The 288358-nt window shown below is 43.6% G+C and overlaps 6 protein-coding genes and 2 long non-coding RNA genes across 14 annotated transcripts; 4 read left to right on the top strand and 4 right to left on the bottom strand.

Annotated features, from left to right (window-relative positions):
• Positions 1-49338: 49338 nt before the first annotated feature.
• LOC117011218 (glutamate receptor ionotropic, NMDA 3A-like) lies at positions 49339-67822 on the top strand. 2 transcript variants are annotated; one of them, XM_033086547.2, is made up of 4 exons: positions 49339-49554; positions 52073-52188; positions 54262-54413; positions 64467-64749. In XM_033086547.2, the coding sequence occupies exons 1-4, from the start codon at positions 49376-49378 to the stop codon at positions 64521-64523; spliced, it is 504 nt and encodes a 167-aa protein (XP_032942438.1). In that variant the 5' UTR covers positions 49339-49375; the 3' UTR covers positions 64524-64749. The 2 variants fall into 2 exon arrangements, with proteins under 2 accessions (XP_032942438.1, XP_032942439.1); XM_033086548.2 differs by lacking the exon at positions 64467-64749 and adding an exon at positions 66408-67822 and having other exon boundaries at positions 49353-49554.
• Positions 61038-62238, bottom strand: LOC117011219. The gene is made up of 2 exons (XR_004420905.1): positions 61662-62238; positions 61038-61525 (listed from the first exon to the last, which is right to left on the bottom strand). It is a non-coding gene; the product is annotated as an uncharacterized LOC117011219 (long non-coding RNA).
• Positions 67823-69617: 1795 nt separating the features above from the next.
• Positions 69618-86374, bottom strand: RNF20 (ring finger protein 20). Of its 3 annotated transcripts, none has more exons than XM_033086545.2 (20): positions 86275-86374; positions 84676-84846; positions 84384-84551; positions 84117-84264; positions 83769-83951; positions 82394-82512; positions 81436-81582; positions 81175-81252; positions 80740-80859; positions 79353-79532; positions 79028-79163; positions 78240-78361; positions 77520-77923; positions 76819-76936; positions 75342-75491; positions 74197-74409; positions 72193-72318; positions 71159-71299; positions 70735-70836; positions 69618-70527 (listed from the first exon to the last, which is right to left on the bottom strand). In XM_033086545.2, exons 2-20 carry the CDS (start codon positions 84802-84804, stop codon positions 70351-70353), a joined length of 2961 nt encoding a protein of 986 aa, XP_032942436.1. In that variant the 5' UTR covers positions 84805-84846; positions 86275-86374; the 3' UTR covers positions 69618-70350. The 3 variants fall into 3 exon arrangements, with proteins under 3 accessions (XP_032942436.1, XP_032942435.1, XP_032942437.1); XM_033086544.2 differs by lacking the exon at positions 86275-86374 and adding an exon at positions 86169-86234; XM_033086546.2 differs by lacking the exon at positions 86275-86374 and adding an exon at positions 85855-86025.
• A 10076-nt stretch (positions 86375-96450) lies between these two features.
• On the top strand, positions 96451-107883 carry LOC117011245 (post-GPI attachment to proteins factor 4-like). 2 transcript variants are annotated; one of them, XM_033086603.1, is made up of 2 exons: positions 96451-96565; positions 105762-107883. In XM_033086603.1, exon 2 carries the CDS (start codon positions 105899-105901, stop codon positions 107084-107086), a length of 1188 nt encoding a protein of 395 aa, XP_032942494.1. In that variant the 5' UTR covers positions 96451-96565; positions 105762-105898; the 3' UTR covers positions 107087-107883. The 2 variants fall into 2 exon arrangements, with proteins under 2 accessions (XP_032942494.1, XP_032942495.1); XM_033086604.1 differs by lacking the exon at positions 96451-96565 and adding an exon at positions 103065-103431.
• Positions 107884-113940: 6057 nt separating this feature from the next.
• LOC117011247 lies at positions 113941-128608 on the bottom strand. Its single transcript, XR_004420911.1, has 3 exons — positions 128086-128608; positions 114749-114939; positions 113941-114020 (listed from the first exon to the last, which is right to left on the bottom strand). It is a non-coding gene; the product is annotated as an uncharacterized LOC117011247 (long non-coding RNA).
• On the top strand, positions 122155-126609 carry ALDOB (aldolase, fructose-bisphosphate B). The gene is made up of 8 exons (XM_033086605.1): positions 122155-122336; positions 122618-122829; positions 123359-123413; positions 123568-123728; positions 123951-124034; positions 125342-125516; positions 125656-125855; positions 126104-126609. The coding sequence occupies exons 1-8, from the start codon at positions 122225-122227 to the stop codon at positions 126197-126199; spliced, it is 1095 nt and encodes a 364-aa protein (XP_032942496.1). The 5' UTR covers positions 122155-122224; the 3' UTR covers positions 126200-126609.
• Positions 128609-128724: 116 nt separating the features above from the next.
• Positions 128725-129706, top strand: MRPL50 (mitochondrial ribosomal protein L50). 2 transcript variants are annotated; one of them, XM_033086564.2, is made up of 2 exons: positions 128725-128823; positions 129201-129706. In XM_033086564.2, the coding sequence occupies exons 1-2, from the start codon at positions 128735-128737 to the stop codon at positions 129592-129594; spliced, it is 483 nt and encodes a 160-aa protein (XP_032942455.1). In that variant the 5' UTR covers positions 128725-128734; the 3' UTR covers positions 129595-129706. The 2 variants fall into 2 exon arrangements, with proteins under 2 accessions (XP_032942455.1, XP_032942454.2); XM_033086563.2 differs by having other exon boundaries at positions 129198-129706.
• Positions 129707-133030: 3324 nt separating this feature from the next.
• Positions 133031-257726, bottom strand: PLPPR1 (phospholipid phosphatase related 1). Of its 2 annotated transcripts, XM_033086562.1 has the most exons (9): positions 257452-257726; positions 197859-197916; positions 194741-194848; positions 161870-162058; positions 150548-150680; positions 141752-142002; positions 136365-136541; positions 134386-134517; positions 133031-133119 (listed from the first exon to the last, which is right to left on the bottom strand). In XM_033086562.1, the coding sequence occupies exons 3-9, from the start codon at positions 194801-194803 to the stop codon at positions 133087-133089; spliced, it is 978 nt and encodes a 325-aa protein (XP_032942453.1). In that variant the 5' UTR covers positions 194804-194848; positions 197859-197916; positions 257452-257726; the 3' UTR covers positions 133031-133086. The 2 variants fall into 2 exon arrangements, with proteins under 2 accessions (XP_032942453.1, XP_032942452.1); XM_033086561.1 differs by lacking the exon at positions 197859-197916.
• Positions 257727-288358: the final 30632 nt, after the last annotated feature.

The raw sequence follows: 288358 nt of genomic DNA, 5'->3' as shown, positions 1-288358 counted from the left end.
GGGCCGTGCCGCCATTGCCGCGGCCCGGGGAGCCGACGGGGCGGGGGACGCCACCATTGCCGCAGCTCCAGGAGCCGACGGGAGCCCTGCGCAGCCATTGCCGCGGCCCGGGGAGGGGGGGGGAAGTGCGCGCCGCCATTGCCGCGTCTCGGGGAGGAGGCGGGGTGCTTTGTCCGCGCCCGCCGCCGGCGCCACGGGCGCGGGAAAGCTCCGTCCCCGCCCACCGCCGCTGCTGTAGGAGCGGGGGAAGCTCCGTCCCTGCCTGCCACCGCGGGGCAGCGCCGACCCGGGGTGACCGAGCCCAGGGGCAGCGGCGGCCGGCCCCGAGCGGCAGCACCGGGCTGGGCCACCTGGCCCCGTCAGCGGCCCCTAGCGGGCCGAGCCTGCACAGCCTTAGCTCAGCCAGTAAACCCCGCCCTGCCGCGGTTCTGTTACTAATTGCACGCAGGTCCTCGCTGTGAACGACAGAGCGGCTTATATTCGTGTGCGGCTTATCTATGGACAAAAACCGAAATATTTGCCAACACCCAGAGATGCGGCTTATACTCAGTGCGGCTTGTATTCGTGAATTTACTGTAACCTTTTGTTTTTATACTAGAACAGCTCATCCTTAAAATTGCATCCCAGTAAAGCATCCCATGAAAGCAGCTGTGGAAAAGCTGCAAGACATGGGAGAGACTTTCACACTCTGAACAGATTTTTCCTTTCCCAGGTGGCTGATTTGCTTTGACATTGAAGCCACAAGAGAACTGTTTCTTGTAGAGAAGTCTCCACAACATGGCAAGAGAGACTCCTCTCCCTAAAAGACTGAAGAAAGATTATTTTAGAGATGGTAAATGGACTGAAAGTTGCAGATTTTGTCTCTTTATGTTGTCAGTGGGAAAGAAAAGATGGTGTGGGGGGAGGAGAATTGTTCTGAAAGTTTATTCTGATTTTCTTATAATTTTTTTTTTAATTTTGTGAATAAAGTTTTTTCTTTAAAATTTTGAGCCTGTTTTTCCCTCTTCCTCCTAATCTTTATCTCACTGCAGGAAATGTGTAAATAATTTCTAGTGGGTGCACTAGCTTTTGGCCAGCACTAAACCCACTACATAATTGGTGTGTTGGCCAGGAAACTCAGATTAGCAAACCAAAACTGCTATAGCAGTGCTGCCACAGAGCACAGCAGGAGGGATTCCAGGGATTTGTCAGCATGGAGAGGCAGAGTATGAGCTCCTGCTGGTATTTCCACTCCAAGGGTAGCTCTTTCAGGCTAGCAATGACAAATCCTGCAGCTCTGGATCTAGCTGTTGTTGGCAGTGCTGTGACAGCTTCTGCCACCAAGCTAAAGTATCTGCAGGGGCAGGATGGTGTAGAGATGCCTCTCAGAGAACTGAGAGACCACCTTCAAACAGCATCTGGCACAGTTAATGAAGGGGTAGTAAATCATTTTGAAGGGGACAGATTATAAAAACCTCTCTCTGTGAAAATGAGGCAATAGGAGTGAAGAAGGAACAGGAAAGAGGAAACAGGAGAGAAGAAGGGAAAATATTTTGAAAAAAAAAAAGAGGAAAGGGAAAGGGAAAGGGAAAGGGAAAGGGAAAGGGAAAGGGAAAGGGAAAGGGAAAGGGAAAGGGAAAGGGAAAGGGAAAGGGAAAGGGAAAGAGGGAGAGCATAAAGTCCTTGGAAATTCTGATTTTATCTAAAGGATATTTTCTGACAACATATATTTATTTGCTACAATAAATAATACTTTCCCACATGCTTTAGCTTTCTAGCTCTTGATATTAACTAAATCCAGTGAGTTTTAAAGAGATAGGAAAAAAATAGTGAGAAGTTTTCCTTCAAGACCAAATATCTGCCAAAGACTGAGTGATGTGTTTAATGGTTTATGAACATTCACAGGAATGATCAAAGCACTAAAACAATTAAACAGAGCTTTTAGAATCCGGCATAAGTTGCACTTTTAAGGAGACTGAATTGACATTCACATTGTACTGTGTGTCTTTATATTTTTTCTGTCTGAAAATAGAGGCTTAATAACAGTATTTCATGCACACACAATAAGATAAGAAATGACAGTCCATGACTTTTTGTCCTGGTAAGTATTTGCTGCAGCAGCCACCTTTCTTGTAAGTAAAGATGTGTTCAAAGGCCTTTTTTCCCCCTTTTCTGTTGAAAATTGTTTCATATCAAAAAAAGGATTAGTCCAATAAGCAGTCTTTTTCTTCTTGTCAAGGAATGAGCTCAAATCTCCAGGGCAAATATAAAAGGATACAAGATTCTAGAAGTAAGTTACAGTGTTAATGAACCTGAGTTGAATTCAGTTTTGACTTCTGAAGAATTTAAAAGCTAGCTGAGAATAGCACAGCCTCACCTTTCCTTAGTGATATGTGGAAGGCCAGAACAATAAAAGAGAATCTGACTTACCCTGCTACTGTTTGCTGAAATCAACACGTACTGAGAAATTATTGTTTTTATTAAAAGAACAGTTTGAAATCCAGGCAAAAATTACTTCTTAAACTGACATTTTCCTTTGCTCTCAAACCAAAGATTTTGATGTAATGGTAGAATAGAAACAAATATGTTTCCCTGTTGTCTATCAGGACAGGTGTAAAATCCTACCACATCCAGATAGTAGGGCATTGATTTACTTCCAATTAAATGACTTGCAGGAGCAAGTAAAGTAAATTCTGTGCTGGAACTGTGAAGTTCTGGCACTCTAAATCAGTGTGATGCCTGAAGGGTTTTATACCAGGTTTGCACGTAAGTTGGTGCTAAAGAAATACCTAAGATCCAGCATGGACCTAAGGTTTGCACAGCAGTTTTTAGGCTGACAGCTACAGACACAAGTCTCCAGGTGACTACAGCAATCACCAGTGATGTAGTGTGGGCCTGGGTTTGCTGTGTTCTCTTTGTCATTATGAGTTTGTAATTGAGGCCTTAAAGACCCTCTAGATCCAACCCCTCTGCCATGGGCAGGCACACCTTCCAATAGACCAGGTGGCTCAGACCCCGTCCAAGCTTTGGCAAATACCCAAGGACACCTTTTCCTCTGTTTTGCAAGGTCAGATTTCCATGCTCATATTCACAGATGGCTCCAGTCTCATGCAGAGCATTGTTGGGTTGGTCACTCTTCCACAGCCCAGCAGAGGCCCTATTTTGGATGGCTCTCACTGCTCCCAAGGACCCACGGACTGGCCACTGCCTCTCCTCCTTCTGCTTTCCCTTCAGGATCAGTGATTTCCTGCTGCTTCCTCCACATCTGAGATAACTGGAAGAGATAAGGGACTGAGAATGTGGCTTCCGACAGAGAGTTGATAACACTCAGCTGAGTATTTTATTCTCCTGCCACTAAGCTCTCAGGCTGCTTACACAAATTCCTCCGCTTGGAAAGAGGCTGGTGTGAGCTGCATTGTTGCTGGTTGGAACATTCCCAAGAGCTGGACAAAAGAAGCATTTTGTGGAAGGCCACCAGCTGCCCTTTGTCAGCAGCACAAGGTGTGAAGATCCCCTTTGAAGGCCATCCCTGCACAGGGACAGCCTGTCCTTCTCCAGTACCCAGAACATCTTCCAGGCTTTCAGGCTGGCCTCGCTCTCACTCTGGAGAAGCAGGTTGCTGTTAGAACTCACATATCCACAGTTTCTGGCTGGAGATACAAGATTACTCATGAGTAGGACTGTCTTGGTTTGAAAAAAAGGTGTCTGCTGGGGAATGCAGGACCCTCCCTTAGATTGGGGAACGTAAACCCCCTCCCTCCCTCCAAATTAATATAATTTTGAAATTCAGGGACTGTCAGGCAAAGATATGAGGATTGCAATAACAGTTCTTTACTAGTATGTATAACAAGGCAAACAAAGAACAATAACTAGGGCATTAACAACAAACAGAGCCAGGGACCCAGTACTGCAGGCCTCTCACTGTAGGCACTTTCCCCTTTGGTGCAGTGACCACCACAGCTGGCAGCAATGAGTGAAAAACCTGGGGGTGGTGGACGAGATGTGTCAGGAGTTCTGTGGCAGTAGCTGCAGAATGTCCCGGGCAGGCGGGAGGGTGCGGGTACCGCGTCGAGAAACCCAGAGCAATAGAGAACAAACAGCAGTGTCGGGCCAGCAGGGCTTGGCTCTGAGCAGGGCAGGGAGAGGCAAAGTTCAGGATTCCTGGACACACGAGCAGATGGTGATAGGTCCTTCAGATGCTGGTGAATTCTCCCCACAGTAAGTGACAGCCTGGCCTTTCTTCTCCAATGCCAAAGAGACAGAGCAAAAATGATCCACAACTGCCCCAGCCCCTTTACCTGCTTCTAATCTCAAGGTGTCTGTATCCCTCTGAGAGAAACTCCCAAAAACCAGAGGAATTCCCCTTCCCCATGTCCCAAGCACCCAGCCATCAGTGCCTCTGAGCAACTCCATGGGAAAAAATTCCACAGGTAACAAAGAAAGAAAAGGAAGAAAACCCAACTCCCAACAAGGAAAGTATTCCAGGGGAAGACTGGCAAACCCAGAGTTTACTGATGCTTGGGAAGCTTTGTAAAACCTGTGGTGGGGCAATACCCCAAGTCCCCTTCAGTTTCTCCAGAGCCCCGCAGTCCTCTCACCTCCCTCAGTCCCTTCTGACCCATCCCGTCCCCATAGACCTGCCACCCCCCTCCACCTGTGCCACTTCCCTGTCACCCTAGTGCCACCATGGCCCTCTGCTGCCCCACACCCTCAGCCCCAGCAGCACCTCAAGGTCACTGTCCCTTCAGTGTCACCACTCCTCAGCCCCCTGAGCCCCCTCAGTGTCACCGTCCCTCAGCAGCTCCTCAGGGGACAGTGCCTGGGGCCAGCGGCAGCTCCCACCGCTCCATGGACACCCAGGGCTGGAATTGCTGCTTCGCCTGGCCCGGCTGCCAGCTCAGACCAGCACAGTACGAGGGGACAGAGGGGGCACAGGCAAAAACAAGAGATGAAAAAGGCATCCCAGGGGGTAAAGAGGTAACAAAAGGCTTGCACCTATACAGATACCAATCAATGTACAGTAATTTCTCAAATACAAGCCGCTCTGAGTATAAGCAGCATCTCTGGGTATTGGCAAATACTTCATTCTTTGTCCATAAATAAGCCGCACCTGAATATAAGCCGCTCTGTCGTTCGCAGCGAGGACCCACGTGCAACAAAGTTGCCAATTAGTAACAGAACCGCGGCAGGGCGGGGTTTACTGGCTCGGCTCAGGCTGTGCAGGCTCGGCCCACTCGGGGCTGCCGACAGGGTCAGGTGGCCCAGCTCAGTGGGGTCGCTCGGAGGGGCCGCTTGGGGCCAGCCGCCGCTTCTGGGCTCACTTGCCCTGGCCCAGCGCTGCCCCGTGGTGGCAGGTAGGGACGGAGCCCCCCTCTCCTCCCCGAACCGTGGCAATGGCGGCACAGAGCCCCCCCGTCTCTCTCCCGAGCTGCAGCAGAGGAGGGAAGGGGAGAGCTCTCCCTCCTCTCTCCCCGCCCCCCTGTGCTGCCTGCAGGGAGCCAGGCCCCACCTGTGGCGCAACAGAGTAACAATTTGTAACAATCGCGAAATGCCGGCTTTTACTGGCAGCTGCTCGGCTCGGCACCCTGGCTGGCACTTCTGAGGTTGTAAATGTCAGAAAATTATTCACATATTAGCCGCTCCTGAGTATAAGCTGCATTTTCAGTTTGGGAGCAAAATCTTAGTCAAAATGGTGTGGCTTGTATTCGTGTAAACTCCCAGCTATAAATACAATCATACCTGTTTATAAACAAAATTATATATATTGAAATGTAACTATATACATGTATAAATGCATCTAGGCACATCTATAACTTCACATACAAAAATATAACATATACATCTACAACTATACATAAAACAGATGTGTAAATACAACTCTATAGACATATAAATACATCTATATAAATCTATAAACATAACTATATAGATATATAAATATGACTATACATATCTACAAATATGGTTATTGGCAGAGGGATTTCACCTGCCCAATAGTCACAAGCCCTCCCTCTGTCTCTTCCTGCCACACAGGGAAGCCCTCCTGGAGAGGTCGATCAAATGGGATCTGGGAGGCAAAGGGAACGCTGAATCTGTGTTGTGAGTGTTTCCTTTGGGCACCAATTTCCTTCTTTCGGGGACTGTTCAAGATGGTGTGAAAGGCAAACTCTCATTTGGAATTTGAAGCCTACTCTTTAGAGAACAGAGATCCTTCTAAATGTTCAAAACTGTGTAAAGCATTGAAGTATCCCAATAAACTCACAGCACTCACGGTGCAAATGGCACCCACGAGAGCTTGGAACACAGACAATCCCAGCTCCCAGAAAGAAGCCCGACCTTGTTCTTTCTCTGTGCTGACAGAGAGATCTCAGTCCTCACTAAATGGCTGAAGCTGAAGGGTGCTGTGAGCTGAGTTATGAAATCAATTTGGGACACTCAGCTTGGTGAAACAGCTTGCACAAGGTCAGGTTTATTCTGCTGATGAATACAGTCATAATTCCCAGGGTGTTTCCATGTATGGAGATAAACAGGTGAAAAGGAGCACAAGTCTTTTCCTCCTGCATTTATAGGAACAGATATTGGCTTTGGGGATGTTTGTTAAAACACTGCACTCCAATCAAATTGCACACATTCAGAGGTATGAGGCACACTCAGCTCTTCCAGGCACCAGCTGAGGACTGTGTGCTTCTGTAAAGCCAACACGCAAAATTACCCCTGTTAAGGTCAGAGCAATGACATTGTTTTAGAATTAGGCAAAATTATTGGACAAAATTCTTTTGATGACAGAACATATTTTTTTTCTTTTCAGACAGCACAGTAAATTATAGAAATTGCAATCAAATGTGTCTGTTTTAGGTAAATGTCCTAGTTCGGAGGACAGGTGTCTGCTAAGAAAGGCAGGAGCCTCTCCTTGAAATGGTGAATGTAAACCCCCTCCCTACAAATTATTATAACTTTGAAATCGAAAGGCTCTCAGGCAAAGATATGGGAATTAGGAATAACAGTTCTTTACTAGGGAAATTAAAATAGAAATACAGTACTACAAAGAAACAGACCCCAAGCCCTGACAAAGTCAGAGAACAACCTGACACCCCATCAGGCAGGGTGTTGGCAGCAGTTCGACTAAATGGTGGCTGTAGTCTTTTTGTAGTGACAGATGTGGTTAAGTTGAAGTGGTGGTCCTGTAGATGGCGCAGTTTCCTTCCAGAGGTCCAGTGGTGATGTGGAGAAAATCCAGCTTCCCTCTGGAGTCCAGTGGAGAAAGGGGTTAGCTTGGTGTCCCCCACACCTCTGTTTTATCTTGGTAAGAAATGTTGGGTCCCTCCCCCTGGCTGGAGCAACTTCCAATGGGATGAAGTAATTTTATCAGTCAGACAGTGGGACTCAATGGGCCATTAACAGAAGATACCTCCCTGGAGGAAGGCTGAGTTGTGAAAAGATAAAGAACAATGCCCCGCCTGGCTTCAATGGATGGCCCATCAGCAGAACATCTCCTGCGGAGATAAGGATCACTGCCCCCACCCTCAACAGATGGTGATAGAATAGATATCTTTTATCACACCCTGTATTGTAGCCCAAGACAGTAAACTACAGTAATTTCACGAACACAAGCCACAGCAATTTGACAAAAATTTTGGTGGAAATCCGGAAGTGCGGTTAATACTCGGGGGTGGCTAATATGTGAATAATTTTCTGACATTTACAACCCCTGACGTGCCAGCCAGGGCGCTGAGCCAAGCACCTGCCAGTAAAAGCCGGCATTCCGCGATTGTTACAAAGTGTTACTCTGTCGCCCTGGCTCCCTGCAGGCAGCACGGGGGGCGGGGAGAGAGGCACGAGAGCTCTCTTCCCTCCTCTGCCGCAACCCAGGGGAGAGACAGGGGGACCCCGCGCTGCCATTGTCGCGGCCCGGGGAGGAGGGGGGGAGCCCGCACCGCCATTGCCCATTGCCACGGCCCGGGGAGGCGGGGGGGAGCCCACACCGCCATTGCCGCGGCTCAGGGAGGAGGGGGGGGGCTCTGTCCCCGCCCTCTGCCACCATGGCGGGAGCAGGGGGTACTCTGTGCCCGGTCGGCGCCACGCCGCGAGCGGGGCGCTCTCTCCGTGCCCGGCTGGCGCCGCGCCACGAGCGGGGCGCTCTCTCCATGCCCGGCCGGCGCCGCACCGTGAGCGGGGTGCTCTCTCCGTGCCTGGCCGGCGCCGCGGTGGGAGCGGGGCCGGGGCGAGCGAACTCAGAGGCGGCAGCCAGCCCCGAGTGGCAGCGCCGGGTTGGGCTACCTGGCCCCGTCGGCAGCCCCTAGTGGGCCGAGCCTGCACAGCCTTAGTTGAGCCAGTAAACCCCCCGCCATGCCGCGGTTCTGTTAGTATTTGGCAATTTTGTTGCATGCGGGTCCTCGCTGCGAACGACAGAGTGGCTTACGTTTGGGTGCGGCTTATTTATGGACAAAGAACGAAATATTTGCCAATACCCAGAGATGCGGCTTATACTCAGTGCGGCTTGTATTCGTGAATTTACTGTAGAATGCAAGGCTGATTGTTTCATTCTGAGATTTAGATCTTAATTATATTTGTGCTGTACAAGCAATAGGATGTACCATTAGAAGGAGAAAGAGGGGAAAATGCTTTGAGAAAGGCAGAACATGAGTCATCTTACTATGAAAAGCAGGACTCTGTGGTTGTTGGGCTCTCACATAGGCCCAACCTTCTCCCACATGGCCAATCTGATTCTAATTCTGAACCCAGTGGAGAGGAATAACCATCCTCATTTAAGTAGTGGAAAAGGGAACATGCTTGCTTGGGTAAAATGGTGTTTTTGTAGTGAATATTTGCCTGACCATGAAAGAATAAGGAAAAAGACAAAAATTTTCACCATTTGAAAGAGGTCAGAAAAAAAGTAAGGACAGTGTAGTTGTTCTCTGCCTCTGGTCTGAAATGAACACAACAATTTTCAAAGTTCAAACCTGAAATCACTGTCATTCTGGATAGTTTAATTCCTTTAAATCTGTTTTATTTATTAACATCAATACCTTGAACTAACAGCAGTTATTCCAAACCCCTGTTTAGACTGAGTGTGCTACTTTTTGTTTTCTGACTTGTAGCATCTGTACCAGAGAGCTGGTCTAGGGTGTTCATTCAGTTATTTTCTCTGTAAAAGTAAGAGTTCTCTGTGGTGAGCTAGAAAGTTCGCTCAGAAGACGTCGTTATGCACGAGGAGTTAGACCCCGCCCTCTCCATGGCATTAGCCAATCACAGCTGTATCGAAGTTACTTAAGCCCGTGTTTGCCGAGAAATAAACGCATTTCACCGTCGACTGCATCAGTGTAGCGAGTGATTTGTCCGGCGACTGGGATTGTAAAAGTGTATGTGTGTGTGTTCGCCGTGGCCCGCTCTAACCAGGTCGCCACTTGCCTTCGTTTCCCCCCAACGAAGGCAACATAGTGGTGCCGAAACCCGGGATCGCCCCCAGGTGTTCGGGTGAGGGAATAGCCCCCGATACATGCGGCTGAGGGCGGTCCGGGTGACGGGACTCGCGCTGGAGGAGGTGGGCGGTCGAGGCAGCTGGATCTGACCCCGACGGTGAGGACACTCACGTACCGCCAAGAAATGGATGCGCTTGGCAAGGTAGTTCCCCAATTGCATAGGCAATGTGGCATCCAATGCAAATTAAGGAATTTTGGTTACGTAATCATGCAGTTGTTAAAATCGAGGGCAATAGACCGTACCACAGACACCCTGCATTCAGGGCGCTGGAGGGAGTGTACTAACGCCTGCGCTAACAACGTGATTGTCTCCAGCTCTGGTAAACGTTTGGAGAGCTGGGGAGGAGTTGTGAGGACTCTGGAGGGAGCGTGGTTAAAACGGGAAACTTGGAGAGTGGCCCGGGACTGTTTAAAAATCACACCGGAAGTGGAGGTGGCCGCCACTCAGTCTGCGTCTGGTGATTGTGCGGGGTCGAAAACTGACAACCGCTCACGGCCCCAGTCCCTTATCTCAACCCCCCATCCAGCTACTAATCGGTCGCCAGACTGCAAGAAAATATGCAAGCCTCAGGGCATCTTTAAAGAGGCGAGCCCTGAAGAAGTTTTAAAAAAAAAACAACAAAAAAAAAAAAAAAAAAACAACAACAAAAAAACCGCTGCTCTACGCGTCACAAGATGGCGCCGAGCCTGAGGGCAAGGGGCGGGGTCAAGAGTTTTCTCGCGCCTCACACACGGGCAGTGATGAACATGAGGGGCCATGGCGGGGCCGCGGGTGGAGGCTGCGGAAGCGCTGCTGCGGGAGCTGCTGAGGGAAGAGGCGCCGTCCCGCATTGCCGCCCTCGCCGAGGAGCTGTTCCAGGCGGCGGAGGGCATCTCTGAAGAGGATGGGAAGGTGGCGGAGGGAGAGTCCCCGCTCCCAGCCCGTCGGGAGGAACGGGGGATGCCTCACACCCCACAGCCCTGGCCCAGGTTGGTGCCGCAGCTCCGTAAACACAAACTGCTGCTGCTTCCCACCCTTCGCGGTGAAACCAAACCTGTAGCACTACTGAAACGTAAAGAAAAGAATTAATTTCTTCATCGTTCGCCCCAATAGCGTGGAAGTTCAAAATAAAGTGGGCAATGTTATTTTTAAAAGTAAAAAAAAAAAAAAAAAAAAAAAAAAAAAAAAAAACCAAAAAAAAAAAAAAAAAAAAAAAAAAAACCAAAAAAACCCAAAAAACACAGGGAAAAGAAGTGGGGAGAAAGACAGGAGATTTGCCCCAAGGCATCTGGGCATCGAACCAGCCAGTCACAGAAGAAGAACATCTAGCTCCCATCCACACAGCAGTCCCTCCATCAGCTTCTTCTCGCACCAGGACTGCAGGCGCTCCTCCTGGAGGGGCACCGGGTCCCCATCCAGCAATCCAGGCAGGAGCGTGCCCACACATGCGAGAATTCCTCTGCCAGCGCCCTGGTGCACGGACTCAGCTGCAGGTAACAGGCAAGAGAAGAGGAAGAAATTCAGCCGAACTGGGTGTTACTGTGGAGGATGCACTGCTAAGACAGTGCCAGAGACTAGAAAGAATGTAAGTGATGACACCACAGCAAGTGAACTGGAGCTAACCTCTGAAGCAGTGACTGCTCTGGAGACAGCAGAAGCTTCCTGCACTAAAGAAACGATGGAAACTAGTTGTAATGGGCAGTAAAAAAATGATGATGTCATCAAGTGGTGCCCATTAAAATCCATAAAGCCCGTGCTGTCTAACAAAACTGATGAAACTAACGAGATCTCTGAGTTTCTTTTGACAGGTTCGCTGCCGTGATCCATCTCATCAGCCTCGCATTCCATCTTCGTGCTTCGGTGTTCTGTCGTTGCCAAACCAGCTTCATCGGCGAAGCAAAGAACTCGAAGACAAGTTCCAATGTCACGGCCAAAAGCTCCGGCAATGAAATCAGTTCAATTCCCCTGTTTACCCAACAGCCCTGTTTACCACCCATGTGTTCACCCTAGTGGGACTAGTTGCAGTTGTTGTACCCATGTTAATGTTCGGTTCCCTTTTCATTGTTAGCCTGGATAAGTTATAACCAAGTTGCGATTGCATTTAGACGTTTAAAATAATTCGCGTGTTGTTACTAATACGTTTCACGAGTTGTTACTAACATCAGTTTAGCACAGCTGCGAAGGTTTAATCGGTCATGGAGAGGGGGGAAATGTGGTGAGCTAGAAAGTTCGCTCAGAAGACGTCGTTATGCACGAGGAGTTAAACCCCGCCCTCTCCATGGCGTTAGCCAATCACAGCTGTATCGAAGTTACTTAAGCCCGGGTTTGCCGAGAAATAAACGCATTTCACTGTCGACTGCATCAGTGTAGCGAGTGATTTGTCCGGCGACTGGGATTGTAAAAGTGTATGTGTGTGTGTTCGCCGTGGCCCGCTCTAACCAGGTCGCCACTTGCCTTCGTTTCCCCCCAACGAAGGCAACAGCTCTCTGTCTCTTTGGAAAGGTTTAGATTTGTGCTCTTGCATGCACAGTGTTATAAATCTGTTTACAAGGAAACAACATTTTCCTTAGGACTGAAAGCACCACTAACTGCTTTAGAAATACTATTACTCATTTGATACTTCTTCAGGGCATGTATAGAACATCTCCATCATTACTAAAGATACCAAAATGATGGGTGGCCCTGAAAACTGGGCTGCTGGAAGGCACTGAGGGGATGGGGCAGTGGCTCCAGGGCACATGTGGTTTCAGGGCCCTTTGTGAATTGCTGTCCCATACTGATGGGATGTCACATGGCAGTGTGTCACAGGGCCTTTTGTGGTCCATCATTAAAATGGTGCTGGCAGCAACATCCACAGTGCCTGAAGGATGTGACAGGAGAGGGACATGATGAAACAGCACGGGACACAGTGAGGATCCCTCGTGTACCCATCCTCCTCCTTGCTGACCGTGTGTTTTCCATAGATGCCTCCTGCCCCTACGTCCAGAGGTCTCAAAGCCAGAGAGCAGGACGGCAGAGGGACCTTCCAGTGCTCCTGGGCAGGCCTGGATGAAGGAGAAGGAAGGCTCTGGGGCTGCCCCAAAATGGCCTCCTGTAAAGACAGAGAGGTTCAAGCCAGTGCGGGCAGGTGAGTGGTAGAGCTGGGTTGCAGGGCCAGTGATTGCAGCCAGCCTGGCCCCATCCCATTCCCTGTGGACACGCCCAGGGAAAGGGGGGAAGAGGGGATGGGACTGGTGCCCTGTGGCAATTGTGCACATTCACTGAGCCTTGCTGTGCTGGCCCTGCCTGGGGAGTACAGCTCCTGGGAGGCTCAGCCATGTTCTCCAGCCTTTCCCACAGCCCCTCAGCTCTGACTGTGCCTGGTCTTTGCCAGACCCAGCTGAGGACCTGACAGAAGACCCGGAGTACACCTGAAACTGTTTCAGCCATAGAACTCAGGTACCCACAGCCATCCCTGCCTGGGCTAGACATGTTCTTGTTGCACAGCTGAGCATCACCACTGTGGTGCTTGGTGGACAACTCTCTCTTTTTGGTCCTCCCCTCTGCAGATTTGCTGGAAATTTGTCAAGAACAATGAATGGGAAGAGATCACCATTGCAGCCATTGAGGGCAGGGTACTCTGTGACTCCTTTAATGCTGAGGCTTGTGCTGCTGTGCTGGATTTGCTTGCACAGACAAAACCCTCCAATCTGAGGCGTGTAAGTAGCTGTGGCCAGGGCTTGAGCCTCTGGGGATTGTGTGTTCCCAAAAGGTCAGATGGACACTCAAAAGCTCCTCAGACCAGCACAGTGTGGTGGGGAGCAAAGCAGCTCTCTGCAGAAGCTATGCATGTGGCTCACTCTGGCAACGATCCAGCTCTTTGTCCATGCCTCCTCCAGGTGCCAACCATTGTGAAGTTCATCCACCAATGGCTTGTGTTCAACAAAGATGTGTCTTCTGAGCACAGACTGGACAAGTCCCTTCTAGAGCAGACCCATGCACACCCCAGTGATGTGGTTGTGACCCTCCTGTGCTCTGCCCCATCATGTGAAAGGTATGGGGCCCATCTGCCTTCAGAGTCCATCACTCTGAGACCCCATCCCACATAAGCTCTCAGACTGATGGAGAGTTCCAGGACCCCCCAACTGCTTAATTTCCCAGCAGTGGTATATCATTCCCAGAGCCTGCTGCCATGCTCCCTCCCTGACTCTCAAGACTCTGTCTCCTGGGTCCTGCCCACCAGCAGGGACAGGATCACTGGGTGCTGCCAGTGAGAGGCTGTGGGCAGAGGCTGGGCTGGGGCCCAGCCTGTGGCTGCCCAGGCCACGGTATTGTGGCTGAGACCTCACTGACAGAGAGCTGTGGGCCTGCAGAGCTGCTCTGACCATGTGGAAAGTGCTCGTCTCCTCGAGCAGGACTGCAAAGATGGTGCTGTCGGAGTTGCCCTGCATTCTGGAGGACTGGCCGGAGCATAGCACATGCACCTGTGATGGGGTTAGAAAGCACGTCTTTGCCCTGGCTGTGAGTTTCTCCCCAGGTCTTTTCTTGCACCCCGGGTCACTGTTCAGTCAGCTGTCCATCCTCCCTCACCTCTGCATCTCCCTGCCTCAGGGCATTGGAAACCTGGGCTAGAGGCAGGTTTCAGGGGCAGCCAGGCTGGTGCCTCCATGGTCTCTGAGTGTTTCATTTTTCACAGGCAACCAGGACACTGTGGGAGATCATCCATCTGCCCTTGTCCCCAGAGGCATCAGTAGTGGCCCCCTCCCTCTTCATGGTTCTGCTCGTCCAAGTTTTCTGCAGCACAGAGGAGATGCCAGGAGACATCAATAGACTCTGGAGGAGATGGCAGAAGAGAGAGCACTTTCCCACCAACCCCAAAAGGTTTTCCATCCCAGTCTTTTTGTTTTTCCCAGGCCCCTGGACCTTGGACCAGGGCTCTCTGCATAACCTGAGGTTTGCTCTGCACACAGGTTTGTAGTGCAGACAGTGAAAGCACTTCTCTGCCGTCAGTGGCTTGAGGATGTGGTGTTGGCAGTCGAACGTAAGAGAGGCTGGGACACACTCCTCAGCAATGACACCCACCCACCACTATGCAGTGGGTCTGTTGGCCAGGTAAGAGCCTCCTTCTCCTCACTGCCCCATCATTTCTCCCCTGCAGATGAGGCAGCCCACACCATCACCAAGGGATGACTCAGCAGATAAAAAGGCTGGGAGAAGCAGATGCACAGGAGCAGCCACCTCCCAAAGTGTCAACGTTGCTTCTTTGGGCCCCTGGGGCAATGGCACAGAGCAGGGGGAGCTGTGCACTCAGCCCCAGTGAGGGCCGCCTACTGGGGCAGCGCAGGTTGCATTGAGTGCCAGTGACAGAGCCTAGGGGACATGACTCCCTGGAGACTTTTTACAGTGTCTTACCCAAAAGCAGCCTGCTGATGATGTTGGGCACTGCCTTTCTCTTGGTGAGCAGTGGCATACAAAGACCAGGCCTGTGTGAGTAAGTGTTGGGAGAAGCTTGCTCACCTTGCTCAGGGTTGATATTTCCTTCTTCTTTATGCCAGAGAGATGCACCAAATCTCCAGATCCTTCTGTGAAAGAATCGCAGGCTACCTGGTCATGCTGCTCAGCAGGGAGGAGTCATGCTGGCAGGTCCCTGCCATGGCATTCCTTGTCGAGGTGATCCTGAGCTCTGCCTTGCTGAGCTGCTTCCTGACACTATCTCCTGTAGCTGCAGCTGTGGGGGGAGCCGTGTCAGTGGAGCTGGGGCAGAGCAGAGGCTCTGCCGTATGCCCTTGACCCTTTGCTGCTGGGGTGACACTTACCGCTACCTCTGGTCTCTGAGGGCTGTGCCAGCTGCTTCCAACAATTCTGACTCCCCATTCAGCTGCCCAAGTCCTTTGGGGCAGAATTCTAGCTTCTGGGCCCTAAGGCTGCAGCGTGGGGTTGCACCACCAGAGCAGTTCTGTTGGAGCAGCCTTCCATATTTTGCAATACAGCCTTGTGTTCCACACAGGCCAGAAAGTTGCAGAGCCTTCCTGAAAGCCTCATGGAACTACTGAAGGATGCGGATGGGGAGCTGGTTGGGCTGACCCTCTCTGTGCTCAGCAAGGTGCTCCTGGACAACAACGTGGCAATTGCCATCCCCATTGCTCTGCAGCTGGCTGAGGTGTTCCAGCCACTCTTTGACAGTGTAAGACTGTACCCTCTATCGTGGTGCTGTGTGCTGCCAGGAAACTGTGCCCTGTGGATTTTCAGGCCTCTGCCCAGGTGGGCCTGGAATAGCCAGTGCTGAGGTCTTGCTCACTTCCTTTCCACAAGGACACCAGCCATGTGCAACTTCTCTCCATCTGCCTTTTTCAAGAAATGATAGTCTACTTAGAGAAAGAAGGGGAAAAGCCCCTGAAAGTGTGTGTGCACCAGAGTCTGCTCCCACTCTTCTACCACCTGTATGATGAGAACTGGCATGTGGCAGAGGTGAGGATTCCAAGCTGCCTCCTGCCCTGGCGACTCACAGACTCCAGCTCTCCAGCCTCCTCCTGGCTTTAGCACAGATCCTGTGCCCTGGGCTGTGTTACCATCTCCTGGTCTCTGCTGCTCTTCAGGCATCTCTGAAAACCCTGCTTCAAGCGACCAATTTTCTGAAGAAGAGGAAGTTCAAGAGACTTCTGGAGAGGGAGCAGCCATGGAGATGTAGCGAGTGCCTGGTAGGGATGGTTCCAAACCCCAAAACACAAGCCCGCTACCCCCAGTACCCAAAGCCTGTGGGGCAGGTAGCTATGCTCCTGCCCACTCCTGCACCCATTGCCACCAGCCTGCACCCCACATGCTACTTCTTCCTGTCACAAATAGGCTCACAAATTCTTATCCAGACTCCTTTCCCCACAATCCAGGGTGCCAATGGAGCCCTGGTCCAGCTCTTCTTTGGCAGCAGAGTGGCACCAAGTCTCACTATGGAGTACCCAGCCCTCTGCTCCCTTCAGACTCTGGCACCTGCCAGCTACTGGAGTGTCTGAGTAGGAGAGCCCAGTCCCAGGCACAGGGACCGGCTGGCCAAGGCAGAGAGTCTGTACCAACCCTTCCCTTCCTGCTCTTGCACTGTCTCCAGCTGGCAGAGGACAGAAACACAACAGACGAGTACTGGCGCCAGTCCCTGGCACACCTGCAGAGCTCTCACGAGTCCATGTGAGAGATGGCCATCAAGTTCATTGGTGAGCCACAGCCCCTCCTATCCCACTGCAGCTTTGCCCCAACCCTGGCTGCTGCACTGGCAACAGGTTTTAGCCCAGTGACTTGAGAGACCTGGCTTCCCTGTTCAGGGCCACAGTCCCTTGGGGCCGCTCCACCCTCTCTCACCCTGGGATTTCACAGGATGGTCCTGGGCTCAGACGTGCCAGCGGAGGAGGGCATAGGGCTGGGTTGGCAACATTGGTGTGGGGGAGTTGAGTCACTGGGGCCTTGACAGATTGTGTTCCCAGGGCTCATTGGGCAGCACATGAGAGGACGACAGCAGGAAGAGTTCTAGATTAACTGTGAGGGAACTCTGCAGATCTGCAGATCTGCAGTCTGACCTTTTCATTGTTCTTCTGTGTTCCAGCCCTGCTAGGCACGGCAAATGACATCAGCCCCTCTGTCTCAACTCTGGCAGTTCAAACACTGCAGAGCATGAGAACTGCACAAAGGAGTTGACTGTCTGGCCCATTGCAACTGCTACAAGACCAGCTACGCAGAGTATATAGGAGATAACCTTCCCTCTGGGTCCTTGGCTGGCCGTGCTTTGCAAATTGTGAGCAGACCTGATCCCAGGAGCTCTGACTGCTGGGACCTAAGCCTGTAGGAAGGCCAAGTGGGTCCTGGCTTCTCCTAACCCACAGGAGAGCTGTCTTTCATCCCAGTATGGAAATATAAGAACTGTAGTACCATATCACACAGCAGGCCAGGAGCTTTTTATTTTGGCTGCAAGTGTCCACAGGGCATTGGGGAAGAAGAGAAAAAGAGTGCCTTTGCAGCAAGCCCAGCTACTCAGACAGCATGGTAGGAAAAGCGGCTGGAAGCCTCTTGGCACTTTCACAGTTCTGCTGAAGCTTCTGGCAGAGCTGCTGGGCAGATCCCAGAGCTGTGGAAAGCTCCTGGGAAATTTGTCCTTGGATACATCTACAAAGGTGCTCCCAACCATGAACTGCCATCTGTGTTCTGTCCATGTGTTACTATCTGGATTGTTGAGTGTCTGAAGTGCCTCTTGAGGCTGCTATTGGAGCTCCTTCACCAAGGAATGGATTGTGATACAACATCCCTTTGTGCTTATATTTGGGCACTGGCAGAATCTGGACCATTCTGGCTCAAATTTGGACTCTTTCCAGGGAGGACTGTTAACGGGAGCAGCTCATGGTCCTCATCTCTTCCCTCCTGATGTGACAGGCAGACATTGCCATGGGGGCAGAGTGGAGCTGCCCCATCTTCCAGGACACATGGAAGGATCTGAATTCTGCTCTGCCATGTCACCACCAGTTCTGCCTGGGCTGCATCTTGAAGTGGGCAAAGACAAATCTAGCATGCCCACTCTGCAGAGGAATGATAGAAGCTGTCAGGTTTTCTGAGAAGGATGAACAGGACTACATACAATTTGCCATTCCAACAATTGCCAGAGTCCAGCAGGGAGAAATCCTGGCCACCTTGCCAAAAATAGTCCTCATTACCCTGTGATGTCTGCTCCGTCTTCTCCGCCGGGAACGCTGTTACCAGCTGAGCAGGGGGATGCAGGACCAGAGCCTGTGTATGGCCTCCTGCACGAGGTGTGGGCAGAACTTTTCAAAGACCAATGTTATCTACTGGACCAAAGGTGGATTTGGCTGCATCAGAAGCTGGAGGGAATATACCAGGATCAGAGATGGCTGGTTAAAGAATTCACAGAGTAGCATCCTGCCCTCTGTGCCTATGGTCAAGTTGCAAAAATCTTGGTGGTAGCACTGCAGCTTCTCCTCAACATATACACTGAACCTCCGGTCCATGGCTTCCTCAATGTTATTGTGGGTCAGTGCAGCTAGGAGGCCCAGAGGCTGTTCTGCTCTGGTCCTGTCAGGGATGAGAACAACAGTTCTGTGGCCAGTGCCATCTCCAGCTCCAGCAGCTGCAGCTGCATCTCCTCACAAGAGGAGACTCCTTCCAGAAGCCCTGTTGGCTCCAATGTGGAAGACCAACACAGTGCACTGGAGATCACCCTCCATCGCAGCCGTTCCCCTCCCCACCCCCATGCCTATCCCTGCAGAGTAGGGCAGGCCCCAGGCCCACAGCAGGAGGTGGTGACAGTGGCAGGTCCTTTTGCCCAGGGCAGAAGTCACAGAATCTCTGTGACCCTCCTGGCTGGGGCAGGGGCTGCTTACCAAGGAGGCCCTGGTGTCCCACAAAGAGAAGGGACCCTGGACCCCAAATTCTGCCCAGTCCTGCAAAAGGCCACCCCACCATAAGTGTTAGTGAGGTTCCTGCAGCCATTCAGTCAAATAAGAGGAAACAAATGTCTTTTTCCCTGACACAGACTCTGTGCTCAGCTTTCTCTGCCTTCTCCTGGTGCCTTTCCCTGACCCCACAGCCCAGCACTGACCAGGAGCCCCAGGGCTGCAGGAAGTGCTATGTGAGCCGTGAAGATAGAAGAGTTCTTGAAAAAAACGCTGGGGCAATGCTTTCAGATAAGTCATAAATGAAAAATTGATCAACCTCCCAGCCAATTGTACGTCAAAAGTTTCCATTCTTTAAAATAAGAGACTACAATAAATCAGTAAAAAAAAAGATATGGAAAGAAATTAAATATCTCGCTGTTGGTTTTCCTCAGGCTCCATGGTCTATTTTTTGCTAAACTTACTTCATTTGGGCAGAATATTAACTGCACTGACTTATTGGAGGCTGACCACAAAATCTCATCTGTGGTGAGCAGTGACTAAAATCAGCTCAGCAGAAGTATCTTCAGCTGTCCAAGTGTAGCAGAAATACATATTCTCTGCTTCATGACTATGTGACAACAGCTGCTGGTGTGGATTTGTCAGCACTGCTTAATGGATTACTCCTGGGAAGGAATTGTGTGCACAGGCACAGTATGATTGCTTCTATCTTCTCTAATTACTCCAAGCAGATGATGGCCAGATCTTTCAGGCAAAAAGCACCATACAAGAATAATTTACAATATTCTCCAAACTACCCCGTGGTTTTCATTTTCTTTTATTTTCCCTTTTCTGAGAGAAGGCAGTGCTGAACCTGCTGTTTGTAAGGAGAGGCGAGCTGGTGGGTGACAGGAGGATTGGAGGCTGCCTTGGGCTCACTGATCACAAAATGCTTATGTGTGATTCCCAGAGAAGGAACAAGAGGTGCTGGGGAAGTGTTTACCTGGAACAAATTGTGAATTATTTAAGCTTTAGCAGACAGTGATTAGTCCTGCATTCTCTCACACCAGTGAATAATGTGTGCAAGTGGTTATCTTAGCATTGAGAATAAAGAGAGTGGGCCTGCTAAGAAAACAGTTGCAATGCATTCAGGGAGAAGAAAGAGGTTTTAGTAGGCTCTTGATCATGAAAGGAAAATTTGAGAAATGGGATTCACCAGATTGGGTTCACCAAATGAGCACCAGAGACCCTCAAGAAAACCCTATTCTCAATGTCCATAATTTTGAGGAAGTGATTTAAATATGTCAAATACTTTGTGGGAATGTTTATCCTGTGAGTTTCAGCAAAGTCATGAATATATCTTAATTCCATGGATACAAACACGTGAGTGTGCACGCATCAGGGAATTGATTCCCCATGCAGCCAGCACTGAAATAAAGTAATGCCTCTTTTCTCACACTGAGCTGGCAGTGGAGATCAGGCCCTGCTTGGTACCTTTCATTTTGGTCATTTCTATTAAGAATAAAGAAAGGTCAAAATGAAATATGTTCAGCTGTTTCCATCTGGTTTCCCTTTTTTAGGGACTAAAGCTCTGTGTCACAGGTGGCCTGGGTGTTTGCAGAGCAGTGCAAACCCCTCTGTTTTCCCACAAGTGGCCATAACCTGTTCCAGGTGTGCCCAGCTCTGGCAGCAGAAAGATCCCGCAGCGCAGTGGGTGCCGTGCCCTGCCCAGTCGGGGATCTCTGGCACAGAGCAGCAGCAGCGCCAGCACCTTTCAACCCGCTCCTGTCTTGGCTTCCCCTGGGACACAGCACCGTCAGTCACGTTCCAAGCTTGGAGCAGCTCCTGCTGGCAGGCAAATCCTGCTCCCAAAGAGGAATAAAGGCAGCGGTAGAGATGTACATACAGACCAGCCCTGCGAACATACAATAAATTTGCAAATATATGGAGACATTTTTTAGGAATTATTCCAACTGTTAGGCAAACAGTGCCTTCTCTCCTAGTGCTGTGCAATGCTTAAGGTCATTTTTCTGGTTTGGTTTCCTTTGCTTTGGTCCCATCTGAGTGCTCAGTTGAGGTACAGGCTGTAGGTGCTTGGGGCACTCTTGGTGTTACTCTTGGATTTCTTCAACAACAGGGTTTGGCCCACCAGGGGAGTTTGTGCTGCTTTGTGATAGAGGAAAACTTCCCAGGCTAGTTTGTGTTTGATGTAGGGAAGGTTGGGTTCCTTTGCATAAATTCACAGATCAACGCAGAACATTTGCTTTGTGATGTCATGGCATGGTTGCCACGTTTTTGTGACACAAGACTTGTTTTTTCTTGTGTTGAAGCACAGTCTCCAGACACAAATAGCAGTGCAACAATGATTGAAGAACTCACTGCTGCAGTTTTATCTGCTTATGGTACCTATTATGCTGGGTATTACCTGACTAACCTGGCACGTAAGTAGAGATTTTTCCTGGGTGTAACCTAACCGGGCTTTTGTATGTTTTCCTGCTCTTTCGTAGTGACTGGGTTGATTTTGAAACAGAAAGAGCATAAGGATATCACTGGTTTAGTAAAGCTCCTGTCAAAATATTCTGCTAAAAACAGGGTGTCTGTAGCCAGGGGGCTGTGGGCAGCATTTGCAAGGGAACCTGCAGGGATTGCATTCCCTCCACAGGAGAGTCTGTGGCATCAGAGTCTGACATTTTCTCAGTTTGCTGGATCGAGCAGGACAACTTTGAAAATACAAATTGGGAGACCTTCTCAGAAGGCCTTCTAAAGACTGTGGTTCTCCCCGGAATTGAGGGAAAGCTTCTTTTATTCTAAATTGTGTCATGAAAGGATTTGAGTGTCTAACTTGACCCTTTACTGAGTGATTTTCTTTGCAATGAAGTGCAAACTCCAAAGTAGTGAGTGTCTGGTCCTGAACTCTGGAGCTGCTCCTGAGCTGTTTCACAATAGAGCTGCAACAGCTCAGGAGGATTTTGGGAAGCTTTTCTGGGCAACAGTTTTCAGCAACTTAATGGGAATTAGTCCATACAACTTATTTGGAAAAAGAAGTACATGAAAGAAAATGGAGCAAAAGCTACTTTATCTGTTGGACAGGAGCATTGAGTGTTAAAGAATAATTTGCATTTTCTTCATCAAATTTGTATTAACTTACTGGCAAAATAGGCCATGGTGTAGGCACAACAAAGAATATCATCCTGTTCCCTTTCTGGCTGTGTGAAAGATCTGTGTCTCCTGGAGGGATGTTGTGAAATGGAAAATGCTCTCTGTTTGGGTTGACTTGTTCTGTGGGATTCACCAGCCCAGGCAGTTGTCTCAAAGAATCTTGTTCATTTTCCTTTGCCCACTGCAGGTCACCTGAGCCAGGTGTACAGACATGCCAATCCTGAGGTGAGTGAGAAAGGAACATTTGATGTTCCTGGTGTCTAAGAATAGTGGAGCAAGCTGTGAGCTTGACCTGTGACAGTAGAGGGCCAGAACAGCCCTCTAGACTGAAAGAAAATCCATTTCCATTTCCATATCCACAGCAGCAATAGCAAAAGTATCTCTGGCTATTTCCTAATTTTATATTTCAGAGTTTTTAAGGAACTAAAACCCCAGTTTTGAAGAGAGAATGTTGCTTCCTGATAGTAGCCAGGGTGGAACATCTAATTCAGAGCAATTTGCAGTTCTGTTGAATTAGCCCACTTTAATTTAGCCGGAGTGACTTAGAATCCCATTGCTATCAAACTTTATGATTAGTGCTTAGTAGAGCTGGTTGTAGAAACAGAGCTGAATATAAATAAGGTTAAAAATGATAGGTAATGGCTCATCCCTCATGATTCTTTCTGTTCACAGAGCCCAGAACCAGCTCTCAATGCTCCTGGAGAACAGGCCAAAATGGAGCAAAATGACTGCAAGCTTCCAGCTGTGCTCACACCAGAGTCTGAATATTCCAAGGCAGTAAGTGCCAGTTCTGGCTGGTGCTGCCTTTAGTGCAAGACAGAGCTGCAAGTTTCTGAGCAGGCAGCACTTGCTGCTGGTGGCTGAGAATGCTGAGTGCTGGAATTCTGCCAGGAGCTAGCAACTCCCCCCAGCCAGTGACAGCTGGAAAATGTGCTTTGATCTGTCATGTTGAGGCACCAAAAGGCTGGTGCCTCTGCGTGAGCATCTGGCTACTTAGCTCTATCTCTTGCCTTCTGCAGTGCTATGGTCAAAGGCACATGTGGTAGTGCTGGAGATCACAATGTTTTGTTTGCTTGTTTTCCCATTTTTGGAGACCTGTGTTTGGCCTTGTGGAACTGTTCTGCAGTTCTCCTGAGTAATTATTCACTTCTACAGAGTCTTTTGGCCCACTGTCTTTTGGCTTTGTATAAGCTGCAAAGAGATGATTGTATTGTCCATGAAACTGTGAGGGCCATTCTTGTCTGCTGTAGCAAAAGAAACAAAGTGCATATTTCTAAACTCTTTTTCTGAGGCAAAAACCAGAATAGGCAAGTCTGTGTTGATGTATTTTGTGGTGAAGTCTGCAGCTTTGGAAACTCAATTGGAGCCTAGACTGGGGGAAAGGCTGTAAGTCCTTGACTGCACCCTTGTGTTGCTAAGATCAGGAAGGACATCTTGAAAATCTGCATGCTCTATCTTAAGTCAAATGTGAAACTTAGCACCTGGGGAGCTGCCTGGGACAAAAGGAGCCAGGGGTGTCACGGAACAGCAGTTGGACATGAGGCAGCGTGTGGCCAGGTGGCCAAGAAGGCCGAGGGCATGCTGGCCTGTGTCAGCAAGAGTGGGGCAGCAGGGGCAGGGCAGTGCCCTGTGGCCTGTGCTGGGCAGCGGTGCGACCACAGCTGGAGTGCTGTGTGCAGTTGAGTGCCCCTGTGAAGCAGAAAGGCATTGAGGGGCTGCAGCATGTGCGGAGAAGGGCAAGGGAGTTGGGGAGGGGGGATAGCACAAGCTGAATGAGGGGGTGCTGAGGGGGCTTTAGCCTGGGGAAAGGGGAGACCATGATGGAGCTTACAGGCACACTTCCAGAAATGCCCAGATGACAGTGCTCCCAACAAGGGCTGTTTGCATGCCAGGCATCCCGTCACTGCACTGAGATGCCTTAGACGCTGGAGTAGGTTCCACTTTCAACTTTTTGTTTATTTGTTTGTTCATTTGTTTGTTTCCTAGAAGGAGAAGCCCTTTGTAATTTCTCTTTTTCCAGTGAGCAAAGGTGCCTTTATTAAACCTTTCCTGCCCTTTACCAGCACTGGAAGAGATTCTGTTAGAATTTTAGTTTGCAAGGTGGTAGTTTTGGAAGATGCAACATTTTGTAGGAGAACACATAGTTTGGGGCAGGGATGTTGGTGCTGTTCTGGTGCCAGCACTGGCCTTGCACATTCAGGTTAACAGCGCCTGTGCCTTTTGGCAGTCCAGTACTGTTGTGTTTGAGAATTGAGCAGGAAATCAACACCCATGCATTTCCTCAGAGATCAGAGGAGCTGGGAGGGGCTGGGCTTCATTTCTGCTTACAGCCACTTTAGCACCATCATTGTGGTTGAGTCCAATAGAAGAACTTGCCCAAGCACAGATGGGCAAAGAGTGCAGTTGCCAGTGCAGTGCTCTATAAGCGCTCCATAAAGCATTCCATAAGGACGTACATGCTCCAGATTCCCCAAGAGTGTGGTTTATTGAAGTAACAGGAGAGTAAGTTCAGGATTGCCACTGATCAAGGCACTGGCTTCTGAGTGTTCATGTGTGTAGTAATAGAAGGTATAGTAAGAGAGAGATTATAAAAGTGAGATTTGTCTGTCTGTCTATCTATGTCTATCTATCTGAATCTTCCCAGCTCTGCTCCAAAACAGTTGGAGATGCAAAAGCTTCCCTCAGGAGAGCAGGACAGACACATTCCATTGACTGACTCCGAGCACACAGAGATGTTTCCCCCTCCAAAGATGGTTGCTTTTCTCCTCAGCTCTTTCCCTTACAACCTCTTCTGTCCTGAAGCCTCCTTTTATCCCATACATTTCTGCATGTCCTAAAAGGGTGGAACTATCCCATGCTCTAGGTGGTGTTTGGTGACTCTGGTCATACATGCATTACATGACACATGATTTTCTTCATTGGCATCCCTAGGGGTGTGTAAGATCATTTGTTGATGGGACCTTAGGAGGGTCTCTGTTACCGCTGGGCTGAATTCTCAGCTGACAAAAGAGGAAAAATAAACACCTTAGTCCTCCATAAACTAAAGTGGCTGTAGAGGCTCTCTGACCTCCATCAGAGGATCTGTGCATGCATCCTTATCTCCTGAATGAGAAGGATATCTAACTAGAGTGTAGATGTCAGAAAGGCAGGAATCATGATGCAGGCCTGAAGAGAACATGAACTCCAGAAGTGTCTCTCACATGGAGTGAGCCCACATCAGAAGCCACCTGCAGAGCCAGGATGGAGCTGTGGGACAGGGCTGAGTGTCAGTCACAATGGATACACAAACAGGACACAGCAAAAGTGGACGGAGGCCCTCAGCAGAGCCTTGAGTAATGCCACCCCTTCCCTGTCAGCTGCCTGAGAGGCTGTTGCAGCTTCCGTCCCAGATGGACCCTGATTGTACTGCCAGTGTCACTTTGTACCTCCCCATGGGCAGAGAATGAGGCAGGAGAGCAGCAGCACAGAGCTTTAGGAACATGTGAGCCCATCAGTGTGAGACTCGGCCCACAAATGCTGTATGGGAAGTTGAACCCCATCTTCTCTCACTTTCTGTGCAGGCCCTTGTAGAGAAACAGCATGAGCAGATTACTTTATCAGAGATGCCATCCCAGACTCAGGGAGAGCTGTTCCGAGGCCAGCAGCAGGAAGAGCAGCTGAGGCAACAGGTGGAAGAGCTACAGGAGAATGGCCAGGTAAGCCTGGCTCACCAGGTGACAGAGTGAAGGGCAGGAACAAGAGCATAAAACAGAGCTCTTGGGACTGAGGAGGCCAGGAGTACCACAGGCACTGCAAGCACAGAGCCTTGTAATCTGCAGAGATGGATGGGATGGGATGGGATGGGATGGGATGGGATGGGATGGGATGGGATGGGATGGGATGGGATGGGATGGGATGGGATGGGATGGGATGGGATGGGATGGGATGGGATGGTTACAGTGGAAGCAGAGGTGGGTAGGGAAGCAGAATTAATTTGATTTGGAGGCTGAAAGAGGAAAAAGCTGAGCCTGGTCGCAGCTCTCTGTGATTTGCTCTGCATTTGTGTGTACAGAACATCAAGGCAGAGCCACAAGCAGAACTGCCTGAAGCTCAGAGTGACATCAACACAGTGAAGAAGAAGAATGAGGAAGACATGAAAAAAATTGAAGATCACTGGAATATGGGCAATCTACAAGACCAGGTGAGTGAAAGAGTGGCAGCCCTGCCATTCATGAAACTTCCTCTACATCATTCTTTACAGAACCTCAATGAGAAGTTGCAGGAAGAGTGGCAGGAATCTCAGGCTAGGCTCAAGGAAAGGAAGAAGAGGCTGGAGGAAAACATTAAAATCATCGAAGAGAAAATGAATCCTCTGATTCAGGCTGTACAAAAGCAAGTGAGTAAAACCGTGATAACCACTGGAGTCACCAAACTGGTCAGTTCTGCCCTACTTGTCTTTCCTCTACCGAGCAGCAGGGGGTGGGGTGATGCCTCGAGTGCCGTCCTGCTTTGGTCTTTGGGACAGCTGCTCTGGGCTTCTGAATCTCAGCTGCTGCCCAATATAGTGGAAATAATACTTTGGCCTCTTGGCCAGCAGTAATCAAAATGGATTCCTGATGGCCTGTCCATCCTCTCTTTGTTTCTTGAAGTGTTTTTGTAGCTGAACATGGTGACTCAGGTAAGTTTTGAATACAAGCTATTTCCCTTGTGAATGTGGTCCTCTCCTGTTTTTTCCCTTTCATCAAGGTTCGATGACTATTAGCTGAAAGGTAGAAGCTGTAGTCTCTGATAGCTTTGTTCTTTTTGACTTGAGGTGGAAGTGTTGACATCTCACCTGGCAGCCTGCAAAGATTCACGGCAAATTTCTCAAGACAAAAAGCACCATGGTCAGTGTCAGAGACGGGACCCATCCCAGCCAGAGATGATGCAGGTTGGGCACGTCCCAAAAATGGTGCAGGAAAAGAGAATTCAATGGGAGGAGGTAGAACATTAGAACAAGGAGCTGCAAATGTGTCTGCAAGCCTAGGAGGGGGAAAGGAATTCTTGGAAGGAAGTGGAGCGGTCATTGTGGCAGTCATCCTTCAGAAAATCCATGAAAATGATACCCAAAACTGGCTATGAACTTGATTAAAACCAGCCTTTGGTTTTGATCATTTGGTTTCAGAAGAGGACAGCCAAAAAATCCAGTCTAAGAGCTCTGCATGTGGCTGACAGCAGCTTCCTAAGGGCTTGCATTTGAAATGGGATCTCGGGGCAATCTCTGCCAGCCACCTTTATGACAAAAAAAACATTTCTTGTCTCAGGTATTCACTGGCTCTTCTACTGAACCTGCTGAAGCAGCAGCAGCAGCAGTGCAATCCAAAGGGACCTTTGCTCCCCCACCTGAGAATTGGAACCCAAGAACCGATAGATTCATCTCCAGCCCTGACACAGCTGCTGCTCAAGAACAGGAGATCCAGGACGACCCTCTGGAGCTACACAGTACGTCTGGTGTATTTCTTGTCTCTGGGACAGATGTGTTGTGTTCACATGTCAGCATAGCCATACCAACCGTTCCTCCCCCATTTGGTGTCACAAGGACATTTGGGACTCCCCACAGGAAGTACTGTGCTCTGAGGCACTGAGAGAGGGTTCTGGGTGTTCCTGCTGTCTCTGAGGGCAGCTTGGACCGTCAGGAATTTGCCTGAGCTCCCCTCTCTGCTGAAGGCAGAAGCAGGGATTGTTCCTGGATCAGCAAAAGGTTATGACTGCTTGAGTCCTACCCATTGGCACAACCCTTACTCAGATCTGCCTCAAGGAAAACGCATCAAGCCCCTTGTGATTGTGCAGCACAACCTGTTTAATCTGCTCCTTGGCCATAACAGCTGCCAGTGCTGTGCTCTCACATAAAACCTGGCAGGTTTATGAAGACATCCCAGTGATTCTGTGTCCTCTTCCTGTCATCTGCTGTTGGTGATGTTGAGACCTGTTGGTGTCTTTTGGGAAAAGGAGGGCATTGATCTGCACCTTGGTGTGTCTGATTTCCAAGCCAATCCTGCTGTGTCCTAAATGGGGGCAACAGATTGTAAGGGGCTCAGGCCGGCTGTGGCTTCTTCCCACTGCTTGTCAGTGCTCCTGCTTGGGCTTTGCCAGCCTTGTTGTGGTAGCTGCCCTGTCCCTGGTGGCTGGTGTGACTGCAGAGGCCGGAGCCTTCCTTAGCTGGCAGAGTCCCGCTGCTGCCCGGCCGCTGCAGCGCGGAGCAGCAGCCCCTCGTCTGGGCTGGCTTCTGCATCGCAGGGCCTGGACTCACCAGAGGGTCAGCATATCCTCTGGGCAGCTGTCCATGTCAGGCTGGCACCTGAGGGGCACTGCTGTCCTTGCTGTCCTTGCCTGCTGTGCCCAGCTGGGAAGATAGGGATATGTAAGAGGAAGAGTCCAATGGGAGCGACTGATCTGCTCTGTCAGCGTGAACAGAAGCAGTGTGGTTCTTCACATGGGGCATGGGAAAGGGCATCTTAGAGTTCAGCCTGCTCATAAAGGGTGAGGGACATGATACTGAAAGCCCCATTGGGATTACTTATAGCATGAGCTGCTCTGGTTTACAAACCGAATGGCATTCTTCTGGCAAATTACTGAAAGGTAGGAATATATGGCAATATACTTCCTGTTCTGAAATTGGCATCTCTTCATATCAATTGATTTTAGATTTCCAGGTAGATTTGATCTTAGAAATATGAAAACTTTAGTTGAAACTCACAGCATTTTTTCCCTAGAAAACAAATGCTCAGTTAGTTCCAGCTGTGCTGCATGGTTGGAGATGACAAACTTACTTGCCTTGGTAGTCTGTGTTGACTCTGAATGTATCTCCCTCTGCTTAGTTTTCTGTGACAACATCTCTTCAAAGAACTGTAGAAAGCCAGTCTCTGTGCCCGCCACCTGTGCTGCAGTGTTGGCTGTCTTCTTGTAGCTGTTCCTGTTCTTGTTGTTGTTGGGGCTGTTCCTGTGCTTGTTGTTGTTGCCCTGTGGACCACAAAGGGCTCAGAGTGCCAGAGAGTGGGACTGCCTTTTTTATCTCCTGGAATTTGGGACCTCTACTTTAAAGTGAGTATCTTTCATTTTGTTTTTCTTAGGGAGAATGACGAACATGGAAAATCCCGTGATGGAATACTTTGACGTGGAAATTATAGGCAACGCGTGAGTCCATCCATAGTTACTTCTAGAAAACCATGGGCCAGGTGTTTTGCTGGTAGAATACCTATCTCAAGTGTGCAGTCAGACAAATAGCAAACACGTTCAGACTTTGGGGTTAGATTGTCAGTGCTGATCAGAATTTTGGTCAGAATTGTGGTCAGAAGGAATTGTCAAATTCATCTCCATGCTGCCAAGGTCTTGCCTGCAGCAAGGAACAGGACCTGGCAAATCTCCTGTCTCACAAGTGTGGGATAGCTCTGTGTAAATTTCCTTTGTGGTTTTGTATGTCTCAAAATCATACAGCCATACTAATGAAAGGAGAAGAATCTTGCTTGCCTGAAAGTGCCGCCTACCCCCTATGACAGCTGTGAGATAACAGTTCTCAGAAGCATTTCTTTCTAAGACTTTGCTGAAGGATATATTCTGCAGTCAGGATAAAAACTGCACATTTTAGAAACTGAAAGCCAAGGTGAAAGGATAAGCTCTCTTTTAGAGCTGAGGCAGTAGACTCCAACACTTCAGGAACAGGTCCAGTGCTCTTGCACTTGCGAGGAAAATGCATCAGCTGCCTTCTGGCAGACCCCTCCTGCATCCTGCAGGTTTTAGGCACTTACAGCACAGATCACCTGTCTGGGCTGGCTTTCACTCCAAGATCTAAATGGCTTCTCCTTTCTTTGCTTTGTTTTGTTTCTAGGACTTTAGAAGAGGTCTGTAGTGCAATCGCCACTGCCACAGGAAGAGAGGTGAATTCAACAGCCCCTGCACAATCTGCTGCTCTCCAGGGCTTTCCCCTCTGGTGTAAGCTATGGCTGGAGCTTTGGGTAGAGATGAGCAGCAAAGGCACAAGAAGCACAGACTGGGGCCAAGCCTGCAAATTGCATTTGGGACAGTCTTTGTCCTTCTCAGCTGCCAGAAGGAAGGCAAGGAGGGAGGTGGTTCCTTTCAGAGAAGGACACAATCACTCACTCTTAAATGCTAAATCAAAGGTGGTGCCTTAGTACACCTCACTGCTCTTTGGGGCTACAGCTTCACAGTCCTAAATTCTTGTTTCCGGCTGCCAGCAAATACATCCGAATATTCTGTTAGTTCCTTAGCCCCCTGTAGTGCTGCACTTGGGAACTGTACATAGGGAGAGGTCTGAAAGGCATCCTTCAAATCCCTAAACCATGCTTATAGCCCAGGATGTATCCATAGAGTACCAAGTCATGGATTACTTCTTTTGAATCCCTGACGGAGCATCAGACAATGTGGTCTGTTCCTGATCTTGTTGTTTCTTGAGGTATTTCTGCAGCTGAACATGGTCACGCAGATAGGTTTTGAACACAAGCTACAAGCTGTCTGTGTCCCTTGTGAATGTGGTCCTCTCCTGTTCTTTCCCTTTCCTCACAGTCAATGACTCTTAGATGACAGGGACAACCTGTAGTCTCTGATAGCTTTATTCTTTTTTACTTGAGGTGAAAGTCTTGGTATCTCACCTGCTAGCCCGGGAACACTTCCAGCAAATGATTGGCAACGTGGACCCCCATGGTCGGCGTGAGGAAAGGGAGCTGTCCCAAGTGGAGCTGCTGCAGGTTGGGCACATCCCAAAGATGGTGCAGGAAAAGAGAATTCAATGGGAGGAGGTAGAACATTAGAACAAGGAGCTGCAAATGTGTCTGCAAGCCTAGGAGGGGGAAAGGAATTCTTGGAAGGAAGTGGAGCGGTCATTGTGGCAGTCATCCTTCAGAAAATCTATGAAAATGATACCCAAAACTGGCTATGAACTTGATTAAAACCAGCCTTTGGTTTTGATCATTTGGTATCAGAAGAGGACAGCCAAAAAATCCAGTCTAAGAGCTCTGCATGTGGCTGACAGCAGCTTCCTAAGGGCTTGCATTTGAAATGGGATCTCGGGGCAATCTCTGCCAGCCACCTTTCTGACAAAAAAACATTTCTTGTCTCAGGTATTCACTGGCTCTTCTACTGAACCTGCTGAAGCAGCAGCAGCAGCAGTGCAATCCAAAGGGACCTTTGCTCCCCCACCTGAGAATTGGAACCCAAGAACCGATAGATTCATCTCCAGCCCTGACACAGCTGCTGCTCAAGAACAGGAGATCCAGGACAACCCTCTGGAGCTACACAGTACGTCTGGTGTATTTCTTGTCTGAGGGACAGTGTGTTGTGTTCACGTGTCAGCATAGCCATGCCAACCATTCCTCCCCCATTTGGTGTCACAAGGACATTTGGGACTCCCCACAGGAAGTACTGTGCTCTGAGGCACTGAGAGAGGGTTCTGGGTGTTCCTGCTGTCTCTGAGGGCAGCTTGGACCGTCAGGAATTTGCCTGAGCTCCCCTCTCTGCTGAAGGCAGAAGCAGGGATTGTTCCTGGATCAGCAAAAGGTTATGACTGCTTGAGTCCTACCCATTGGCACAACCCTTACTCAGATCTGTCTCAAGGAAAACACATCAAGCCCCTTGTGATTGTGCAGCACAACCTGTTTAATCTGCTCCTTGGCCATAACAGCTGCCAGTGCTTGCTCTCACATAAGACCTGGCAGGTTTGTGAAGACATCCCAGTGATTCTGTGTCCTCTTCCTGTCATGTGCTGTTGGTGATGTTGAGACTTGTTGGTGTCTTTTGGGAAAAGGAGGGCATTGATCTGCACCTTGGTGTGTCTGATTTCCAAGCCAATCCTGCTGTGTCCTAAATGGGGGCAACAGATTGTAAGGGGCTCAGGCCGGCTGTGGCTTCTTCCCACTGCTTGTCAGTGCTCCTGCTTGGGCTTTGCCAGCCTTGTTGTGGTAGCTGCCCTGTCCCTGGTGGCTGGTGTGACTGCAGAGGCCAGAGCCTTCCTTAGCTGGCAGAGTCCCGCTGCTGCCCGGCCGCTGCAGTGCGGAGCAGCAGCCCCTCGTCTGGGCCGGCTTCTGCATCGCAGGGCCTGGACTCACCAGAGGGTCAGCATCTCCTCTGGGCAGCTGTCCATGTCAGGCTGGCACCTGAGGGGCACTGCTGTCCTTGCTGTCCTTGCCTGCTGTGCCCAGCTGGGAAGATGGGGACGTGTGAGAGGGCAAGTCCAACGGGAGCGACTGATCCGCGCTGTCAGTGTGAACAGAAGCAGTGTGGTTCTTCACATGCGGCATGGGCAAGGACATCTTTGAGCTCAGCCTGCTCATAATGGGTGAGGGAAATGATACTGAAAGCCCCATTGGGATTACTTATAGCATGAGCTGCCCTGGTTTACAAACTGAATGGCATTCTTCTGGCAATCTGCTGAAAGGCAGAGAAAATGGGAACATTTGGCAATATTCTTCCTGTTCTGAAATCAGCATCTGGTCATAGTAATTGATTCTAGGTTTCAAGGTGGATTTGATCTTAGGAAATATGAAAACTTTAGTTGAAACCCACAGTATTTATTCCCTAGAAAACAAATGCTCAGTTAGTTCCAGCTGTGCTGCACGGCTGGAGATGACAAACTTACTTGCCTTGGTTCATATTCTCCGGTGGTCACTGTCGACTCTGCATTTATCTCCCTCTGCTTAGTTTTCTGTGACAACATCTCTTCAAAGAACTGTAGAAAGCCAGTCTCTGTGCCCACCACCTGTGCTGCAGTGTTGGCTGTCTTCTTGTAGTTGTTCCTGTGCTTGTTGTTGTTGCCCTGTGGACCGCAAAGGGCTCAGAGTGCCAGAGAGTGGGACTGCCTTTTTTATCTCCTGGAAGGTGGGACCTCTGCTTTAAAGTGAGCATCTTGCATTTTATTTTTCTTAGGGAGAACGATGAACATGGAAAATCCCATGATGGAATACTTTGACATGGAAACTATTGGCAACAGGTGAGTCCATCTACAGTTACTTCTACAGAACCATGGGCCAGGTGTTTTGCTGGTAGAATACCTATCTCAAGTGTGCAGTCAGACAAATAGCAAACACGTTCAGACTTTGGGGTTAGACTGTCAGTGCTGATCAGAATTTTGGTCAGAAGTGTGGTCGGAAGGCATTGTCAAAGTCATTCCTATTGCAATAGATACGGACAAAGACACCTGTTTCTTTATCCACCCTAGCCAATCTTTATTCTTCACAGCTCATTTTTATATGGTTATCAGAAGGCATCATATTTCATTCTAATTGGTTGGCATCTTTTTGCTTACTCAGTTCATTTGTTGCTAATTGCTAGTCTATGTTTCCATCAAAAACTTTCTTCTCTAGATAGGTTTACATTCTTTTCTCTTGGGATGTAGATGTTTCACACTGGTAGAATGTTGCTTCTCAAAGATGAAATTGTTTTCCCACTAGAATAGATTGATTCTCACTGTTTAACTCCTTTCTCAGGGAATCTTACCAGGCTAGGTGTTAGCTCTATGCATCCAAACCAGCTTGACCTTGAGCATTATTTCACAAGGTCTTTCTTTTGTAAGGTTTTACCCACGTCACAATTCCTCTTTTTTTGTTATTTATGGAAAGCGTTAATGTGTCTTGACATTAAAACAATTTGTGCCTGTTAGATCATTATCTTATTAAGATTATTATAGGTCATCTGTTAGATACAGGATAAGATACATGGAATACAGATCACAATCAATAAAACTTATCAAATACATTCATATCACTAACAAAGAGACACACAGCACAGGAGAACAAAAAGATAATGTCCAAGATCTCCTAGGAGTGCAAATAAATGGCTCCTGCTCCATATAGCTGGAGCTCAGGGGCCATGGTGTTTAGGCAGGAAGTCAATTAGCTGGAAATTTTGACTTTGACATTACTGAATGTCTTTCTGGAAGCATGGAAGAAGGAATAAGTGAAGAAGGTTAGTAGGAATACCAGACTATCATTGTGGGCATAAAGCCTCTGTCGGCAGGCTGCCTCTGTAAGTCTCCAGACACAGCCATATCCTGGCAGTCCTACTCCTGCTCTTGCTGTGGCCGCAAGGGCTGGATCATGATTAGGTCATTTCTACTCCCACGGGTCTCATCTTCTCAGAGGCAATCTCTGTTTGTCCAGACAAGCAATAAAGCACAGGCATACCTTCTCCCTAGGCTAATAAATCAGCTAGGCCTTACCATTTTATACTCAGCTGGGGATCTTTACTCAGAAATTGGTTCTGCACACGCAAATCTTCATAGGTCATGTAGCTTCACATTGCTCTGTCAGGGATCAAATTTGATTACCTGCTTTCAAAATTTCTAGTGTAAATATTGCATTATTTAAATGTTCTTGAGGAGCCATATTCTCCCTTCTTTGTTTTTTAAACAATATGCATTTCTCTCATTAGGAACATTAAGGCTACACAAAAGCAAAACAATACATATGGTAAAACAACTCACACTAAGCAGAAATAAGTCAGGTAATACACACAATTAGTAGCACATGAGAGACAGAGTGGTGATTCAGAAGAACACATTGTGAATTCCCTAAATACTGTACCATCAGCCAGCATCTGCAGCAGCTGGCAAGCCTTGTTTCACAGCAAAGACCTGGAGAACCATTCCCTGACAAGGTTTCCAAGTCGACTTCAAAGCGGGGGTCCAGCTGTTATAAGTTGAAATTGGCAAGTCAAAGTGACTTGAGTATTGTTTTTGTGCAGAAAACACATGGGTTTGTCGGCATACTTCCCAACCAGGTAGGGCCAGGGCTTGGGCAGAGACCAGGTCGTAACTGGAAAGGTCTCCCTAACATGTCCTAAAACCAAACCTTTCAGTAATAGCAGTCAGGAAAGTTTCTTAACATGACAGATATCTTGCAGATAGCTACACAAAGATATGGTAAAGTTTGTAAACCAGTTGGCTTTCTCTTTCCTTAGCTCATCAATGGTACCATAGACAAATTGCAACTAACTAAAGTAATGCATATGTGTGACCTTAAATAATACCTCACAGATAGTGCCTGTTATAAAAAAATCAGTGAATTTATGTTATGAGATTAATACATCAGCAGTAACTGTCTTAGGAATTTGAAATAATATTTTTCTAGACATTCATGCATATATGACATTAGAACAAATTAAAAGCAAAAAAGAAGGCACTAAACAGTTTACAACTTATAACAGAGATAATCTAGAATTATTACTCATTCTCCTGTGTTACCTATAGAAGATAAAACAACAGATATTGTAATAAATTATTATGTTAATTAACTAGTGCAAAGCATTGACATCTCTAGAATCTTTGATGAAATCAAGGGTCAGCTGTATCTGCATATATTTTAGACAAATTATTAGTTTGTATCTTTAAACAAGATGTTTTCCAGTGTTTCATCACAGTTGTTTCAGTCAGTTCAGTCTTTACAGCAAAGGAACTGTATCTTGTAATTTATATGAGCAGATTTTAAGAGAAGTCAACTTCATGCAAACTTCACATTAGTTATTTCTATGATAAAACAGTTGTATCCTATAATTTAAACAAGCATATTTTAACAAAACTTAAAATTAATCTCAATGAAATTCAATGTCACTTAAATATAACAAAAGTATACCTAAGATAACTTAGATTACTGAAACTGAATAGAAATTGATCTTAATATCATTTAACAGAACTTAAAATAACTTAGACTAAACAACACTTAAACTTGTATTTAAATTTAGTAACACTTAAACTTAGCAGAAATTGTGACAGAATTAATCCCAATAAAAAATCATTTAATAGAACATAACAGAATTTCAATTTAACAGAACATAAACTTAACTTTACTCAAATTTAACAATACTGAAACTTAACCTTGCTTAATCTTACCAACATTTAATTTCTATTAAATTAAAACATAACAGAACTGAAAATTACTATCACCTAAATTTAACAGAAGTTTAATAGAAGTTAACATCACTTAAATGTAACAAAACTAAAGTTAGGGTTGAGAGTGTTCCTTTAAAAGCCCCAGGATTTAACTCACTTTGTCTCTGTTATTACAAATGAATAATATAGCAGGAACATGGATTTACTGGAAAGATTTTAAAGATGTGACAAATATGTTGTAATTTTATGTAATTTAGTTTTGAGAAATTAGATCATGATAATTAGATCATGCAAATATTATTGGAAATCCTTATTCATAGTAAGAATTTTCCTGGTGTAAATATAAGTTTGCCAGGACTTTTTAAAGTGCAGCTTTACTGGAAAAAAAATAAAATAAAAATGCAATAATGTAGATTTTGGCAAACTGTCCTTCAACTTTGCAAATTTTCGCAGATGTCTGTACAATAGATTTGGGCTTGGCCTAATAAAGGTAGTAGGATATAAATAAAACAGTGAGAACTCAGTTATATAATAGTGTCATGAGTTCTGCACAGCTAACTCAGCTAGGTTAGTGGGTGTGTAAATTTGACATAAATAGTTACAAAGTCAGGGTTTCCAATTATTTTAAAAGAGTGAGTTACCGTTCTCTGTAGCTGCTGTCTATTAATGTACTTAAACTGTTTTGATATCAAGTCCAATTTTAATTTAAACATAGCAAGAAAAACAACTACACTTGAATCACTAAATAGGTGTAGATAAGCAAGAAGCTGTCACATGTACCTTTACTGCAAAAAGATTCACAATTAAATTACGTTATTAAAATTGGAGGTAAAAAGCAATCAAATGGGCAAAATCATGGTTAACATAACAGTGGAGTTTTCCTGAGCTAATTATTTCTAAGCCTCAAATATTTTCTGCAGATAATGTTAAGGGGGAAGTCACAGTTTGTTTTAAAGTGAGCAAAGAAATGCTTTAATTAATAAGTGGTTAAATCTACCATGGGCTTCACTCAGCTAATTGATATCAGTAATGGTTGTAAATCATTCAATGTTTTGACAATAGGTTTTAAAGGTAATTGCTGCAGGATGACATTTTATTCCATTAATATTCACCCTAAACATCTCTAAAGAAGGATTTTTTTAATTTTCCATGGGGTCACATTACTTTACAAATATGAATTTTCCGGTCCACAAACTAAAACATTACCTACATAGTGATAAATGGTGTTCTAAGGGTACCAGTTTGCAAATTTATTTTTAAGCATACAAGTTCTTCATGGTAACAGTTAATATCATCAAAATTTAGCAAAGAACCAGTGTTAATTTACTGCAATCTGACCTTTAAATTAAAATTCTTAGAAAGGCGTATACATTCCACACGGTAAGCTCTGTCAATCATGCAATACATCAGCATTTCTGTTAAAGAAGTTAGATCTAGTTATGCTACTGATATGTAAGAAGACATTGCATTCACAGCTTTGAGTCTCTCCAGTAAACAATCCTACTAAAAATCACAGTTCACTGAGAGTACAAGGATAATTTTAGCAAACACATTTCAATGTGTCTTCTAGGCATTCCAATAACGGTGCCCCATAGCTTCAGCATTTTATAGTTTCAGCTTCAGCCATCTACTCAGGGCTGATCAGAGGCTCTCTGGCAGGCGCTGGGACACGGCACGTGGGGGGACACGCCACGAGGGGAAGTCACCCCATGAGGAACTGTGGCGTGGGGCATGGGAGGAGGCAGGAGAGCTCTGACAAGCAAGAGGGGCCTCCAAGCCCAAAGGACCAATACACTTCCCTGAGTTTTTTTCCACCGCTAACCTGACTTTATTAGCTATGTTAGCATTTTGCTTTCTGTTGGATTGTGGGCAGCCCTCTTCCTCATTGTAACCTTATCTCTTGTTGCCTGTAGGCAAAGAAGACAGGAACAGCTCTACAGAAACAGGAGGAATTAAGCAGAGGATCTCTATGAGCATCTGCGGCTTCTCTATCACCTTTCAACTGAATTAATAAATCCATTAATAAATTAATAAAACCAAACACAACATAGTAAGCAATTTTGTGGCTATTTCATCTCCCCTTCTAGCTGCCTCTGATAAGACTTGCCCAATTTCCTCTCACATTTCCACAAAACAGGTGGTTTGTGCATCTACTCATGCCATTTTTTTTACACCACAGCAACAAAGTTCGCAATATCTTTTTATCACATTTTATCCCTTGTTTGCCTAACATCATATTTACTACAGCCTTTTCTTTTGTAGATATCTGTTTTCCCATTTTTTCCCCAGTAGCTCACCTTTTCAAAATTGAAGTTCAGACTTCTTTCTTCAGCTCTGCACGCCATGTAATTCTGCAGCTCTGCTCGCTATAGGTTTTCTTGGCAGCTCTCCTCGCTGCCCCTTTTTTGGCAGCTCTGCTTGCTGCCTCTTCTCTGGCACCTCTCAGGTTGCCTCCATCTCTGCTATTCTCCTCATGGCCAGCTATCCATATCACCTTGGATCACATCCAACCATGCCTTATCAGGATCACAAGAGGTGGCAATAGATATGGACAGGGACATCTGTCTCTTTATCTACCATAGCCAATCTTTATTCTTCACAGCTCATTTTTATATGGTTATCAGAAGGCATCATGTTCCATTCTAATTGGTTAGCAACTTTTTGCATTTGTTACTAATGGCTAGTCTATGTGTCCCTCAAAAATTTTCTTCTCTGGATACATTTACATTCTTGTCTCTTGGGAAGTAGATGCTTCACACGAATAGAACGTTTCTCCTCAAAGGGGCAGATTGTTTTCCCACAAGAACAGATTGATTCTGTTTCAACTCCTTTCTCAGGGGAACTTATCAGGCTAGCTGGTAGCTGTACCCAGCTGAAGTAGCAAGGCTTGAAACATGATTTTATAAGGCCTTTCTTTTGTCAGGTTTTACTCATACGTCATGCATCTCCATGATGCCAAGGTCTTGCCTGCAGCAAGAATAAGAACCCCAAAGTTGTGAACTATTTAGAGAAGTGAGTGGTTGCTGTTTTATTCCATCAATGTTTGTTTACTGCAAGCATGTAGAGTTAAAAACCTACTTTGGTCACTGGCAGAAAATAGAGCAGTTAATTATTGGTTAATTATTATTTCTTTATTTATGTCCAATGGAAGAGTGCATTTTGTCTACATTACCCTGGCAAACACAGTTTGAAAATTGTTCAAAAATCTCTATCAGTCCTATTTCACTAATTCAATACCCTGTAAGTTCATTGTCTCCACTTTGTTTTGGGGCTTGATTTTTTTCAGTTTTTCTCAGCACATTTTAAGTGCTGATAAATTATACTAGAGAGGATTTCCCTTGGATTGTGGCCCCTTTTCCATTGCTGTGCATGCCAGGAAGACTAGGTGTTTATTTCCAGAAATACCATCTGTGACAGGCTTTTTATCTGGGCTGTTACTAAACTGCACTTTTCTCTTGCTGGCCATCTAACACATCTCCTTTTTCACAGATGTGTCAATCTCTGAGACTGCACAGACTGCAGACACTGCACAGCCTAGAGGGAATGTCTATTCCTTTTATTCTGTCCTTGTCACAAAGGGACCCGGAAACAAGAATCAACCCTTGTCTTTTCCAAACAGCAACATAGGCATGCACGTTCATATCCATGCCCTTGTTTGCTTGTATCCTACCTTGTGGATAAGCAATTCTGGCTGGTGATGGAGTACATGGACGGAGGCACTCTGAGCGATGTCATCAGCAAGACGTACCTGTCTGAAGGAGAGATGGCAGCTGTCAGTCAGGAGGTCAGGGATCCCACCTGTGCTTCCAAGGGCTTGGGCAGGGTTGTGTAAGAACCAGGAACTCAGAACTGGAGTGATTCAATCTGCCGAGCTTTGTTTCTGTGTTACTAGAATGCTATGGGCAAGCAAGAGCCTTTCAAGTGAATTCGCATGGCAGTGTGCCTGCATTCACTGTACTCTGTTCTTATACTCTGATCTCCTGCTGTTAAATTCTCTCTCTGTCTCTTGTATGTGCATTTGCTGTTCTCCACCCTGCCTCTCAAAATGTTTACCTCAAGCCTGTCTGCACTGCATTCCTTGCCTGTAAAAGCAAAGGTGCTTGTGGCAAGATTTGGAACGAATAGCAAAGAAAAGAGAGACTCATTTCTCACAGGTCTCACAAAGGACAGCAGTGCACCAAAAATTATGTTTGCTTCTGAAATGGGACTGATGTGATACTTCCAAGTCTGTGCTGAGGCCAGCAATAAAACCTTTCTATGCAGCCTCCCACCCCAAAGTAATTCACTTCACACCAAAGGGAGGGACATTTTCTTTCTTGGCAAGCCCTTGTTTGTCCTCTGCATGGAGAGCACATCCACTGCAGCAGCAGTCATTCTGGCTGGTTTGCAGGGGACAGTCTACAATAGCAGTTGCTGTAGCTCTTTCCGAAACTGACATGCCTTTCCTTAGAACATTCCTGCTTTGCTGGTGTTGGAGTAGCAAACTCTTCCTCTCAGTGGTACTGTGTTCTGCCATTACTCCTCATTCCCCTGAAAAGGGAATCATTTAGAGCTGTTTCCTTTCTTGTGTGATGAATTTGCATCATTAATTTTGCCCTTCTGTTTCTGTTTTCTCTCTCAGTGCCAGCAAGGACTGGATTTTCTTCACGCGTATATCGTGATCCACCAAAATATGAAGAGCTGCAATATCCTTCTCAGAACCGATGTCTCTGTCAAGCTGGATCAGAATATTCTTAGTCAGGGGTAGCATTCCGATCATGTGGGGTGTGGGGCTGCTTTGAGTGACTGCCAGCTCCTCAAAAATGGTGTCAGTGGCAGTGCAGGAGCCCCTGCTGTGAACTGTGGGTACAGTAGCAACATGCACAGAGGTATCACAAAAGAACAAGCATCCATGAATGGTGTTGGTTTGTGTGTGTCCCTTTCAAAGGGAGGAAGTCACAATCTAAAGCTTCAAAAAAATAAAGATCACTACTGGAGGTAGTGTAAAAAATAATTCCATATTTCCTTGGCTAAAGCCCTGAGGAAATAGAGCAGGGATGGATTTCCAGCAGATGACACACTGCGCTCTTAAAAGGAGAGTGGGGAATTCTTTTGCTTGGTTTCTTAATTTGAATTCCATGAGCTGTGTTCCATGGTGTGTTGTTTTCTCCACAGCTGATTTTGTCCTCTTTGCTCAGCTCACCCCTGAGCAGAGTAGATGGAGCTCAGTGGCCAACACTTCTGGCTGGATGGCACCTGAAGTCAGGGCAGGGCAACCATATGGCCCCAAAGTGGACATATGGTCTTTTGGAATCATGGGCATCGAAATGGTGGAATAAAAAGTTCCCTGCCAGAGCCAAACTCCTGTCTGGGTAAGGAGCAAATACTTACTGATCCCACTGTCTTTCTCACCTGTCCCATGTTCTGTGTGCCACTGGACAAAATCCCAGTGCCATCTGCTGGCACCATTTCCACCAAGGTCCCTTCCTAACAATGTCCCTGCATTTCAGCACATCAGCATCTGCTGTAATTTTGGTTGCATAAGAAGGGAAGTGGTCGGTAACCAGTTCAGCAACCTGCCATTTTTGCCTGCAGCCATGCCTGACATTTCTCATTTGCTTTTTGAACACCTTTGGAGGTATATCTCTAAAGGAAATTATTTTTTCAATGGTGAGTTCAGCAGTGTGATAAATATCCTCTGGTATGGATATTAGACCATTCCAGTTTCAATTTTATAGATAAAGAAAAAAATAAATTAAATAGATAAAGAGGAAAGGAAGATGAAAAAGTAAATGAAGACAAAAACAGAAAAAAGAAAAGAGAGAAAAGAGAAAAAGAGAAAGAAAGAGAAAGCGATAGCGATAGCGAAAGTGAAAGAGAAAGAGAAAGAGAAAGAGAAAGAGAAGGAGAAAGAGAGAAGAAAAAGAAGACAAAAAAGAAAAAGAAGATGAAAAAGAACACAAAAAAGACAAAAAAGAAGATGAAAAAGAAAAAGAAAAAGAAAAAGAAAAAGAAAAAGAAAAAGAAAAAGAAAAAGAAAAAGAAAAAGAAAAAGAAAAAGAAAAAGAAAAAGAAACAAAAAGAGGAAAAGACCACCAAAGCAACTCCCAGCAGTTCTGTTCACTTTTTCCTTTAATCACCACAGCACATCAATTTTCCTGCATTCTAGAGCATATTTTCCAAACCCTCTGTATCTTCCAGATTTTCAGGATTTCCAATTGTCAGTTCATTGTTCTGTCATGTCTCTGGGTGGTCTGGACAAGTTTAGGATGTGTTTTCTCCGACTGCAGTTGGAATTGCACACCCAACCCTTGGCTGTTTCTTGGTCCTTTATCACGTTGATGAGCTGCAGTCAGGTGCTTGTGGCTGGGATCCAGCTGAGCCATCCTTGGCTTGCCCAGTTCTAATGACAGTAGGGACATCAACTCCCCACCATGTCCAGTGGCTGAGCTCAGCTGCAGAGAGACAGGATCAAACCCCTTTTGTGACCTCTGGTGGTGTGGGAGAAGTGAAGGAAATTTTCCTCTAGCTTGAAGAGGAATGTAACAAAGTCTCTAGCCACCACCTCTTTCAGATATTTCACCAGTACCAAGCTGTTACCATTGCAGCTGGCATTTTCATGGAGAGTCCTGGGCCTGTTCACATTGTTCCCATTGTTATTTTTGTCTATTTTAGATGGATTCTGTATCCACCTTTTTTTCAGGAAGGGAACAAAAAAATTGATTTTTTTTTAGTGGAAGCTGTGCTAAAGGGACTAACAAGCACTGCAGATTCCTTTCACATAATAATCCTTGGAAATTGTATAAATAGAGCAAATTCCCCTTCCAAACAGAACTCCCTTCAAGCTGGTGTGAATCCGCAGAACAATAAAACGTGCTTTTGGTGATGTAGTTCCCACTAATCAAGTCAGTCCATGAAACCAGCTGCTAAGGCAAAATCCCCTGGATGTTGGAAAAGCTGTGGTTGCTTTGGGGTTTGGTTGTTTTCTTGGTGCAGGAAAGTCATCTCTGCCTCTCTGCCAGGGCAGAAACAGCCAGTGCAGGATGGAAGTTAAACAATGGGATCTGGGAGAGCAGTTACAGATGTGAAAGAAGCAGGTAGAGCTTTGTGTTTCTTTTTTCTCCAGCCTCAACACCTGGCAGCCACAGGAGGGGAACCAAAGCTGTGGCAGCCCAAGCTGTTCGTGCCTTTGCTGAGCTGCTGCCTGCAGACGGACGAGGCGTGGCGCTGGTCTGCCAAGCAGCTCCTGCAGGTAAAATGCAAAGGGGCTGCAGGTGAAACAGTGTCTGAGGGATGGGTTCCTCCTGCACTGAAGTCCAAGGCATCAGATGAGCCCCCCTTCTCCTCACTTTCAATCTTGGTGCTGTTCAAATGAAAAGTGAGGAATCTTAGACTGGGCTGAGCTGGCAGGGAGCTGTAAAGGTCACCTGGTCCAAATAGCCTGCAATGAACAGGGACATCTTTAAGGAGATCAGGTATGGTGGTGGTGTCTCAGGAGTTCGAGACAACCACCGGGTATGTTGAGAGTCTCTGTGTCCCAGCCCGAGCACCGGAAAAAGAGTCAGGAGGTGTCTTCTGGGGTTTCCAGAAATTGTTTATTTTATCTAATCTAAAAGTTCTTTCCCTGACTGTCTGAGGTTCCTCTCAGCAGGTCAGTCCCAGGCACACTGCCTGCCTTCAGGGCAGTATTAACTTTTTATACTAAAAACTATTTAAATATTATTTACAATTATCTTCCAATACCTATCACTTACATTGTACAGTCTGGTTCTACTCTAAACCAATCTAAAAATGCCAACATCACCTAAAAGATGGATGCTAGGAAGAAGAAGAAAGACAAAACATGCCCAGATTCCTCCATGTTGACCCTAGGTCCCTATTCTAAAAAATCTTAAAATTCTACTTTTTCATCTTTTGATAAACTAACTTATACTCTACTTAATTTTTCTGGCTTGTAACTCTTCATGCAAAGGTGGTAATTTTTTCCTAGGAACTAAAATCAAAGGCACAGGGGTCTTGGGCTCTGTGCCAAGGTTTCTGAGCCCCCTGCCAGCGTCTCAAGCCATCCAGGGTATCCAAAGGTTTGTCCTGGGTTCCCACAATCAGGTTGCTCAGAGCCCTGTCCCACCTGATCTGGGATTGTTCCAGGGATGGGGCACCTACCAGCTCCTGGGGCAACTTGTGCCAATGTTGCACCATGCTCCCAGTAAGCAAGTTCTTTGTTACACCTAATTTGTCTCAATCCCCATTATATATTATAATTCTTACCCTATGTCCTACTGCAAGTGGCCCAGTTAAAAAAGGTGGCAGAGAGGGAACTGCAGGACCCAGAGCCACTTGGCTGTCCCTGCTGGGAAGGAAGGAAGGTGCCATCCAGGACAGGAGGGGCAGGGCATGGAAAGGTAGACACTGCTCTGTCTCCCTGTGAAAGTTAGCATAGCGCCTGTCTTTCAAAGAGAGGGACCTCTTTGTGAGTCTTTTCCTGAAAGGAAGAAATCCCAAGGACAGAAAGCACCATTTCCAGAGCCCTGACACAGTAACAATCCCAGCAACACAAAGACACCCAAATAAACAGATGAGTGGCATTCTGGGCCGGGTTTGCCTGTGATGGCAAGGTCCTGCACATGAAGGTTGAGGTGCAGATGTCCACCCTCTTTCTGCATCTTTATAGGGGCCAGAGGAAGCCTTATTAAGTCTATGAAGCACTGAGCTTGGAAAGTAATGGTTCATTGTTTTTTGTTGATTATTTTTTTCCCCTTTGGGAAGCATCCTTTGTAATATTTGCTGACCCTGCATCCAGCCTGGTGCCACTGATTGTTTCAGTGAAGAAGGCAGAGGAGACAAGAATGTGATAATCACATCAGGACCACTTACTCCACAACACCTTAAAGCAGGATTGTCGACTAGGATTGTGAATTAATAGTTTCTGAAACCACAACTCGCCTCAAAAATTCCCTTTTTCTCACTCTGTGAAAAAGCTCGAGATTTCCTTTTGAATTGTCAATTGTTTCTTAAAGGTGGAAAGTGACATTCATGGATTCTTTGCTATGGTTTGAAAGTGGGGAAAGCTCTTCTTCATTCATCCTCTCCAGACCACCCTGCCTTTGGAATATAGCCTATTGGGCAGGTTTTGCCCAGCTGTGGTACTTCTGTTTGAGGCAGAAAGGGCACTGGAATTTACAGGCAAAACCAAAGGAGGGGGGTTCAGCCAAAACACCCTGTGCAGGTGCAGAACTTCAGTCACAACTCAAGAGCATGTGGGTCCTGCTACTTGGATTTGTATCCCTAAGTGGAATTTATTTGGCTGGAGGAGAGCTTGGCTCTACTGAGAAAGCAGAAAGATCAGTGAGGCTGCTCTGAAAGGTCTCCAGGATGTGGTGCAGAGCTGTCAGCGACTGTGAGGTGAGAGTGAGCCCTGCCCTGCCCAGGGTGCAGCCCCAGCAGAGCCCTGGCAGAGCCCAGAGCAGCCTGAGCCTGGGCAGAGGCAGGCTGGAAGGAGCCCTTGGAGCTGCAAGAGGCAGCAGCCCGGCCCTGGGTGCCTCCTCCTGGCCCCGGGCGAATCCTCTGCTCTCCGAGCCAAGCTGGCAGCTGGCTGGTCCCGAGGGGAAGCGCAGCCGTGCTGGACACGGCACACACTGCTGGCATTGGCCCTCTGCAGTGTGCCCAGCAGGAGAGAAAGGCAAAGAGCAGCCCAGGGCTGGTGGTCTGGCTGAGGATTGCTGCTCTTGTGCCGGCTGCCCTGGCACTCCTGGCAAAGGGCAGCAGTGTGTGCAGCACTCTGGGCACAGGGGCAGGGAGCCGCGCTGCTCCGCAGGCTCCAGCCCAGGGCAGCGTCCTTCAGGCACGGCAGCTCTGCCGGGGAACCGAGGCCAGCGGGAGGCACTGACAGCTTGTCAGGGCACATCTGCAGGGACAGTGCCTCCCACAGCTCTGGCAGGAGGCGCCTGCAATGCTGCAGCTCTGCACTGAGCCAGAGCAAAGGTGGGAAATGCAGAGTGCTTTGCAGAAATAGTCCGGGGCACCAGGCCAGGCTGCTTTGTGCTCTCTGGAGCGCAGCAAGCACTGTGCAATGAGCTCTGAGCTGCGGGGAGAGAGATGTTAGAAATGAACCAACTCTTGGATACAATTAAATGGCGAGACACTCATCAGAACAAAAGAGAACTGTTTCTTAGTACAGATTCAGCAGAGCCTGGGGCGTGTATCCCTCCCAGGAAAGCAGAACACACACACACATCCACCCCAACAAAATGCTTCTTTTTATTGCCCGTCCCGGCTGGGGGTGATCCCTGTCCCCTTTCCCATTGGCTGCATACTGGGGAACTTGCATTATCTCCTGACCTCCTACTTTTCTGTCTGTCCTCTCCCCTCTTATCCCACTTTCGTTTTGGTCTGGTGTTCAACCCGGCCCCACTCTCAGCTCACAGTAACACCCAACAAATTAACTACAACAAGTCCAAACCATAAATAACAACACATAGAGCCAACAACTTTCATTCTTTTTTCTAATTACCTTTCAGCTGCAGCAAAATATTACCTCAGATCTCAAAGAGGGAATCAGGGACGAGCCTGAGGCTTGTGCTTGACTAGTGTACTGATTTGGAAGGGAGTAGAAGGGTTTCAGTAGGCAATTTGTGTTTTCATTAATAATTTCTGAAGGAAAGACACAAATTTGTTTTAGTCTGCAAAAGCATTTTCGAGGTGCGTTAACAAAATGCAAGTGTGCAATTTCCAAAGAAGGAAGGTGTTGAGAAACTATTTAACTGTAACAAACCATGAATTCCTTTAGCTTTAACAGACAGTGTTGAGCCCTGTATTCCTTCAGTACAGTGATGAATGTGAGCAGGTGCTCTTAGCCTTGAGAATAAAGAGCATGGTCCTCCTAAGAAGGTAGCTGGAATGCATTCAAGGGCAAGGAAGGCTTTGAGGAGGCTCTTGACAATCAGAGGAGTATTTGAGGAATGGGATGTTCCCCAAATGACCACCAGACACCCTCAGGAGACCCCTACTCTCTGGTCAATAACTTCTGAGAAGTGATTGAAATATGTCAAATAATTTGGGGGAATGTTGAGCCTGTGAGTTTCAACAAAGTAATGTGTGTCTTAGTTCCATGGTTACAAAGAAGTAGGTGAGATTTCTGACTGTTAGAAAAGTGATTCCCCATGCACCCAGGGCAGAAATACAGTAATGCTTCCTTTCTCTCCTGAGCTGGCAGTGTGGATCAGGCTCTGCTGGGTAATTTTCATTGTACTCATGTCTATTGAAAGGTGAAAATTAAACCTTTTCCAGCCATGCCCCTCTGCTTTCCCTTTTTTTAGGGGCCAACGCCCTGTGCCTCAGCTGTCTGTTCATGTCCATTTAAACAGAGGCTGAAAGCAGGGGGCTCTGCCCCCCCGCGCTGCTCCGGGGCAGGGCCAGCAGGGGCTGCAGAGCCACCGGGAGGGACAACCTCAGCCCTGGCCGCCATCTTGTGTGTGGCCGCCTCAGCCCCGGCCGCCATCTTGTGTGTGGCCGCCTCAGCCCTTGCCGCCATCTTCTGCCTCCACCCAGTCCAGTTCTGAAGGGAATGGGTTGCTGTTTTGCCGGCAGGCAGGGTGGGCACCTAAACATCAGCACCAGCTTATGGAGTAAGTGTCACTTACTGAAGTTCAAAGCAGCAAAGAAATACAAAGAAATACAAAAGGATAAGGTAAGCAATGCACTGGATTATTACCGCAGAAGATTGCCTGTAGGGATTAAGAAAAATGTATCACCAGTTACCCTAATGCTTGATCATCATCCTGACACACACATGACCTGGGCAGCCCCTGCCACAGCAAAGGACTGGAGATGCACTCCCAGTAACTGGGAATTCCTATGCAGTTTGCCAAGCCACAGGCGAGACTGCCAACTTTGCTGTGAGAGGGCCCAGATTTTATACTGTTGAATAAAGAACTCACCCTGACTTCTAGTGTGGGAACATCTGGTTTCACCCTCCTCTTGGGCAGGGCTCAGGGAGGGACCAAGGGAGCTTACTTTGACCATAAAACTTGCCTTGGTGCACGGAAGTCCTCAGAGTCAGAGCCGCCCTTGGGCGTGCTCAGCGCAGGAGCATCCTGCTGTTTCTCACTGGGCAGCTGCGCAATGACAAGAACTTTGTTTTCTCTTGTGTTCCAAACTTGCACAGCAGTGCAATAATGATGAAGCAAATTGCTGGTGCAGTTTGCAGTGTTTATGGCATTGGTTATTCCAGGTATTACCTGACTCACCTGGCATGTAATTTGAGATTTTCCTTGGATATAACCTAACCGGGCTTTTGTATGTGTTCCTGCTCACTCTTAGTGACTGGGTTCATTGTGGCACAGAAAGAGAATTAGGATGCCACTGGTTTGGTAAAGCTCCTGTCAACACGTTCTGCTAAAAACGGGGTGTCTGTAGGCAGGGGTCTGTGGGCAGCATTTGCAAGGGAACCCGCAGGGATTGCATTCCCTCCACAGGAGAGTCTGTGGTAACATAGTCTGACATTTCCTCAGTCTGCTGGGTCAGGCAGGACAACTTTGAAAATGCAAACTGGGAGATCTTCTCAGAAGGCCTTCTAAAATTTCTGCAGTTCTTCCAAGAATACAGAGGAAGCTTCTTTTTTCCTAAACTTAGTCATGAAAAGATTTTGACTGTCTAACTTGACCCTTTACTAAATGCACACATATTGATTCTCTTGACAACAAAGTGCAAACATCAAGGCCGTGAATGTCTGCTCCTGAACCCCAGAGCTGTTGCTGTGCTGTTTCACTGCCAATAGAACTTCCACAGCTCAGAGGGATTTTTGGGAAACTCTCTGGGCAACTCTTTGAAGCAGGTTAATAAAAAGTAGTGCATGCAACTAACTAAAAATAATTGTACCTGAAGGAGAGGAGAAAAAAAATTGCTTTATGTGTAGGGCAGAAAAGAAGCATTAAGTGTTAAAGAACTATTTGCATTATATTGATGAAATGTGTATTAATTTTCTGGCAAAAGAGACCAAAGCATAGTAACAGCCAAGAATGTCATCCTGTTCACTTGCTGGCAGTGTGAAAGAGCTGTGTCTCCTGGACGCCTGTTGTGAAACAGAAATTGCTCTCTGTTTGGGTTGATTTGTTCTGTGGGATTCATCAGCCCAGGCAAATGTCTCAAAGAATCTCCTTCATTTTCTTTGCCCACTACAGGTCACCTGAGACATGCATTCGGAACGGCAGATCAGAGGTGAGTGAGAAAGGAACATTTGAGGTTCCTGATGTTTAAGAAATGAGGAGAAAGCAGTGAGCCTTTCCTGTGGCAGTAGAGCGTGGAGGGTCAGGTGCGTGGGCTGAAAGAAAATCCATTTCCATGACTGAACCAACAATAGTGAGGGCATCACTGGCAATTTCCGAATTTTCCATTTCAGACTTTTAAAGAATGCAAGGATCAGTTTTCAGGGAGAGCACTACAACCTGACAGAGGCCAGGGTGGAGTAGAAAATACAAAGCAATATGCAGTTCTGTTGAATCAGGCCATTTTAGTTGAGGCGCAGTGCCTTAGAATCCCATTGCTATGACAGTTGATGATTCTGCCTTAGTAGAGCAGCTTGTAGAGCTGGATAGCAATAGGACTGTAAATGATAGGTAATGGTGAGTCCCTCTTGCTTCTCTCTGTCCACGGAGACCTGAACCAACAGCAGACAATGCACAGATTCCCTCAGCTCCTAAAGACAAGGCCAGTGAGGAGCAAAATGCCCGTAATCATCCAGCGATGGTCAGAGCATGGACCCAGTACCGTGCACAATCAAGGACGCTGGTAAGTGCCAGTTGTGGCTGGTGCTGTCTTTCCTGCAGGACAGAGCTGCAAGTTTCTGAGTAGGCAGCACTTGCTGTTGGTGGCTGAGAATGGTGAGTACTGGAGTGTGGCAGGAGCTAGCAATTGCCCTCAGCTGGGAAGAGGTGGAGAATGGGCTTTGATCTGACATGTTTGGGCTCCATCTTTTGGGAAAGGGGCCAGCCTGGAGCATAAAGGCTGCCCAGCCCCAGAGGAGGGAGCATGTCAAAGGCACTGAGCTCAGCTGTGTTGGGTTACAATATAGGATGTGATCCAAGTATCTATTCTATCACCATCTGTTGTGACCAGGTGGGGCAGTGATCCTTATGTCCGTGGGAGATACTCTGCTAATGGGCCATCCATTGAAACCAGTAGGGCATTGTTCTTTATCTTTGCACCCCCATCCTTCCTCCAGGGAGTTACCTTCTGCCAATGGCCCATTGAGTCCCACTGTGTGACTGATAAAATTACTTTATCCCATTGAGAGTTGCTCCAGCCAGAGGGGAGAGACAAGCCTTTCTTACCTGGATAGAAACTGAAATTCTAGGACACCAAGTAGCCCTTTCTCTACTCAACTCTAGAAAAAAATGAGACTTATCCCCATCACTACTCTGGAAGGAAACTGGACCTTCTACAAGACCACTGCTTCAACTAAACCACATCTGTCACTGCAAGAAGACTGCAGCTGCTATTTAACCAAACTGCTACCAACACCCTGCCTGATGGGGTGTCAGGTTATACTCTGACTTTGTCAGTGTTTGGAGTTTGTTTCTTTGTAGTACTGTATTTATATTTTAATTTCCCTAGTAAAGAACTGTAATTCCTAATTCCCTTATCTTTTCCTGAGAGCCACTTGATTTCAAAATTATAATAATTTGTAGGGAGGGGGTTTACATTCTCCATTTCAAAGAGAAGCTCCTGCCTTTCTTAGCAGACACCTGTCCTGCAAACTAAGACACAAAGTCAGAGTACAGTCTGACACCCCATCAAGGTGACACCCGTCAGCCAGGGTGTTGGTAGCAGTCCCATTAAATGGTGGCTACAGTCCTCCTGCATTGACAGATGTGGTTTAGTTGAAGCAGTGGTCTCGTAGAAGGGTGCAGCCCCCCTTCAAAGGTCCAGCGATGATATGGAAAAAGAGTCTGGTTTTATTCTGGAGTCCAGGGAAAAGAGGGGGTGATATGATGTTCCAGAATTTCAGTTTTTATCTAGGTAGGAAAGGCTGGGCTCTCCCCCCTGGCTGGAGCAACTCTCAAGGCATAAAGTAATTTTATCAGTCACACAGCAGGACTCAATGGGCCATTAGCAGAAGATAACTCCCTGGAGGAATGATGGGGGTGCAAAGATAAAGAACAATGCCCTACTGGTTTCAATGGATGGCCCATTAGCAGAGTATCTCCCACAGAGATAAGGATCACTGCCCCACCTGGTCACAACAGATGATGATAGAATAGATACTTGGATCACATCGTGTATTGTAACCCGAGGCAGCAGGGCTGGTGCAATTGTTACTAATTGGTTACTTTGTTGTATGCGGATGCTCGCTGCATAAAAAAAGTGCGCCTTATACTCCAGTGCACCTTATATATGGACAAAGTTCGGAAATTTGCCGACATCCGGAAGTGTGCCTTATACTCCAGTGCACCTTATACTTGTGAAATTACTGTAATCTTAGAACTTGCCAGGCAGATGTCCTGAGAACTTTCCTCCCAGATCCTTTTCCTGTTGTTTCCTGTTTATATCTTTTTCCCCACACCCAGCCTGTTGATAATTAAGACACATGGCAGTTCTTTGGGTCAAACTGGAGTCAATGGATTGAAATCAATGAAGTAATCACATCAAGAGAACACCCAGACTTTTAAGGGGACAGGAATGGAAGGTGCAGTCCTAGGGTCAAATGAGAACAGGCACTGCATTTGCTCTTTTGCATCATTATTTTATCCAAACCTGCTGTTCAGAAATTATTATTTTGGTAAAATTCAGTCACTGTGTTCATGAAGACAACACAAGGAAAATATAAATTGGGTGAAGGAAATAATTTACCTCACATTCAAGGAGAAAGGAGGAGCAGTACCTTTGAATAACTTACCCTTCTGTGTTTTTGCTCTAATATCCCCCAAGTTTAACATCACAAAGAAACCAAGACAGCAACAGTATTTTAGCAAGTTTTGATCTTCTATGCTAAAAAGCCTTGTGCTCACTTTCAATTGAACCAAAGTCTAGCATTTTGTAGTGATTTTTGTCTTTCTGAACAATAGCATTTTGTGGGAACAAAATAAGTCCTAAACACACTGACATCTTTTAGTACACAAAGTTTGCATTTCATGCACAACTCCTCCTTCAAAATAGAAATCAGTTTTCATTTTAAGTACAGATGTGCAAATAGCTGCCCCCGGTCCCTATTTTCGTACACTGATCTACCAGAAAATGGCATAGGTAAATGTTCAATGTCATTTAGACTGTGAAATGATTGTGTTTCTGACTCTGGTGTTGAATACAGGCATGATCCAGAGAAACTTGATGCCTTCATCATGGATAAAGCACTCTTAGATTATGAAGTGTCAATAGATGCCGACTGCAAGCTCCTAACTGTGGGAAAACCTTTTGCCATTGAAGGTAATAACCAGTTTTCCAGCACACTACTGTGTTCTTCATGTGCTGAATTTGCTTTGTTGTGCTGTGATATTCTTAGCAAAAATACAGAGGTGGAAGTGAGGACCCCTTGGGAATTACTGACAAAATCCTCTGTGAATGAGCAGAACAAAAGCCCCAGCCTTTTTTGTGGCTTTTTTGAGACTCGTATCACTTTTCCCACCTGTTTCAAGGCCAGGTTTGGTGGAGCTTTGAGCAACTTGGTGTAGTGGAAGATCCCCCATGACAGGCATTGGAACAAAATGATCTTTAATGTCCCTTCCAACCCAAATGAGGCTGTGATTCTATGACCTGTTGCCATGCTCTGTACAGAAATTATTCCAAGTGCTCAGACAGTGCGTCTCCAGACAAGTAGGAGGCAGAGCCCATTTCCCTGCTCACCATGAAATGAAGAGCCCCTGAAATGAGGCTTCTCTTCTGATAGCTTGCTATGTTGACATGTGCTCAAAACCCAGTTCAGATGTGTTCAAAATGTGGTTCTGCAGTTTCACTCTCATCTGAAGCTGACAAAGACTGTTCCCATTTTGAAGGTCAGCTCAAGATTCCCACTGAATCTGTAGTTAATTGTGAAAGGAGCCTGCCCTGGTGCTTGGCCTCATGCAGCCTCAAGAATTTAGCAAGTGTTGCTCAGAAGGGAGCCTGGAAGCAAGGCTGGTGTGAAGCTGCTTCCAGCATGGATGAGCACATGGGTAGCACACTTTAATAGTTGGTCAGTTGGAAAGGACTGGTGCTTTCACTTTCCTCCCCTGCAAGGGCGATCACTCCAGTTGCTCTCATCACATGGTAGAACAGCCTCCTTCAGAAACCTGATAAATCCCTTTCAGAAAGGTCAGCTCTGCTGAAATAAAACCAGAAGCTTCGGCAACTTCAAGTAGATTAGATTTCAATATAGAAAAAGAAACAAAAAAATAAGCCCTGAGCTATATGATTTCGGATGACTTGACTTCATATCACCCAATTACAATAAATGTATGCTGAAAATGTGGTATTTATGAGTCCTAACTGTGCCAACTCTGAAACAAATCCTTTGATGTGAGCAAATTTATTCGGGTGGAATTACAGGCACAATGTAAAAAACTCAGCAGCAAGGGAGACTGTTGCATTGTAGGAACAATTATCACCTCAACACTCATCAAAAGTGAGCCCCTGTCCTGGCAAATTCAGCACTTGTCCGTGAGAGTTTTTCTCTTTCTTCCTGTGTTGTTGTGGGGTTTTGAGGAGACAGCCTGAAATTCTGAATTCTGAACTGAAAAACAAAAACCCACAGTGGACTAGAAATGAATCTCTGCAGGCAACTGGCATGCAACTGCATGTCTTTGAGGGATCAAGTGGATTTGTTTAGAATTTCTAAAGTCAAACCCCAGATTCTGCAAATAGAAATACCACATTCAGAGTTACTGAATTAATTTTCACTTACACTAAGTCCTTTACCAGCACTTTAACATGGTGAAAGACAACACAGTGCATTTATTAGTATCTGAAAGTCCCCGTCAGTGCCAGAGCAGAAGTACATGAACTGAAAGCATAGCCCCTGAGCTTTAAATTGCTGTGTGATAACAAAGAAGATTACTCCTGTCTATATTTACATGCATACAGATTCTCATCAGAAAATGCTCAGGAAGAAAATGTCACATCTGACACCACAGTCACATCCACTGCTCTAACAATGCAGGGGATCAGAAGAATAGTTTATGTGACATTGAGATCCTTTTGCATTGCTGAAAGAATCCATGGCAAGGGCATGAAAAGAGAAAATACTTACTCATCCATTGCCTCTATTTTAAGTTCCTGAACCTCCTGTTTTACATATTTCTTGTGTGGCCATAATAATTTTGAATTTGCTTATTCTGTTTATATTGGGTGACTTTATTCTGCGCCAAGAAAAGGTCTTGTCTCAGCATTCTCAGACCACACTAAGCCAGGTTTGAGCTGGTTGGCTGAAGCAGGGTGCCAGCTTGCTCTTTATGCTGAAATGAACACACTTCAGCAAAAACCAAACAAGAAAGGGAGAGATGATTGTACTGTTTTCGCTTCTAGGATATGGCATTGGTCTTCCCCCCAGCTCTCCACTCACTTCAAACATCTCTGACCTTATCAGCCGGTACAAATCCCATGGCTTCATGGATGTTCTGCACAACAAGTGGTACAAGGTGGTTCCCTGTGGGAAATGCAGCTTCGCCATCACGGAGGTAAGCAATGAACTCGGTCACGAAAGTGAGGCTTTGTGCAAGCTGACAATTATTTCCCCTCATTCCTAATGGCATGCCCACATGGCAGAGATGGGTGAAGGAGAAGGCTTTGAAGGCAAGAGCTGCTGACCCAGGCAGCCCTCAGATCAGAGCAGGAGGAGCACTTCAGTGGGACTGTACTGCTGGGTGAGGCACCAGGGAGCTCCTCTGGAGACAAGCAGGGCATGAAAAGGGCAGTAAAAATCCTGATCTGGCACAATGCATAGCAAACCTCTCTGATTCCACTCAACTGTGTGTGTGTGTCACCATCCACAGAGAGGGGGGGATCTTAGGACAACCCAAATTTTTAATACACCCTGACCACTTCCCTACATGGGTGGCAGCTACCTGTACCAAAAATAGCATTTCAGACTAGAAATGGTCTGCTAAGATACCACACCATGAAGAGAGGGGGAACAGGTCTCACTTCCATGTAGATCTATGAGGAATGGAAGTAAATCTTCATGAATGTACATCCAAGTGCCAAATCAGAGGAGTTACTCCAGCTCATGGCAGCTGAAGAGGAAGAACATTATTTATGAGAAAAAGATGACTCTTACCAGAACAGCAGTTTTATCTCAAGTTCCAGACTGTCAATTGAAAAAATAACATAAAGTATTGAGGAGTCAAAACCACCATCAATGTCTGAAGCTCAATAGCATACTCTTTTAGCTCAAGGTCTTCCAGGAGGGATAGGTTATGTATCCTCATAAGTACAAAAGAGTTACAACTCTGCTGTCTCCTCCTCAGAGTGTTCTGCCAAATGCCAAACACACACACGGTGTTCCCTGAGGAAGTGGGAGCATTCTCCTATCAAAGAGAAGTTCAGTTTCCTGGGCTCTGACTCTACTTTTCAATGGTTACCTGCAAACCTCTGGTTGCTGACTAAATCACTACAAAGTTAGCATTTTTTAGAGATATGACAAAGCAAATCTTTATTTGGCATTTTTAATGCATAATTTGTTGAGGCATTTCTGCATGTCTTACTACATTTTTTACTTTTTCATTACGATTGTGCCAATAGAAAATAAATTATATTTTAACATCAGACATTCGTAGAAGAAAATTCAATTTATTTTTGTCCAACTTGCTCATTTTTTCTTTTTTTTTAAATGTGATTAATTCAACACAAGAAAGCAAACTTAAACAGAAATGTGTATTCACTGCTCCTTCTGATTTAGTTTATCTGAAGATGGTATTGTAATCTAAAAAGGGAATAGTCTTTTTTAAACAGCACTTCCTTCAATGACTTCTTGTTGCTCTACATTTTAACTAGTCTTGAATTAAATCTTGGGAAAATTACAACCTGGCAATTGTATAAATTACCTTAACATTGCTTAAAACTCAAAATTCTTACAGCAGAGAAAACTTACCTTCCTAATAATTCCCTAGGGATGTGACAAAAGGAGCTTCCTCTGATCATGTCTTACCCCACGGCATTATCTGGCTCTCTGTCCTTAGTCATAGCATAAATTCCAGTTAAAAGTACAATTTTGATTAGTACTGGTTTTCTGCCAGAACATAGGGTTGCTTCTCTAGGTCTGTACAGTGAGGTGCTTAGATCCCCTGGGAGGGGCATGAGATGATCCACTGGGCTGCAGGAGTAAAGTATTATAGCCTGAGTAATACCAACCTATAAAAATTGTGCATAGATGTACATATATGGAGGTCCTTGCTCAGAATGTTACCAGTAAGGATGCATGATTAACACAAGATTACTCAAGGCTAGCAACAAAGGGAGAGGAGGTGGGACAAAAATCTGCTCCAGTTCAAAAAGAAAATTCAGATTTTGCCCTGTGAATAGTCCCATGGAATTAGGTTGTTTTTTGAGGTTTTTTTTCACTATTGATTAGGTTTTAACCACAGGATTTTAAGGGAGGCCTTAACCACGGGGTCACAGCTGGAGCACATGTTGTCCTTTAACATAGTTAAGTCTTCTGAGTATAACCTCCATGTGAAGTCCAGAAAGAAGGGCAGGTGTAGCTGCTCCCAGGCTGGTTGTCTGACCATAGTCCTTATTTGATCTTCAGTTTTACTAATTCAACATGCACACTGAGTTTTTTGTTCAGAAATTAAAGTCCAACAAGTTGGTTCAAGTGTCTGAACCGAAGATTCAGTTCATGAAGTCCAGCAAGGCCGAGTGCAAGTTCTGCACCTGCGTTGGGGCAATGTCAACCACAGATACAAGCAGGGCACAAACACAGAACGGATTGAGAGCAGCCCTGGGGAGAAGGACTTGGGGCTTTAGTGGATTAAAAGCTCAGGATGACCTGGCAATGTGCTCTGGTAGCCCAGAAAGCCAAAGATATCCTAGGCTGCATCAGTAAAAGTGTGGGTAGCAGGTGGAGGGAGGTGATTGTGCACCTCTGCTTGTTCTGGTGAGACCCCACCTGCAGAGGCACATCCAGCTCCGGGATCCTCAGCATAAGAAGGGTGTGGCACTGTTGGAGGGAATCCAAGGAGACCACAAAGGTGATCAGAGGGCCTCTGTGCTCTGGAGCCAGGCTGGGAGAGCTGGGGGTTTTCACCTGGAGAAGAGAAGGCTCCAGGGAGCCCCTTCCAGTGCCTAAGTCCAAGAGGGCTAGAGAGGACAAAGGATGGAGTGACAAGATAAGGAGGAATGGCTTTAGGCTGAAACAGGTAATTTTAGCTAATACAAGGAAGAATGTAAACATTTAGGTGGTGAGGCCCTGACAGAAGTTGCCCAGACAAGCAGTGGCTGCCCCACCCTGGAGTGTCCAAGGCCCGGAGGGACAGGGCTTGGAGGAACCTGGTCTGGTGGTTGGCATCCCTGCCCATGGCAGGGGGTTGAAATTAGATGGTCTATAAGGTCTCTTCAAAACCACGCTATTCTAGGATTCTGTGAATCTAAAAAGTCACTCAAAGGTCCTTATGCCATCAGAAAGTGAGCAGAAGCAGAATACCACTTGCAAGTCTATGCCATTTGTGGGGTAAGCTCTGCTAAGTCCAGATCTTTATTTTCCTGAGTTGCCTCACTTTTAATGCATCTACTACATGCATCCCCTCTTCTTCATCCCTTGCTTTTGGCCAAGAACTTGCAGATTTTAGAATATGCAATTGCTTAGTTGGGAGAAATTTACTAAACTTAACAGCCAAACAGCAAACACTTTCCAAAGCACAATTTCCCCACTGTTACAGCAGGAAGCAGGGAAATTAGTCTTGCACTTACCTTTATGGTGGTTTGCATCTTTTACTGCTGTACAGCCAAGACATCTCTGTAACTTTAACTCCCCGCACTCAGTCACAGTAGTATTCCACAGATTCATTGGAGTGTGGATGATGTTCAACATAGAAGCAGATGATTAATTCTTGGAACAAGTCTCAGCTTCCTAGTGAGTAGTCATTCACAATAGATTGTGCACCAAAATGAGACCCAACAATTGCCTTTTGATAGCAAGAGTAAGGCTTTGTATTCTTCTATGTCTTTTGATAAATTTGGTCTGTGACACGCTGCACCTGTTGACCAAAAGTAATGACCTCAAAATGGGAATATATGTAGGTGAAATACTGATCAATATAGCCTTTAAATTGGTGGGTTATCCACCAACCATTTTTGTCATTACCTCTTTAACTTTTTCTGATTCTTATCCACCTGCCTCTCCTGCCCACTGAAGTTAATTTTTCTACAGATTTGAGATCCATCTTCTTTCTCACCATTTTTTACTAATCTTCCACTGGGAAATTATATTTCCTGTGGCAGAACTCACTGCTAGCTCTTCCCATCTCTCTCTGGCAGTGGATGAGCACTTTGCTCATTCTAAATTGCATTTCAAAACAAAGTTGTCCTGGAAAGAAATTATTCAGCATGGGGCTGGAAGGTTTGCAGTGACTCTTCAAGCTGCAAAACCAATAAAGATAGTTTCTTTTCTGAAAGTGCGAAGGTCAGAAGTGCTTGTATGACCCTCTCCAGCAAAGTCACTTACCCAAAGCATCTTATCCTGGCCATCACCCGCTGCATCATTTATGGGGGATGTAGCTAACTCAGGCTTGGAAAGAACACTGCAATGAATTGCACTTTACCCTTTCCCCTGCAGGTAGTTGTGGCTGGCAGTAGCTGTTCTTGGTGAGAGCTAGCATCTAGCAATATTACTTGAGCCTTCTTGGTTTAAAATTGTCATATTCTAGTTTCAAAGGAATGCCTTTGAGGCAAAATTGCTGAGTTCCCTACTTAGGGTGAAACATGGTGCAGGAGGGATAAAGGATTGAGAGAGTTAAGTTTGCACGTCACATTTGGACATAATCAATGTAATTTGTTTGTATTTTGCATACAGTACACTCAGCCCTTCCTCTACCCTACTGTGATTCTCACTGATGCCATTTCAGAAGGAGCCAGCCTCTTGGGACTTACAGTTCCACCCCATTAGCTCCACCCAAGCTCAGAAGAGACTACAGAGGGAAGGTTTTTACAATGAGGGTGGAAAATCATTGGAAGATGTTCCCCAGAGGGGTGGTGGATGCCCATCCCTGGAAGTGTTCAGTCATCTTTGGAAGCATTCAAGACTCTGAGCAAGCTGTTCTAATTGAATATGGTCCTGCTCATTGTGGGGCAGTTGGACCAGGTGGCCTTGAAAGATCCCTTTCAACTCAAACTTGTCTATGATTCTGTGATTTTTGGGAACCAAAAGCTTTGCAATTTTTCTGCTGCTGGCAAAAAAGCAGCTTTGGAACTCAGACAGAAGGGCAGCAGGCAGGGGTATCCCTGAAAGGCAGAGTGTCTGCAGTCAGTGGGTTTGGCTGCTCCGACCATGCAGCAACAATCAAGGCTATGTTTATCAAGACAGTACAACAGAGAAGAGCCCTTCCTGGTCCATGCTTTGGGAGAAGCTAATTGAGTGTACTCTTTCATAGCTTTTTAGCTACATTTAAAAAAAATGTTACTGTTGAAACTGTATCTTCTATTTCACTTGATAGGTCTATACTTCTCCCTTTTATATTCACAATGGTCACAGGACAGCTGGAGCTCTAGAACTTAGACTGATTTCCATGTTGACTGGCTGTTGAGTCAGATAACAATCAACATGTGGAATATAAAATGATGTATTGCCACATACCATTATCCCAGCTATTAATATCAACTTGTTGATGCGTCACACATATGATATCTAACCTGACATTTAAAATAACAGTATATGAAAGCACACAGACCCTGGCAGCCCTAACTGACCCTATCACTGCAGTCCCACTACTTTCCACAGTGGTTAATTTAGAATTATGGAATAAATTATGCTGGCAAAGACCTCTACGATCAATGAATCCAGCCATTAACACAGCCCTGCCAAGTCCACCACTGAACTGTGTCCCTAAGTGCCTCATCTGTAGGTCTTTTAAATCCCTTCAGGGATGGTGACTAATCCTCTTTTCATCTCCCGTCAGGGGTCCATGGATGGCTTTTCTCTCAAGTCTCTGAAGGAATTTGCTCAAACTCACTCTGTCTGTTGCCTGAATTGATCATCTTTGCCCTCAGCATCACTCAAGAGGCACAGACAGTACGTTGTTCATCTTGCCATGAATTCACTCAGTTGTCATCCAGAAAATTGTATTTCTGCTCTGTCTTCTTCCCAGTGCCCTTAAAGGTCAACCAATAGTTTCCTTTTTTGTTACACCCATCACCTGACAACTCAACAGTGACTGTTCCAACCTCAAAGCTCTGGTTTATGTTTGTCCCTGGTGCACTGCAGGTGTCAAAAGAAGGCCATGCAGACACTTCCAAAAAGGAAAAAAAACTGCCATGTGCTCATAAATAGCAGCTGCCCATCAGTCACCTTTTACAGCACCTTGTTGCCAGAGTGTGAAAAACAAACACAAAGAACAGGGGGAAAAAGGTTCTGCTGTGCCAAGACAATTTTCTCAGTCTGCATATATGCTGTGTGGGGAGGAGAGGTGGCCCCTGCCCACAGGAGGAACTAGGAATGTTACCAAAAAGGGTCTCACAAAGTGACAGATGTTGCATTGAAAAAAGGGTCATCTCAGTGTGGGAAGAGACAGTGGGTTCTGGACTTGCACTGTAGAAAAAAAAATACTTTGCACAACAGTCCTGCAGAAAGGAGTGAATGACTATTCGCTCTGTCAAGAGAGTCAGGAGAAGATGTCTCCTGCAAATGAGTAAAAGATTTAGAGTCATCCATCGAAACTGAAAACAAACAAAAGAAAAAGGTGGCTGTCTGGAGAGGCACTGACAGGAAAATTGATAAGTAGAGAAGAAAACATTTATTACAAAACAGTTTTTTTCCAGCTCTGTGCAAAAGTCCTCATGACAAGGGAAAGGAACTTGTCTTGCCAATGTGAGACAATATTTACAGTATCTTGAAATTTGTCACTTGAAACCCTAAAGCCATGGTCACCAGTCTTATCTAAGGATAATCCCCCTGAAGAAATTAAATATGTATTCTTTTTAATAATAAAAATAATTCCACTTCTTTGACAGCACAGAAAGCCATAAGAATGAAAATCAACTGTAAAAAATAAGTCTCTGCAGCTACAAGAAATGCTACAATATGGAGAGGACGACACGTTTTAATACCACTTAGCTGACTAAATAAAAGCATCAGCATCGGTAGGATTTTGCAAGCCTACTGAGATGCGTAAATGAGTTTATAATTCTACCCTTCATATCCATTTATCCCTACTAATTCCTTCTCAGCACAGGTGCCGCAAAACTTAGCTTCCAAACATCAGCAAACCTTTTTAAAATCCTCATAGGGAAAAATTCAATCAAGAAAACACAGCTTATTATTATAGTTAACACACTCATGGTACCCATATTTAGTATTTGAGTTCAGCAGTGTGTAGCACCAATATCTGTGCTGTGAATCTGCAGATTATCCACAAGAATCTTTACAAGTTTCTGATTAGTCAAAGTTTGACCACAAGAGTATTTGATGACTCAGTGCAGGCAGGGAGAGTGAAGCATTTACAGTCTCATGTAGCAGGGAGTGAAACAGGAGTTCTTCCCAGGAACACAAATGCTGAAATCACTAAGTGCTGGTTTTGTCTCTGCTACCTTCTCCAAAGTGAACCAAATGTCAGATTGTCTTCTCCGCATCCCTTTGCTTCTGTTCAGGGATGAAAAAAAAAAAAAGGCATATAACAACAGTGGACACAACAGGACGTATTTTGATAGCAATTACATATATGGGTTGATAAATTGGAAAAGTCTCTCCAAGGATATATATTAAAAAAAGCACATACCTTCTCTTGGATTTGTTGGCATCCAGAAAATGCCAACTTGGCCAGTCGGAAACAACTTGGAGGCTGTTGCAACTGTTGTGCATTAGCAGTAATTATCACAGGATTGACTACACTGCTTATTGCTCCAGAACTTTTACATGGACATAACTGACTTAATTCTCCTAAAATGCAGGGAGCTACCTCCTGGATTTATGATTACAAACTTGGACCAAGTACTGTATTTTTATCCTGGCTTAATACAGAATACATTGCATGGTGGGCTTTTATTCCTTAAAAAAAAAAAAAAAAGGAAATTAAAATAAGATATTGCAGTAGAGAAATCCATGTTTGCTTTCTGTTGCCAGCAAGCACACCCCCAGCCCACACACCCACTCCCCTGGCCCCTACCTCTTGAGCAGAGAGGAAAGCAGTGATGCAGGTAAACCAGATTTTTCTGCTCTTTCCACATATATTCTATGTATGCACCTAAAAATACATAAAGGAGTAAAAAAATAAGTATTACGGCTTGCTTCTCTAATCAGCATGAAGTAATGAAAATGAGAGGTGCCTCTGTTAGATAGCTTCCTTTACTATTTAACATGTGTGTCTCTAAAGTAATTATGGACAGCTGACAGCCATTTTTCAATGGTTTGTGAATGTGTTGATACTGCTGTGCATAATCACTCCATACACTCCACACTGTGTTAATTATTGATCCCCTACCTTTTTTCTCCCTTGATTTAATCTCAAAAATTTCCTTCTACTGTGCAGCCTTTATCAGGCAGCTCTTCCAATGCATTACCTTCCTTATTGCTAGATGAAATATTATTGATGGTTTGTTTTGGCACTTCCTTTCCTATGAAAACACGTCTTGTTTGGGACAATTTCAAAAGCCATCCATTACAGGTGAAAAACTCATCCGGGATGACAGTGCTGGAATTTCTTTCACCTACTTCCAGGGAAGGTAGAAGACAATTCTGCAGAGCTGACAGGACAGGGAGCCAGACCCTCATCAGCATAAATTAGAGAGGCTTTGCTGAAGATGAGGGAGTTATTTTTCATGTAAGAAGCTGGCCAGGTGTGCTCTCTGTAGCAGTGCTGGAGTGGCATCAGACACTGACCCCAGGCTGGAGGAGACATCCTATGACCACTGGGGATACAGCGATACCGGGATCAGTCCAGCCCAGGAGGTCCATGACAAAAACAGAGGGACGGGAATGACGGAGTTACCTGAAAAATAAAGAACTTTAATGGATAAAACAGCAAATGTAGAAACCACATGACCTGAGAGTCATTATCCAAAGACCCAGGGGTATGGTAAACATGACAATACGTAGGGGTATATGAGGGCAAAGGTCCAATCACGAACCAGGAGCATGGCCTTGTATGTGACCGGTTCTGAACCAGCTGAGAGCAAGAATCAGAAACATGAAACCTATTATGAGTACATAACCTGACCTATTATGGAATAACCCTTTGACATGTCACATCCCTGGTCTCAGGTTAATGCTTCCTGCATCTGCAGGTGAAGCCACTCCCCTGTCCACCCCCATCAGACCCATGTCCCAGCATTCAGGAACTCCCACTGCAATAGGGCTTTTTATTGTTTAAAATTGCTATAGTTTTGTGATACTACATTAAACCTAGGTCCCATGGCAAGCACCACCGACAGGCTGTTACTCTCTGACATCCAGCAGCTGGAGCCCGGGAGCATCAGTAGATAAGTGTATTCATCAGATGATTGAGAAAACACATTCCCTTTTAATTATTGTTCAGTTTGTTCTTATGTTTACTTTTAGCTCTGTGTCACTAACTAAGTTGTTGCATGCTTGCCTGTGAGCACTCTTTCTGGGAAGGGAGTGATTTGCATTAGAGCTTCCTGGAGAACTGGCAAATGCAGCTTTAACCACGTTCAGCTATTTGGGATAGCAGGTTTTTTGCTTCTTACAGATACTTACAGAAGTTCCAAATTCAAAGATGGGCCATACTGAGGTCTTAGCTCTGAGACCTTTGAGTAAAAGACATGGGACCTCATTATGATTTTATGCTACCTGGGCTGAAAGTTGGGCTTCACTGCCAGTTAAAAGAAACAGGTCACACAGACCTACAGTCAAACACTCTGGTGCTTGAGCAGTGCAAAGCATTACCACCTGTAAAATACATGTCACCCTCCTGTGCCCCTAACTGGAAGGACAAACTATGGGACAGCAGCTATTATTCTTGTCAATAAGAAGTTGTGATGTGAAGAAGCAAGTTTTTCCTTGAGGTTGAACTGATGCAGTCTCTGTATAAATAAATTTTTGTGCCAAAACTCTGACACACTTCTACCTCAGAGCCACTTTGCTGTGGCTTTTTTATGCTTTCCACGCTGTAGTAAGTTTCTTTAGAAATTGTTTTTATACCTCCAATATACCCTTCAACACCCTTGAAGTGTTTATTCACTGGTACAAAAATTCTAGCCCCAAAAGTTCTGCTCAGTATGCTTCAGGACAAAGAGGTTGATTTTGGCAGAGTATCCCCAAAACAAGAGTTCATTGCCAGTGCCAGGAAGGAAAAGTTCTCACTCTGCTTATTGTTGAAGCTCTCTTCTTGTAAAAAACCTGTGATATGTTATCTCATACCAAAGAACAGAAATCAACTATGCAAAACAGAAATCAAATATGCAAACCAGGAGAAATACAGCTGACAGTATGCAGCAGGACTTCCAAGCCCTCAGCTTCGGTGGACTCATCAGTTACCAACTCTCTGGCTTAATATGACCTTAGAATAACACTTGACAAATATTCTGTGATGTATCTTTTGACTAATTCTAGTTTCTTTTTCCAGCTTATAGAAATAGTCATAATAAAGCACCATCCCCACCCCCACCCATGGAGCAAATGAACACAAGGAACACAACAGGTCAAGGGTAGCAGCATCACAGGTGACACAAACCCCTTCCCAAAGTCTGCTCTTTCTTTTTTGTATTACTTTTTTCTTTTTTCTTTCTTTTTTTTTTTAATATATTTACCTGGGGAAAAACATTGTTCAATAGAAAGACACAATGGAATTTTGTATTCCTGGAAATATCCATAAGGCCCCTAGGCAAGGGCTTAGCAAAAGATCCCTGCAAGTACAGTAATTTCACAACTATAAGGCGCACTGGCTTATAAGGCACACTTCCAGGTGTTGGAAAATTTCTGAACTTTGTCCATATATAATGTGCACTGGACTACAAGGTGCACTTTTTTTTTGCAGCGAGGATGCGCATGCAACAAAGTAACAAATTAGTAACAGAATCGCATGATCGCGGGGTTTACTGGCTGGTGCTCAATTTGCAAACATTTTTCACAGATTGGCGTAGCTTTTAAACACAACCCGAGGCGCCCTCCCTGTGCCGCGGGCCCCGGCACTCTCGCCCGGTGCTGGCTGGCGCAGCTCAGCTCACAGCTCGGCCACCGCAGCCACCCCCGCCTTTCCCCTTCATGCTCCGGCTGCCGATGCTGCCTTTCCCCTTCGCCCCTGGGCCACTGCTTCTGCCTTTCCCTCTTGTGCCTGGGCCGCTGCCGCTGCCTTTCCCCCTTGTACCCAGACCCCCGTGGCCACCGCCTTTCCCCCTCACGCCCCAGCCACCGCCTCTCCCCCTCACACCTGGGCCGGTGCTGCCCTGCTGCTGCTGGGCGGGCTCAGCTCAGCTCAGGGCTGCTGCGGGTTCGCGCTTGCGGGTTGGCAAATTTCTGAAATTTGTCCATGTATAAGGCACACTGGACTATAAGGCACACTTCCAGATTCAGACCAAAATTTTAGTCAAAAGGGTGCGCCTTATACTGGTGAAATTACTGTAATCTTCCAGCTTGGGAGAGTGGAGATGTACTGCTGTCCAAAACCTTCTGCCCACCCAGCAGCCAGCCCATGGTGTGTGCATGCACACCCACCCAGTGTCCTTGATCTTCTCAGCATCTCAGGGCTGCTGTTTGCACAGAATTAGGATGAATTTAACTCAACAGACCCATGAGTGGGGTGTCCAGTCTGTCATGGACACCCATGTGGCAAGGCACAACACAGAGCTCTCAAATCACTTACATTATCACACGTGCTTTCATTCCTGCTGGAGACTGAGGAACTCTGAAAAGCACCAAAGACACAGAAAAGAGGTGCAAAGAATTGGAATTGTCCTACTGGCTGGTATCCTCATGGAGGAAAATCTGTTGAGTTTTTTAAGGTTGTTACTTTCCAAAAACTGGGAAATCTGCTCAGCATCAGTAGTCCAATTGAGAATGGTTTTCTTGACTTGGTGAAACTGGAGTGCTAACTGTGGACTCTGGCATTTGTTAAAAGCAACTTCCCAGACTTGAGAGTCTTCCCATCTTTTATTTTGAAATATGAGAAAATAGTTAATCTGCACAAAAATAAGCAACTCTACATACACATCCCTGCTGGGATTCCCTGAGCTCTCTGGAGGAGCATGATCCAGGCAGGGAGTGCCCTCCTGCCTGAAACATCCCCTCCTGCCTCTCCTCCACCACATCTCTTTGAGAACGATCCTGATCGCCACCTTCTTGAGCAAAATTTCCACTTTCCAAGTACCTTTAGAGCAGGCAAGTGAGAAAAGTATCCACCCCAGAAGCCAACTACTTTCAGCAGGCACAACTCTGAAATATCAACCTCCTTCCTTCACCTGCCCACTGGCAGCTCACACCAAGAGGCCTTTGGTCCACTCACAGGGGAGGTTTGCACACACACAAGAGCAGGCTCTGATGTGATATTTACTCTCCTATCTCTGTTCAGGGCCCACGTGGGAAACAGCCAGCATGCAGTGTGGAACACAGCTAACCTGGGCAACTGCCACCAAAAAAACCACATCTGCACCGATGAGGGGCAGAACGAGGTGACAATCCATCACCACCAGGACATCCCCCTGCCACAGGGGAGGAGAGAGACTCTGCCTTCCTTAACCACCAACGGGAAAGCAGAGTCCCTCAACACTGCAAGGACCTCAGTGCTGCAAGAGCTGACAGAACTGGAGAAGCAGATTGAAATCATCAAACAGGAGCTGCAACTTGCCATGGACAGGAAATCAGAGCTGGAAGAGGGTGCAAGGACAAATAGAACCGCAGAGTCCTAGGCCAGCATACCTGGGCCCTTCCCCTTTTCTTCCTCTCTCCCCTTCCTCTGTAAAATTTGTAACACACTTTTGTAATGCCAGAAAGGGGTGCAAAAATAAAGCAGGCAATAAGCTCTTCAGGAGAGCAAAACTGCAGCAGCGCAGAGCTACTGCCACTCTCCTGAGTCCTCCTCCTTACACAAGTTTCTTTTCTTATTCTCCTGGAAAACACCAGCCATTCCCAAGGGACTGGAGAGAAAAGGAGCATCTCAATGAGAGTTCCTCATTTCTCCACTTGACAGTACAGTGAGGTTCCACTTTTTTTGCCTTTTCTGTGCATCAATTGAAAAAAAAAAAGATAACAAAAAAAGATTTAAACTGTTCATTGGCAGTATGTCCCTTTGTTGGTACATTTTTGTTGTGTTCTGTATGGGTCTAGTCTCTGTCCATGTGAAGGCTCCTCACGGATGCCTCTTTATGGCACGTGCTGTTCTGTGTTGGCAGTCCCTTCCCTCCTGGCACAGGCTCATGAGACAAATTCCTGGTGGCAAACCCATCACACACCATTCCCTCAGCACAAATGGAGGTGCGGTTGCTCTGTGGTGAAGGAACTCACCCAGCTTAAAATAACTTGGCAAAAACCAAACCACCACTTCTGCCTGCCTGTGAGTCTAGGCCGGGCTTCCACTCCCTCCCAGAGAGAAGCCATGCAAACACTGCACCAGCAGGTGAAGGGATGGATCCACAGTGGCACAGGGCAAGGATGAGAAGGGAGAGGGGGCACTACTGTAAATCAGTATTTACCTCAAAAACTGAAATATTCGCCAGTGTGAAACTACTCCCTTAATATTCTCTGTCTTAAGATGACAATAAAGTCCTTAATCACAGATGAGATGAATAAAGGGACTCTGGACCATGATTTATTTAGATACCAAGGTCCCATCAAAACCAAAAGGAATCACAAAAACTGCTCTGTGGATAAAGAATGAGAAGTGTGGTTTCAGAGGCAATGTACTGAATGGAGCTCTCTCCCTCCTGGGTGATGAGGGGAAGGAAGGGTAAGCTGTTCAGCATATGAATAAACACTGCATCAACCCAACTGACTGTGTTTTTTAAATAGGGCTTCTACCAATTTTTAAAAACCACTTCCCAACACATCTCATATTACAAAGAAAAATAAAGTTTGTAACAGCGTCTCTTAACTCTAGTCTCCCAGATAAGTCACCAAAATAATTTTTACCCTCCCTGTATCTCCAGCCACCTGCAGGAATGTTGCCTGAGCTGTTCTTGTCAGGTGTAGTTCAAAGTCTGCAGGCAGTCTGAGGAAGACATTCTACCTATTTGCACCTCTAACCTTTGAAAAACCCTTGCACATGAAAAGCTCTGTATCTGCACTAAAAGCTGATCACAGTGAGACCCAGACTAATTAGCCTTACCAAGAGCTCATTTTCTGTTCCCTACTCAGGGCTTGTTCTCAGCCACTGCTCCCACCTGATCCCCTCAGATTGCTGTGGCTTTCTGTGGGAAGGGGAGTACCACAGGCACACCAGTGCCTGCAGACTGTGGCAGGAGGATCTACTGCGATAGAAGGTGGAGGGGAGACTGGAGACAAGGCTTTTTCTTTCTTGTCTAAGACATTGAGTTTAGAGAACCCTTTCATAAAGAATATGTCTCCCCTTAACTTTTTTTACTGCAATACTTACTAGTCCTTATTCTGTTTCTCAATGGTTTAATTAAAAGCAGAGACAAACTCAGTTATTTCCAAAATGAGCTTGAAATAAGCTATTACTGTGAAACATAACCAAGACTTTTTTCTTGCTAAGGGAGGAGTTTCCATAATGCAGATTGAAGTATCCATTTCCTGCCGTGAGCAGAGGGAAGCCAACCTGGGCAGCATGCTGACAGAGCTCAATTTCAGCAGCAAAGTGATACAAGAGTGACTGGGGAAGGACAGAGGGGCTTTGCAGCTCTGCTGGGGCTGTTCAGACTGCTGTTCACAGCTGTAAAGGGACTCTTGCTGCTGTAGCAAAGCTGTTTCAAGATGCAGTTTGTTGACGAGCCAGGTCCTGGTTGTGATGGACCCCAAAATCCACCAGCAGCATTACCAGACCATTCTTTAGCCAACTTACTGCCAGAACCTGTAATCCCGGGAGCAACTTCGAGTGAAAGCAGGGCAGTTCTACTCTCATTCCTTCCCGTTCCATGGCAGAAACTCAGTATTCCAGGTTTCCCTTGGAAAGGCAGGATGCCTTCCAGGTGTTCTTTCTCACTTTTCAGGATTCCTCATCATTTACAAGGGTTTTTTCATAAATTCTGAATGTTTTCACCAAGATAATCATGAATAGTGTAAGGGCCTGTGATGAACTCCTTTCCTTGTATCTGGTTATTCCCTGCAGTGAGGGGAAGGTGGAAGGCAGATTCCATGCTACAGGGAAGGGACACCCAGGAGACAAACCTCTGACAGCTGCACCTTCCATGCAAATTAAGTTCACAGGGAAAACACTACACCCTAGGAAGAAATGTTTCCAACAACTTCCCATTTTGATTTTAGGAGCAGACTTCAAAAGCAGTCTCCAAGCACACAGAGCACTGAGACCCTACACCACACCACATCCCTGCCAAAATTCCCAGCAGCCATGACAAAATGACTGCAGAAATAATGCAGCATTCTGGTCTTCCTGTTGTGGCAGGAATAAGCAACTGGGGATAGAGCCCAAAAGGGACAAAAGTTGTTCTAGTTGAGCATATTTTGAAAGCACAGGAAGGAAGAAATTAAGTGTCTTTATTGTGGAAATTTAAAGCTTGTGAAAAATATTTCCAGCAACTGAACAAAGGATGAGAGGACAGACAGTATAAGAGGCAAGAGAACCTTGAAAAAAAAGAATCAAGAAAAATAAACCAAACAAGAGCTTTAATAAGAATTTGTGCATAACAACATTAACCTTCGTGGTAAAGTTGCAGCAAGGGATCTGCTGAAAGTCCTTTTCTGAGAAGGACAGTGACAGCAATGCCTCAGCCTAGGGGAAGGTGAGCACATCAACCAGGGCTCATCAGTGGAATGCTATTTTCTAAGGGTCTCCAAGACCTCTCCTTTCTCCTCTTCTGGATATTTAGATGTATTTGTTTGGGGTGGGGAGGATGGCTCCTAGTGCACCAGCCCTCAGGGGTTCTTGCCCTGACTCAGGAAGATACACAAGGAGTTGCTCCACTGAGTCTACAGAGTCAGTCCCTTGGCCTCTATTTAGCCTGCTAATTGGGGAACTATTCCCTCCCAGGAGTAATGCCATCCCTTGATGGGATTTAATTAGCATCCAAAGCAGAGCCCTCCAACAAAGCTTTCACTAATCTCTGCTGCAGCTCAGCTTCCATCCCAAGGCTGAACTTCAGTTGCCTGTTCCCACCTTGGCAGTGTGAAAGAGAGGGATGGGAAACTTCCTCTCAGGCACAAAGAGCACAAAAAAACAGAGGGCAAGACCAAAGGGACAGGGCCAGGAAAGGAAGCAAGATCCAGAGTGCGTTACTCTCAAGACACTGAACGCAGCTCCCAGAGGACGCTGCACTCAGGCGGCAGAAGTTGCCAGGGAGGGAGGGAGGCTGGCTCAGCACAGCAGAGGCTCTGGGAGTGCCTCAGCCGATGTAGATCCTGTGGAAGTCGTTGGCCCCGAAGGCCGCGTTGCACTTGGGGCACTTGCGCTGCCGGGTGTCGTAGCGCGTCTTCACGCACTCGAAGCAGAAGACATGGAAGCACTTGGTGAGCACCGCGTCCTTCTTGCGCATGTTGCAGCAGGGGCACGTCAGGCGGGCCTGCAACACACACACACACACACAGAGCTGTGAGGGGTCCTGCAGCTCAGCTGCTGTGCTCAGAGATGTCTCAAGATGAAGGTCCTTCCATTCCTCAGGATAGTGTGGTTTCTTCAGTGGCAGTGTACACACAAGAGATGTCACATACTAAAAGTGTGGCTACACACCTTCTTGCTAAAGTAAAAAGGGAAGTTGACAGATACTCACCTTGTAATCCTTGATTTCCTCCATCAGGATCTCATCACAGTTGGGAACCATGTCAGGCTTCTTTGTGGTCTCCAGCTTCCTGCGCAACCTAGAAATATCTTCCTGCATAAAAACAGGAGACCAAGTGAAGGAGCAGTACATTCTCTGTCAGCTTCTTCAGGGACCAAAGACAACATGCACCTGGCTAAGTCATGCCACCCAGTTTCATCCCCTATAATCGAAGAGATAACATGATCACCTGATGCCACAAGTACTGTCAGTTATCAGTGGAAAATCTGAAAGAGCCAAGACCTGATGAAACCAAAATCAAAGTGAAACTGGACACCAAGAGCAGTTTAACTGAAATCTTCTGCAAGCTCAGTGTACAAGGAGAAGCACACTAAAGCATACAGATCTTGAAGGATTCTGCATAGGATATATATACCTCAGCCCTTTTGAAGTTGAACATCTCTTTCTCTCTAGTTACTCTGTTCTCCACAATCTCCTCTTGAAAATCATGTAATTTCTTCTGAGCCAGCTCTAGCTGGGCCTTCAGATCATCTGCAAGCTGGGCTGCATCCATGGCCTGAGAAAGAAAACCAGTATATAAAGACCAAACAAAGAATAACAGCTCTGGTGATTTCTAGTCTCTTTTTATTACCTTATTATCAACAAGTTCTAATCATTTAGCTTCAAGATTCCTTTAGGCAGAGCCAAACCTTGGCACACTACAAAGCACATCACTTGGAAAAAAACTAAGGAACATCCACTTTTCTTCATAACATATTTTTAGCCTTACAGCTTCCACATTTTCTCTATTGAATTGTTTAGAGGCAGTTCTATAGCCAAGCTAGACAGAACTGCAAGATACCTATTTCTTAAAATCTTCTCTCTTCACCAGTTCTCTTGTAACTTCATAACCAAATGCCCTTAATACCACGAATTGTTGTATTAAGCACAGGTGACAGTGCTGAATTCTCCCCAGCTCATCTTCAGTGATATCCCTGCTTTCCTTTCTACCTGTTTTAATGTAATTTCTGCATTCCTACTAAAACTTAAAAACAAAGGCAGCATTAGATACAAGATTTAGTTTTATTTTACTGGTAACACACGTATTTTACTGATCTCAGGCATTTGTTAGAAGTGCTCACATTCCCCAGCTGTACTTTACTTTTGCTTATCATCCCAACTTTCCTGCAAAAGCTTTGACCTCAGTTAACTTCATCTTGCTGCTGTCTCTTTCTTCACCCTAAGTTTCACAGAAATATGTATGGCCTGCTTCTCCCCATCAAAAGAAAACATCACTCTCTAGTACTTTAATCATAACTCTTTCCAGTACTCCTCACCCTTCTGATATACTCATCCAAAACCAGGGAATACCAGGTTCTGTAATGCCAGTGAGAGCTCAGAGCTTTCTATGCCTCCCACAAGGCAGCAGCTCCACCTCGCAACCCAAAAGGAAATGAAGGCATCACCCACCTTGCGTTTGTTCATTTCCAGGGCCTGTGTTCGCAGACCCAACTCCTTCTCTCCTGTTCCAATACTGCTCTGCAGTAGGTGTTCCTTCTCCTCCAGCTTACGTACAACCTGCAGCTGGGCATCCACCTTGGAAAGGGAGACAGGAGGTGCAGAAGGAATGAATGTATGGTCTGTGGGTCTTCAGAGCTGTCATTCAAGCTGCAGAGTAAAACTATCCTGTTTTCCCATCACCAGGAAGCACACCTCCAGTTTGCCTTTTTCTCCCTGAACAGCTGTGCTTGTATCCAGAGAGCCATACTCAGATCTCTCTGGGCAACACTGTAAAATTTAAGTCAAATATTTGCAATAAAGATGTCCTAATTCTTGGACAGTGGCTTAAAGACTTCCTGCAAGGGAGTGAACAGTTCCATAGTGGTTCCAAGGATGACAGGATACAAAGTCATAGAATGGCCTGGATTGAAAGGAATCTTAAAAATCATCAACTCCTAGCCTCCCTGGGATAACTTTCACTAGGGTACATTTGTCAAAGCCCCATCAAAGCCTGGCCTTGAACACTTCCAGGGATGGGGCATCCACAACTTTTTTCAGCAACCTCTAAGAGTGCCCCACCACCTCCTAACATCTAATCTAAACTTGCCCTCTTTCACTTTAAAACCACTGCCTCTTGTCCTGTCACTATATGCTCATATAAGAAGTTCCTCCTTCTTCTAAGCCCCCTTCAGGTACTGGAAGGCTGCAATGACGTCTCCCCAGAGTCTTCTCTTCTCCGTGTTAAACAACGCCAGCTCTCTCAGCCTGTTCTTGTAGGAGAGATGCTCATTTTTTCTCATCATCTTTATAGGCTCCTCTGTACTCCCTCCAACAGGTCCATGTGTCTTTTGTGTGCTGAGGAACCCAGAGCTGGACGCAGCACTGCAGCTGGGGTCTCAGGAGGGCAGAGTAGAGGAGAACCCCCTCCCTTGCCTGCTGCCCCCACTGCTTTGGATGCAGCCCAGGATGCAGTTGGCTTTCTGGACTCCCAGCATGCACTGCTGGGTCGCATCCAGCCTCTAATCTGCCAGAATCCACAAGTCTTTCCCTGTTCCAGTGTTCTCAGTGACCCCTTCTCCCAGTCTGTGCCCACATCTGAGGCAGTTCAGACTGAACCATGGTTTCTAACTCCTACTGCTTGTTACCAAGGTATACAGGTATAGGTAGAATATACAGGTAGAAGCACCATTCCAACAAGACAAGGACTTCCCGCTTTTCCTCATTAGTCTGCTCTCCATAGCAGTGAACCCATAGGACATTTTAATGATCATACAGCAGTCTCAGTTTCTTGCAAAGACAGGCCCCTTTGAAGCCTGATGCATTCCTACACTGGTGAGAGAAACATTCTGTTCTGGACTGATTTTGGTGAGGATAGTTAATTCTCATCAGAGCAGCTCACATGCTGCTATGTTTTGCATTTTGGAACAAAACACTGTCAATAATACAGCACTGTTTCAGCTGTTGATGAGCAGTGCTCACACAGTGCCAAGACCTTCTGTGTCTCATGCTGCCCACCAGCACATAGGCTTAGGGTGCCCAAGAAGGTAGGATGTCACACTGCCAGGACAGTTGATCCAGCTGGTCCAAGGGGTGTTCCATGCCCTACAGTGCTGTGCTCAGCAATAACAGCTGGTGGAAAGGAGGAAGTGGGAGGATTTTCAGAGCTGCAGCATTTATTAAATAACAATAAGGCATGATGAAGCCCTGCCTTCCTGGAGATGACCAAACTCCTGCCTGCCCCAAGAAGTAATGAATTAATAAATTTATTGTTTTGCTTGTATGGACATCTGTGCTTTAACTGTTAGACTGCCTTTATTTCATTTCATCTGTTTTCTCACTTTGTCCATTCTGATTCTTTCCCCTTCCCCAGTGGGGCAGCGAGCAAACAGTTGTGCGCAGCTGCCTAAAACAGATAACCCACAACACCTCCACCTTCCCCACCAGCTCTTGTCCTCTCTCCTTTTACCATACTACCTGTGTTTTCAGTGTCAAAACTTGGTCTGCCAGCTCCTCCTTTTCCTCTTTCAGCAGCTTATGGATCTGGTTGGACTTGATACGTTCTGACATCAGCTTGAAGTTGGCATCATCCTTCTCCCGCAGCTGCTGCATCAGGCGGATGTTCTGCTCTTGCATGTCTTCAAAGGCTTGGCCTGTGACATCCATTTCTGAAAGCAGGGCCTCTTCCTCCTGCAAAAGAATCACAAGCTCTGGCCAAAATGTCCCCTGGACCTTCCACAGTGAGTCTGAACATTTTATTCAGAGACACCAAACCTAATGAAGATGGAAGAAGATTCTTGGCATCAGGGAACAGTATCATCCCAACAGAAAAACGTATTCCCTACAAATCTACACCACAGCAGATACTCTGAATTTGAAGGTGAAGAGAAAAGATGGGTCGCCTATCTCTTGTCTGGCAGTATCAGCTTTGACACAGCCATTGCCAGAGCTGGGGCACAAACCAACTCCCAATTCCCAAGAGCTGAACAGCTGCCAGATACACCAAGCCAAAAATTCTACATGTGGACAGTTTTCCAGCTTCCAACTAACAGGTGGCCAAACTCCTTAAACTCACTTTGGCGACTTCAGCATTGACAAGGTAGAGCAGCTCTATTCTACAATAACAAGAATCCAAATTCTAAAAACGTACATGTCAATTCAATGGCTTGCCTCCACCTTGCTGAGGTGGTCCTGCTCTCTCTCACTGGATTGAGACTTTTTTTGACAGAAGGTATGTACCAATTCCATGCAAACATATTCACTAGATGAACTGAGGAGTTAACTCTTAAAAAGAAATTGTAATCTCTTCCCCTAATGGCTGAATAAAGCCATTTCTCCTCTGTGTGCTTCAACAAGGCCACATATTTAATTGTTTATTTAATGTTTAATTGTTATTAAACATTTCCCACTATGGACTGCCTGTGGTACCCTGAAGCTGGGGATGGAGGAGGTTATTTTGTTGGTGGTTCTTTTGCTTGTGTTCTTTCCTTTTGGTGAACAAGGATCAAACTCCTGTCTCTGGCCCATACAGAGATAAATTCCTTCTCCCTCATAGGACATAACCTGAAAGCAGCTCCTTCACAGTTCTCTAGCCAAAAGAGAAATCATCAGAAACTTCTCACCTGCTTAGCCATGGCAAGTTTCTTCTGTAAATATTCAATCTGTTCCTCAACTGCTCTGATCTTGCGTAGGGCATCCTCATCAGCCATCTTTTTACTCTCCTTCTTTTCCTTGTCTTCCAATTCTTTCACCCTCTGCCTCAGTTCTTCAAGCTACAAGAACCAACCAGAAAAGACACTTAACAGAAGGATGTGCCTTGAGCATTGTTAAGAGCCTGTTTTCTCAAAAATTCTCTGAAACATTTGAGATTGCCCTCAAAGTTATGACAAAAAACTCCCATGTCACTTTGAGAGAGTATTACAGGCACATGTACCATTGAGACGGGCTGTAAGCCCAAGATCTTGACTTCCACACCTTTGAAAATTTCACAGTTATCTTTTATCAGAATAGGAACATCAGTCTCTTGCAATTGTACATGTATGGGTATGTGGACAGAGAGCATCTGCTGCTTTAAGGGTATCTGGTCAAGTACCTTTTTCCATACAAGGACGACATAACAGGAAAAGGAAGAGATAAGATAAAACATACAAAGACACAAACTTGGCGGATAAGTTATAAGAGAGGCAGTGATGAGAATGAAACACTAATTGATGAGAGCTCATGAGAGTATGAAAATGTTTATTTTCATTATTTTCATTAAGGTTATCTGTGTGGGAGAAGGAGAAAACCCAAATCAAAATATACACAGACACAAACCTAACATAGCAAGTACAGAGACAAAGACAGGAAGCAAAGGAAGCAAACCTCTCCAGTCACAACAGCTGATAGGCTTCCTAGAAACACTTCCAGGAAGATCAGCTTGGCCTTTGTAACTGATGACACTGTAAACTGGGAATGGCTCTGGAACTGTGAGAGCTCCTGAGCTGTGGGAAGCAAGAGCTGTTCAAATCCAGAAGCAATGTGCAGGCAAATGGACATCAAGGATGAACAAATTGGAGTTTGTTCAGAGAAGGGCATATAAGGAGCCAGGCCCATAGAAAATATGGGCAGTCGGTACATATTTGTGCTGTCTGGCTCAGTCTTGCACAGATCATCACATCCTGTCCTGTCTTATCCTATCTTCTTGTAACTTTTTATTACACATTTTCTTACGTATCCGTGTGTAATCTAACTCTTTACCCCATGTGTTTGTGCTGCACAGAGTAAATACTGCCTATAGGTGAGACCTGCTTGTGAAGAAGAGGTGCTTGGAACCACAGGGGTCCCAAAGCGACAGACATGCTGTTACTTTAAGGGATCTGCAAAAGGGTCTGTGCTTATGAACCTAGAGATTGCTCTATGTGTGTGCCTGCAATAGCAACTAGTCCCTGTTTCTCCCTAGACCATTCCAATCTCTAAGTGACAAAGATGAGAAGACTAATAATCCTGAGAAGACTAATAATCCTCAGTTCTGAGGAGAGAAACAACAGAGTTCTCTGCAGAGTATCTGAAAAGAAGTTTAAGTAACACAGTAAAAAGAAATAAGGAAATTAGAAATACCTCAGCTTTTGCCTTCTTCTCAGCTGCCATCAGCTGCACTTTGTCTCTCTGCTCTTTGGGGGCAGACCGGTACATATCTAGCAACAGTTTCATCTCCTTCTGGCTCTCCTGGGCCTTCCTGGACAAAGGAAGACAGAGAAGGGTGAGAACGCAGCAGCAAAGCCTACTATTACACAGTCAGCACAAGAATGTGGCAATATTCTCTCAATCTCCCAGACGGATATGGAGTAATTGGTGCCTCATCTTATCCTGGTAACATAAAACAGCACCTGAGTACAGGCTGGAAAAGAAACATGTTCAGGCACATGGGTTGAAAAGCAAAAAGTGAGGTGGACAGGAAATATGCATCCTAATAATAAGCTACAAACTATCCAACACTGCTTTGGGAACCATCCTGGAGTGGGAACACTGCTGTGTCCTCTATTAATAACCTGCTGCTGTGAACTTTTATGCTATTGTTAAGATAGCAACAAATCAACATTACCTGACCCACACCATGAAGTATCTGGTTTAGTAATTCATGCTTTAGGTTATTGTAGGAAAAACACTCCTACACTGGCCATATCACAATCAGATACAGAGGCTGTCAAGAAACTCTCTTGGCTCAAAACTTCAATGATGCTGATCCCATGAAAGCAAGAACATGTGAACACCCCAGGCTTGGGCACTGTTCCCACAGGAAAGTGAGAAACAACTCTTACTTGAGCTCAGCCTTCAGCTGCTTGATCACTTCAGCCTCCTTCTTTCTTCCATCTTCATGCTTCCCTTTCTCCTTTTCTTTGGACTCTCTCTCCTTCTCAGATTCCTTCTGCTTCTGCTTTTCCCGCTCTCGCTCCTTTTCCTTCTCTTTCTCTTTTTCTCGTTCTCTTTCTTTCTCCTTCTCCTTTTCCTTCTCTCGTTCCCTCTCCCTTTCCCGTCTCTCCCGCTCCCGTTCCTCTTCATCTCGCCTAGCCTTCATTTCATTAACATCTTCAGAAGCAGCCTTGGGAACAGACACTTGGGCAGAAGGATCCTCAGGCTCCTGCTTGATCTCTGCAGGTTCCTCCTTTGTGTCTTCAGTGCTGGACTGGGACTGGAGGAGAGCACTGCCACTGCGAGAACGTATCTGGTGTGGGACAGCAAGAGAGACGAGCAAGAAAACAAATGCTTAAGTTCTTAACCAGAAGTCCTCCTTACCTCCTTCTCCCATGTCTTCCCAGATCCATGCTCCCATGCCCCCATGTCCCCTTTTCATAGAGCACTACACAGCCACAAAGAAAAAGCATTCATTTGGTCAAAGTAAGCAGTAGAGTGCAGAGCTGCACTGAAAATTTCCCTGCATCCTGCACACCACATCAGAAAGGTTGATATTGCTGGCAAGGATGTCATTTCCACTTCTCCTACGCCTTTCCCCTCTTTTCTGACATTGCCTGCTGTATTACCTTGCTCAGGTCAGACTGGGCCTCTCTCAGTTTGCGCTTGTATCTCAACACCTCTCCCTTCAGCTGGTGGTTGTGATTTTGGAGGCTGCTGATGAGGTGACGCATTTCCCGATTAATTGGGCCTGCAAAAACAGAAATACCTGTGACAAACCACACTTCTGTCAACCTTCTTGAGGACTTTCATGGAAATAGAGAACAAGCTGAGTGATAATGACAAAGAACAAAACAAGACTTATCATTCTACCACACAACAGAGCAACACAAAACACTTGCAAAAAAATTGTCGTGCCAGTTTTATATGCAGCCATAAGTCCTTGCAAATTCACAGTCCTAAGTTCCCACTTAATGTTATTTCTATACCAATGATCCTAAGGGAAACGTATCATGTTACAAAAGAAATCTGATTTAAATGCTACTTCAGAAGTAAATTATTTCCTCTGATGAAATGTAAGAATTACTGCTTTGCTATCTACATTATCCATACACATAAGGAGGAAATGAATCCTTTCCCCACAAGTAATGTTCAATAATACAAAACACCCTGCACAAAACAAATTGTTAGCAAAATGTATCTATTATGTAGCATTTAGAAAGAAGTCAGGAAACATGGAACTGGCCTCCCAATAAAACAGGTGAAGAGCTTTGTTTTTTGAGGTGAAGAGACCTGCCAGAACAAGTATTTAACAGTAAGAGAGAATCAACCCAGGTGTTCTAGTGCACTGTAGCCCCTAATTGGTATTGGTGGGTAGGTGGTGGTTGTTTTTAGGCACAGCAGAACACCACCATACCTGCTTGCTCATTGGCAGCAAGTGTTTGTTCAAACTCTATCCTCAACATCTCATATTCTTTGCGGACTTGTGCCAGGGTGTCCTCCAGCTGAATCACCTCAGTGCGTAGCTTCTTGTGAAGGCTGACCTCATCCCTCTGAGGAACAAAAAGGAAACAGAACTTGGTGCTTTGAACCTGGAGTATCTCTCACTTAATCAAGAAGAGGTACCACAACAGCCTGAATTATTGCCAGAAATGTAAATTTTCTGAGCAGAGGCACACAGAACCAGCTGTGATGGTCAGTGGCACAACAGGGTTCCTAGGCTGAGGGAGCAGAGGTGTTACCTCGATCAGCTCCACCTGGCGCTGGTGCGTGGCACGGGTGCCATGGAGCAGTGTGCGGGCCTCATCAAGATGTGCCTTCAGCTGGAGACTCTCGTTGTACAAAACAGAAAACTGGGACTGCATGCAGCGATATTCTGGGGTCTCCTTCACAGCCTCTTCCACTGCTCGTCGCAGCTCAACCTAGTTAGGACACAAGAAAATGCCACAAAAATTATCCCCTTGCTTTTGGTTTCTGCCTCTCAAGACAGGAGAACAGTGAATCAAGCTGACACAAGCAAAGACAAAAATAGAACTTCAGTAGCATTGCTGTGAAGTAGGTCCAAGTGATATGCTTCAGTACCAGTTTTAAAAAGTCTTTGTGTTCTCTGCATGAACAAGGCTGCTCTTCTTGCACAACCACATGACAGAAGTTTTTAACTCCTGGGTCCTGAAATAGTTTATCTGAAAGATATAAGCTTGGAAAACATAATAAATCATAATCACCCAGATCAATAAAGACAGACACATAGAAAAGTATGAGAAAACAGAAAATACACATGCAAGTAGGCATTATGTTAGCCTTCGACCAGTAAAACATAATGACTGACAGAAAGAGAAATGAAAAAAAGCCCAGAGGTACAGAACTGAATTCCCAGAAAAAAGTTAGCAAATGACTGCGACTAGCAGCAGTGAAACAGACATGTCTATACATGCATTCAGCTTAAAGGGAATTAGGTAGAAAAAAAATGTTGTAAGCCAAAGACCATTTCTCTCTAAACAAACTCCTCTGGATAAACAGAGGTGCCTCAAGACAGTTCCCAGCATCAGATCTCTGGATTTAGGTTCTCAAGACTGACATTTCTTATAACTGGCATTGACCACTAAGATGACAACTGCATTATTCTCTGCACTGTATGCTCATCTACCTCAGAGTCACAGCTTCTTGTGTTACCACCTTTAAAACATCACAAACTCATAGGTTGTTTCCCATCTATCCATTCCCACACTGGGAAAGATTAAATTCATTGACTCTTCCAAGAGCCTCTCTCTTCACACAAGTTCCCTGATTGTTTCTGTTCTCTGGCTCCATTTGCACAGGGCAAGAGGAAGGTGGAAGAGGGATCACTGCTTGTAAAGAGGTGAAAAGTTTTTACCAGACACGAACGAAAGGGACACGGGCAGGAAACCATTACAATTTCCAGCGGTGGCCACACGGTGTCACCAACGCACTTAACTGCAAGTGGAGCCACAGGCTAGCTGAATTGTCCCTGCAGCAAAGCGTAACACAGCTCCAGAGCAGGCTCAGAACAGACACTGCTAATGAGGTTTTGTGCAGACACAGCGCTGCAAAGCTGAGGGAAGCCATCATACAGAACACTTCATCCTCACATAGCTACAGATGTCTCACCTTGAGCTTCTCATTCTGTGTTGTTACTTCCTCAAGATCCTGATGTAGTTCCTCCAATTCATTAAGGCGATTCCCAGCAAGTTCTTTATTCTCTTCCAGCTCTGCATTCATCTCCTCAAACTGTTGGGATAAACTGCTTGTAAATCCTACTGTTAACGTGTCTCCTGAGAGTGCTAATGAACTATCTGTTCATGCAGTAACAGCAAGTACAGACTGAGCAGTCAGGTAACTTCACTGAGACAGTCTAATTCCACCAGGTGTTTTTTAAGTAGGAAACTTGCATACAGACAAAATGGCTTTTCCAGAGTCACCCAGATTTATTGCACAGGAACTAAAAATTACGTAAAGTAACTATCTAAATTCTGTTCAAATTGTGGCCCTTGCTCTCCTTGACTTTATTCTTCTCCTTGCTCACAGCCAAGCTCCTGACCTTACCTTGCGGGCATTAATGGTAATTGTTCCTCCATAGAGGCTGCTACCAGCTCCATACACCTTGTAGCCTTTGGAATTTACCTGCAAAAAAATGCAAGAGACTTCCTCAAGACCCAGTGAAACACTGGCAAGATTGATGCAGCAGATCCAAGACCCACTGCAGTTCTCAGCTCTCGCAGTCCCAGAGAGTCCCAGAGGATGTCCCACCCCCATCCAACACTATCCTCACTCCCCAGGTGTCCTGGCCAGCAGGGCAGCACTTACTCGCTCCAGGACGTCGGCCAGGTGCCGGTTTAGCCTCTGCTCCCTCTTGCGGATCTTGTCAATGTCCCACTGAAGGTCATCAATCATGGTCTCCAGGACAGACACCCGAGATTCTGCTGTCTCCACCCTCTCTTGCAGCCTGGAGAACTGCAACCAAAGGAGTGCTTCAGCCAGCATGTTACATTCCTGAGGCTGCTCAGGAGTCATTTTTCTCTAACTCATCACGTGCTTTTCATCTTTTGCTGTGATGACAGACTACTCCATGAACTGTCCTGAATTTTACACGGGCCAAATCCCAAGACAGCAACAAATATAAGACAAAACTGAAAACGGAGAAAGAGTGGGAAGTTGGTAATATCTGGCAGAATAGAGGCAGCCACCTCAGCTTATTCAAAGGCTTTTTTGATTTTAATCTTTCCAATCCCTGTGTCCATCTGCTCTAGAGACCACTTAAGTGCTCAGAGGTCTAACAATGAGCAAGACCAGCATTAACACAATATTTAAATGAACTGAAATCTCTCAAACAAATGCTGTTAATAATGTGAATCCTTTAACAACTGGGATCATCTTGTAACTGATATCATTCCACTGTCAAATGACTTTACAGAAACTAAGGCATTCAGAATGACAGGGATGTCATCTCCACCATCCCAGGTCTACACAGCCACCTCAGCATCACCTGCCCCCAGTTTTTCTGCTCTTCCCTTTTCTTTAGAAGTTAAATCCATTCAACTCACTGACTTGCTTATATCCTTTTCTTTAGTGATATAACAAGCAAATCAATCTGACTAATATAGAAAATCTATGTACAGCTCTCCACAACAACCCTTTTTGTAACTTTCAAACCATGTTGCTCATGTGCCTCTCCAAGGAAATAAGTTGCTTTCCAAACTATGGTAACCACAAATTATGTTAAGCTTGACCCCAAAGCAGATTTCTTTCTCCCTCCTTTTTATACCTCCTGAGACATGACTCTGTGCTTCTCCTGAAGAACATCAGCCAGTTCCTGCAGCCGTCCATTCTCATGTGACAGGTAGGAATTCAGTTCCACTACTGTTTCTTCCATCAGTGAAATATCTGGAAAGTGCACAAAGAAAAGGAAATTAAGGGAAATCAAAGAACACTGGTTTTAATTCCTGAACAGCAAAGAGAAAAAAGAAAACAAAAGGAAACCTGAAATTAACTTCCATTTACTGTACCACTTCAGTTTACTGTACAGGTGCTTGCTGAGGGCCTGGTCTTCATCCACATAGAGCTTTGAGTTGCACTTGATAAGCAAAAGGCTCTGCAGTTTAACAGCGCTGCACATTTCTGACCCAAGAGCCATACCCTCACACCAGGGATGTGTCAGCTGTGCCAGTACCAGCAACCCAGAACATGCCCTTGGAACCCAGGGACACCTGAATGCCACCAAAATTCAAGCATAAACCTCATGCAACAGGTGGCCTGGGATGACACACCAGGCCAACACACCATGACACCCTGTGACAACCACAGCACCTGGGTGACAGGTGAAACTATAGTGTCTGAGGGCAGGCTCAGATGGCACCAATGTCAAAGCTACTACAGTTTATGACTGCTAGCCAAGGACAGCAACACTTCCCTACACCATTGCCAGACTTGGTCAGAGCACACAGAAGGTACACCAAGTATAAGCTGATATTCCACCCAAGGTTTCATTCAAAAGATTAAAAATTCTAACCTTAAGCTAATTAAGTTTTTTGAGCAGTCATCTGAGTGTGAAGTGAATCTGCTACATTATTTTTAGATGCTGGTCATTAGGCTTTCTCGGTCGAACTCTGCTACATTCAAAATGCACAGCTACACTAAGCATATCTTGCCATTAGATGGGTATAATTTTGCTCTCAGAACTCAGTGGAAACTGAGCACGTGGTTATTCCTACACCTTCTACTAAACTGCAACACCAGTTTGCAATGCTGATTTCACTTCTGTACTTGTAAGTGTGAAGTCTTTCATGCGGTGGCTGAGGACAGGAGGCTGATAAGGTTCAACTGTGCTCTCTGATGCGGTGGCTGAGGACAGGAGGCTGATAAGGTTCAACTGTGCTCTCTGACTTCTCAGACACATGAACACAGTACTGGCAGAAAACAAGCTGCTTCTTAGCCCCACATGCTGGGCAGAGCTTTCAGCATTCAAATAGAGAGATAGCACATGGTCCTTTAGTTGGGGTTTGTTTTAAACAAAGCCAAACAAATTCATTTTACAAAATAAATGCACATGAGAAGGACTACACCTTAATATCCACAATGCAGGATCAGGTCTAAGGTGGGGGCAGATAAGCATTCTTGAATACCTGCCCCCTTGGTCATACCTCCACTATTCAGCTTGTGAGACAACATGTCCACCTTCTCCTGCAGCTTGTCATACATTGTCACAATCTGGGCAACAGCCCGGCGAGAGGACTCTACACGTTCCTGCAGCTGAGACTCTATCTCCTCACTGGTACTGCTGGCTAGAGTGGCCAGGAAGGAGAATGCTGGCTCCAGTCCTTCCCCTGGGAACATAAAGAAGTGAAAAAAAGTGAACGTGTTCTACAAGACAGCATATCACTGATCCTTACAATCACAAAAAACAGTCTCTGTCAGCTTTTAGAAATGGACATCAGCATTGTCCACAGCTGAAATCCATCTTTCCCACTGTCCCCAGACAGGTGCCTCACCTCGTTCCCTCTCATCTTTGCGTTCCTGATTACTGTCAGAGTCTGGTTCAGGTTCTGGCACCACCAGTGCTTTTCTTTCAGACAAAAGGTCTCCAAGTCCTTGGTCCAGGTCAAAGCGTTTAAGGAAGATACGGATATTTTCATCAAACTGAATGATGGGACAGGCAAGGCAAGACAAGATAAAGAATAGATGTGAACAAGAGGAGTGCAGTTGTACAGGAAAGACAAGAAAACAGTATATATGAAGTAACAAAAGCTGTTACCAACCTGATTCCAGTATCGGTTGATGATCAGCAGAGAAGCATCATCGGTGGCCTGCCGACGCTCCAGCTTCTCAATGTGCTCCCGCAGTTCATCTTCAATAGCCTGGCGCTGGTCCAGCATCTCTGCCAGCTTCCGGTTCTTGGTCTGCAGGGTCCGGATATCCAGCTCCTCCTGGGCACAGCACATGGGACACAGGCCAGGTCACAGAAGGGCTCATACTGACCCCAGGGACATTTTTGCCTCCAAATGAAAAAAAGCCCGAAAGGTGGAGACAGGGTATGCAAGGAAAACATACCGTTGAAGAAACACCACCAAGTTTAATGGTCTCCACAGTGGTGCCCGAATCTTCAACCCCTGCCTTCTTCTCCGGAGGTGCAGAAGGCCCAGGCTCTCCAGCTGTCCGTTTATTGCCAATTCCAGACATGGTGGCCAATGTGTACAGACTCCCACCTTCTCCAAGTTCTTCCTGAACATTAAATAACATTATTTAAAAAAACACCAAATACACATCCATGTGCCAAATTTGATTTGAGGTTCTTAACAAGATGCCCAAAACAGAGCACGTCATGGAACTCAAAAGGCTTTGAAAAATATTTGTTGGAAGAAATGGATTTTATTCCTTGACAGAGAACAGCTGATCTGCTCTGCTAACGAACAAAGTAAGTTTCACTTACTCACTCTGTATTTGCTTAAAAAAAGGATGGATTTCTGATGACAAGCCCCATAGACTGAAACTCGAACTAGATCTTCTCTTCTGACTTACTACCATTTTACAACTAAATCCAAAACTTTTATTAGATCTGCAACCACCAGATGTTCCTGTTACAGTACAGAAAATACACTACATACATATAAACCTGTATTTATGTACAGACACAGAACAACAAAAATTAAAGCCCTGGGCAGATTTAAAAGCTGCTATTTTAGTTTATACTGCCCAGCAGGAACTCTAGTCAAACAGTGTTTCATCCACAAGCCTAATGGGGATTTTTTCATGGCTTCAGGTCAGGTTCAGCAAGAATATTAAGCCTGTAAAAAAAAGGGGGAAACTGCCAACCCTCTGCTCTGCCTGGCCCTAGCATGGCATGGCTGGGGTGCTGTGTTCAGTTCTGAACTCCTCAGCACAAACACAAGGTTCTGCTGGAGAGGGTCCAGTGACAGCCACTACGATGACGAGGGCCCTGAAGCATCTCTCTTACAAGCAGAGACTGTGACATCTGGGCTGCTTAGTCTGGAGAAGACTTAGGATCTCACTAATACAAACAAATATCTCCATGGTGAGTGCCAAGAGGGTGGTCTAGACTGTCTTCAGTGCTACCCAGCAACAGGATAAGGAGCAGTAGCCATCAACTAAAATACAAGGAGTTCACTTCAACATGAGGAAGAACTACTTTCTATTGAGGATGGCAGAGCACTGGAACAGCGGCCTACGGATGTGGTCGACTCTCCCCCTCTGGAAACATCCCAAACCTACCTGGACGTGTTCCTAGGTCACCTGCTCCAGCTGACTCTGCTTTGGCAGGAGGGTTGCACTGGGGGATCTCAATCCGAAGGATTCTGTGATTCAGTTTCACACACACACACACCAGCCGCTCCCACACCTCCTCCGCTCTCCCACATCCCGCGGGGTCCTGCCCCTGCCCCCAGCATCTTCCACAGCGCCAGCCGGACACGCCGCGGGCCCGTTCCTCCCTAGGCGACTGTGCGCTGCCTCCAGCCCCCAGCAACCCCCCAGCCCCCTTCCTCCGCACGGCCACCTCCCGGCTCTCCCCGACCGGCCCTACAGACCTGCCGCAGCAGCCCCAGCGCCACCGCAGCCTCCGCCGCGTCCCGGCCCGCCCCGCTGGCAATGGCCGCCGCCGCCCGCCCCTTCCGGCCGCCATTTCGCCCTCACCCGTCATGGAGGCGCCGCTTTGCCCTCGCCCGACATGGCGGCGCTGCCGCGGCACCAGACGCTGGGGCCGCACTCGCACCAGAGATGGCGGCGTGGGCGGAGCCGCCCCCGCCCACACGCGGCCGCGGCGGAGCGGCCGCCTTCCTGCCCGCCCCTGGGGCCGTGTCCCGGCGAGGCGTGGGGGAAGGGCGGCGAAGCTGCTGAATGCGGGCAAAACGTTCTGGGCAGCCGTGGTGTGGCGGGAGGGCTGGGCCGTGATTGTCCGCCTGGATTTGCTGCTGGATGAGCCATACCCTCGCTCTCCTCCGGTAGCGAGAATGTTCTGCTTTCCTCAGTGTTGTTTGTAGACTAACTGTGTGAATGGTTGTGCGGAGACAATACAGCAGATGAGGGAAAAAAAATACAAGAAAAAAAATCTGAGCGGTAAGGAGAGAAAGAGGGGTATTAATAGTACTTGTATTAATACCTGAGGTACTTTTATGGAAAAGAGAGCCAAGCAATCCAATGCCATTGCACAGCAAGTGCAGAGAAACTCTTGCAGCAATTTGCAATTAGAATCTGCCAGGAGTGTGACAAGTAGGGCTGTGTTTTTTCCTGAACTTCGCGGGTTCAGCCAGTGCTTCACTTGCAATTGCTACAGAAGAGAGTTGAGCACGGTACAAAATCACAGTTGGTTAACAATTTGAGTAACTGAAGCAGTGTTTTTTGGAAAGGATGTGCACTTGTTTTTAGCATAAGCAGAGGGGAGACTGATATGAAGCAAACTATCAAAGACCTAGAGATGAACTGAATAAAAATAAGGAACAGACTAGAAAGGAGACAATTTTGAGTTTGCAAGTGTTGGTGCCCTCGGGCTGTGGCTGCAAAAAGACATTTATGTGGACTTAAATGGACTGAATCGCCTTCTGTAAACAAGAAATGCACAGCCTTAAGACCAGTATTGTGCTAAGCATCACCCGTTATCTGTTCCAAACCTCTATTCCAAATCAAAAGGACCTACAAAACCTCAATATTGTCTCTCTGTCAAGCTTTAAGAGTTGTAGCATCCATCAATTGGCTCTGAAATCTGAACACATGGATGTGAGATACCTCCTCTTTGGTAAGGTAGGAGGTGGAGACACAGCACTGTGAACTATTCACATATTACCCAAATGTGTCTGCAGATTCACAGGTAAATTTAGGGCTTTGGCACATCCAGTGAAGTACCTAAAGTGATCTTTGATTCAGCAGAACTGGATGCTGCTTCGAAGAGGAAAGACCTTTTGGGAGATGGTGTGAGAGATGATCTCTGTCACACCTGTTGGTGAACCTGAGATTGTGGTGAGCAGATGCTCTGCCCTGAAGGGCAGAGGGAAATCCTGTCTTTTGCGAGAACATTTGTGTGCCTGGAGTCTGCTAAGTAAATAGCAGAGCACAGATTCATCCCAAAGGTGGGAACAGAAGAGCTGTGGACAATCAGGTCCAAGTACTGCCAGTAACAGATAAAGAAAGGGATTGCATGTTGCACACTCGAGGAAAGAGGTTGGACAAATGGACACAAAAAGCAGCCAGCCTAAGATAATAAGATGGAAAAGTGACATCTCCAGGCAGTGACTGGGCAAAGCAAAAGATAGTACCCAAAACACTCACAGCAGACTAACTGCCCTAAAGGAGAAAACCAGATTCCAAATTCAATGGAGCAAAGCCCTGTCCATTAATATTGCTGTGGTAAAGGTGCATTTTTGTGTCAGCACACAAATCAGCCTTTCATTTCCTAGGTTCTTAACTGCAACCACAGGAATTACTTTGTGATAACACAGTGCCAGGGCACCACAGGAGAGAAGGCATGAAACACAGCCCTCAGTGTGTCCCGTGACAGCTGGCACATCTGTTCAGTGTCTACTCGATCAGATCATAGAGGTGAAGTAAAGCAAGGAAAACTCTCAGAGAGAAAAAAAAAAAGGGGAAAAATAGAAATTCATGTTAGTGGAACATACTTCCAAATAAAATACCAGATCTGTTGTTGCATGTGTGTACAGATCTTTGACTGAGCAAATGTAGCTCTCTTCCTAAAAACAATTACAATAGATAAATAAATATGATGAGGGGCTTGTACTGAGCTTCCCGACCCCCATAATTTCCTCATACACTGGCTTCAGGCAGGGTGATTCTATCTTGCTCTGCTGTTTTGATCAATGGTGCTTTGAAGTAAAAATAGAAACACCAGTGTCTTAAATAGCTGATTTGTGTAAGAGGCACTTTCATGTTACCAAAGTGTAATAAGCAGTAAGATTAATTTTACAAGCTGACCTTTGAAGCACAAAGCTTCAGTCCTTACTCAGAATTTTGTCCTTTAGGTTTGTTCTGGTGTCCCCTCCTTGTGGCATGACTTTATCCTTACCTCATTGTAGCTAAGGATGTGCTGTAAAAATAGGATAATTTTGAGTTTTTCTCTCAAATATTGTGTATTAGCCTACGTAGTTGCTGCAGGCATGAAATGGAATGAAAGGTGATACTGCAGAGTACACATTAATTAGAGACAAGTGTGAAACTGTATTTGATAAGATCAAGTACTTTACCTAAAGATATTCACCCAGTGCAGTGTACATCAGATCACACAAAAAATGTATCACTCCACAGCATCCTTGATCTAGCCAACAATTGTTTATGTTATTTAGGATATTCGTCTTGACCGACAAGCTGATTAAAGAAAATGAACACACATAAAGCTGTAGCCAATGTACTTGAACTGAGTCCTTGCTTTTCCATTGAAAGAAACTGCACTACTTTTTTACTACTACTACTATTATTATTATTATTATTATTTTATAGTTATTATTATCTAAGTAGCATACTTAGGATACTTATGACACATATCTGGGAAGAGAGACACTGATCATATTTTGTTCAGGTGTAGGAAAGAAATTCCATTGTCACCTGACTAGAACGGACTTAGATTGAAACGTAGAAATGTTTCAGTTGCTGCACAAAAATTCTCATTTTCTTTTGTTTTGTCATGTTCCTTCCCTAGTTGTTTTCCTACTGTAGGGAAACACTTGATGAGTGATGAGTGTACTTTAGTAAATGGAGAATATATGTGTGAATTGAAGGTGTTCTCTCTCTCCACTGACACCAAGAACATCCTGGCAGGCAGTCTAAAAAACACAGAATGAAAGATTCCAGTCAGTGAGAAACCCAGGCTGGCAAGTCTCAGCAGGGATTATTAGCGATTGCCTTGCTGTCTCACTGCCCAGCTGCCATAGTGATCAGGAGAAATGAAAAGCCCAGGAAATGGACTTTACTGTTTTTACAGTTTTTTTGTTTTCTTCCCTTTTCTTCCCTTTCCTTTTCTTTCCTTTCTTTCGCTCTCTTTTATATTTGTTTGTTTTTAATTTGCTTGAGTTGGTTATGTTTTTGATTTTTTGTTTTCCTGGCCACAGATCACCTTTATTTGCTGTCTCTGCATAGAGGATTCCTGTGTGCAAATGGTCCTAATAACAGTGCTATGAAGATTTACCTGAAAAGGAGCTTATGACCACTATCCATACTTACTTAATTGTAGTAGATGCATTTGAATTTTAAAGACAGGCTCTTCAGAATCCTGGCAAGCTTTTTACTGGTGCATTTAGAGACCAGAGAAAGAAAACAAGCTGTGTTCAAAAATATTAATTGTCAACAGTGAAAATTACAGAATTCAAAAAATCAATTCTAATCAACTTTTGCACCTTTATGCTAGCCAATGTAGCTCTTGTCATTATAGCAGGTTTTCCTTCTAGATCATGGACTAGTCACAGACTTTTATATCTTGCTCAAGTCTAACCTTACTTTCAAACAAAAAAATTACCCAAATGAATTAAAAATATGAACTAGGAGTGAAGTACTTGAGTCTCCATGTTACATTCATTGTTAACCATCCAAGTTAACAAAACACCATTCAGCTACATGGAATTAAAACTTCTTAAATTTCAAATAGTGCTGCCCCTTAGAAATATGAAGTAGTTTTAAAATAATCATAATTTGATACAGTTTTCCTGAGAGTCTTTGTGTAGTTAAAATCTTGTACGTGTGGAACTCAGACTTTCCAGCTAGACAGGCCATTTCTGTCATACCAGCATCTGACCTTTAGTTCCAGAAGTGCTCACTGAGTACTGAGAGATAGCAGAGTAGTTACTAACACTCTGTGCTTCTCACACAGATGCAGAATTTGTTAGTGAAAAGTGCCCAGTGACCATGCAAAATAACTTTACTCCATTTTGCAAGAGAAAGTAAATGTTTTCCAGCAGTCCCTGGGGGATAATTCCTCCTGATTCTCATTCTGGAAATCTTCTGGTTTGCCTTTTCACCTCATTCTCTTTTTTTAGCATCAGCATATTTTTTTTTTTTTTTTAGCAGAAAGCACACTGTTCCAGGCCATTTTTCTATGTTGCAAGACAGAGCAATGTATTTTAACAGATACTTTGAAGAGTCACTAGACTTTATGCCTAAATTAAAATGTTTGTCCCTTTCTTAGAAATACTCTGTGGTCTGCCAGTGTCAGAACGTTGGAGCAAGACAGGAAGGAGGTTGGATCACCAGAGCATATGCCACAAAACTGGCCAAGGTACATCCATTTCTCTGAGTGTCACCAGGCTTGCAGTATTTCTGCAGTTCCATCATAATTGAACTCATTTCTGTGTTGGCTCACTCTGGTGCTCTTTTAGCTATGAATAGCCTTTTCTAATGGTTTGATTGGAGAAGCTGAAAAAGCATAGAAAAAGGGTATCTGTTGTGGGGAGGGATGCCAATACTCTTTAAAGTGAACTGGACTACAGTGAGTGTATTTCTGTCATCTTCAGATGTGTGCAGCTTGGGTAGAAGAGATTACAGGAACAATATTTAATAATGCATCTGCAAGATGAATTAGTTATTGGTAAGAGCTCGGAAACTCTGGCTCTGGTTGTATATGGGAAATTCTCTAGAGGGAAGGCTTGGGAAATATATGAAGAGTGATTAGTCCTGAAAAGAACCAAAACCAAATGCACAGACCAGGAAGAAAATGAGCTTAAAATATTCCAGCCTTTTTAGAGAATACTAATGTACCCTGGACAGCCAAGCCAGCATGAATCCATCCCTGCTGGAGCTGTTTCCTCTGACTATTGCTGTCTAAAGTTAAACACAACTGCCCTGACATATAAGCTCATTATGCCTCCAGTAAACAGCAAAGGACTTTAAATACTTTTTGTCCTTGATGATCAATACTGAATCAGAAAGAAAAAAAAAAAAAGAAAGCCACTGACACTCTATGTAATTTGCTTATCCTCAATAGTGTATTTCTATTCAAACTAGATATCAGAAATGTCTGCTGCTTCTTACAAAAGCAGAATATAAGCAAGAAATATTAACTGACGTTCCCCCTCCCCCATAAATAATTATCAGAGGAAGAAAATTATTTTAAAAGTTACCTTTTAAAGTGAACAGCAGATACCTACAAGGAGAATGTATCCATTGTGCAGGAATAACCAGGCAATTGTTATCATCTGGTATCTATATGTGAAGGAATAGTGCTGTCACAACAGAACTTCTCAGAGTGTTTGTGAAAGAGGTACAGCCTTTGCAGGTTACGTACATATTGGTACAACATGTTATGCTAAACACATTATTCATTCCTCCTGCTGGCACACTTCTCAAATTTCATTGCAACTGAAGGAAGTAAACCCCAAACATGTTTGCTGCTGTGTACTTCAGGCAGTGCCTTGCAGAGCAGAGCTGAGTGTGTCCATCCTGCTGAGCAGAACCTTAGAACGCCCCGAACAGGAAGTTCTTTGTTTGATTTGTTGGCTGAATAATCAACACAAGGAGCTTAAAATCAACTGGGGTGTGCATACTCTCATGCCCTTGCCTTCTGATAAAAAACATGAGGCAGTAGGACAAAAGCCAAGGAATCTGGAGGGGACAAGGAAAACGAGCCAAGAATATGGATAATTTGACAGTAATGCATAGGGCACAAATAATACAGCTTGGAAGACACCAGGCTTCTCAGTTCAGGTCCCCCAAGACCATTAATTTCTGCCCTGCCTGCACATTGTGCAAGTATCTAAACAGGCTTGTCCTGCCTCTGATACTCATGCTTATGAAAAGCAGAGCTGTATCTAATCTCAGGCAAAGCCAAAGAAAATATTATTCCCATTCCCTTGCACAAATGCTCGGTGCAATCAGAGCTGTTATAGTGGATGGCAGAGGGGAAAGGTGTTTTGGCAATGGAAGATACTGGGATCTGAATGGTTGGGCTGAACTTTTGCTACTTGGATAAATTCTCATCTCAAGATGTTTTTCTGATCATAGTTTTTAAGTCCTGTCCTGTTGTTGTACAGGCTGAACAATTTCATAAGTGCAGTAATTTCACGACCATAAGGTGCGCCAGACTATAAGGCGCACCCCTGGGGAGTCGACAAAATTCACAACTTTGTAGATCAGATAAGGCGCACCGGACTACAAGGCACACTTTTTTTTTGCAGTGAGGCTCCGCCCCCAGCTCCCCCTGCATGGTTGCTGGCCGAGGCCCTGCCTCAACCCGGCAGCCATTGGCCCCCAGGCCCGACTGTACCCGGCAGGGGCGGTGCTGCGAGTCACCGGGCCCACCTTCACCCAGCAGCCATGGGCCCCCAGGACTGCCTGGGCCCGGGAGTGGGCGTGCCGCAGGCCCAGAGGCCCACATTCACCCGGCAGCCATGGGCCCCCAGGCCCACCTCCACCCGGCAGGGGCGGAGCTGCGGGCCCCCAGGACCGCCTTCACCCGGCAGCCATGGGCCCCCAGGACCATCTGGACCCGGGACGGGCGGTGCTGCGGGCCTCCAGGTCCACCTCCACCCAGCAGGGGCAGAGCCGCAGGCCCCTGGGCCCGCCTCCAGCCGGCTGCTGTGGCACTTCTGGCTCTCCCCATGGCTCACAGCTCATACTTCCAGTTTGGTAAATTTTGCAACTTTGTCAATCAGATAAGGACGATAAGGCGCACTTCCGGGTTCGAGGGAAAATTTTAGTCAAAAGGGTGCGCCTTATAGTCGTGAAATTACTGTACAGTAATTTCATGATTACAAGCTGCACTGAGTATAAGCCGCATCTCTGGGTGTTGGCAACATTTCGTTCTTTGTCCAGACATAAACTGCACCTGATTATAAGCTGCTCTGTCGTTCGCAGTGAGGACCCGTGTGCAACAAAGTTGCCAAATAGTAACAGAATCGCGGGATGGCGGGGTTTACTGGCTCAGCTTGGGCCGTGTGGGCTTGGCCTGCTCGGGGCTGCCGTTGGGGCCAGGTGGCCCAGCTCGGTGCTGCCGCTCAGTGGGGCTGCTCGGGGCCGGCCACCGCTGCTGCTGGGCTCGCTCGCCCTGGCCGGCGCTGCCCCGCAGTGGCGGGGGGGCACGGAGCCTGCCAGCACCCACGGCAGCAGGAGGGGAAGGAGCCTGCCTACTTCTGCAGCAGCGGCAGCAGGCAGGGCTGGGAGCCCTCCGCCTCCCCCCCAAGCCGAGGGGATGGCAACACGGAGCCCCCCGCCTCTGCCCTGGGCTGCACTGCCTGAAGGAGGGAGCCCCTCGCCTCTCCACCTCCCCCATGCTGCAGGCACAGAGCCTGCTCCACCCGCCGTGCAATTTGTAACAATCGCGCAATCCCGGGTTTTACTGGCAGGCGCTCAGCTCGGCGCCTCGGCTGCACTTCTCGGGTTGGAAATTTCAGAAAATTTTTCACATATTAGCTGCTCCTGAGTGTAAGCCACATTTCCGGAGTGGGATCAAAATTTTAGTCAAAATGGTGTGGCTTATAATTGTGAAATTACTGTAACTATTTCTTCTGGGCATTTCAGGTTGCAGTTCAGTTACTGCAGGAGCAGTCGAGTCCCCAAATGCTCATCTCTGCTTTCTAAAGCCCTCCCAGCTGTGCTGACAATGCTATTTGTTTTTGTGGGGAAGTGAAGGGATAAAGTGACCCAACTAAGACATAACCCATCAGGAGAAAAAGTTTTTTGTATTTTTTTTAGCTGCATCAGTGTCCTTTATGGTTGTGCAAAGCAGGAGACAGCACAAGATGGTAAGAATGGATGAGTAGTCAAGAATGACTCCAGTGTCATTCTATGCCACTGCCCCAAAATTCTTTGAGACTCTTCTCCCTTAGTCTTTTGGGTCAAACAGAAGCTGATTCAAAGAAATAATTATTTAAGGATGAAAGTCAAGTGTTCCCCGAAAAACATGCAAGTGAGCAAAGAGGGAGCTGGGAAGACTGCATAGAAATCACACAAAATTATAATAACCTAAATATTTATTTCCAAAGAAAAGGCCTTCTGGTCCATTTTTTTATTATTATTATTACTCCTTGTAATAAATTCTGCTGGCTAAAACACTATCCAAAATGTAATCCTGGGTGCAGCATGGTAAGTGTTTCTGCTGATGCTGCTCAATAATTACTCTCCCACACACACATTGACACAGCATAGAAAAAAACACTTTTTGTTTTTAAAAATTCTGCAACTCTTATCCCAGAAAGAATATAATAACAGTCCTCCTAGCAATGTATAATACTTTCCTCACCTCCAGTACTCTCTTTTTTCTCAGCTCTGTTCCAGGATCTGCTGTGTTTCCAGTGCATCAACTTTTGAAGCCATGAGAGCATTTTAGTGGAAGGTAGAGTATAAATAACTGTCATTAAAAACAGAAAAAAAGGCAGAGGTGATCAGCAAATAGGGATTTGGGAAAGCAAATAACTGGAGAAACTATGATTTCTGTAGTATTTTGAGAGGGTAAAATGCATCTCAGTAAACTGGTGGACCTTCCAGTATGCCTAACGTGTTTCTAGGAAGTCACTACAGGAACCCAACTGTGGTGCTTGATTGTGTTGTTTATTTTGGGGATTACTGTTCCTCTGACTTTCCCCCCTTCTTCCATGTTGTCTTTGCAATAAAAAGCCCTAGATGTGGGACAGCTTTTGCCGGGAGGAAGAATAAAGATCACAGGCATGCAAAGCTGATTCCTTTGTTCATCCTGCTTATAAGAGAGAATAATAGAAATTGCTATGTTAAAATTAAAAACATACATCAGGCTAGAATGTTCTGATTACAGGACTGGGCACTAGCAAAAGTCTAGCTGTGCTCAAAAGAACATGTTGTTTTATTGAAAGGTCTTAAGAGGTTTTTTTCTTTGTATGTTTTTTTCTTTATCCTCAATTTTTCTGATACATAAAAGAGACTTGAGTCTGAAAATAGTACATATATATACATGTTTGTATACATGCACTTGCATTTTCTAGAGTTGCAGGCACAAACCCAAGTCGTTCCTACAATAACAGACAGTAAACTTGCCCTGATGCATCTTTCAGGTAAGCAGTTAATTAGGTATTATGGTCACAGGGCTGAAGGGTGTGTGTGTGTATAAGACCAGGGAAGTGGGAAACAGAGGAAAGCGCTGGGGGGCGGGAGGGAGCGGGAATGAACCGGTCAGAGGCACTCTTGGGGCAGTTTGATAAAACGTTTAAATCTTGAACAACCTGATACAAATCTTTGTGTAGCAGATCAGCCTCCTCACATCTGCCAATACACTTGTGAAGACTTCACTGCAGACTCAGAGAGCGAAAGCTTTTACCTGTCACGGGTGACATGCTGGTGACTCTTGACAATTTCTTCTCGAGTTTGCGGGGCCCCGGTGATCCTCCCCTTCCAGGAGTGAAGCGAGGGGTCCGGAGCATCCAGCAGGTCCCAGTGGGGAAGGGCAGAGCCCCAGAGTCGCGAGAGCTAGCGGGGACACCCGGCAGAAGTGACACCCAGTAGAACTGACACCCAATAGAGGTGACACCCGGTAGAAGTGACACCTGGCAGAAGTGACACCCGGCAGAAATGACAGCCACTAGAGGTGACAGCAGGCAGAAGTGACACCCTGGCTGGGGAGGGCTGGGGGAGCTGCGCTGCCCCTGCGGTTGTTCCGCCGCTCCTGATGGAGCGTTCGGGCACCCCAGAGCAGGAATGAGGAGCTCCGGCTGCGCAGCCTCCTCCGCTCCAGGGATCCTCCTGGGGCTCGGGATTTACTCCTGAACCTGCTTCCAGCGACCGGTCCGCTCCTTGGGGTGCGGTGATCCCCTCCGGCATCTCCCCGTCCCCTCCTTCCTTGAGCATCCCTGGCAGAGTCACATGTTTGGTCTTTGATGCCTTTAATCCCACCCTCAGCGCCCGAGAGGGAGGAGAGAAATTCACGGAAGAGAAGTGAGGCACACGCCGAGAGCAGGATCCCGGCGGGAGCGGAGCTGCGGGAGGGAGGGAGACGGGAGCGGCCGTGCAGGGCTGCCCAGCAGATCGGGTAACTGCCGCTCGGGTCGGGGAAATCGCCCGCTGGGATCGGGCTGTCCCGGGGGATGCTTCTCCTTCCCCTGCGGGGTATAAAGGAGAAGTGCACTGAGGCTGGGGGAACAGGGAAAGGGGGGCCACGAAGTTATGGTTGATGAGCAGGCACAACTCCTCATCAGGGCTGGGCTTGGCTGCTGTGGCTGTGGCGCCCGAGCCAGCAGGGAAGTGGAAACCCTCCAGGGATCGAGGAGATGTTTCTGTACTTGCTCTGGGGATGTGCCTGTACATGGTGACGAGCAGGAGGACTAATGGCCAGACCTGGCCGGGCCTCAAGAAACGGCCCTTCCCTTAGGGAAGGTGAGTGGAAATTTTAAGGAACGGGGAAAAGCCAGCCAGCTTCTGCCCTGTGCTTGGTGCCACCCAGAGGAGCCCTCGCCCGAGGCAGAAGCGTGCCCAGAATCTCTCTGGTCTGAAATCTGGGCAAGGAGCTGAGGACTGGGGACACTGAAATGCCCTGTGTATCTGCTGTCCTGCAAGGAGGGCAGAGTGGAGGTGGGATGAGCTTTTCTTATCTAACGCCCTCTCCTCTTTGACCATCACAACTGAGGTAACTGCTATTAATCCCGGTGCTTTACGGGTCACCTTGTGCTACCTGGCAACTCTCCCAAAGGGAATGAGAAGCACTAAGAAACCCAATGGCCGAAGTCACTGACATTTAGAATTAAAGGCTGCTGAGGAAATCTGTAGTTGTTCTGTGATGCAGCAAAAAATGAAACTATGCCGATGTACACTACAGGTTCCCGGGCTGGCTTCTCTCCTGCAGTGACTGAGAAAATAATTTATGTACAACCAATAGGGTACATCAGGTTCAGCATGCATTTGCAAGCACAGAAGCCAGGAGAAGCACCCTCCTGCACATGTGAAATCTGCTGCTTTCTTGTCTGTCCAACAAGGGACAGAATTATAATCACATCACAGATTATTTTTCAGCTCCTGCATTTACCTCATTTTCTCCCCTTGGGGCTCAAAGCAGATCACCAGGATCCCCCAGAGCCAGGGCATTCCATTCACCACGCCTTCCTATGCAGAATAAACACACTGGTTCATACACTGTGGGGGGAGGGGAGGAAAAGGGTGTATATTCCTCAGGCACAAGTGGTGAATACAGAGAAATCAGTAGTTTAACAATAGTAGAAAGTCTCTTCAAAGAGGAGTGCTTTTTATCAATATGACTAAACATTTTTCTCTCAAACAGAGGTTTGAATCACAATACTCTGGTTGTTGCCTTGTACAATTTTACATTTTGATTGCTGCATAGACCTGTCCCAACAGCTTTGTCATCAAAGGCCTTTGTTCACAAATATTCTATTTCCTTATTCCTGTACTTTGTTCTTCACAGTTATAAACAGCAGTAAAGCTACAACATCTGCAGTGTTAGCAGCCATCACTGCACCTGTTTCCTTTTCTTTTCCTCTCCCCACCATTCATACAACCAGAACTCTAGGGCACAGGTGAATTTTTAAGAGAATTCATCATTGTGAGGATAACAAAGAGGTTTTATTCATGATTAGATGATGATCAAATTATATTTAATGATAAATATATCGCAAGTGGTGATTAAGGAATAATTGAATTATAATTTAACAGTGATTGAACAATGATTTAACAATAATTAATAATTAAGCTGTAATGAAATGGTAATTGAACCATGTTTTAGTTTCTGATTTCAACAATGATTTCAACCATGATAAGACTCTGCTACTTACCATATTTCTACACCTAAAGCTATAACTGGATACATAAATATCATGAACATACAACATACATTTAGGCTTAATGCAAAATGTGTTACTTCACATAGACATCAGGTTCTGGGTAAGGGGGTCTCAGCCTCCAGGAGTGTCCTTGAGCAAAGTCTCAGCTCATGGGGAGATCTCTGCCAGCCCACACAGGAGAGCTCTGTTTGCAGGAGCCACAGGAATGTACAGCCTGCAGTGACTCTTGGTGTAGCTGCAGGGGTGCAGCTATAGCAGCTCCAGTTTTGTCTAATCCCAGCTCAGGCTAGTACCTTTAGCTCCTGTAAAACATGGCCTAGACACCTGAATTCCTGGGAAGACAGGCCTGGCACTATCATAGAATAGAGCAGCTTGGAAGGGAGCACAGTGAGTCATCTGGTCCCATCTCCTTGCTCCAGCAGGGTTGTTCCAGGGCCCATTGCATAGGATTGTGTCCAGGTTCTGGAATATCTCCAGTGAGAAAGACTCCACAGCTTCTCTGCGCAGTCTGTTCAGTGCTCAGTCACTGCACAGGGAAGAAGTTCTCCCTCATGTTCAGATGGAGTTTTCCAGACATCAGTTCCTGCCTGTTCCTCTTGTCCCACTGCTGGGCCCCATATGGGTCCAGACCCCGACCTCTCCCTACAGACACTGACAGACATGGATCAGGTCCCCTCTCAGCCATCTCTTTTTGAGGCTGAGCAGCCCCAGCTCCCTCAGCCTTTCCTCATAGGAGAGATGGTTGAATCCCTTCATCTTCTGGAGCACAGGTAGCTTCTTCTCCAAGCTCTCCAAAGGGTAGGTGGTTTGAAATCTGGCAAACCAGCAAATGGTCACAGGACTGGTGCCACAGGCAGGGGTCCAGCTTGGACCATAGTACAGTTTGGAGAAACCTGTTGGAACTGCTGGGGTCCTTCTGACACAGAGAGGGAATTTCAATGACAGGCTCGTCAAATTGGTGAGGGCCTTAATTTAAAGTTGCTGCAGGAGGGGAACTTCAATCCCTTCAGTTTAAAGCCAGGGTTAACAAGAGATGCCCAGAACATGAGGAGAGATCACAGATCAGCAGGAGAGCACCTGAATGGCAGCACAAAGGAATTCCAGCCAGTCCAGCCATTACTTTGGCTTCATCAGAGTCCAGCTTACCTGCTTCTGTGCAGAGGCATGGGGAATGAACACACGGAGCCGGAGTCATGGGCATACCTGCAGGGCTGCCAGTTCCTTGGCATCATGGCAATGTGCTGGTGTGACTCCAGGGACTGGAGTGGTGGAATGGCAAGGGCAGGTGGGGGAGATGAGGAGGGGTCATCCTCTGCGTCAGTGACCAGCTGGAGTGAGTGAAGCTCTGTGCAGGGATGGATGAGGAGCTGTCCAAGAGAAGACAAATTAGGATTAAGGGAGGACAGGACATGTGACTTTATTGTGGAGGTTTGCTCCAGGCCATCCCACCAGGACGACTGAGCGAATGAGATGCTCTGTGGACAGATATGAGCAACCTTGTGATCACAAGCGCTGGTTCTCTTGGGGCACCTCTACCACCTGTCACACCTACCAAAATCACAGACAGCTCCTCCAAAGTCATTGCCTTTGTCTGTGTTTAGCTATTACCTTGCAGAACTCTTCTCAGGCTGCTCTCCACTCCCACTTGATATACCTGACTGCTTGGTAGCAACAGAGGGAGCATTGCTTTCCCATGGAATTGCCCTACAGGGAGGCAGCCAGGTGAGATGGACTCTGTTCAGGTTTATGTGACAGAGGAAAATTAATAAACAAGACAGTAGTTGGGGAAATAACTGTAATTAACATATATTGAGTTCACAGCTTCTTTCACTTGTAGCATAGTCTTATCCTCTAATTTCAAATAAAATGAGGAAAGTGTCATTCACCTGCCACAGCTATGTCCTTCCTTTCTTAGTTAAATAGCTTTCAAACTGTGCATCATGGATTTCTAAGGATTTATGAACAACCAGTAAAAGTTAACTACAGTCCAATGAGAATAGCAAATCAGCCTATGATGAAATTTACATTCAAGTTTTAATTCTGCAGCGTCTAGTATTACCTAACTGGACGTAATTACACTCTGCATATTTGTGCATTTTTACTGTTCCAATAGTGATTAAATTCCATCTCCGTGGACAGAAGAGGTCTGTACAGTCACTGACAGGCCCTGAGGAATGGCAGATCAAAGCAGACAGCAGTGTCTTCAATTTCTATCTCATGCATCACATAACTTTTGCAAAGGGATAAGTACTCTGCCCATCTCCAGCCACTTCTCTTACACTTCATGCTGTCATTAATCTGTTAACTGTGACAGTGTTACACCTTTAGTACACCTTTAGTACACAGACTATAAGAAAAAAAAGTTCTAAGAGAGCTGAGAGATTAAGTGCAGCAGCCCTGATCTTTGCCTGGCTTATCTGATGATAACAGGATAGATGAGACTCATCATCTACAACCAGCACAGGAACAACTGCTTTCAGCAGTGCTCGAGGAAGTGAGAGGTATGTTTGGCACCTGCCAGTAAAATACAATCAAAGAACAACTAGTGGTCCCTGACCATTAAGGTTCCTGTGAATGTTTTTAGCAGCACAGCTCTTGCTGGGATGGTTTGTATTTTCTAGGGAGCCCAACTCCCAGTTTGGCATGGAAGTGCAGTGATCAGATCTGTGGATGCTTGGCTTCTACTGGATGCAACTGTTGTCAAGGGGGGACAGACACACTGCAGAAATATTATCTGGCACCTGACCTACTAAAAGCTGTCAGAAAACAAGAGGAATTGCAGATGAGAAAAGCTGGCCATCTGGCCCAGTAATAGGGATCAGCTCATGGCAGGGACCTCAGGTTCCAGAATTTGAAGATATCTGTATATTCCCTGTCAGCATACCTATATGTTATAAGAGATCTCTATGGCACCTTGAGAAGCCCCCATTGGCTTCCTCAGATTTGAGCAAGATAATTGTCACAGCACCACAAAGGCCTTGTCTCTGTCACAGAGGGTTCATCAGCCAAGGAGCTGGTCCCGAGCCGGCAGCTCATCTGCATGATGTCAGGCTGAGGCATAGAAAAGCATTTCACACAAAGGTTTCAGTTGGGTGCTGCTGTAGGATCAACGCACATGTGTAAGGTAGCACTTGTGTGAGCATCATTACTCGCACTACTGCTATGGCACACCTGGGACTGTGACAGCCCATGACATTTCCATGACATTTTCTATGACCCTGCCTTTGTTTCCCTCTTTCATCCCCTTGTAGACAGATGACTCTATGGCTCTGACCACATGACTTCATCCAGCTTTTTTTATGTTAGGAAAGAAATGGCTTTTCCCACTGATGCTGAGACGAAGTGTAGATAGGCCAAAAACAGTCATTTAATATTGTAATTGGACAGTTGTGTCCTTATCTCACGATGCAGGAAGTAGAAGGCAGATGGTCTCTCTTACATCAGCTATCCAGGAACCTAAAAATTTGCAGCTTTGAAACATACAGGAAACTTTGTCCAGGAACACCTCTCTGTGGAGAGGAATTTGGAGTAGACAGAAAAACAGCTTTCTCTCTTAAAGCAAAAGAACAGCAGATAGTGTTCTGCGCTCCAAAGAGTACATTACTTATTTTTCTTCTCTCCTCAGTGTGCAAATAGATAAGTTTTCCTGAACAGTGTAATTCAACCTAGTAATTAGAGGACTAATGATGATATGATATAGATTTGGAATTAGGTATTTCTGGAAGGAATCTTCACCATGAGAATCTAAGAAAAGAAACAAACCAAACCTACAGCTCTTTAACACCACAGCTTCTAGCTGTGTGTAAGCAGTGGCTCAGTTCTACACAGAACATGTGTAAATCTGCCCCCCACTGCAAGTACTTATAGGGTTGCAAAGTAGTTATTATTCAGGTTTAATAAAGTGGTTTTTTTTAAGGCACTATAAAATCCAAATCTGTTTCTCACTTTTCTCCTCAGACTTTTTTTTCTGTCTGAAATGCCACTTGAATGTAAAACAAACAAGATGTTTTTCTCCTTAGAAAGGGAAAAAAATGAAAATGACAGTACAAAGAGTTCCTGAAAACAGGATCTCCTCTGCAGTCATAACCATCCTAATGGCTAGAAAACAGTCTGAGCAGAAACTCTGGATTCAAATCCTACAGATAAGAGCAAGCTTCACTTCTGCAGAAGTAAGAATTTTTTAATCTATATTTTGAATTCTCAGGTACCCAGTGTTACAGACAAAAGTTGTGAAGGAGGTCAGTCTTTTCCCTCTTTTCTGGATTCTCCAGTTTGTTTTTCACATTAATTGCAGTATTTGACCTGCTTTAATACACTTGTGACCATTTTTAACCTCTGTGATTATTTCACTGCCCAGTGAAAACAGCCTTTTCCTCAGCAGACAGAGTGACAAAAAGTGTGGCTGTCACTGTGAGTGTGAACAGCTCAGGCAGCAGAAGATGGGAAGAGTAGCAGTAGGTCTGTGTGTGATCGCTGTTTTCTTAAGGCTCCCTGAGTTGCTGTCTTGAGTTGAGCCTGGCTGGAGCATCTCCTAATGGGATGAAGTAATTTTATCAGTCATATAGTGGGACTCAATGGGCCATTAGCAGAAAATGACTCCCTGGAGGAAGAATGGGTTGTGAAAAAATAAAGAACAATGCCCCGCCTGGCTTCAATGGATGGCTCATTAGCAGAACATCTCCCACGGAGATAAGGATCACTGCCCCCAACCTCAACAGATGGTGATAGAATTTATCACATCCTGTATTGTAACCCAAGACAGTTGCAGAGCTAGAATAATAATCTTGAATTCTGTTACTGGTGAAGTGAAGCCAGGGTTAAGTCATAATGTTTAGAATTACAACACAGTGACCTGCATGGGTGGCTTCCAGTCCTGCATGCTTTTCCAGGAGAAGCTGGAGTCAGGAGGTACCTCCAGAGAGGGTGGTGCTCACCTGCCCCACCTCACCGACCCTGCCCTGAGCCAAGAGCTGAGACACCAGCAGGTGGAGTCCCCACACCACTTTCCCAGCACTGCTGGGCTTCGGACTCAGTGTGAGTCCACCTGCAGCGACCTGGGACATGGTCCTTGAACAACATGGACTGCAGAAGAGCAAGATGTTAGGTGAGAACTTGTTTGATTCATCTCATGAGGCTGCAGCCTCCCCAGCTCTGCTGGCCACTAAAGAGGACAGGACAACCATTTTTCTGTCTTCAGTAGAAAATGGTGTGTGGGACGGAGCTTCCTAGGGTGAACATTATCATCACAGAATCATAGGATGGTTTGGATTGGAAGGGACCTTAAAGAATAGCTAGTTCCAGCCTCTCTGCCAGATGGCCCTCACTAGACCAGGTTGCTCCATGAATTATTAATGAAGAAAATAATTATTACTAGTGCTTCAATATATATCCCAAGATCTCATTGCCAGTTCATAGTTTTTGTGCCTCAGAGTTTTGGCATAGCTGGAAGATGGAAAGTAAACTTTATTCCCCTGAGAACTAAACTACCTTCTAGTTTTCCTTCATCTCCCTTTCCCACTGTGGTCCTCATTCAAGTTTGGAGGCTGGCTCAGACACAGTGCCTACAATGATGCTTGTATCAGGACAAGGCTCAACAGTGTGAACTGGAATATGTTCTGCATGTTTGTGTTCATTTAATGCTTGTGACAGATTAGCTGGAAGGCCTAGGATTTTGGATGAATAAATGCATTTAAATGCCAGATCTTTGCATCTGATACATTTCAGGTCTTCACGTCCTGAATCGTCAGGACTTGGATCTAGCAGCTGAAGTGCAGCCATCACCTTTAGGGCCTTTAAAAAGTTCACTGATGCAATTCAATGCAGCATTTGTGCAACAGGCTTGTGTAACCAGACAGGAAAAGAAAGCTATATGGGAAGAAACTGCAGATTCTCATGCATCAGCATGTAAATCTGCTTTCAATTTAATTACTCTAAATCTTTTCTTGAGCCCTAAGAGAGCACAACACTGATGCCACAGTCTATCTAAGGAAGTTTGAGATCTCACTGCATGAACTGCCTATTCTCTAAGAAATATCTGGAATAACTCTTGTATATTTTACATTAATCTTGTTAAAAGGTCTTTCATAGATGGTTGTCACATTCCATATGGCAAGAGGAAAGTGTTGTCCTAATGGTAAAAACAGCATATCTGTCACCTCAGTAAAGAAGGCAGTTCTGAAGTATCACCTGAGCCAGACTGCTTCATGTCCTCCAAGTATTTTCTTAAACAAGATACATTTTTCTGAGACAGAGGAGAAAAGCCATGATTTTTTCCATTCACCCAAATTTGCTTAGGCTGCTTCAGATGACAGTGCAGAAAAGGACAAAGAATAACATTTTGGTCTGGAACCACCATTTGATGATCAGAACTTGCTGAAGGCAGAGGTTAAAAATTGGAAAAGCTCTGCACTGAACACCCAGTGCACCTTCAGTCACCTCAATGAGGAGAACATGAATAACTCAGGGAGAGGGAATAGGAAATTAAAGGGAGAATGAATTAAAAGTGAAACTACTGACATGAGAGAATTCATCTGAACAGACTAACTGCCCTGATTTTGGGTAAGCTTTTGTCAGCCAGGCTGTGAGGTGTTAATGGCAGCCAGAGAAGCAGATATGGCAAAATCTAACTTCTATGAAGGTGGGTATTTGCTTAAAGTGAATGTGTATACAGAAAATACTCCATATTTATGTGAATACTTCAGTTTAAAATTAAAGGCATATACTTCTAAATTGCATACTTCTAAATAAGAAGTAGGAGCCAATGGCTCAATTACAACATGTTCATGTTGCTGTGCCCGTGTATTTCACAAGGTCTAGAGAGGAGGAGACATTTGAGAGAATCAGACACAGACATTACCCTTAGCATACATAGGCCCTCAGTGAAGTAAATTAGTGTCTGTTATATGGCTTCACACTCTGGGGAGGAAACTGGAAAAAACCACATTTGGAAGTGTGTGAGCAGCAGGAGGGAACCATGTGTGCCTCCAAAGAGGTAAAAGTTTGTCTCTCCAATATGTGCTAGACAAAGATACGAGAGATCTGGCTTTGCTTCATGGCTGTGATCTAAACATTATTATGTCACTGTCACCAGACAGGGATACCTGAGTTCTGTGCCTTTAACAGAAAGGGATTTCCACACATCCTGCATCCACCTTGCCTGTTGTTACATGTTTGAAGCACAGTAACAAACCACAAAGTCCTTCTGAGCTTGGTTAGATCAGAGGTCCTGTGTGCTAAAAAGGCCTTAGGGGTCCTTTGTTGGAAACTTAAGTTCGTCTCATCTGTCTTCAACCTCCAGGACTATTCTGTGATGCCTCCATCACAAGGGATTCCACATGGGCACTGTATTTTGGCTTAGTCAGAGACTAGTCCCCTGCTTTCTAAATTCTCTGCCACTTCCTATTTCAGTAACCATCGTTTTTTCTTCCTTTCTAGGCTTGGACGACCTGTGCAGGTTTGGCAGCAATGGCCCCAGTGGTGTCCTGCAGTCCAGGGAGAAGGATGAATTAGGAGTGAAGGATTGAGGGCATGAGCAGTACAGAGTGCAGGAGTGCCCTCCTTCTGCAGCAGTTATGTTACACCGAGCCTGGCAGTTCTGTGGGAAGTGGTGCCGTTGGTCCAGCCCTTTCATCCATCTCCTCACCCTGACTGTGGTGACTTTTGGTGTGCTGGCACCTTTGGTCTGCCACCGGCTCCTGCACTCTTACTTCTACCTGCGGCGCTGGCACCTAAACCCCATGAGCCAAGAGTTCCTGGAGCAGAACCAGCAGGAGGGCCAGGATGCCCTCCATTACTTTGAGAAGATGCAGATGCCAAACACCTCCGATGCCTCTGGCAGTGACTCCTTCCAGCCCTTGCTGCTGATCACCATTATCACTGTGCAGAGGCGGAATGATTTCCACTACGTTTTGCAAGTGGCCTCCCACTTCCACCGCCTCCTCCAGAAGTGTGGGACGCATTGCCAGAGGCACCGCATGCTCCTCTGTAACGTGGAGTCAGACCCCAGCAGCCATCAGGACGTCAGGCTGCTGAGCAGCCTCTTTCCTGTGGTCAGTCGTGACAGAACTGCAGAGAATCCTGACCCCAGCCTGAACCAGTTCGAGAAGGAGAAACAGGACTATGTCTTCTGCCTCGAGCAGTCACTGCTGGTGTACAGCCCAGAGTTCATCCTCCTCGTGGAAGATGATGCCGTGCCAGAGGAGGAGATATTTTCTGTCTTGCAGCACCTGATCTCAGCACGGTTCTCCAAGCCCTACCTCAGAGACGCTCTCTACTTCAAGATGTACCATCCCGAGAGGCTCCAGCACTACTTCAACCCCGAGCCCATGAGGATCCTGGAGTGGCTGGGCCTGGGCATGTTCCTGGGGCCGGTGCTGGCTGGCACGTACTGCCGGGCCGTGGGGCGGGCGGGCCCCAGCTGGTCCCTTGTGGCATTCTTCGCCCTGTACAGCATGGCCCTGGCAGAGCTGGTGGGGCGGCACTACGGGCTGGAGCTGCGCCGCCTGCACCCTGCACTCTACAATGTTGTGCCGGCCAGCGAGTGCTGCACCCCTGCCATGCTGTTCCCCGCCGCCTCTGCCCGCCGGGCCTCGGGATACCTGCGAGGGCTGCGCTGCCGCCAGGGCTTTGCCAAGGACACCGCTCTCTACTCGCTGCTGCGCGCCAAGGGCGAGAACGCCTTCGTGCTGGAGCCCAACCTCGTGCGGCACGTGGGCATGTACTCCAGCCTCCGACTGAAGAGCAACCCGAAACTGCTGTGAGCAGCAGTTGTGCCTTGCCGTACTAAAACACCCAGGGCAGAGCGACAGTGTGCAAACTCAGGTTCTGTGCTCCTTGCACTGGGCATCCTGTGTTTCCACAAGGACAAAGAAGAACTCTCTCTAAAAGTTTTCTTAAAAAATCAGCTTATGCACATAGATACCCTATTTAATATGAACTTGCAACTAATCACCATGGACCACCAGGGAGGGGAGTGGAGGATTCCAGCTCACTCTCCTTAGCAATTCCCAAAGAAAAGCTCTCACATCAACATGCACAGCTTTCCTGCCTACTCTCCTGAACACTGGTTACAAAAATCCTTGCCTTAGGGCAGCAGAAATGCTGGACAAAGTGAATGTTTCAAATTCAAGCTGATGAGGAGGGGAAGGCCTTATTTCCTTCTCCTTACTATCTTCTGATATCTGACCTGTCTCTGTTCCAAAGCTGTGTGTTTGAGCAGACCCTTCAAAAGCAGAAGTGGTTTGCAGGAACTTCCTCATGAATTCTGCCTAGGTACTTCAAATTTATGAAGTCTCTTTAGTGTCTCCCTATCTGCACCTCCACCATTCTCTCTTCTTTTGCTTCAACCAGAGACTTAAAAACAAAACCTCTGCTGCTTCACTGAAGGTCACCTCTGAGAGTAGGGATAGGAAAACGGAATCACAGCCACTGGTGTTGTACAGATGGGTCACCAATTCACATTTTCATTGATACATGAGACATTGTACACAATGATTGCTGTTTTGGTTGGAATCATCACTCATTGTACTGGATCCATTAAAAGAGGTTTTATCAGTCACTGAGTGAACTTAGACATTCAACATGAATTTACCTTGACTTTCCCTCAGCACAGAGGCAAAGATTAGATCAGGAGCTGTTGTTATGCAGGATCCTTGTTCATTCTGGTCCTGTAATTCACAGCTCAGCTGGACTGGTTCATTCACTGCTCCTGGCAGAAAGCAAAATACCTGTGGGAAGCAAAGACAGTTGTTCACAAAAACAAGCAACAATAGCACAGCACATCAAGGGGCTGCTCTGCCAGTGACAATGTGTCCTGGTTGTTAGGCAGCTGGGATAGGTACTTTGCACCAGGGCTGTGGGTACAGTTATATATAAAACCTTGCACATAACAAGAGACCTCATACTGAATGAAAGCAGGCAAAAATTGGGTATATCTGATGAAAAGCCCACTTTAGGTTTACTGCGCTTTGAATCAAATTCACTTAGAGGTAACATTTGGTTGAACTGTTTTTAAAACCATATTCCTTGCTTTGGAATGAACCAAGTAAATATTTTTTGTTGAGTTTAATCAGTGGGAGTTGTTTGGGTTTTTCTTTTTGGTAATGGAAGGGGTCTGCTTTGAATTTTATTCTCCCAGCTCTCTCCCAGGTGACTTATGCCTTAAGCTCTTAACAAGTCTGATTATAGGTGAGAAATAGCTAAAACTCCTGAGAGATGAAACCAAAGAAAACGGCAACCCTCCCTCTGTCAGCGCAGTAGTAGCAGTTACACAGCACAAACACACAGTGCAGGTTAGCTGAGAAACAGCATCACAGCAGTTCTTTGCTCTCCAGTAATCAGATGGATAATTTAAGAACATCCTTGGAAATTAGAGTAAGTAAAAGCTGGTTGTGAGTTCCATGCCATTCCAAAGGCAAGGCAATTCCTCCTGGCAGAGGACACCAGGAAAATGGCACAGGCAAAACCACATTTTGTTCCCAGCTGCTGAAAGCCCTGGAGATGCCAGGGTAGTAACACAGTGGCAGGTGGGCAGATCTCTCCTCTGGCTTCACTGCAGTGGGGTTTGGGTGTCAGGATTTGAGTGTCACTGTATATTTATTCCACCAAGTGCCTGTACATACAACTGGTTTCTGTTTCTTCAGCTGTGAATATTTCAGTGCAGTGGGCTTGCTCTTCTCTCTTTTATATCTTTGTACTGTACAAATCCAGGACAGTTCCCTGTTCTTTTCATGATGTTCTATTCATATTCATTCTTGCAAAGAAAATCTCTCAGCCATGTACAATAAATGGGACAGGGAATGGAAAAAGGAAGAGGGGAAAAGAAAGAAACCTTAGAAAAGAAACAAACTAAGTATAGCCAGTTAATAAATGTTTTGATGTGGGAAATGATTATCCATTTGTCTTAAAGTTATTCTCCTGTTTGTCCAGTAGTACTTTATTTGTCATACCAAAAGTCCAGGGGAGGTCAGTAATTTCACTGAGCCTCATAGCTGGAAATTAAGAACATGAATTTGAGGCACCTTTTCTGAACTACAAGACAATTTTCATGGCATGAGAGATCAGAGAATTTGACTGTGAGACCAAACAATGTGCTGAGGGCTCAGAACTTGAACTTGCCAATGTGAGAGTTGCAGATAAACCAGATGAGAACAAACTCCTTTGTGCAAGAAGCAGGTTAATAAATTCTTTATGTCCTTCTGCAACAATTTTCTAAAGTGCACATCTCACCTTCTCAACTGAGCCTCCAGGGAGCTGTTCTGAGTTATTCAGGTACTTGCACAGTGCCCACCCTGCCAATGGGGCATCCCAGGAAAGGGCTCCTGCTTCTGCCTTCCAATCTTCCAGAAGCAGATTGAATCTTGTTTTTCTTTTCTGTGCTGCCTGTTTCACTAGAAATTAGAAGACAGAGAAGTGCAAATCACCTTCAGAACAGAGAATGGGAGGCTATGTGAATGCTTAATTCCTGTTGGATTTTGTTCTCCTGTTCAGGCTAAAAATGCAGTTTCAAACACCCAAAAGCTTTATTCCTCTCTTTTCTCTGAGGGGAGTGGAGCTGAGTTGCCCCATCTCAGACTGAAGAAGTTCAAAGCACAGTATTAGCTCCCTGAAATGTGGCCTTAAGACCTTAGTTACTTTGACTTTAAAACAAACTTAACGATTATTTTTGAAACAAACAGTACGGATTTGCTCGGCTGTTGGTGTGTTCCAAATAGTTTGGAGACTTTCTTCAATGCAGCAGCTGCTGCTTGCACAAGAGGAGTCTTTCTCTATGGGCCGTCAGCAGGATCCAAGGCTTTATTGTCTAGGACAGTTCAGGGGGAGTTATTGACTTAAACAAAAACTACATTTGTTTCCAAAGCAAGTCCAACATAAGCAGGATGCCAGCAGAACATAGGGGATAAACTGACAGGTCTCTACTAAATTAGAAGCCCAAGAGGATTTTCTAACTCCAGCAGGCATCAAAGTCTTAGAGAGAAGGCACTCCATTTGAATAGAGAAGAGAAAACCCTTCTTTCCCGTGGTGAGGAGCTGTGAATCATCAGACTGGGTATTTCAGCAGCAATTTGTCTGGATACAGGCTGAATTGTTTTGGTGGTTTTTTGGTTGTGTTTTTTTTTTTTGTTGTTTGTTTTGTTTTTTGGTTTGTTGTTTGTTTTTGTTTGTGTTTTTAATAAAGTTATTTACAAGCAAACTTGATACAAAATAAACAACCTTTCTATAAAAACTCTGCTAATATTCTCTTCTTTCTGTGTCTGTTTTCCTGATTGGCAGATCCACCTTTCCTTACCATATCTGACAAAGAAAGATACTCTCATGTTCATGCATTGACACAGTTGTTATAATTTTGATTGAATCCCCACTCAAAGCAATCTTATTAGACTAGGTTTCTTAGGCCCTTTTCCAATCAAAATCAGCATTTTAACAGGGACCTGAGGTAAAATCAATCTCTGAATAGTGGAATTTAACTTTGGTTTACTTTTGTATAAAGAAGGTACATTTTCACAAAATAAAGAAGGTAATTTTCTGTGTGAGAGAGTTGTAGTCACAAAGGCACTGGCAGTTTCTCTCCCGAAGCCAGAGTTTCATTTTGTGTATTTTAGCACCAGCTTTACAGACATCGTATCCAAATTCAGCAGATGGCAGGGCCCAACATGTGGTTCTGAATAATATTCAGTAAAATACACACCTGCCAAAAATGCATATAGAATTAGATACTCCGTGGTCTGCACTTCTTCCCTGCAGGTCTCTATTCTGGAGTAACTTCATTTCCACTGATTACCTGTCCTGACAGCTCTGGGAGAATCCACCCCATTAGCCAGTTTATCCATGTACTCTATAGGCAGCAACATCAGTGTCCCTTCTCGTGACTTTTGTTCTTCATGGCAAGCTAGGAATGCCACTTTCCCAGCTGTAGAGCAGTAGTGATTTTTAAATGTTGATGAAGAGATAGATTTTATTGTTCTGTTTGTAAGCCTCTGGGCAGCGCACCTACTTTCTCTGAGAATTTCTGCCTTGGTGTCCAGTGTTCCTGGACAGAAACCACATATACAACTGGTCCTGTCAGCAAGCCGGTCCAGTCCAGACATCTGTTGTGGTTTGTATTTTGCAAAGTTAATGCAAAGATTAAGATGCAGCACTTAATTATGCTTTTTAGGGGGACCATGTACTACTGAGATAAACAGATAATAAAGAGTTAAATGTTTCCCTTTTATAGAAGCCAGGGATTTGCCTTCTTGCTTTGTTTAAAGACAAAATGTCAACAGAAAGGCACAGAGACCAGTGTCATTACAGCATTTACCTTCATGTCCTGTTACAGCTGTTTCTCACAGCCTGGAAAACTTGCCACAGGCAGCTCGATTTAAAGTTGTATCCTTGTTTGCTATACCCACTATTGAAATTAGTGCAAAGATCTGTGTTTTGATAACAGCAGTGTTGCGTGCTTGCCTGTTTTTCATTCCAAGTCATGATGTTTGTCGCAGCCCAGCTTTAAGTTTCACAGAATGCAGAGCAAAGCAAACCCTTGTGCAATCTCCTTGGTGGTCTGAGTCTGTTCTGACCAACACCTGCCAGTCCCCAGAATGTACTTGTCTGCAGACTCTGCTGTGGAGCCAAAAATACAGGGGCGTTTCTTCCAGTGGGGTTAAACAGCCAAGATCTTCACACTGGGGCTGAGGGCTGTAGGTGACTGGGGAAAACAAACCACTTAATAAACAATACTTCTGATTAGATAGGGATGAACAAGCTGGACTTTGAGATGGTTGAGCAAGACTGCAGAGTACAGAAAACAGGAAACATCCAGCACGGTGTGGTGAGGTGGGTGAGAGGCAGACTCCACTCTGCTTGAGCCTGCTCAGATTAGACTTCAACCCCATCACGCAGCAGCCTCATGGAGCAACAGAGCCAGGTGTTTTTCATGTGGATGCATATTATTCTTGGAAATCCTTCCAACTCTCACTGTTTTTTTCCATTCCATTTCAATCCATTTACAGGTCTGTCCACATCCAAAAATAGTATTTAATTTACTTTAGTGCAGAGAGAAGCTGTACATTTTTAATTTTTCTTGTCAAGACCACATAATATCTGAAGTTGTTTCATCCATTTCTTTTTCACATTCTTTCTGAAGTGTACTACAATTTATTTCTCTTCCCACTCACTTATTTTTTTAAAATGCTAGTTCATTTGAATAGTTAAAGGCAAAAAATTATCAGAATTATACTGCTAGAAACAGACAATAAAAATCACAATCTGGAAAATCATAAGCAATTAAAATATTTTATCTGTTGTCTTTAAAACAGGCTTTCTGTTGATTTTAATATACTTTATCTGGCAAGACTTCACCTAAAACTGTCAGATCCTTTGACAGTGAGGCTGGGCATAACAAGGACACCAATCAAATTAACTCACAAACTCACAAATTAAGACCCAAATAATAACCCATGTCACATGTGAATACAGTTTTCAATGGTCCTTAACATATTTAAATGCATACTTCTGTCAACTTTCGTATGGGAATTTTAGATGAAAAAGTTGACACCAGAAAAATCTCCAAGTCATTCAAATAGAAAATTCACTTTTGTTCTGACACATTTCTTGCGTTTTAACCTAAGCAATCTCTTTTATAGATACATTTTCTGTTTCTATGCTATGAAAGGCACAACAATGAACATTTAAGCTCTGTAACTAGTCATGCATCTTGTTTGCAGTGATGTTTCAAACACAGGTATAAAGTTTTTTATATTGCAAGACAATTTATATCAGCTCTCTCATGAACACATTAAAAAAGCCATTATCTGTGCAGAAAACCCCTGGTCATTTTATTTAGTTAGATATGTATTTAAGTAGTCAATTCTCAGACATCCAAAACTCAAAAACAGCTAGTAATTCTTTCTCTAATAAACAATTATACTCTTCACTAAAAAAGTTTATCAGCAACCACTGCAATAGTCTGTAATAACCATTTTTAAGAATATAAAAAACTGAGAGTAGTTGTTCTTTAGTGCAACTGACCTCCCTTCTTGTTCACCCTATCTTTATCCTTGTCTGGGATCTTTGTCCTATGTCTTCCTTCCCATGCCAGAGGCAGAGGGGGATGAGGAACCCCAGGGATGCAGAGGAAGAATGGTTCTGTCTCTGAAACTGAACTTCCACTGGGAGTTCTGCCTTCATTTCCACTGGAAAGGTGTGAATTCAAACACTACCTCGATGACACAGAATTACAGGTTGGATAATACACCAAATTTGCCATGGAATACTTAGTCCAGGCAGTGATGTGGTACTTTTTATGGGCCAGATTAGTTGTTTGGTAAATGCAAGAACACTGCATACCACTCACGATGCAAGCTTTTTCCTCTTACTATTATTTAAGAAATGATACTACCATAATGTCATTTTAAGAGACATAAGTACAGCCAAAGCATGATTATGTGTGATGGAAGTATGTACTCTTTTCCAGAGTAATTTTAGTATCACTGTAATTTCTGCAAAGTATGGTCAGTGTGAGGGGTCTGTGTAACACCCTACAATGACATCATCTACTATGACTGCTCATTCCATATCCTTTCCGGAAAAGGCTCTCGTTCCTGAATCAAGTGAAAAAAATTAACCATCATGTCCATTCACCTTTTTATCTCCTCAATATTTCTGCCAGGACCTGTAATCCTATCCTTGGAGTCCTGCATCGAAGGGTTAGAAGGCCTGGAAAGGCAAACACCAGCAATTACCCATCTGGAAATACTTTTATATACTTCTGAAGAGTTAAGAAATGCAAGGTGGGTTGCAGGGGATTATTTAAAGTCATATCTAAATGTCTGACACTGCTTCTTTTCAAGAAGCCTCCCACAGATTTTCACTAATAGGCTGTTGGACCATATCACAGATGAGACTGGGAATAAAACACTTCCAAGAACTTCCCTCCTGTGTCAGCTTCTAGCCAAACCAGGAACAACAAACTCTGACTGTGAAGAAGACCACCATTGTGACACCTTCTTGGTCTGAAGAGGATCTTAGATAAGGTATTTAATTAAAAGATATTGTAATCTCTATTATATGCCTTTTTTGTGGTGGAGAAACTTTAATACACCGTGGGGTTTGTCTCTCTGCTAGGATGGGAGAAATGGAATGTAAAGCAAACACTGTAAAGCAGGGAAGGCCTTATGTCCATGTTGTGTGCCACAGCTGCCTTCAGCAAAATAAGAATAGATCAGGAAGGGCAACAAGGAAGAAAACAGAGGTGTGCAAGCACAAGGCCTTCAAATGGACTGCACTGTCAGCGCCTTCAGAGGTTTCTCTGCTCACTGTCTGGCTGGCAGGTTCCTAATGTTTCCTACAAGCAGTGACCTTGGCATGCAGCTGCACAAGAGAGGCTCATGGAGGAAGTGCCCGAAGGAAGACACTGTTGTGGAGAGAGAAATCAGGTGTCTCACCTGTCCACGTAAAGGCCAAAGGGGTCACTGCAGGAGCCAAACAAATGGAGAAACGACGTCACTCTTCTGGCAAACACTGGGTCTCTGTGGTAAAAATGTGCCAATGTCCAAGGTTGCAGAGGGTGTTGTTCCTGAGGGTATGATGTTTGTCCAACAGTCCTTGTGCTATACTTCCCTCCAGGAATACTGGCCTGCAGAATGGGGAGAAAGAAAATGAAGTAAATAATCAAATCTGTAGGCCTAGACTTGGTGTGTGGTTGTAGTGTGGATTCACATAAACTGCAATGCTGATACACCATTTATAGGATCAGTATTTTTCACAGAAAAATTCTGCTAAGCACCAGAGAAGTTTGCATGTCACTGCAATATGAGTGGGCATCTCAATGGGATTTGGGGGGAAAATCTGGCTTGCAGCTGTACATCTCAGTGTAGGCATATGTGGTCTATCAGCCATTAATTTCACAGGTACATCAGAACACCAGAACTGATCAGAACATCGGACATCAGAACTTGCTCTTTCATTAAACCTGATACTGTAGCATCACATTTTATCATTCCATACACCAAGTGGAAAAGGAAAATATGTTTCCATGCTAGACTTTCCAGTGAGGAAAAGCAGAGTTACACTTAGGAAGCCACTGGAGTGATATTAACTCATGCCAGTTAAGGATCTGTTGCATTGTTTCTGCATTTTGTTTTCTGCTCTTTCTTCCTGCAGTTTCCTAAGTATAAGCTTTCAGAAGATCTAACCCTAAATGATGAAGTTGTGCCCAAGGTACCTGTAAGCAATTTCCATGGTTTCTCTTGTAGTTCTTTTTGGTTTGTTTTAGAAAGAGGAGGAATAATTTGAAATAACTGGAAAACATCTCAGTTTTACTGCATGAATGCCTTATATACACAGGGGAGGGGAAAGGGGAGGAACAGCAGGAGCATGACCAGGTCCCATTGGAGGTGTTTGGTGGTGGTCTGATAGCCAGTGACCGACCTTGAGCAGTGACACCTCCCTGGACAGCCTGTGGGGGAGGAGGGACAATGAAGGAGTGGAGGGGGGGGGAAAAGCCCCACCAAGGATTTTATAAAAGTTAGTGATTAGAAGGACTCGGTCTCTTTGCCTGCAAACGCCTCACCAGAAGCTTGTAGCAGCAGAGACACTGCCCACAAACAAGTAAGTATAATAATTTAATTTCTAAACTGTAAAGCTGGTACATATCAGAAGCTGAGACCTGGTATGCTTATCTACAGTGGGCCTGGAAAGTTGTTTTAGGTTTTAATTTTTTTTCGCTTCAGGAAGAGCTTGTGAGAAATAAAAACTCAGCCATTCTGCAGGAGTCTTCTAAAGTTACCCATTTACTGCTAACACTGGCTTTATAACTTAGTTTAGTCACAGAACTCCTGGAGAGAGTGAGTGAGTGAGTGAGTGAGTGAATCCTCTGCCTAAAGGGACAGTAACATATGTACAGTAACATACCTGTATTGCTTTTTGTCGCTTTGTTTCGTGTTTGTTTTTGCTTCTGGTGTACATAAATTTCTGTTTTGCAAGGAGAAGAGAGACTGACTGGAGAAGGCAACTGGTCCTGACAAACATCAGTGCTGCCAGAAATGCAATTATGTGTGTTTGTTGTGCAGCATCTTCTGAAGCACTAGTGTAGATTATTTGGCAAGGGGGTATAAGGTCTGCAGTGCAGGAAAACAAAACCTGTTCTTGCATCTGTAGGCCGTAACCTTTCAAGCTGTGAATAGCCAGCTTCAGGAAATTGCTTGACCAACTCAAATACTCACTGAGTTTGTGATCCTCCATCACTTACTTAATTATCCCATGTGCTTACCCAAAACTATTTAGCCCATCTGAGACTCTCACCACCCTTTCCCCCAGCCTCCCCTGCTGGCAATACAAGACTTGAATTCTCATGCAAGTCTATCAGCAGTTTTTTACCTTGTCTGAGAAAAGTCCAGCCCTGAAAGAGAAGTAGCTTTTCCCTAATAAATGTTGCTTCCAAGCAACCATCTTCTTGCCTCCTCAGCCAAATCTAGCCATTCTGAGTGGTCTGTACTGACTGCAGAGGACAGGTCTCTAAGCATAACCTCCTTTCATAGTTGCTAGGTAAATGAAATAGGGATACATTTGCTCAGGGCTTGAATACAGCTCTGAGGCTAACATGGGAATCAGCACAGGGAACTTCAGATCTGCAGTTTCACCTGGGACAGGATGTTGAATCAAGGTCTCTAGACAAGAACATAAGGATGGTAAAAAACCTCAGAGAGCAAAAAACAACCAAGCAACAGTCATATATGCCCCAAAGCACCTATGGAGATGGTGGCATTAGCATGTCAATCAAAAACATCCACTGCTTTTTCTAGTTGACAGAAGTATGAGTATCTCTTTTTGTCCCATACCCTTGAGACTTTTTAGAATCTAGAAATGAAATATTTTGCTAACTCAAACCCTTCATCTCAGTGCAAAGATGATGGGAAAACATTCTGTTCCTTCCTGAGAGTACTTTCATATCTACAAGAGGCACCACTTCCACCCTGACTCCTTAAAACTGGTACTCACAGAGAGACATGGGGTAATTCAGGCTGAAAGGAACACAGGAGGTCTGCAGTCCAATCACCCCTTGCCCAAAGCAGGGTTAGACAAGAGGTCAGACCAAGGTGCTCAGGGTTTATTCAGGTAGGTCTTGCAACCTCCAAGGATGGAGACACTACAGCCTTTTTTGTCAATATCTTACATTGCTTGGCTGTCCTAACAGTGAAAAAAACATTCTTCACATCCAGTCCCAATCTCCTTAGTTTCAGCTTGTGCCTGTTGTCTCTCACTGTCCCATCACAGCAGCTTTGAAAAGCCCAACTCTGCCTCTTTGATCACACTCTGTAGGTACTGAGGACTGCTGAAAGGTGCCCCTGAAGCCATCACTGCTTGAGGCTGAATGAGACCCAGCTCTGCAGACTTCTGATAGAGCAAGTGCTGCAGCCACTGACCTTCCTGGTGGCATCTGTTGAACTAGCTCACTACAGTCTGTCAGTGTTTTTCCTGTACTGCAGGGGCCCAACACTGGATGCAGTACCCAGATGTTAACTGCAGAGTGCTGAGCAAAGGGGGATAACCCATCTCTTCCCCTGGCTTTCCAGGCTGGACCCTGTTCACACAGGATGCTTGGGCCCTTGCTGCTGGCCCCTGTTCAGCTTGCTGGCTGACAAAGCCTTAGGACTTCCCTGAAGAGCTGTTCCCTCATCCCACTAGTCCTGGGGGAATGGCTGTCAGAGTTCTGCATCCCAGGCAATGTCTGGGCATCTGTCTTGGCCAGACTGCATGGTGATCCTATTGGCCTCTTCCCCTCCATGTCCAGGCTCCTCTGGATGGCTGCCCATCAATCAGGCATATCAAGTAGTCCTGCCAGCTGTCTGTCTTCTGCCACCTAGATAAGAATGTGCTCTGTCAGTAGGATGAGTCCAGGCTTGCCCAGCCGTTCATACCCATCTGTTTTCCCCATGCCCAAGGAACCAGACATATTTAGAAGCAGCTTTTTAATGGAGCTCCATAGAGAAGTGAGGTCAATAACCACAGATATCCACTATAAGGTGCCTAAGTCATTATGTCTGCCTCCTCTAAGCATACAAGTGTGAAAGAGAAATAAATTCCGCCAGGCCAACACTGTGCCTATAAGCAATAGGATAAATTTTGGAATACTTTTCATTGTCCCTACCGCCATATTTATCTGTTTATGTATTCAGCTGCTGCTTCTTCAAACCCTGTTCTTTGGAAGCAAATCTCTTGTGTGCAAAGTTCGTACTGCTGACTGTCAGAGTGTTGAACGGCTGTATTTACTAATAATAGAATAGGAAAAAGCCACATGTGTGGCATACAAGCTGTACTTCAAAACTTCGGTCTTGCGCTTTTTAAAGTAATTTTACGAAAGAAGGCAGTGAAGAGACCCAAGAGAAAAACTTAAGAGATTCTGAACCAGTCTTTTCTCATCTGCAAACTGGGACTCAGGTGAGGTTTTAATAAGATTAGAAGGTGCTAGTCACATTAGGTTCTTGGATAGAAAAGACACCAATGATGTAATGAAGTTTCTCAGATGATCAGAAGTGAATTGTAACATTGTTCCTTCTGCTATTCATCTTGATTCTCTCTAGTTCTCTTTGGTTCTCACTATTAATATTGTCAGGATCAAGTGACTGTGCTGCCATCACCTATTTCCCCTCAGCCCTTCTTTCATTATGGTAGTTTAGAAAAACCCAAGATTTCAGCATGACAGTATTTACTTTTACAACGCTGCTGTGCCCTGTTCCCACATCTCCACCTCCTGCCGGCCACAGGGTGGGGGTTGAACAAAGAAGTTTGTTTGCTTAAGGAGCTGTTGAAGCCTGATAAGCCAGGTGGCTACAAAGCTGGCGGGTTTGTGCAGTTTTACTCCTTTGAGTTTTTTCAAATTCTACTTTAAAAAAAAATTATGCAAGCAGATACTACAAAGAGAATGCATTGTACTCATACAATGTAAAATCAATGGGAAATCGTTTGAGCTTATGGGACTTAGCCCACAGCCTAAAATGGGCAAATAAAAATAAAGCTTCTTGAAACACCTTAGTGATGTTTCAACTCCCAGTTACGGTTACTGAGATCACAATTCATTAGAATTTTTTTTCCCTGGAAAAGTTGTCAATTTAAACAGATAAATCACATTAAGACAAATAGGCTTTGTTCTTGGAAGACTGAAGTGAGCTGTGCATCTCTGGCAGCCTGGGCACAACTGCTTTTTCTCAGAACCTGTGAAGTGACATATCCAGCTCTTTAAGAGAGGGCATTAACGCTTCTATGGATGTGCTGGTGTCTGTATGAAATGTTATTGAAGTGTAAGACTCCTCCCCTCCTCTTCTGCCCGCTCCCCTGCTCAGAGCAGGACCTTGCAGCACCCTTTCTGAATGCAGACATGAAGATTCTCAGAAATTATTCTTACTAAAAATCACAGAAAAATAAAATCCTAAATGAAGTTTACTAGAACATTCTGCACTTTTGAGCTATTGTAAGGTTTACAATCATTCTTTTGCCCCCATTTATTCACTATTTCGGCTAGAAACACTGTGCCTTTTATTCATCCCTGCAGCTCAGCAGAGTAGCTGGGAACCACTCACCAGGCCTTACAGATCAATTTGAGGAAACTTTGGCCAAATCTCCACCTGCTCCTTCAATGAGATACTTGCTTAGAAAATAGAATTTGTTGTCTTCCAATTAATCACTCTGAAACTATACTTTGTTGTTTCAGTCTCTCAGAGTACTCACTTGGAACAGCATTATTCACTGAAAACTCATACTTCCATGTTTTGAAAATTTGCTTTCCAGGCTGGTTTTGAGGGATAAGTGTCTCCTTGTTATCTTTAGGCCAACACAGGGAACAAGTAAGATAGAGCAGACATTAGTCTCACAGTTTATTGAATTGCTGGAAAGGAAGTGTACCCATCATTAGGTGGATACACCTCCTGATGCTGTAACACAGCTCCAAACTGCAACTCTAAAATCCTACCCCTGATTTAGCAATTCAATAGCTCTGACCATGAACAAGATCATACTCTTGACAGAGCACAATTTTCCAGTCTTCTCTACAGAGACTCTGAACTATGGAGTGATTCCTTATCATTTTGCATAACAACTTACTTAATAGTAGTGTGGCTTTAACTGAGGTGCTCATCACCAAACTATTATTTACAGTAATCATAGTAACAAGCCGGTTTCCTCTTTTTAAGACACATCCAACACAGAAAGCAGGTTAGAGATACGAAGAATTGTAGGTGAACTTAAGTAGCTATGCAGCATAAACCACAGATTTTCAAATTCTTCCGAGTGAGCTGTAAAGGCCAAGAGCTGGGAGTGATGGAGCTGTGATCATCACAGTAGAATGATGATTCCCAGAGTTCTGGCCACAGGCTGGCATACTGAGGGAGTGGTTTAGCTAAGCCTATTTCACCAGGACCACAGCAAGGAGGCATTCCAGCCCTTGGAAAAGCAGGGAACTCTCCCTAATTTGATTAAGTCTTCATCCTGCACTACTTCATCTTCCCTCTAAACCCAAAATGACTCTGTGGTAGCTCCATGTGAAAAATTCCAGGCTCAGCTCAAAAAGAGGTAAAGTAGACATCAGGACACTGCATCTGATTAGCCTGTACTGGCAGACAATGCCATTTGAATCTTGCAGGATAACAGTGCCAGTACCAAAGTACCTTCAGCTATAAATCAGGGACATGAATTTACAGCTGTTACCATACTCTGATGGCGTTGTTGCCAGAAAATCTTGGCACCATTTCACATGCTATATAGAATTCTGTACCCTGCCATGAGTAGCAGACAGACTGTTTATTGTTTCTCCCCATTATGCCTTTCAGAAGGAAGGATAAGAAAAGGATTCCCTGGCAACACAGCATCTGTGTGTAGAGAAATAAGAAGTTAGACTTGACTGCCTACATGCTTATATAGGGAGAAATATTTTCTTGCCATCTCTGATGAAATGGGAAATGGCATGTTCTCACCCCTCTCTCAGGCAGTTTGCGACTAGAAAATACAAACAGCGTCCAGAGGCCTGCCCTTTTGGAGGAAAACATAATATTTGAGATCTTTTATGTTATTTTTAATCAATTACATTCTGCATTTACCACCCACTGATAAAAACACAGGTGTTGCCTTAGCTATCACATATGATAAACTGAAGGAAGAGAATTTTTCTGTTTCAGATTTACAGGTCTGTACACTCAGAAAAGTAACTTTGACTATTCAAATGACCAGAGAAACTGTAATTTAAGGCCATATAACCAAAATTTTAATAATACCAGGAATTTTGTCGTATCAAGACAAAATGCAGATTTCAGGCACTCAGTAGTTGCAGCAGGTAACCCTCTACCACAGCTAAAAAGATAGAAATGAGGGATAATTCTCCTAAGGCCCCATGTCTTCTGTAGAGGAAGCCATGCACTGCAGTTCTGAAGGCAGCCACAGGGAGAAGAATTAGAAACTCAGGCAAAAAGTTGGGGATGGAAAGTCAACCAGACACAGCAGCAAATACTGCCAAAAAGAGGCAGGAAATAGAAGAGGAGCAGTGTTAGGAAATGTGTAAAGGCAAGCAATAGAATAACTGGCATTCTGCTGCCAGGAACCAAGAAGTCTGAAGAATCAGCAATTTGCTTACCTGTTACTTGGTGCATGTTTTTATAACAGACTGACCTTCCTTTATTTTCTGAGCGAATCCAGGAAAAATGTAGAGTCTTTCCCACTTAGGTTCTAGAAGGATGTGGCAGGATGTATACCCTGCGTGTCTTTGTAGTGTTTCCAGACACACCAAGCCTAGAAGAACTCAAATGAATTTCTGGTCATATTGCCTACGGGAACATGGACCAGACAAGCACCAAGAGCCCTGCAGAGGAAACACCCATTTGCTGTCTCCCCCAGAATTACTTGTAACAGTAATTCTCTTCCACAGCTAAGTCAACATGACCCACCAGTTCCCAGCGCTGTCTCCAGAGCAGAAGAAAGCTCTTGCAGACATAGCTCAGCGGATTGTGGCTTCAGGAAAGGGGATCCTAGCTGCAGATGAATCAGTAGGTAAGTTCTGGACATCAATCAGTTAACAGTATGCAAGATGTTTTTCCCTTTTAGTTTTGCTTCATATTTGAATTCAGTGGAGTAGATCAAAACCACTTAGAAACTATTGTCTGAGCAGAAACAATTCAGCCAGGCAGGGCTGCAGCTACAACAAAAACTTACAAACTACGGGTTGAGAAAGGGGACCTCTGAACTGAAGCCCCAGTTCATTACTACTTATTTGGACCAGAAGGCCAGCCAAGACTAGAACCTCTTTGTCTGGTCTTTGTCCACCTCACTAGGTACCATGGGGAACAGGCTGCAGCGGATCAATGTAGAGAACACAGAGGAGAACCGCCGAGCTTTTAGAGAGATACTCTTCTCTTCGGACACTTCCATCAACCAGAGCATTGGGGGAGTGATCCTTTTCCATGAGACCCTCTATCAGAAAGACAGCCATGGAAAGCCATTCCCAGCACTCATCAAGGAAAAAGGCATTGTGGTGGGAATTAAGGTGAGTATCTGTATGTGCCAGACTGGCACCATAATCCAAACCACATTCCAGAGAAAATCATACTTGGGGCTGCATTCTCTCCTGAAAAACACTGCCCCCACCCCTTCCCCTTCCCCTCCCCCCCAAATTTTTGGTCTTCAGTTTTAAAATTCTCTGCATTGCTTTTGAGCAACTAACTAGAGACACATTTGCACTAGATGATAGAACTTTTCATACACCAATTCCCATCTACTCACCATCACTGCAAATAAGTCTCTCCAAGCAGAAACCTAAATCTAATTCTTTCCACATCTGACAGAGTTCTTGAGCCATTCCCTGCAGGCATCTATATACACACTGCCCCTTCTCTTACCCAGTTCACTCATTTTTTTTCCCCTTTGCTTCAACATTTTCTTCCTTTGCACCCTGAGCATGTTAAGGTGCACACATTACTAACAGTTAGCCTTCAAAGGCAAACTAGACATAGGTAAGAAGGTAAGAATTAGACCAATTCCCACCTTTCTGTAACCATTCCTGTTTTCTTCCACAGCTGGATAAAGGCACAGCACCTCTAGCAGGAACAAATGGAGAAACCACCATCCAAGGTAGGAGAGATCTAAGGAGCCTAAGCTATAGCCCATGCAGCAAAACTAATAGGGGTGACTCACCTGAGACGCAGCCTTGGCTGGAGTCACAGTACTTTCCAGAGTTCTGTGCTGAAGAGCAAGCTCTCAGTGAAGCATTGTTCTCCCTCTGCAGGGCTAGATGGGCTGGCTGAACGCTGTGCTCAGTACAAGAAAGATGGTGCTGACTTCGGCAAGTGGCGTGCAGTGCTGAAAATCACCAGCACAACACCCTCTCAACTTGCTATCCAGGAGAATGCCAACGCACTGGCACGCTATGCCAGCATCTGCCAGCAGGTACCTCTCCTCCAGCAACCTTTCCTGAGATGCTGCTGCCCTTTCTCCTTGTTCCCTGTGATAACATACTGGGTAGCTTGAAAGCAGAATCTCTGCAAGGGTTTTAGGAAAGAAAAAGGAGGAAAGGCACACAGCACAAAGGAATACCACCAAAATTAGGGCAAACAAGAACAACAGTTTTACTTTCATAGCCTTAAAGAATCCTCTTCTTTCTTTTCCTAGAATGGCTTGGTGCCCATCGTGGAGCCAGAAATCCTGCCTGATGGAGACCATGACCTCCAGCGCTGTCAGTATGTCACAGAGAAGGTAAGAAGAGATTCCTCCCTCTGTGCTCCCCCTCAAAATCAGCAGCTAAACTTTATGCAGTTTGTGCTCACAGATCCCAAAAAGATTTGACCAAAACTGTCCTTCATAAATCACAAAAATGAGCTCCTCGTAGGCACATGACAAACTACAGTAATTTCACGATTATAAGCCGCACCACTTTGACTAAAATTTTGATCCGAACCCAAAGTGCGGCTTATAATCAGGTGCGGCTTATAGTTTGGAGGACAGGTGTCTGCTGAGAAAGGCAGGAGGTTCTCTTTGAAATGGAGAATGTAAACCCCCTCCCTCCAAATTATTATCATTTTGAAATCAAGGGGCTTTCAGGGAAAAATATGGGAATTAGGAATAACAGTTCTTTACTAGGGAAATTAATATAGAAATGCAGTACTACAAAGAAACAAACTCCAAACCCTGACAAAGTCAGAGTACAACCTGACACCCCGTCAGGCAGGGTGTTGGTAGCAGTCCCATTAAATGGTGGCTGCATCCTCCTGCAGTGACAGATGTGGCTCAGTTGAAGCAGTGCTCCTGTAGAAGGTGCAGTTTCCCTCTAAAGGTCCAGTGGTGATGTGGAGAAATCTGGTTTTCCTCTGGAGTCCAGTGGAGAAAGGGGCTCCCTTAGTGTCCCAAAACCTCTGTTTTTATCTTGGTAAGAAATGTTGGGCTCTTCCCCCTGGCTGGAACAACTTCCAATGGGATGAAGTAATTTTATCAGTCACACAGTGGGACTCAATGGCCATAAGCAGAAGATACCTCCCTGGAGGAAGGATGGGGTGTGAAAAGATAAAGAACAATACCCCACCTGGTTTCAATGGATGGCTCATTAGCAGAGTATCTCCCATGGAGATAAGGATCACTGCCCCCACCCTCAACACATGGTGATAGAATAGATACCTTTTATCACACTCTGTATTGTAATGTGCGGTTTATAATCAGGTGCGGCTTATAATCGTGAAATTACTGTAATAAGAAATCCAAAAGTATTTTCCATGCTTTAGGATTTTTGCTTCAATGATAATATAAGCATTCTCAATAAAGAAAGACGTATCAGGACCAAACCAAATTACCTCAATCTCATCAGGGACAAATCCCTTAAATATGAAGAATTGCATCCTGGTCATCTCAAAAGCAGTGGGGTCTCCACAACTGCAATCCTGGAGATAAATTTCATGAGAAAGCAAAATTCAATTTGATCGTGCTACAGTACCAAAGAACAAGCTGTCTTTCCACAGCAGGCTGAGATGAAGATCTGAGCAGAGCTGTGCATTAAATCCTCCTGTTTTCAGGTTCTGGCTGCTGTCTACAAGGCTTTGAATGATCACCACGTGTACCTGGAGGGAACACTGCTGAAACCCAACATGGTGACAGCTGGGCATTCCTGCACCAAGAAGTACACCCCTCAGGATGTAGCCGTAGCAACAGTCACTACTCTCCTCCGCACCGTCCCTGCTGCTGTTCCTGGTGATTCCTGATTCATTCCTATCTCTTTATTCCTACTCTCTCTCCTACCTCTGACATGCCTGCTCCTCTGGCAAGTGAAGGTCAGGTGTCGAGGTGGCTGGAACACTCTATTTCTAAGCCTCAAAACCTCTTTCTTTAGGAATCTGCTTCCTGTCTGGAGGTCAGAGTGAAGAGGAGGCTTCTCTCAACCTGAATGCCATGAATCAGTCCCCTCTGCCTAAGCCTTGGAAACTGACCTTCTCCTACGGGAGAGCCCTGCAAGCGTCCGCTCTGGCTGCATGGTTGGGCAAAAATGAGAACAAGAAAGCTGCTCAAGAGGCCTTCCGCAAGCGGGCACAGGTATGAGGCTTCCCCCAGCACAGAGAAGAGGTGCTCTCCATGAAGGGACATGTTGTCACCTTCCCAAGGCTGCTCTTGATCCCACCCCTCCTGGCACTTCATGTTTACCAGGGGAGTTACTCTCTTGTTTGGTTACTCCTCTGGTTGCTCTTTACCTCTTTACACATCTGCCTTTCTTACTCCACGTTGATTGTTTCCCCCCTCACCCCCTTCTTTTTTTTTTACTTTTTTTTCCCCTTCTTTTTCAGATTAACAGTTTGGCTTGCAGGGGACAGTATGTCCTGTCTGGGAAGACTGATGCAGCTGCCACACAGTCACTGTTCACTGCCAGCTACACCTACTGAAATCACAGGAGCCTTCCTTCCTCCTGTGTCTTCTCATACAGTAGAAGATGTTCAGAAATGAAAGAAAAACATAGAAATCTAATTTCCCTTACCCTACACCAAACTGGAGATAGAATGGCTTAGCTTCCTCTCCACCCTTCACTCCCACAATTTACCAAGGGGATATTCTTTTTTTCATTTGCACATTCCAAGAAAGGGAATTATTTCTTAACAACAAACAACAACTGCCAATGAATCATGAACCCACCATCCCTTAGTCTGAAACCCAGCCCCTGGAATGGCAGGCAGATTCAGTAGTTCCCTAGCAATTCAAATAGCTACCCCTGCCCATTACCACATTTTGCAGCCAAAATCCTGAATTATAAAACCTGAATGTGTATTCAATCATGTCAATAAAACAGTAATTGAAAACAAATCTCTACTTCACAATTCTTCATGTTTTGTGTAAACTTTACAGTATCTTTCACATATCTGTGGTTTTTAGTAGTCCTTGCAAAGATTGAGTCACAAAATGTTACAGCTGCTGAGCTCAGGAAACTCTGAGGATATCAAAGGGAGATAACCCAATAGTGATATAGCTGGAGAGGTTAATCCTGCTAACAGAAGTCACTGAAACACTTTGGATATGTACACAGCAAATTCGGGAATCAGGCCACAGAAATACCACAACCTTCAGAAGCATCTCTTGTCTCAGGAGAACCATCATTGGCAAGATGAGGCTGCCACACACTGTGTTAGGGCTGCACGCGTTAAGTCGGGCTGTGCAAAGACTGTCCTTATAAATCACCTTTACAGTGGTGTTTTCCACAATAATTAACACAAAGCATGCATGAAGGCATCTTGGTCTACCTGTTGTGTAGCTTGAATAATGAGGCTGACGTTGCAGACCAATGATTTGACATTTGGCAAAGTTGCTGTGTCCCTGTTGAAGGCATAAGCTTTGTTAGCTAAAGTCAGATGATTGTCATGAAAAAAAAGCACAAATGGCAAAAACAGCAAGCCTAACATTATGTAAGAATATTTGCCTGGCTACTAGCTACACCAACCAACTCATGAGGCCTTGGATAACCCCCTAAATAGCCAGGGCCAGGCATTTTTTCCAGGTCACCTCTCTCTGTTGGCTGCTCCTCCCGGCCACTGGTACTTACTGCTCCTGCCAACAAATACATGGAAAACAGGCAAAATCGCCTCCTCATGGCCTTTGTGCTAGTAACCAGTGTGTCACACAGGCAATAAACAAACAGCTAAAATCCTTCATGTGGATCCAGTCACTGCATAATTAAAGCTTGCATTTAGTCTCTCCTGACAATGAATGAAGAGCAAGTGATTTGCCAAAAAACACTCCAGAGGCGGATGCTAGGTTCAGGAATAATACTTCTTTCCTGCTTCAGCTGTGGTCCTCTAGGCCACCACACACCTGAGTTCAGTGAAACCTCTGCTCTGGATGAGCAGCATCCTACTGATACTCTGATCAAAGATCAATCTCAGAATAATTTGCATTAGAAAGGACCTTAAAAATCGGTTTTTTCAACCCATCCAGTTCCAACCTCCCTGGCATGGGCAGAGACAGCTTCCACTAGACCAGATTGCTCTGAGCCCTGTCCAAATCTGGCCTTGAACATTTCCAGGAATGGTGCATTCCCAGCTTCCCTGGGCAGCCTGTGTTAAGGTCTCACTGCCCTCACAGTAAATAATTTACTCCAAATATTTACTCTTCCCTTTTTCAGTTTAAAATTGTCCCCTCTTGTGCTGTCACTACCTGTGTTGAAAGTCCCACTCCCTCGTATAAATAAGCCACCATCAGCACCTCGATTTTTACCAGATTTCCCCTCTTATTCAGTTATTTTAGGAAATAAAGGCATTAATATTCATTGACTACAAGTTACCTAGTTTTAACAATAATTAGTAGTCTGTCTGCTGTTGGTTAATGATCCTCTTGCTTCTCATGCTAATTAGTCTGCATGCTCAGTCCTTCTCTTTAGTCAGTGGTTTCTTGAATTGTTGCCCGTGAGTCGATGGCCTTGATCTGCCCCTGCTGGAATTATCTTTTACCCAGCCAGAGCTGATTCAGCACAGTTGATGCGTTGGCTTTGTTAGTTTGTTCCTTTTCATGAGGGTTCTGCCAAATGGCCTTGTGCCCATCAATTCTGCATTCTTTGTGTCCACCATCAGTGGTACACTCGTCTTCCCAAGACTTGCTAACCTCCCCTAAGTCTAAGGTCACTGAAGCCTTTCAAGACCTTAACCTTTAGAAGGCAATTCAGCCAACAAGTAATTTGCCTTTCCAATCACTTAGAACTTGTTGGCTACTTTCTGTTACACGGACAAAATCTCCATCTTGTCGAGAAGGCTTGAAAGCCCCCGAAGACCAAACATCGAAGAACGTCTTTTCCTAAGGAAATTTTCACGCATTCCGTTTCCCAGTGAGGGGCTGGCTTGAGGGGACGGACTACATTTCCCATGAGGCTCTGCGGGGCGCCGCAGGAAATGCGTCACCAGCGGTGGCCGCGGGAAGGCGCCCGGCGCGCCCTCAGCATGGCGGCGGCGCGGGCATTGCGGGTGGCGGCGCGGCGGAGGCCGGTGCTCGGCCTCGCGGGGCTCAGGGCGTTTTGGGGCGGCCCTAGGTACCCACAGGGCACAGGGTGGGGAGTGGCTTCTGGCCTTCTCCGCATGCTGGGCCCTCACCAGGCCATAGTCCTCTCAGGTCATTTAGTGCGACACCCCCTGAACAAGTCCCTCAGGATTTGTCTTGTTAAAATGCCGTTTTTACTCAGATCAGTGAAATAAGGTGGGTGGGTGATTGATCTGCACAGGTAACCTGTGTGGAGCGGCACTTGGAGGAAGTCTGCACTTCTGGATAATAGACTTGACGAATCCATGGAATGTGTGAAGTGTCTGGATTGAGTTACAATCCGTGGTTAAAAATACCACGGATACAAAAATGCTCTGACTGTCTTGAGTAGTCCAGACGCTGAAAATGTTTCTGCTTTATTGCCAGCAGGGAGGACAGAGCAGTGGAAGCAGACCAAGCAGCTCCTGAGAAGGAGGAGAGGAGCGAGCCCAGCCTGATCTGCCCCCCGCCACGCAGCCGGAGTTACTTCCCTCCCGAGGACCTGCAGAGCTGCCTCGAGTCCCACGTCAGGGAGGTCTTTGGGCCCTCTCTTCCTGAGGACTGGCAGCAGACTCCCCTGCAGGAGAACAGGCTGAAACATCGCCTGCTGGCCCGGCTGGCAGCTGAGCTGGGACACGCTGTTCCCAACTCCCAGCTGCACCAGATGCGCTGTGCCGGGGATGTGCTGGGTTTCTATCGCACCCCTGTGAAGGATGGGAGCAAGATCGATGAACTTGCAGCTGCAGAGCTGCCCCCAAACCTGAAAATCATCTGGCAGCAGTGAGTGCCCCCACGGAGCATTGCTGTGGTACCTGGCTTGTGCTGCAGGCAGCAGCAGAGCCCTCTCGTTGGGGTGAAACCTGTGAATTTCACTAATAAAGGTTCACTGAAATCTCTTCACTTAGTAATGGTGAAATCTCCAACAGCCCTATAAAATCAGCTGCTATCGAGGCATCTTGTTCAATTCCCCAATGTCTGCTAAGGGCCATGTTTTTTAAATTCTTATTTTAAGGGTGTTTAGTTTTTCTTCCCATCTAACTGATGATGCAGGTCTGCTTTTAATCAGAGGAGGCAAGCAGTGAAGTCAGGAAGACAAGAAAATAAACAGTCTGAGAAATGCATAGTACTTTACAAGTGTTTTCTATGGAACAAGCTGTTTCCAGTAAGGTTGAGTCTGTGTGATTTTTTTCTGGGAATAATCCAGAAATGTCCTGGTTATACCACTCTATGCCCTGAACCCCTGCTCTCGTGGTTTCTTTCAGTGTGCAGGTTTGTGAAGTATACTCAGGCACTGCTGCTTTTGTGTGTTACAGTGCTCGGTTTCTTAACTGAGCAGACTTCTCAAGTGCTGCTTTCTTTCAAATGTTCTGAAGAAATTTAAGAAATACTTTCTTTTCTCCTTTTGACTCTTGGAGAATTACAGAATAATGTAAATGTACACCTGCATGTTCCACTGTGGGGTGAACTGGGATGAGTAAACTGGGGCTGTTTCACTGATCGCCATGGAAGGTTGAATGTTCACAAATCCCTCCCCTGTAGTGTGTGGGAGAGCACACTGTGACAAATGGCTAACCATCATCTTGTTGGCTTCAAAAGCTATTTGGGAGCAATGAATTGGCAGTTACTTTTAATGAAATTACGTCCTTCCATCGAAACCAGATACCTGCACCTCCTCATTTCCTCTGACTCTCACCATCTACGAAATCACTTTGAGTTGTAGTTGCACTTTGTGCTCGTTCCTCTTTCTGTATCTCTCCCAGGATGTAACTTGACAGCTCATGTAATGTGATCAGAACAGAGTGAAAAACTTCGGAGAGACAAGAAAGGAGCTTGACAGCAGCTTGTCTCATGTTTTGCTGTGTCTGAGTTGAGTCAAACTGCCATTTCCCTGATTTCAGACCTAACAGTCCCTTAGAGGTGCAGACCTCATGCTTCCATCAGCACAGGAAGCTGCAGGGAGTACAAAGGAAGAGGATCACATATGGGTGTTTGAGAGGCAAAACATTTAAGTGCTTGTAACAAGCTGAAAAAGCAGAAATAAGAAATGATAGCAAAGTCTTGCACACAGCACCTGTGCTGTGGAAGGGCAAAATTTCTAGGTGCTTAATCACTTTATCCCTGGGCTTTTAAGCTTGTCACTTCAGTTGAATTATAAATAAATAAAAGCCTTGCCTATGCATCTTTCTTTGGTTTAGGCCAAAGCAGCAGTGAAGATCAGAAGAAAGTGTAAAAAAACCAGCTTGGGAGGGTATTTCTTAACAAAATGATTCAGAACAGATTTTTCCCTTTGGAATTTTGATTACAGCTGTAGTGAGGGACCCAGAACACAGCTCCTCATGGCCACAAAAAGCATGGCCCAAGTTTGATCCTTATATTCCTTAGCCAGAAGCAGACATCAGTAGAGTCAGAAGAAGGAAGAAACACTTCAAGACCAGACACAGACATTCCAGATTTTCTTTGTGTCATAGGCAAATGAAAGACTGACTCAGGCATTTGTTTTCTTGATAATTTTTTTTTTTCTGTTTTGGAAAAAATATACAAAAAAAAAAGCCAAGAAGAACCAACATGGAAATGTGAGGTAAACATTCCAGTAAAGTACAGAGGCTCCATTCTTTAAAGGACACACACAGCAGTTATCACCATGCTAGAAGAATGAGATGCAGGAAAATCATAGAAACAGTGAAAAATCATTTAATGAAGCCTTTGCCCCAGTTCTAACCATTGTAAATGGGCTTTTTTTTGGTTGTTCTTCCCATCCCCAACCCATACTTAATTGTCTTTATAATGCTTAGACAAAGTTGTTAAATTGTAAAATAGCAGTTTTGATATAAATTCTGTATGGCAGAATTTACAAAAAATGCAGACTGCTATTAAAGACTCAGCTTGCTTTCTTTTCTTTCTTTCTTTCCTTCTTTCTTTCTTTCTTTCTTTCTCTCTTTCTTTCTCTCTCGTTTTTCTTTCTTTCTTTCTTTCTTTCTTTCTTTCTTTCTTTCTTTCTTTCTTTCTTTCTTTCTTTCTTTCTTTCTTTCTTTCTTTCTTTCTTTCTTTCTTTCTTTCTTTCTTTCTTTCTTTCTTTCTTTCTTTCTTTCTTTCTTTCTTTCTTTCTTTCTTTCTTTCTTTCTTTCTTTCTTTCTTTCTTTCTTTCTTTCTTTCTTTCTTTCTTTCTTTCTTTCTTTCTTTCTTTCTTCTGCCTTTCTTTTTTCTGTCTTTCTTTCTTTTTTTTCCTTGACTTCTCAAAGCCCCTCAGGAAAAAAATACATTTTGGGTGGCAAAATTGGCTTTTTGGCTATGCCAATCTGAATGGCAAGGAATGCCGCCCTGGTAAAGGAGTGGTGTCACTTTTCCTTTGCACCAGTGTCACTAGTTACCCCACAAATCTATGATGAAGTGATGAAAACTTAAAGCACAGCCTCAGCCCCGCAGTGGTGGCTGTATATCCCCATAGTCAATTCCTGAAGCCAGGTTTCACTGGGAGCTTTAGCTGGGCCTCGGGGAGGAATGAGGATCTAGGGAGATGTTATAGTCAGCTCACATGCTATCAGCTACTACTGTAAATTTTGACATCTGGTCTGTCTATACTGCAGACCAAGGATGTTGTTTTAGTTATTCTTCAATAACTGGCATAATCACTCACACCAGAACAATCAGGTTTGATTCAGTGAGGTGCTTAAGGATATGCTTCTAGTCTGGAAACTGGGTGGTAAATGAAATCCATTAACTCTTAGGGAACACTTAAGCAGCTCACTGAATCAAGGATAGATTTTTGTTTCTCGTCAATAGAATCATTCAGGTTAGATTCCTGATCACTGTTATTTTAATATGAATTAAATATATGCAATTACTTCAAATCCATGCTGAATTTACTCAGATGAGAATCTGACTCAGCACTTCTTATGGTAAGAAAAGGTAAAAGTGAATTTTTTTCTGCCAAGATATATAAATTCAAAACTGAGAAGAAAAAAAATTGTGTACAAATATCACATAACAACATCAACAATTCCATAGATGTAGTTTCTCAGTGCACACTTTAAACAAGAAAAGGTTTTTTTTTGTTCTTTTTCTGTTTTGCTTTTAAAGTCTGGCATAATAATATTAAAGCTGACAAAAAATCAGGGCAAGCTACATCACTTCCTCATACAAAAAAAGTACAAAACATTAGCCTCTAACTAGACATAACATAATACTGGTCATCACAGTTAGACATTTAGTAACTGTGTGTCTTGGAGTATTTTACTGGAGGGTAGTAAAAAATAGCTTCAGCTGCTGATCTCCCATCTCAGGTTACTTCAGTCATAGAGGCAGAGTGATTCTGCAAAGAGGAAAAGACAAACACATGAATGTTTGTATACAACAGTCTGGCACTCACATACCCTACTAGTGTGCAAAAGCAATGGGAAAAACACTCGCTCATAAAACCTACATTGTAGATGTATGGTCAATAATTATAATTTAATAAAATTATCTTGTTGATTTCTGGTGGACATCAACAGTTAAAGTCCAGTCCCTACCTGCACTTCACAGTCCGGTAGCTATAAACATCTGACTGGACAAAATTTTTCTCACAGCTCATGGATGTTTTCACCTGCTCAGCCCTTCTGTCTACACAACACAAAGTGGATATATAAAGTGGCACTTAGTTTCTGGATGTAAAGCCATCGAGAGAACATCTAATGCACACAGTTCTGTACATTTAGTGGAAAGTCTTCCAGTAACTCTTTGCCTAATCAAAATTGACTCTTCAATTAAGCAAACTATTTCAGGACATTAGAGACAGTATTCTCCCCGTTATTTTTTTAAATTCCTCTTTTTAGTGTATTTCACAAAGGGTTTAACAAAAGTTGCTACTGATCTTGCCACACGTCGTATGTGACAGGCCATCAATAAAGGAAGTACAATTTAAAGACCAAATAAATTGCACCAATGCAATTCAGATAACTCATAAACTAAAGTTTCTCCCTGTTCCCAGAATTTCTTGGCAGGTTGCATTTACTTGTCTGTTTTGAAAGGACTGGGTATGATGCAGTTATACCAACACAAACCATTTAAAGTTAGTATTTTTAACAGAAACACTATCAATATTGATGTTCCCACTAGCTATTTTTTGCAGGCTTGAAAGAATGCTAGTATGATGACTTAGCGACAGAAAAGAGTGTATTATTTCTTCTTATTATAGAAGATAGTGAACAGTAACAAGGATAAAAAACCTAATCTCTGTATTATTTGTGAGGACAGACTAGTTTATCCTCAGAAAAGAGTAAATCCTTCATAAACCCCAAAAACTTTCTGGAATGTAATTAGGCAGAATTATTTTTACTTTTCTCTCAGTCTTCTATTCTAAGCAAAAGTTTGTGAGGTGTGTGAAATCCTACTTCTTTAGCTGTGGATATGTATGGGGGCAGATGATCTACAGCATTTGGTAGTTTCAGGGATAAATGCCTTGAAACAAACTCTGCTGTGATGCAGATTCACTCTGTTCAATGGACTTGAAATGAGGCATGTGTAGTCAGGTACAAAACTACTTTTTACTCTGATGCAACAGAAAATATGCTTGGTGATGGTCTGAGATTTACAGTACCTGTGCACTCAGTGTCTCCAGAGGACTCTCCACCCTGGGAAAAGCCATTAGTGGCATTCCTCGGGGGTCTTCAGGCTTCGGTTTGGAAGGAGCTGCATGACTGCCCTTAAAGTTATGGACAACACATATCCCCTGTGTAATGCAGAAAGAAAACCAGAGTGAGATCCTCAGGAAAAACCTGGAGGGAGAATTACCGGGGGGGGCACAACTGGAAGAATTTAACCTGGGCTTGGGTTCAAGGCATCATCTGTCTCAGCCATGGGCTGCAGTGTGTTTACTGACACAGCTGGGCATGATGGACTGCCTTGGTGATGAACCATTCTGAGCCTTTTTACATTCTACACTGGACACAGCAGAGACCCCCATATACGCCTTATCATCCCAGAACAACAGGCTACCCAAGTTATGCCCTTTACTGGCCAAATACTCCCTTCAAACTCTGACTTTGTCACTTCCAAACAGTTAACACAGCTCTGTGGATGGCTGAATCTCCCTCACATCTGGATGAGACTATTTAGCACCACTCCTGCATGCTCCCAGCACCACCACTGTAGTGTTTATCCCACAAATCCCTCCCTTATGCATGACAGCACCCACATGGTCATGGTGATGTCAGTAAGAGCAACCAGGCATGGCCGTGGGTAGCTTGAGGACGTGTGAAAAAAAAAGATACGCAGGAGCTGATAAATTTGCTGGTGGAGTGATTCCTGCAGCCAGCAAGGAGCTGGCTGCTCTCCTTCACTGTCACAGACCTGAGCAAAAACCAGGTAGCAGCCTGGGTGGGTGCTGTGCCAGCAGGATTGGTGCCAGGGATCTGACAGTACCCCTCTGGGGAGACCCCTTCCACCACTCTGAAATTCAGCTTGTGACACTTGCAGGGTGCCAGAAGGTCTGCAGGGTCAAAATACAGCTGGGGACAGGCTGTCACTGCCACCAACAGGTACTGGGAGCACAGACACTGTCCAGAACTGATAGATGGGACAACTGCCTCTTAAATAGCATGGGTGAGATTTAAATTGCCCTTCCCAGCAGGAACCAGACAAACTGTTCACATTAAAGTCAAGGAGATTCAGGTCAGAGGCTGTAGACATATTTTTATCTGAAATGAGCACAGGAATAAATGATGCTTGAAGGTCTGTTGTTGTGGCTTTTCCAAGTACAGAATAGAAAAAAAATCAGTGACAGGACAATTGAGATTTAAGGGATCTCTGAAACTTAATCCCTCCTGATTACAGGGATAAAGTGTCTGTTGGTATGCAGAGGATAGTTTTGAAGCATATTTTGATTAAATGGAACCAGGCACATTTCTTGGTAATAGTAAGAATGACCTGGACTTGCTGCATGAGTAAATCCTTAGCAAGAGACCTCCCACCAAACGAAACATTTAAACCACACAGCCCACCGGACAGCCAGTTACACTCAAGAGTCTGGAGAGTCTTCTCCTAGATTTTGTAGGAAGGCCTTTGATACATTTTAGTATGTTTGGTTATCCTTTGAGGGGGGGAACAATTTAAGCTTGACTCTAAAAGCAAAGGGAGGTAGTTTTATCTCCAAGGGAATTTATCCTGACTTTCCCTTCTATTACACTTCTTTTATGGTCCAAAACAAAATGGAGAACCAGGATCACAGTGCAGAGCCCCAGAAAACACCTTCTACCTCACATTTTTCCCAGATAAAAGGCACACAGAAGGGTTTTGCAATACAGACAGGGAGTCTCAAGTACACCCTCCCTTTGATATTGAAATCTACACCACCTTTTGAAGCATTTTCTGGAACAGATCAAGTAACAACATGTAGAGTAATTAAAATAATTGGAATATATGAAATGCACAAATGCTACCAAATTAGACTTACCAACTAGTATGAATCTGATTACATATTAGGAATTTCTTTGATAATACTTTTAATTAGATGGGGCTAGAATTATCTTTTTTTAACTGGTATTTTTAAAAGGAACATGGAAGGACTGGTGGACTTACCAGAAACAAGGCTACAGCACTCCCCAGGATGAAGCCTGCAATCACATCTGAGCAGTGGTTTCGATACTCAGACACTCGATTTAGCCCAGTGAGAAAGGCAGCACAGAGGGTTCCCAGACACAGCACGGGCTTGGCTAGCCTGCTACTCTTTGTTTTAATTGTGCTTGTGATGTACATCTGTAAGAAAGGGCAAACCAAAAATAAAAGGGGTTGCACCAAAAATGCATCTTTCCCACCTGGACAAATCCTAAATCAGCAAGGATGTGACAATCCCCATGATTCATTAAAAAAAACCAAAAACAACCATTGGGAAATGGAGGAAGAGGTTTCAGGTAATTCAGAGGACACTTTTAGGAGTACAAACCCAGTACTGTTAAATGATGTGAAATATCCTCTTGCATTTACACACTGGACCTTTCCTGAGCAGTTAAGCACAGGCTCAGCTTTACTGATTTTGTGCAAGTCTCAGCTTGTATGGTGGCAAACACGCACTCTGAATGCACATGACTGTTTGCAGAGAGACTCAGGAATTCATGCTTATACTCCTGCAGGAACTGCAATGTGCAGAAGATGGAGTGCTTAGAATCTATATGAACTAACTGCTCCAGTTTCCTAGGTAGTGTTAAGTTTAAGGAACAGAGAACACTGAGAGAAACCATTCCAGCAATTTCCCCTACAAGATGAAAGGAAACACACAGTATGAGAGGTTTCTTTCAAACAAACTTGATTTTGAGAATGTAATTCCAGAGCATGAAGTTTCACTGTCCTCCAAATATTTTTTTAATGAACCCCACATGTTTCTGGCAGTTTGTTGGGAATTTTTTTAATACCTTCTGACAGACAGTAAAAATGTATGGGTCATTGGTGCCAGAGCCACAAAATAACAAAATGAAGCAAACTAAACCTGATTGCAAAGAAATTCATTAAAATGCTTTTCAGCCAATAAGTATGTAATCCTGCATGATTTCCAAAGCTTTGATAATTTGAGATGTTCCTGCTGGCTTTGTTCTTCACACCTGAACCCGACTGCACCAGATGCCTTATAACAGTGAGCACTAGGTGGCAACCTTGCCCCAGGCTTGGCTGGCAGGTTAAGCTGCACCTATCAAAACTCACATTACGGTTCTTTGGAAACAATAGGGGGGAAAAAATAAAATCATTGACACTGCGTGAATAATTACCACCCACCCTTTCGTCCTATGACTCCTTCTACTCAATTCAATCGAGCAATAGGGAGCCAGATTGCTTTCCTGTTCCCCACCAAAGCACTACTGCTGTTTGCAGCGTCCACAGGAACACCCATCACCTCTTTAAAGTAAGAATGAAGTCCTGATGTGACAGCTGTGGACCCCAGCTGCAGGAAACAACCAACACGTGCTTGTTTCCTTACAGGTATGCGATGAAGCGGGATCTTTGGGTTACCCACGTGGGAGGGTTCTCTTTGTCACAGATGGGAAGTATCTGCAATTGGAGTTTCACACATCTTGGCAAGAAAATGTAAATTTGTAGTAAAAAGAATATTTTTAGCAAGGAAGGTAATCAACGATGTGAACAGATTGCTGAGGGAAATCTGTTAATCCCTTATGAGGAGGGTTTTAAACAAGACAAACTGTTTTCCCAGAAGATGGGCTCCAGTTTATCCCTAAGTCACACACTATGTTCAGAACACTGGAAGAGCTTCTCCTTTGTGATCAGACTTCCCAGTCATTGCAACCTGATCTTTATCGCCCCGGCCCAAAAGCCGAGATATTTTTTAAGAATTCCCACAGTATCTACCCACGTTTAGAGAATGGTTTCAGAGATTTGTGCAAGAGACCAAAATCTCAAAGCCACTTACATTTGGTTTCACTGGATGGCCCATTAGCAGAGTATCTCCCACGGAGATAAGGATCACTGCCCCACCTGGTCACAACAGATGGTGATAGAATAGATACTTGGATCACATCCTGTATTTAACCCAAGACAGCATGGCTGGTGTGATTGTTACTAATTTATTACTTTATTGTGCGCGGATCCTCGCTGCAAAAAAAAGTGTGCTTTATAGTCCAGTACACTTTATATATGGACAAAGTTCGGAGATTTGCCGACTCCCGGAGGTGCACCTTATAATCCGGTGTGCCTTATACTTGTGAAATTACTGTAATCAGGATTGCAGCAGTATTTGCTGTAGTGTCCTCTGCTATTCAGAATTTCCAAATCTTGGAGGATTCATGTCCAGGTGCAGAGAGACCCAGAGAGGCTGACTTCACTCATGGGGTGGATTGTGGTGGTGCATCTCTCCCCCTCCCCTAACTGCACTATGAGCTGAGAAGTGCTCATTAAGCCTCGGCCTTAACAAGCTGCACCTGAACTAAGGCCCTGTTGAGCATATGAGAAACACTGTCTGTTCCCAGGAACTAACAGGTGTCTAACAAGCACCTGTTTTTCAATGAACAGCCTTGGAAACTTATTTTTCTTCCCTGAATAACAACCAAGTGGTTGTTATAATGTTTTTCTTAAATGAACCTTTAAACAAAGTTACTGACTGATATCGTCGCTACAATGGAAAATTACCAAAACTTAAACCCACTCTCTTGGGGTCCTCTAAACAAGGGTCCAAAGTGAGATCTTTTTGAGTTCATGACTCCCAGAAGATAAGGGGGTAATGTGGATGTCTCAAACACCAATAACCAGATGGCTGTGGAGGAAACCAAGGACTGTTGGAAATAACAGACAAGAATTGCTGGTAATAACCAAGGATAATTGTTATTAACATGGCCATGAGAAATAATCATGTTTTGGCTGGAGAGGGGGGGCAGAGATAGGGCATTTTTCTGTGACAAACAACTACTGCACAGCACAGGAAATGGGCATGGACTATAGGGTGGGATTAAAACTACCCAAGACCCTTGAAGCCCTCCACCCATTTCCAGAAAGACTGGAAGAATGGATTCCACATGATAATTAATTTACAAAGAAAGTGAGAAACCCATCTTTGGGGTGAGGAAACCTGCCCATGAAAAGGTATCCTCCAAAGCCCAGGCAGCGTCCCTAAGACCCTGGACATCTCATGGGCTGGGCTAAAGCAGGTGGATTGATGCTGAAACCAGGAGTGACATCCCATCAGCTGGATTCATGCTGGAACCAAGAATCGTGTTCTCTTTTTCTAACCATTTTTCTAACCATTTATTTTTCCTTGGAAAAGGAATTGAAATTCATGTGAGTGCACAGCAGCTTGCACTAGGTAGAGTGACTGGCATCTCTTTCTCTGATCATTCTGGGAGACGGATATATTTCTTTAGATGACATTCTTACGTTTTATAAGTATGGAAGCCAGGGCTGCCAGGCCTTTTCTCTTTTCCCCACTTAAGGTATACAAGATTCATTTCAACCGGCAGAGATCACAGAAGTGATGCTTTGGGATCGCCTCAGTTTCTTTAGAAGGTGATAAAGAAAAATCTAGTTGATTAAATATAAACCTGAGATTATAAAAAACCAAAAATAAACACCAAAACACCACAAAGCCAAACCAGTCACAGCAGGAGTGTTTTTAGTAGCAGATTAATGAAGAAGTGAGTACAGAGACATCTGCACAGAATACTTGAGGTTCAGTGAAGGGAAGAGATTCCCAGATCTCATAAGACATTTATAAAATGAGAACCACGTCTGTGTTGGTTCCATTCTCCAGCCTCCTCATGTTGTACCTGTTCTACTTTCCTTGCTCCAGAGCTCAATTCTTTGGCTTTATGCAAAACACAGCTATTACTAAGCAAATAACCTGTGTTTTATGTTCAGTATACCACATTATAATGCATACTAGAATCAGCATGAGACTTCTCAAAAAATTGTGCACAGCACAATTATTAAGCAAAGCAGGATATGAGCAATCCATTTCTTGCGTAATGCTCATGTTATTCCCAGCTGACAGACAAAGAAAAGAGGAGTGACAACTTTTTTAGTCCTAGAAGGTGACTTCAGGCAGAGAACTGCACTGAAATTGGACTGTGGGCTGAAATGCTTTAAGGGCAAACTTTCATGACCTTGTGGCTCAGAAGGAGTTCCATGTCCTGGCTCCATCTGACATCTTTGTGAAAAGTGCAGGCCCATAGCAGATACTCCTGAAAAGCCAGAGCTCAGAAACACTAAACTATTTGAGGCTTAGGCTCAGGAAGGAAAAACAGCGTTACCCTTCAGCTGTAGAAGTCAGCCTGTTGTAGAAAATTTGCCTTCCTAGGAAACAAGGGAGACTGGGCAAGGAAAGTCCATGAAAGGATGTAATTGGCTTAGGACAGAACCAGGACTAAGCCTGACCCTGGAATTTCCACCCTAGAGTTTATCATGGTGCAAACAACTGCTACAGTCATGTTGAGATTATGGTGAGCTCTACTTCACACATGGTTGCACATTGTTCAGAAGTAATGTGCACAAAATGTTCCAGGCTTTCCAAACAGTTCCCAACAAATACGAATCAAAGGAGTTACAGTTTATTTCTCCATCATTATTCACACAACATCTAGTTCAAACAGATGGACATTGAAACAGCAGTGGGTGGACTCTTCATTTTAAAAGTAATATTATGGCGTTTCATTCATCTGCTATCAAGAGCACAGGGCAAAATACTCAGTAAATACCCTATCTTTAATAACTTTAAGGCTTTTCTTGCATACTGATAACCAACAGACTCTGACACTACTCTGAATCAGCTATAGGGAAAGACCTAGGTTAATGCACTTTGAGATCAGAAGTAGGTTAAGTCCCTGGATCTTTGTGGCAAAATCATCAAGGTTTTCTGCTTTGTTAGTAAGATTCTTGGATCAATTTTCAAGAATCACAGAAACTAGCCAGAGAACACAAAGGAGCCGCTGATGTGTTTCATCAATGACTTCATAATTTCCCTCTTGATTGCCCGGCAGCATCACCTTGTCAGTATGTCAGCTGGGGTACATTTCTCTGTGATAACAACAAAATTGTCACCGAGTTTTATTAGAACCCTCCTTGCAATGTGAGTTCAGGTCCTAAACAAGGGAAGCAAAATTCATCCTAAGTTCAGACACCCAGTGAAAGGGCACAGTTTGAATTTTAAGTTTTCAACAACACATGTAGTGATCCAGAAGTTGTTTAAGGATCATCTTCATTTTAATGCTCATGAGACAGGGTCAGGGAGAAAAGCAGACTGAATGAGAAAATCAGCAGCAAAGACAAGTTTAGGACCTCATGCCTCCTATGAGCATTTGCTCATACCAGTACTGGTAAAATGGAGAAAGAAGGGGATCTTCCCCTACTGATAAAGAAAAAGGCTCCCCCCAAAACAACACTCTTTGTCTCCAAAAATCCATTGTAAGAAAAATGCCCCATCTAGATGCACATGAGAAACCTCATGCAAGTGAGCAGTCATCACTGGCACCCACCGTGGCATATAAAGCTGAGTAGATGCTCAAAGCAGCATGTTTGGATGGAAAAGATCTCCTGGCCTTCTCAATCACCTCCACATCTCCCGTGCAGATGTTGCCATTGTTTATGAACTGGTGGTGGGCCCGACAGTCGTTTCCAGTGTAGTTGGGTTTGCACACAGTCAGGAAGTAGGGAGCCAAGTTCCCAGTCACAACCTGGCCAGCATTTACAAAGATGTCAGTGGCAAAAAGTCCAAATGCAAACACTCCTGTGAGGAAAGGTTAAAAATAGTGATTATTCAAACAGGCTTAGAGAACAGCACTATACCTGAGAGGGAAAGACTCAATGAGAGTAGTATCATGTACTTAAAACCAATTTGTGACCAAGAAAATGGGATCTCTGAACCTGAAAGAGTAGTGTAGTGCTAAGACACAATACTTCTCTTATCAACATAACCACCTAGGATTAAGTGCCTTTTGGATTTTGACTATTTTCCACCTTGATGTTGAAGATTTAAAATCCTGACCTAGCAATATTCAGCATGTACTTTTGGAAGCAATCCAATGCTTTGCTCCGGAACAGAGCTGCAATTCAGCTCATGTCATCAGGATCACATCCTGTAATTCACTTGAATGCAGGAACTTTTCCAGGGTTGTGAAGCATCTCTTGATCAATACTGCAGTTGTCACATCCTTCACTGACTCCCCTTGAGTGTTATCAATACCTGCTACAGCTGCTATGAACATAGGAGGATCTTTCAGATGCATGTAATGCCTACATACCAAAGGTACAGAACAGCACGCTTGCAAAATTACCAAACCCAAATGTTCTAAAAGATTAAATCAACTCTCCTCTTCCCCTTCTCACCACTAAGGTTGATTAAAGCATCAGAAAAATGTGGAACAAATAAATACTGACTTCTGATGTAGGAATATTGAGGGTCATGCTTTCTCCCTTCAGTAGCTCTGTAAGCAAAAGTCAGTAAATTATAAATTATCTGATATTGTTATGTATTTAAATAAGACCAAGAGCTGGAAGCTCCAGGGAAATCATCTTAGGAAACCTGTGATAAAATCTTAAGAGCTGGAACCTCCATGAACGTAACATCTTCACTGCTTATCTATACTGAGTTAAAAAAAGATTAAAAGGCTGCTCTAGTCTGAGACACAAAAAATATGAGGAACTCAATGCAGCATGTACTGAGAGTAACATAAAATAAAACTATAACTAAAATGGACTTGTTGTACAAGTGTTGAGTGGGGCTTGCCTGTGCCAGTTGGTCAGAGATATGTTTGGTGTCACTGTGGCACAAATCCTTTGCTGGGGTACTGATGGGAAGAGCCCTTCCCTTGGGAAACACCCTGGAGGGGCTGCAGGACTGCAGAGCTGTTCATCCTAACCATCCTTCCCCAAGGTCAGCAAGGGGCATCAAGAAGTAAGATGATTCTGGAGGTTGAATGTATTACTGTTCTTCGTGTATGTTTATTTTTATTTATTCTTAATGAACTGGTATGTGATCATGGATTAAAAAAGCCAGTGGTGGCCAAAGAAGGAGGCTGCCTTCCTCTGGTTTTAGGCTGCAGGACTGGCCCCTTTCTTTACAATGGTGTGAGAGTTTTCCTCCCTTTATCTTGCTAAGTGTGTTTAAAAGGAGAAATTTTCCCCCTAGAAAATTTCAAATCCATGGTTTTCCACAGCCATTAAGAACTTCTCACCTGTATTAGTTAGTGCACAAGCAAGTTCAAAGGAAAAAGGCAAAAGGGCATCTTTTTCTGATGAAACAGCTAAAGTTATGACAGAGATGAATCTAGTTTTATATACAGCACTCTGTCAAAATTTTATTTTTTTTGGCACAGCTTGCTTGAAATAGCAACTTTCTGATGTGCTGTGCAAATTACAGGGAGCACAGCAAGGATTATCACCTAGCTTTTACAATAATTAGGGGAAATGTAAGTGTCAGGCAGTCTGGCTCATGCTCTTTATCATGTAAGTACAAGCCAAGAACCAAGACATTTCAGGAAAAGCTCACGAGCTACACAAAAGTATTTTGATCTCTAGGAAGTACATATATACAAAAGTACTTCTCTCCATTAAGGAAAGAAGTTTTAACACCTGCATTTTCTTAGTATGTAGTAGCACAGGAAGTGCTGGCTCAAACACAGCTGCCGAGGCCTGCAGTAATCTGGAGAAGAGCAGAGCAAGCCATGGCTGAAGCCTTGATCACATTCTGACTGTGGTGCATTTTGACTGCTACAGTTTCTCTCTCACAGCTCTGCCAAGCTGCGCTCTGTGAAAATCAAGCTATGTGCAGCAATGAGTCTGGCTGGCAGCGGTGTGACCCTCGCAGGGTGATTGAATCCCAGGTCTCTGGAGACATGGAGCAAGGGCTGGCTGTAATTGATTTAGAGGCTCTAACGCCAGTGTGCCTGGGCAGTGCTGGACTGCCTGATGGTTTTTGTACCTCAGGAATCCATCTGTTCCATGGATTTGTTCAGTGACCTACAGCAGCTAAACTAACTGACCAGAGCACAAAAATGCAGTGATGTGATTGCCAGCTTTTTAGAGACAGACAAATTTCTCTGAAAGGCTTCATGGGAAGGGCAACTAGCCCCAGCTCTTCAGGGTCATACAGCTCACATCCGTGATACAATGTCAGAGAGACAGAATGGGAGATATGCCTCTTCCAGACTTTGATACTCAGGTGTAATGGGAGGTGGTGTCATCCTGCTCAGCAGCAAGTGTTTTATTTCAGTGTGCTCACTGTGGCCCAGAAAACATGGGAATTAACTGTAGTGCAGAACTTGGCATATGCTGAGAAAAGATGGGAACAGTGAAAGGCACATGGGAAGCAGACCTACAGCTGCTCACTAGCAGAAAGGATGAAGGTTAATTGCAATTACCTAAAGCAAATCATTCCCCTCAGCCACTCATGTCACATAGTCTGGCTGCAAAAAGAAGCCTTTAAAGAAGAAGTAAAAGCTATGTCTGGAAAGGCCTCCTGACATCTTCTCACTGTACTGACTAGTCTCAGCTGTGTTTGTGTCTCAGGAGCAGCCAGAAAGAGGCGCCTAGAAGACAAAACAATAAGAAGAATATAACTGGGAGAGACAGATACTAGCCTAGATCAGATATAAGAGGGCAGGCTGTACTCCCTGCTACTCTCAAGAGATGAGATTTTAACATATCTTTACCTCCAGTGAGAAAGACAAAATAAATGTTCAAGCCAAAAAAAGAACAAACAAGAAAAGTCCTGTTGAAAAATGCTGAGGGCAGACAAAGTGAAGCTTGACTTTAAAGCATCATCTCACCTGAACTAACACTTGCCTTGGCAGAATAGTCTAAGTATTTAGCAGTTTCAGTTTTGAATGCTTAATTTTTAATTTCTCCATTTACACATCCCTCTAAATGACTGTCAAAAAGTCCTCCATGAACCCCTGACTTCTGGGCTCTCACCCACATCCTATTCTCATGTTCCATCTCCTATCAAGCTCCTTGTGTGGCTGCTCATCAGTGTTGCCACCTCCAGCTCTGCTGCTTTTTCTAACAGAGGTATCTGCCTGAAGAAGAATGCAGCTCTTCTCACTCACTGTAGTCTCAGTACAACCCTCTGTAATTAATGATCAAGCTCTGTTCTTCCACCCTGAATCTATGTAACATCAGTCACTGCAGCCACTTGTTGACTCCATGGAAACGCTCACTAGAGGCATTTAAAATGCCACTGATTTGAAAAAAAACTCGACATTGTGAAAAGACAAGTGAGAAGCCAGTTTGTGGAAAGAGGAATCAGGAAGTAGAAGGCTTTATTAAGGAAAAATGATGAAACCCTTAAGTAAAGTGACAGAAGAAACATGCATTGTTTCATGGGTTCATGAGACATCAGTAGCTGGCTCTTCAGTAATGTATCAACATGTTTTCTGCAAAGGATATTTATTTAGGTACCCTCTTTATCCCAGTCAATTCTCTGCATTTGTCACTCTCCATCTAACTTGCTTGGAAAATGTTCATATTTCATGTGCACGCTCATACTCACCTAACCCCTTTCCCACCCTTCTTTTTTTTTAAGAAGATTTTCATGGGAGAGTGTCCTTGGAAGGACTCAGGACTCTATGGCAATGATGATCCTTAGCCTATGTGAATGTTTTGCTGTAAGAATCCTGTGCATCCAATAAAGCCATACATTTTTAGCCCTGTGACTCAGACTCTGCTAAACCACCCTTCATCATTACATCTTAGAAAAAGACGTTAAAAGAGACCTGTATCATCAATCCATTTTACAACAGGAGAGATGGAGTTGAAGGGGAATTTATTGTCCTGTTGCCATGGCATCAGGAACAGGTTCAACATTAAGCTTCTGAGCACTCATAACCTCATCCTAAGATTGGCTTTGATCTTCCACTGAAGACCTCACAAAGCTCACTACTCCAGGGATCCACTACCTCCTGAATCTGCCTGCTTCTCCTGTGGGTGTCCTGCCTGGATACTGATATCCCCAGACATAAGAAGGAAGACACATGGTCTGACCATGCCAGAAGAAATTCAGTTCCCAGTGCAAAAGTACGCTGGAGGCTCAAGAATCCTTCTGGTAGATGCACAGGGTATCTTCCTTCCTCACTGCTTTCCCAACTACCAGTTTTCATGGAAGCAGCTGAGAGCCTGGCATCAAAGAGAACAGTAAGGACTGATTTGTCCCCAGCACAGTGTCCAATTCCTCACTGTGGAGGTCATTCAGAGATAACATCTGCAGTAGTTCAAGCTGCTGCAGCAGTTTAGATTCCAGGCAATACCCCAAATACAGCCTGAGCCCTATGGAAAGGCAGCCAGTTAATAACAGAAAATGCACTGTTTCACAGTGAACTTCAGATGCAAGGCAGACAGAAGGACAAGGTCAGGTAAGCCGTCTCGTGCAGCTGCTTAGGGAATTGACATCAGAGCTCTGGGGTATATCTATCCTAGTACAATAAACTCAATGTGTGCATAAATCTTGTAAACCTTTATTTGATGAACTAAAGTCTTAATTTGCTGAAATAAAGCCCTAATTTAATTATTTAGCTGCCCACTGTGAAGTGTCACCATGCTTTAGATTAAGTTGTCAGCAGAAGCTGATCTGCACCATTTGTTAACAGCAAATTATGCGCATCCAAAGTCAAAGCCACTGGTGACAAGCTGATGAAGCATGCTGAATTTCTAGATATCTGAACTAGAAAGGGGCTACTTGCATCTTATCAGGGCTTTGCAGGTAGACAACTTAATCACATGGATTAGAAACCTAATATAATGAAATGCAACACAATACATACCATAGTCACCCTGTCAGACTGGGTCAGGGAGGTCTGAATCCCTGATCTTGGGGGTATGATAGCAGCTGTACATAAAAAGACTAAAACCTTGGCCGAAATCATTCACCAAAATATTCTATAACCTCTGTTTGTAATACAAAGGATTAGGTAGAACACAGAAAAAATCCAAGGTGGAATGATGTTAACAAAGAACTGAATATGAAATTACAAGACAGAATGAATAAAAAAACAGAAAGCTGTGTATGCTCAAGTTGAGAGATAGAGAGAAAAGGCAGAGGCCCACAGAACAGCCACCCTTACCAATTAGCTTCTCAAAGATTCAGTACATAAACAGCAAGTTTTAGCACCAGAAATTGATGACAGAACTGCTGGGAAAGGTAGGGAGAGGAGAGAGGATGTGCTTAAAGTAAAGCAGTGCGGCAGCAACATATTAGAAAAAACTCTTCTGAAGAAATTGCACACCGCTAGTTTGACCTCAAAATCTTTTTTAAAAAGGTCTCTAAAAGCAACTGTAAAAAATACAAAGGAAAATGGAACAAATTGAAGCATACATCAAAGTCTGATGTTTCCAAGCTAAGCCAGCTTTTTTTCACTGATAAAGAAAGTGGTTTTCTAAATATAGGGAACATAGCAGGTTTTACCAATCTAGGCTGTGATAAAGGACTTGATATATACTGCAGCAAGGTGAGAGGCAGTCTTTTGCCACAAAAACAAACGTCAATCAGCATGAAGGATGCTGTCTGGGCCAGGAAGCAAGAAGAAATTGTGGTTCTGCTTCATGTAGACAAAGAATCAGGGAGAGATTTAATACAAAGCTCAACATTCAGAGTCATGACTAAACTCAGGGGAGAGGCTCTTAGAAACAGATGTGTGTTGAGACCTTGAGGAAAACAAGGAGGGAATCAACAGAGAGCACAGTAAACAAGATAGGAAAAAACAGAAAAGAAACATGGGGCTTTGTAAGCATTCCAGAAATGCTGTAGGCTTTTTGTTTTGCTCTACTTTCATAGTGCAAAAAAGTCCTTAATTCTGTATACATGAAGGAAAAGTAAGTGTAGAAAAGGTGAAATCTAGCAACCAAACCCAGAAGATCCAGTGGAGATCGTATTACAAGGGTCCTCGTCCTTCAAAGGACCAAAAGACAGCTTGAAGTTTCCCTTTTTGCATCTCTTTGCAAAATACAAATGAACGTCCAGTGAAGTATCTACGGTTCTCTTTTTTTTGTGGAAAGCACATTTAGACTACAATTCTTAAAATACTGTCTCTTCCCAGCAATTTCCATTACAGAGTTGGGAAGGCAGAAAAAGCCTCTTTACCCTCCTAAAATTTGGGACCAGCAACTCTCAAAAGTTCTCCATGATGTGCCCTGCAGATCAGACAGCAGTGTTCATTTTTCTTGACACATGAGAACCTAGACACATTGATTTTTCTCATCCTTTTGAATAGTATAAACAGCAGGGCCTTATAAGGCAATTTTCCAAGGAGTTAAGTAAATGCTTTTTGCAGGTACTCATTATGACTTGCTCAAACATCTGGGTACCAAAACTAAATTGGTAGCAAACCTTTTTGCAACAAGCCAAACTGCCTGCTAGGGAAGATAACTTACTTGCAAGAGAACTTAGCTAATCAGGTCTGTAACTTCTGGCTCTAAAGTTTATCAAGAGAAGGCACACACAGAGAAATCCATGTACAAGCAACCTGGCTGTCTTTGCAGAGCAAGCACTTTGGAAGCTTCATTTTGGAGTAGCCAGCTGTATGGAGCTAACTTTTCTGGATCATCCAGGCACAACTACTCCGTCCATGCCATGTTTTCAAAACACAGGTGAAATGCAAAATGAAAAACATGTAGTTATCTTCAGTTCCTTTCATTCATTATTTCATCCAACAAATTCTACTTCTCTCATTGCACTGCAGAGACAGGGAAAAGGTTTCAAAAGAAAACAAGCACATAGTGTAGTTTTTGACAAGGCAAAAACTTCAAGCTTTTTCTAATAATATTAACTTCATTCTTCTCAGGAAAATAAGCATGGGTGCTAAGCCAAGATTCATTTCCCTAGCATGGTTTATGTCCTACTACTCTCTGAGAGTCCACTGTAGAGAAACAACAGCATGAATGTTTAAGAATAAAGCTAACTGTAAGAAAACATACTGAGGAAGTACTTAACCTCCATGATCCACTCCAAGAGTATTTGATTGGGATTCTGCAGCATGCCAAATGTGCTGAACCAGTAAAAAGCCCCGAGTGGCCCAGCGGACACTGGTACTCTGCTTCTGTCTTAATGGTAGTTTGCTGTCCATCAATATATCCTGGCGGTTTTGTGAGTACAAGAGTGTTTTACTTTCAACTGCATTTCTGTGTCTTTTTGTTCCCACCAGCAGCACACAGATCAAGTAACAAAGCACATGGGGTTTGCTTCCACCTCCAAGGTGGCAAAAGGCACATTTCAGTCCCTACCTTCCATGCATAAAGCAGGAGGCACAGAGAGAGCTGAAGGAGAAGGAAAACCACAGTTTTCCTCCTTTGCAGCATACATTTGCTGATTATGAATATGCTAGCACAGGGTAAGACCTTCAACTCTATGCTCTGAGGAAGAACCCCTGCCTGCAGCCAGGGATGTGCTCCATGGAAGCAACACAACACTTGCCACCACCACAGCAGACATCATTCCATGTAAAGCTCTGAAATTCAGCAGTGACAGGGAAGAAGTGCCCCAGAGACTTTCAGCTTTTCTCCCCCATTGCTAGTTCTAGGTCAGACTGTGAACTGGGGCTCTGCTCTCTGTCAGAGGCAGTGTGTCAGGGTGTTCCACTTCTGAGAATGCACAAGGAGGGCAGTGCTGTGATGCTCTGTGGGCAAAGGTCCTCTTGGGCATTAGGGAGCCATCTGAGGAGCCATTGGCCCATGCCATCAGCCACACATCCCATCCCATGCATGAGCTTGGGACTCATCAACAGTGTGAAGAAGGTAAAGTGGTTTGCAAGCGCCACATAAAGCAACTTCCAAATGGTTTAATGACAGAACTCAATTTCTCAATGAAAACTCTAAGAAAAAGCAAATACAATGAAAACAGTATTATTTTGAAGTGAGCTCTGGGCTTTTTTACGCTGTGCTCAGCTGTACATTATGTGGCAGAGCTATGGATGTAAAATTTAGAGCTGAAAACAAAAATGCCAGACAGATGAGCTGATGAGGATAAATTTGTAACTAAAATGGGTAGCTCACATAAACTAGCAATGATGGATTTATTAATATAAGGATTTGTTTGGTAAAACCTTTCTTTAGGGGGTCTCAAAAAAGCATTAAGCTCAGCAGAATATGATCTAAACCAGCTCCAGCCAGCATGATATGGCAAATTTTGAAAGTTACCTTGGAAATCCTGAGGGGACTATCCCTCTAAGGTAGAAGATGCCTGCAAAGATTTCACAGCTTAATTAATTTTGTGATGTACTTTGTCAGGGTGTTTTGTCCTGGTTTGGTACAAGCAGGTCCAAGCTTGCAGTGCACAGCATGCTTACCTATAAAACGTATTATTCTTCGAAGCAGTGGGTTCAGATAACAGCACTCTCCAGTCAAAATAGTTTTCTCTTGAATAATGAGGGTTTCTCGGGTTGACTTTATGAAATACATGGATATCTCGCCAATAAAAATCTGCCAAGGAAAGGGAAAGAAACAGAACGTTAAAAATTACATAAGCAAACACTGAAACATGGGTGACTACTTCCAGCCCACAGACAGTGCTACACAGCTGTGTGTTTTGGGGAAACTGCACTTGTATTGTGGGGCTCAGCATTACTGACACACATCCAGCTCCCACCCTGGAGAGGGATCATTCCTGCACTCAGTGATGCAGAGACCCAGAGAAGCTGACTTCACTCATGGGGTGGATTGTGGTGATGCAGCGCTCCCCGCTTCCCGCTCCCCCCTCCCCTGGCTGCACTCTGAGCTGAGAAATGCTCATTAAGCCTCGGCCTTGATGAGCTGCACCTGGACTAAGCCACTATCGAGCATATCAGAAACACTGTCTGTTCCCAGGAACTCTGTTGCCTAACGAGCACCTGTGTTATCACAAACAGCCTTGAAAACTTATTTTTCTTCCCTGAATAACAACCCAAGTGAAATAATATTTTTTTTGTTGAACTTTCCAAAAAAGCTATGAACTTCAATTGTGCCCAGGGTGGAAGATTACCATAAGTAAAGCCCACTCTATTGTGACCTTCTAAACAATGATTCAAAGTGATCTCTCAATTCCCAGAAGATAAAAGTGTAATGTATATGTCTCGAACACCAATAGCTGGATGGCCATGAGGCCAGCCAAGGACTATTGGCAATAACACACCAGAAGTGTAGGTAATAACCAAGGACTGTTGTTATTGAAACACTGTGAGAAAGAACAATATTTAACTAAATATTCTATTACCAAAAATGAAGTCTCTGCAGAACTACTGATCATGATGTTAGCTGTGCTTATGTATTACATATCTGCATATGATCCAAACATTCTTGCTTTCTACAAATGTAATAGTTGCTTCTGATAGGAGTACGATCATTATTTCTTAAGCACTTAGAACTCATTTAGTTCTGTTGCACTGAGGCCTATCTACCCTCGCTAAAGCTGGACAGAATTTAATCACAGGCTTTAGAGGCAATGACAGTCCACACACAGCAGGAACTTCTGAAAATATCACCCATCATATTCTGTCAGCAGGCTTTAGAAAGGGAAACTGGGACCCTTTTACAAAGCAGAGTTTGTAATTAAAGTCTTTAATATAAAAAAAAAACCCCACCGGGGTGGAAGAATGGGCTTTTAAAGGGGAGCACTCAAAATTATTAATTTAATACATTATTACAGGACATACACAAGAGAAATCTATAGTATTAGGGAACTAGAGAAATACATAAGAGAAGTGTTTGTGTACACACACACAGGGTGACACAGACACCCAGAGCTAGTATAAATGTCAAGGAAGTCACTCTGCTGGAATGGTGTGTTGTTTCAAGGGCAACAATTTATCCTTACTAAGCCGGATGAGTGTCCTTATTGATTATTGACATTCAAGCCAAGTATGCTCAACCTCTTTATAATTCTACCCACTGATGGCAAGAGATGTGGAGCTGTAAAATGCATGTCGATAATGGCATCTGGAGGGGAGCTGATGCATGGGAGCTGCACTGAAATATAGCCTTTATCCCGTTTCACTCCATCTGCTCTTAACAGAATTGGCAAGCAGTTCAATAAGCTCAGCTCACTAACGACGGGGCTGGGAATTAAGAAAAAGACCATCTGCACTAAAGCAGTTTGAAAGTGACACTCTGTTTCAAACCGCTTATTATTTGAATTATTATGATGTTCAGAAGTTTGAATTACTGCTTTGGCTCTCTATCTGCCCATGGCTGTACATACACACTGAGAGACAATTCACACCCTGAGGGAATTCTATTCTATGAACACAAGGGCTACTTGACTTTAAAATATCTTAAACTTTTCAAATTCAAGAGACTTAGGTACAAAACATATTAATAGTCCTCCCGTAATAATACATCCATCTTTAAAATTCCTTTACATCAGAAGCTAACAGAATGTTTTCCTGCTTCAATTCCCACCTTTGTTTCTATAAACCTAGCTGTCTGGCATACTCCTAGCAAAGCCCATGTGCATAGATTAGTTCCACTTAGATTCGGGAGTAAATTTTGCCAGGCTGTAAATCTCTTCAATTCCATTCCACTGATTTAAGCAGAATTATCCCAGATTTCCTACAGCGTAACAGTTCAAAATTTGTTTTTTTTAAAACGAATACTGCCTTTGGTTTAATGCAGAGTTAAAGTATATGGCAATAAAGCTGTGTTCATGTGGAGACACAAAGTGATTCAACATAACTGGACCACTCTTATCATGTCATCTCTGGCACTGAATTTAGATGCTGAATTTTTTTTTTTTTTTTGGTACGCTCAATATGAGCTCTCCAGAAAGTCAGCTTTGCTGTTTCCTAAAAATTCAATGGTCAGTTGGACACCTGATTCTGAAAACTAATCTGTCTGTATGCAGTTGAAGGTGGTCTGAATAGCTCTCAAAGAACCACTTTTTTCCCCCAGGCATTTCTGAAATCAAGTAACTCCACTGATTCTTATGATTCAAACCCTGATGATGCTGCATGAACAGGGTCCACATCCAGCCAAGTTCTCCAGCTGGCCTTCCAGCATCAATCACCGGCGCTACTACCTCAGCTCCTGCCAAAGCAGAATCAGCACTCTAGGAATGGGTACAAATCAGTTCTGTAGCTGATATCTAAATATAGACTCTGTGTCTAAATATGAGTAGGAAAAAAGCCCAGGAAGTAAACCACTTTTATTTCTGTTTGGGAAAACAATGCAAGATTAATGAACTTTGTATCATACTGGCTTAATTAGACATGAAATGTCAGGAGAATTGGACTGCATTGAAAGCACAAGTGATGCGCAGCCTGGCACACTGTAGGTAATAGAGAAGCAAAGGTAGTGCCCTGGATGTGTTTTTGTCCTCAGCTTCCTGAATGCAAGAGCAGTTCATCCACACTTTGAGGACACATTTTGTGAGAACTCTTGCTCACATTCCATTTTCTATTACTAGCAGGTAAAAATACAAAGATGACTCAAAGCCCCAGCATGAATTAGAAGTACCCACCCAGCAGTCATATTTCCTCTGCTGATTTCAACCTCTCCAGTGAGAAAACTTCTTCAATTTTCCCTGCCTTCCATTACTGGCAGTGTCACCAAATACTTGCCCCTCAATGTTCAGCTCTCAAAGCCTTCTGCTGCACATGCTTTACTTATTTTCTGGCTCATCCTGACCCAGCAGATGATAAAATTATCTGTCCATTTTCCTCTTCTTTTATCCATGATAGTCCTTGAGCTGACATTTTCAGACAGTGAAATGTCTCATCTTCCCCTTTCAATTTCTCAGCACAGCATTAGCAGCTGATACTCCCTCCACTCCTGTACAGATTACTGACAGTTTGTAAATTTAATTATCAATTTAATCAACAAAATAATGGAACTATTGCTTTTAAAGAGACATGGAATCTTTTTTTTTCCTAAAGAACTTTCCACTAAGCTCACAAAAAGGATCGTTTACACGGCTTTGTTAAAAAAAAAATAAAAAAAAGAAAAAAAAAGATGTAAACATCAAGAAGACCTGTTTCTGTGAGGATGAACTAAAATAAACTATCCAAGAATATGTCTGTGGTACAACCAAGACAAGGTTGCAAAACAGTGGCATCCTGGAGCAGCCCTCCTGTGGTAATTTTGCAGTGGGGCAAGGGTGGGGAGCCAACTTGAAGAGCTGCATTAAATTACAAGAGTAATTACTGATGATGCTGACAGCCACAGATGGGCCCAGCTTTTGTTCCTTTTATTAGTTTTTCTTATTCAGGACATTGGCCTTGCACCTTAATTCAAATGCTATAGCAAAGATGAGGAGTGCATCCCTTCTTCATCCCCTGCCATGCTTTTGCTTACTTCTCCAGTAGGCAAAATATTTCTCCTTGGTCATATTTCTCCAGACTCCTGTGCATTTAGACTGCCACAATCTCATTCCTCCTGTGCCTCAGTCACGCTGCCCCAGTCTCACCTCTGTTTTCTTCCCTCTGAAAACCCATTACAAATTCTCTGAAACTCCAGCTGCTCACTTCACCTCTCCAGTGGGATCTGCCCTGACAGCTTCCCACTGCTGCTGGCAGAGGTTGCACCTCATTTTGGAAAATATCCTAAAATACAATTTTTTTAAAATTTCATAACTTTAGTCAGTTTTTACAGAATCACAGAATGACCTAGGTTGGAAAAGACCTTTGATATCAAGTCCAACCTATGTTCACCTTTGCCGCGATGGAAGGGAATCAGAATTTCTTTCCAGGGCATTGTTCCACCAGGTGTTCCACATCTGAACAGACTGGGATCAACACAGAAGATACACAAAAGGTAACAGCCATCAGTGGCCATCAAGGGCCACTAATGAACCATCAACTCCAAACAACGCCCTGGTCTGGGAAAGGAGAGAGAAGAATGAGGCCCTAATTAGAATGAGAAGTGAAGGTATCTGTAAGCAGTGGGAAACCAAATACTAAGAACTAAGTAACTTGGAACCAATGAACATTAAACCAATTAGTATCTATGGGTTTTGACTGCATAAAATCTGTGAAAAATCTGGTAAAACATGTGTGTCATGGAATTATTTTTTTTGCATACCCGAGCTATGTGAGGTTGAAATTATTTCCGTTGCACATTCTGGCCAGAAATAAAGTAATGTCTTGATTCTCTAACACTAAAAATGTTGTTGGAGGGGTTTTGTTTTTCCTGCAGTTTTGGTGACACTCTCAGCCCTCGTGTCTTCCCTACACACACACACACACTCACTCACTCACTCACTCCCTCCCTCCCTCACTCCCTCCAAACGTGAAAACACTATTTTTGTAGTTTTTTCACACTTCCAGTGAACACCGAGGTTGTGTGGAAGTTCTCACTGTTTTAATTTTGTCTGCAATTCCACACGGATAAAGAAGGAGCACCAGCCAAGGTGCATGGGAGAGAAGCAGCTTGTATCACCATGCCCACATTTTGGGACTGCCTCATGTCTGTCTCTCTGTGAAAGTTAACTTCCTTTTGCTGCTTTTCCTGAAAAAGTAAAAGTGATGTAATTTCCCATCACAGTAAGACAATGGAGTTCCTATACTAGGGAGTGCAGACATGACCTGTCTGTCTTTCCTAGATACTAAATTAATGTTTCTAATTTCTGCAAGCTTTTAAATCCTTCAGCTTGTTTATTCTAACAGCACCCTTGTGACACAGTCAGTCCTTTTTAACACCACTTTCTACTATGAAACCCCCACTCTGGAACATGCCATAACAAACAAAAATCTCTGCAGCAAACAAAACTTAACGTAGACCTTGGGACATCATTGCTCTCAGTTCTGGGCAGGTTTCAGGAAGCCGTATGACATTTCCCAAATCCTGCCTGCATTTTCAATGTCACAAACAGAAAGAACCAAATTAATCAAGTGTCCAGCACTCGAACACCAGCCAAAGGGAGGAGTGGCTATGAAGAAGGCACTGTCTACGAGACAATCTGCATGCAGAGTACTGGAAAACAGAGAACAACGACAGATAACATTGTGGGGCTCTCAATCGCAATCAGCCAGCTTCAGCATGACTCCACACACTCTCCTTGGGAGAAGCAGCATTCTTCACCAAAAGGTGACCTTTGCAAAATATTCCAGAGGGTGTTTCGTCAGCACTGGCTTGAGCTGGGCCAAAAGCTGTTCTGACCTTTTGCACTGAGGTGCCTCTGAGGTTTTTATCAGAATAGCTGCAGTCAGGAAAGGGATGTTCTTCAAGTTCTCCATGGGAGCTCATGTCTTCAAGCCTCTGCTTCAGTGTTTGTTTACCTTCATTGTTAAGGTTTCTCTAATTTTTAATCCATTTCATTTTTTGAAGCTGGTGTCCCTTGCAAGACTGCCTCTCATGATCTGAACAGTCTGTTTCCCTCTTCTCCACAGGCCTCACTAAGAAAATGGCTTATACTGACTTTCACTTTCTTCTGTGAGTTCCTGCATTCCTTAGACTTCCCTCACATTTAGCCTTAGTCCCTGAGGAATACTATCTGTCCTTCTATCTGCTACCCTCAGGACCCAGTACTGATACTGTGAAGCTGAGACACTCCATTGTCAAACCCAGGTGGCAAATACTTAGCAACATTTATGTTGAGAAAAGGCACCTCAGAAGGCAAGGGGTGCCTGAGGTCTGCCTCAACACCCTCCCCAAGACACAGGATTTCTGCTGTGATCTGCAGACAGGGCCCTGAGGTTTTATCAGGGTTTTCCCTGATAAGATCACTATCACTGATATCCCTGATGACAGGGACCAGCTGAGAGTTCCCTCAGACACTCTCCTGTCTTTGCCATCACATCCTGGACAAGTGTTCTCAGCTCCCAGGAATCAACACTGTATTGTGCAGAATTAGACAAGGTAATGAAACAGCGTTTTCAGCTGAATGTTGCAGGCTTCCTTTTAATTTTCCAAGGATACAAACGCAATGGTTCAATCTGCATTCAATTAGTCACCTCATTGTGTTTTGGAGGGGGTGGTTGCTGTTGTTGAATGAAAACAATAGCAAAGAACAGTTGTAAGTACTATTCCAGAACAAGAAAATTGCTTTGTTGTTTTGTTTATTTTTTCTTTATTTCAAGTGAAAAGGGTTGAAATCCACAATTTATATTCTAGCCTGCTCAAAACCCAAAACTGTCTTAAGTGTTGTACTCCAAAACCTAATACACTGTGGTAAAACTGTCTAAAATAATTGAAGATAACACACAAACCCCCAAATTTTGTTAGAATTTATTTTGTTAAAATACTGAAGAGAACACATTTTCCACAGGCCTGCACTGTTCTTCGCAGACTGGTATGTGGCTGGGACCACCACAATGTCCTGGAGACACTGTCAACAGAAGTGCCTGAAAGTGTTGTACCAGACCAAGACAGAGCATTTTTATTCTCCCAGAATGGTGCACAAATTGCAGAATACAAACACTTACACAAGGCAAAGCTTTGCCGCACTCCTTTGTACCCCTGCTCCTCATTCACCACCTCAGGAGCTGAGCCCTGGCAAGACTCCACAAGGGGAAGGCAGGTCACCACAGGCTGCTGTGCCAGCACAGGAGTGAAGCATGGTGGGCAGCAGGCAGGGGCACAGCAGGCTGTGCCTCCTGGCAGCACCATCACCAGCAGAGCCTGGTGATTCCTGCCTCAAGAAGCTGGAAAGGAGCTGCTACATCAGAGATCTGAGATGCGACAGACAGTCTTGGTTTTCCTGGCATCTGCTGCTGAGCAGCCACAGATTGACTTACTTCACAGAAATCAATCAGTGTAGTAACATGGCTGTGCAAAGTCAAAGCCAAGGAATCAAGACCGAACAGGAGAACCATCTAGAAGAATGATGATTCTGAAGTTTGAGAGGTAAGTGCAGCTTGTAGAGAGAAGTTGGAACATTTTCCTCCTGCTTAAGATCAACACTGTAGTTCAGCTTCTAATTAATAATCAGACTGGTTCAGTTTGACTGATTCTAATATTATCTGAAAATACTCCTTTGCACAAATGTATAGCACTGGACAGTTAACAGATTACATGCAGGAATCTGTTCCAACCTGGAAACATAAGGAAAGAAACTGAAGTTTGTGTGAAAACGGTAGTGGCACTTTCGATTCATTTTAAGGCAATGAAGAAGTGTGAGAACAGTGCCCTTGAAGCTTCCTGCCACTGTTCAGTATTCATTTCAGTGAGCTGGCTCTATTCCTAAGCCTCTCTGCTTCTCTTGGGTGGGTAGATAAATCACATAGGACGGAGCAGAGCAGGCAGCAGTGCTGAACTCTGGAAGGATTGTTTAGTACCAGCTGGGGAATTGGCTGCTTTGCAGTAACCTTGTAACAGGGAAATCTAGCCTTCAGGGACACTGATGAATACGGTGGAGTCATCCTGGAATATATTTAGGGAAATGTTTCAAAAACAACAAATAAAACTGCATTAAATCAGGCCAGTCACATTTATTTTGCCACTGAAACTGCAGGGAAATGCAGATACAGTGGTACTAACCCACAGCAGCACTTCTGCAAAGTGCTCTCAGAAATAAAACACATGCATTCGTTTCCCCCATGCCCAATCCTGTAGCCAAATGACAGACACAAAGATATTCCATTAGGTTCCCAAAGATGTTCCCTCTTGGCTTGCAAGCACTGTAACACCTCAAAGCTGTGCTGAAATCACAAAGCTGTGCTGAAATGCTTTGAGCTCTCCCCAGACCTATGCACACAGGACTGCACTTAATGCTGCTTGTGTCTCACATGAAGGAGCTTGTAGAGATCCCTAGGATAGGGGATAGAGAAGCTTCCATAGCCCCTTTAGATAGTGTTATGAGCACCTCTCATGTCATGAGGTGTCAGGACAGTGGTCATGTCAAGGCAACACAGAGAGACCAGGTTTGCTGCTGCATCAAAGCAGCCATTTGCCAATTCAATCATTTTGCCATTAGGAAGTGAAGCAGTAAGTGTTGTGCAGAGGAGAAAGAAGTAATTGTAAGGAGGGACTGGCATTACCTTTGACTTAAGTCATGTCTTTGTGGTGGAGCTGCACAATGCTGGTAATTCTTTCTGAGAGCCAAGTGTAGGGAAGTGAAGCTACAACTTAGTTTTGACAGTAAATGCACAGTGCTCCCTCCCACGATGCACAGTTGTATGGATTCTTTTGTTTGTTGGGGGGGAGGTTTTTGGAGGGCTTCTTTAAAGAGTACAAAACATCATAGTCTAAATAAAAATGGCTGCATTTGCTCCTTGCACTGAAATCCCTGGAATATTTGATAGGATCAAGTATCTCATCCCAGGCTGTGCACTGAGTGAGAGGTAGCACCCATTTGGGTACAGGATCTCAGATGAATACACTCGCACTCTGAGCAGACTACTGAGCAGGGAAGTGCAATACAGAGTTCAGGGAGAATCTGAGCCCACTTTCTGTCTCATTTATAAGCTATTTATTGATAACCATTGACAAAATTCCATCTGCAGTCAGCTACAAACTGAAGCAACGTGTGAAAATGTTGTGCAAAGACAAGGAAAAGATGGGAATGAGAAATAAAGTGAAGTCACTCCTACAAAGATATTGTGATGAGCACCAGTAAGGAGCTCAGAAAAACAAACCTCTGACATACGCCCTGGTTGAATATTAGCCTGATATTAAGTAATAGGCCATTAAATAATTAAATTATGTATTAATAATACAGTACACAATACACAATAATACAACTGTAAATTTAAACATTGACTAAACAACGCATTAATAAAAACTACATTAAAAATGGAAATAAAAATGTTTTGCCAGGGAAGTTGTGTCCTTTAGCTGTCTCCTTTAGCTTGTACCTAGAGATCACTGGTGCTAAGCAAGGTGCCAAAAGCCCTGTGCTGACTCTGACCATGTCTTCTCTGTGTGGAACAAAGTATTCAGTGTAACAGCACAGCCCACAGAATTTATTTCACAGTCGTGGATCCATTCACACAAGTGACTGTACTTATGGACCCAGGCTAGCATTTCTGCACAATTTGCCTTCGATGGGTTAGTTCACACAGTCCAGCTCCACACAGCACTAAGGTGAAGGTCTCTTCAGCACCCAACAACCTTACCTGACATTCACCATAGCCTTTCATTCTTTGTGTTTAACATGGGCTATGGAAACTACAAATAAAACACTCTTCATAGAATCATAGAGCTGCTCACATTGGAAAAGGGCTTTAAGATTGTGAAGTGTGACCATTAACCCAGCACTGCCAAGTCAAGACTCCAATTCAGCTTTTCACAAAGAACAGTAATTAGGAAAAGCTTCTTGGCTTACTAAAAAGTGAAGAAATGCTGATCCAGTGGAGCAGAACTTGAAAGGTTTTAGCACCAAACTTTGGCAGAGCAAGGACTTAAAAGAGAAGATCCAAATAAAGAGCAACACTCATTACACAGTGTTGAATCAGTAATCAAGGGACAAACATCCCATTAATGTCATATCTCTGGAATCAAGGCATAGTTGTGACCCTGCATGTACCTTAACAAAAAGCAGTTGTGAAAGCCCTGTCCCTGAACTTTGGCACTATGTTGATGGGGGAATTCCAAAATGTGGGTGTTTGGTTTTTTTTTTTTATTTTCAAATAACCTACAAAGTAAAATGAAAGCCTTGACAAGATACAATACACAAAATAACTCTGTTACTGCAGTTGTTTTTTATAAACTCATGATGTAATCCACTTCAAAACACCTGGTTGGTTTCAGAAAGTGTGGTGTACCAAAACCTATAGCCTGTTCTGCAGATCCCTTTCACACTCCTTACCACATTGTATGACAAGAACATGATTCGATGCACTAAAATTATTGCAGAGCAAAACTTAAAATAGGCAATGGTAAAGCACTCACCATTTAAAACTAAATATGTCAGGTACAGCTCTAATCAACTTTTGAAAGGGATGAAAAACAAAACATCAGAAACAAATACTAACAGGGAAGAAATAAAGAGAGAGAAATGAAACAAAGTCCATAAACACAATCTGACAAGAACTTATCAATGTAATAACAAATTCAGCAAAGCTGGGGCTGTTGGTGAAATATGCAACTTTCTGTGTGGAAATTGGAAAAGGGCTGAAGTTTTGCTAACCAGCGACTGCAATAAATTGTTTGGCATCGTATGGACTCAGATAATTGAATATTTTCATCTGCACGGAATAGCTACATTGCAGTTTACTGGTTGAATAGTGAAGAAAATTAGGTAACAAAAAGTTACGTGACTGTCGAAATAAAGAGATTATAAACTAAAAAGAAACAGCATTCATATTTTTCTTTGTATTTAGCATCCTTCTCCGCATCTAAGCCTTTCAAGGCCATTCAACAGTCTTTTTAATATAGAAGAAAATAATCCTGGATATACTGCACACCTGACCTGGATTTTACTTCAGCTTTATCCTGTTTTCTTATTTCCAATAGTACATAACCTTTACATTAGAGCCTCTCTGGAACCCAGGAAATTCACAACCAATCAGTGAAGTAAGAAAGCTATTGTAAAAGGCTTAACAAGCTCTGACCCTCAGTCTTGCATTGTGATTACCTCAGAATAATTACTTCTGGAGATAACTGATGAAGATCACATTAGGCTGAGGCAAAACAGACATCTGGCTAAGTGTAAATCAATTACAGCTGAACAGAGAGGTGAGGGGACAGAGATATCACAGGACTATTTATTGTTATTATTTATGAATCAGTCATGGGGATTTCAAATAATTCCTGATACTCACAATCGCTGTCGGAGTTGAAGCCAGCACACAGTACAGCACGAGTGGTGAAATGAAGCTCTCGTCCTCTGTCCCAGGGTACGGCTTCATCAAATTGCCATCCTGGCAGAAGAAACCTTGGATATGCACCTGGAAAGTGTCGGTGTACTCAAAGTAGTAGGCGAGCAGAACAGTCCCAGCCATGATGACGAGCTGGAAATAAAGCATAGTCACAGAGAGGCGTTAGCTGCTTTTTGAGCAGATGCAGCTGTGCCTGCGAGCTACTCCAGTCCTGTGGACCATCCTCCCTCCACCGTCACTCTGACAACCCCTGCCACAATGGTGTGTGAGCATGTGTGCGCGTGTTTCTGTGCCTTTGCTCTGCAACATCTGTTACATAAACCTTTTGGCAGACACTAATGAACGTCTCAGATAGGAGCGGGTCCGCACAGGGGGCCGGGAGCTTTCACAGCCCCACGTTACCAAAGGGCATGTGAGTGTCAGCGCAGCAGGGATCGATGGCAGCGTGGCAGGAGATAGCAGCAGCACAGCTAAAACCTCTGCTCAGTGGCAGCGAGTGGGAAAGGATTATTACAGAGCCTAGAGGAAGCAAAAGCTAAAACACTTCCCCGCTGCAGCTGCAAGCCTGTGCTGGAGAACGTGCATGTTGTGCTAATTCAGACTCTGTGTCCCAGATGAAGACGCACCCAGATGAAGACTTCTCTCCTGTCACTCACCTTTCCCTGGAGCTGCTTCTTATGAGTAAAACTTAAGAAGTCTCCAAGCAACCTGTGGGGATTTCTGTGCACTGCCTGACTTACTCACTACACCACAGCCACTTTTTAAAAAACTGGCTTGAGTCTGAAGCTGCATTTTAATCACAGATATGAACTGCAAGGAGCCTTTCTAGTCTCTCTTTTCATATTGTATGGCTGCTAAATGGGTTGGCTGGAAGCTTAGCAGTCGACATGTTTTGTATTTATCCTCAGCATCAGCTTCCCCCACTGCTTCAGCAACATGTCACAACAACCTCACCAAAGGCATCCCTAATCTCAATCCATGAAAACAAGCTTTATTAATTCTTGTTCTCCCTCTGCCACACTGCAAAGAAAATCTCACATCACAGTCCTCACCCAAGACAAAAATCGTAATATTGATTTATAACTGGGATTTTATTTTAGTGGTAATGGTTTTAAAACTAAAAGAGGGTCGATTCAGATCAGGTATAAGGATGATGTATTTACAAGGAAGGCAGTAAAAAAATGGCACAGATTGCCCAGAGAGGTGATGAATACCCAGTTCTGGAAGTGTTCAAGGTCAGGTTGGACTGGGCTTTGAGCAACTTGGTCTTGTGGTGCTCCTGCTCATTGCACAGGGGGTGGACTAGCTGGTCTCTAAAAGTTCCTTCTGACTTAAATCCCATCATTCTAAACTGTGACTAGAAGATCTGATTCAAAATCTTCTTTACAGAGACTAGGGCCACCAATACAGAAGTTGTCACTATACAACTGTTTTTGTCATTTCAACTATACAAGTTATCTTGCCACACCATAGGAAAAGGTGGAATAACCAATCCTTAGTTTTAGTATTTGCCTCCAGGATCTCTGCATCAAAACTGTATTGCTGAAAGATTATTGTAAGACCTCTGAAAACTAATTTTGGCAATTCCATCTCAAAGATACACTTGCAGCCATTAATGCAGTCCTCTAGCACATACCTGCACACACAGTCAGCCATTAAACCATTGTATATTTGAGTGAGAGTAGGATTAAATTAGAAAAAAATAATGAAATCAGATTAGTCAGTAATGAAAATGGAAGTGCAAAGAAGCCCTAAGTAGTTGAGGTGGGGAGAGACCTTTGGGGATCAGTTGATCCACCCTCCTCTGCTCCAGCAGGGACCCCTTGATTTGGTTGCCTGGGACCAGGTCAGATGGTTTCTGAACATCGCCATGGATGAAGTATTCACAGCCTCTGTGTGTCACTTGTAAGACTGACTTAAAAGAACGTCACAGTGAAGCTACAGTTGTGACATTCCATCCCCCATTTTTTGCCTTTAAAATTAACAATCTCATTTTGTAGATGTATTATTTTCAACAGCCCATACCCAAAAAAATTTTCATTTTTAACAAACATAAAGGAAGATGCTACTATCTGTGTATTCCCTACATATCTTTACATCAACCTTGATGAGTACAAACACAGTCCCATTGTTAAGGACACAGGAGTTAATTTATATCAGAATTTAACTCCTTGACCAGCTATAGATTTTCTGATTAACCTGGGCAACTCAGCTTTGTTAATTAATATCAGAGAAAGGTAATGACACTATCACTACTCTACCTGACATGCCCAGATAAACACATTGGCGATTACAGGATGCCTCTATACAGGATATAGAGGTCTTTAAACTCAGTTCCAGCACCTCATATGACCTGGGCTGTCAAAAGCAATCTGACCCACTCTTCCTACCCCAAATACACTCCCACAAATTCTTCCGGTTGCCTGTCACATCTGGCAAACACAAGCAAGTGATAAATAATAAATGGTAAAACAGACAGCTGTTTTCTCATTGGAAAACAGAGAAAGCAGGTTACTGAACTTTTACCCTTCTTTGGGTGTCGTATGGAAGAAAGAACACTTTTCAAAAAATAAGGTGTCTTGATATGGGAGGAAAATGTCACTTATCCCAAATGCAGTCTCTAGACAGCAGTTCCACAACTAACCTTGACCTTTCCACTCTCAAATGCTGACTCAGTGCCACACAAAGACCCCTCCTGCATATAAAATACAGCTCTTGCTTGACTGACTCAACATTATATGGACCTAGAATATCACAGATTTATTTGGATGAGAAGGGATCATAAAGTTCAACTCATTCCCTCATTCCTGCCATGGGCAGGGACACCGTCCAACCTAGTCTTGAGGCACCTCAATAATGAACCCAATCTTGTTCACACTCCCAGTGTTTCTGTGTTTTGTTCTTCTGAGAAAGAAAAAACAAACAAACAAACAAAAAACCCAAAAAAAGCATACAATCCGTGAAAAGAAATTTAAATTGTGGACACATTGTATCCTGTAGGTGACATCCACCATCTCAGGGAAACAGCAACAGCAGACAGAAGAAATTTGATCTCCAGCTAAACAGACTCTACTGTATCCCAAGGGATAAAGCAAAATACAGAAAGTGCTACTACCAGAAACAGGAGCAAAATTTTTGCTGCTGGTGCAGTCAGTGAAGACCTGGTCACTTCTGTGTGGCAACTTCCATGCCTGATCTTGAGTATTCACCTCTTCAAGCAGCTTCTCAGCAGAACACAAACCAGGAACTTCTTTTTGTTCTCCCTTCCCTTTTTCCTTTCCGCATGGTAACTATTTCACACGTGTTTAACATAAGTGAGATAACTGGCTGTTTGTGCAGGGAAAATGCTACTTGTAGCTTCTTGGCAGTGGTAATTGGTAACTGAGGAATGATCTGGCATGGACAGAAAGAAGGTCCAAGTGCAAGAAGGGGCCAAATTGGCCAGAAGCAGGGATGTCAGAGACAGGAGGGTGCCCTGTAAGGCAGTCAAGTTCCCCTGGGTGCTGAGATAAAGAACAGCTGCAGTGACGCCTTGTAGACGTCCTGGAATATGAGCACTCCGGGGTACAAATCAATGGGCCTGACTTTTGTAGCCTTTTCTCTCTCTTCTCCCTTTTCTCTCTATTTTCAGGTTTGCAATCATTGAAGGAAGCAGGCAAGAAGAACAAACAGACTGATTTGAACTAAAGATACAAAACGTCCCATAATTCAGAAAACATAATGCAGTTTAATGCTAACATTTTGCAGGGTTTATTTATTAATCCTTACTAACTCACTTCCTTGAGTTTACTTGGGGAAAAATTAAAAATGCTCAATAACTTCTCAATGGCAGCCCATGAATAGAACGCAGCTAAGTAGTCTAAGGTGCTTAATGGCCTCCATTAGCGAAGTGTATAACCATGTCATAATCCTTGATATTTATCATTACTGCTCCATTATAAGGTAAGAAAATGCTCTTATCACCATTTCACAAAGAAGGGACAAAAGCTGAGGAGGTAAAATGACTGCCTGTCATACTGGAGCTAGTCTGAAGCTGTGGCCCTGAAGTCAACCAGCCTAGAGGTGGATGGGTCCCTGGGTGGGCGATAACAGGATGGATTTGAACACATCCAAAGGATCTCAGCCAATTAATTGAACCCTAAATGCAGATGCGTCCTTGCCCAGGGAAATGGGTGATGTTGGGACCTCGGCCAATCTTGTTGTTTACTCGGGACGTTTGAATGCCCTATAAAAAGTTCTGAACAATGAAACACACTGTTTGTTGAGGACCCTCGAGGAGTCCATGCTGTCTTTGCCCACTGGTCACGGCAGAGTCTGTGGAAGAGCCAAAATCTGTTTTTCTTCTGGACCAAATTTTTTCGGATTAGTCAATAATCTGCACCTGAAAAGGCTCAGTGATATATGTGCTTAGGTCCCAATTGTGTAGAAGCTCAATCATGATAGTGTTAAGAAAACTAATCATGTGTCTGATTCAGTCCCTTTTAAAAATTCCTGCTGAATTTAAATCAATCTTGACAAGCTGGACTTAAGCAACTGGTGTGTGTTTTTCCCTCAGTCATTTAATGGATTAATTACATAGCACTTAACATCCATCCCTTGACACACCACGAAATTCTGCCCTGCTCTAAGAGTCCACACTGCTTCTGCCCTTACAGACCTGCCTGTCACTGCACACCCTTGTTCCTCTCTAACCTATGGGCATTCTCTGCATTCAAAAAATCATGTTCTTCAATGTTCAAGAAATAGGAAACAAGTCTGCAATCTTCTTTGGGCAATGGGCAATTATTTGGTGAAGTGGTAATCAGTTATTAATGAAAGATTGTGTCCTGAGTATAAAGAAAGAGAATCTTCGTAGTAAGAAGAACAGTTATTTACACTAACTCTAGCACACTGCTGTACATCCAGAAATCCTCCTCCTCAGTGGAATACCATAGAGTCTCTGACAGCAAAACTCAGAGAGCATTAATATCCAAATAAAATTACTGCACTTCAAAATAGTGGGACTGAAGTCCCACGCTGTATATACAGTAATTTCACGAATACAAGCCGCAGCAATTTGACAAAAATTTTGGTGGAAACCCGGAAGTGCGGTTAATAGTCGGGGGCGGCTAATATATGAATAATTTTCTGACATTTACAACCCCAGACGTGCCAGCCAGGGCTCCAAGCCAAGCACCTGCCAGTAAAAGCCGGCATTTTGCGATTGTTACAGTGTTACTGTGTTGCCCTGGCTCCCTGTAGGCAGCACGGGGGGCGGGGAGAGAGGCGGGAGAGCTCTCTTCTTCCCTCCTCTGTCGCAGCCCAGGGGAGAGACGGGGGGGCCCTGCGCCGTCATTGCCGCGGCCCGGGGAGGACGGGGGGGGTCGCGCCGCCATTGCCGCGGCTCCGGGAGCCGACGGGAGCCCCGCGCAGCCATTGCCGCGGCTCGGGGAGGAGGCGGGGTGCTTTGTCCGCGCCCACTGCCGGCACCACGGGCGCGGGAAAGCTCCGTCCCTGCCCGCCGCCAGCGCCACGGGCGCGGGAAAGCTCCGTCCCCACCCGCCGCCGCTGCCGTAGGAGCGGGGGAAGCTCCGTCCCTGCCTGCCACCGCGGGGCAGCGCCGACCCGGGGTGACCGAGCCCAGTGGCAGCGGCGGGTGGCCCCGAGCGGCAACACCGGGCTGGGCCACCTGGCCCCGTCAGCAGCCCCTAGCGGGCCGAGCCTGCACAGCCTTAGCTCAGCCAGTAAACCCCGCCCTCCCACGGTTCTGTTACTAATTGCACGCGGGTCCTCGCTGCGAACAACAGAGCGGCTTATATTCGGGTGCGGCTTATTCATGGACAAAAACCGAAATATTTGCCAGCACCCAGAGATGCGGCTTATACTCAGTGCGGTTTGTATTCGTGAATTTACTGTACTCTCATAATTCATAGCAAAGCACTTCCCCATATCCTCAAAAACTGGGAGGTTTTTCTTTTTAAATGCTGTTACTCACAGAAAAGAGGCCCCTGTTGTGCAAGTAAGAAAGCAAGAGGGCAACTCCATTTTTGAAAGGAGTATAAAGCAGTAAAACATAAAGATCAATATTACAAGAGTGAAGACACTGTGGGAGACAGAATTTTTTGATCAGCCTAGACTGAAGACTCCCCATAATTCTTAACAGAAGATCAAGAAACTTATGGAGAAAAGGAAGATGCTGGGAAAATTTCTTATGTACTCTTTAGCCAAATAACTTGTATGTCTTGTAAGACAGGCACACAGCCACTGCGAGAATTTCCTTCTGCTGTGTATTTTGGCACTCATATAAGTGATATTACAGGTCCATATGAGTAAACTTGGAACCCCCTTAGTATTACTGCTATTTATACATAAATAGGTGTAAGTTCTTTCAGCTTATCTGCCTTCCCACAGACTACTCATATCTGAAAACTAAAAAACTGTTCTTGCACACAAATGGCAACATAAATATAACTTTTTTATTCTTCCTGAAAGGAGAAGTCTTTCATAAAAAGTATTTTGCACGTGGTGTTCCTTAGTGCATAGCAACTGAGACATCTATTGATGTGCTTGCTCAGTTTGTTTCCAGTAAATTTCAGTGGTTTTCACTTCTTTAACTGAAACTGCCACAGCTTCATGAGCGCCACAAACCTGCCCAAGTATTTGCAACCCTTAACACATGCTGTGGTTCACAGTTCCATCTATTTTGATCATATTTCTATCTTTCCCTCTGCCTGAACTCTGTTATGAGATCTGTGGGCTGGAGATAGAGACAACACACACTTTTGGAGATCCAACACCAAAAACCTGTTTTATTGTTCAGATCCTCCTTAAACAGGAGATCCAAAACCCCCCCGTTTAGAGAGCTGGTTGGTGGCTTTAACACTGCCCTGCTCCCTGGCCAGTGGCACATCTGCTTTCAGGGCTGAATGAGATTGGCTGAGGGTCCCTGTGTAGATTTGAATCCAATCTCTTCTTGTTCACCCAGGGATTTGTTTACTTCTAGGCTGGTTGAGTTTAGGGGACAGCTTCAGACCAGTTGCACTGTGACAGAACTCTAGTGACCCACTGTTATGCAAAACTTGAAATAATTTGGTGTGTTTTTATGAGACAGGTGATGATGAGATTCTTGGAATAGACACACTGGACCATCCAACAGCCATGGCATATGTGTGTCCTGAAGTAACTCCTAAGTTACTGCTGAAAGGAATTGTTAAGGATGTGTCTTTGCTCTCAAATGAATAATATCAGAAATATTTTAATTATGCATCCCAGACTGTTTTGCCCAGGGATGGGTCCAGGTGTCTCTTTGTGAAGGGAAGCAGTCCATTTTTCCTTGGAGATGGGAACTCCAGTCTTGCAGCTGCAGCAGAGGGACGTCAGAAGCACAGCAAATGGGAACAAACTGCATTTATTATTAAATTCACAGACCCACTTTTGCCTTTCTAAAAGCAGATCAAGCCTCTCTTTACGAATTACCACATCTGTTTCCTGAAGTATCCTTATTAGGATAAGGGGCCTGTTGGTTCAGGGATCAATTTTTTTATAAGTGTTGGTTGTATTTATTTGTGGCCAGCTGATGTCTACTTAGTAAATCAATCTTCAGCTCATAGTGCTTGTAAGTGACATAAAGATAGAAAACATTTTAGTTTATTTTGTTTTCTTAAATAATCAAACTGGCAGAAGAATTGCAGACTACTAAAAAATACTGAATTTGGATAATTATACTTGAAACAGTTATTTTGCCAAGCCTTTTTACAGTATTCTCCCTGGGAATTCTTTTCAGGGCTCCTGAAATAATCAATCTTGAAAGATCTACTACAAGTAAGAAGGATCTACATTTTCACACTGTGGAGTGGTCAAGTGGTAAGGAAATGCTGAACATGCCTTCAGACAAGCTTATTTACAAATAACAAAGAAGATAAAGACTACCAATAATTAGAAGCCCATCTGATCCAGATGTGCCAGCATCTGAAATTTCACACTGAGGTGTGAGGGTGGCAGGTGCTTGTCTCCCATCAGCTGTTAATGGGAATTAGCAGGATGATCCCTTCAGGGATCAACAACAGCCCCTGTCTACAGCAGTTTGTGAAGTGCCATTTTATCACAAGTGATTCTTTTTTTAAAGATTTCACCTTCACACTTGTCCATAAGACCTAGGTCTGTGGAAAGAGAAGTGCAGAGGACAGCAAAGGCTCCTGAAGCCTGTAACTGCAGCAAGTTAATGTTTGTAGTGGATTATAAGGATCAGGCTGACTGCACAATCTTTATTATTGCCAAGAAACTGCATACAGCAAATCACCTACTTTTTATAAAAACACTGCAAGACAACAAGGATGAAAAAACAGACACAAGACTGTTCATTACAACATTACATGCATAATGAAAGAGACAAAAAGAACCTCCAGTGGAATTCCACGTAATGGCAAAACAAGTGAATACTTTCATTATGCTGAATAACCATTTATTATACACTGTCAGATTAAATATTAAATCCAATGGTCTTTCAACACTGCCACTCCTCAAGGTGTTCTCTCTCCCTCACCTTACATAACTGATTCTGAAATAATTTTTTTATGCAACTGTGGCACACAACAACTGTGTCTGCAGCAGCCTGATACAGGACATGGCTTTGTTACAATTCTGAAGACCATTCTGTGTGTAGGCACAAGCTGGGCACTGGAGGCAGAGAGGTTTATTAAGGCACACAGGCTTTTGAAGCTGGAGCTGTGTAGAAATCAAAGCAGTCTCTGCAGAGCTTTTTACCAAGTCCATTTAATGAACTTATTGTCTTATTTAACCATTTTAGAAATTATGATTAGGTATAGTTTGTAAGGCTGAAGAAGACATGCTTAGGGGAAAAAAAAAGGAGTTCATGTCTTCCTAAGGCACTTATTTCAGCAGAAGTTGTTTTGCGAGAGTAGCATGACCTCTAAAAATACCGACATTTGGTTAAAAACTCTTTCAGTTTCTTTTTTTATATAAGGGTCCTTGAAGAATGGCAAGGTGCTACACTGCAATAGCTTAATGTTACCTAAGAGCTCACCCACATAAAGAATCCAGATTTCTCCAGCTCTAACCGTGCAGTTAAAGCAGTACAAGTCTCTTAATGGCAACAGACATAAAAGCATAAAAACGCTCTAACCAGTACAGCCTTTTCATATGTAGAAAATAAGCAACAGTATGAAGCACCTTGATTACTGCAATCTATGTAACTCAGATATAACTCAGTGCACTTTATACACTGCTCTAGCTTTCTCAGTAAAACGATGTTTTCCAACCTTTTCATGTAAAGACTTTTACTTTTCACCAGTGATTCTTATGTAATAAATTTAAGCCTATTTTCTTTGACAGGTAAGTATGATCCACAGATTGATCACAGGCTGAAACTGTCAGCCTGAAGGAAGGAGGGACATCTACCCACACTTTGTCTTACAAACAGCTTGAGCCTACTCTCACTGCACTCACAAAGAGCTGGGCTGCCTTGAGAGAGCCTCTTTACATCAGCTCTGCCTAGGAAATGCTCAGCCTTGGCTTCTGGATTTCTCACTCTCTTCAGAGGGAATGACATGCAGGGTTAGATATCCCTGCAAGCTTCAGGTGGTCAGCCAATGTTGTCGGCACTTGCACAAGATTTTGTGTGCTTTAAAGGCAGGGAGATGAATGGACAAAGGAAAGATGCAGCAGCACAGGTGACAGAAACTGGAAAAAGCACAGTAGTGTCATTTAATCACTGACAGCAGGGGAAAAAGCATTTCTCCCACAGTTTGAAGAGGGAGGAAATTAACCCTCCTCTCTCTTGTGGAATCAAGTAATACCTGTGTTGCTATTAGCAAGAGAGTCTCTGTAAAAATCAATACTAAATATATATTTTATTTACCTAGAAAATAGATCATAAAAGCTATGAAAAGGCTTATAATTTAGGAACATGGCTTAGGGAGATGAGCTAGTGGTGGACTTGGCAGTGCTGGGTTAATTGTTGCACTCAGTGAACTCAGGGGCATTTTCCAGCCTCAGTGATTTTGTGACTCAGCTTCCTCAAGGTCAACCCTGAATATCTACTCACCTTCTTCCAATTTCTCTGTTTTGGCAAGTTATAGTTAATTATAATAATTTGCTTTCTTTATTAAATCATCATAAAAATATTATTTTTCTCCTTTAGCATTTAGATTCTCTCCAGCTGTGCTACGTAACTAGACTTTTAACTAAAGTAAGAGCAGAAGGGATTCATGTGGGACAATTCTAAGGAGCTGTTTTTGTGATAGCACAGACCTTGTTATGTAGCTGACTTAAAAGAAATGTAATCTATTTAAGAAGAACCCAGTTATGATGAGATATATCCTAGATTTTTTTTTTTAATTTAAGAGATGTACTGATGCAGAAGACTATTAAATTCTGAGCTACTTCAAAAGTAGATTTTGTAGGCTTATCAGCAGGGGGCATTAATGCAACATTAAATTCCAAATGCCACACTACCAAACATCCATGCAGAGCCTGCAATCTTTTATGCTTTTAATGTATTTGGGGGTTCCCCTGTATTTTTCACATAATCTCATTTTTTTGAGTATAGCCGGAATTTCAGGTCATTTGGTGGTAATAGTTACTTGCTTAATAATCTACTGTAGGCTTCCTCCTGCCTTTTAAAAGAAGTCTTTGTCCCTGGTTTGTGTAGTTTGAAAGAGGATCATTTTAAGACCAGTAAATTTGCAGCCAGCAGTTTCAAAGGGGATTATTGAGCAGAAGAATAGCTGGGTTCATTCTTCTTTGTGAGTATTTGTCCACAAGTATCAGTTGTTCCTTGACATCAGATCATGCACCCAACTTCCCTATGTTTGCACTCTGACCTTACTACTGACCTGGAAAAAGGAGGTGTTTCCAGAAGGCAATTTTAAATAGCAACATTTTCCCTCTCCACTGACTCTGAAATAAAAGCAACCACACTGATAATGTAAATTGTTACTTACAAAGAATTAATCCAGGAGCTCATGTCCATAGGATTTTATCTTGTGTCAGTCTTCCAACATTAACAAACAATAAAAAGAATATTTTTTCTTTTTTCCCTAAACCTTAGTGAAGGTAGTTCACAAAGGTTCTCTGTCAGAAAGCTGATCTAGCTGTGAGCTGGTGACTGAAGGTGTCAGAAATAAAAAGGAAGAGCATTTCCACTGCATTGGCTCTGCTCCTTGGTCTTTTACTCAGGGCTGATTCTCAGATCCTGGCACACTGTGATCTCATTCTCACTTTGTTCACTAATAGCATAGAAGTTACTGAACCTGGTCTGACCTGGATTAAAATCTGTGTAATTTACATCAATCCACACTCTGTCTGTACGTGTAGTATAAAGAGACATAAATTTAAAATTTTGATGGGAAGTACATTCGTAAATTTTCTGTACCATAATAAAAAGCTGGAAATTTAGTTAATTCTTTTTAAACTGAAGTTGAAATTTTCACATCAACACTTGATTGCAGGAATGGAATTTTTAAGGAAAGCTAAGAAAAGTTTTAAATACACAGTAACATTAGGACTTTAAGCAACATTCGGAAGACTTTAAAGATGGGGATCAGAAAGCTGCTTGTCTGCTACAGTAGCAAACTACTCTGCAAAATTAGGTGGGTCTTGCTTTCAGGGCCAGACTCTCCAGCTTTGCCTCCTGTATCTGGGACATCATGGTACATCCCACACTTTTTCTGTCCCTCAAATACACATCCTGTATTTCACGTAGCATCTTTTTCTCAGATACATGCAGACTGCTACCTTTGTTAAGGTAAAAATTTGGTTGCAAAAAACAGTAGTGAAATGAAATATGTTCCTCAACAGCTGTATAAATCCAGACATGCTGAATTTCCTGTGCAATCACTGGTTATCTTCTATGTATGAAAATCAAGACTCCTCTCTTAACAAAAATTGAGAACTACAATTTTCCTTTAAGACAGAAACATGGGGTCTGATACCCTTCCAGACAAATGTCAGGATGAGATTTATAAAAGGGGGGAAGAGAATTAAACTTCCACCTGTCATGAGGGAGAATACGTAATATTTAAAAATTGTATTTTTATTTAGCACCTGAAGAATGTCATCACTGTTACCAAGTGTTGTTAAAACCTCCAAGCCACAAGTATAGCATATTTATCTTCCCTTGAGCAGGTCCCACAAGGTTTTCAGCAGGTGGCATTAATGCTCTACCCAGTTCCAAATGGCACACAGTCAGGAAACTGCTGCTTCCAGCACATAACACCTTAAAGTGATCTATAAGTTCTCGTGGTGAGTAAGTAATTTTCTTAACATAAAAGTCTGCATTTAAATGGTGTATGTTCAAAATGATTTTTTTTTTTTTAGCAACAGAAGCAGAGCAGAGATATATTTTGACTACTCTGGTGTTAAATTAAAAGAAATCAAGAGCATTTTTTTCCCTCCTGTCCTGCCTGGTCTGTCTCCTCAAGATATCTGCAGAATCAGCTTTTTCAAATGAAGACACCACCACTGGAACTTCAGGCATGTACCAGCACAAGTAATACCTAGACAGCACCTTTAATGACAAGAATTGGCACACTTCTCAATGCAGCACTATACGGATTTCCCCAAGTTCAAAAATTTGATGTTGAAGCTGAGAGGGAGAGGAAGCAAACACCTGTGATCACTTGGGACTGACTGAAAATGAGTTACACTCCCAGTACTGGTTATTGTGCCTATCCAGTGTTTGCCTAAAACAATCAGTACAAAATGTTGCGATCATCTCCAGGACTTGTTAAGAGAGCTCTTACTGAATCCATGAAATCCAGCCTGTAACACACTAGTAAAAACTTCTGTACTTCAAGCACCATGTGAACAGCTGGAAACAGCTGCTTTGGAACAGCTTTGATTGGAAGACTTGGAACTTTTTCACTGCTTCTTCTAAACGCAGGAGGAGTGCTTTGCCCCTCATGAAACTGCCCACAAGGAGGTTAGAACACAGAAAACGGCCTGCTGGGATGTTCTCAAAACACAGCTTCCAAACGGTGCTTAAAAGGATTCAGGGATTGCTCCTCTAAACTATGCTGGGGGTCTGCCTATTGGTCTGCTCCAGCCTCAGAAACACCCAAATTAATGAAACTTACTCAAATATTTGCATATAGCAAAGCAATAAAAAGTCCTGAAAACTCAGAGTAACTCCAAAGAGTTTAATGAGAACTTGGTGTTGAATTTGCCCTTCTAACATTGAACAAGATGTGTTCTCCTGTGAAAGGCTGTTTTTGAGTTTGATTCTTTCTGACAGTCGTTCTTAACCTGGACTACACTGACATGAGTCATCCAGTCCGCTGGAAATAATGCAAAGTCTTACCATAATTCATTCGCTGCCTAGTTTCAGTAATCAAAATCACAAAATTGCAGCTTATTTTGAAGTACCACAGTCATTCCATAAAAAAACCATCGATTTGACTGGCACACACAAATTTTATTTCCATGTATCTGTGTCCTCCAAAGATACCCAATACAGGGACTGCTCTGGAAAGTTGAAAAACTGCCTTTGGCTAAAACAGCAAGTTGTCCTGCAACCCTGATAATGGTTCACTGACTAATGGGTTTTCACTGGACAAATGGCTTATAAAAGCTGTTAAATCCATCATGAACACTAAAGGCTTTACAATCTAATGACTATTTTCACTTGCATAGAGGTGTCAGGACAACTTATTCTCCAAGTGTCAAGAAGCAACAGATCCCAACAGGACACAGAATTCTGACACAATAGACTTATACATTTTTTCAGTATGCTTTTCATGATTGCTCTCTGGTGTCTTCATGTGGTACACAAGCAAAACTGTTCACAGGGAAATGCAGAGGTGTATTTCGATTTCTAATGTGTCCTTGTAGGCAGAAAAGCAAGCATCTCTCTGAATATTGAAGGGACTGGCAGTGGGAGAATTAGATGAAAATGAGAACTAGGATAAAGCAAAATCCAAAAAGAACAAAGATCTGTACAAAGTGAAAAGCAAACCACACCAGAACACAATCCTTACTTTCCCTTTTCTTGTTCTCAGACTGCAGACTTAGGGCTGCTAATGATGAATTGGGTGACATTTTAAGCAAATTGTTTGAGATGGGTTCAAGGTAAAAGAAGTTGAGGACTTTTGCTCACTCTGACATATAAAGAAACACTAAGCAGTGCAACAGCAGTGTAGTGTACATACTCTCATCCCAACAAATGGTTGTTTATTCTTATACTGCTCCTTGTCCAGCAGATGATTCCCAGATTGCTCCTTGAAATAAACGAGCTACTGATTTTCCAGCTGCTCTACAGTCCACAAGCCATTGCCTTAGACACACATCACTGTTCCAGAAAGACTGAAAAAGCTGTAAAAATGGAAACTCTTTTCCTCTCCTCAGCATGTCTGCCTTGCAAGTCCAGGGAATGTCTCTCCTGGGACAGAAACCTTATAATAAATTCATAGAATCTGCATGGTTACAAAGAGCAGCTCCTCAGAGGCTCCTCATTCTCTCACCTTCCTCACACTGAAAGCACTTGGCAAATCTACTCCTTTCTCAGACATTTTTGGCAGTACTTTCATCTCTTTTGTTCTGGTCATTAGTCTGCCTGTTGGGAAATAATCTCAGCAAGAAACCAAACCTGTCAGGTTCTTAAAAGATGCCACTCTGGGCAATGCAAAAGTGAGAAGAAAGAAAGCCTAATTCCAAAGCAAATCAGTACATAACCCACATTTATTTTTAGTGAACACTGTAGGTAAACTGCAAGCTGGAGAGCTAGGAGATTTAGAAGAACAGCAGTAACTTCTTTTAGTTAAAAATTTCTATTCTTAGAACATAACAGAACTGTTTTTCTACAATATTTCTCAACCCAGAAAATCCCAGGGTAAACACAAAGCCTCAGAGAAGCCAAACTCTGAGATGTCGTACATTCTTCATCCCCTTTCTTGCTGCTTTTGAAACTCATGGTCCTGTTTCCACTGATTTTGAAAGGTGTTAACAGTCAGCCTTTTCTCCAAAAGCCTCATTACTTATGGGTATTCTCTGGGCAGCTGCTTGGGGTTAAAAATGGGCAAGTAATTTCTCAGCAGAGGATGTGCATGAGGCTGCGGTCAGACCTTCTGTCACAGCAGTGTTTCTGCAGCAGAGTGTCTCCTTCCACCAGCCATTTGGCAAAAATGAACACATTTTATTGCTCTTTCCCTGTGACAGAACTACTGTTCTACTATGAGGACTTGGACAGGCATTCATACACAGTAATTTCACGACCATAAGGTGCACTGGATTATAAGGTGCACCTCCAGGAGTCGGCAAATTTCGCAACTTTGTACATTATATAAGGCGCACTGGACTATAAGGTGCACTTCCAGCTTCGGGCCAAAGTTTTAGTCAAAAGGGTACGCCTTATAGTCATGAAATTACTGTAATTTCTGTCCTTGCAATCAGAGTGCTTACCAGTGTGCACCTGGACCTTACCTGTGTTCCTTCTCTTCAATGATGACACTCAGTTCAATCAGTTACAACAAATTGCAATGTTTAAATCATTTCCCTGCTGCCAAGTTCTTTTTCTGTTATTATTACCTAATTCTTGCAGTAGTCTCTCTAAAATTCTACCTCTTCTTACTGTAGTGGCATGGCACTCTGACAGGTTCAAGCATTCTTGTAACCTGGCACTTTTCCCCATATGCATCAAACCCTTTGTCTGATTTTTAAATGACTAATGCTTCACTGCTACCTGTGGAGGAAAGGAAGAAAAGGAAAGGCAAATGTGTTTGAAAGCCAGCAGCTTTACAGAGGACTGTAATTATTTATTACTAAGATATATTTTTAATGTTTTGCTGGTGCAGTGGAGCTGTAAGTTGATAAATGTTTAGTTTTAGGAGAAAAAAAATTATTTTGCTATGAAAAATTTTGCTGATAGTTCAAGGTCATTAAAGAAAAAGACATATGAGGAAGGGAAAAGGTGAGTATTCAAACAGCAGTTACTGATAAGCACTTGGGTATTCTCAGGCAAATCTGAGACAAGTCATGCTTTCAGACTGAAGCAAAAGTCAAGATAAAAAAGGTCATCTGCAGATACTGAGATCCTGACCCTATAATAACTATAGGCAAGTCACCCTGTGCCTCCATTTCCTCATCCGTAAAAATAAAATACAGTTCCCCCTATAAACCATGTGCTACAGCAGTTATCTCAGCGTCAAGGAGACATGGCAAACAAGGGAGCAGTTAAATGGAGCCACCAGCTACAAACAGTTGTGAAGAAGGTGCCGGACTGTGACTGAATTGCTCCTGCTGGGTGCACTTCTGGAGATCACCTAGATTGACTTGTGGCTTGAGGCTGGGTCAGCTGGAGCAGGCAGTCCAAGTACATGTCTAGTTGGGTGTTAAACATCTTCCAGGGACAGAGGCTCCACAAGTTCTCTACATCATCTATCCTGGATGTTTCATCACCCTTAAAGGATGACAGCTTTTATTACGTAAAAAATATATAAAAATTCCTCTCATTTCCTTCCCACAGCATACACCTCAGTGTAGAGGGAGTGTGAGCATGCACTTGTTCCTGGCTTTGAGTACTGTCAAAGGTTGAAGTGCAGCCCTGGTCTTGTGTGATCACAGAATAATCTCAGTTGGAAGAGACCCACAAGGATCATCGAGTCCAACTCCTGGCCCTGCACAGAACCATCCCCAAGAATCACAGCCTGTGCCTGAAAGCATTGTCCGAATGCTCTTTGAGCTCTGTCAGGCTGGGGCTGTGACCTGTTCCAGTGCCCAAACACTTACGGGATGAAAAACCTTTTCCTAATAGCCAACATGGCCAACCTCCCCTGACACAACATTCCTTCAGCTCCTGTCACTGGTCACAACAGAGCAGATAACAGTTTCTGCCCCTCCTCTACTCCTCATGAGGAAGCTGCAGACTGCAATGAGATCTCCCTTCTGTCTCCTCTTCCCCAGGCTGAATAAAGTAGCCTCAGCCACTGCTCATATGGCTTCACCTCCTGGTCCTTCACCAACCTCACTGCCCTCCTTTTGACACTCTCCGGCAGTTTAATATCATTTTTATACTACATTTGTAGTGCCCCAATCTGCCCCAGGACTTAAGGTGATGCCATCCCAGTGCAGAGCAGAGCAAGACAATGCCCATAATGCCCACCCTTGCCTGGCTGGCCATGCTGAGGCTGGGGCCTCCAGGACAGGAATGTCCCTCCTGGCTGCCAGGGTCACTGCTGATTCCTATCCAGCTTGCCATCGACCAGGAGCCCCAGGTTCCTTTTCATTCCCCAGTCTGTCTGTACATCCAGGGTTGGCCCATCCCCAGTCCAGCATTTTTCCTCCCTGAACTCCATATGATTGCTGATTGCCCAGTTCTCTCATTCGCCCATGGTCTCTCTGCAGGGCCTCCCTGCTATGGAGGGAGCTCCTCTCAGTTTTGTATCATCTATAGTCTTGCTTAGTTTCCCTTTCTGTCCTGTGCCCAAACAATTTACGAAGATGTTGAAGAAATGCCCAAACTAAGCAGCCATGAAAGATGGTCTCAAGCTGAAACATTGAATCCAATAAATAAGCTGCCAATTGCTGGACAATGAACACCTGCCATTAAATTAGACAAAGAAAACCTGTTAACGGTATGCTTCTCATGCCAGCTATGAATCTGAATTTACTTGGTGAACCCTTTGTGCTGGGAACAGGCTGCTGACAGGTGGCTCCCATCAACACCAACAAGGCAGGGATTCTTCCCACTGCTTGAAAAATCTGTTCTTTTCTGCAGAAGTGAGAGGATGGTAACTGGGATCAGAGGTTCAAGAATTGGTTAGTACTCAGTATGAAACAAATTTTGCTTGCAGATTGAGACTCTCAATCTTGAATTCCGAGTGTGTTTGGGTAATCTGGTTGTCTCATAGCAAATTAATGGACTGAGTCACAAACTATCAAATGTGGTGTTGCCAGAGAAACTTATGGTTGTGCCAATTTTCCAAAAATGGATTGAAAACTTTCCCTGGCACTTCCTTACTTCTGTGCTTATGCTTGGTAGGATCCCACTTCATTGTTATTCTCTTGATTAGTGCCCCTTCTGTTCACACCATGCTGGGTCCTTTGCTCAGTCCCCAAGCTGACTATAAACACCTTTCAGGGAGTTGTAGAGAGTGGTAAGGTCACCCCTGAGTCTCCTTTTCTCCTTTTCTGAACAACCCCAGCTCCCTCAGCCGTTCCTCACAAGGTTTGTGTTCCAAGCCCCTCACCAGGCTTGTTTCCTCCTGTGGATGTGCTCAAGGTCCCTTTCTGCCTGGGCACTTTCCAGCCACACCATCCCCAGCCTATAACACTGCAGGGGGTTATTGTGGCCAAAATGTAGGACTTGGCACTTAGACTTAGTAAAACTCGTCCCACTGGACTCTGACCATCCACCAACCATTCCAGGTCTCTCTGCAGAGTTCTCCTACCTCCCAACAGATCCACACATGCTCCCAGATTACTGTTATCTGCAAATTTACTAATGACAGACTCAATGCCCTCATCCATGTCATCAATAAAAATACTGAACAGAACTGGCCCCAGCACAGACCCCTGAGGAACACCAGTAGTGACTGATCCCCAGCTGGATACAGCACCATTCACCACTGCTCTCTGGGCCCGGCCATCCAGCCAGTTTTTAACCCAGCAAATAGTGCTCCTGTCCTAGCCACGGGCTGCCAGCTTTGCCAGGGAATGCTGTGGGAGACAGTGTCAAAGTTCTTGCAGAAGTCCAGGTACACAACATCCACAGCCTTTTCTGCATCCACCAGGCACATCACCTGGTTATAAAAAGAGACCAGGTTGGTCAAACACAACCTACCCTCCTAAACCCGTGCTGGCTGGGTCTGATACCCTGGCCATCCTCTAAGTGCTGTGTGATGGGACTCAGTATAAACTGTTCCATAACTTTACCAGGTACTAAGGTCAGGCTAACTGGCCTAATTACTACGATCCTCTTTCTCACCCTTTTTATAAATGGGGGTCACATTGGCCAGCTTCCAGTCACCTGGAACCTCACCAGTGAGCCAGGTCTGTGGTAAATGATGGAGAGCAGCTTCACAGGCTCATCTGCCAGCTCCCTCATCAGCCTAGGGTGGATCCCATCTGGGCCCATAGATACAAATATCCAAGGCACTCAGCAGTTCTCTGACTGCCTCCTGGATAACAGGGGGACCATTCTGCTCCCATCTACCATCCCAGGAGGACAATTGTCCTGAGGACAAGCTATGTCCCAATAAACACTGAGACAAAGAAGGTGTTGAGCACTTCTGCCTTCTCCTCATCTGCAGTTACTAAGTTCCCTCCCACATCCAGTAGAGAACAAAGGTTGGTCTTGCCCTTCCTTTTGCCATGCCAAATGCAGCACTTACTGCCAAAAAACTTACCTGTTGATACCAAGATCGCAGGAATCTTAGACCAATCATAAAAATAGAGACAATGTTTTAAATTAAACAGAAGACAGTCAAAGATATTTTACTTCACAGTCTTATTAATATGTATAATGCATTATGAAATCCATTTTATTTGCCTTCAACATTTTCCCAGCTGAACAGGAAGCCTTTTAAAAAAACAATTAGCACTTTGAATCTCCTCTGCTGCATGCAAGTCATGTTGTGCCTGGGCCAATCCTTTAGTACTAGTCTTTATCACTAGCAGGCAGTCATATTAAGAAATTAATAATGACTGCTTCATTTTTCAGAATTTGTAATCATCTTGCTATATAGTTTTGAATGCAAGGTAAGGAAGAAGAGAAGACCTGGGATTGGAAAATTTTCAAAAATCCCACCAAGTTCTGGTGCTCACTTTTCCTCCTTTCACTTAAAGATAGCATTCTCTTTTCAGTGTTAACCCTGTCAAAACAAAGAAAAATAGTCAAAGCTATTTGCTATGGCTATTTGTCATGACCAGGTTTGGATATAATTCAAGAGTAGTCATGTCTGAACCTGGATTTAACATTACTAATGCTCCTCTAGATGCTCATATAACAAGTCTCCACATACACTAAAGACAGTTTAATCTCCTTTTTACTAAACCAAGTTTTACTAAACCAAGGCCCAGCAACAGGAGTCACAAAGGTGCACACATGACTTTTATAGGGAGCTGAGACAGTATGGGAAAGAGTGCAGTAGAAATCACTTCAGGACACAGATATTAGGAAAAGGCAGCACAAGAACCAGCTCACTGGTTCAGAAAACAGGGTGAGGTGACAAGGCTTGAACAGGAATCTTTGTCCAACATGTTGGTTTCTAAAACACTGAATGTGGATAAGGAAATCTACATGGTGACTACTGGTAATCAACATGTATTTCCATACTGAGCATGCCAATACCTAGGTGAAGTTCCTACCTGAAAAAGGGACTGGGAGGAAAAATGGGATTCCAACTGCACACAGCTCTAAAAGTCTAAAAGGAAGTTTTTTATGCAATTAATTTCTTCATTGCTTTCCGCTACCCATTCTCTTTTTTATTGCATCCTCTCTTCTCCTTCCTGTCACCGGGCCTAGATTCCTTTTCTTTCACACCACATTGCATTGCTTTATTAGAAGGACTATCAGGACAAGTGCTTTCCTATGAGGATACTCAAAAACCAACCAGGTTGCTTGTAAGACAATCTGAAAGCTCATGTGGACAAAGTCCAAAGGAACTTCACCCAGCTGCTGTTCTTCTGAGCTGCATCATGCCTAGAGACCCATAGAACACCTTTCCCACCTAAATCATTCTATGAATCTATGACCTTCCTTTTAAACTCAAAGGAGTAAAGAATTGGGTTTATTATTCACTTGGTTGAACCTGGCTGCCGTTTTTGTCCAAACAGATCTAGTTTGAGTTTTTTCCAAGTCCCAAACTGCTTTAGTCCTTTCTACAGAAAGATGTTTTCAGTAAGAATGAAAAAGCCTGAAACTCAGTATGTTAAACCAATGCTGGTATTTATTCATGATACTAGAACTGTATAAACCACCTCTATTGTCCCAATTTGATCAGTTTGAGAGTTTCAGTATGCTCCCCATCACTGTAACAGAGCTGAAATGATTTTTGCTTTGGCTGGTTAAAATAAGATCATAGAGATCCCTGCTGACTACTGACCTAGCTAGGTGCAAGTCAAATATTAGCACAACTATAAAACTCATAAAACTACAATCCATTATCCAGGTTATTTGAAAAGTAAATGCACTCCATTATAACTGGAATCTTACATTGGTCAGGTTCTAATAAGAAACTAGACTACATTTATGCAGTACATTTACAGATCTTTTGCTATAATTTTATAAAAAAATAAGCATTGAGACTAAAGTAGATCAAATGGAAACGCAGTAAATAGTTCCACTGTAAAAAAGTAACACAAATTATTTTAAAGCCTCTCTAAACTTATTCTCTCCATGAAGCATGCAAAACTCACAAAGAGTTTTGAGAAACCAAGCAGTCTGTTATATATGGTTAAACTAAATAAAGGTGGTATTCATTCAATAATGTTGTACATCTGCACATAATAATCACACACTAAATTTCTGCGCTTTAGTAAAGTATGTAACAAGTATTGATACAAGATTACAGTAATTTCACGACTATAAGGCACACCCTTTTGACTAAATTTTTTCCCCCGAAACCGGAAGTGCGCCTAATAGTCCGGTGCGCCTTATCTGATGGACAAAGTTGCGAAATTTGCCAACCGGAAGTGCGAGCCGCAATGGGGGGGCGGTGCCGTGGGAGCGCTGAGTTGCGAGGGGGGGCGGGAGCGGGTGGCCACAGCCGGCAGGAGCCAAGAGCGGAGGGAGGGAGCCAACGCCGGCCCCGGCCCGGGCGGAACAAGAAGCCGGGTGGCGCCACCACGGGCGCGGGGGGAATGAGAAGCCAGGCGGTGCCGGCCCTGGCCCGGGCGAGGGGGAAACGAGAACCCAGGTGGCCCTGGCCCAGGCGCGGAGGGAACGAGAAGTGCGAGCCCGCAATAGCCCCGAGCAGAGCCCGCCCGGCGGCGGCATCGAAGCAGCGGCGGCGAAGCCCCTGCGGCCGCCAAAAGGCGGTGCTGGCTGAGCCGCTGTGGCCGCTGAAAAGTGGCGGCGGTGAAGCGGCGGCGGGGAAGCCCCCACGGTTGCCGAATCGCGGTGGCAGGGAAGCCCCCGCGGCCACCAAATCGTGGCGCCGGCCGAGCCCCTGCGGCTGCCAAGAAGCGGCGCCGGCTGAGCCCCTGCGGCCGCCGAGAAGCGGCAGCAGAGAAGCTCCCGCGGCCACCAAAAAGCGGCGACAAGTGGCGCAGCCCCAGGGAAGCAGAGAGAAGCAGTGCGGCCGTGGGGAAGCAACGGGAAACACCGTCGCCGCTGGCCGCAGGGAAGCCAGGACGCAGTGCGAACGCGTGGTGGGAGCCGGGTGCCATGAGCCGTGCCAGCCGGCGTCGGGGGCGGGCGGAAGTGACGGGGCCCGCTGCATGGGGAGGGTGCCTGGGGCTGTATTTAAAGGCTACACTGATCTTTGAAAAATGTTTGCAAATTGAGCACCTGCCAGCAATTCGTTACTTTGTTGCGTGCCACGCGGCTCCTCCCTACAAAAAAAAAAAGTGCCCCTTATAGTCCGGTGTGCCTTATCTGATCTACAAAGTTGTGAAATGTGCCGGCTCCTGGGGGGTGCGCCTTATAGTCCGGTGCCCCTTATGGTCGTGAAATTACTGTATATTATTATTAGAGGTCCTGCCAGGTATGGAAAATCTAAACTTCTAAAGTTGTGATGAACAATAGATTATTAATTTTGGGGATAGACATGCAGCATTTAGTAAGAAGGAGAAGGAAACACAGGAATAATTTGGCCATTTTAAGACCAAGCGTAGCTACCCTTTAAGTTACAGAATGCACTTTACTGAACTCATGAGAAAACTGACAGCAACTCCAGCCATAACTGCATCATTATTTCTCAGTTGCTTTAACCTTATTGCAGCATATTTTTCATAGGCCTCATCAATAATTACTCTAGAATCATAAAAAATTAATAATGCCCTAGAACTGTGAAAAGTTAGCAAACTATTCAAATGCATTGTGAACTCATCCTGTTACATGATTTCTTCCATTCATCTGCTCCTGTGTTAGGTCATAAAGGAAATTATAAGAGAAAGAAGGGCACAGCAGGTTTTGGAGTATGTTTTAATCTTTTGGGCTCTTTGCACCGACTCCCTGCAAACAAGCAGAATCTCTGCTGGTAGAGATCACAGCCATCTGTGGGACTCTCAAGATGTGTAGTGTGGTGTAGATCTTAATTCCAGTGGATGCAGCAAAGATACCATTCAAAAGTAAGAGTTACATTCCATTATGAACACCCATTTGGTTTCTTGAACTGTAAAACAACTCTTTAAAAATTGACCATGTCCTCAGTAAAATACTGATAAACCATTCACCTAACAACAATTTCTGAAAATTCTATCTGATACAGAAATCTTGACCATTTAGTCACTATTTCAAGACCAAGATGCATCTTAACTCCTGAAACTTTAACTTAAAACTAGAGGGTTTCAGGAAGACCTAACACAATTTATCATTGTGAATTTATACAGATATCTTAAATCTGACCCTAGCCCAAACTTTTGAATCCGACATATTATTTTAGGCATACCCTCAAGCTGAAAGATAATCCATAAAGACTCATGAACTCTAAAACTGAGGGTCAATCTGTCATCGTTGTTGTAAGTACACACCATCATGATTAATAATTTCATGTGTGTTAAGACCTGAGTGCCCATTTAGCATCATGTGCACAAGACATAACTCTCAAAGCATCAATTCCTGCTGTCTCACTGATTTTCTGCAAACGCATCCATATTGATCCATTTTCATTCAGTCGCTTGAACACTGAGCAGTTGCCACAGTTGTGACAAAATAACAAGTGTAAACCTACCTGTGTGAAAAGCATATGCTCTGACTTTAGCAATGGGATCTGCAAACTACTTGCACTATATCCACCACCTCACAGAAATTCCTGGTGAAATACACTAGTGAAGGAAAACGTCTCAGAGAAGTATTGTTTATTGTGAAAATGCTGGGATGTGGGAATGGACTGAGAAGAAGCAGTTACAAAACAGATCATGAAGTCTGAGGTGCATTGGCCAAGTGAGTTAGAAATACAAAAACATAAAGTATTATTTCTCCAGAAAGACATTCTTGTTGTTGTTGCCACATTCTGCTGCATCCATAATAAATTTATTTATTTCATGTTACTCAGGTATTGGCAACTGGATTATCTATTTGTGCTTTAGAGGGAGAAGATCTCACAATTTAGAAACTATTTGCTACCCACACAAAGTTACACAAATGTTGCCAGAAGCTTAGAGGTGATGTATTACCTTAGGTTTGTGGTTTGTGTAGGATGCATGAGGCTTGGCAGAACAATTCCTAAACCTGGTATTAAAACTCAGTTGGAATTTCTAGAGAGCAGAAAATGCCAATAGTCTTTCAAAGCTAAATCACTGAAAATTTTTGCCAATAGACTGATGTTAATGACTTCATCCTTGAAACACTGCTAAAACAAGCCTCTGCTTTTCAATGTCTGGAGTGGCTGGTCTGGAACCAGAGATCAAGTCCTGATGAAACTGGGCATGATGTTTCAAAAGACCTATTCCACTTTAAAAAATTCTCCTGATGTCAAAGCCACTCTCAAGAAAGTTGGGATGGGTTTGATATTTCAAAACATGCTTCAAGCATCTCTTTTGCTGCTGCTGCATTTTTAATGTCTTTCTTGATGATCAGTTCTGGAAAGGCTTGACTGTTGTCCTTAAGACTGCATTTGTGACTCCCTATTGATTTCTTTCCACTCTTTTTAAAACCTCATGTAACTTATGCAAATTATCATGGTAAGTAAGTGCAGGGATATTCTTACAGACCAAAACAAAATCAAAGTTTATTCACAGATGCAGACCAGAGGAAATGGTGCAGCTGTATCACAGGAGTAATCGATAATTTGATAATGCACTGCACCTTTCTTGATCTCCAAATTTTCAAGTATCTGAGCAAATAAATAGCTCAATGTTGTCTGCTTGGGAAAGAAAACATGAAAATCTCTCAGTAGGAAAATAAACAAAAGTTAACACATTAAGGACTTTACAGCAATATCCATGAAACCAAAACCTAAGTATACTTCTGAAAAGGAAGGAGGGAACAAAATGGGCAGTTACATATTCTGTCCTGTGCATTTTCACATTGCTATCTATTTTAAGCCTAGTTAAAGAGGCTCAGCCATTACTGGAAATTCCTTCCAACTTAGAAGGCTTCAAATATGGCCTGCAGACTGCTGCACACACAGAACACCTGCATGAACAGTACCTGATTCACAACCCCTTTCCTCAAAGATTTACACAAACTTTCTGATCAGTAGCTTTTCTAGCAAAAATCTACTAAAGCTATGGGTTTTTTTTAACTAACAAATGGGAAAAATGCATTTGTACTTCAGAACCAGAGCAAATTCAATCTTCCTACCTGCTGAGTATTTTAAAAAAACCTGTACAATTCCCTCTCTTAGAAAGCTGATTGAACAGAGCAACATACTATAAATTACAGTAGCTCTCAAAAGTGTTGGCTAGCTTCAAGGCACAATGAACAGGTAAAGCAATTTTTTCATAGCATTTTTTTCTACTACCTAATGTATTTTTAAAATTCACCATAAAGACAAAGAACTTTTGGTACCTTTAATCCCTTCCTGGACAAGTCAACCAGATTCATTGGTGGAAATCATAAGATGTTATTCAGGTTGTCAAATGGGTTACTTGCAACGGGAAGTTTTCAGGATAAAGGGAAGGATAAAAAATAGACTTCAAATGTCTGCAAGCAGGAATACAAGTCTTCTTTCACTTAGGTTTTAAAGAAAAGTTACTAAAGCACCTAATCTCTCATGGCAACCCCTTAATGTTAATTTTAAGAGGTCCTCAAGAAGCTAAGGAGAATCAAATAATAATCAGATTTATTTCACAGTGCCTATTTTGACCAAGAGTTGTCTGTGCTCTCTGCCTAATTGTGAAGCACTTAGAAGGATTCTATTATAGTCAGGTAATATGAAAGCTGCTTAGTAATTCAACAAAACTAATCCAATGTTCAAGAGACACCTATTCACTGAGATTAGGCCAATTTTACAGTATGGAGCGATCCAGTCACCTGGAACAAAGGAGGTATGTAGATGACAAAGAAAGCAAATTCTGAGGAATAACTGGCAAATGGGGAACATAAAGAGATTTTTAGAAAGAGCAACATGAAACAGGTACATATGCTGAGTGAATAAAAACAGAAATAATGAATCCCAAGAAACAGAAGTAACTGAAACACAGGGATTATGCAGAAATATCACCCTGCTACAAGAAGAGCCCCTCTGAATTTGCGCAGCATCTGTCAGCACCAATTCTGACAGCCCAAGTGGGGATGTAATGACAGGCAGTTTACCAGCAAATGACACAGCTCTGGGGCACTCTGGGGATGGTGTGGCTGGACAGTGCCCAGGCAGAAAGGGACCTGAGGGTGCTGGTAAACAGCAGACTAAACATGAGCCAGCAGTGTGCCCTGGTGGCCAAGAAGGCCAATGGCTCCTGGCCTGTATCAGGAACGGTGTGGCCAGCAGGAACAGGGAGGTCATTCTTCCCCTGTACTCAGCACTCGTGAGGCCACACCTTGAGTGCTGTGTCCAGTTCTGGCCCCTCAGTGCAGGGAGGATGTGGAGACGCTTGAGCGCGTCCAGAGGAGACAACAAGGCTGGGGACGGGCTGGGAACACAAACCCTGTGAGGAAAGGCTGAGGGAGCTGGGCTTGTTCAGCCTGGAGAAAAGGAGACTCAGGGGTGACCTTATCACTCTCTACAGCTCCCTGAAAGGTGGTTGTGGTCAGGTGGGGGTTGGTCTCTTTCACAAGGCAGCAACTGAGAGAACCAGAGGACACTGTCTGAAGCTGTACCAGGGGAGATACAGGTTGGATATTAGGAAAAAGTTTTTTATGGAAAGAATGATCAAGTACTGGAATAGCCTGCCTGGGGAAGTGGTGGAGTCACCATCCCTGGATGTATTTAAAAAAATACTTGATATGGCAGTCGGTGCCATGGTTTAGTTGAGGTGTTAGGGCACAGATCGGACTTGATCATCTTGAAGGTCTCTTCCAACCTTGTGAATCCGCCATTCTGTGATTTTGTGCTCACAGCATCCCAGTGGAGCATCACAGTACATTTAAGTATGGCATGGATGGAGAAGGAAGGAGCAGAGTCACTGAGGGATGCAGCTGTTTGGAAGTTAGTTCGCCTTGCTCTTCCAGTTAAAGGTTATGTTAAATCTGACGGGATTTATTTTGCACTCTCTAGGATAGCTGGACATTATCTTGACAAAAACACTTTTTTGAATATCCAAAATTGCAATCTTATGTCTCTATGTCCTTTATGTAATTTTAATGATATCATTAAAGCTCTAATGCAAGCAGCAAGCCTAAATTATGAGAGAAGTGACTCTTTTTTTAAAATAAACAAATAAAAAGTCACTTCCAATACATTCAATGTCTCTTACAAATGTAACTTTGAGGACTATAGCAGACATAATGGGTCATTTCACAGCCCTCAAGTGCTGTTAAAAATTAGAGGGCACCAGTCAGCACACCCAAATGTACTATAATTTTTAGAAATTATAACAAAACAAGTGCCACATATGTAATGAATGTTCTAAATTTACTGATTTTCTTCACAGCTCCCCAAGCCCTGCTGTGATGCTGATGACAAAAAGAAGTTCAAGATGCACTTGTTTCACTTACACAAATGATTTCAGTATTGTAGAAATTCTCCTGCTACTCGGTAGTCCAGCTGTTGGTTTGACTACACAAAATACTGACAGGAAAACATATGTGGGCAAGGAAAAAGAATGCTTTCCTTCAGTGCTTCTGTACATTGAAATTTTTTCTAAAAATTACATTTAATAGTTGAAGATGATTCAATCTGTCCAAACATAAAATTATAAAAAGTAAAGGAAAATATACCGCACTGCAGAAGCAGAAATCTGGTGAGGCTACAGCATACCTATAGTTCAAATCCAAGTTTGTACCAAAACAAATGTTAAATTGAAAATTTATATTTTTCAGATTTTTTTATTGTATCAATCTGGGAGAAGAGGAGAAAATATTTACGGTATAAAATCCTCAACCCTTCGCAATGTCCTATATACCGGGTTGTCAAGAAGAAACAATTTCCACACTGCCTGCAAAAGCTTTCCTGAGGGCAGAATACTGGTTTAGTGTGGAAAACTGTGATCTTCAGATTACAGCATTTAAAGATGTCCAATGTTTTAAGTTTTAATGGTGTTACATATTTGGCTCTGCCCCTATTACCTTGTCAAAGTCAGGATTACAGTAATCCACAATGAAGCACAATGAAAAGTATACATCAGTCATCTATCAAAGGCTTTTGGTATTCAGTAAGTCTTTGATCAATTTAAGACAATTCAATTAAATTTGGTTCCAGAATTTTTTAATGTTTTCATGTGCAAAGACACATCTCAGATGTGCCCAACTCCTCCAGGAGTAACTGCACTTGAAAATAAATCCTTAGATAATCCCTGAAACAACTCAAGCCCTCAGGCCAGGACTTACAGTGTGAGGAGGAAAAAGGAAATAGAAAATACCTCATCAGCAGAAATTCCTGTCCAGATTTCTCCTTTTGTTGTCTAGAGAGCCATTACAGTCCTAACTCTTGTTGAGAAGAGGGTTTTCTTTGCAGGAAGAAAAAGATACTGCTTCTTCAAAAACCACTATTCAAACAGACACAATGGCTCTAAAGTTGCTCTCACGCCTTCCCCCTGAAGTCATGTGTAGTTGTGAGGATGCTGTTTACTCACAGTATGAAACTTTCCTTCCAAATCTATTTGCTAAATGCAATTATCATATCGCCTTGCACTTCCTGTCACTAAGGATAAGCATCAAAGGCTGCAAAAGCAAGGACAACACTCTGACCTACCAAACTCAAAGACATACTGAACTCTCTCCTACACACTCGTAGCCAGAGTTTTCTCAAAGAAAGCTGACTGCTAAAATGAGAGGAACAAAGAGAGGGCAAAAGCACAGAGCATGGAAAATAGTACTGGAAGGAAGACCTCAGGATAGTTCACCAATCCCACAGGGAGAGGACTGGGATTTGCTAGGCATTGCATTTCTCCCACTTCTATCCCTGGCACTGTCCAGACACAAGGGAGCTCAGCTGTGCTGACAATTTGTTTCCTCACCTGCAGAAAACTGGCTGTACTTTCATGTACAAAACACATCGGCCAGTTGTGATTGTACCTTTCCCCACCTTCAACCAGTACACACTAGATGGCTCATGGAAGTGTTATAGTTTAGTAATTTAATGGCTGGCTCTCGCAATTAAGAGATGAATATTATGTATATGTTAAAGAAAGTTTTATTGTGATTTATTACTTAGATGTCCTCTGTTCTCCCCATAGTCTTTCTTCTCCCCTGTGTGATTAACCTGTGCCCTTTGCATAGGGCACTTTGGGAAGAGGGAAGGCTTGTTACTAGGACATGACAACACCTGACCTCCAATCAAGTTGCAAAAAAGCAGCTTTCACCAATACACAGCAAAGAAATAGCTGACTGATAAGACTTTAAGAAGGGCCAAGAGTATAAAAAGCAGAGTATACATTTGTAGATGAGCACATGGCTGTTTAGTCCTATGCTCCCAACACTGTAATTTTTCCTTATTCTGTCTTTCATTGTATTTTGTTAAGGATTTTAATAAACCTTTGAAATTTTTTTAAGTCAATGCCATTTCTCACAGGACATAACACAACATTCCCTTGATGAAACTTTACAAAGTGGGACAGCAAAATAATGGCATAGCTATGCTGGAATGTTGTCACAAATGTTTTTGACAGCGCTCTGTCCCAGCTGTTGAACAAGCGAGGAGATGCCCCACAAAGAGCTTTGGCAAACAAACGCCATTGCAAGGGAAAAGGAAGAATGTGAGAATATTCCTCCTGTCATGCCACACTGTTTCTTCTGCTTTCTCTCATGCTTGGCTCCTATCAGTGCAACCCCTATAGTGATGAGTTCTGGCCTTCAATAAATCCTCACACAGGCTGCTGTGCACTATTGGCATTTGCTGGGCTAGATCCAGGGCATATCCAAAGCAGCTCTGCAGCCTTTGCTGTGTGCTCTGGGTCCATCACTGACTCCAAAAGGCTCTGGAAGCTATGGAGTAGGGCATCTTTCCTATTTAACATCTGTCTAATGGAAACCAAGGTTGGGAGACAGCCTCCTGAAGGCTTCTTTCAGGATGCTGTCTGCAAAGGAGGTCAGGGTAAAGGAGAATGAGTCTCCTGCACATCCTAGTCAATTGTTTAACAAAATGAACTGCACCAAATCTTCACAGACATTTGGTAACAAATGCCATACTGTAATGACACCTCTTATAATATAATAAAGAGTCATCCAGAAAGCTGCCTGCATTATTTGGGAGAGAGACTCAGATTTAATAAGTGGATCAAAATTAGTTTAATGATTCCCTGCTTAGTCTTTTAATCCACTCATAATGTGACATTGTATTTCCAATTAGGGAATGAAAATGTTGATTAAACATTTCTGTCACTTTAGATTAGACATCACATGTTATCACTTTACTACTAAAACTTTTTTTATTTTGAACATAAAAAGGAATTTATAGAGTCAGGCACAGGGTTTAAGTTTTTATAATGAGCCATTCATCTTCAGGTCAGGCTCCATAATAACTGCTACAAGTTAGTTCAGTGGGAGGAAAATGAAATGGGAAAAAAATGGAAATTAGAGTAATGGCTAAAACTGTGTCATATTTTTACAGACTGAAGCATGATGGTATTTAAAGTGTCCAACCTCATTTCTACCTCTGCCACCACAATTTCATGAAGGCACACTGCAGAAAATGGAGTTCGCAAATACCTAATGGCCAGGCAACTGACATGACAATCAAGGCTTAGCATTATTTTCCTAAGTGCAAATATCTCAAAACTTAATTGGAGGACAAGATTCCAGTGAGGGAGGCAGCACACTCTGGGGAACATGCCTATGATAATTTTTACTGACTATCTCTATTCCTATCATGATCTCCTAGCATGGCTGCTGCTGGATTGTTTTCCCACAGAAAAACATTGTCAGGAAAGCAGGCAACATTATTTTTAGCAGTCCTGCTTTTCACAGCAGCACCAAGGTGTCACACTGCTAATCAATTCTTATGGTTGCTTCAAAGCAACAAAAATAGAGTCTGTCCTAACCCAGGTAATCCAGCACAGGCCTTGGTGTCTGGGGTAGCTTGTCTGAAAAAAAAAAAGCAGTTACTTTAGTCTCAAAAACAGAGCACTGGGGGAAGAACAACACCTCCAGTGTGCCTTAGGATTTACAGGGACTTTTCAGATGGAATGGCTACTATCAATCATCTCTGCACTCCCAGCAGGAAATTAGATTTCCTGTTGTTTAATGCCACAATGCTTGACAGAAGTCTATGAATTTGTAGTCCCAGTAGTACTACATTAAAAATCTGTACTGTGGACAAAGAGAGGAAGGAAGAACGTTTTTATCAAACGCAGCAGAGAGAACATCTTTTCAGAGACGACCTCCCTGGTTTTGACTTGTTTTTAATTTAATGTTGTGTTTTAATCAGAAATCAATTATATGAAAGGACAAGGAATGTACATTTATGGAGCAAAAAATCCTCCTATCAGTCTTGTCTGCAGAAGAAACAATTTATGTGACTGTCATAAGTTGCCAACCAGGCCCATCATTCATTTCTTTAGAGAACTAAGTCTTCAGAGATGCTTGTTTAAGCAATAAATTTGAGACATCCCATTCCTGATCGTTTTTTATTGGGTACTTTTCTGACCTCATCTCTGCTTTTCCCTCTTTTTTACCCTTTCTTTCTCTAGCTGTTAGAATAAAGCAGTACATTGTCTCCATCAGAACAACAATTAATCCTTTGACAGTTCTGGCACTATCTTAGGGAAGAGTTCAAGTTGCCTCAGAACTCTGGCCCAAGAGTGAGCATTACATCCAAGCTACATCAGACAGGTGGCTCTGAAGTTGGTTATTTACAAGCAGTTCTCTCCTTTTTACCATCTAAAACTGATGGAAGCTTTCATCCTCCCTGGAAAGAGAGTTGCTTCCCTTGCCAGGAAAACTGAAAAGCCTTACAAGCACCAGCTGAACAATCATGGATTTGAATAATCAGTGTTCGCCAGTCTATCAGTGTTAGGCTAAGTTAAAGAAGAACCACAAACTGCCATCTGTATGGATTAAAATAATTAAATAATAATTAAAAAACCCACCACACCAACTGCCTTTAACAAAGACATGGAGTATTAACTGTAGATGCACTGCCAAAGAATTCTCAGCCCTTGTTCTAGCTAAGCTTCTTCATCACACTAAAGGTCAGGCACGCCTCATCTACCTTTTGTGTTCCAACTGAACTGAAATCAGAGCTGAGTGTTTCCCAAGCCCATGAACCATCGACTGTGAAATTAGAAATTTCCTTGAATGAGTTTTAGTCCCTGTGCAGCACCAAGATGGAGAGAGGTCTGAGGAAAGATTGGGAAGATGAGCAATCACCTGCTGCTGACCTACACCTACAAGTACTGCCCATTCCCTGCCAAGTATCACAGGACTAGCCAGGAAACCAGACGAGAAGTCTTGGGTACACACTGTCTCAACTTGTTCTTGCATGCTTGTACCTGAGATCCGGATAACTCATGCAGGACTTTTTTCAGTGGGATCTGATGGCAGTAAGTATGAAGATGGATATCTATGTGATCAACTCAGACAACATCCTTTGCTACAAATAAAATGGCTAACAAATTACTTAATTCCTTCAGGAAAGAGCCGCCTTCTATGTAGGCTTGGCAACTGAATGCTGCACTCACCTCAACAAAGATGAAGCAGGGGATGATGGAATAACTTCTCTGGGTATTGTTTCCTAAAGCCATTTCTCATCACACTTGTTGGGGAGGCACTGTTCAAAACTTTATATCCTGAAAAAGAAAAGACAGAGGTATTTCAGTATACTTCACGTTTTTACAAACTCCAAAATGAGGTTCGTAACACAGAGCGCTGACCTAACAGACCAAGGACACAGACTACAAAGAACATCAAGGTCTAACTGTGTACAAAATACCTTGAGGAAGCTCTCCCTTTGCAACACAAAAGAAGAGACAGATGTAAGTTACAAGATACACCATATACAGATCAAAGGGTGATGAGCAACATAATTGTTTTCCTTAACTACAATCCACTCCCATGCAAAATATTCTTCCTCAGAATTGTAAAAGCATGTTTTCAGCCCACTGAACTGCCCAAAGGGTGCTTTAAACCAGGATATTTTTGTAATTGACTTGTAAACTTGCAATTCAAGTGACATGCTTACAGAACACTGACTGTACACATACATGACCATAATGTTTTCTGCCTAAATCTGCTCAAGATGACGGCATGTGTTTTGCACAAAAACTCACCACCTGCAACAAGCAAATGCAACAAAACACAATGAAGACCTGGGCCCTTTTTGTAGAGACTTTTTGTCCCAATACAAATTCATACATTAACACACCAAACTCTACCCACTTAGCATTACTTTGGGCCATTCTAATTAACATAACCTTATAACACTGTGCTAAGAAACTCTTTTGCATGAAAAGTAGAAAAAGCAGAGAAAAGAAGAACTAGCAAAGAAATTTTATTGACAGTGTGTCTTTTTCTGCATACATGAGGCAACAGATCAAGAATCTAGGTCTGGTTTAAATGCTTTAAAAGAGAGTTACAGAGTAGGAAGGAAGGAAGGTAGAGCTGGAAAAGCAGTGTGTAGCCCAGACTGCCAGGTGCAGGACTGCACAAAGTATGGGATACAGGAGAGAATCAAAATCCTCTGCTATCAATTTTAACTTGAGCACATCAAGCAAGAGCACAGATTTAGGTGGGACCAGCCTCACTTCCAACACTCACAAAGAAACTCTGCTCTGATGACAAACACCTCTATGTGTCAGGGCCAGAGGAGGAAGGAGGTGGAAGCTGATGTATTTTGCAGAGGATGCTTTGCACAGCATCTTCCCGTGACTCTTTGACCTCACTGGCATCAGAGTGGCAATTCAGGCCTTGGCATACGGAGCCTGTGAGGTTCACAAAGAGGCCACTGCTTTCTCACCAGCTCTCAGTAGGGTTACTGGGAGATATACCATGATCAGCACAAGTGAGTTCATCCGAGGTTAGGATGGACCAGCTTGATCAGCTGCCAGTGCTTGCCACCTGCACCGTGATGCAGGCTCTTGTCTCACCACCTATGAACCACTTAATGTATTCCTTATCTCAGCTCTTCAGTTTGACCCAGTGTTGTAAAATACACAATGTATATATGACAGATTTAGGTACAGTAGAGCTACCGTGACTCCAGTGAGGCCAAGTGAGGCCACATTCTGTGTCAAGGACAGCTTCTGAACTGCTAACCATTGAGAAATGCAGTTTCAGGGCAAACAAAATAGTCAGGAATGCCACCTGTGATGTGCCTCAAACACTCACATCTTACACCATTCTAGAATACAAATATTCTCAAAACACCTTGTTTTCCAAACAGACTTCAGCTTTACTTACTGGGTAAAATGGGGTTTATCTCAGAGGTTAGTTAAAAAAAAGACAAGGTAATCTAACCCCATTTGGATCACCAAAAAATTCACCAATTCATTTTTTAACAGCACTTTTAATACCCCAAGATCTTGGCTTTGTAACTTGGCAAACACACAGAACCTGGTGGAATAGCAGGTTAAAGAGTCAGAGTAGCTTACAGAGCATTATTAAATGAAACTTTTATGTACCTGGAGATACATTGTCAGTAACTTTGCAAATCCAGTTTTCAAAATGGCTTAGAAAGGACATCTTAACACCTCAGCCCCTTCATTAATCCTTTGCCATGCAAAGGTTAGGAATAACCAAGATTTCCCATACTACTATACTGTAACCCCAAGCAATGCCTTCAGTTCCAACTGATGTGCGCTCCTAACCAAAGCAGAGGGCTGCAAGGCAATCCAAGAATTTAAAAACCTTTCACAACACATGACTGAAAGCAACTGAACAAAGCTGCAAACAGACTAGCAATTTAACTGAAGGTTAAATTGTCTGATTTAACATTAAGAGACCCCTGATGTTACAGACGTTTATCACTATGCCTGTTCCTTTAAGCCCATTGTGCACCATAGGTTTAAAAAACTGCACTGCCTATGGGAAAGCTTTTTACATGCCAGCTTCTCTCCTATGTGACCGTACATTCGTGTCAGGCTTAAGTAGCAAGAGACCAAATGGTTGTGTGATCAGCTAATTCCCTGACTCTCAACTAGCCAGTGCTTGTCATAGCTGGTCTTTTCATCAGGTTACTCAACAAAAGAATAGAGGGAAGTAAAGGTGTAGTCTTGGTGGGAGTACCGTCTTTTGTCTCTCTTCAGCTGGCAATGAGTCCTCTAGGGATACTGACAAGCAAAACATAGACTACAGCAAACCCCAGGTGCTTCAGCCTGCATAGCAGCCGGAGGTAACCCAGTTTTGCTCAAAAAATCATTATAAGATGTAAAAGAAGTTTTAGTAAAAGTCTTATTCTCCAATCCATGAAGATTTTTTTCATATTGAACAAATTTTCAGAGTGCAAAGCTTCTGACCAAAGCAGTGGCAAATGAAAGCTATAATATCAGCATAAGCCTTCTCCATTCATTATTTCTATTTTTATCAACTTGACTGAATTGCTAAGGAACTCATGTGAGCAAACTTGTAACAGTCTTTTTAGATCCCAGTAGCTGTGACCTTTTCAGGCCTGGTATGTTATCACAGTATGAGAGTAGAACTAGTCAAACCTATTCTAACTAATTAGAGACCACTGTAGAGGGAATATTAATAATCTGAAGCTCTGGTATTACGAGGTACTTCCACTCCTAAAACAATATATATAATTGTATAATGCAACATTTATGAATTAATGAAAATTAGTTTTCATCTTGCTCAATTTACCTGTGTATTTTCAGAAAGCCCCATATCTACAGCATAGGAGGCTATTGTCTGGTATCTCCTGGGAGAACAAGGGGAGACAGAGAATATAAATAAGTGAATTGAAAACTGAATGAAAAGGACAGCAAAGAAAAAGACAATTCAAGCTGAAGAGATTTTCTTGCCACAGGGATTCATCCAGGAGAAATGCTTTTAGAATGCCCCATTCAGGTATGTTCTACTAAAACACTAATCTTAAAGAAATTAGGATTTTAGTTAAAAGTTAGAAGAAACTGGGCTTGAGATAGTTATCTGAAACTTAAATAATTGATTGCCTGTCAATTTATTTTGCTTAGCTGTGCTTGCAATAGGAAAGGATGAAACTAGTAGTTAGGTGCAAAGAACACAAACAATTGCAACCAGAAACTCATTCTTTGTAAAACTGGAGTTGCCCCAAAAGCCATTTGTATTATCTTTAATAGAAAAGGTCAGGGTGAGGAAGACTCGCCTTACTTCCTCCTTTTAAGACCCCTCCCCACAAAAACGACCCCAGACTTAATTCAAGAAGCCAACCACGCATGCTTAATTCAAGCTAATTACCATGGGAAGCAGGGGATGGGAGGGGCTGGTATTATGAATATGTATTTATGTAAACCTTTTGTCAATAAATAGACTCTGTGACCACCTGTAATTTCGCAGTGCGTATTAGGGGGCTACCCCACACTGCTGCCCAGCGCTGAATAAACATACCCTTTGTAACTTTAAATTGTTAGAGAGTCTTTTGTCCGTCACAGTTGAGTATCAGTACTAGACCAATACTCTATTTTGGTAAATCACTACAGCTTTTATGTGAGCATGTAGCAGACAGCAAGAAGGACCTATCTAGGACAAACTAGCATTCACTGAGCCTTTATAGTGTAAGTTCCTGCAGCAGACACAGTAAATTCAACTGTTGTTGTGTGTGATCAGACATCAAACCACTTAACTTGGGGTCTGTTCCTCTGGAGACAGTGGTCAAACCTATGTTTCTTAAGCCATGTCCTGCACAGGTAGGAAGAGAAGATAAACAATGCATTTCACATATTGCTACATCACTGTATGAAGGCATCTGTGGGAAATACTCATATCAACAATTGAGACAGGCCCTGTTCATCATAGTTTTCAAGTATGCTTCAGTTAATCAGAATCAATGCATATTTGTTCTGCAGCAGCTCAAGAGACCACCAGCCTGAAATCCAGGAGCTGCTGCACAAACCACAGCAGCAGCGACACCACCTCACAGCAGAATCCCAAATCTTCTCTGAGCAGAGGTGAGGAGGGTAACCACTGGTTATTTGGTACCAGGATGTGATGCAAATAAAAAAAAAAAAAAAAAAAAGGATTTCTGTCTCTTAGTTTCACAGTCGTTTCAGCAGCTAACACTGTTCCAAAAGAAGGTGTAAATATTACATTAGAAGGAACACTAACAATCTAAAAGATACCTGAAATATCATCACTTCCTTATGTAAATTACTTAAACCTTCTGTTAACAATTTGCAAACCTCTGTTGGCAACTGGTTTCAAATTATAAAGCTCTTTACGCTCATTAAAATAAGAATTCTGCTTACAAGTAAAAAACATCACCAAAACCTCTGCACCATTCCATCAGCTATCAGTTTGCCCAAATGAAACAAAAATTGCATATGTCAAACCCCCATTCAATTAAGGAAACAAAATTAATGCTGCTGCTAACAATGATTATCCAAGCTTTGGCAAAGAACTGTATAATCACTATATATTATACTATCTCTTATAGATCTCAGTGTAAAGCAGGATCCTCTATTTCCTGTGGGGGGGAAACAGTTGAAGCAATTTGCCAAACATCACACAATTATTCAATGTATAGGCTGAAGAAAGACACACTATTCTTAGACTCCTGTCAAGTGCTTGCTAATTCCTGAACAAGAACCACAAAGCCCTCACAGTACATTTTAGGAATACAGGTTTCCTGACTGCTTGCTGCTGGAACCAGCAGAACACACACTGCAGCCTTACAGAACAAGGACTGAACAAGCATCAAGGACTGAGATGTGACAGCCTCACATTCTCTCTTTGTGACTTCACCTGGCATGTCCAAAGACACCACATTATCCCAGTGCAACCTCCGCATCAGTATGCCTGTAATTCTGAACAGTTTCAACAGGACAATAGATGATTAAAATGTCTTCCCCAGAGTTCTCTTCCACATAAACCAAACCAATGCACAAAAAAGGGCTGAAGGAATAAAAGCTAAGACTTTACTGCAAAAGGCAGTCAGTGTATTCCAAGTACAGACTTCCTTGCTGTTTTCGAAGTAATTGAAACCTCAGTGGCGGCATGAATCACTCCAAAAGCCAAACCATGTGACAAAAAGCACAAATGGCTTTGTGGCATAAGATCTGTTTCTCTGCCTTGCACTCAAACAATGCAGACCACTTGCATGAAAACAGTAAAATTAGGAAAGTAACATAATGGCTGCAACAATTAGAAGGTACCAGACAACTAGTACTCAGTTTGCTATCTCAGTGGCCCACAAGACACTAATTTTTACCTACAAATGAGAAATCATGTTGGATCATGTTGCCCTTGAGGAACTGTGTCCTACATACAATGGGAAAGAGGGAAGACACTTGGTTACATCACCAAAGAGCCCTTTACCGACTGACTGAGAACTGAGAGCCACCAACACCATGGCCACTTGACCAGTAACCGACTGGAGAAAATGTTTATCCAAACCTGAGTGCCTGAGTCACACCTGATCTCCAGCTGTTAACTGTGGAATTGTCTGGTGGCTGATCACAAACAAATGATCATAAATAAAAGTGGTATGCTAAGTTTCAGACCTTGGCTGGTGGCTGTCTCCAGGGTAAGCAGCCCGATGTCCCACTTGGCCAGAACACTGATAAGAGGAAATGAACTGGTGTCCTAGTTCGGAGACAACTGGTAAAGCAGAAGCTCAGTTTACTTAATCTAGATCTCACCCCAGAATAAAATTTATTAGAACTTTTCCTGGTTTTTGCTGGGACAACTGTACCATTCAATAGCTATGCCATTCAAATAAATTGCCCTGTCAGTAAAAGTGCTCCTCACAGATGTCTCCACAGACTCCTGGACAGGAAATTAATTACGTATCACTAATAGCAGCAAGGAAAGGAATACAAACAATACAGAAAATAAACCCACACATGTCCACCATTACAGAAAAACCATTTTGCAGGATTTAAGGCAGAGCATTTTGTCTGATGAGAATTCTGATCCTTTTCTCCTAGCAGAAGTCACATCTTCACATTCAGCATTCAACATAGAAAATAATTTTATTATGGCAAACAGTGATACTGAAGTAATATAGTTCAGCGTATCTGAATATAACTAATATATAAGCATATCTGTAATAACTCTTAGTACAAAACCCACCTGGTTATGAAGAAAGCTACATTAATAACTACCATGATTCCTAAATTCATTCACTTAAAAATGTGCTGCTGAATCCCTGGTCAAAATAGATACCTACAAGAAAGCGATGCCTCAGATTTCAAGAATCCTGTTAGGGTTGTTCTCCCTTGCTACCAGCTTCATGTAGAAAATGTCCCATGACTGAGTGATAAGCAACAGTACAAAGTCTATTGACAGGCAGATTGACAAGGACTCTGCACCACTTACATCTTCAAGAGAGTTCAAGTGTTATGTCAGCACAGCAGAGGCCTTGTAACAACTTCTCACTGTGGGGAGGAAAGTGAAATCTCTACAACACAGCTTCTGTCAACAGAATTTTAATTTACACCACTTGGCCAGAATTTCCTAGATGTCAAATAGAACCCAAACATATCTGTGTGAATAGCAGGTGTATGCATGTGAATATCCAGAAAGGCAAACAACTTGGTCACAAGCCCTATTTTGTACCCTCTCAAACCCAAGAACCTCTCCTTGTTCAGCAGGTCTCAAAGTGTTGTCATGGTCAGTCTGCTCCATTTGGTGAGGCACTGAATTCCTTCTGAAATTTTTCATTTTATCACTTACTTTGTGTTGGTTTGAATGAAACCCACCTACATGTGGTGTCACATCAGCAAAACCATATGAATAAAAGATTTTACCTGCTGTGGTGTGCTATAGCTGACAATGCTCCTCTGTTTCTTGCAAAAGGATTAGTGGTACATGATAAATGAACAAGGAATCTTTCATATGAGATTCATTAGGGAGTTCTTTAAAAAACAACAAGCAGCCTCTGGAAAAAAACCCAAAACCCACTAAATTTATCCACAGCATTCTAAGACAGTCCTGCTCCTAACTCTCCTCTAAGTCAAAAAAGCTAACTGTTTTAGCTCTTATTCCAGCCTTTCAAACTTTGAAGTGAATCTAAATAAAACACTTGTGGGAAAAAGATAGGCTATTTCTGGTCTCCACCCATGCACCTGAGTGATTTTGATTTAGACTAATTAAACTAATTATTTTACCTTGTGATCTTTACTAGACAAATACAAAAGGCATTGGCTATTTCTTTAACTTCTGATTGGTTAAAACTCCAAACTATCTTCAAGGGTATTTAGAGCAACAAAATGGCAGGTGTGGTGAGCATTGAAGTAACTTTTTCTGTATTAAAGGATTCTGAATTACAGAGATGAGTTACATGATTTGTTTAATGAAAACATAGCAGGCTGTTGTTCCAAAAGTAACATAGTTGAGATCCAGAACTGCAGCTGATTGACTAAATTAATCATGGGCTTGAGATACAGGTACTGTTAAATCACCATCTGTAAACTATTGTATTCTATGTTCAGTGTCTCATTTGCATAAGTCATAAAAAACAAAAAAACAAAACAAAACAAAAAAAAAACAAAAAACAAACACCATTTCTGACACTTTTCTAAGACTCTGGCTGGAAACCAGTGATCTCCCTGGTATTTGGGATACCATCATGAAAGGCCCGTGACCCAATTTCACTCTCTGAAACCAATTCCATTCCACTTGGCGACTCTACGCAAAGCACCAGCAGGCATTGAGGAAACTGAATAATTTCAACAGGAGAAAACCAGCAGCCTCCACCTCAGGTTCTTAACTGATGAAAAAAAGGAGGGAGACACTGAAGGAAAAGAAGAAAGCAAAAGAAAACTTCAAGAAAACAGAAGACAACAATGTAATGGTTCAAATGAGAAGAAAATTGGATGAGCTACAGAAAAACTCCTATGGGACAGGCGGCAGAGGAGGAAAACAGACCACAGCTTTTCCCCGTGATGCAAAACCACGAAACTGAAAATTTTGTCCATCAATACAATAGACTGTTGAAAACACTGCACTCTTACCCTCCCAAAAAATCAGTTTCGCACAAGATATTTTAATATTATTTAAAAATTATTACAATACTGTAATATAAGAAAAAATATTCAAAGACATTTTTCTCACTCAGAAAATTTGTACTTTACTTCAGAAAACTCACCCTGTTTTTTTCTTTACAAAACCTCCTTAGCCAACCATCCTACTGAAACCTCTTGAGCTATTAAAAAAAACAACTGGCTGCTTATGTGTTAGCAAGAAATAGAAATATTTTTTATTTATAATGGAGCTTCACAGCTCTGCACAGAACTAATTTTGGGAATCCCAATATTGAAAATGTATTTCAAAAATATATGCTGCATGGTGTTCTTATATGCCATATCTGATGAGCCTAAGTCCAAGTAAGCCCTTATCCACACATTTAAGTGCAAGGATGAAGCTTCTGCTAAGTGCCAGCTACTCTCAGGCCTCAGATGGGTATCTGTGAGTGAATTTCCAACCCTCTGTCCTTCCACTACTGTTCTGACAACTTAGGAAGCCAACACTTTTGGAGGGTGCTAACACAGTTCACAGTATAAAGATCAACAGGCAGAAATGTTGAGATGAGCACGGGAAGGAACAGAGCCCAGCAATGCTAGACAGGGTAAGGGGATTAAAATCAGGTGATTAATATGTTTCTATTTATTTCCAACGTTTTTGGTTTTTTTTTTCCAGGGGATGAATTCTGCATTGGAAATTTCCTCTTGAAATCATGGTAAGCTATTTTAAAAACTAGTCATGTAATAGGCACAAGCTAGTGGACTCCAGATAGAAAGAAAAAACCCATTCATTTTGTCCCCTCAGGGCCCAGCAAACTGTGTGAGTATTGATTGCAAGCTGTAATATTATGAAAGTAAACAAACAACTGCCTCACCACAGCGCAGCCTTCGGCAATGAGGTCCAGGGGCAGGGCCCCTTGCTCCTGTTATATTCTGGTATTCATGTTGGCAATGGAGCTGTCAGGGACACATAAGGACTGCACAGACTCATGCTCCTGCAAACCTGGCAAGCTCAATCTTACTGGGATCTTTTGTCAGTTCACTTGGTTTATAAACCTCCACCTTCATCCATTGCCAAGACAGACAAAGGATTTCTAGCTTTCTAGCATACCTGATCTTTTCCCTCATACAAAACACCTCAGCAGAAGCTCTCTTTAACAGTAGTGGGAAAAAAAATGTTGGCTTTCCTCTTTTTTTTAATTTCTGTGTCCATTATGCAGCCAAGGGAAGCCAAGTATAACCCCCATAGTCCCAGTGTGCCCACTTCTGTACTGTACTGTAGCACAGCTCATGCAGTTTATGAGGGCCTCACAAACACTACTGGATGGAAAGTAAAGAATTTAATAATGTATTGTTATAATACAACAGTCTTAAAAAAAGATCTTATTAATCCAATTCTTTTTATTACTGTAAAAAAATACTGCCAACAATTAAAAAACATTTCTGAATTTACAGACCTTGTAATATCTCTCCCTTCTCTGTACTGTTATGCTACTCACAGACTCCTCCATGAACTCTGCTTAGTCTGGAATAGGAGAGAAGGTTATGGTAAATTGCCCCTGGCTACAGCTTTTCTCCAAGAGAAGGGCACCAGGGCTGATGGGGAGAGCTTATTCCTCTTTACTCTACCCAGCACCCCCCGATGGATGAGGTGGGTGGGTGTAGCTTGATTGGCTCTGGTACTACCCTGTGTTCACAGTTTTCAAGCCTCTGCTATTATCCCATGTCTGTTGTTCTCCATGCTGCCATTCAGAGAGTTCATTTCCAAAAGAATAGAGACTTGTTAGTTCTGCCCATTAGACTGAGAAACTGATGAAGACTATTATAAAAATTGGCATTAAATGACACAACCATGCAACAGAAAGCTAAAGCTAAAATTGGTTAGGTAACACCTATCACTCTTTCAGACAACTGCTGTAAGAGTTAAAAGAGCAGAACAAAACTTCAGGCAAAACCTGACAACTGAGATCTGACAAGCCCTTGTCCTCGCAGAATTATTTCAGAATCTGTGCTGCTATTGGAAAAGGCAATAGAATTTGTCTGGCTACAAGGCCACAACCCAGATTTCGATAGACAAGGATGCCCTAGATTTTCATAGAGTGAAGGCTGTTGCCAACACTTCTATGGATTTAAGCTCCTGGTTAGGGCCAAGCCTGGGTTTTCTTGGCAGTCTGTGCTCTTCCCTGTGTAATTTTATCTTGTGACATCTATAGAGACCTCAGAGAAGCTCACACAGGCATTGTTTGAGCTATTAGTAATTTGATTTTTAAAGCCAACAAAGTCTACACAAACAGCTGAACTGTTAGAATTAAAGTGACTCAGAATTCTGAAACCCCTGCAGCTGAGACTTTAATGTTACTTCCAAGAGTGTGATGTTACTGAAATCACATTCTGTACGAGTTTTAATGAGACATGTGCCTACTTCAGGTCAACTGTATACAGAAAGTTAGCTTGTAGTATTTGTGGACACTTGCACACCAATACGAATGTATGTTAATAGAAATTCACATAAATTCAAATACAACTGCAGCCTGCAAATTACATGAGGAACTATGGCTGAAAATTAAGGGAGCAATTTTGCGTGCAATCTGACTTGGTCAGAATGTGATTAAACAGCCATTTGAACACTAAAAGCTGACAGAAGCATACAAATACGCCATCGTGTCCTGTGCTGTTTTCTGCCAACCTTCTAAGTAGACCATCAGAACATCATGTCTTGTTTAATAGTCATCCACTGCTGATGCACAGCTCTCACCTCTAAAGTACCATTATCCTAATTTTCAAAAACTATCTGATTAGCTCCTTAAAAGTGGAAAAACTATTCCATGCAAATTGGTGCAAGACTGTATATCACACATACATACAGCATTTTTGTATAGAGGGAACTGGTTTTTACAAAAAAATGTTTCTGCCCATATGAGGGCCACCAATTCATACACTGCTTCTTTAAAATACCCCAAAGACAGTATTAGACAAAAGTGCAGTTACCCCATTCACAACACTGAAGGACTTATGCACTCCGATAAAGCTCAGTTTATCAAAGAAAGCAGTTCCAGATTTGGCTGATCCATGTGCAGTTGCTGCTTCTAGTGCTCATAACATCACATTTTATAAACACACAGAAGTTCATTTCTCTAGGTATATATACACACATGTTCATTTAGATACCAGTTGAAAAAAAATTTCCTATTAAAACACTGTATTCCCTGATCTCCTAATCAAAATCAATATTAATAATATGAAATATACATATTCTCACAAAGGAAATAGTTTTCTGATTTGGAGATTAATGCAGTTTGAAATTTCATCTTCTTTCTCTGCTTCCCTTAGTTAATATTTTCCTCCTGACACCTCAGCCATGAGAACTGACATAGAATAAAAATACTGCATTGCTTTGTTTGCATATGTGACAGCACAAACAAAACAGAAACAAAGAAAGCCAAGAAATGCCAAGTCATCAATATCCATAGTACTGAAATGTTTTACATACAGCAGCAAATACAGCACCCTGGGTGCTTCATCTTATATGTGCATCCCTTCTTTGCTCTGCTGTGAGCAAGTCCTTAGCCCCTCATTCTCTTTCACTATCTGCTTCCTTAGGATAGATGTCCTAAGAGTAGGTGTCACGCTCTGGATAGCACTCTCTGCTATCCAGTGGTTTTGGTGGTATCAATAACCCTAATTTTACGCAGTTGCTCCTGGGAACCAAAGGCTTTCCCCAGTCTCTGCATTTTAATTTTGTGTGAACCCCAGGAAGACAAGAGACAGGCTGTCAGCTGTGACTGAGAGACTGGGGGCACTGGGTTTTATTTGTTTTCTTGTGCTGACCCCCCCCTCTCCACCCCAAAATGCCCCAGAATGATATTTACTTAAGCGCTGCCCTGCTGCATCCACTCTCTCCACAACCTTCGTGCTAAGCCAAGGTACCTGCCACAACCTCCTTCCCCTCATATGCACTTTGCAAAGTCAGCAGTTTGTACTGCCTCTTCGTTTTTTCCTAGCTCTAGGACTTTCCCTTAGCTTATAATCATCTATTTTCCTCCCAAAGACTCCTATTTCTCTTACCAGGGTTCTGCCACAGGGCATGTAGTTCACATATTTCTAAGCCCTAAAATTAGATGCAAGACCATTCACCACAGCTGTCCTATGTACAGCAATTGCAAACAGTACCAGGGAAAAAAATCTTCCCAAAATACCACCATTCTAACATATTATACAACTTGCAACATATACAGAAAATGTAAAAACTGTAAGCTAGAGATGAAACGAACACAGTTTTAAAAATTTATTAATAGCACGAAGCCGTGTTTTTTCACACTGCAGTGGACTGTTTTATGCATACTTTGATGCGCATGCACCCTGCTTTGGAGACCACCTCAGCTCCACAGGCTCACTGTGGAGTTGCTTATGGGTTTTTTGATAATGCACAGCACTTTAAACTTAATATTTTATTGTAAAATTAATGTTAAATGTTGCTCTCTCCCAATTTACACTCTCCATCTCATCTTCCCTCTCTTGTTTCCCATCTCTCAGCTTGCAAGTTTCTTGTCCTCTTTACCACTATTCTCTGGCACATCTGGTTTCTTCACAGGACAGTACTGTGTTTTTATTGCCAGGTTTGCAAATTCTTGGGCAACATCCAGGACAGTCCTGCAAGATTCAGTATTGTAAGAGTTGGTACCACTGTATAACCCCACATCCCTAGGTGCCTTGCTTTACCAGTGAAAAACAAGGAAGTGACCATTTAGGGAGCTGCATGAACAAGCTTCTATTCCCATTCTGGAACTGTCATAAAACTGAGAGGATGTATACCTGTTTTCTGACCTCTCTCTTACAGATATTCCTGGTTTTTCTATTCCTGTCTTTTCTATACTTTATCCGACTTTGCAGAAAAGTCCACTGAAAGTAAAAATTAAAATAAAATTTTGGACCCAACTATAATGAGGCATTGAGATGATGCAATTGTAAGAACTGCACATTTCTTCTCAGATTTTCCACTGAAATCATGAGTTGTTGTATAATCCCATCTATAAAGCCAGACAACAGTTTATAACACAGCTCAGCTTAAAAGCCATCATTATGCATCTGCTTCCCATTTCTAGTGGAGAAGGAACAACCAACACCTGTCTGACAGCTGGCAACTTGGCCAACAGAGCAGAGACTGACCCTGACTCCCCCAAAACAAAAAGGTGCTTTAGCCTTTGCCCGCTTCTCCACAGGAAACACCACAAAAGACATCCAAATTCTGCAGACCAGGTACCTGAGGGGCCCATGAGATATTTTAGCCATCACCTGGTCTCAGCTGTTCATCATTTAGAAGTGTCTGAGCACAGACCTTATTGCCCTTCACTGCCAATGACAAGTGCATCCACTGGGAGATGTTTCTGCTCCTCCTGCAGTTGGATGCATTAATGATCCCTGCAGAGAGCACAGCTGCCATGAGAACAGTCAAGCCTGGATTTTTCAAAGCATCAGCATCAACTGTACAGCCACCAAAGGCAGGGACAACATTTCTATAAGTGAGTTCAGCAACAGCTACAACTACGTCTCAGTTTTACTAAAAATTCAGCTCTCAGCCTCCCAATCCCTGGATCAAAGGTTCCAGAGCTATGTCTCCGTGCATTGTTCAGGCACTAAAAACAGCTGTAATTAAGAACTGTTAAAAAGAAGATCGCCATTTAACTACATTTGCAGGCTACATTCTGAACCAAGTGCTGTCTGTCCTCTTATAGCTGCCAAAAAGCCAGAGAAAAGCCAGACTGTGCATTCAATGTGTTCAGCAGCCACAGGCCCACCACCCTAACCAGACAAATTTCCCACTGCTTGGCAATCCACAGTGCACTGATCTGGTATTAATGAGCATGCAACCACCCTCTCAGTTTTGATGAATAGGAATTGGATCCAGAGCACCTCTCCCTGTATGCAGTAACTGAACATTTTTACCTGCTCCTACTGATAAAGCTGGAGTGTCTCCAAATCCCACCTCCTTGCCCATCTTGGCACAAATGAAAAAACCCAGCAGGAAATTGACAGGGAGATGGATGACAGCAGGGAGGAGAATATCCACCGTATTGAGGTTGGTCCATGGAGTAAAGCTCACACTAATAATGACTGGCATTGAAGAGGCCCCTGATAAGCAATACAGCAGTTATCACAACGGGAGGCACTTGCTCATGAAAAAATGACTGTGACAGCTAAACAGAGTCAGCTTCCCCAAAGGATGAGGAACATATGATAGTACTTTCCAAGTATTTGGAAAGTATGAATTACTTTGCAGCTTCGTCCTGATGAGAGTTACTTCCAAAAGGATTTTCATTTCAGGGCTGTTTGCAAAGAGATATTTGAACTCCAAAACACCGAACAATGCTTGTAGTTTCTAAAAAAGAAATGGAAGTATTTAGGGTGCTGGTGATAACAAGTAGCAAGATGAAATCTAAGAAATAGAATTTAGGACAAGCATCAGATTCTATTTCCAGCATGGAAAATCTTGGAAATATTTCAGCACACTTGGAATTGTGATACATTTTCCAGCCTTAACAATTGTATGATCTAGCTAAGCATGCCAAACATATAGACCCAGAGAGGGCAAGGTTTGCTAAAAGACACAAACTAACAGTCCTTTCTCACCTTTAATCTAAGTGAACAGGCATGTAACTGACATCTCTCCCACTCTCAGTGGAAATAACAAATACATTAAAAATTAGAACATAACCATGTTAGCATCTCACACAGAAAGCTGAAAGGGCTACCAACACTTTCTGTGTTTGGTTTTCATCACAGGCATCCACATACCTTACAATTCCAGCTCTGGGGTCCCCAGCCTGTTGAAATGAGACCAGAAGAGGTCACTATATTGATCAGAGCACTGGTGCTCCTCTCCTATGAAGAAAAACTGAGAAACCTGTGGCTATTCAGCCTGGAGAAGAAAAGGCTTTGGACAGCCTTTCATTACCTAAAGGGAATTTACAAGGAGGCTGGAGACGGACTTTTCCCAAGGACATGGAGTGGTATGACAAGGAGCAATGGCTTTAAGCTAAAGAGGGGTAGGTTTAATTAAGGTACTAGGGAGAAATTCTTCTCTATGAGGCCCTAGCACAGGCTGCTCAGAGAGGCTGTGGACTCAACATCTCTGTAAGTGTCCAAGGCCAGTCTGAACAGGGCTTTGAGCAACCTGGTGTCCCTGAGCTTAAAGGTTCCTTCCAACTGTAACAGTTCTATGATTCCACAGTGCAAAATAAACCCCACAGCCATTTTAAAACATCTGCAGATACACTCTCCCAAGCTAATACTTGACACTGCTTTTTCAAATTATCTTTGAGTCTCTCTCAGTGATTATCTGTGGACATAGCAGGACTTAAAGAAAATCAGAAAACTTACAGACACTCAGAAGCAGTTCCATGACTTTTGCACCAATAGATGAACAGTCTGGATGCTGCCAATATCTGCCAGTGACTTCACCTGGGTAAGATTTCCCTTTTTCTTTTTATCAAGACACTGCTGTCAGAGGAATAAAATTTATTCTACTGTTAAACTAGTGTGTTCCTTATCATCTGGCAAGGTTTTATACCAGGCAGGAAAAGACAATTTGATTTATATATCTCTCTGTCCAGAATTCTTCTCACAGGAAGTCCTAATCTGTACTATCTAGAAAGCAAGAGACAAAAATAAAACATTTTCAATACACCTTTTCAGAGACGCTCCTCACAGACCTTAGACAATTTTAGTTCAGCATTCTTATGTAAAAACATCACTAAAAATCAACACAAGTTGATGCATCAATCAACAGCAGGATGCATTCCTTTGAATAAACTTCAGTACTTCAGTTTGTGCAGTCTGAACCAGTCAGATACCAAAGGTATGCAGAACTTCTGTCTTTGGCATTGCCTTTTGTTATACCTCCCCTAACTTCACAGTAATGACTGATAGGAATGTGCTACAAAAGCCAAACAGTCTTTAAAATAAAGGCCTCTAAATCCCCACTGATGTGTTTCCTTGCTGAGGGTAAGTGTAACTGGAATAAATTGATCAAAATAAGTTTGCATTTCTCTGAGTATGTTGTTTTCCCTGGAATAATCCAGCAGATTGTTTCCAGTCCAGGTAACCCAAAATAATCTGAAGACAAGTTCTAGAAGCTGTTTTCAAGAATTCATGTGACTGCTAGCAGTCAGTCAGCCCTCTTCGATAACACTAACTCGACTCATATTAAAGGCACTCAGGGCACTGCAGAAACCAACTGCACATGTTTGCTGGGGAGAGAAGCCAAGTCTTGTAGCTAAACCCTGAGTGAGCTCTGTGTTAACACAGACTAATAATGGATCTAACAAAGCTCATCTGAATGCCTGGGTCAGATTGATTCTTCTGACATGGACACAATCTCTGCATGGATCAAAAGCAAGCAGCAGCCTATCAGAAGAGAACATTTTCAGGAGGAGTGTTGAAACAAAATTATTAGGATTTGCATGAGGAAAATACGAATCTAAGAGGAGGGAAGCAGATAGGGAAAGTGCCAGAAGAAGCAGCAAAGGGTTTAAAAAAAAGGTATGGATTAATCACCAGAGCACTGCAAGAAAAGTTTCACTGAAACAGAAAAGATAAGATACTAAGACAGTGAAGAACCCATCTGGAAATATAAGATATCACCATAAGGAAAACAGTCGAACTATGAAATTCAATAACTTTGCACAGGACTTAAAAGAATGTAAAAAAGGTGATATGAAATATAATGAAGTGCAAGATCCATGCTAGCACCCAGTGCTAGACTACAAAGGAAACACAGGTCAAAACACCACTCACAACTGCCAGCCAAGCAGAGTCCCAGAGATGTAACAGTGCTTTGAACTGGGTCACTTTTCCAATTCACACCTAAGGCACACTATTTTAATACACTCATTAACAACAGGGTACAAATATGCTTTAGTCAATGGCCCACTACAGAAAAAGGGCTCTGCTATTAAACTGAGTGACCATGCACATTAAAACAAAGTCCAAACTCATCTTGGCAAATTTTTAATAAATCCACAAGCTTGAATGTAATTCAGTGAATACAGATAAAACCTATATATCTATACTCATATAATATAAATGAGTGATGAGGCTGACAGGCCTGAAGGGTAGAATGCCATCCAGAGGGACCTGAATAAGCTCAGGAAGTGGGTCCTTGGGAATCTCATCAAGTTCTACAAGGCCAAGTACAAAGTGCTGCTCCTTGGTCAGGTCAGTACCATGGACTGAGAGCAGCCCAGAGGAGAAAAGACTTGGGGGTGTTGATGGACAGGAGGCTGCACATGACCTAGCCACGTGTGCAAGCAGCTCAGTTGTGTTCCTGGGCTGCATCCAAAGCACAGTGGGCAGCAGAGGAGGAAGGGGATTCTGCTCCTTTGCCCCACTCTGGTGAAACACCACCTGCAGAGCTGCCTCCAGCCCTGGACTCTCGGCACAGCAAAGATGTGAATCTGCCCCAGTGAGTCCACAGGAGTCCATGAAGATGCTCAGAGGATTGGAGCACCTCTCCTAAGGAAATGGGCTAAGCGTGTTGGGATTGCTCAGCCTGAAGACCTAAAGAAGAATAGGCTCCAGGGAGACCTTATTGTGACCTTTCTATAAGGAAGATGGGAACAAACATTTTAGTAAGACTGTTGACATAAGAAAAGGGATAGTGGTTTTAAAATTATGGAGGGTCAATTTACATCAGATATTAGAAAGAAGTTGTTTTATAATGAGGGTGGTGAAACATTGGCACAGATTGCTGAGAGGTGGAGGGTGACCCATCCCTGGACTTAGATTCAAGGTAACGCTGGATAGGGCTCTGAGCACCCTGATCTACTGTAGGATATCTGTGTCCATGGCAGGGAGTTGAACTAGAGGGCCTTTGGAAGGTCCCCTCCTACTCAAACTCTTTGATGATTCAAAGATAACAGGCAGCTTGAAAAATAAAAATAAATTAAAAGAAGCAGAATTATAGAACCAAGGTGCTGATGGCTGACCATCATCTCTTCTTCTTGATAAAGACTGAGGCCAGAACCCAAAGGACTCAGGGTCATCAGAAGGGCCAGTATGCAGGAGAAAGGGGCAGGTAGAGGCAAGTGTAACAGTTTTACTTGGTTGATGAAAGCGAATTACTTGAGAAAAAGCAGATAACTTGCAGTGCTCACATAATTTCTACCAGAGTAACAGCTTGTGTGTGTTGACTAAAGTTTAAGACACAGATTAGAAAATAACCTCTTGGCTTTGCATAGAAGGTTGTCTTGGTTTGAAAGACAGGTGTCTCCTAGGGAAGGTAGGCACCTCCCTTGGAACGGAAGATGTAAACCCCCTCCCTCTGAATGAGCATAATTTTGAAATTAAGGGTCTCTCAGGGAAAGGCAGAGGACAGGAATAGCAGTTCTTTACCAGTGTGTACAACAAGGCAAACAGAACCCCCTCGCTGTGTCACTAACACCGAGCAGAGCAGGAGCCCAGCTCAGCGCTCCCGGTCGAGTACTTTCCCCTTGGTGCAGTTCCCGTCACAGCCGGCAGGGGGCGCTGGTGGCTCCTGGGGGCCGGGCAGGGGCGATGATCCCCGCGCGCCTGCAGGGGGCGCTGTGGCGCGGGCTCGGGGAGCGCGCGGTGATGGCGGCTGGGCCCGGACGGGAAGGGATGGAAAAGAGAGGCTTTGCTTCATGAACCCTGGGGCAGGGCTGGTCTGGTGCTCCAGCGGGAATCGAGAGCACCAAGCTGGAACGGCAGGAATGAGCAGAAATCACTGGTGGACGAGATGTCTCAGAAGCTCCGTGGTGTAGCTGGAACTGCAGGACATCCCAGCAGGGCAGGGGTTGCAGGGCCCAGCAGCAGAACAAAGGCAGCTCTCAGCTGGGTTATTGCTGTGGCAGCGAATTCCTTTCCCTCAAGCTGTAGGTCTGACCGTCCTCCTCTGAAGCCCAGGGAGATTGAGAGCAGCTGCCCCCAGCTCTGTCCTTTACCTGCCCAATTCCCATGGTATCTCTGTCCCTAGTCCCTTAGAGAGAGACTCCCAGAGACAGGCATAGCCAGATGCTACAACTCCTCTCTCGACTTCAGCCACTTCTATTTTTTCTCAAGTACCAGTAAGTACAGACAGTTAGTTTCCTAGCAACTTAAAGGAAAAAATTCTATTAAAAATGAAACCTCCAACAATATGTATTTCATACAGCCTATATAGGCTGCAGAAGGACAAGAGGAAACAACTAATTATCTGATTAATTAAAAAAAAAAAAAAATCAGTCTGAAATGGTTATTCCTTTTCAGCTTCTCTGAATTCCTTCCAGAGCTACTAGTCATCAAATATTTCACTAATTGGGGCCACAGAGTTTGGTAATACCCTGCACCTTATATTGTTTCCATGATATTTTAACTTCATTTCACCTAATTTTATCTTCAATTGGCATGTGTTCTTGTCTCCACTTCGTTTTTCACACCAGCTTTTGCTTTAGTTGATGTTACTGATTTTGCTCCTAAGTCATGAAAAGCGATGATTGTCCATAAACTAAAATATTTTAGAACAACTTTGAAATGAGACTTTCAAGGGCCCTTAAGTAAGAAATGACAATCTACATATATGCAGTTTAAAATCATGAAAGCAATAATCATAGTTTACAAATTTACTTGAAAACTATTCTTTTTAAGATAATACTCCTCAGCTGGTAATTTCCTGGGTTTTTCTGTCTTTTGGAATACATATCTTCCTATCACAAAGCTTTTCAATGAAAGAATTGTGAGTGGAAGTTCAACAAATATTAAAATAGAGACAGAGATAATGTGGCCACCGGACACTGGGAACAAAGGCTTTAAGACAAACATGAAATATAATTCTACAAACCATTTTGTACAACCTTATCATCAACACAAGATCCTATATACATGGTCCTTGGAGACCATATGAATGGAAATGCTTACATTTCCTTCTGGGTGGTAGCAGATCTCTGCCCATCTCTCAGTGGTTGCAATGCAGGAAAGTTTATTTCTTCTGTTTTTGAAGGCATAATAGTGCTAACAGAAATGTTTTTTTGGGAGCAGGTTTTTTTTGACCAGTCCCACACTCAAAGAAAAATGGTGCACCCATAGAAGAATGTCTGTTAAACACGACTTTCACTTTTCAATTTAAAAAATTACACCTTCTTTTGAGATACTGCAGGATATGGGCTGAGGATGAGAAGAGGCTGCCTGATTTAAAACCACTGGAGTGAAATGTGATTGTTACTTTTTACCCATGTACAAACAACAAATGCCTTCAATCTCTCACTCACATCTACCAAGATGGTATCTGCCTAACAAAACCAGGTGTTACGATATTCACAAAGGTGAAGGGGAAGGAAAAGCTTAGCGGGGAAGGAAAAGCTTAGGGGGGAAGAGGTGGGAATGCCAGTCCACTTGCTATTATGATCCTGCAGTAGAACAACAGGTGGAAAATAAGTCCCTTACCCAGACAATCTTAGAAAAGTATCCTTTAGTCACACATAGACCAACAAATTCATGGTGTGAACGGAAAATTTCTTAAAATCAGTACAACTGTCAGGGAACAGATGCCTTTGTTTCACCTTCAGTTTCAATACGCTTAATATAATTTAAAAAGTGCTATGCTATAAACTGAAAGAAAGAAAAAGCACACAGGAATAAATCACTGTCACTATCACAGCCTTCACTGGACTATGCCAGACTTCTCAGGCTGAAAACACTGATCTCTGATCCTTGAGGCAATGTGCTAAATGCTGCTGTTCAGTTAGTTGCCACCTACACTGGCAGTGAAAAAAAAAATAGGTGACAGCAACCAGCTATCTGTCAATCTTAAAATTACAGCAGCTACACTTTCTTTGCTCACTTTATATATATATATTTTTCTTTTTTTTCGTCTTCTTAGGTGCAAGTGCGGAATGTGGGTTAGTGTAGGCTTGCATTGAGACTGTGAAATGTCCTCCCAAGGGCCATAAAGACACTTCACCTAAAATCAGATAATGTAAAATAGCAGAGGAACATGCTGCAATTACATAGAGCCATTAAAGCTCAGAAGAATTTAACTTTGCAAAGGAACTTCTTTTCAAAATCAGAACTTTTCAAGAAAAAGCTGTTTGGAATTTCAAAACCTTTTTCACTATCCTGAGATGACGGAGTGCATGTTTTGTATGTGCTTGTCAGAGAAAGAAAGAGAATAAAGAAGTCAGAGGTAAAAAGAACTCAAACTTCTGGAAGCTATTGTTTTTTGAAAGAGTTCATTTGATTTTCAGCATGAACACTTTTAAATTTGCTATGGCTTAAAGCCTTCTTAGTAAGCTAAAAACTCCTAAAATAATACAACAGAAAACCCTGAAAGGCTAACCATTTCAAAATGAAAAATTAAACATATAAGCATAGTTTTTATCTCCTCCCTTTGTTCCCACTTTCCTTTTGAGAGTTTAATCTTCTCGCCTGTGGATCAGCAGTGTTTTCTGATTATGTCAAATAGCAACTTTTCCACATTTTCCCTTATCTCTTTCAATTTAAGTATTTAGGACTTCACAAGTTCTCAAAACCAAGCACAGGCTCAGTAAACCTTTATACGGGTTGGTGAATGTCTGCTCTGTCAAAATTTAGCATTAATATTTTTTTAGGTTCCAATACAGGATGTGACCAAAAGTATGTATTCTACCACCATCTGTTAAGAACCAGGTGGGGCAGTTATCTTTATCCTTTCCATGACCCATCCTTCCTCCAGGGAGGTCTCCTCTGTTAATGGGTCAATAGGCCGCAGAGTCCCACTGCATGACTGATAAAATGACATCCTGCCATTGGGAGATGCTCCACCCAGGAGGACAAGCCAAGCCTAGATAAAAATCTGAGATTTGGAACACCATGGCAGCCTTTTTCATTGGATTCCAGAGGAAAACAGGCCCTTCTACATCATCACTGGACCTTTGGAGGAAAGCTGAACCCTTCTACAGGACCACTGCCTCAACAGGACTGTATCTGTCAACTCCAGGGGGACTACTGCTACCATCACCCTGACTGAAGGGGTGTCAGCTTGTATTCTGACACTGTCAGCATTTTTTTCCTATAACTGCATTTAAAAAAAAAAATTCCCAGTAAAGAACTGTTATTCCCCTATTTTTGCCTTAGAGCCCCTTTGTAAGCTTTCTTTTGCCCCTGGTAGTTGTTTTACCAGGACCTGAGAGTGCTAATATCGATCAGCCATCTTTCAGGAGCTTACATTTAGCCAGCAGAGAAAGACCGGAGGCCTTACTTGATGTGTTCCACAAGAATCTTTATTTCATGCAAGAGGTGGTCAAGCAGGATTCTCTCAGAGACAAAGGGGAGACAGTCATATTTATAGGTTCAAGGGGGATTCAAACTACAGCCAATAAAAAGTTTATAAAAAGAACAGCATCCAATCTAAGTCAAAAGTTCTAAAGGTGAACTGACCAATTACACAAACTAATTTCTAACCAATTATCTTCCAAGGTGTTAGAGAGTGACCAAATTTTTAAGGAATTTGGCTCAACCTTGGTATCTAGGAGACCTTATTTATTATAGTAAGTTCCAGGGGCCAGGGGAAGATGGCTTTGGAGGAATTGTATCATCCACACCCCTTAATTTCAAACTTATGATAATTCAGAGGGAGAGGGTTTACATTTTCCATTTCAAGAGATGCTCCTGTCTTTCAAACCAAGACAGTATTTTATGATCCCTTAACAGTTCCATTATAGGAAACAGAGGGAGGGCTGCAAAAAAAAAAAAACCAAACCCCAAAATAAATAGACTCCAGAATTATTATCTAAAAGGGTAAGTTGTTCTGCAAGGGCATTTTTTATCAATTGAGAGGTTCTTCTGGCTGGTATTGGTAAACCTCTTGCCTTGCCTAAAAAGTCAAAAAGGCTCCATCTTTCAGTTGCTGCATATCATGGCAAAGACAGAAAATAGCTTACCTTTCCGCAGGCATAGTGTATTCCCCCTTGCTGTTCTGTGATGAGTGAAATTGAGGTTTTATACCTCTGGGACCAGGTTTTAATTCTCTGCTTGTTCTATTCTTGTTACAGTTCTCCTTGGAGAATTTGATTTGCTATTGCAAGAGAAATGCTTTATCAAAAACAAAAGCCAAAACAAAAACTCCAAATACGCCATAAATTCTGGTCTTTCTAAGTAATCTTTGTATTGATATAAAGATCTTGTATTTATTCCTAGGACCATTACTCCTGAATTACTTGAAAACAGATGTCCTCCCTCTCTTCTAGCTTCTCCTCCCTCTCTCCTCTATTTCTCCTCTTTTCATCCCTCCATCTTTCATCTTTCCTTATTTTATTCAGATTGAACAAGCAAAGTACCATTCTGCCCATATAAAGGCAGCTCTTAGATTTTGAATGTAAACAAAGGAACAACAAAGACACAGTCCCCTTTTGCCCACACACTCTCTTTGACAGAGGTATCACCTCAAGTGACTGCCATCCCTGTCTTGCAGACATGGTTATTGATGAGCCAAAGCCCCAATCACTCCTCCAGAGACGGGGAAAATAAGGTAATTCCCCTCATTTTTCACACCCTCAGTTAGTAGTTTCAGGCTTGTGGATCAAGGAGGCCAATATGTCTGTTAAGCTGCCATTTCAGATAAAGCTCTCCAACACTGGAAACCAGGTACCCTTTAAAGCAGCTGCTGCCTATTTCTGATGACAAAATGGCAGGAAATGCAGCCACATATTTGATTGCATATCTATCCTAATCCTTTGCTTAGGACTCAGAACTGAACAATATATTAGGGCCTTATTCTACACATAAAACCAAATTACTCACAGATCCAGTAACAGCCAAGCTTCACATCCTTTTCCAGCTTAAGGGTTTGCAGCAAGATAAAAGGCATCAAAATGCATTCCTTGTAAGAATAGCTATTCTGTTAAACATATCCCTTTTTTGGCACTATGCAGGTTTCTAATGCATGAAGTCATGAATCTGTCACCTTGAGGGCACATTCCCAGTAGTGGTGAATATAAATTATTCCACTTCACAAGGAACCCAGATTCTCATTACTCTGCAGCTGGTAACAACCATTTTAATGCCTACTATGATCCATAATATCAGCAAGAGGGAACTGAGCACCTTTTAAAGAATGAGTCCCATGGGTTTTGTGCACACATTGAAACCAAGCCCCTGCCCCAGAAGAAGAAACAAAATACAGACTTGCCTGTAAGCAAATACACCCTCAACTATAGTATTTTAAAAATCAAAATGTGCAAACCGTTAAAGAATATCTATTTAAAGCAAATATCTCACACATGATTCCTGTTTCCTGAAGCCACTCTGTAAATCCCAGGGGTTCATTTAGCCAGGGTAGCATGAACCAAATGCTGGGCCACGTGGTGTGAACAGACGGGCACATCAGGAGAACCTACAGGAGCTTTAGCGCTGATCCTCAGTACAAAATACAGCCTCCTCCAAGATAAGAACCTTCAATTCAGGACCTTAGGCCAGATCAGACTTGCAATCAAAGGATAATCTTTAAAGTAGAACTCTGAAGTTTTTTTTAAAGAGAAAATGGCAAAACGTTCAGGAAGTGAAACTACAAACTACCTTTCTAATCTACCCATCAGATTTTCTTTATCAATATCATTAAGTGCTCAAAAGAGAAGTATTTATATGCAAAAAAGGTGAATTCTTTACATTCAGTGAACTTGCAACTTATCTGATTTGGTCTCAGAGTCATAGGATCTTTCTTTGATGAATTGCCAAGATGAAGTGGTGAGACTATTTAAAGTGGTAAAACAATTTCAGTTCACTGAGAAAGTTATTTTATGTTAGTAATATTTGCTCCGTCTCAGGAATACCTGAAAGAGCGAAAAAACAATTAGGAAGAAAGGAACTAAAACATTAAGGTGTGTTTCACAGCAGATTTCAAAAAACAGTACACCTGTAACATCAGATACTCCTAAGTAATGGGAATGAGATAAAAGAAATGGCTGATAAGCTCACAAGGCTTCAGTTTTGCTTTTAAGAACTGCTACATACATACAAGCTTGTATATAAAGCTTTGGATAATTTCAATGTTTGTTACTTCCGCTCGCTTTTCCTCCTTGTCCCTCCCTCTGCACAACTTACGAATCAAAGAGTCCTTCAAGTAACACAAATTCTGATAATAAAAAGTCAAGGTGCTTTTTTTTAAGTGTTTGCTATCACAATCAAGAATTAAAGGACATTAATCGAGGATTCTGTTGGAGTGCCATTTTCAAAACCTGTCCATTTGCCAATCATCAGCAATGGTGTTTTTTTCCTACTGCTTTGTTTTCATTACCACATAATAATTTTTCAAACTCCAGTCTGTCAATAGTAATGCTTTCTGCACCTAAAACACTCACACAATGCAAACATATTTGCCTGAAGAAGGCAGAAAGCCTGTGAACTACTATGGAATGCAGACACTGCATTCCCAAGGTCTCCTCACACTCTTATGTACACAGAGGCAAAGTCTAACAATCCTGCAAAATATAAAACTTGCCCTCAAGTTATAGCTTCACCTTTTTCATCCATCACATTGCTCACTAAAGACAAAAGCACTATTCAATCTTTCTTTGTGAACTCTCTATGTAGCCTCTGTCCTGTAGATGTAATTCAGACCTTCATTTCATGACTGTCAAATGAGTGAGTTGGCATCTGCACTTACATGTTTACACCAATGCAGTGAAGGAATGGGATGTTTTATAAGCAACTACAACAAAAGTAAAAAAAAGCCCCATCAAACCAACAAAATCCCACCAAAAAGGAAAAAGAAAATAAACCCAAAAACTTGTGTAAAATCTAACCCAAGACTTTTTCAAGTCAACATTACGACTTTACTTTTCAAAACTATCAAATTTATTAGGAAAATGAGGAAACCAGCCCATAAAATCTTGTTTCTAAAATGGAAAAAAAAAATCCCCAAAGCAAGTGAAGACCTAAAGCAGAAGTAACTTAGATATCCAGGAGAGTCAACCTGTAAAACTGTTCTGCATTATTATTAGAAACTTGGCAAATACCATCATGAAGAAAAAGCCAATTCATAATTAAAAAGAAAAAAAAAACGAAAAAAAAGAAATGCTTGAGTAGATGAAGTGCTTCAGAGGAAATGTGTCTCTCCAATATTTACAGACTTACAGACTCTTGAAAAACATGAAATCACAGTAGTAATAAATACAATTTTTAATTGTTGAATAGCTGTGTCCATTAAGAGATGAGTAGCATGGGAAATAGGAAGAAAGTCTCCCACATCCCAGCCCAGTGTCCGCCACCACAACACTATGAAAATCAGACAATAAAATAAGCCTATTTCTAAATGTATTCACCTTTTCTGTGATTTGCTGACATAGTCAAAAGTGCAGTTTCAGAATCCAGCAAATTAAGGTGTGGAAATTTCAGAAGTGGGAGCTTTAAAATGCTTTCAGAGTTGCAGGCATAGCACTTTGTTAAACTGCCACAATCTGCAAAGGTCTTACTGGAAAAAGATGCAAAGTAAGTGAGAGAGGGGAAACAAACCTACTTAATGCTCGGTATAGAAAGGTTTGAGGAAGAATGAAGAGCTGTGGTATGGCCATCTAGACTGAATGTATCTGGTTGTGTTAAAGAAGCGAAAAGGTTGGTAAATTTTCCAAACAAGAAAAACACATGACAGAAAGAACTTAGAACAGGCTTTCATTAAATGTTCTTCAAATTTTCACCTTTTATTTGGAAGCCCGACTTTTTTTTTTTTTTCTGGTGTGAAAAAAATAAGAGGTTTACATATTGGGAAATTTTGACCAAGTAATCTTGAAAAATTTATTTCACTGGCCAACTTTTTATTTTATCGTTTCCACATTTATGGTGCATTTTTCCTTTAAATCACAGTGCTCTAGTAAAGTGAAAAGATAACAGTGGAAAAAATATAATACAGTGAGTGGAGGAAAAAAAGCCCACCACCAAAAATCAAAACAGACTGAATTTCCTTTCAAGTTTGTGCTGATGCCAGGAGAAGTCACAAAAATTTCAAGAAGACTGAGATTTTTGTTATACATTCATGTAAAAGTGAATGCCATTCCATCCTGTCCCTTCTTACCACTGACTTTTTTCTGCTGGTTTTAACTAAGCAGGTGTTAGTAAATAATAAACATTTTGTTATCTATTTCATTAGAAAAATGTAGATGAAAGATTTTTCACCTCACAAATTCACTCATTATCCTAAGTCACTGCCTGTATTTTCTAAAACTCAACTTCAGATGTGGTTGTTACACAGCCAATTGACAACCAAAATGACAATTCTTTTAAATAACTGTCTTCATTTATAGCCACACAGTGCTCACTGGCCTCTCCTCCTAATTAGGTCACAGAAGGCATAATGAGCAAGTTTGTATTGTGATGTACAAGAATTAAAGAGTGGGAAAGGTAAAAAGGAAATTCTGACTTCTGGCAGCTATGTTTGGAGTCACCTCACTACCTTCAGAATCACTGGAAACAATAACTACAGTAGTTTCACGAATACAAGCCGCACGGATTATAAGCCGCACCCCCGGTGCCTCGACAATGTTGCTGTCTTTGTCAATAGATAAGCCGCACCCCGAATATTAGCCGCACTTTCGTTCGTCGCGAGAATCCGTGCGCAGCTTTCACAAATTGGCCAATTAGTAACAGGATCGCGGCATAGCGGGGTTTACTGGCTCGGGGCGGGGCCAGGAAGGCTCGGCCCGCTCATGGTTGCTGACGGGGCCGGCCGGGTGGTGCTGCAGCCACCGCCGGGCTCACTGGCCCCCCTCTCCCGTCAGCACCGCCCCGCCGCTGCGTTTAGTCGCCCTGCCGGCGGGCCAGCCGCTGCCGCCACTGCCAGGCTCGCCGGCCGCCCCCTCCCATCTGCACCGCTGCCGCGTTTCCTCGCCCTGACCGGCACTGCAGGCCCCCGCACCGCCGGGCTCCCCCACGCTGCTGGCCCCGATTCTGCTGGGCTTCCCCCGCTGCCAGGCAGCCCCACCCGTCGGCCTTCCTGCTTCTGCCATGCTCCCCTGCACTGCTAGCCCCAGTTCTCCCGGGCTCCCCCGCCCTGCTGGCCCGGGCTCTGCCGCCCCCCCTGCCCCGCCCTGCTGGCTCAGGCTCTGCCGCCCGCCCCCACACTGCTGGCCCCGCCTCTGCCAGGCTTTCCCACCTCTGCCGGGGCTGGCCGGGCTCCAGCTTGGCTTGGGGCTGCCGCGGGCTCTCCCTTCCGTGTTGGCAGCTTTTAGAATTTTGTTAATGTATTAGCCGCCCCGGAATATTGGCCGCACTTCCGGGTTTCTACCAAAATTTTGGTCAAATTGGTGCGGCTTGTATTCGTGAAATTACTGTACATGCAGTTGAGCCCAACAATCTTTATTAATGTTGTCTGTAAAAATCAGAGCAGCTTCATAATTACATTCACATACCTGGTAACCACTTCTGAATACACCAACTTGCTGCCCTTTTAAAAGCCACTTGATTTTGAAAAATCATATCATTGTTTCCAAGTGGAATTTCTGAAAAACAAATCTATTATTTTCTATTAGAATTGGGAAAAAAAAAGGTTCTTATCATATCTGAAACAGATGTTCACATTTTGAAAAGGTTGCTGTTGATTGTACAGATCATTACACAAGAGGTATTTCCTGAGTCCGCTGAAATCAGCTGGCAAAACTGCTATCAAAACAGGACTGTATTCAGTACAACAATGCTCTTTCTTTTGTAGAAAATATCTGTTAGATGATGAGATTATACTTGGCCAAAGTATCACCCCCATCCAATGAAGTCCCAGAGAAAGTTCTTACAGACAGAACTTTGGAGCTTCCCATGAATCCTTCTTGCCAACATTGCAAGAAACCCAGAAGTAAGCCCAGAAATGCCATAATAAACAGTTTTAGAACACAAAATATGGGGTCCCATAGGAAAAAGGGTAACTAAGAAGATTTTGCTACTCATTCTGTGATTGGCTGCAGGATTTTAAGAACCTTTGGAGAGATGAGGAATTTCAAAATTTTAAGTTGAATTGAGAATGTAAAGGCCTGAAAATATTATGAGTTACTATTTTGCTTTATATATTAATAATTCCAACTAAGATCCTTAGTCTGAAATATCTGTGTATATTTGCTCCACCTATATTCACTTTTGCACTATTCAAAGAAGTTTTTTCATACTTGCGCTGGTTTTGTACATCACATTTATTGAGGGAGGAAGAACACACCCATGGAAATATTTATTTTTAAAAAAAAGCTGCTGAGAGCTTCCTCTATGATTGACAAAAAACAATCAGTTTTTAATTTTTAGAACTTTAGAATCTGTTAAGCCACTGAGAAGGCTAAACACACCTCTGTGAACATGCATTTTAAACTAAACAAAGCCTGGGAAGCTTGCTCTTCCTTCTGGCCTGAGTCCAGATAACAGCCAGGCACAGAAGCAGCTTGGAGACATCGAGGTCAGACAAGATGGAAGAGTTAGGTCCAAGATAGGAGACGGATGAGAAGATATCTTGGACTGAAATTCTTCTGTAAGCTATGGAGAAGATATAACTGATAAATTTGACTCTTTTTTTCCCCTCCTATAACTTGTGGAATACCTGTGAGGTGTGAAGTGTTCATATTGTAGACATGAGCAAAGACATTCGTGGTGAAGTAAGCAGACGTTGAAGTAGTTGTGATCTTAGCGGAAGTTTGAACAGAGAGAGAGAGAGGAGAGAGTGATGTAGATCCCTTGCCCCCACAGAAGAAGAAGAAGAAGAAGAAGAAGAAAGATCTCTGTTTTCAAAGATGAAGAAAGCCTTTGCTTGAACTGCTAATCCTTTCCTTAAAACATGCCCCATAAGTTGACACAGCCCATAAATTCAGCTGTGGGAAGACTGAAAAAATGGGAGGGATTTCACAAGTGCAGATTTCCTGGGCAGCCGCTATTTGTGGAAATTAAAGCCATGAGAGAACTGTTTTCTTGTGGAGAAGCCTCCCTAGAACGAAGAAAGAGTGTCCTTTCCTAAGTAAACAGGAGAAAGACTGTTTTAGAGATGGTGAACTGACTGATTTGTTTCTGCATGTTGTCAGTGTGGAAGAAAAGAGTGTAAGAGGGAGAAGTGTTCTGGAAGTTTTATTCTGATTCTTATTTTTTCTTCTAGTTTCTCTTAATAAAGTTCTTCTTTATACCCTTCAAACTCTGAGCCTGCTTTGCTCATCTCCTAACCCTATCTCACAGCAGGAATGAGTAATTCTAGAGGGTGCACTTCGTCAGCACTAAACCATATAAATTGGTGCATTAGCCAGGAAATATCAAATTGGCGAACCAAAATCACTACACTAAATTGGTGTTTCTGCCCAGTTTCAAACTGAAACGGCCACAACATTGTATTTGCACACAATGTATCATGGAATTGTTTCATGCTGTGATTTCCCATTCTTTCTATACTAGAAGACTCTCTTATCTCAAATCAAGATTCCCTTTTCCTCTCCACAGCATAACAGAGGTAAAGTGGATATGATTCTCTAATATTCATATATTAGGTCTGGAAACAGATATGCCAAAAGTATTTACTATATCCTGCCAAGCCAATAAACTAGTATTTTCATTCTGCATTGGAAATTGCATAACTTTTCAATATATACCTTATTTAAAATAGTCCATTTTCAGGTCCAGAAGTCCAGATTCATGGTTTTACTAACAGAGACATTTTTCTCCCTTGATCCATAGACAGAAGTGACCAACTATAAAACATATAATGATAAAAGATTAACTGGTGCCAAGGGAGCTCATGATTTTTTTTTTTAATTTAATGCAACAGAGTTCTCAACAGTTCCAAAGGAAAGCACTTCTGTTCCTACAAGCAGGGAGACAGCATCCTCTCCTCCTGAGAAGGGAGATGTGTTCTCCACACATGAAAGAAATGCCGGTGGAATTTTCTAGATGTCACAGTATTCAGATTTGCATGTTCCCTTGCACTACAATGAAGTGGCTAGTTATTTAGAAAAACAGCTCCATGTTTGACAAAGGAAAGCTCTACATGTTCCGACACTTCATGAAGACGCTTGTGAACATTTTTATTTATCACTTCCTCTTGTTAAGGTACTTTGTTGTCTGTTCAGCATTCTGTGGAAACAGGCACATTTTCTGCAACACATTAAAATAAAAAAACAACCAGACAGAGAACAACAAACCCATGCATCTCTAGCTTACACCTCTTTATGCTGATCATACAGCAACCTCTGGAAGCTCCTGGCTGCCTTAAATCTTCACTGTGAGAGTTGCCTGCTGCTGCTAAGAAAGAAAATACATCATGAGACTTTGACCTCTGACAGTAGATGTCAGTGCTTCAGAAATCAGTCCTATGCACTTCTTCTTAAATGCCCTTCCCCTCCCAAGCATTTGAGATACCTAACTGGGACCCTGGACAGACAGTGGTTGTTCCTACTCCTGGCCCTCTGCTGACTTCTCTCAAGTCACTTCATCTCTGTGCCTCTGGCATCTTATTTTTTGTAATTCAGTATTTGTAATTCCAAAGATACATGTCCAAATAATTCTGTGATCTAGTTACTACACTGTTGTCCTTCTCACATAAAGCTGAGTGAGATGCAAGCAAATGGTTGTGTGGGTTTTTGGCAAACTAAAACCTATCAAACTAATTTTTTTCACTACAGATCTCTTAGAGAACGGCAAAATGATTTTTTTCCTAAGCTATGTTAGTAGAAAATTTCAGGGTGGTCAACAACATCACTGCAGCACAACACTTCTTGTGACCCATTACTAGGGTTACACTGCTGAAAAAAAAAACAGCAGAGAAAGCAAGTCCTTTGCAGCCTCACTTACTCCTATCGTCTGACACACTGGAGACAAGTGCCAAAGCTAAAAGGGTAAGTTGTGACAGCATGATGAGAAACTCTCACACAAGCTAGAAAAAATTCATACTGTATCAAAAAAACCCCATGGAGATACAGCTTAAATTCCCTATTGCACAAGCCTCTAAATAGCAGTCAGATTTTTAGCTCCTTTCCTGTTTTTTAAATACCCTGACTCCCTTCCAAAATGCCAGGAAAACTCTGTCAAGTTCAGTTTCTGGGAGAAAAACCCACATGCACATTCAAAAATAAAACCAACGTAAAAGAAAATCTGACCCTACACAGGCACTCCCTCTTTCTCTGGTCCAAGTTAAGTCTGTCTCTCTATTCAGGTTGGAATTTCTTCAGTTCATGGAACATCACCATTTGCTGTATGTTTTTCTTCAGTTACATGACCAGAACCTTTCTTGCTCCCTTTAGTACAGTAATTTCACGAATACACGCCGCATCATTTTGACTAAAATTTTGCTCCCACACCGGAAACGCGGCTAATATTCAAGAGTGGCTAATATGTGAATAATTTTCTGACATTTCCACCCCCAGAAGTGGAAACCGAGGTGCGGAGTCGAGCAACTTGCCAGTAAAAGCTGGCATTTTGCGATTGTTACAAATTGTTACTCTGTTGCACCATGGGTGGAGCCTGGCTCCCTGCAGGCAGCATGGGGTGGGGGGAGAGAGGCGGGAGAGCTCTCTCCTTCCCTCCTCTCCTGCAGCCCGGGGTAGAGACGGGGGGGCCCCATGCCGCCATCGCCATGGCCTGGGGGGAAGGCGGGGGCTCCGTGCTGCCATCCCTGCGGCCCGTAGGGTAAGCGGGGAGCTCCTGTCCCCGCCCACCGTGGCAGGAGCAGGCAGGCTCCATCCCTGCCCACCGCCGCCACGGGTGTGGGGAGGCTCCGTCCCTGCCTGCCACCACGGGGCAGCGCTGGGCCGGGGTGACCGAGCCCAGTGGCAGCAGCGGCCAGCCCCGAGCGGCCCCACCGAGTGGCCCCACCGAGCTGGGCCACCTGGCCCCGTCAGCAGCCCCGAGCGGGCCGAGCCTGCACAGCCTTAGCTGAGCCAGCAAACCCTGCCATCCCGCAATTCTGTTACTATTTGGCAACTTTGTTGCACGCGGTCCTCGCTGCGAACAACAGAGTGGCTTATACTCAGGTGCGGGTTATTTATGGACAAAGAACAAAATGTTTGCCAACACCCAGAGATGCGGTTTATAGTCTGTGCGGCTTGTATTCGTGAAATTACTGTAGTCCAAAGTACTAAGCTAAAGGCAAGTGACTGTCCATGACAGGACTGAAACACCAACTTCACTGTACTCCAAAATTCATGTAAATACTCAAGTCTAAGCAGGTAATGGTCAGATGGGAAATTTTGTTGAAACCACTTATTGAGAAAGGTACTGCCAAAAGTGACACAGAGTCATTAATATTAATTCATTTGCTTAAATCATTTGGGTTTAACTTTCTCACAAATGCCTTCCCATGTATTTGAACAAAACTCAGTTCATTCATGCTCCATGAAAGTTTTATTTCTGTATTCTCCATCAACTAAAGGAAAACAAGCCTTTGCAAGCATGCAACAGATATGGACACTATGTACTAACACTAACAGTTACTTTGCAACCAGACAAAAGAATTCAGATTAACTGTGACCCATAATTGCAGTAGAGAAGCTAGAGAATACAGCTTCTCACAAAATGCACACAGATCATGCTCTGTGCATGATCAGGTTCATTTTCAAAAGTCAGCAAATTTCTGCATTGTTCAGCTGAAGTACAGAACAGCAGCAATACTGTAATTGGTAAAAAATGTAAAACCCTAGATAAAAGCAAACCAAATCATGTTGCCCTTAAGCTATTGTACTGAGTGAAACTGCTGATTTCTAATCAGTATATTCCACCCTGTCCTGTTCCAGATCATGGCACTATTAATCCACCTGTTAGTTCACTGGTGTGAAATACAGGGTGTTTTACTGTCTATACAGCCCCATTAGTAATAAGAGAACTCCCAGTCTTCTTTTTTTTCATTAAGGAATTTCAAAGACAGTTTGCAATATGCTTATCATATACAAATGATTTTGTACAATACCACAAACTGTAGTATTATATTCAATAACAACACGTTAAATTTCATTTGGCATGTGGCAAAATAAAATTAATGGATGAGTTTCAATGCATAAAGAAGATAAATAGATAGAATTTCGCTTCATCGTATTGAATAATTACATCTTGGTACAGTGCCCACATCATGTTCATTATGAAGAGACTATAGTGTACAGCACACTAACTTTCTCAGACAATGGCTAGATGACTGACAAATCAGAAGTCTTACAGATTTGCTTACTATTTCTGCCTTGTATGTTCTGGAAATTTGTTGAATTGCACTTCTTCACTGTATTACATTCATTAACCAGGGTGGTAAATAGAAAAGCTGCTTATTACACTTGCATTGTGCAATTGTAATATGGCAACATGGCACTCTCTGCACTCCTTACACCTCCCAGCTTGCAGTGAGTTCCCCTCCAGGTCTGCTCCTCAGCCTGGTCTGAGGACTGAAGAAGGCTGTCATCATTGTTTGCACTGTAAGGAAACACAGGGTTGTTCCCATCCTCCTGCTTCTGTGAGGCTGGGCCATCTGTGCAGCTTAAAAAGAATTTACACTTACAAGATATCTTATCTTCTGCTGTGCTTTTGCTTTGGAAATATGCTTCTCTTCTGGCATTGTCTAAAGTACTTTATTCTAGTCTAAAAGGAGCTTTCTCAATACCCAACATTCTACCTTATTAGTAAAAAAAAATAAATTAAAAAGCACCAGGCACTTAATCCACACACTAAAAGGGAAGGCTTCAGCTCCTGGCCACAAGAGCCACATCCTCAGTCCTGCAGCAGATGCTACTGTTGGCAGCATTTGCTTGCCCGGCAAAGTACACAGAGAATATGAAGTCAAATTTGCCATTTCAAAATGCAAAAATTTTTTGCTTTCTCTCAGGAGTTTTTCTGCTGTACTGCTTCCTCCTTCCATGACACCACCTATCCACTCCCTCATATTCTGCCCAACTGTCAGGTGATTCCCATGGAAACATCATGCACAAGATTCAAATGAAACATACAGAATTTATAATCTGCCCATGGGTACTGCTTTAGAATATCCTTCCATCCAAACCACGGAGATAAGATTCTCACATGAAGGTGACATAACCTTTATGATAGTTTTTCTTGTTGTTAAAGTGAAACTTGTAAGACTAAATAAACCATACATGGTTATACAAAATCCTCTTTCAGGAATTTCTGTGGCAGAGGTGAAGACAAATCTTACGCTTATCAATGATTAATTCCTTAGCAGGCCTCGTGGAGATTTTTTTTTCTAGGCCTCTCCTGAGAGGGAGCAAGAAGAGGTGCTCTGTTTCCCAGTTGTTTCATTTCCAAAAGCAAGATGGAAACCTCAATTTCAGACCAGTAACACTAACCCTTTCTCTTCTTGATCACAATGGATTTCTCCATCAGAGAGGTCCACAAAACATTTTCCTTGCTTCCTACTGGTACTCAAGGACTTTTTTACTCATTGCTGAACCACAGCAACAGAAGCAATACTGAAAATTCTATAGCCAGCTTGGCAACAAAAGGAAACTCAAACTCAACACAAACACAAAGAAAGAAGATCAGAACTGTTAATTCGTATTTCAGAAACTCCAACAGAAGGGCATCAGGCCACTGTCAGCTGAAAATTGCACTCTATCTTGGCTAATCTAGTTACTTGCCAGAAAAAATATTTAAACCACAAGTGCAACCTTATGCTTACTTGCTCTGAATCTCTTCAATGATAGACAGTAAGGTGATTTTTTCATAAGAAAATCAGGAAGGCACACAGAAGAGGCTTAGCTGTCTGAAGAGCTAGAACATTAGCTGTGGATCCTGTAAGAGATTCTCCTCTAATTAAGTTTAGAAGGTTGTCCCCCTTAGTGAATTCTTTACGTGACAAACCTGAACAAGATGAAAACATTCCTTTTTCAAGACAAAGCAAAAAGCCAAGATTCCAGTAGACTAAAACACAGAAGATAAAGGGACATTTGCTCTTTCTTTGATGGACTCTGAACTCAAAGCTGAAGCAATGATGGTCAGGCACTGTTCTGACACTAGACGTGACTGATAGGTCTGGTACTAAGCTTTTTACAGGCAGCTTAGTATCACGCAACTCTCTACATCTAGCCACAGCAAGATCACTTCAAAACACCTGCTAAAATCAATGAAAGCTTACAAAAATAACAGGAATTATACCTGGATCTCTCAGCACATATACTGAAGGTTAAGACTCTGTTTGATTCAGTTTAGAACAATCTCCAGTACATTTTAAAGTTCACTGAAAGGAAAAAAAAAATTATTAAAGGCAACACAGATTTTAAAAAAATCTTTTCTTTTCAAGGACAGACTGATCTTAAACAGTGTAATGCCTTTTTGTGGAAGATTTTAAAGTACTGTGAAGGGCTTTTTTTCTGCTAAAGCCAGAATGCAAAAGGGAGTACTTTGCTTTTTACAAATGTTTATGCACTTGTAACTTTGAGTCTCAAAGCCAGAAATGGCTCCTTTGCATTGCAATAAAGCTAGCAAGAGAAAGACTAATACTGTAATGAAGAACATATTGAGTATCTATTAACGATCAAAATAAAACTGGTCCTTTACCACCCTGAAAACACCGTAACATTTGTTCCTAACCTGGCCTTATGCGTTATTTCCATTAGGAAAAAACCCCAAGAACAAAAAAACACTACACAAGTGAATTTCTAATTGTAATGGCAGATGCCTGTACGTGTACTTCCTATTGTCATTTATCAATCATGCCAGTTTTAGAAGACATATTACTGTAATTTCATAGGAACTCTCAACTCCTCTACAGCATTGTTGAAAAGACTGAAATATGAGAGATGTTTTAATGTGTTGTGCTGATTTCCAAATGTAACTATAAAGCTAAAAAACTGTTTGGCATCCTTTTCTGATTGATTCTCAAGCAGCTATAAAAGGTTGTCCGCATGCAACTAAGCTTTCTTTTAACGACGGAGGGGTAGGGACAGGTGCCCAACTAAGCATTTGAAGGCAAGCAAAGTCTGGAAATAAAAAGTGACCCACTTAAAGCATGCTCCACTTTATATCTTAGAAGGTATCACCCCAGTCCAACAGCAGGGCATCCATTTTGAAACCTGAAATTGCTTTACTGTTTGCTCAGCAGGGTAATGGGATGAAAGGGATCAGAGACCTGAGCTATGACTCAGGGACCAGAATAAGTTATTATCTTTCAGTAGCTTAAGAAGACAGCAATGTCCTAATGCTTTGCATCATCACTGCAATTTACAGTAGTTGTGCCCTTTTTTGTCTTTCAGTGACATTTCCATGATCGCTGTGTTTGAAGGGGCTTTGCTCAGTGATGTTTAGCAGTAGCACTTGAACTCTGACTGAAATACTGTATTATTGTCATCAGCTGTCAAGTAACTTCGTACTTTTCCTGGAAACATACACTTCTGATGGAGTTAGCAGATTTGTATATATGTGTGGAAGCTGAAACTTGGTATTTCAAAGGGTTAGAAACTAGAGCATGAAGCAGGGCTGTAGGTGACTGCACAGGCAGGGCCTAGCAGAAAACTCCCACCTCTCACCTGGATCGCAAACTGCTGCTACTTCCACCTGTAAGCCTGGGAACACTGTAATTGACATTGCAGAAGGACACACTGCAGCACAGCCGAAGAGTGAATATGGCAGGGCCTGCATTTAGGCATGCATCACTGCCCTGGATCCTGCACAGCCTCCTGCACCACCATTGCAGCAGCTCTCCAGCACAGGTGGGAGCACAGCAGCAGCAGATACAGGAGGGGGAAAAAAAAAATCAACTGCTCTGAGCCAGTATGTTTTTTATTTGTGGGAAGGAAGGAGGGAGGGAGGGAAGGAAGGAAGGAAGGAAGGAAGGAAGGAAGGAAGGAAGGAAGGAAGGAAGGAAGGAAGGAAGGAAGGAAGGAAGGAAGGAAGGAAGGAAGGAAGGAAGGAAGGAAGGAAGGAAGGAAGGAAGGAAGGAAGGAAGGAAGGAAGGAAGGAAGGAAGGAAGGAAGGAAGGAAGGACTCAAGGAAGGAAGGAAGGACACCAGGAAGGAAGGACTCCAGGAAGGAAGGAAGGAAGGAAGGAAGGAAGGAAGGAAGGAAGGAAGGAAGGAAGGAAGGACTCAAGGAAGGAAGGAAGGACACCAGGAAGGAAGGAAGTACTCCAGGAAGGAAGGAAGGAAGGAAGGAAGGAAGGAAGGAAGGAAGGAAGGAAGGAAGGAAGGAAGGAAGGAAGGAAGGTAGGTTTCACTGAGGGTGATACACCTGGTCAACATGGCCTGCCTGAGCATGGCCTCATCACCAAAATAATCTGGGATCTGCTGCCTGTGATCAAGAACTGTTCAGGAGAAGGGACCCTATTTTCCCTCTGTAGTCCCAGCATTCACAGAATCCTTAAGCAATTTTGAAGAGTATCATATAAATCAGCACAGACAACCCTGAGATGAGTGACTTTCCTCACACAGCTGAGGAAAGAGCCAGATCCTGCACAACAATTCAACAGTTTTTTGCTTGGTTGAGATAATGCTTTCCTAGTGCTAAACAAACTTTGAAATCGATCTTTTGCACTATCCAAACAGAGCCCCTAAGAATGAAAGAGATGTTTATTCAGAGAGTGAAATGTGCTTCTTTGGCAGAGTTTTGTGGTGGATTAACACTTCCCTCCCCACACACCCCTCGGAGGGCTGGAAGTGATCAGGATGTGCTGGCTTCTCTCTGTGCTGGTCCTGGGCTCTTCCTCCAGGCTGAAACATGCATCAGAAAAAGCTGCCCTGGACTGCCACGAAACCTGATCCGGGGGCTTTACTGTACGCTTCCCCTCCTGCCCCTCACCCTTTTCCCCTCACACCTCTGCTCCTTCAGCAATTCCACCTTCTGTTCCATACTTGGCAGTGTATGGCTGGGGGCTGGGCTGGTCATTACTACAGATGGCTACAGGGAACCACTGTCAAGCTTGGAGCTGGTGGAACCTGTCTGGCAGTGGGCTCAACCAGCCCTGAGCATCCCCCAGCAGAGACATGGACATTGATCACCCTCCAGCAGAGATCCTGAAACTGAGCCCAGACAGACACAGATTTATCTGGATATTACAAAGGATGGGATTGAGGAGGAGAGAGGAAGGAAGAAAATCAAGCTGACTGTTACAAGACTTGTTTGCTAGGGATATTGGCGTGTCTGTGTCTGCTAAACCACACAGCCCTGTGCTCCCAGCTTAAATCCCAGCAGGACTGGAGGAACCAGCATTCCCAATCTACTCATTCCCTGGTTTGGATGCTGTGGGCACTGATTAATGGCTTTCATCTCTGCCAGGACTTGCAGGGAGAGGATAACTGGCAGCTGGCAATGCCATGCAGCACCTGCCTCAGACCCTTCTCCCATTCCCTATCTGCTGGTCCCAGGAAATCTCCTTGCTCTTTTCAGCTCAGCACGATGGAGGAAATCACACTACTTTTGCATAAGGAGGAAAGGGTGATGTGTTTCCAAGACATGGGGACATGATTTTCCTTCCACTGGGGCTGACTACATAACACACAAAATTCCAGCCATATTCAGCGAAATAGACAACTACAAGTTATGTAGTTGTAGTCAAAGAATGGACACTGGGCAACTTCACCTCTGTTGGATTTGACATAAATGATGTCAGAGTGAGCAGGCAGGTTAACAGGAGCTGCCCATCAGCAGGAGAAGCAGAACTGCCCAAAAGGCAGCTGCTTTGCCTGACCTGTACTCACAGACTTGTGATGCCTGTGCTGCCCTAATGAGGACTCCACAGGAGCCTCAAAATTGTGCTTTTGACCTCATTCATTGACGTCAAGGGAATAGGGGTTTCCTATTCAGGATTCACATTGCAACAGGCCTCACCTCTTCAACCAAAAAGCCAGGAAATGCATTAACACTGTGGTTTTACTCACAAAAGACACCTGTGTGGTATTAAAGGGAAGATGCTTTGCAATAGAAGCAAATGGAGCACCTAGACCAGTCCCAACAGTAAGAATAAACAGCAATAGTGACTTTGATTTGACCTGAAGAGCTCTTCATTCAATCCAAATCAAATTTTCAGCTACATGCAACAGTATTTAATATAAATAAAATATCTCTCATTGTTAAATCTCACAGAAAAGGCAGTTGAACAGAAGATGATTGCACTATCCTTTGTTTTAGTAGCTCTGCCATTTAGAAAGGTCCTGTTTAAAAAAACTCCACATGGTTTTGATGCAACCATTTAAGTTTAGACTGTCAAAAGTTTAAAGTAAGGATGTGTCCACACAGTCTGTTAAAACTCCATGTATCATGAGAATCTCAATATGCCATACTCCAAACACTGCTATATTCTATGCTATTACTTAGCAGTGTATAACTTTTCCCAGATGTTCTTCTTTTGACAATACTGTGATGATTATTGCATTTATGATGCAGGGATTTCAGATTTCTCCCTTTCCAGTAATTGCTATGTCTCAGTGCTTGGGTCATTCTTCCTTTATGGAATGGCAGTGGCAATGGTTCCCAGTTGTGACAATACTGCTCTGTATAAGATTTTCCACAGCACTAGGCTTAAACTCTTCATTTACTGGCATCTGAATAAATTGCACCACCAGTTGCTGTCTGAGGAAGGTTAGCTTGGATTAGGCCAAGCCTGGATGTTTCAGAAAACCTTGACCTCAAAGCTTTGTGTGCCTGCTCAAGTGACACTGCTGTGAAGAGCAACACACACCCCAAAGCACTCTTTGCCACTGTTCAATGAAATAATGTCTCAAAGACTAAATGCAAGCTTCTCTACATTCACATGGCCACGACTCTGCAACAAACAGATGTTCTAAACAGCCTTCACCTGCCATAATTTCATGTGTTTTAACATGCCTGATTTACAGTCTTTTAGACGTGCCGATGTTTGACAAGGAGATTTTTTTGGTCACCTTGTTGTTATTGCAAACATAATGCAGAAACAGGTTGGAGTTAAAACCAGAATAACCAGTGGTCCATTCTGGTGATTTGGTTTTCATGTTTTAATTGGGCTGCCCCCAAAAAATTTTGGATTTGTTTATGGGGAGGTCCCATCAGAGGTCCTATTGTGAAATAGGGTACATAGAAAGGTGAGGACAGCAGTTAGACTGCATTGTAATAGGCACACAAAACACCAGAAAACCAAATCACTTCCAAATGCACAAACATTATTTCTCACACAAGTCCATCAGAGATCACTGTCCCTAAGAGGGGTTCACCCAGACAGGCAGCCTCAGCCTTTCTAGGTCTCTCTGCCCTGGAAAGTACTGTCCTGTATTCCTTCCTTCCTTCCCTGCCCTGTATAGGGGGAAAACCATACCCTTTGACATAAGACCAAAGATGTCCTGCTGTGCCACCACACAAAACCAGGCTTCTCTCTAATTGCTGGATTTGCACGCAAGGTTGCTCCTCTTAACCTAGATCCCAGCTAAAAGCACAGACAGGTCCTTTGCCCATGTGTCAGGCTGCCTCTTCTGCCACTGGCCATATTAGCTGCTGCCTGTCTCAGGCTTACAGCTCCTTAATAGCAAGAAAACACAACTGTCTTTTCTGCAGGAGGTGCTTGATCCTTTCCCAGGCTAAAACCCTCGGCTGACAGCCCTCCTTCCCCCTACACAGCAAGCAAACCTTCTGAAGAAGTACAAAGCATTAAGTCCATATCCACACTGGCATTTCTTAACATAGCAGAAAAGGTTTCCCCAGAACCTTTTAGCTGTGATTAATGCTGAGAAGACATTGGTAGGCAAAGCATGGCTGGGCGAAAAAAGCACAAAACATTTTTCATGGATGTCACCTCCAATTAATAGATAAATCTGCTTCAGTTATTTCCATCTCTCTCTCTCTCTCTCTCTGCGCTCATGTGGCTCTCTAGGGATTTAAAGCCTCGTAAATACATGCTTGTTTTTCTCTTCTGTACACAGAAATCACATCCAACTTGGGAATTCCTTGGACTGAAATGGTTGGAGGTGAAAGAATGTTATAAAGAAGCACTGTATATGTGTCATTCCACAGCAGCGTTGTACCCCTTCCTGGAAACCTTCCTGTATTATATGGATGTAGTCTGGCAGAGAACCCTGAATCACCAAAGAAAATAAATGCAGCTCCAGCTGGAAACTGGTTTTCATGGTCACATTATAAACAACAGAGTAGTGTCTAAGGAAAGTAAAACATTTCTCTTCCAAAAAGCCATTGCTCAAAAAAAAAATTTTACACCAGAAAGGTTGACTTCATACTTCGGATTAGTCCAGAATACTTACTAGCATTCTTTTAAAAAAATTTGCATGTAGACTTTCCCTTTAATGACAAAGCAAGTGTGTTTTGCATATGTAGAGGGCAGAAGCAGAGGATCAAGATGGAAGAATAAGACACAGTAGCAGCACCAAAAAAAAGGCAAAGCCCCTGGGTGATCAGGCAGCAGAAACAGATTTTACCTGCATCTTGTGTAGCGGATGGACCCCAGTTGGATATGACACCAAAAAAACCATGGAACAGGAGAAAATCCTACTTCTGACCTACACTTCCAGACTGTGGATATATCCATCAGGGACTAATCACACTTTTAACCTCACCTTCTACCACCTGAGATTCAACTGCTGCACAGTTTTATGTACCCTACAATCTGGCTTGTTTTTAAAGCTTCAGCTGTCAGAGCCATGTGTTACTATTAGGAAGGCGAAATTAAGTAAATTTCTCTAACTCACTGTTGCATGGACAATGCTCAAAAACAGAACATTTGGGGAATATGAAACAAACAAACCCAAAGGAAAACCAGCTGAGGAAAAAAAAGGCTGTTCTAACTCTTTAAGCTCCCAGTACAAAACACAAGAGCTACACAGGCTGCAAAATCTGGCAGCTATTGACAAGTCTGACAAGTCTACCAGATTAAAACAGCTGAATCTTCCTTACTGTCCTTAGGGAATGAAGATTTACTCCATTCTGCGTGTCCTCATGACTGCTTGCAAACTCAGGCAGCGGTCACAGGTACCCTTTTTCAGAGGTCTAAACCTGTGAGGGAGTAGGACACCTCCAGTTTAGCAAGGTAAGAGTCTGAGTTATAGCTGAGCCTGCACTCTTGAAGTTGAAGGGCATTATTTGCATCACCGTATTTTACTCTTCTTCCCGCAAACACAAACCTTACCATTGCCTGGGATCTCCTTTCTCTTCAAACCTAGTCAAGCCTGAGTGAGGGGACAGGGAAGCACTACAAGGAGCGGTCATCTACTTAAAAGGTCTCTGTACAGTAAAGCAGGTCTTTGTTGACACAACTGGAACAAGAAACACAGCTACTTCTATACTACGCGACCCACCAGAGCTTGTAGCCTCCCCTTTTTATATGCCTCAATATTCTTGCAATATAGTCTTAGACTTTCTTATGTGAGGTTTTAGGTAGATAAAGAAATACTGGAAGTCCAAGTAACAGCAGGTAAAATAGCACCCTACTTTTTGTATATATTTTATACGTGATTTTGATAAATCCCTGCAGTCAGAGCATATGTAAGGAAGCCAACAGGAGTTCACCAGTGCTAGGCATCAAGAGATTAACACGACATACTATGAACTTTTAAAAAAGTAACAGATTTTGTAATAAACATAATCCAGAACATGTATCTGAGATTAAATCCAGCCCTACTGGGAAAAGGAAGCAACTTCAATCCACTCAGTAGTAAAGTTAAGTTGCAGTAGCAGAGCTCTGGAAGGGAGACTAAACAGCTGAACCAGAGAATAAGGCAGCCGAGAGCATCTGAGGAGTCTGAGTATGAGAGATTAATAAAGAGGACAGCAGAACAGATGCACAATCTCACAAATGGAATACGTATTGAAACTGAGGAGAGCCAGAGAGCATAGCACCAGTCTTGGGTATTCACCCAAGTGTAGCAGCCAGTGCATCAAGTATCAGGCCCCAAACGGCACTTTATCATCCAGTGCCCTATGTGAATCAGTGGTGTAATCTCCATCACCTTAAATCTGACTGGATCAACTCCATGCTTCCCTCTAGGTTATCTTCTTATACAGCAGAAGAGTTCATCTGATGCTAACGCCCATATTCCACATTGAACACATGAGATTTTCTCTCATCTCTTGCCAATGGTCTGTAAAAGATGCCAGTCAGCAACAAACCATGCTTCTGGTTTAAACCACTCCTTTCACCCTGTGGGCTCTAGAAGATAGCTGGACATGGAACAGCATCTTCTAGAAAAACAGACTTTCTGACAAGCATACTTCTAAACAATGCTCAAAGGTTTATTATCTACATACTCACTTATGAATACCATGCTGTGTATCTCTGTCTTGCTCAGCCAACACAGAAACTTCCAAAATAATAACCCAAATTAACAACCTTGTTCAAGAAATACAGTATTTTTAAAAAATTGTTAAACCAAGCTGACATTTCTTGAAGAATGACAAGAAAAATAACAAAGTAATAATTAATGTACCATTTTCTAGAACCCTTCCTTGAAAACACTCTCATTCCATCTTACCAAAATGTTATCAAACTCAAATTATTGTTCTTGTTATGGTCAGGTACAGGTCTTACATTCTCCAGGCTCTGCTCTTGCCAGTTAAACTGGCAGTGTTTCAATGAGCCAGGACTTTTCTCCTGACTGAGATTTGGGCTATCTATTAAATGAAAAATTTCAGTCCTTGCCAAGGTACATAATTAGCTGCATTTTTCAATGATTTTTTTTCATGGATGCAGCAAACCACCTATTTTAACACCTGTAGGCTTGTAAAGCAATGCCAATCACAAAGCTTGCCAGAAACAACAAAATACAAATTTTAAAGTTAATCAAGTAAAATAGGTTAAACTTCAAAGGTCCAATACAATCCAAGGTATGCTGAATTATAAGCCAAATGTTAGTCTCTAACATCTTGTGGCGCCAGCACTCTCAAACAGGCAAGTTGGCCAGAAAAAAAAAGGGAAGACAGAGAATTGGGATTGTTCAGCCTGGACAAAAGAAGGTTAGAACTTAAGAGCACCTTCTAGTACTGAATGCGGCTAGAAAAGAGCTGGAGAGGAACTTCTGAGGAGGGCATGGAATGATAGGACAAGGGGCAATGTCATTGAACTGAAAGAAGAGAGGTTTAGATCTTGGGAAGGCATTCTTGACTATGAGAGTGGCAAGGCTAGGGTGAAACAGGAGGCTTTTTCTCTCAAGATATTTTGTCTGGATCAGTAGTCACAGAGGACCACAGCACAGTAATATCAACAAGAGAAAAATCCACTCCTGTATATTAGTCTGTCTCTTTACTGTGTGCTAAGATTAATCAAGCCCACTGAAATTAATTTAAACTTTAACTGAGAAATCTGATTGCTTTGAAAAATTGCATTTCTAAAACTAATCTTCCCTAAGCTTCTGGGTGGCTGTGGGAGCACTTCCTATGAAACATTTTTAGGGGTGACAAGAAGGGCAAAAAAGCACTGCTACTCACCTCGGAGAGGCAGCTATGCATCACCAAAATGTTTGCCACTGGTGCAGCATTCCCTCTTTTGCATTTAAGGAAGAAAAGGGCACTCAGACTTTGCATTGCCTGACTCCTACAGACCACTCCACTGTGACTGTGGTGAAATGCCAATGTTTCACAGCACAAGCGAGACTTGTTGCAGAGGTTAGCTTTGGTATCACTGCAAAACAACGCTAATGCAAGTAAATACACACTGTGAAGTGAGAAGGACAGAAGAGGTTAGCTTTGATGCTTTTCCAGAGAGAGTCTAAGTCACAGGGTAGAAGGTACGTGCAGAGAGAGGTTTCAAGGGTGAGTATGTAGCAGAGACAAAAAGAATCCCGTGGCATAGACAAGTGGAACCCATCAGAGAACCCACGGGGCTAAGTTCTGCTTTCCTTCACAGGCTTTCACAGGGATGACAGAGATGCAAGTGCCTGCAGAGCCCGGCCTGGGTCTCCAGCTGGGCTTGCGTGCAACTGCGGATGTAGAAGGGAGATCTAGACTGGCAACAGAGAACAGCACTCACAGCTGGTCCTGGGGAGGCAGCTGCACACAGGTCAAAGAGAAGGTTTTCCAACAAAAAAGGAAAACACATCCTCACAGGGAATGGCAGAGATGATGAAAAACACTGGGTGTCAAGATATTCTCCACCTCTACCCAAAGACTGCAGGCCCTGCAGAGGAGAACCAATTCAAGTAACACTGGTTAATACTCCACTTGAAGTCTGTGCTCATGTGAAAAGAGGGAATGGCAATTGTCAGTCAAGTCTGTAACAGCCTTTTGGTGAAAAGAAAACCTCCTACTTAGGAACACACCTCCATGTTAAACAAAATCTACAAGAGAGGCCTGTATGGCACATGAACTAATTTAATGTAATTTCATATACTTTCTTATAGTAACAATTTTTCTTCTCAATTTTCAGATTCTTCCACTTCATCATGCACAGAGGGAAAACTGCCTTTCAGTTTCATGTGCTGGATTTAAAAAAACATGCACTAGAAGAATAATAAAGTTGGCTTTCTTGAAATATTTTTTCATTTTGACCGTGATAATTGTTTTTTCCTCAAAACCTATTTTCAAAACCATTCTAATTAAAAAAAATTTTAAAAAAAGGACAAGGCAATTGACCTCAAAAATACTTTCCCTCTAGTTTTGAGAAAGAAAACTTCTATAATTGACATATCTCATTTGCAAACTCAGCTATGCTGCAATAATAATAAGTAGCAAAGTGAGACTAAAATTTTTAAGCGCTTTTTGTTTCTAGGCTAATTTTCCTTATATTATCTGGACCCTTGAGGGATACAGCAGCCTGTACTATGGTCTAAGCCATGACAAAAACAGCATTCCTCAGACAAATTTCTCTGCTACATCCCCACTGCTTTTGTCAAAAGCACTGTGATTCTTTTATCCAGCCTCTCCTTTCACATCTGCATCTACGCAACACATATCTCTCGTACAGCCCACCTCAAGCTTCTTCAAGCTCTGAAAAAACATTAGGATTGATTTTCTCAGGTGCCCTACTCAGGATGATGTCATGAAGCAAGCAGTCACTGGAAATCCCAGCAGCTCAGCCTCTGTACCCATTCAGCAGCAGGATAATCTGTGCTTCCAGCCACCGATACTGGGACTGGCACAAAAGCACCAGAGCAGTCACAGATCACACACAATACGCCACCTGATAGCAGCAGCCTCCAGGTGCTCAGTGGGTGGTAGCAAACTGCAAGATAATAAACTTACCTACAGCCTCTTCCTAGCCTCTTGACAGGCAGACTCATGACCTAAATGCATCCGAGTACCCACCTTTCTACTTCTGTCAACCTAATTTATATCCCAAGCACTTGCTTTCTCGTCAAATCACCACGAAGTGAAACTATCTGAAGAAGTCACTTGGTGTTAGCAGCTCTTCAGTGTAATGCCACACATTCCAGAAAGCTTTTTCTGTGCAGAGAAGTTGATTGTCTTTCTGTAAGATTGGGAGGATGGGAGACAACAGTAGCACAGCAGAGTGGAAGGTGACAGCAAAAAAAGAGGTGAGCATACACTGAGGGCTGACTCAAAATAGTCAAACACACGTCTGGCTGGAAGAGAAATTGGTGTTTATTGTTTGTCAGCATGCACAACATATGTGCTTTTAAATTGTACTGTGAAAATGCCCCCTGGAAAACATTTGAAATCAAGGCAACGTAGTCCATTTCTTTAATTACTTATTTTAGGCATTAGCCTTTTTCATGTTAAGTAAGATAAAACTCGAGTTGTTCCAGGGGAGATTTAAACTAGATATTAATAAAATTTTCTTCATTGGTCAAGCACTGGAACAGGCTGACCAGGAAGTGGTGGAATCACTGTCCCTGGAAGTGTCCAAAAAACATGACAATGTGATGCTTAGGGACATGGTTTAGTGATAGATGTGGTTGTGTTCAATTAAAGGTTGGACTGGATGACTCCAGAGGCCTTTTTCAGCCTTAATGATCTATGATTGTATGTTTGAAGGGACGGGAGCACGTAAATATTGGGTCAAACGGGGACCCCAGTGAATCAGTAGAAGCTTTCCCACTAAGTTTAAGAGAACCAAAGATCTAGTAAATTCTATGAAAAAAACATAGCAACAGTAAGGGGAAAGGTAGTCTGAAAGTCTCTTGCAGCATAGAGTCTCCAAATGTGAAGGAGTTGATGTCAAAAGGTCTATAGTATAACACAAGAAGTGTATACACATGGACTTTATATGCCACTTATTTTTGTTCCTATTTAATTTTCAGGTCTGGAACAACGGTCAGGATAAGAATTGCAAGTTTTACCATCATAATGAAGATTTCTGAAAAATAAGCTTTTTTTAAGAAACACAACCATTAGAAAGAGTTTGAGTGCTTGCATTAATCACTGCTTAACCTGAGCAAACCAGAAATCAGAGGAAAACACAATTACTTTTCTGTTTGGCCTAATTTCATCCCACTTAACTCAGCTAATGCCGTGCAGTACATAAAACAGGCTATGTGCATAGGGTTGTATTTCACCCTTCATATGAGACATGAACCATCTTCTGCTATAAACCTGTATAACTGCACTGCCTGCAATGAACCAGGGCTTTGTCAGCAGATCAGTGCCACAAGCTGCATGCTCAGACAGAGACAGGGAGGAAAAGAAACTTGTACTTCTCTGGAGTATATTTTTAAGGCTCAGATACCTTTTTAGAAGATGCTTCTGGGACAAGACACGCATTACTGTGTTTAGAACATCAAAAAAGGAAACTCCCTGACTGCCTGCATAGGAGATTAAACCAAGAGCATGTTCTGAGTGCAGTGGCAGAGTAGAGTTCTAAGTGCTGTAGGCACAGCAACAAAGGAGCTGCATGGCCATAATCCTGACATAACAGCTCTGCAGTATAGGGCTGGTTCAGAGAGATGACATTCTGTGTTAACATATGCATGAGTTGCTAAATTGTTTGAGCTTGGTCCACTCTGGAAAGGCTTTTTGATTTGATGCTTTTCATTTCAGCCAACAGTTTCATTGCAGCCAGTTTTTTAAATTGTCTGATTACAGTAAATTCACGAATACAAGCCACACTGAGTATAAGCAGCATCGCCGGGTGTTGGCAAACATTTTGGTTTTTGTCCATAAATAAGCCGCACCCGAGTATAAGCCGCTCTGTCGTTTGCAATGAGGACCTGTGTGCAACAAAGTTGCCAATTAGTAACAGAATTGCAGCAGGGTGGGGTTTACTGGCTGGGCTTGGGCTATGCAGGCTCGGCCCGCTCGGGGCTGCCGACGGGGCCAGGTGGCCCAGCTCGGCGCTGCCACTCGGCGGGGCTGCTCATGGCCGGCCACCGCTGCCACTGGGCTCGGTCACCCTGGCCCAGCGCTGCCCCGTGGTGGCAGGCAGGGACGGAGCCCCCCCCGCTCCTGTGGCGGCAGGCGGGGACAGAGCACCCCACCTCCTCCCCAAGCCGCGGTCATGGCAGCACGGGGCCCCCGCCTTCCCCCCGGGCCGAGGCAATGGCGGCACGGGGCCCCCCGTCTCTCCCCCGGGCTGCGGCAGAGGAGGGAAGGAGAGAGCTCTCCCGCCTCTCTCCCCGCCCCCCGTGCTGCCTGCAGGGAGCCAGGCCCCACCTGCGGCGCAACAGAGTAACGATTTGTAACAATCACGAAATGCCGGCTTTTACTGGCAGGTGCTCGGCTCGGCACCCTGGCTGGCACTTCTGAGGTTGTAAATGTCAGAAAATTATTCACATATTAGCCGCTCCTGAGTATAAACCGCATTTCCGGTGTGGGAGCAAAATTTTAGTCAAAATGGTGTGGCTTGTATTCGTGAAACTACTGTATCTTTCTGAGCAAATATAGTACTGCTACATCACGTAAGAACAAGTGAGTCAGTAAACATTTGGTTTTTTCCATTTCCTGAGATGTTTTGTCTGAAATAGGAAAGTAGTTTTCACATGCAACCTTAATGGGGCTAGCAATTGCTCTGGTCAATGGTGAAGGACATCCTTTGCAATGAGTACTGGAAATATCAGTATTTCCAGTATATACCCCTAGATGCAAGACTCGAAACATAATTGTAATTTATTTTATCTATTTATCCTCATGCACACCAGGACCATTTTGAGGGGACCCCATCTTCAGCTCAGCCTGGAAGGTATAGAGACCAACTGTCTCTCATTCCTGTAATGTTCTGTCATTGCCAAAACAACTGATGCTCACAAAACCACTACCTTTAACACCATCATTCCATTCCCTTCCTTCTCTACCTCCACTTTACATCATTATCATTTGCCTGGCCCCCACCACTGAAATCCTAGCTCTATCTGAGGTCTCGTATTTGTCAAACAAGTATGTAGTGTCCATACATTAAGTGCAGAGTTTTGCACAGTTTGAAACCTAAGAGCTACATCCTTCCAGCACCTCAGCAGTTGTTTGTAAGCTGTCAATGCTCAAATGTTCACTCATTATTTACAGCAAACTGATAAAACAGGGCGTGAAATGCTTCTGCTACACTAATGCGGAGGGAGAGAGAAATCCTGAAAATTAGTTTCCAATTTCCATGTCACTCACCTGAACTGAAATACTTCTATTACTTGCTGTGCTTTACAACTTATCAACAACACCTTCCATCAGAAGAGCTGTTTGAAGGCTTAAAAGCAAAATAATTTTTAAAAAACTACCAGTCTTGAATCACTGATGGCTTGAACAAAATGTTGAGTCTCTCACTGAGGCCCTTAAGGCTTAATAATACCTCAAAACATGCAATTGCTACCAAGAATGCCTTCACTAATATTTCCCTGTAATCTCCATTCACTTTTCTGACATGATGCAGTGACTGAGGAAGTTTTAGCTTCCTTCTTCTGTCATCATCACAGGTAGATGAAACCAAAACTGTAAGAGACCAAGGTAAATCAGGATTGAGAAGACCAGTGTATTAAGGAGGGGCAAGACTGGAAGGCTGAATATCCAAACAAGATGGTGAGAGAACACCAGACTACTCTGGTAGTCAAGCTGGGAACAAACCCAAAAAGCATCTGATGCTTGGAAGCCAGGCTGTTGAACACTTTGCCATTGAACACCTGTAAGGAAACAAACCCCAAAATGCTGCACAACTTGGATAATCACATTGAAATATTCATTTAAAGCAGAGAAAAACTGAGAAGTTCTGGTACATTAAGTGTTCTGAGGAGGATGAAGGAAATGGACTGGTTTAAGTCCTGAAGTGCACACCTCACACATATGACTTGAGGGCAATGGGTGTGGACAGAGGACAGAAAAATGGTTTTTTCAATTACAAGACGACAGAGTAGATGACAAGGGATAAAGCACCACATAAAAAACCCATGCTAGCCTGAAGTTAGGGAGGACTTGGGTATCTTGACCTCCTTCACCTTGCTCTGCTCATGAAGACATTCAATGTCAATCCAAATCCACACAGGCATTGATCCTGCAATTTCACTGGGGCACAAATCTCAAAATGTGCTCTCCTGTCCTGCCATGAACTTCACTTGAAAAAATGTTCTCACTGTGTTCTTTCTGTTCTGATTATCATACCACTGACTGACTCATTCACCTCCTCTTGCAAAACAGTGTAAATTTTATTCCTGATTTCTATTTCCCTTGTTGAATGGTTTATAATAGATGTAAATAAACAAACGTTCCCCTTTTAATTTATTTTTTAATTACCTGCATCGCTGACTGGTTTCTGCTGAAGATCATCAAGCTAAACAAAATTCTACAATCAGTAATAGTCAGAATTTTGCTGGGGATATCCATCCCTACTTTGAATAACAAGGAAGAGGAATGGCAATTTTAAAATTATTGCTTTCTACTGTTCCACAATACAGTAATATTTTTAAAAAATCATTCCACCTCACATCATTGCAAACACCAAGTGTGCCCTCCATGCATTCAATGGCAAAATTTAGTATGAGACCTGTGTAATGGGATTTGAAGCTGAACAGCTGTTTTGCTAGCCCTCTATACCAGGGCAAACATCTTAGAACCAGGAATCAGCATGATCTCAGCAGGAATTTTGAAACCATAAAATACATATCAAAAGAGTAATAAAAAGTAGCCTCTCACTCAACAAATCATTCTGTTCTTTTGAAAATTACAGTCTTTTGAAGTATTACTGTCTTTGGAACTCACATTTCTCACATTTAGAAACCAATTTTCCTGCCCCGTAAGAGGAATAATGCAACCAAACATCTGCTCTCAGGTGAGTGCATTTTACATCTGTGAAACCATTTCATTGAGTTATTCAGCCAAGAACCCCATGAATAACTTTGGACTAGATTAAGTCATCTTTCATGACTGTGAGATACATCCATCAGAGCAAGTCTCTGACAGCAGCAGATATTGTCTCTACTGTATAAATGAAGCCAACAGAGTAATTCCTTCTAAGATAAATGAAGCCTTACCATTATAAAAGGATGGCAACATTAAGAAAGTGTTATGAAGATGTTAGTTTCCCAAGAAGAAATGACTGAAGAAGACAAGGTTGTATGTTAGTCAAGGTGATGTGTGGTAAGCAAATGAAGATTTAAAGAAAGCAAACCAAAAACCAGTCTGTCCTAAAACACTAGTCAAGTAGCTATTTCTAGCATCAGAAATGAAATTCTAAAAATGCCTAGGGAAGAAAAATACAAATTTTGTCAGAAATTTCCTTGCTGCTGCTAATGCCAGAGTCTGCAATGAAAAAGTCAGTCAGTATGTGTACCATCAACATCACCACTGTCCCTGTCCTGAGGAAAGTAGGAATTCTCTCCTTTGGCTGTCACTCTCTCTTTGCAATGCTGCTCCAGGCAGCTGAGATGAGACAAGCAGCGCTGTCCTAGGACAGCACAGACATTGTGGACATTCAGCTGCCTCCAGGAGTGTGACAACCAGCAACACAATCATTTTAAAGCAAGCACCTCTCAGAGCTCAACAGGGTAATGATGTTGGTGTTCATGCCATCCTGGACATGGGTAAGTAAAACAGATCGCAGTCACGTAATGAACAACATATTCCAACTTTTGGCCTACCTCCAGATCATCAGGGACATACTAACATCCATCCCTAATTTAACTTTGTGTAACCTGAGATGGAATACAGTTTATGTCAACTATTAATTAAAACTATCTATAGTAATTATTCTCAAACATCAGTTATCTGATAATTACACTACTTTTGAGCAGTGAAAGAAAGGTTATAGGGCTGCTGGGCTGCAAGACATTATAGAATGAGCTCCTTCTTGAAAGGGATTAATTGATGTCTGTTGTGGGTTGGCGAGGTTTAGAAATTTTTCCCATTATTGTGTTAAGCTAGCCGGGATGGCTCTCCTATTAGCCGTTAAGAGCTGGAGATAAAGGACTGCTGAAGCAATGATGGCCCATTAGGGAAAGGTGGAGTCCTGCTTTTGTGTTCCGCAAGTAAGAGGACACTGGGGGTAGGAGAACCACACAGCTCGCCGGCCGAACTGGAGGAGAGAGGTTCCGTTTCTCCTGTTGGGATCAGGCTTCTTGGATTTGGACTGCTAAAGCTTTCTGTTTCCTCTGAACAACTGGGAACTGGGACGCCCACGGTGAGCAGAGTTTCCTTCCTCTCACCCTTTTCTTCCACCTGGGGTGGTGAGGCCATCTGGCCCCCTCCCCTGCCCCTGCAGCAGCCGCGACTGAGAAGCCGCCCGCCCTGCTCCATCGGAGAGCCATCGGTGACTGACAAAGGGACTGGGACTGAATTCCATTCTGTTCTGTCACTGTTTTTTTTCTTTCGTATAGCTGATGCTGTTTTTGTTTGTCTTATAAATATTTCAGTAAAGAACTGTTATTCCCAACCTATACCTTTTTTGTGCCTGCGAGTTCCTGAATTCCCTTTTCCTGGTAATACTGTCCCTTTAAACCGGGACAATGTCGTAAGAGATTTGTTTTTCCTTTGAGCACCCCGTTGGTGTTGATTCCAAAGACATGAGCATTTGATCGGATAAATGACTGCAGATTAATTGCAAGTCATTATGTAGTGGAAAATATGGACTGCCATGCCAGGAGATGCAAAGCTATCTGGTATTAAAAAAAACGCCAGCAAGTTTCTATATTATTTCCTTCACTCAAATATTCTTTCTAAGAGAACAAAAACCGCAGGATGATAATGAGGCTGATGCTATTTTTTTTTTATGCTATTAATTTTTTTTGCCATGCCCCAGTCAGAGTCTCTTTCTATTGCTCTTTGTTCAGACTGGTATTAATATTTCTTCATGCAAATAATGTATTAATTACTCCTACAGTGATTACAAGTGAGGTCTGATACCATGCTTAGGCAACAAGATTGTTACAGGTTTTATAAAAAAATGTGTTTCAATCTTCTATTTCAAGAGCTGTTAGAGTGGCAGGAAAAGCTACCTTTGGTGGTCCTTTTTCTGTAAGGACAAATGCAGTCACTTCCTGAGGCACCACAGGCAATACTGAATAAATGCAATGCTCCTAGCTCACCCCATCTGTGCTTCCCATTCTCTTAAGGGGCCTGCTGCATCCAAAGCAAAGAGCAGCAGAGGGGCTAGGGAGCACAGTTTTCGGTCATCAAATCTAGCAGGTAGTTGAACTCTGGGTAAATAAAATTACTCAAAGCAACTGCAAACCATGAAGAGAGATAACAGTGATACAAAGCAAATAAAATATTTCAATATATCTGAAATTATAGCCTATTTTTTCACTGTTAGCAAGAAAAACAGCTTATGGCTTTGGTCAACCCAAAATAATCTTCTTCCCAGCTCCTATTTATTTCCCTCACTGAACCACAAACTCATGAAATTCTCTGTAAAAATCCAAAAATTGAACACAGATACATAGACCAACAGAATTAGCAGACATAGGGGTCCTTCACTAGATCCTTAATTTGTTCTCCTCCTTCAAAGCTCACATCCCTTCTCTAGATTCCAAAGTCAAAAGTAGAATCTTCTCCGTTAAATTCATGGCACTAATACATTACAGAAAAACAGATAAACTCTTGCATGGAAATAAACAAAGAAAATAAACTCACCCCAAATAACGCTATACAAAGTGGAACATAATTTTATGTTTGCAATTTTAAGTAAACATAAAACAAGACCTCAAAAAAAAACAGCCTACAGAAAAAAAGAAACAAATTGTATGCTTAATATTTCTGCTAAGTATTTTGGGCCAAAACTTTTCAAATCTGAGTAATTTCTGGCAGAAATCTGTGTGTTGCAGAATTTTATTTTGCCATAGAAACTGCTTGAATAAGAGAAACAAAGCCACAGACCAATCATTTCTAGTCAAAATTTCCTCCTCTCTCATGCAAATCATACAAGTCCTTGAACAGCTTCTCTTTAAAGATCACCTCTTGCAGCACAAGCAGTTTTTCTCGCTGAATACCTGTGAATTAGTAATATCCTGCCACTGCCTTGCATAATCTGTGAACTGACACAAGTGGTTTCCAGCCCTGAGAGCTGAGCCTGCTGGCAGCCCGTGGGGTGTCCAGGTGGACATCCCTTGGATGTGGATCACACCTCCTGTGGGATGGGCAGCAGAGCAGATTCACCTGGCCTTGAGCCACCTCAGCATTGCTGCTACAACTTCTCTGCAGAGCTCCAGCTGAGCATCACGAACATTTCCTTTCCTTTCACAGCTGCCACTGTCCTTACCTAACCTCAGGTACCTGAACGTTCCTGAGCTGTTTCTCAGATTTTCTTTGGGTCACTGGCTGCACGCACTGGGGCACACACGAGGGCAGCAGCAGATGTGCTGTGAGTGACAGCCCCACGTAAGCAATGGCCTCTCTCCAATCACTGCGGCTGCCTGAAATGATTATATACAAATGATTTGTCTCTTCTGTTTTTGGCAGCCTTATAGTGGTAACATGGCGGCCACAACCCATGAACCACCTCTAGTTTTCCCGAAACCACAGGCTGTGCCAAGGGGCTGCCCTCTGTCTGATGCTCATCAGCACAGAAAACCAACCTGCAACCATGAAGCCAGGACACCACTTAATGGCTGGAACAGATGACCTTACAGGTCTTTTCCAGCCTCAGAGGCTTTATGATTCTATGTCTGCATTCAGAGTACTCAGCCTGAAAATACTGTTTGCTGGCAGCAAATAGTAGGGTCTCAGTGAAAGCCTCAGGAACCTGGGTATTTCTTGAATGGTACTTTATTTTTCTGATATTTGATTTGCTGAAAGACGTTACCTACTTGTGATGGCTTTTGTGACTGGCAAATTGTGCTACATCTTCTCACATCTTACAAAATAACACTCACTGTATTCTCAAGATAACTGAGAACAATTTGTGTGAGTGATGCAAGGATGTGAAACCTTCATCAGTTTGTGGCTTACATTTGCACTGTGGAGAACTGAAATTCCCTTGACTCAGCCCAGTGTTTGAAGTATAATGCTGGAGACTGGTTTCTTCTGCCTGACCTGGTCCTGCTTTTAAGAAATATACCCACTATCACCATGTATTTTTTAAGGTGGAGCCCATTCTACCAGCAATTCACATCCCTGAATACTCCAGCTGTTACATTGATCCACTGACAAGAAATTTTTCACACCCAGTTCTTTAAAATCTGTTCCACTTTTCACCATGATGGATCACAACCAGTGGTTCTGCAATCTCCCCAAGTCACACCAGTGATGTGCACACACTTCTGTCCAGCACATTTTCCCTGCTGATTAACAGCATTCCCAGCACAGTGAATGGCAAGACACCTCCTCAGGTGTCTCCATCAAAAGCATTGCTGTGCTCAGAGTAATCTGTGGGCATGGTCCTTACTAGGAAACAAAAGACATTGGGAAATACTCTGCCATAAATGGCATTTGGGGGCATCCTATGGGGCTGTATTTCATAAATTTTATAAAATACAACCCTGTATTTTATAGGCTGTCCTGCTCTTGTCCTGCTTGTCCTCAGGTCTGCCTGCTGACCACAGTATATCCCAAGGTAGAAGAGCTTAGCACAGGAGATCATGAGCTTGTACAGCAGGCTTGCTCTGTGAGAGGCAAGACTCCTTCACAAGACTGTGTAAACTATGTAAACTCTAAATTGTTCTTCATTTATCCAAATACAGCATGCCATCACAACAGCATTATTCTGACAGGTTAATGAGTGTGTTTCATCGGTATTACAAGCAAGCTTTGAGCACAAAAGAGACTGATTTAGGTGTTCTAGAGAAGAAAATACATCCTTTCACAACTACTCTTCATTTTTCCAATACTTTGCCTTTCTCCCATAAATTATTCTTATGGGATGCTCCAAAAATCCCAGCATTACACAAAGTTATATTTTTCAAGTTTCTTGCAAAATATTTCAGTTAATTAAGAACAAATAGCCTGGTGTCTCTTAAGTTCATTTGTTACTAAATGTCTCCCTCCATGCACAGGGAATGGAACAAAATCTGGAACAAGCAGAAGAACAAGCTACCATAGAAGAGCTACCAGCAATTACTCACCAAATACAATAAATTATTGTATATGTGGAAAATGAATGTACTTCATTTTGTTGTCACTGAGCATTTTACAAGCGTGGGTGACAGAAGGACAGAGCAGAATACAAATGTGATACAATTGCCTCTTGCAGTGTGTGTTTCTATTGAAGTTGGATTTTTTTTTCTCCTCCTCTCCTTTTGACAGATTTAAACTGATGGATGGTGAAGTAGGATTCTGAATTAACTGGAGCCTCAGTTAAGCAGCAAAAAGCAGCAGAACAAACGTCTGTGGAAATTGCACACTGCAATCTCATGCTCCTATTTGAGTTATTTAACAGAGCAGCTCTTCTAATAGGGTCCAACCCTCAGCTTCTGTAAAAACCTGTTAGCATTGACAATCTCTAATTCAGGTTCGCTCACATGAGACTCTGCTAGGGCCAACCAGGCACGAGAGACTTACACATCTCTGTATACTTCTGGAGACTTATACACCATCTCTCTTCAGACAGGAATGATACTTGATTTTGCAATTGTGCAGAGTTCAATTTCAAAATCAGTTCTACCTTCTGAGATTTTAATAGTGGACTTAGAGCTATTAAGAGAGTTGGGGGTCTCACAATCATTTGCCATGATTTCTGTAAAACCTCTTTGTCTTCAGTAGCAAGAGCCATTAATGATAAATGTTGCTCCTCCATTGGATAACTTTTCTGAGCAAAGGATCAGCCTTCCACTTGCCAGAGCACAGCAAAGAGAAAATAAAGTCAAAGAAGGTGTGTATTGTCAAGACTATTTAACAAGTGGCTTAAATGAGTAGAGGATGTGTGGCCGTGTGGCATACTGTATGGTCATGAATAACACTGACACTCTCTAAGCACAAACCCTATTTTAAAAGCAAAGGATAGACAAGCTCCATAGCTAACTTTAAACCTCTATCTAGAAGACACAATTCTGTTATTTGGCAACAAGTTGCATGACTTTACAGTTTATGCTGGTCCTCAGACCCCTAGAGGAAATGTTAAACCAGTGATCAACACGTTCCTGCACATGGATCTATCTTGAAGCCAATTCTTGTTCTGGTTAAGATACAAGAATAACACAGCACAAATCCTTCAGGAAAATGGATCAAAACATTGTCTTATACATACAAGCCTATTCTGTCCCCACTCCTCTACCTGTGGCCACCCCTTTCTGATTAATTATTTCTTTGATCCCTCCCATACAACTTTCACTATAACCAGAAAGTATGGCACTCCACAACACATTCCACATGCTCTTACAGGATCGCCTGTACCCTGTACTAATTAAGCTTGACCCTTTCAAAATTAAATATAGAAAATCCACACAGGTAAGAAAAGTTATCTTGCACTTCAAGGTTGGATAGATATTGATCCACTTGCTTATCAGGGAATAAAGCAGTGCAACAAGTTAACAGTATGAATGATGCTATCCTCCATTCCATAGGACTGTGTGGAATTGCCCCCCCTCACTGTTACATGTGATTCACAGAATCATAGGGTTGAAAGGGACTTTTAAACAACATCTACTTTCAACCCCTCTTCCATGAGAAAGGACACCTTCCACTAGACCAGATTGCCAGTGGCCTTGAACACTTCCAGGTATGAGGCACCCACAACTCTGGGCAACCTATTCCAGTGCCTCCCTACCCTCAGAATAAACATTTTTTTTCCCCAAAATCTAATTAACCTACCCTGTTTCAATTTGAAGTCACTCCCCCCTATACTGTCAGTATATGCTTTTGTAAAGACATCTGATTGTTTACAACACAGACCAACTATTCAGCTCTGTTTTGACAGGTACAAGCTACCAATAAAGCATTTTTTCAAAAAGGGATAAACAGGCGAATGCTGAGCCCATATCTAATGACCCAGATAATAATTATTCAGAGTAGACAGTAGAAGTTAGATTCTGTAGCCTCTCCTTTTCAGACCCACGTCCATCCAACAGACGTTGATGGTAGCACAATTTTTACAAAAGCATGAGATTTTTACAAAAGCATGAGATCAGGACATGCATCGCGAACAACAATGCCCCTCACAATGGGTCTCTCAGTTGCTGCCAAGCAAGCATTTCTGAAAAGCACCACTGAAAAGCATGGATATGCAAACAATACCTAAATAGGGAAGAGAGGATATGCGAGCAAGCTGAAGCACCTGCACACACTGGCAATAAACATACTGGTCATTATTTCTTTGTTTATGTGCCATCGAAACATCTATCTATTAAAAACTCCAAGAGATTTAGGTGTTCTTCAGGAAACAACCTGGTTTGCAAATTGATGTTTTCAGTGATTAGATTAAAAACAAACTAAAACACACTGAAACAATACAAACAAAACAAACCAAACAAAACATTGAAAAATGCCCTCTGAAAGCTAAGTCTGAAGAACTCCAAGTAACATCAAGCTGGGCTGTCTGAAGAGCAAGGAATTCCTCCAGAGTTGGAAAATTCAAAGCACAGAGCATCACTTCAGTCAGGCAGAGCCACAGCAGACACTATGCAGCAGGTTCTGGAGAACTAACTTCCCAGTTGCCAAACACAGAACACAACTGAACTGGTGTAACTCACATGAGAATCTCACCTGGGAGGCAATGCTTTAAAACACAGCAAAGATCTAAAAAGAAGTCTGAGGTGTTCTCACTTACTCACTTCCTAAGGAATAAGCTTTCTGGTTTCAGTCACTCAGAACAAGGTTGCACAGCTGATTTCGCCACCCTTGGGTGAAAACTGGTGGAGAATTGACCATGTATCACAGACTTGCTGGGCACAAACCAAGATAAAGTGAAATGACAGGCACATAAGTCTTCTGGCATCAGCACTACAGAATTAGTCTTTGTTCTATCTTTATTTTGAGGAAACAAAGATGGGGAGAAATGATCTTGAAGACAAATCTTACTCTTGAAGAGTCACCAACTGAAAAAATTTATTTCACTGTAACTTCACTCAGTATATAGGACAGCACTAGTGGATTAAGGAAATGTTTCTTTTAAGCACTGATGATGGGTAGCTGTTTTCTGTTAAAGAAGTTTGAATATCTTGAGGGTCTAGTGCTACACTAAGTGACAATTCCAGAATAAAATCCCGAAATAATATTCACAATAGCTCCTTGTCAACACAATTGGAAAAACACATGTCCTCCATGTTGTTGTATTATCCACACAGCTACAAGATAGTTATGGCTGCAGAAAGTATTAAGAAGGAAAACTAGAGCACAAGAAAGTAGGCTAATTAGTTCAACACTAGCTGATGGAAGTAATAATTATAGATATGTCTACCAATTTTGAAGAACACACAAGGAACCAAGTACAATGGTAGGTAGACTCTGATCATTGAACAGAGGCAGGAAAGAGTGAGCAAAGAAAAAAACATCAAAGTTTTTCATGACAACCAAAGCTGTCAGAGAAAACTGAGCTACAGTACTAAATAAAAAATCAACTGAAAAATCAAAAATCTCCTGCTACTGAACTCTCTCAACCCAGACAAAATGTCTCCAATTACAGACCAAGCAAAAGGTTCTGTAACTGAGCAGTTGTGACTACATGACTAAGGAATTAAGGATATGGTTCCCCACTAGTTCCTCCACTCCTCTGATCTCATCAATAGCGAAAAAAAAAAAATCTTTATTGTGCATTGAAACAGGTTAATAAGCACCAGCAACCAGCACCGTTCTGACCAGGTTTTTGTAGTAATTCTACATACGCTGAAACAAGTTCACATCCACTGTATCAAAGGAGAAATGCCACTTGATATCATCCTTGCTGAACGTGTTGGTTTAGTTGTCTTTTTCAGCACCACTGCTTTTCTACTCAGAGTGGGCAAAAGCCAACATTGAAATATGTCACATGAGAGCCAGCAATGGAAAGTTGGAGGAAAGGAAAGAATACAAATAAATACAGGAAGGTAGTAAAGAATTGTTGTCATAGCTCCTAGTGCTTGACAGTTCCTCTGCTGATCTAAATTTTGTCCTTTTTTCTCCCGTGTCAAGCCTTGAAAGCAGAGTCACTTCCTGTACAATATATTCAGTTACCTGTGGACAAATGCATAAAGGTCTTCCTCTCAGATCTTACCAGTCTTTATTTTTATAAACAGCCAACCCAAAAATCAGACCTCAGAGCAACAGAGATGATTTAAAAGAGAGGGAGGTCCACAGCAATGTCATCAGATTAAATGGGATCCTGAAATTCAAAGACTGGGGGGAATCCCACTAAAGCAGCCTCAGCGGTAAAGCCCTTCTGCAGCAACTCCTGCGGAAACCTTCCTTCCCAAAGCAAGCACAAAACCCCCACTGTACAAGAACTAAAGGTATTAAAAACACTACGTCTCGTGCCCAAGTGGAAACAGGCAGAAATCCGTGCACAAAGCCGTGATGTGTGTTTTTTCTCCACATACCCACCCCATCTGCTGGGGCCCCTGCTCTGTCCCAGGTGCCTTCACGCCCCACACCGCATGGACGAGCGCTGTTACTCTGGCACATTTATTTCTCAAGTACTCACCCACACGGAGCCAGAGAACTACTGTACAACCTGAGAGCTTGGAAATCTCATCTCTCTCTACCTGTCATTGGCAGCTGATCAAAACGCCCGCATTTCTCTCCCTTCCGCACCTACAGAGGTTTTGCAGAGATGCAGAAAGACCGAGTGTCAGGGGTCTCTCAAAGCATCCGGACCTGACAAGGACATGGCACACGGTGACATTTTAGCATCTCTGCTTCCAAGCCCCTCTCGCCGCATGCGGCGCGTCCATCACGCCCTGCTGCCGCCGCCGCAGCCTCCTCCCGAACCGCAGCCCACCCGCACGGCTCGGCGGCACCGCCGCCCGAGCCTCTTCCCGGGAGGCGTTCTGTCGGTGTTCCCGGGAGGAATCCCGAGGGAAACGGCGGGAGAAGGACCACCCGGCACCTGCCATGGGAAAAGCGGCGATGCCCCCGCGCCGCTCCCGCCATCCCCGACATCGACCCCCCGCATCCCGCATCACGGCCCGCTCTGCAGCACGCCGCGGGGAAGGCACCGCCTCGCCTCGCCCTGACCCCCGCCTCCCCCTCGGCATCCCCCGCCGGCCCTCGACCCCGCTCACCCCGCGGCGCGGCGGCCCCGCTACGGGCGGCGGTCTCCGGGAGGGCGTGCAGGCAGCTCTGGCCGGCCGGGCATCGTGGTTCGCCCGCCGCCGCGGCGGGGAGGGCCGGTTTCGGGACTCTCTCCCTGAGCCGCTGCTTCCTCGTCCTCCTCGCCCCTTCCCGCCTCGATTCCCCGCAACGCTGCCCGGGCGAGCAGAGGCTCCACTCCCTCGCTCCGCCGCTCCTCCCCTCCTTTCCCGGGCACCGGACCCGGCTCCAGCCCCCGCCCGGCGGCGGGGCGGAGGGAGGGGACAGGGGCTGGCCGGGAGGGGCGGGCGGAAGGGAGGGGAGGGGGAGCGGGACCCCCGGAGCCGCCGCGGTTCCCCAGCTCGGCCCCGTCCCCGGGGCTGTACCCTCCCTGTGGGCTGGAGCAGGGTCCAGCGTCCCGGAATGTCGCTACCTGCGCTCGGCGGTGGCCGGACGTCTCTGCCTGCCCGGTGCTCCTGCCCCGGTCCCGCCGCGGGGAGCACGATGCTCCAGGGACTTGTCCGGCACCACGACAGCAGGACTGCATCGGGACAGAGGGATGCGATCTGGGTGACCCGCAGCGGTGTTGGTGCTCCAAAATCCCGGGGGTGCTCTGGGTTAGAGGAGCCCTGAAGCCAGGAGCACAAGGGTGACCATGGGGTGGAATGCAGGTCCTGGTCCGGGAATGCTGGCGTGCCCTTTTCCCTATGCCTCATGCAGGACACCGGGCAGGACTGAACGTTGCTGCACGGTGGTGGTGTCCTGAGCCCTAAAGCTATCCGTGACCCTGTCCACCTGGGAACTGCCAGGACACTGAACTCATGGTATTCAACAGAGCCTTGCCCTCAGCAAACTGCCTTAGGCACTCAGAACACGAGGAGCTTGTGCTTTCTCTGTCTTAGGCTTACATTTGCCTCCAACTCACAGATATGTTTCTATAACTGAGAATAATACCACCCCAACTACATTCAAGCTAAATTCCTAGTTGGCAGGGCAAAGAAAAAATTGACCCCAGAGTTAACTCTACTGCAAATGAGCACAGAGTCCTGGCTTCCCACAAGTGTGTGGCATGTTCTTGTCAATATGCCTGAAGTGTAAAATTGAAAAAAAAAAAAAAATAGCACCCACAAGCTAGAGTAAATGATGCCAACATAATTTTTATCTGTGGATCAATGGAATTAAGTTCCTCGGTTGCCAAGATATCTTGCAGAAGCATTTTTGGGTGTTTATTACCCCACCATTTCACAGGCAGGGTGCCCTGTGCAGCACAGCAGTGAGGTGACTTGCCAGAGACCACCACTAAGCCAGGCTGTGTCTGACCAGTGTGGACCATAGGCCAAGGAGCACAGCCAGATGAGTAGTGCAGAGTTTTTCACTGAGAGTTTGAGAAGTGTTGTGTCTGCTGCAATGCAGAGGAAAATGTTTGCATATCTAAAGCTCTTTTCCTTTGTAAGACACCAGGAGCATAGGCACAGCCCACTGAAGGATGAGAGGTATCTGTTCATTTAAGCAGTGCAACAGCATCAGTAGCTTTGGTCTGGTCATAACCAAAGACTGACATTTACCCAAGAGATCAATTAAATTATATTAATTTCAGCAATGACAGTGTGGAAACACTTCATGAGAATGTCTTTTTTGCAGCTTTCCATCCCTGCAGTTTCATTGTTTCTTCCATTGTTTCTCTTCAAAAGAGGCATCTACTGTCCTTGGTGGATGTAAAGGAGGCAGAGGGAAAGCAAAGCATTCACATACCTTTCTGCTCTTTCCCCACTTTACACCATCACCAAGCCTAGCAGAAGCAGAGCAGAAAGGCATGTTTTGTTTTCCTCCTGCTTTTGGTCATATGAATTTCTGACCCACTTGTCATTTCGGGGAAGCTCAGCTGGGCATGAGGTTTTCTTTCCTAGTGTGGTTGTTGTGTGGCTTTTGTGGAGCTACAGCAGTAGCAACAAGGGCTATTTTTAGCCTAAAGTAGGCCAGGCAGTTCCAGAAGATGTATTAATAGGAGGAACATTTGAGAACAAAACAAGCAAACAAAAGAGAAAACAAACTGAGAAGTGCAAACACAAATAATCTTTTACCAGAAGCACTTGCTAAATAGTAAATATGAGCAAGTGCATCCTGTCTCAGGCGACATGATCCCACCCCACAGCAAACAAACTAAAGCAGTCTCTCATCAATATATGTTGCCTCCAGAACAATCAAAGTATCTTGTTTTAGCACCGGTGCACCTGGAGTGGAATTTTTAGAGATGCCTGGTTCATCAGACTGCAGTATGCATTCTTTTCCCAGAAAAAAGCATGCCAGCCTGGAAGTTTAAATAGATATTAATCTCCTTCTTAGAAATCACTATGCATTTATGTTTTGAATCAGAGTGTAGCTGGTACCCAAAGTGTGTTGCCCAACTTGCTGGGAGAATTCACACCCACGTTTGTAATGAAATCCTGTGGGCAATGTGCAGCTCTCTGCAGTACGCGGAAAAGAGGCAAGGATGTGTACTGTAGGAGAAAGATTCATATTCTGCTGCTAAAAGCAACAAATCTTAGTTTTTGATCAATGATAATTCAGTAGGAGGCATAGGTATTTGTCAGCTCCTTTATCCTTGTTGGAGTTTGAAGAGTGAATTGCAACAATTCAGCAGTCTGTAAATCTTTGTGGAAGAATAAGTGCAGCAACATTCATCACAGATGTGTACTTGCCACATGGACTCACAGGGCTGGTATGTACCTTTTTTTTTTTAAATTTCTGGTAGTAGTTGGTTATTTATTTTTTTTCCATTAGAAGTTCTAGTAAGACATCTCACATTCTGACTCTTGTTAGAGTCATTCCACTGAAGTTGCAGAGCATGCTGAATGCTGTTTGCTTGCCAGAATGTTTGGGTGGATGCAATCCATAAATTCAAGATAATCTGTGTCACCATAATCATATGTTACTCCATCAAGAATTGTAGTAGGATGCTTGTAGTGACAACGTGTTTGCTATATATAGCCCGCGTTTGCTTGCTGCTAATTTTGTGAGACAATTTCCTCAAACAGCAGCAAGACTCAGCACTTCTTGCTTTATCTCTCTAATTGACAAGCACATCTCTGTGTCCCCACCTGACTTTTTCTACTTTTTTCCACTTTCAGATGAAGTGACATCAGAGTTTAGTCCATAAGAATTCAACCTAAGTCCTCAGTGTTAATGTCTGTCCATAAATTTGCCCTGATGGTCTTTTCAGTTGCAAAAGTATAGACTTTTTTGCAGAGCTTTTTGAGTCTGAAGAGTTTCTCTGTCCAGAAAAGCCACACATAACTCAAGCAGACACTTCTTGATGCACAGAGCAAAAAAATGACAACATACATATGGAGAGACCAGACTGCAGCTGTAGGATTCATGTGCAAGCCATAGAGGGAAAAAGCTTGCAACCAATATAATAAAAAATACTTTTAAGACTAATTAGGGGATTTTCTTTATTTTTTTTTTCTTAGCTGAATACATTCTGTCTAGGAACACTGCACTTACTTAATTATCTGTTCCACATGATTGTCAGGCAGCAGTGATGAGTTACCAATCCTCGTCCTGCCTGAGCAAAATTAGGATACAAGTCTACAAAGAACCTAAAGCTAAGTGTGTGACCCTGATGGCAGGTCAGGTGTCACTCTGAAGAGCAGAGGCTGACTGCTGCAGAGCTGGCAGTGAATTTGTGCTTGGCAGATTGGTTTTCACTATGCTTTATTTTCTCCTGCTGAAATGGCATTACATGCACACTGCTAATTGCTAGCCAGAGACTTAACCATACCACTGTTTTGGAGACAGATGTTCCTAGTTAAGGAAATGCATTACACTTAATTATGTAAGTCATTCTAATCTCAATAGCAGAGCACATTGCTGTGTTGTAGAATCAAGTAATGGTTTGGGTTGTAGGAGACTTTACAAACCACCTTGTTTCAACCCCACTGCCATGGGCAGGAATACCTTTTACTAGACCAGGTTCCTCAGCTGTAGTACTAAAGTCTCTTAAAATACAGATTTACATGTTTACAGATCACAGATAGGAAAATAATTTTCTTTAATATCTGAAGGGGCTTCAGTAGGCCACCGTCATATCTGGAAAATTTCCAAGAGGCTAGGAAGGAAACAGCATCCCCGACCTGATGTGAAACTCCAAATCAGGCACTGGCCAGGCTACAGAGGTGCCATAAGAAGTGAATGTCCCATCCTTGGACGCATTCAAGGCCAGGCTGAGCACAGCACTGAGTAAGCTGATCAGGTGAAGGGTGTGCTTGTGCAAGGCAAGGGGTTTGGAATGAGGTGGCATTTAAAGGTCCATTCCAGTCCAAACCATTCTGAGATTCTGTGAGCCTGCCTTCACAGTAGCCAGGCTGAGAGGCCAAGTTCACCTGCATCAAACAGCAGCCCAAGCAAGCATCTCATGAGTGAGTGACCTGTCAAATTCCAAAGTCCTGAAATAGGTCAGGAAGGCTTTCTGCTGGACTCTGCCAGACCGGTTGTCTCCCAGCCACTACAGTCTGTGGTGGAATGCTGCTCAGCCCCGGGGAGAAGAGATAGTAGCAGAGAAGCATCAAGGATTTCCTCTCACTCTTTGCAGACGACGCACTGCATAGCTAATTAGTTGCAGGAAAATGCACCATCTGTTATGCCAGTGTAAGATAACAGTGCTCCACTTCAGCTTCAGGGAAGACCAGGTTCATAAACAACGCCGTACTCTAACCTTCCCTCAAATGGACTCTTTTGGCCACAGGGACATGTGGTGGGAGCTGGGGCCTCTCATTAAACACTCAGGGGGCTAAATGCAAAGACCAGTGTCTTATCGGACATCAAAGGATTCAAGCATAATACACAAGTTAATACACTATTCCCACAGAGAGGGAATAGAGTGATTTCTAACGTATCACACAGCTGCTACAGATACAAAAATCCTATAGCTGCAGAAAAAGTCTTCACCATGGAGAAGATTAGCAGGGAATGGGAACAAAGAGGGGTGTGTATACAATGAGTAACACACCTTGCAATGCAGAGAGCAATCCAAATTATTCACTCTTTAAAGGAGTCAGGAAACGGCTTTCTGCTTTTCAACATCAGATTGATACTTTCTAGCAAAATAAAACCCAAACTACCTCTATATGTTAATATATACACTCACAAACAAGGCTGCTGTTAGAGTATGACACACCTAAGTTTAAGAAAACAATCTTGTAGCTTTCTGATAGCAAATTACATTTGCATAATGAAGTGTACTGGCAGGCAAGCTCTCGCTGAGTGGGTGTAGGCAGGTAGTACGCTTCAGCAGTAACTCAGAAAGCTGTTCCCATAGCACATTTGAGGAGTTCATGTGCCTCAAATCTTGGGGTGGTTTGTAGCATCGTTTTTTAAGTTTTCTTAAAATTTCTGGCATTTTCTTTCTGACAAAAAAGAAGATGTCATCTCCATGTGGATAACAGCAAATTCATATTAACTGCACAGGAAGAGATGAACAGACCAGGACCTGCACATAAATGGAGATGTGCTTTTTCTGGGATGTGCCTAAACCCAGAACCCCAAAGAGTCCACAATTTGTTCATGTTGCAATTGCACCTTAAGCTGAAGAACAGCAGCATTCATGAGTTGGGTAAATCCTTCTGATCGTGCAGTCCATCAGTGTATTCCTGTACCTTTTCGTCCTAAAGGGAAAACACAAAGTTCTAAGTGCATTTTAGTATAATCTCTAAGAATGAACAGTCAAGCATCCTTACTGAGATATTTAGATCCATGATACAAGACCTACACTAAAAATCACTCCTAGATATGCAGGAAAATGATGGGAGCACTGTGTGGGCTCTGGTCAGAGGCTAACCAAGCTAATCAGGATGTGGAAAAATTTTGGACATGGTGTGAAGGAACTATTGGACATGTAGATAGCCCATTCCTAGAAACGTCCACTGTTAAGTTGCATGGGGCCCTGAGCAACCTGATCTAGTTGAGAATGCCCTTGCTTATTGCAGGGTGATCAGACTGCTTGGACTTTAAAGGTCCTTCCAACGCAATTTCTTGATTCCACAAGAAATAGTGTGAGACACTGACTGGTGGTGCCACAGAGGATGGATGGACGGATATCACAGGCAGCTGAGGGGGTGTTGGGTGAGACACAGCTAAACTAAGACTTTAAGAGCAAGACAGTCTTGTAAAGCTGCCAAACCTATGTAACTCTATCAGGTATATCACATCAGACAGATAGCTGAATCAGAAATATTAAATTTGGTGATTGGCAGGAAAAAGTAGTTTGAAGTTGTTGATTTGTGAGGAAACTGAGGTGGACATAAGAAGGTACAGGAGTGATGAAGGGTTGAGAGAGATGAAAAGGGATAATAAGGTCTGCAGATGACGTAAGTGGGACTGGCTGGGGTTAGCTGGCAGTCTGCCCTGCCCTGGGGCATGGCCACTGGAGCAAGACAGTGAAAAAACACACAGCTGCACTGTCAGCAGTTGAATGGTGTCTGGATATGGCCTCAGGAGAGCAGACCACTCCTGTATCCAGAGGGATCAAATGGAGCATCCTTGTAACACTATGTGGGTGCCCCTTCCAGATCTGGTGGCTTTGAGAGCTGAGTGTGTTGCCTGACCAAACTCACAGTTCCAGTCTTTGCTACTCTCAGGTCCTGCTCCAGGGAAGGGCCAAGAGATGCACACTTGTGCCATGTCACCAGTCATCCATTTGCCTCCCAGTCCAGTTCCAGTGCCTGTCATCTCACAGTTACAGGTCCAAGCTATCAATCATTCACAGTAGTCATTTGCTACAAAATGTTCTTGAAAGTCTCAGTTTGCACAAGACTTTGAAGGACTAGGAGAAGCTTTGGAAAACCTCACCTGCCAACATTAGGGCACAAACAGTTGTCAGGGATATCAGCCAGTGTCTAACACTTTTATTTTTCTCAGGTGTAGGAGTAATTTTTAAAGCACTTTAGCAAGGAAATCACTTCCCACTAACTGAAAATGAGTTGTCTTTATATCAGCTAGGGGCTTGATCACCCCTGCCCACTCCTTTCCTGCACAGAAACTTCCTCCTGTGTGCTCATCTGCTTACTCATGACTCCACTACAGAGCTCAAAGCCTACTGTGATGCTTCTGAGCAGTGAGGTATGCATCAGAACAAATGCCAAGATATATTTCTCAGTTTCTCTGTGCTGAGCCTAACAAGATCAGCCTGCAGAAACAGAGTGCCCGAAGTTTAAAATTAATATAAAGTTTGTGGGACAACTCTTTAGAAAGTAGGTTATTAAGAAGGCATAATATTTTTGAGTTTAATTGCACTGTCATTTGTCATTTTTCTTAAGTCCAACAGCGTCCTTGTGCAGTAGCAGAGAATTAGGTGCAGAAGTCATAATGGGGGTCAGGAATCTGGGACCTGAACTAATCTGGCAGCTGAGTAATCCTGCGTCAAAGAGGTCATGTAGTTTGGTGGAAATATGTGGCATCACCAGAGCATTCAGGGTAGCTGCTTCATTTTACAGGTTTTGTTATTAATCTGCTCACTCTTCTGGCAAAGCAGATTTTCCATTGGGCATGAGGAATGGAGCTCCAGAAAGGTTGCTTGTGAAGTCTGGGAATTTAACAACTAGAAATGCAGCTGGAACAATAACTTCTTTAGAAGGTACTGTTTGAGAATAACCTCATTCTGTCACTGACTGCTGATGACAGGACAGCAGGAAAGACAGCCTTAGTGCTTCCCTCCTGCTTCCAGGAATTTTTTGAGTGATGGTTCAACCAGCACTGTTTTTTTGGGGCTTTTTTTGAGACACTACAGTGGAAGGAGGGGGCTTGAAGAGGAATGCCTACAGACCAGATTTTTTGCCCATTGTATTGCTATCTGCAGCTCTGATGTGTAGATCTGGGAAGGTTGTTTTCTCAATCTTGCCCTGTATAAGTACCAGCCAGCTGCACAACCTCTCTGTCTCTACAGTCTCTGCAGCCAGCCTTGCTCAGATTTAGGGCCAGGGCCGTGGGTTTTCCCTGGAGGAGCAGAGCAAAATATAAGGTCTTCACAGCACAGGAGTTCCCACATTATTTGAAGAATTAAATTTTCTGTGGAATTGAAAAACAGCAGCTTTGTCTAGCAAGAAGGATGGCTGCTTTGGTTAATCAGAGACAAGAAACATGCAAAGTCAGTGGCTGTTGGCTCTGACTTGATCCAGTAGCTCTCATTAAATCATGGATTTGACTGTCTCTTCTTCCAGGGAAAAGGAACATCAGTCCAGACCATCACCAGGCAGGGTGATACCCTGTTCAGGTGCCACCCTGAACAACAGTATGATGATGAATCACAAAGTCATGGAATGGTTTGAATTGGAAGGGACCTTAGAGATCATGTTATTCCAAGCCCCTACCATGAGCCAGAACACCTTCCACTAGACCAGGTTGCTCAGAGCCCCATCCGACCTGGCCTTGAATGTTTCCAAGTATGAGGCATCCGTAGTTCCTCTGGTCAACCTGTGGCAGTGGTTCACCATCCTCATGAGGAGAAATATCCTTCTTATATCTAAATCTACCTTCTCTTAGTTTAAATCTATTAATATTTATCCTACATTTGCATGTTCTTAAGTCCCTCTCCAGCTGTATTGTAACTCCCTTAGGTACCAGAAAGTTCTTTAAGGTCTCCCTGGAATCTTTTCGTCTCCAAGATGAACAACCCTAACTGTCTCAGTGTGTTGTCCTAGGAGAGGCATAGGAGAGGCTCTCCAGCTCTTCGAGCATCTTCATGGCCTTCTCCTATGGACCTGTTCCAGCAGGTCAGTGTATTTTCATGAATGGAATCTTTAAAAAAACAACAACAAACAACACAGGGGTGTTTACACCCTCATTTATACCCACCTCACCTTGGGTGGTGGCAAGCCATCACCACCCAAGTCAAAGTGTAGGCAGAGCAAGAGGTGCCATCACAGCTGCAGAGCACTTGAGACGGCAGACAACAACCACCCATTGCCCTGTGGAGGTGACTAATATGTCTAAGTATGAAGAAGAGGGTAAATTATAAAGTCTTGACAGATCAGTTTAACTCTCAGCCAATAGAAAAAAAAGGTGTATTTCATAAGAGGCTCAAGGTTCGACTTGGAGCAGAAAAGACTTTACTCCTCTAGAAAGAGCTTAAAAAAAAGGCCTCTCTCGGCTTTTTGTTATGCATTTGGTCCTACTGTGGCTGGCCAAGCTGTGCATTTAAAGAGAAGGATATACACCTTTTACTAGAGAGACTCCCAGGGGTGTTTCCAAAATGTAAATAGACCTGCACTATCCACTCCAGTAATCTCATTGATTTAAAAGGGTCATTTATGATGTTTGGAAGGAGAGGAGAAAACAAAGAGAATTTGTCTCCACTGAAAATTTGGTTCTTCCGTTGAAGAAATGCTTCCTGTGTAAAATAGACAATGATTATGAACTGTCCCTGTTACTTCTTGCTGATGAGTGTTGGGATACAAGACAGAGGAGGAAGAGTGGAGAAGAACCTACATAGTTTTCATCCCCACCTTGTGCCATGCTATGTTTAAAACAAGACAGAGTGGTATCAAATAGCACAGAGTTTTTTTGCCAGATATACTTCTCGTTTGAATTGACTTCATAAAATTCAGAATACCTGGAAGAATTTAGAACATTGGGGGAAAATATTCAGTTTATGTAATTGTTATATACAGTAGTTTCACGAATACAAGCCGCACGGATTATAAGCCGCACCCCCGGTGCCTCGACAATGTTGCTGTCTTTGTCAATAGATAAGCCGCACCCCGAATATTAGCCGCACTTTCGTTCGTAGCGAGAATCCGTGCGCAGCTTTCACAAATTGGCCAATTAGTAACAGGATCGCGGCATAGCGGGCTTTACTGGCTCGGGGCGGGGCCAGGCAGGCTCGGCCCGCTCATGGTTGCCGACGGGGCCGGGTGGCCCAGCTCAGCGCCACGGCTCGGCGGGGCTGGCCGGGTGGTACTGCCGCCGCCGCCAGGCTCGCTGGCCCCCCTCTCCCGTCAGCACCGCCCCGCTGCCGCGTTCCCTAGCCCCGCCGGCGGGCTCGCCGGCCGCGGCGCGCCGCCTTCCCTAGCCCCGCCGGCGGGCTCGCCGGCCGCGGCGCGCCGCGTTCCCTAACCCCGCCGGCGGGCTCGCCGGCCGCGGCGCGCCGCCTTCCCTAGCCCCGCCGGCGGGCTCGCCGGCCGCGGCGCGTTCCCTAGCCCCGCCGGCGGGCTCGCCGGCCGCGGCGCGCCGCCTTCCCTAGCCCCGCCGGCGGGCTCGCCGGCCGCGGCGCGCCGCCTTCCCTAGCCCCGCCGCCGGGCTCGCCGGCCGCGGCGCGCCGCCTTCCCTAGCCCCGCCGGCGGGCTCGCCGGCCGCGGCGCGCCGCGTTCCCTAACCCCGCCGGCGGGCTCGCCGGCCGCGGCGCGCCGCGTTCCCTAACCCCGCCGGCGGGCTCGCCGGCCGCGGCGCGCCGCCTTCCCTAGCCCCGCCGGCGGGCTCGCCGGCCGCGGCGCGTTCCCTAGCCCCGCCGGCGGGCTCGCCGGCCGCGGCGCGCCGCCTTCCCTAGCCCCGCCGGCGGGCTCGCCGGCCGCGGCGCGTTCCCTAGCCCCGCCAGCGGGCTCGCCGGCCGCGGCGCGCCGCCTTCCCTAGCCCCGCCGGCGGGCTCGCCGGCCGCGGCGCGCCGCCTTCCCTAGCCCCGCCGCCGGGCTCGCCGGCCGCGGCGCGCCGCCTTCCCTAGCCCCGCCGGCGGGCTCGCCGGCCGCGGCGCGTTCCCTAGCCCCGCCGGCGGGCTCGCCGGCCGCGGCGCGCCGCCTTCCCTAGCCCCGCCGGCGGGCTCGCCGGCCGCGGTGCGCCGCCTTCCCTAGCCCCGCCGGCGGGCTCGCCGGCCGCGGCGCGTTCCCTAGCCCCGCCGCCGGGCTCGCCGGCCGCCCCCTCCCGTCTGCACCACCGCCGCGTTTCCTCGCCCTGGCCGGCACTGCAGGCCCCCGCACCGCCGGGCTCCCCCACGCTGCTGGCCCCGATTCTGCTGGGCTTCCCCCGCTGCCAGGCAGCCCCACCCGCCGGCCTTCCTGCTTCTGCCATGCTCCCCTGCAGTGCTAGCCCCAGTTCTCCCGGGCTCCCCCGCCATGCTGGCTCAGGCTCTGCCGCCCTCCCTGCCCCGCCCTGCTGGCTCAGGCTCTGCCGCCCGCCCCCCACACTGCTGGCCCCGCCTCTGCCAGGCTTTCCCACCTCTGCCGGGGCCGGCCGGGCTCCAGCTTGGCTTGGGGCTGCCGCGGGCTCTCACTTCCGTGTTGGTAGCTTTTAGAATTTTGTTAATAGATTAGCCGCCCCGGAATATTAGCCGCACTTCCGGGTTTCCACCAAAATTTTGGTCAAATTGGTGCGGCTTGTATTCGTGAAATTACTGTACATGTGATTCCTTTTTCCATTCTCAAACGTATCACATTAAGTTCTACAAGCATCATGGTGCTACACATTTATATTTCTCAAGTAGGCACAACCCATTCTAGGACCAACCAGTGTTGTGCTCCTGAATGGGCAGATGCACAACTTGGGACCTGTAACCCTGTGCATGCACAGATGTGTCACAAGGGTATGTAGAATGTCCTGGGATAGTTTATCTGCATTTATGAGGCATTTAACACCCACAACCCAACAGTCTGCACAGAGGGCTGCTTCTGAACATTTGTTCTTAGAATAGTTTGAGGATAAACACAATAATCTGATAACCTAGCACTTTATAATACCTCGAGGTTTTAAAAGGAAGTGTCTTCTTTCAGTCATTGGAATCAGATTTATCTGTGAATCTCCCAGAGACCTTGGCCATGAGCAGGTATCTAATGACAGTAGGAATCAGAGATAGTAAATTCAGTACAGAAGACTTGAGATGATCAGATCAAAGGATCAACAAGAACCATAAAAGCTACCAGAGAGGTAATAATTTACACGGATATTGTACTCGGCCACCCCAAAAACAGGGTCCAGTCAAGATATGAATCTAGATTTAAGCCTTAAAAATCCTGAAGGTCTTCAGTAGCTCCTGACTGGGAGAAGAAAGCCAGGGCCTTGGAAGGACTGAAAGGAAATAGCAGCTGGTCAAAGAGACAGTGGTGTTTCTGGGCAATATCAATGGAAGTAAAGAGTTAAGTGGTTCTGAGTGGTTGCTTTCTGTCTTAAAGTGCAATGAATATGAAATTCCAACTTAAAAAAAAAGAAAAAAAAAAGAGAGGGAGAGAAACAGAATAAACATAACAGTGAATACACAGTGTTCCCTCAGAGTGTCTTCTTAAGGCCCTCAGGCATAGGTTCCCACAGACTCAGTCTGCATAGATTGTCCATGATAAAGGAATGTGTGAGTGATGAGTATAAAGAATATGGATTCCTGGGTTGTTACGTGCTATCCTAAACCAAGTACTGTCCAGATTTATTTACCCACTATTTAGAGGTTCTGATTATGGAGAAGGAAGGGTAAAAGAACACACAGGGAAATGGGGGAGAAAATGCAAAGCGTTAACATTTAAGTGGGCAAGTGGAGTACAAGAAGGTATTGTACTCCAGTCCTTTTGTCTATTCCACCTTACTGAAGAGTAAAGTTGAGCTTTTATCATGAGTTGGAAGAGCTTTACATTTGCACAGGCAGCAGGAACACTCTGGACTTCAGGCAGCTCACTAGCACCCAAAGCCGTCCAGCTGTTCTGTGTAGCTACAAGGTCTCCTAGGAGCACGAAGTTAGGGACAAACACATGGCTTACTAAAATGAGGAGAAGATGAGGAAGGAAAAGTACCATACCACCAGAGCTGCTCTAGGACTGGTGCCACAGGCAGAGTAACTCCTGCCGCTGGGATGTATCCTCAGCATTGTCTTTGCACCACTGATTCATTTTGGAATACAAGCTGAGCCAGGCCACAGAGACCTCCATCAGCCCAATACCTCAATTGCAAGCTGGTAACTACTTATCAAATGAGATATTTCTACCATCCAGCTTCTTTGTTATCATGCTCCAATGGGATATCCACCACCTTCAGATGTCAGGAGGGACACAAGGTGAGCAGGAAAGAAAGGTTATTTTATTATTAGTGTAGTTTCCTGCTAGCAAAAAGACGATGAGTAGTGCTAGCATGACTACCCATTAAATTTGTCGAAGAAAATGAAAATTGTGATCATACAACATAGGACTGTTAGAGGGGGGTGATCAGTATTGTGGGGTGTTATTTAATTTCCAGGAATGTGTTGTCTTTTCTTAGAACCATTTTCACTTGGAAGGAAATGACTTTATGACTGTCAGTGCAGGATGAGATACTGAGCATGGTGAAACTGTTATGTTTATTACTATGGCAGGAATGCCAGACACATTTTCACTATAAAGTCACACTATTATTCAGCAATAAGACCTGCCAGTGATTGTATCTGTTTCTGCATCTCTCCAGAACTCTTAGCAGGCACTACTGCTTACAGGTAGTAACAGCCCTGCATTAGCTTTTGAGAGAGAAGTAAAGAATTTAATTTATATCAGTGGTGGAAAATGAGGCAAAGGCATGGATTTGGATTTGGACTTCCTCCATGATTGCTTCTCTTCAAACTTTCCAAGTATATATTTATTGATACACCTCACAAAATAGTGTTATTTGCAAGACTGAACTTAGATTTCCTTAAAATTACAAGGATTTGAATTTCCTTTCACAAAATTAGGTGTTGAAGGACTCAAATTTCAGCAGTTTCAAAAGAAAAAAGCTGCTGCTTAGGCAGCTAGAGGTTTTTTCATTCTACCAGCAGATGATCTTCGTTAACACCCATCTTAATAAAACTCGAATATGAATTGTAGCAAAGGTTTTCTTTTCTTCATAAGCTGTTAAATTGAGACTATTTAGAAAGTGAGGTGTTTGTAGTATTTTGGTGTATTTTGGTAATTTTGTGGTGTGTACTGGTGTATTTTAATCTAGATATCTCAAATACTCTTTGAATGTGCTGGGAAGGGTGCTTTGGCAAAAACAGGATCGTTAATATATTTGTTTGCACTGTTCATGTAAGTTGAATGATAAAAGCAGATACAGAATGTAAGGTACATTCTTAAAAGCTGAAAGAAACCCTATATCATTGTTCTGAAATCAGTGGAACCACCCTTCTGGTTTTCATTCTGCTTTGGCCATTTGGGCTAATTATTTACTTGCTTGAAGTGTGATGTGAATGGCAAAGTAGTATGATTGCTCTTTCTGCAATATATACTTGGTTTATTTTTAAATATTTGCCCTGCAAGGTCCCAGAAGTTATTACAGCTGTCAGTATTTTTTCCCATGCTACAAGTGTGGGAGATAAAGACGTGAACACAAAAAGATGCAGGAATTTGCTCAGTGTCATCCTATATATTCCCCTGCCCCAGGCAAGTCTCAGAGCCACCAGAACATGAGAAATATCACTGAACATTTAATTTGCTGTGTCTGAAATACACAGATTTGGGAAAGAATTTATCTTCGATAATTTATTTCTGGTAAAGGTCTGAACTTGAAGGCTCAGAAAGCAAAATAATTATTAAGTTATTTTGGTGAAGTGATTTGTAGATTCAAAGGACACTGAACACAGTATGCAAACCAAGACCCACCTGTCAGAGGAAAATCAAGTCAAGAGGAGTTCAAACAAAGCCCATGTCTTAATTCTTATTACTTATGGATATGCAAATACATTTGTGTAGGCAACAAAGGTATTGCTATAAACATGTGCTCAAATGACATTCACAGAGGACTCTTTTCTACCTCATCCTTTTTTCCTTTCCCTACCCCCCAGCAGGGATTCAACCTAAATGGGTCATGAATTGACTACCTTTGATGTGAATGGTAAGCATTTCATCTCCTGCTCTGCGAAGTCTGCCTGTTAATATTTATAGGGATTGAGGAATATTAAGTTATTTGAGTAGAAGCATATACATATTCCCACAAATACAGAGAAGGAATGGAAGAGATTGTCAAGGTTTACAAAGACATCAGATAGTGAAGAGGCTTGTGAAGACATCAGATAGTGAAGGAGCTAGTTATTTACAAAAGGAACTGAGACGTCCTAATGAACACATTTCATGAAAGTTTAATATTGTCTTATGTGTGTGTCTTAAATTCCAGGCTCCTGAAAGAAAGTGATTTCATATGAATCTCCACCTTCCTTGTTCATTCAACATTCTTATTAAAAGCATTAGCCTAACAGCCACAAGGAAAAGTAGAGAGCTTTTAGATGGAGACCTTCAAAACTTTTGATTTATGCAAGCTTCTTGATTTTAGAAGGTTTTGCTTCATCTTCAGAAGTGATGATACAGGGCTTCAGTGGAAGCCCTGACTGACATGAGAAATCACAAAGCTCATCAGAGATCTGGGATTTCTTTCTCAGATCAGGCAATGAATGTAGCTTGCAGACAGAAGAATTGTTAGGACTCCTTAGTCTGGCAGAGAGCAGAGGTCAGGCAACAGCAGCTGCACTTAAACTAAAGGAGGAAAGCTCTAGGCTTTGCATTTTTCATCTCACCCTCAGCCCTTTTAGATTTCATGACATTATGGATATCAACACATTCCTTAAATTCCTCATCTGCTGTGTGTTGGGGGTTTTGATATTTCTCTTCACCTTTCCATTTTACCACACTGTTCATATGTGGGTTATTTCCCTTTGAAGAGAAGATGTCATTCCTCCTGATACCCCACCGACACATTTTACTGTTTAATGCCCCATCATATCCTAGCTGGAGAAATTTGTGCTACAGCAGCTTAGAAGATCTTCATGTGTATTCCCTAGCCAAATTACTGTTTCCCTTTCTCATCACCGTTGGTCTCAGTCTTCAGCTGTGCAAATGGGGATGATGGAAGAACTGTACAATTCAACACTAAAGTGACAGCATATATCTTTGTCACTTGGTGAGGTGCGCCATGGGCACGTGCCTGAGAGCACAGGATCTTCTCAGCAGCATTGCTTAGCACAAGGTGAACCTATCAATGCTACAAACTGCTGTGAAAGAGATTGGTAAACATTGAAATGATAGTAAAAACAATTTGAGGTGTGTGAGGGTAAAAGTAATCCAACTGACATGTCTAGTTCAATTCCCTGCTTTGCTGGTAGCTCCAAATACCTTCTTCTAAGTACTTTCTGGCCAGCATACCTTTAATCTATCTGCCCTCCAGGGCAGTCAGGTTCATGAGTTGAAAGGCATAAGAGGAATTCAAGATCCATTAGGGAATATATAGAGACTGAACCTTGTTTTCTTCACAACTTGTGGTGTATCTAATATCCAAGATAGAGTATAAGGTGGGAAAAGTGGGGTTACACGTACAGCATTGTGCTTTATTTCAAGAGACAGGTGATAATATCAGCCCATTCTCTAAAGAAATATTCGAGTAGGCATGTGGTTAGAGGTGGGAATTTCCTGAATCCTCACATGATTCAAAACCTCACTCAGAGCCTGTAGCTAACAGCTACTATAGCTGGTAGCTCAGGATATTAATGAAGAACTAGAAGCCTCTCAGGTAGTATAGGCACAATTACCAGAACCTTCATCACCAATGACCCCAGTCTTTTGGAGGGACTAAGATGATTTCTTATAGTAACTCCATAATGCCTAGAAGATCTGAAAGATTTTTAAATCACATGGGTTATTTGACCTTTTGCTCTCTAGGGGTTGGAAGTGGGTTAAACAATGCAGTTGACAATACCTCCACGAGGATCTGGCAGTACTGTTTCATCTGCAGAGAGCCCTCATTCAGCCAACATACTTATTTTGCCACAATTTAGTTTTAGGTTTTCAATGATGTTGACCTGCAGACCTGCTGAAACTTCCTAAACCTCCAATTACAGTTAATAAGGAATAAACAGACAAGCAGATGGGTACATAGCAGAGGTGGATCATTCCCCTGTTATAATGCAAATTTAAGTGAGAGCAAAATGCAGAGTGAGACTATTTGTGCTGCCCTTGGGAGGAGAGGAATATTTATCTTCAGCTCTCTTGTGCATGCAATACTGAAAGTTTGCAAGAATTTGCTTCTTTTCTTTGTGTATACTGTATATAATGCCTCCAAGGCCTCAAAACAGCTTTTCTACTTTGAGAGTATTGATTATTCGAAGTATTGATTATTTACCAGCAGTTTGAACAAAACAAAAATAATATGTATTATAATCTAAGTGTACAATGCTATATGTAATATGTTTATAATAAAACATATGTATATGTTTATAATAAAACAATATACCATATATAATGAAATTATATTGTATAGTATCTATATAATGTATGTATAATATTAAAATAAAGGCCCCAAAGTCCTTTGCATGGAAATGTCTGAAACATTTCCCAGCTGCCTACAAACCTCCTAAGGGTCAGGGAGGAACAGATATACACATGAGAAGTATCAGGTAGAAGAAACTAACAATATTAGGTGTTGAAAGCTCTTCCCTTTGAATATTCAGCATAATTTCTCCAAGGAAAATAAATTCACCATATCAAATCCCCTCAGTGGAAAGATGCCTTCTCAACCACACCCTGCTTCACTCTTTGTTTCCCCAAGGTGTCTGCCCAAAAGAGCATCCTCACCACTCACTCTCCTCTCTGAAAGGCTCCCAGGAGGATTGGGTGATCTTCCCCATGTTGTTAGTTGCTCACCCCATCTGGAAGAGAAGCAATTATCTTCAGCTGGGCCAGTGGATCTTCCTGGGCCAGCCGTGATGGCTCTTACCAGCCAACATAGCATGACTTCCCAACTGTAAGGTGATCTCTGCTCAGAAAGGGGAACGGTGTGAACTGTGAACAACAGACATGAGGCTAAAAGGAATGATCCCCAAGCAGTCATGTAAAAAAAGGGAAGTCTTATTAGTACATCTGATCTCTAAGGATAATAATGTGCAATTGTCAGACAGGAAAGTCTTTTTCCAGATACAGGTAGAAAATATTCCATCTCATCTTTATCATGTGTCATCACCCTTGTGGCAGTACTGCTTTCTCTTCTTAATTGGGTATTTCTGATTTGTTGACTGGATATTGTTTTTTCATCTGCCATTTTGGTTTCTGTAATTAATTTGTTGCCACAGGCTAGATTGAATAGGGACAGGTTTTGAATGTTTGACACTTAGGTTTGACCTAGGAAGTTGTCTGAAAATATGTACCACCTGACTAGTCCCTGTGTATTAGACCTAATGTGGCTATAGGCTATAATGGAACAAAAATTTAATGCCCTTATTGATATGCTAAGGATATGCTTTTTCCAGTCAGTATTGATTAGTCCATCCTGGAAATCAGAGAATTACATGAATATGAATATTTTTTTTCCTCCTATATAGATTAATGCAGAGAAGTGATTGGAGATTTTGGTGGTAGAACATGAAGCAGTATAAAGGCATGAATTTATTTTTCTTCTAATTACAGAATAAGACACCAGACTCTGGAATACCATGTGCTTTGAAATCAAAAGACTAACATCATGAATTTCCAAAAACTGTAATCTGCTAGCAATGCCAGAGCTGGAATCTCAAGTTGTTTTTACCAACATTATTTGGCTTGCTCTGAAGTTCACATTAATAAAGTCCATATTAATTGATTCTGTGTGATTTGTTGAATGGGAACGTTTTATAATTCCGTACCAGACAAGCATCTCCCTCCTAAATGTGTTTATAAAGTACTTTTATATGCAAATACTTTTTTCTGCAGGCAACAGCAAGAAGATGCCATAGAACTTCATCAGCTGCAGAGCTGGTTTAGAAGGGTGGTTCCCAGACCAGAAGATGCCAGGACTAAATGAAAGCAAGGCAAAGAGGCATGGCTGGGTGGTGGGCTTGGCAGTACGGGATTACTGGTTGGACAAAATGATGGTTTTTACCAGCCTAAATGATTCTACAGTTCACATAATCAAGATTTATTCATGACTGGGTAATGCCCCTGGACATTTTCCACCACTTTGACACTGACCTTGAATGTTGTTCTTGTTGATCTCTTATTATCACTGTGTCATCACCCCTGCCAACAGTGAAGAGCAGCTTGGTGGATTCAGCACTGATTTATAGCAGCTAAAGTTTTGCCCTAGGAATTTCAGACACACTGCCACCTTTCTATTGATCACACAGAAACTGAAGACAGATCTCTTCTGAGTTGTTTGAATCAGATTTTCTCACTTTCTCCAATCTATCATTATAAGGCCCTATTTTTCCTGATGCAGCTGTAACTGCATTGATGGATAAACTGATGTTTTTATCTTTCCCTATACTAAAACACACTGCAAGAGTAATAATTTTTCTGGAGTTTCTGCTTTTTTTTTTTTTTTTTTTTTTTTTTTTTTTTTTTTTTAATGCACCGGAGATAAGCAAGACAGCTCACAGCACCTATTTTTTGTATCATTTTTCAATTCCAATTTATCTATGCACATTTTCAGTATTATCAAGGTGCAGAAATACCACTGGCCTATGACATTTTGCATGCTTTTTCTAACCCCTACCATTTTTTGCTAAGGAGTAGTCATAGAGCAGTGATCAGTTGGATATCTTGCATGACTAATTCATTAATGCAGATGTGCTTGGTTTCTCCCTCTGTTTGTTAGGAACAGTTATTTTTGGAAATCGGACAGAGAAAAGGTATTGTAATTTCTGGTGCTTTTGTTTTAATAGATACAGCTGTGTGATATCTTTGTAAGTACAGTGAAAAGAGAAAATTAATTAAGATTTCTGTGTTTGAGGTTTATTATTTGAACAATACCAAAAAGAAAATGTCATTTGTTTTCATTTTCCAAACTTATAAAAAATAAAATGTGTCAGCTGGTCAGTGACTGCCTTTTTGTCTGCATTGCATGAGCCATTTCTTCTCTGGTGTAGCAGCCTGGCATGTAACTAGCATGTCTCTGTTGCTCAGGGACAATACCAGATGTGTAGGAGTAGGTGCTGCTTTACCTGTGAAGAGCCCCTTTCAGATAGGAAGAGTTCATCCTTGTTGTGCTGGAGTCATTGAATGGTGAATCCTAAATTTAAAAGCACAAGCACTAGCAGAAATACCTGACAAGTTAGTTGCAATATGTCAAGTGACACTTGAGCTCACACTATGTGTGTTTTTGATGAGGAAATAACTATTTTGCCAAAACGATGCTTACAGCACTGAGTCGATTTTATCCATGCATTTTTTCTCCCTTTTGTTTTTTGATCATTTATCTGTTCTGCTTATGTGCTATTTTCTGTCTGCTATCCAGGATATCGATTATTTCGAAAAGAGATTGCCCATGTTGATCAACATTCAGTACAATGAGACCCAGTTTGACCCGTGAATCCTGCATGCCTCTACACACACACCTAACCTTGAAGCCAGATGGGAAAAGGACATTAATAATTCAGCCAGGGATGATATGTGCATTCTCAATTAATTAATGTACAGTTCTGACTTCCCTTAAAACAACTTAAGATAGTAGAGAGCTGAAGTGTAGAAGAAATTCATCACAGATGTGAATTTTCCTGTGATGTGTGCTTCATAATATCTCAGTACAAAGATCAAAGCTCCACTGCAGTCAGGTGTCTATGCTTTATTACTACACGAGCCCAGCTCTAAACTTGTTCTAAAAAGGGACGATGAAAGTGCTAATCTGGGGGCGTTTCCTTAGCTGAAATTTCATACAGAGAAACTTTTTTGCAAAAAGATGTGGTGTTTTCATTTGTGACTTTGCATTTACCCTATGTGTTGAACAGTGGTTGTAGAAAAGTTGCTAAACCCCTTTGTTTATACTGCTAACATGATGACTTTATTATTTTTTAATTTTAGAGGATAAATGCAGAGAAAGTTCAGAACCATCGTTCTTTTCTGAGAAATACACATAGAGTGTGACTGAGAGAGGTCCTTGAAAGCTTCAGAATTATATTAAGTGACACTAAAGCCAAGAGCCATTTTCTATGATTTAATATTAATTGCATGTTCTGTAACTTCACACAGTGCATCTTCTGTGCCATGCTTTACAGAGAGAATGAAACGCCTCTAGAATCAATCCTTCACAAAATGAAAAGTCCTTGTGACAAGGACTTTACCACTCTACAAAAATAGCTGTGAAATGTATTTTGGTTTTTGATACCGTGATCACATTTTTCTAGCACCAAGCAAAGCAAAAGGCAAATTTGTCTAGAACAAAGAATAAAATATTTTAGTTATGCATACATGGAAAGAGTTTGTCAGTCATTCAAGAAAAAGTACAAGTTATCAGGAATTTGAAGGGTTATACTACAAAGGGAAAATCTAAAAACTGCTTAGTAATCATTGACTTAATATCTTGTGTTCACTTAAACATCTGAATATTGAATAGAATGGATGTTGATGTCTTGCCTTTTTAGAAAAATATTATATTGATAATAAATTATTTTCTAGTACGTGTTCAAAATTAAATAGAATAGAACAGGATCTCCAAAAATACTTCATTCCTGTTAAAGGAATCCCTGAAAAAGCTGCAAGATTTTTCAAGTGTAAATTGCTTTGCAATGGATGCTCTTTAAAAGCATTGGGTTTGAAATCTTCACCCAAATATTGCATACGAATTCACTACACATTTTTTATGCAGAACACCAATGGACTTTGTAAAGGAGCAAGAGGCAATTAAAAATATCTCTGTGAGGTACTTATGCTTATCCAAACTAATCTCAAGCTAATCCTGAATTTTACACTCCACAGAGTGGCAAAAGCAAGCTATGGAAAGAAATAACAGCTCCAGACCAGGAGTTTCTGCTGCCTCAAATCTCACATTGTTAGACCTGTGTTTAGGGAAGGTGGGAGAGATCTATAGCCATTAAAAGCACATTAAATTATCCCATTAGGCTAAAGTATAGAAACGTGACCTGTTACACTTCTATTTTTATTATGGCCATCCTTGTGCCTGAGGGGTTGATGTGTGTGCTGCAGAAATACCAAGCTGCAAAGAACTATCACAAATAAAGGGGCTGATGAATTGCTGAGAAATGTCTAAATGATAGATTCTATACTGAATGGGGTTGGGCTTCTGTTTGGATGTCAAAAGTGTAACTGAGCTACCTGAAAGTGGCTTTTTGGTGTGGATTGCGTGTGGCATTAGAAATGCCCCAAAATCTCTGTATCAAAGCTGCTGTTTTTGTATTATGTTGATCAGTAATCATGACCAGCACTCTTCCCTCTTGTGATTTATGAAAACAACTACAAGGGACTACAGTATAGCTACTGCCTCCTGCCAACATGTAAAGGCACAAAAATGTGGCAAAAGCTGTGTCTGGCAGGATCAATGCCATCCATTAGTCCTAATATGAAAAGAAAGGGACTTCCCTGAAGCTTTCTAGGCCACCTTCGTGCCCAGGTCCCATTGCTAGTTATTGAAGAAAGGGTATTGGAATGTTTTTCCTGGCATTGAAAATCTTTAGAAATAAGCAATCTAACCTTAGAAGACAGGCTGAACATCTAATTATACCATGGCAGTAAGCCTGAGCAACAGGTGTTAGTTCATGTGGTTTTTCCTTTTTAAAAAAACACAGGTCACAGCTCTTTCATCCTCTGTACTTCTGAAACACTGTTTTCCAAGAATCTCATATTAAAAGAAATTGCACTGAAAAAGAAAAAGAGACCTTCCCAAAGCTTTTAATCAATATGATTTATTCCCTCAGTGCTGTAACAGTATCAGTTAGGGTGGTTTAGCTTTGCTTTTTTTTCTTTTCTTTTCTTTTCTTTTCTTTTCTTTTCTTTTCTTTTCTTTTCTTTTCTTTTCTTTTCTTTTCTTTTCTTTTCTTTTCTTTTCTTTTCTTTTCTTTTCTTTTCTTTTCTCCTTTTCTTTTATTTTTCTTTTTTTTTTTTTTGACTGAAGTGCACATTTATTTGGAACAGTAAAAGCAGTTGAAGGCTGCTTCTGTTTCACTGGTAGCATGAAAAGAACACCTAAAGGCTCCAAACAGAACTCGTGGCCCTGGATAGTTTTGACCCTCATCATTGCAAGTAGCATGGAAAATAATTTTTCTAGCTTGTGAATATTGCTAAGAGGAAAAATAGTTTTTCCTGTTTTGCATCAGGTAGTAATTGAGATTTTGTCATTCCTATTTAAAGGTGTTCTATTTTTATTTTTTTCATTTTGAATTGACATAAACTTCCAGAAATTGATTTTTTTACACATTTCTCTGCTATTTTAAGGGCAAGTTCAGTACACGGAAATAAGTCCTCACAAAAGTACTTTGCAGTCATGTCATAGATCAGACGCCTTTTTGATAAGTGAATCTGGCAGATTCCTGTAAGTACCTCATTTTAATGCATTTTCTGCAGCCCCTAAATGCTATCTGATGTGTCCTTGTGACCTCCCCATTTTTTCTACAAACTTTTAAATTAAAGCACTAATACTCAGAAAGCACCACTTGAACCTCAATTCAGAGTCCAGAGAAACGTGTGCCCCGTGGGTTTCAAGGACCCTCTTATATCAAGCAGAACACTGCACAGCTGTCTTCTGGCAGAAAGTGGTCCTGTCACAGCCAGGAAAGAAAGCAGAGGCCAGGAAGACCTATGGTGTGGTCTGCTCCTCCCAGTGGATTGTAACCCTGCCAATTTCCACCATTAAAAATGAAGAAAAGAGGAGAAAATTACTTCATTCAACAGACACCTTTCTGATGGCATAGATATGGGTTGCAGCATGCACTTGCTGAAGAAGAAAGGCAAAAAAAGTGTCTTCTCATGGGCTACCAACTCCCTAGCAGAATTTGTGTGCACCACTGCTGTGCTTTGCTGGTTGGTAATTATCACACTAAATACTGTTTGTTTGGGGTTTTTTTTAGGTGGAAAGCACAGCCTATCAAAAATCAAAATTTCCAAGAATAGTGACTGTTATGCATTGTCTCAGTCTCTCTACAGCTGAAAGAGGCTTTGCAGGTTTTAAAGTCTTTTGGGTTTATGTTCACATTTAATCAGACTGGACATTTAGAAAGTAAGTGAATTTCTATCAAGAAAAAAGAAAAAGAATTCTGGCTTTGTTTGGGTTTTCAAATGTCAAAAGCAAGTCCAAATTTTCCACTTGCCCTTTAAATTTTATTTATATTCTGTCCAGATAATCATTTGCAAAAAAATCCAACTAAACCAGATAGGTTCAGATATGTTGTAAGGATCCCAGATCAGACCCCATAAATATGAGTGTGAATAAGTAACAAAGATGAGGAGAAAATTCACCACCCCAAAATGTGGGGGAATAGCTTCTTGTTCTGACACCTTGCATGAGTCATATGAAAGGTATACAGAGGTCTTTGTGCAGACCAGAAGTCCCTCGCAACCATGTGGCGCATTGCAGTAATGTGGGAGTTTACTTATTCCCAACTTCAGTTTCAGTGAGTTAACTTTATCTTCTTAATTTCTGTGGCCACACCAGCTTTGAGAGTCTCCCTCCCCATGGAAACATGTTCTGCTGCTGAGTGTCTGAAGAGCAGGTGGGAAGAATAGATCCCACCTCAAATTCAGCCCAATTCTAGATATTAGAATGCATTCTTTGAATGACAGGATGTCAGGCTTTTATAAACACTGGGCACACTCAGTTCATCAGGATAAACACCGTTAAATGAGTTTTCACATATACCTATCCTTGCCCTGGGCCCTGGTCCCTCTCCAGTGGCAATGACCAGATACTGGTGCAGCAGCTCCAGGTGAAGGAAATCGCCCTGTTCCTCAGCTTATCTCAGTGAACAACTGCAGGGTGAATGCTTAACACACACTTCCCTACACTGGCATCCTGAAAACATAAATTCTGAAACTGCAGCATAAGCATTCTTCTGACTTCTGGTAATTGGTTTGATGGATACTAAGAGCTGGACAAGGAATATAGCCTACACAATTTATTGCTATAGCTAATTACAGAGAGTGTACATGTGCAGCATGCTACAAAGAAAGAAAGTGCACACATGTATGAAGTATCCCTATATCCTTCTAATGAAAGGCCAAACAAAATTTCCTGAAGTACTTCCAATCAACATCTTAAAAAATGCAATCCAATCTTAACATAGTTAGTATCCTCACAAAGTAATCTTTTATGGCCAGTTTAAAAGTATTTGGCTAGGCATCAGCACTTACATTTAAATACTCTGAACATTTTGAGCCTTGAATTCTGAAATCCTTTAAACCAGGTGGAAATTAACATTGTGATTGCTCACTTCACGAGTGGCTTGGTAAAAACCAGCCAGCTTTAGTTATGTCAGTCAGAAATTATTTCTCTCTTGTACTTCTCATTCAAGCACGAGATCCTTCTCTTAAGATTACCAAACCTGCCTTCCTCCACGGAAAATGATGAAAACTCAGTGATCAGCAAACACCCATTTAATCTGTCTGCATTTTTTTACCATAGCCTGTTCCTCAATTAGCTTTTAAATTGAACATTTGTTTCCCCAATACTAACAGTTCTACAACACGTAGAATTAGTCGAATTAATTAGTCAAATTAGCAACAGGCAAAATCATCGTGCTAAGATGCAAAAGCTATTTATGGGCCAGATCGAAAGCTCAATTAACTTAATTACTGACTTAGCATTTAATTCAGCATGCCTTGGTCCATTCCTGCGTTTGGTTTGGGACCAGTTTCCCCTCTGGGATTTGGCACTGGCTTGACAGCCACACAAAAAGGATGGTCCCAACTCCTGGGGAATGTGTACTGAGCCTTTCCAAAGGAGCTGCAAGACAGTCTCCTCTGTCTGTCTTCCACAGTCTTCCACAGTGGAAGACGTGTTTTGGAAGTCAATCCGTGCAGGGAAAGGGAGACAGTCACTGCTGGTGGCTGAGAGTGGCTTCCCTGACAAATTCTATTATTCTTATCATGATGAATAGACCTTGGAAGCCTCTTCTACTGCATTTTCTCTGCCACAGAACTGTTGGCCAGGGCAGGGTCATGTCTGAAACCCCCTGGGATATTGTCTGAATTCATACATATGCTTGAGCGAATCCTGCTGCTTTCAGCAGCCCTTGGTGTGGGACAGCAGTCATTGGATCATTTTTTGGGAAGCAGTACATTTACCACATAACAGAGTGTGTTTGAAAGGACTTTAAAAGATCATCCAGTCCAATCCGTGTGGCAGGGGCACCTTCCATTTGACCAGGTTGTTCAGAGCCTCAGCTAACATGGCCTAGAACCCTTCCAGGGATGGGGCAACCACAACTTCTTGGGAAATCTGTGCCAGTGCCTCTTCACCCTCACAGTCAATATTTTGTTCCTAATATCCAGTCTAAATCCACTCTTTGTTGATTTGAAACTATTTCCCCCTTTCCTGTGACTCCATGTACTTGTCTTTAATTGATTGCTCTTGTAGCAAAACCCAGTTCACTCTCTTGGAGCTTCAGAGGGACTTGAACAATACAGCTTGCGACCCATGTGGCTCACTGAGCTTTTGGAACAACAAAAGTACACATGATCCCATTTTCAAACTAACATTCTCACTATGGGTAAAACCAGCAAGAAATGGCTTGCAGTGCCTTGGATTCTTACCTGGATTTATTGCAGAGCTGGGAAGATGGCTTGGCTGTGGCTTTGCTTTTTTACAGGTGTACCAGAGCTGCTGTGTGTATGCTCCAAGGACTGTGCTGTAAGGATAGCAAGCATTACAGGGAGCTGCCAGTCAGGGGGAGGAAGATTACAAATATGAGCAACAAAACTTAGCTGCAGCTTGGGAAGAAAGACAGGGATACATACAGTTGCTCTAAACTAATGAATTCTTCCACCATCTGCTTTCTCCTCCTTTCCCAACTATTCATCTGTGTCCCTTTTTTAGTTCTTTTTTCACTTTTCCATCCATCTGTCTGCCTGGATCAAGTCAGTTTTTTATGACGATAATTATTATTGTCAATATAGCACTGCTTCAGCACATATTAATACTTGAAAAAGACTGAAGCAGAATGTAATGAAGGGTCATGGGAAAAGGTGTTCAGGCAAGGATTAACACAGTGTGAAACTGGTTCATGGAGGCAATGCCCTGGGAAGGATGAGGCTCCTGCACACATCTTCCATCAGCATCCTGGGATCCAGAAAGCTCACAGAGAGAAGTCCCTTCAGATGTTGTGGCTGCAAAAAGTCCTACCACCCTTCCCATAAGTCTCCTCCTTCATGGAAATTAGTTTGCTGCTCACAGCAGAAGAAAATGATGCTGTCCCTCCTCTTCAAACCTGGAGTCAGATGTTTTTCAGACATGCAGATTAAGTTGTTGAAAGAACCTTGGCTTCAGCATATGCAAAGAAATTCTTATTACAAATCCAAAAGAAAAGTCACCCTTCAATAGGTGCCTGAACATTTCTGAAATTCAAGTGCCTAATTTCTGCTGGAGTCAAGTGGATCCAGATATGAATTGCTCAAAATTTACATTGTCCAGACTAGTCTGGTCCCTGCTGTGCTGGGTGTTGTGTGTCATGACCACATAACAAAATTCAGCCCCTGCCAGAAATTTCCTTCAACATCAAAATTGTCATCTAGCAGAATAATGGCAAGTCTGGAGACGATGAGGGGCAGGTGTTGGGTGGCACAAACATAATGGGATGTGTCTCAATCTATCAGATCAGGCCTCTTGCACCCAGATAATAAATATGCACTGCACCAGTCGATGCCAGCAGCTCATTAATATCAAAGAAAACGTATCGCTTGTTTGGGCAGTTGGAAGACCAGTTGTGAATCTTCTAATCTCTTTCCAGACTGGAGTTCTCCTGATGTGAGTGAAAAAGTGGCAGGCCAAAGGTGGGGCAAGCTCGGGGTCCCTAACCATGGAGTCAGTCACCATTTTTGCCAGCTTCTTACACTGGGTAAGACAGAATTTTCAAGCTACCCACTTCCAACAGTGGGGGTCTTTGTAAACCTACTGCAATGACAAAGCAGACTGCAGAAGCCTTTGAAAACAAGTAGTGTTATAAATGCTTCACGGCCAGTTGCACAATGAAGTAATAACTTGGGAAATTGTAGATGAACACAAATTTCTAGTCTGATTCTATGAGAAGAGAACAAAAATGTCATGAACAATTATAATGCCTGACTGGAAGCATAGAAATTGTGAGAATGAAAGAAAAGATGCTCCACCACTGTATGTCTTGTCTTTCCCCCACTAATGGTAAGTTTTTCAGCCTCGCCAGTGGAAATCAGCTGGGTAAGGCCAGCTGAAAACAAGTATGAGACTGGCTTTGCTTATCAAGGAAATGTAATGGTAAGGGCCTGGAAAGTGGGCATACGAGGTCTTTTGGAAACGACTGTGCTCTTCTTTGTCCCGAGGCTGTTCACGGCATCATATATCACTCTGCTCTTGTCTGGAAGCAGGTTTCAAAATGTATGACAGAATAATTGCTCTGTGGCAGAGAGACTATTCTAACACAAATCCATGCTGTACAGTTCAAGGGCATATTAGTCTTTTCTCATAGGTATGAAAATTTGGAACAGTCTGAAGATATTCTAGTGCCAGAGTGAAAAGAACATGGAAGTCTGGCAGTTCAGTACTAGGAACAGATTTGACAGTTGCCAAGAAGGTAATAAAGAATGTATCAGGGATGCCCCATCCCTGGGAACATTCAAGGGCAGATTGAGTGGGGCTCTGAGCAGTCTGCTTTAGTGGAAGGTGTGTCTGCTAATGGCAGGCAGGTCAGATTAGATCACCTTCCAAGGTCCCTTCAAACCAAACCCTTCTGTGATCCTATGGTCCTATTTTCCCCAGGGCTGAGGTCTAAGCTCACCAAGTGGCTCTAAATCCTTGGCCAACAGACTCCAGGCTGGAGCTGCAGACAAAGGACTTTACTGGAATCAGGAATCCTGCTGGAGGAAATGGGGAAATGTATAGCTGCAATGCTTCCCAGTCACTGCACGCAAGATCAAGGCTCAGCATCTGCACAGAGCAGTTTTAAAGCAGTTTCAAAATCTTTATTGATCTCCTATGTTCTTGCCACCTTTCCATGCCCTTGCTTATCAAGGGGAGCACGGTCATTTCAACTCCCCAACGCACTCTCATGGAAAATCTATAGCAATGGTATTGGGTCACTGGTCTGATAAAGCGGGGCTCCAGTGCTGTGCTGAATTTCACTGGTGGCACTTTGGCAGTTCAGGAGCACTCACTGCTTTTGACAGATGGAGCGTAGGTGCTTGAGGTGGGCATTGCTGAACTTGGTTCCTTCTGAAAGCAGCAAAGAGCTGCAGAGGCAATGGCTTCTCTGGAGGCAGCACACACATCTTGTGTGCTGCTGGGAGATGAAAATATTTCTGCAGTGTATTTGTGTAAGCTCACACCTTCGGCAAGTCTCAGCCTAGTAGAAAGGAACAGTCCGACTCACATGACTTTTGCCTCAGTGCTATGCATTTTAGCACACATGCACAAAGTATGTGCAAGCAGCATTTTCTCCTGTGCTCATACTCATTTCCAGCTACAAAAAACTTTCAGGTGATGCTGAGGTAAGGATAGGCATTCCAGTTGGAAAGTAGCACAGAGCCTCTGGACTGACTCAAAAACACATCAGAGATCTGTGAAAGGAATTTCTGAAACCCGCTAGAGTTGGGGTCATCTTTCAAACATCTGCATTGACATGTGGGCTGAGAAGTATCAGGAGTTCACACCAATTTCCACGTGCAGCACAGCCACTCTACACAACAGCTGAAATATTTGCACACCACTTGTTGTTTCCTTCCTCAAATCCATCTCTGAGGGGCTGCCAACAAAGCCAAAGCTATGGAACAGTGGTGAATCACTTTTTTCCTCAGATGCCATACCAAATCCTTCTGAGAGCAACATCATTTTGCAGCGTCTGTCTCTAAGCTGGACTATCATTGGAAGAATGAAACAGTGGGACATACTCATCTTTTTTTCCAAGCAGCATCCATGCATTAGTACTAAATGCTCTGCTCGCAAAACGTAGGTTTCTTCTTACTGAGGGTCATGGAACATGAGCCATTTTATAACATTCCCCACATTCAGCTGCTGTTTAGCAACATGCACAATCCATTCTTTTCCCCTGCAGTGATGAGGAGACAGTGGTCACAAGGCTCTCTACCCAACTGCTTGCATGGAATGTTTATGTATTTACCTTGAAGAGCTTCATGTCTTCTGCTGTAATTACCATTGTCCACAGTACTTAATGCTGGGGATTTCTCCACCCATGGTCCCAGACATGTTGCAATACACTAGTTGAGACCTCTCTGTAGACTTTGAAATCAGTGTTCCCACAAGGGGAGAGTAATAAATCATGGAACAGTGGAGTCACAGAACCCTAGCATGGAAGGAACCTTTAGAAGTCATCTACAGTAATTTCACGATTATAAGCCGCACCATTTTGACTAAAATTTTGGTCCGAACCCAAAGTGCGTCTTATAATCAAGTGTGGCTTATATATGGACAAAGAACAAAAAGTTGCTGTTTTCGTTTGGAGGACAGGTGTCTGCTGAGAAAGGCAGGAGCTTCTCTTTGAAATGGAAAATGTAAACCTCCTCCCTCCAAATTATTATAATTTTGAAATCAAGGGGGTTTCAGGCAAAAATAGGGGAATTAGGAATAACAGTTCTTTTCTAGGGAAATTAAAATAGAAATACAGTACTACAAAGAAACAAACTCCAAACCTTGACAAAGTCAGAGTACAACCTGACACCCCGTCAGGCAGGGTGCTGGTAGCAGTCCCATTAAATGGTGGCTGCATCCTCCTGCAGTGACAGATATGATTCCGTTGAAGCAGTGCTCCTGTAGAAGGTGCAGTTTCCTTCTAGAGGACAAGTGGTGATGTGGAGAAATCTGGTTTCCCTCTGGAGTCCAGTGGAGAAAGGGGCTACCTTTGTGTCCCAAAACCTCTGTTTTTATTTTGGTAAAAAATGTTGGGCTCTTCCCCCTGGCTGGAACAACTTCCAATGGGATGCAGTAATTTTATCAGTCACACAGGGGGACTCAATGGGCCATTAGCAGAAAATGACTCGCTGGAGGAAGGATGGGTTGTGAAAAGATAAAGAACAATGCCCCGTCTGGTTTCAATGGATGGCCCATTAG

This window comes from Catharus ustulatus (genome assembly GCF_009819885.2).
Source record: "Catharus ustulatus isolate bCatUst1 chromosome Z unlocalized genomic scaffold, bCatUst1.pri.v2 scaffold_29_arrow_ctg1, whole genome shotgun sequence".
Taxonomy (NCBI): Eukaryota; Metazoa; Chordata; class Aves; order Passeriformes; family Turdidae; genus Catharus; species Catharus ustulatus.
This window is presented reverse-complemented; position numbering and strand designations above follow the sequence as displayed.

What these genes read in the sequence shown, in the direction of transcription:
- LOC117011218 (XM_033086547.2), top strand. Translation starts at nt 49,376, where the DNA reads ATGATAGGTAATGGTGAGTCCCTCTTGCTTCTCTCTGTCCACGGAGAC. An exon ending in AAAACCTTTTGCCATTGAAG is followed by an intron (nt 52,189 to 54,261) that starts GTAATAACCAGT and finishes TTTCGCTTCTAG; the next exon opens with GATATGGCATTGGTCTTCCC. An exon ending in GCAGCTTCGCCATCACGGAG is followed by an intron (nt 54,414 to 64,466) that starts GTAAGCAATGAA and finishes TTCTTTTTCCAG; the next exon opens with CTTATAGAAATAGTCATAAT.
- RNF20 (XM_033086545.2), bottom strand. Translation starts at nt 84,804, where the DNA reads ATGTCTGGAATTGGCAATAAACGGACAGCTGGAGAGCCTGGGCCTTCT. An exon ending in TTGGTGGTGTTTCTTCAACG is followed by an intron (nt 84,552 to 84,675) that starts GTATGTTTTCCT and finishes TGCTGTGCCCAG; the next exon opens with GAGGAGCTGGATATCCGGAC. An exon ending in TCAACCGATACTGGAATCAG is followed by an intron (nt 84,265 to 84,383) that starts GTTGGTAACAGC and finishes CCCATCATTCAG; the next exon opens with TTTGATGAAAATATCCGTAT.
- LOC117011245 (XM_033086603.1), top strand. Translation starts at nt 105,899, where the DNA reads ATGTTACACCGAGCCTGGCAGTTCTGTGGGAAGTGGTGCCGTTGGTCC.
- ALDOB (XM_033086605.1), top strand. Translation starts at nt 122,225, where the DNA reads ATGACCCACCAGTTCCCAGCGCTGTCTCCAGAGCAGAAGAAAGCTCTT. An exon ending in AGCTGCAGATGAATCAGTAG is followed by an intron (nt 122,337 to 122,617) that starts GTAAGTTCTGGA and finishes CCACCTCACTAG; the next exon opens with GTACCATGGGGAACAGGCTG. An exon ending in GTCAGTATGTCACAGAGAAG is followed by an intron (nt 124,035 to 125,341) that starts GTAAGAAGAGAT and finishes TCCTGTTTTCAG; the next exon opens with GTTCTGGCTGCTGTCTACAA.
- MRPL50 (XM_033086563.2), top strand. Translation starts at nt 128,735, where the DNA reads ATGGCGGCGGCGCGGGCATTGCGGGTGGCGGCGCGGCGGAGGCCGGTG. An exon ending in GCGTTTTGGGGCGGCCCTAG is followed by an intron (nt 128,824 to 129,197) that starts GTACCCACAGGG and finishes CTTTATTGCCAG; the next exon opens with CAGGGAGGACAGAGCAGTGG.
- PLPPR1 (XM_033086562.1), bottom strand. Translation starts at nt 194,803, where the DNA reads ATGGCTTTAGGAAACAATACCCAGAGAAGTTATTCCATCATCCCCTGC. An exon ending in ACTCAGCTTTATATGCCACG is followed by an intron (nt 136,542 to 141,751) that starts GTGGGTGCCAGT and finishes CCTTTCTTACAG; the next exon opens with ATGTACATCACAAGCACAAT. An exon ending in TGGAGACACTGAGTGCACAG is followed by an intron (nt 133,120 to 134,385) that starts GTACTGTAAATC and finishes TCCTCTTTGCAG; the next exon opens with AATCACTCTGCCTCTATGAC.